Source organism: Myxocyprinus asiaticus, chromosome 41 (assembly GCF_019703515.2).
Source record: "Myxocyprinus asiaticus isolate MX2 ecotype Aquarium Trade chromosome 41, UBuf_Myxa_2, whole genome shotgun sequence".
In the NCBI taxonomy this organism is placed as follows: domain Eukaryota; kingdom Metazoa; phylum Chordata; class Actinopteri; order Cypriniformes; family Catostomidae; genus Myxocyprinus; species Myxocyprinus asiaticus.
The window spans coordinates 16828628-17116985 of NC_059384.1; the positions used below are offsets into that span (position 1 = coordinate 16828628).

At 38.0% G+C, this 288358-nt stretch overlaps 7 protein-coding genes and 2 pseudogenes across 12 annotated transcripts in view; 6 read left to right on the plus strand and 3 right to left on the minus strand.

Moving 5' to 3' along the window:
- Positions 1 to 4418: 4418 nt before the first annotated feature.
- LOC127431886 (villin-1-like) lies at positions 4419 to 26521 on the plus strand. 2 transcript variants are annotated; one of them, XM_051682512.1, is made up of 20 exons: positions 4419 to 4495; positions 8755 to 8834; positions 8970 to 9044; positions 9522 to 9715; positions 9792 to 9900; positions 12958 to 13068; positions 13196 to 13401; positions 14035 to 14113; positions 14217 to 14315; positions 14793 to 14946; positions 16911 to 17011; positions 17135 to 17272; positions 17581 to 17739; positions 19307 to 19486; positions 20419 to 20564; positions 20665 to 20809; positions 20937 to 21125; positions 22245 to 22304; positions 22921 to 23148; positions 25594 to 26521. In XM_051682512.1, the coding sequence occupies exons 2-20, from the start codon at positions 8766 to 8768 to the stop codon at positions 25705 to 25707; spliced, it is 2556 nt and encodes an 851-aa protein (XP_051538472.1). In that variant the 5' UTR covers positions 4419 to 4495; positions 8755 to 8765; the 3' UTR covers positions 25708 to 26521. The 2 variants fall into 2 exon arrangements, with proteins under 2 accessions (XP_051538472.1, XP_051538473.1); XM_051682513.1 differs by lacking the exon at positions 22245 to 22304.
- On the minus strand, positions 26511 to 69485 carry LOC127431887 (1-phosphatidylinositol 4,5-bisphosphate phosphodiesterase delta-1-like). Of its 2 annotated transcripts, none has more exons than XM_051682515.1 (15): positions 69173 to 69485; positions 63950 to 64108; positions 48254 to 48482; positions 47913 to 48042; positions 46262 to 46490; positions 45431 to 45632; positions 44442 to 44586; positions 44167 to 44319; positions 37683 to 37832; positions 36130 to 36289; positions 35796 to 35912; positions 35495 to 35673; positions 34910 to 35045; positions 34637 to 34786; positions 26511 to 29185 (listed from the first exon to the last, which is right to left on the minus strand). In XM_051682515.1, the coding sequence occupies exons 1-15, from the start codon at positions 69201 to 69203 to the stop codon at positions 29097 to 29099; spliced, it is 2259 nt and encodes a 752-aa protein (XP_051538475.1). In that variant the 5' UTR covers positions 69204 to 69485; the 3' UTR covers positions 26511 to 29096. The 2 variants fall into 2 exon arrangements, with proteins under 2 accessions (XP_051538475.1, XP_051538474.1); XM_051682514.1 differs by lacking the exon at positions 69173 to 69485 and adding an exon at positions 67802 to 67960.
- Positions 69486 to 72511: 3026 nt separating this feature from the next.
- Positions 72512 to 100474, plus strand: LOC127432050 (deleted in lung and esophageal cancer protein 1-like). Its single transcript, XM_051682822.1, has 38 exons — positions 72512 to 72647; positions 72906 to 73046; positions 73174 to 73330; positions 75700 to 75810; positions 76219 to 76412; positions 77886 to 78100; positions 80174 to 80255; positions 80537 to 80624; positions 81449 to 81622; positions 81860 to 81996; positions 82275 to 82367; positions 82897 to 82987; positions 83782 to 83944; positions 84060 to 84252; positions 84336 to 84409; positions 84569 to 84731; positions 84865 to 84958; positions 87145 to 87275; positions 87408 to 87572; positions 87780 to 87910; positions 91539 to 91692; positions 91878 to 91988; positions 92111 to 92232; positions 92350 to 92541; positions 92710 to 92768; positions 92855 to 93006; positions 93112 to 93227; positions 94951 to 95021; positions 95120 to 95334; positions 95448 to 95603; positions 95739 to 95858; positions 96026 to 96120; positions 96321 to 96408; positions 97646 to 97861; positions 98043 to 98210; positions 98598 to 98751; positions 99339 to 99450; positions 100329 to 100474. The coding sequence occupies exons 1-38, from the start codon at positions 72564 to 72566 to the stop codon at positions 100453 to 100455; spliced, it is 5109 nt and encodes a 1702-aa protein (XP_051538782.1). The 5' UTR covers positions 72512 to 72563; the 3' UTR covers positions 100456 to 100474.
- LOC127431706 (3-ketoacyl-CoA thiolase, peroxisomal-like) lies at positions 100457 to 109145 on the minus strand (annotated as a pseudogene).
- LOC127432062 (mitogen-activated protein kinase kinase kinase 3-like) lies at positions 107620 to 175852 on the plus strand. Of its 2 annotated transcripts, XM_051682852.1 has the most exons (18): positions 107620 to 108009; positions 126314 to 126397; positions 128575 to 128619; positions 135073 to 135188; positions 139450 to 139487; positions 143764 to 143863; positions 148290 to 148406; positions 148743 to 148857; positions 156201 to 156334; positions 157225 to 157298; positions 159556 to 159617; positions 162037 to 162108; positions 163539 to 163703; positions 164921 to 165069; positions 165896 to 166027; positions 171695 to 171824; positions 172631 to 172808; positions 174021 to 175852. In XM_051682852.1, the coding sequence occupies exons 2-18, from the start codon at positions 126379 to 126381 to the stop codon at positions 174247 to 174249; spliced, it is 1875 nt and encodes a 624-aa protein (XP_051538812.1). In that variant the 5' UTR covers positions 107620 to 108009; positions 126314 to 126378; the 3' UTR covers positions 174250 to 175852. The 2 variants fall into 2 exon arrangements, with proteins under 2 accessions (XP_051538812.1, XP_051538813.1); XM_051682853.1 differs by lacking the exons at positions 107620 to 108009; positions 126314 to 126397; positions 128575 to 128619 and adding an exon at positions 134926 to 134944.
- A 10413-nt stretch (positions 175853 to 186265) lies between these two features.
- LOC127432067 (myeloid differentiation primary response protein MyD88-like) lies at positions 186266 to 190709 on the plus strand. Of its 3 annotated transcripts, none has more exons than XM_051682859.1 (5): positions 186266 to 186820; positions 187803 to 187916; positions 188024 to 188204; positions 188457 to 188609; positions 189989 to 190709. In XM_051682859.1, exons 1-5 carry the CDS (start codon positions 186517 to 186519, stop codon positions 190074 to 190076), a joined length of 840 nt encoding a protein of 279 aa, XP_051538819.1. In that variant the 5' UTR covers positions 186266 to 186516; the 3' UTR covers positions 190077 to 190709. The 3 variants fall into 3 exon arrangements, with proteins under 3 accessions (XP_051538819.1, XP_051538818.1, XP_051538820.1); XM_051682858.1 differs by having other exon boundaries at positions 186270 to 186820; positions 188457 to 188548; XM_051682860.1 differs by having other exon boundaries at positions 186682 to 187690; positions 188457 to 188548.
- A 3524-nt stretch (positions 190710 to 194233) lies between these two features.
- LOC127432064 (serine/threonine-protein kinase OSR1-like) lies at positions 194234 to 262094 on the plus strand. Its single transcript, XM_051682855.1, has 18 exons — positions 194234 to 194485; positions 216416 to 216528; positions 228186 to 228294; positions 239060 to 239201; positions 247023 to 247078; positions 247265 to 247374; positions 249033 to 249134; positions 249253 to 249386; positions 250061 to 250109; positions 250610 to 250675; positions 250769 to 250891; positions 253141 to 253176; positions 253325 to 253474; positions 253860 to 253918; positions 254331 to 254383; positions 256220 to 256288; positions 258935 to 258999; positions 259088 to 262094. Exons 1-18 carry the CDS (start codon positions 194416 to 194418, stop codon positions 259160 to 259162), a joined length of 1581 nt encoding a protein of 526 aa, XP_051538815.1. The 5' UTR covers positions 194234 to 194415; the 3' UTR covers positions 259163 to 262094.
- Positions 262095 to 265019: 2925 nt separating this feature from the next.
- On the plus strand, positions 265020 to 272171 carry LOC127432069 (solute carrier family 22 member 13-like; annotated as a pseudogene).
- A 462-nt stretch (positions 272172 to 272633) lies between these two features.
- Positions 272634 to 288358, minus strand: part of LOC127432066 (LIM domain and actin-binding protein 1-like) — a 24433-nt gene continuing 8708 nt past the window's right edge. Inside the window, exons 7-9 of the mRNA XM_051682857.1 lie at positions 280689 to 280736; positions 274049 to 274179; positions 272634 to 273684 (exon numbers count right to left, since the gene is read on the minus strand). Of these exons, the coding sequence (XP_051538817.1) occupies positions 273534 to 273684; positions 274049 to 274179; positions 280689 to 280736 (330 nt within the window). The 3' untranslated portion in view covers positions 272634 to 273533. The remainder of the gene's footprint in view (positions 273685 to 274048; positions 274180 to 280688; positions 280737 to 288358) is intronic.

The following is a 288358-nucleotide window of genomic DNA, read 5'->3' on the forward strand; positions in this document are numbered from 1 at the left end:
CTGCAGGAAGCTGAAAAAATTGAGAAGATATGGAGTGGACATGTTTTTTTTAGTACTGGCTCAAGTAAGAGCAAGGGAGTCATTATATTGGTAAATAAACATTTACAATTCAAATGTCTCAAACAGATATTATAATGACAGAGTGTCATTATTGTTTTAGCTGAAATTCAAGGGCAAAGGTTGATTTTGGCTAATATTTACGCACCTAACGGTGATGATCAGGGCTTTTTTATATATCTTGAAGGGATGCTGCAAGCCGCTGGCACCCTTTCATGATATAATATTGGGAGGAGACTTTAATCTTTTGATGGACTCAGTCCTTGATCACAGTGAAGCAAAAGTGTGTAAACCCCCTAGAGCAACATTGACACTTCACAGAATGTGTAAAAATCTTGGCCTTACAGATATTTGGAGACTTTTGAACCCATCTGGTAGGGACTATACATTTTTTTCATCAGTCCATAAGATTTATTCTAGAATAGATTTTTTTTTATATACAAATCCCTCGTTTCATCTGTTGTGGATTGCTCAATTGGAAATATCTTGTCTCAGATCATGCCCTGGTGAGTTTAGAGGTGTTGCCATATACAGAGAAAAAGAAATCATATAGTTGGCGCCTTAATGTGTCCCTTTTGCAAAATCCTGATTTCCAACAAATGTTAAGGACTGAAATCAATGTTTATATGGAGACAAACTGGTCCTCAGTATTCTCTGTGGGCATGTCTTGGGAGGCACTTAAGGCGGTTCTTAGGGGTCAGATCATACAGTATGCCTCATTCATCAAAAAATCCAAAGCACAAGAACTTGTGGAGTTGGAAGGAAATATTAAAAGTGCCGAGGCAGAGCTGAAGTGCCGAATGTCATCTGATGGCCTCAGAGAATTGACCCGATTGAAATATAGATATAATACTATTTTGTCACGGAAAGTGGAGTTTTGGTTATTCAGGGCAAGACAGTCATACTTTGAGTCGGGGGACAAAGCAGGAAAACTTTTGGCTAGATATATAAAACAGTGAGTGTCTTTTTCTACCATTCCCTCAGTGAGATCTGCTGGTGGTGAAATATTTACCTCGGCCATTGATATTAATAATGCTTTTAAAGAATTCTACCTTGATCTCTATAGTTCTATTGATGAAGATATTAGAAACTTTGTGGAACCATTAGAACTCCCTAAATTGACGATTGAGCAAAAAAACTCTCTTGATTCTGAGATAACCTTGGAGGAGCTTGATGAGGTAATTAAGTCCCTACCTACAGGCAAGGCTCCGAGGCCTGATGGCTTTGCTGCCAAGTTTTTCAAATCATATGCTACAGAACTGGCTCCACTTTTGTTAGAAGTTTATACTGAATCATTAAAGAATGGAAAGCTTCCGCCAACCATGACACAAGCCCGGATCAGTCTGATTCTTAAAAAGGACAAAGATCCAAACGAGTGTAAAAGTTACCGTCCAATTTCCCTGATCCAGCTAGATGTAAAAATTTTGCCAAAAATTGTGGCTAACTGATTAAGTAAGGTTATGACATCTCTTATACATATAGATCAGGTGGGTTTTATTCGGGGCCGTAACTCTTCTGATAACATTAGGCGTTTCATCAATATCATGTGGTCAGTAGCAAATGATCAATCTCCGGTCGCTGCCATCTCACTTGACGCCGAAAAGGCATTTAATATGGTAGAATGGGATTATCTTTTTAAGATTTTGGAAATGTATGAGTTCGAGAGTACATTTATTGGTTGGATTAAGTTACTTTATAGACACCCTGTATCAGCGGTGCAAACAAACGGGTTAATTTCATATTATTTTACTCTGGATAGGGGCACTCGGCAGGGCTGCCCCCTTTCTCCATTATTGTTCTGTCTTGCCCTGGAACCATTAGCAGCCGCGATAAGAAATGAGGATGATTTTCCAGGGGTGACTGCGGGAGGTGTGGCGCATAAGCTTCTGCTTTACACAGATGATATTTTATTATTCGTCTCCAACCCCACTAGATCTACGCCTTGCCTCCAAAGAATTATTAATTCCTTTTCCAAGTTCTCAGTATATATAGTCAACTGGTCTAAATCCGAAGCTTTGGCGTAGCGTACTGTCCAGTAACGGCCTTCCAGCCGGGCACCTTCCAGTGGCCCAAACAGGGCACTAAGTATTTGGGAATTTTATTCCCAGCAAATTTGTCTGATTTAGTCAGAGTTAATTTTGATCCCTTAATAAAAAGGTTTTCGAATGATGTGGACAGGTGGGCTTCATTACACTTATCAATGATTGGGAAGGTTAATGTAATTAAAATGAATTGCATTCCAAAATTCAACTACCTGTTACAATCTCTCCCTATAGATATCCCCCTCTCTTATTTCTGGCAATTTGATAGCATAGCGAAATCCTTCATTTGGAATGGTAAGCGTGCAATGGACAAAGGTGGGTTAGGCTTACCCAAGATTCTGTTTTATTATTATGCATTTGGTCTCAGATATTTGGCTCACTGGTCGCTTCCACCTGAAAAAGCCCCTCCCTGGTTTTGCATTGAACAAGAATTTCTTGCCCCTATTTTGCCATTGCAAAACCTTTCCATCAAACTAACCAGAGAAGTTAAATCACACCCCGTTATTTCACATTTGCACTCAGTATGGATAAAAGTGTCCAGAATGTTTAATTCAGATATTTATCTAAATGTTGCCTCGAGCCTATGGCTAAATCCCAAACTATGCATTAATAAGTCCCCTTTTTGTTGGTCTGAGTAGATTGTGAGGGGGGTTAATACACTCGGTGATCTTTATGAGAGTGGTGTGATGAGATCCTTTGAAAATTTGGTTCAATATTTTGGGATCCCCAGATCTCAGTTTTTTAGGTATCTTCAGCTACAACACTTGCTCTGTACTATTTTTAGAAATAGTATAAACCCCCCTAGAGCGGCAGATACTCTGGGAGAGGTGATTTCTGCTTTTGGAAAAGGTCATGAGCCATCAGTGTATTACTCCTTATTAATTCAGTGTCTGGGGGACGGAGTCTCAACCACTCTCAAGAGATTATGGGAGAAAGATTTAGACCTGGAATTGGAGGAGGGAGAATGGGCTAGGTTTTTAAAAAACATAAAGACTGCATCTAGAGATGGAAGGGAGCACCTTATACAATTCAAGATTTTGCATCGGTTCTTTTGGACCCCCTCTAAATTGTATAGGCTTGGTCTTAAAGACACACCCACCTGCTGGAGATGCCAATCAGAGTATGGAGATTTAACCCATGTCTTTTGGGGGTGTGTGGAAATTCAAAAGTTTTGGTTAAAGGTGCAGAGTCTGGTATGAGAGGTGTTAGGTATTCAGGTATTATTCTGCCCCAGACTCTGAATCTTGGGTGATGGGGCGGTCACTGAAATTGTAAGAGGACACATAAAGAATTGGGTCTTAACCAGTGTCATTATTGCCAGGCAGATCATTTTGAGGGGCCGGAGGTTGGCTGGAGCACCAACTTTCCACTTTCAGGAATGGTGCTTGGAGATAGGAAGGGTGGCAGCCTTTGAGGAAGTTACTTTCAGAGGAACGGGGAGGTATAAAGTGTTTGTGAGAAATGGGGCAGGTATTTGTCATTTGTGGATGTGTGATAATTGTTGTTGTGTTTTTTAATTGTTTTTATTTGTTTATTTATTTTTATGTATTTTTTTATTCATTTTTTTATTTTATTTTTATGTGTGTGCATATGTGTCTATGTCATTTAAGACCACTTTTAAGTTGCTGGGGTTAGGGTGGGATTGGGAGGGGGAGGAGTAATAGTTGGGGTTAAGTTTGATTCTATGTATATATGTTTTGTTCTATGAGGTACATTTATGTGAATCAATAAAAATTGTTAATCAGAAACAAACTGTTTACCAACTGGTCTCAAAGTGATTTTTAGTGAATGTATGAAGTCAGTTCCCATCACGTTAAAACAGGTGACCTAGCAGAGTAACAACAGGTGTAGCTCATCACATTAACTATATGGACATTCTTCACTAATGTTTAACACCAACAGTCACAATACTTTCTGCCTTAATTTGAAACAAAATAACTGTTATAATTTGCTAAAAATGTTTTTGTTTTTTTTTGTAAAATATTTTCTTCAATAAGCATGTTTGTGCTATATTTCTATATTGGTTTGATATTTTGTTAAATAATGCAAAGACATTCAAACATTTGTAAGTGAGCCTAAAATGTCCAAATACCTTTTGGGGCCAAGTATATTTTTAGCCTTCATTTGGATGATGTGACTTTTATCTGTAAGTTATTTCTAAAGGTTTGTTTATATAAGATTTGGTGTGTCAAGAGATCAGGGGGAGCTGCTGTTTTTGTCCATATAAAGTCTTGTGTGAGTATTAAGGTGTGTTCTCACCTGTAGGGCTGGACATATACAGTACAAGCACTTCCCTGATCAACACACATTTTATTAACACACAGAGGGAGAGGAAGCCACTCTTTAGTTCTTTAATACATTAGTACGGTGAACATACAGCTGCCTGAGGCGTAAAGGTAAGAGAAAACCGGTTATTTAAAGCAGGGTGAGTTCTAACGAAATTATGATAAATAATATTATTTTTCATTTCACATTTGATTGTACATAGACAGTCCTTGATGAAGGCATTAGATAAGCATAATTTTTATAAAAGCTTCTTTTTTTTTTCTGTTTTGTATTATTAGAGCTAAGCTTTTAAACAAAGCTATGTTGTTTTACAGGACCTGAAATTTGATCATGAATGTATCTTTTATTTGCAATGCAAATATATTTGCTTAAGGCTTGTATATGGGAATATTGCCAAACTGTGCTTACAATGATAGCTTATTGTCTTATGTGGAGCAGAGACTTAATAAATTGATCGAATGGATCGAAAAGCACTCTATGGTCAAACTCACACTAGGAAATATGAAACTCAGCAGTGTCATTAAGTTCTATGAAAAAGTCAGTGCTGACTATTGTTTGAAAAACTTTGTCAAAAGAGAGGTAATTGACAGAGAAACCAAATTATTAGATATGTGATGCGTGTACATTGTTCTTCTGCTTTAATGATTAGCATTATCAATACATAAGATGTTATATACAGTTGGATCAGTTAATCTGATGTAATGAGATCATGAGAGAGAATGAGTGTTGGTCAGACAGATTTCACTATGAAATATTGCTGTTTAGGACACTGCTGTTGTATGATCAGAATACTCGGGAATATGAGAATACTTCTCATAGCTTATGATCAGTTTATCACATACAGTATGTTCCTTTAAAATAGTTAGCAAAAGTTGCCTATTTTTCGCATCTCATTACACCTTTGCAACATCATAAACTGAAATTCACAGTGCTGTTTTATAAATTTAGATGAACTTTATAATGAACTTTTCCTGCTGTTAACACACTAAGATGTGGTAATGTAGTTTGTAGGGGTATTTTACAATGGCTCATCAAATCTATGTTTATCCGGTGCCAATTGTTCATAGAACATCAGCATTTCTGGGGTTTTTTGGGTGAACTTTTGGTGCACGATTGTATCTGATCCGTCATGGTGCTGGATTCTTGCACTGGAGATATTTAAATTTGGGGTGGTGTCCTCTACATCTTTTTGAAATTGTTCTTATTCTCATGCTCCTTTGCATACTCCACCCTCAACACAATATTTCAGTCAATATTCTTGTGCCCCAGTTTCTAGGCAGCAGCTACACTGTGATTATGAAAGGTCAGCATTTCTTTTCACTTTTCACGGCAGGGATCGCCAGCAATCTTACGTATTGTTTGCATTAACTGTATGTTATTAACATTCAGTTCTAATGTAATCGTGACAAACTATACATTATAAGAAAGGTCTAATACTTCAGCTTTGATATTTAGCCAGTGTTACACAATAGAAATGTTACCGTCTGAGTAATTTCTTTATTTATGTCAACATATCAAAATATCAAAGCGAGAGTTACGAAAATGAAACCGTTATAAAGACGCACGTACCTATTCAGTGATGTAAACTCCATATGAGTTGTCCCAGGCTTCAGTGAACAACATCCAATAGAACATTTAGTCCAACAGTGTGCACATTTATGGAAATTTTGATATATTCTCATATTTACTTCATAAAGAATTATTATTTATGTCCATTTTCCACTGAATTATGCCATATGATCCACTGACATGTGGTAATTCTTTCATATGGTGATTTCCAAACCTCCATGAAGCTAGAAGAAGCACAAGCTAATTTCTTTGTCCAAATATGGTGAAGATAAAGAGGAAGTTATGACACCTCAGTGCCCACATGACAGGGGCTTCCCCATACCATAGTAGGATAAATTACTATCAAGCATAAAACTAATCAGTTGACTTATTGTAAATAAATAGACGATTACAAAAATATATGGTTTGTCTATTATTTCAATGCAGTCTCTGATATTTGTACATGATTATTGACAGTTCTTCAGCTGTAATTGCAGAAGAGCTGTACACCTGCTATCATCTTCACCGGCCAATAATCATTAAAACACACTGCTACAACAACTCGATTATGATTGGAAGTAAAAAGTATGCACAAGATAATGTTTATTTTATAATGTTTACTATTCTGTATTTAGGCGCTAACGGCTAATGCTATTTGCGGCCAGAATCACAAGACATGGTCTTGGAAAATGATTCATTTAACTAAAAGTTTTAAAGTTATCATCCTCATATTTGATATAGAACTTTATCAGACTTGTGGCTTTGCTCCATTATGTTTCTACGCATCAACCGGGTCAGTGTCATATATTATTTCTTATAAATATCTATGAAAAAAAAAAAAAAAGCTGATCACTTTACAATGAATTTCAGCTTTTCTAACAATTTATTTTCATGACTTTTATTAATTTTTTACTTTTAGCAACTTCCAAGTGTCTCCTTTCAAAAGAGACCACAATTATGGCTATAATACAATGTGGGGATGAACTACATCTTGTATTTTAAGTATGTCCTTTTAGGCTTGTGCTCAAAACAAGGGGGCGCTTGGAAACAGGGATAAAGAGGATTGGTTTGTGATATGTAGTATTGTATTGTATTTATTGTTCGTTTGCAGTGCACCATTTCTGTGCAGGTTATTTGTCTCACAGCTTGTCTTGAAATGTTTTTTGATTAGATGCTGAAATAATGCACCTAGCAGGATAAAGATGATGAAACAATAAAAGATTTTTGCCATTATATGACTAGAGTCTTTTGAAATATTTCAACTTCATCTTTGTTTGGTAACCTGTTGTAATTTTATAATTATTATTATTATGGTTTTTTTATTTTATTTTTTGGACAAATTTCTGTGCTGCCAAGTAGCTTTTGTATTTATTGAGCAGATTATGAGGCTCTTTTTCAATGTGAAATCCATTTGTTGCCATGGTGCTGGGTGGCACTGTTTATTAGTGGTACAGATTTCTCTGGAGGAAGCAAAATCCTCCACATCCTCTCCGTCATCCTTTCAAAAACCATCTGTTCTCAGCCACTCACTGTTATGAGTGATGAAGCGATGATTCATTTAAAAAACAAAAATCTCATTTTTGTTGAATGGAACGCCCCCAGATATTTAACCTTGGCAAAGATCTGTCATGATGTTTAATTAAAAAAATGTTAACACGGAAATTGAAATGGGTACAGTGTAACACTATATGTTTGCTAGCTCTTTTGTATCTTTTTTTTTCTTCATGTTATGTAGAAAATGTTTTTAAACTTAAAAAATTAAATGGAAAACGTTTTACACATAAGGAAATGAAGATTACTTTTGAGAGATGTGTTTAAATCATGCTCACTCGCGTGATGTGAAGAATCCAGTCATATGTCAGTAGCCTAATAAAAGCTGCTTTATAGAGCGCAACACTGCACACCCACTTTTTCAGCCATCTGGGTTTCCCATTCATTTTTCCCATAAACTTTTCATAAAATCCTTCATAAATTAGTTTTAAGCCATGAACCAAACCAACCAGCTCTGAAGTAAATCACAACATCACGTACTTTCTTTTGAGGTAAAAAAGTATTTGAAAATCGGACATAAAGACAAAAGTACAAGACTGTATACTTACCGTCTTTCATAAGGGCACGTACTACAATCCCATGAAGAGTTACGAATTATGCCATTGAATAAAAAATGATGGGAATATATAAAACTATTGATTTTAGGTTGTTGATTATTAAATATAGAAACAATATATTTTACACATCATGGGAGTGGGCGCTCGCTCCGAGACATGTTTCGCAGGCTTGGTTGGCCACGGTTCTCAGATTGGTGAAGCTTTCTCTGCTGAACCATGGGTAATGTAGTTGTTTACTATGAATTCCGCTATCAAACATGATTTTTAAATGAAGTTTTAAATGAAGTTGAAATAATGCAGACGGATGGCTTCAACGGAAGCATTTACCATTGTAGATCATGGTAGGTCTTTTTTCAAAAGGTTTATAAGTTATTGTTGAAAACAAATTCATCTATGGAAAAAATTAATGAGATTTTTGTGCTTTATTGGAAAGAGTCACCTCATGGGGGCAAGTTGGCTAGTTGAATACTACTCACTTCAGTTTTTAATATAGTCTATTATACCAAAACTTCTTAAAATTACACTGAAATGTATTGCGTGGTAGACTAGGTTAAATACAAGTAAATTGTTACATTTTGAGACTGTCATAAGAATCTAAATGTCAAAAAGTGCTCCAATTGACCTTATTCATTATTTTATAGTGAGTTGTGTTGCATTACATTGAGGATTTCTGTTTTCATTCAGATAGTTTGAGCATTATGATTTCTTCTCAGAGTCCAGCAGAATGACTGCAAACCCAGATGTCTTTAAAAACATTCAGCGAAAGCCTGGTATGCAGATATGGACCATCAATGTAAGAGACCACAGTTAATTTCCTCCATTAGCCCATTGTTGTGAGGTTTATGATATGTTAGCTTTAAAATTACTTTACAAACCTATTCTTGATCATTCCTGGTTTTATGTGCTATTCTGTTTTCTGTTTCTTTAGAAAATGCAAATGGCCCCTGTCCCAGAGCAAGCATTTGGAAATTTCTTTGAGGGTGACTGCTACATCATTCTTTATGTTAGTAGCCTGTTACACAATCCAAATTTCATAAGAAACTCTTCAGGTAAAGGTGGAGTGTGTAATTTGCACTACTAGCATCACCAATGGAATTTTTTCACTGTTAATCATTGTTTTACCAAACACTAACCCCGTCTTATACTGGTTGAACAAACAGGTAGTTCTGCCCCAGAATCATGCCAGTACACATTATAATGTTTTTAAAGTACTACAGATTCACAATCTTTTTGATGAAATCAGCATACAAATGGCTTACTTATATTTGTCTCAGAATATTAAGATGGGATAGGAGAAAGTATTTTAACATAAAAAAATATACACTTCACCTTTAAATAGTGCTAATAAAAAGGCATGCAATCACTGCAAGCGTTCAGACTCGAGGTGTCTCTATTCACGTGTGTTCTTTGATCTCAGCATCTTCTCAAGCACATATTATGTATGTATCTGTACTCATGCATGTTTGAATGTGTCTTTTAGGTGAGCAGCAGTACCACACAATCCGTAGACATCCACTACTGGATAGGCAACAGTTCCACTCAGGATGAGCAGGGAGCAGCAGCCATCTATGTGACCCAGCTGGATGAATTTCTGGGTGGCAGTCCAGTTCAGTACCGTGAGGTCCAGGGAAGCGAATCACCTAAATTCAAAAGCTACTTCAAGAGTGGTCTCATGTGAGTGAAATAAAGGAAATATTTGGCATTGCCAAATCTTCATGGTCTGACTAATGTCCACACTGTTCTTCTGTAGTTATAAAAAAGGTGGCGTGGGATCAGGGTTCACGCATGTGGAAAGCAACGTGTATAACATTCTGCGCCTGCTCCATGTTAAAGGGACAAAACATGTGACTGCCAAAGAGGTAAACTGCTACATCAGACACTGTGAATGACAAAGTGAAAATATGATTTCTAAGATAGCTCAGCTCAGCTCATAAATATTAAATAACCGTAACATTCATGTATCAATCATCAATCATGTAACCTAATTAAAATTAAAGAAACCCCTTTATAATTTTGCTGGAAATAAAATTAGGTGTATTTAACTACTGTGTACTAACATTAAAATACATGCAATACAATGTACTTATTGTGTAACTACATGTTGTTCTGCAAAATTCTCACAAGATTCACATTTGATGCTACTGAGGTTGAGGGATGGGTAGGTTTAGGGTTAGGTTACGGGTTAGGTTAACAGTGTAAACACAGATGTAATTAAATTCAGGTACTTTAAATATAAGTACAATGCACATACATGTACAATACTGTTCAAAAGTTTGGGGTCACATGCCTGAAATATTTCTCATGATCTTAAAAATCTTTTGATTTGAAGGTGTATGCTTAAATGTTTGAAATTAGTTTTGTAGACAAAAATATAATTGTTAACATATTAATTTATTTCATTATAAAACTAAAATTTTATTAAAAAAGAAAAATAAAAAAACCTTTTTGAAATGGATGACTTGGAACGAATAATTAATAAAAGCAGCCACTAAGTTCCCAGTATTGATGGGAACTCCTTCAATACTGTTTAAAAATCATCCCAGGGTGATACCTCAAGAAGTTGGTTGAGAAAATGTCAAAATCTAGGCAAAGTGTGGCCACTTTGATGATGCTAAAATATAACATAGTTTTGATTGATTTAGGATTTTTTTTGTCACAACATAATTCCCATAGTTCCATTTCTATTATTCCATATTGTGATGACTTTACTATTATTATAAAATGTGAAGAAAAAAAATAAAATAAGAATGAGTAAGTGACCCTAAACTTTTGAATGGTAGTGTATGTATATTAAAAGTATGTTGTATCAAATGCTTTAGTACACAATAGTTAAAGACACCTAATATAAAGTGGGTCCCTTAGTGCTTTTACACAACATGGCATGCATTTAATCTCTCTCCCTAGCTCCCTATGTCATGAATCAGTATATCGTGAACACGAATACGGGCACTGGCAAGGCTGTTCGTCCACTGAACATTGGGACACTTATGATTCAGTTACCTGCGACATAAAAACGGGCTTGCACATAAAAACACAGTTGTTATTAATCAACAACATTGCTGTAGAAATGACACTGTCATGCATTTTCATTGTAGATACTTAAACATACAGCGTTATTATGAAAGATAAATTACATAAATAAAGAATTACAAATATAAAGGAGTGTATTTTTTTTATGGCCTTTTTGACTTTTTAATGGGATAGGGAAAGTAGAGAGGTGACAGGAAATAAAAGTGAGAAGAGTGGGATCAGACCTCACAAACCAGGACTCAAACTCAGGTCACCCACGATGAATAAGCCCTACATGTCATGAGTGCAGCCCACTAGGCTACAGCTCTGACAGAAAGGACTGTATTTTTATCTTCTTCTAACAACTCTAATATTTAACCTTGTGAGACACTGTGTCCACATGTGTGGACAATGTATTTTGGCTTTGCTATACGCAACACATAATTTAATTTCATTTAAACCGACTGATCTCAGTTCAGGAGACTCTGGGCTGTTAGTAAAGGGTTAAAATTTCGTCGTATGGAGTCATGTGACCAAACAACATGGCGCCGATCACAGCAGAGTTTGTCTTTGGGGGAAAGTGCAACAAGACTACATTTGGTAAAGAAAACTAGTTAAGTTTGTACACTGAAACCTGTTTGAGTCAAAAGTGACTGGATGATGCTGGCCATTACTTATATCAGAATTAATTATGCTAATTTCTGATTGGTAAAATGCTTCAACACTGGCTATCACTTGTTTGTTTGACTCTGTAAAGAGGGAACATTTTGTTGCCAAAGTAGAAAAACACATTATAACATTGTAACATAAAAGTCAAATAATTTTTATTTGTATAGTTTTTTATTTGTGCTTTTCCCAATACACATTGTTCCAAAGCAGCTTTAAAGAAAATCAGCTGTAATGTCTGTAACATCTCTAATACTCCTTTAAAATACTTTAAAAATGCATATATATTTTAAAAAATCTGACTTTCTATAGCTTTCACAACTAAATTTCACAACTTAGTCCCCCTGTCCATATATGTGTACATCAATTTTTAGGAAAACTATTTGCTCTAGATTTATTTATTTATTTATTTTTATGTTTATTAGGTGCTACTAGTTACAAACAAAAAGGGAGATGGTAAATGCACACAGCAGTCAGGCTCAGGTCTCAGGATGTTAAAAGATGGTTTTAATTTCATGGTCATTATGGATGAAAGACATTACAAACAATATCTCTTTTATAGAGAAAATAAAGCTTTGACTTCATAGTTTTACATTTGTGCTCGTCTTCTAACGACTTGTAAGATTTCAGAAGACATAGAGATGTTTCTGTTAAGGGAGCATAGTGAGCAATGATGCTCCCTGGTTTTTACAGTGCATTCTGGGAATTTTTAGGGAGCGGATGTTTCAATAAACTGTAGCTCTTTTGCATTTGGGACAGCTCTAGAAATGTCCGAAACCCTGATCAGTGCCCTGACTACTGAACTAGGGAGCTAACTGAGATGCACACTTGGACAGCTGATCTTTTGGTCAAAGCACATTTGCACAAAGTATTTGTAATGCAATTCACTTTGAGGGGACAGATATTTTTGCAAATTAAGAGGATTGGTAAATGAAGAGACTATACATTTTTGAATTAAATGTGAAAGGATGTCAAGAATCTTGTCTCTGCATAATGGCTCTCGCTAACTTGGCCCTAATCAATGTCTGACGCTGTTTGTCTTTTGTTTAGCTGTCGACATCAGGTTGTGTTTGCCTTAAACTTTATACACACAGTACTTAATTGTGCTGTAACTATGAATGAAAAAGGAAGCAAATTATGTTATACCCCACAAAGTCATTGTTGAACAGGACTATTTCACTGATTAGATACCTGACTTAATTCTGGGTTAACTGAAGTGAACCATATTTCTCTTTCTGTAGGTGGAGGTGTCCTGGAGCAGTTTTAATCTGGGGGACATATTCTTGCTGGACATGGGAAAAGCAATAATACAATGGAATGGTCCTCAAAGCAACAGACAAGAAAAAATGAAGGTAAATGAATAAATAAGTGACACTGTGCTTGAGTGGTAGAAGGATGTAGACTGAATCTACTTTATTTTGACTAGCATGAAAAAATGACAAATTCATCTGTTGGGGTTCTATTCTCTCTCTTGTGTAGGCTGTGCTGTTGGCTCAGGACATCAGGGACAGAGAGCGTGGAGGCCGGGCTCAGATTGGTGTGATTGAGGGTGGGCAGGAGGAAGCCTCTCCTGAGCTCATGATGGTTATGGTATCCGTTTTGGGTCAGAGGAGTGGGAACCTGAAAGAGGCAATCCCTGACAACAAACCAGACCAGGAACAGACCTCTAACGTCAAGCTGTACCAGTACAAGAATTTATTTCTATTATCTATCTATCTATCTACTGTATCTATTGATCTATCGATCTATCAATCTATCTATCTATCGATCTATCAATCGATCCTTTGTCTGTAATGGTACCCAGCTGGTACGTGCTGTGCAGTGTGTGTAAACCTCCCTCCCCCTGCCTCAAGAGGCGCACTAGCAACTGGTGTTAGAGGCTGTAGCCTTTAGCCTCCTCGTTAGAGCGCCCACCTCCCATGCTGGTTGACACCGGTTCAAATCCTGTTCGGAGCGGGTCGAGCAGCACCGGTTACAGTGGTGCCGTGATCCGGATGGGAGTGAGGTTTAGGGGGGTAAGTGTAATGGTAGCCAGCTGGTATGTGCTGTGCAGTGTGTGTAAACTGCACTCCCCTGGCCTCAAGAGGCGCACTAGCGATTGATTCTAGAGGCTGTAGCCTTTAGCCTCCTTGTTAGCATGCACGCCTCCCATCTATCTATCAATTTATCTGTGTTCTTTTTGATCTTTGCATTTGATTTTATCTCATCATTATTATTGTATGTCTGTAATTCTCTTTAATGATGTCAGTAATTAATCAAAATCTCAGAGCCAGTATGATTACTGTATATGTACTTAATTAACATTAACATTCCCATAGTGTGTCTGATGCCACTGGTCAGCTGGTAGTGCAGGAAGTGGCTGCCAGTCCACTTACGCAGGATTTGCTGTGTTCCTCGGTACAAAATGTTATAGTTATGATATCACCCACAATATTATCATATACAGTATAATCATAACTCATTGTTGTTCATGTTTTGGTGTGTGTATGTCTTTTATTAGGACTGCTATATTTTAGATCAGGGTGGAAGTGCAATAATGGTATGGAAGGGAAAAGAAGCGTCAAATGAAGAAAGACGCTCGGCTCTGAGTCGGGCAGTTGTAAGTGTGTGTTTGTGTTTACTTTGGAGACTAAATTGTCCACAGAAGTTAGCATTTGGGGATGTCTTCAATTGGAAAAATGACTCATACATACATCACAATAAATAATATAAATATGTACATTTTAAAAATGCAAAAAGTTTTCTTTTAAGGGTAGTGTTAGGGTTAGCCCTGTTGAAAATATCAGCTTAACCAGCATGAAGTTCCCATGCTGGTCTAGGCTTGCTTATGCTTGTCAGTGCTTGTCCAGCTGGTGGACCAGCATAGCCATGCTTTTCACCACCAAAACCTAGCTTTTTAGCATGGAGAAGCTTTAAAAAAAACAAGAGGTCTATGGTATGTCCTCATTTAAATATCTACGTAAACATTTTTGTCTGTGTGTGTTTGCAAAGTAGAATTCCTGAAAGCATAATCTTTTAAAATGACCAAAATCCCTTTGCTAATCATAATTGTTTCCCACAAATATTCTTCTCTCAGGGTTTTATAAAAGCAAAGAACTACCCGCCCAACACTAAGGTGGAGGTTATGAGTGAAGGAGGAGAGTCGGCCATGTTTAAACATCTCTTCAAGTCCTGGAAAGAAGCTGGTCAAACTCAAGGCCTGGGAAAGACCCACACTGTGGGCAAGATAGGTGATTCATTCATTCAGCATTACACCTCCTGCAGTGAGAGGGTCAGGGTTTCCATGGTCATAGATATGTGCAGTTTTGCAGGGATGTGCAAAATATGTGCAGAATATGAACCATAGAATGTGTAAATGTTCACTGTTCACAGTTGTTCACAGTTCACAGAAAAGTTCACAGTTTGAGTATAATAAAAAGTGCAATAGACCAGATAAATGTTCTTTAAGTTGACGCAAGACATATGTGGAAACTATTTTAATGTAATGTGTAGTGTCTATGGAGGTGGGATAAGAGACAGTGCCAGGCGGGTCCTAGGCCTTGTTTATGATGCCAGCTGCAGACGGGAAGAAACTGTTCTTGTGGCGTGGCGTGAGGTCCTGATGGACCGTAGCCTCCTGCCGGAGGGGAGTGTCTCAAAGAGATTGTGTCCTGGGTGGGAGGGGTCGGCCACAATCTTTTCTGCCCGCCACAGGGTCCTGGAGGCATACAGGTCCTGGAGAGATGGCAGATTACAGCCAATCACCTTCTCAGCAGAACAAATGACATGCTGCAGTCTGCTTTTGTCCTTGGCAGAGGCAGCAGCATACCAGATGGTGATGGAGGAGGTAAGGATGGACTCAATGATGGAGGTGTAGAAGTGCACCATCATTGTCTTCGGCAGGTTGAACTTCTTCAGCTACCACAGGAAGTACATCCTCTGCTGTGCTTTTTTAATTAGAGAGCTGATGTTTAGCTCCCACTTGAGGTTCTGGGAGATGATGGTTCCCAGGAAGCAGAAGGACTCCACAGTGTCAACTGGAGAGTCACACAGGATGATGGGGGTGGGTGGGCCTGGGTTCTTCCTGAAATCTACGACCATTTCCACTCTCTTCACAGCATTGAGCTCCAAGTTGTTCTGACTGCACCAGGTCACCAGATGATCAATCTCCCACATGTAGGCAGACTCATCACCACCAGAGATGAGCCCAATTAGGGTGGTGTCATCCGCAAACTTCAGGAGCTTGACAGACTAGTGACTGGAGGTGTAGCTGTTAATGTACAGGGAGAAAAGTAGAGGGGAAAGAACACAGCCTTGAGTGGAACCAGTGTTGATGGTCCGGGAGTCAGATACATGTTTTCCTATCCTCATGTGCTGCCTCCTATCAGTCAGGAAGTCTGAGATCCACCTGCATGTGGAGTCAGGCACACTCAGCTGGGAGAGCTTGTCCTGATTCTAAAATCCACAAACAAGATCCTGGCGTAAGTTCCTGAGGAGTCCAGGTGCTGGAGGATGAAGTGGAGGGCCATGTTAACTGCATCGTCTACTGACCTGTTGGCTCTGTAGGTGAACTGCAGGGGGTCCAGGAGAGGATCAGTGATGGCTTTGAGGTGGGACAGCACAAGGCGCTCAAATGACTTCATTACCACAGAGGTCAGGGCGACAGGTCTGAAGTCATTAAGTCCTGTGGTCCTTGTTTTTTTGGGGACGGGGATGATGGTGGAGGTCTTGAAGCAGGCTAGCACATGGCATGTCTCCAGTGAGGTGTTAAAGATGTCTGTGAACACCGGAGACAGCTGATCAGCACAATGCTTCAAGGTGGATGGTGAGACAGAGTCTGGCCCGGCTGCTTTGTGGGGGTTCTGTCTCTTGTTTCTTGTTATGATCTCCTCTGAAAATTTTAGGTGGAGCTTACTTGCAAGCCATAGTGATGACTCAAAATAGTTTTTTGGGGGTCCGTTCTTTTCAATAAATCAGTCAATGTGGCTCACAAATTGATCTGAATGATTCATTAGTGAATTACTCTGAAACAAAATGTTTTTTAAAATTCTTATCCAGTAATCACAAACAACTGGAAAGTTCATGGAAATTAATTTGTCCAAAAGTGAGGGAACCCTGGAGTGTAGATTCTGTATATGAGTATCATTTTGTTAGATGCATGTAATATGTACAATTACGTCTGTGTGGTGATTGTATACGCACCTGTATACTGCAGCTAAAGTGGATCAAGTGAAATTTGATGTCATGGAGCTTCACGCTCAGCCTAAACTGGCTGCTCAGGAGCGAATGGTGGATGACGGCTCTGGGGAGGTTCAGGTATGATACAATAATAATAATAATAATAATAATAATAATAATAATAATACCAAGAAATCTGTAAACTTAGTAGTTTGGACTGTTACCACACCACAACAAAAATCTCCACTGCTTTCTGTTCAGATTTGGCGGATTGAGAATCTTGAACTGAAGGAGGTAAACCCAAAAACTTATGGACAATTCTATGGAGGAGACTGTTACCTAGTGCTGTACACCTACAATAGAGCCAACAAACCTCAGTACATCCTGTACATATGGCAGGTGAGGAGCATAAAATACACTACCTAAAATACAATATACAGTATGCTTCATTTTAATGTTATAAAATGTGGAGAAAAAAATATAACAGATATATAATACAGTATATCATGTATATGTGCACTGGTTTTCATTATAAATAAACAGTGCAGTATTTCACCATAAATATCTGACATACCCATTGAAACCTACACCAGTGTATGTAAGCTGAGAGGCCACAATTACACAGTTTTATAATCTGGAATGATTTCACTGAATGTGAGATGATTTACACATTGGAGATCCTTTGACATGAAGCTTGTGTTCTCCAGGGTCGTCATGCGACACAGGATGAGGTGACGGCGAGTGCTTATCAGGCGGTGAATTTGGATAACAAATACAATGGAGCCCCCACACAGGTCAGAGTGGTCATGGGAAAAGAGCCCAGACACTTCCTGGCCATGTTTAAAGGCAGACTCATCATCTATGAGGTGATGCTCTCTTCATTCTCATTCTTTCAACGTACTACCAGAATACATCCCTTAAGACTATGACCAAAATGATTTACTTAAGTACCCCCTTCAGCATTTCAAGTCATGTAATACATTTTAATGGCTAATGTTTGTATATAAGACCTGGGTAAAAGTGTTATATGGATATTATATTAATTTTAATTTAATTTCATGAATTCCCTGCAGTTTCCTCTAACCCCTAGTAGAGAAACCCTGCCTTATAAATATGATTAACCTTATGACTTAATATGACTTCATTTTGCCCTCTTTGGAGCATTATATACATTATTTGAGACTTTTTCATATTTTTTTAAATAAAATATAAAATAATCTATATTTTAGAATATTTATATAATAAAACAATTATATTATATAGAACTATAGTATATAAATATGATACACATACATACAATATAATATAATATAATATAATATATTATAATTACTTAGTCTATTTATATTTATCCAACATACCCTACCTCTTCTGCCATACATTCCTTTGCATCTGTATATAACAGATTTGTATTTGTATTTGTATATATATATATATATATATATATATATATATATATATATATATATATATATATATATATATATATATATATATGTATATATATATATATATTGTCTTATTGTGTATTTCTATATATACTTATATATATTTTCTATTCTCTTTTTATATTTATTCAATTTTTATTATTATTATTATTATCTTGTCTTGTTGTTGTATTGTTTGTGCACTGGATGTTTCTGTACCCAAAACAAATTCCTTGTATGTTTAAGCATACTTGGCAATAAAGCTCATTCTGATTCTGATATTTAACAAACTGTAATAATATTTTAAAAAATAAAGTATAATTTTATAAAATTATATAAAGATAATTTTAATGATTTTTTTAAAGAGGTAATGCTAATAATAACTTAGCAGTATATGAGATATTTGAGCCTTTTTAAATATTTCTTAAAATATAAAAAAAAATATATTTTTTTTATATTTATTTTATATATTCTATATATCACATAAGATATTTAATAATATTTATTTCATATAATTAAAGTACAGTATCTATATAATAGGTATATGACATATTTATTATTAATTATATTAATAATAAATATATCATATTAATTATAATATAATAATGTATAATATTTAATACACTATAATAATATTTTAAAATTAAATATGATTTTATATAATCATACAAACAATTTTAATGATTGACCTTGTTAAAAAGAGGTAATGCTGGTAATAACTTATGAATAAAACTAATAACGAATAAAATTATCAAACATAGTATATTGTAGAGTATAAAGATTAAGAATTATAGTAGTATAGTTAATGTGCATTCAAATAATTGTCATGATTCAACTATAATTAAAATTACATATTTTAATAAATATTAATATTTGATCAACATTTTATAATGTTAATCATCAATGAATTTCTACCACATATATGGTTATTTCAGAAACAGATAAGCTTTCCTTCTCATCTTTTTTGCACTCTTGTCAGACTGACATTATGTTGATGCTTTCTCAGGGTGGCACAGGGAGAGCAGGCGTGGTGAACTCTAACCCTGGTGCCAGACTCTTCCAGGTCAGAGGGGCAAATGAGATGAACACAAAGGCAACAGAGGTGCCTGCTCGAGCCTCCTCTCTAAACACCAACGATGTCTTTCTGCTCAAAACTGATCAGAATTTCTACCTGTGGTATGGCAAGGCAAGTCTTTTTCAAAGACTGAGTGAATTTCAGGGTAAACTGTAAACTGTGCTGTAATTGAAAAAACAGCACATAACTAAATTCTCCATTTTGTCAAATATGTACAATGGGCTTCAGAGTCCTTGTTTATAAGGGAGACCAGGGTTAGTTGTCACACTTTTTACTCTGGGGAATGTTTCTCAGCGTAGGTGAACTTTTGAAAGCCGATTTCTGTATAGGCATATCCCTCAAAGTCTTGGCTACAAAAACGCTTTTTCACAATTTTTGCCCAAGAAAAAAACTGTTTGTTTAACATATATTAACCTTTTGTGACCATTAATGGTAAGTTGGGAACCTGCCATTAAATAGCCTATTATACCCGTAGGTACTTTAATTTTTAGCTAAATTTAAACAGTAAAACAATAACAGAAACGTACAAGGTAACATAAATAAATATAGCAAACCATTGTTTCGGGCAGCAGAAATCATAATTAATACATTTTATAAAAATACATTACTTAAAACAAATGCAAAAACTTGTCATTGTAAAAAGTGACAAAATGCCCCAACCCGACATTTATGGACAATACCTTTGGCCAAAACCTTTAGGTTAAAATCTTCAGTACATTTATGATATAGTTGACCTGGCTTATGTTGCCTTAATGCATGCCAGTGTGGTTTTATTTTGCCCACTTGTTTACCTAAGTAACTTGCATATTACATTTTGTTTTATTATATTGATTATACTGGAATTTTAGTTTTAGAAAACATTTTTGAAAAATATTCTTATATATTGTACTTCCCTTTGACACAGCTAGCCCCTGTCTCTCCAATACTTCATTCCTTTCTGCATATTGCACTCAGCATTGTAAGTTTATACTGTACTGTGTCATGTGAATCATACCCCCACTCTCTCTTTGGAACTAATGCATGCATTTGTGTGTTTCTCACAGGGTTGCAGTGGAGATGAGAGGGAGATGGGGAAAGCCGTAGCTGATTTGCTTTCTGAGCAGGACAAGCAGATTGTAATGGAAGGGCAGGAACCTGCTCACTTCTGGGTGGCTTTAGGAGGAAAAGCTCCATACGCCAGTGACAAGAGGTACAGCCACAGAGATAGCCCAGCATCAGCTCATACTTTAACTCTAGAGTTCAGATGATCTTTTGGTCTTTTCCACTGACTTCCTCTTCATCTTCACCAGACTAGAGATAGAGAACCATGCTCATGCTCCACTTCTGTTTGAATGCTCCAATCAGACGGGCCGATTCCTCATGACAGAAGTGGCTGAATTCACACAGGATGATCTGGATGAGGATGATGTCATGTTGCTAGACACCTGGGAGGAGGTGGGTTGTGTGAGGCCATGCTGTCTGCATTTTTGCATGTGGATGTGGAGAATTGAGTGTGTTTTTCTGGGTTGTGCAAAATTTGGAGAGAAAAATAATATCAAACTACAATTCTGCATGCCCTCAGATTTTCCTTTGGATAGGCAACTCAGCCAACCAGTACGAGACTCAGGAGGCAAGCAGCAGTGCAGTGGAGTATCTTAAAACCCACCCAGCAGGACGGGATCCTGGGACACCGATCATCTCTGTTAAACAGGGCTATGAGCCACCCACATTCACTGGCTGGTTCAATGCTTGGGATCCTCATAAGTGGAGTGTGAGTTGAACAAGTTGAAATTGTCCACCAGGGGGCAGTAATGAAATGCGTAAATTCACTAACCCACTAACAAAATCTTTTGTTGATTCTTCTTTAATAATACTACCTTAACATGAGATGAAAATTGACCCCATTCACTTTCTTAATGTATGTTCCTGGTCCTATTGTGCACGATTCATCACTACACGTTTTTTCAATGACAAAAATTAGTGTCTTTGAAATCTTACATCAAAATTGAAATACTTGCTACACCACTGAATTTACTCCTCCATGCAGGCGGGGAAAATAATGTTTACCAATTGCCAAATAGCTATTTAGAGGCTACTGTTGTAGGTAATGCAGCCTTTCTAAAATATTGTCAATAGTTAAAGGGATAGTTCAACCAAAAATGAAAGTTCTGTCATCCTTTATTCACCCTCATGATTTTCCAAACCCAAATGACTTTCTTTTTACTGCCGAACGCAAAAGGAGATGTTAGGCAGAATGACAGCCTCAGTCACCATTTACCTACATTGCATGAAGAAAAAAAAGAAGATGCAATAAAAGTGAATGGTGACTTTTTGTGTCACCATTCTGTGTTCAGTGGTAAAAAAGTCATTTGGGTTTGGAACAACATGAGGGTAGGTAAAGGATGACAGAACTCTCATTTTTGGGTGTACTATCCCTTTAAGGCAAAAGTTTAATGGCAGTTAACTTTAATGTAATAAAGGTAAATGCGGTTTTAGCAAATAACAATAGATTTTAAAAAATGTGGTACCATTGGAATACTTCAAGATGCTCATGTCTCGGTCACCAGTTCCCAGCAGGTCAAATAAATATGTCCTTATTCCATGAACAAAATTTTCATCAGCCTGGCTCAATTGGATGCCAACTTTTCACATTTCAATAAATTCCTGGTGGATTAAATGAAGTTCCGTTCCATCCTACATTTTTTCTCATTATTCTGTTTTGAATACCTCGCATTATGGAAGTAGAATGGGTTGGGAATGCCATTTGATGTTGACTTATACTTTTTACCCCATCACACCAGGGATACAATGAATTAATGTACAAAGAGCGACACACACACAAGAGACATTTTTCAGTTTAGTTAAACATTTTTTAAAATCTACGTTACAGGGAGGCCTTTCATATGAGGAGATGAAAAGCAACCTGGGTGATGTTTCACAAATCACCATGGTAAACGCTTTCCCCATACTGATTACATGCTTGTCTTTCTGATATTAAAGGTGCTGTAAGCGATTTTAGCATTCTGAAGCTTTCACGTGACTGAGCCGTTGAATTAGCCACGCCCCCTCATTCCAAAAGCCCGCCCTCCAAAGATAATTTTGAGACCGAAACCGAACAAAAGAGCAGCATTGTTTGTTCCTGTGGCTGTCAAATTCAACAGTGGCACAGTAGCGCCTGCCACCTTCAACTGACAAACATTATGAATCATAGTCTCAGTGATCCGCTTTAAATGAGAACGAGCAAAATGACTGATAGGTGAAAAGCGTCATTGTCCGCCGACACATTTTTGTTTGCTGTTTAAAAGTGTACAACTGTCACAGAGACTAGTGAGATATCCCAGGACGCTTATTTAGTTAATATCTTTAAGGGAGTAGGACCATTTTTGCATACTTTCCCATGAAAAAATCTCTCATAGCACCTTTAACAGATGCATTTTATCTATCTTATTTAATCAAATTCATTAATCATTGCTAATCACTTGATCAGATATTGATATAATCAACACGTCTATGTAGTATGCACATTTCAGCAGAAATTCACATGATGGCAATCTCATTCCATGTAGAATATTAACAACAAAGACCTGAATAAGAAGACAGGCAGAGGTATGGGGAGCTACAGTGCTCCTGGAGGCCCAGGAAATATAAAGTCCCAAAATCAGCAGATGCTCTCTTCCAGCACACATATAAACCAGTCTCCCAGCAAAGGAAAGCCTTCTGGGATGCAGAGTACTGAGCAGCCAGTTAAAACACCTAGTATGTTGCCTTCTGGAGTGGATCCTGACAAACGAGAGGTGGGTACTGGGATCTGCACAGACTTCACTGCAAAAACACTTTTCTTTATCAGTATTTTTGTCTTGTTTTCCAGTAACAATAATCTAAACTTCCCTAAAACAGATATAATTACTTGAGAATCAAAATTGTGTAAGATAATATACAGCTCTGGAAAAAAATTAAGAGACCATTTCAAATGTTTCTTAAATCAGCTTCTCTACATGTATGGCAGTCATTCCACTCCAGTGTCTGTTGAATTCCTGCTTGAATTGTTGCACTAGGAGTGGCATAAAGTCACCCAACAGCAATGTGAAAGATTGGTGGAAAGCGTGCAAAGACACATGAAAGCTGTGATTGAAAATCAGGGTTATTCCACCAAATATTGAATTCTGAACTCTTCCTAAGTTAAAACATTAGTATTGTGTTGTTTAAAAATCAATATGAACTTGTTTTCTTTGCATTATTTGAGGTCTGAAAAAACGGCATCCTTTTTATTTTGACCAGTCGTAATTTTCTGAAAATAAATGCTCTAAATGACAATATTTTTATTTGGAATTTGAGAGAAATGTTGTCAGGACTTTATAGAATAAAACAAAAATGTTCATTTTACTCAAACACATACAGTACCTATAAATAGTAAATCCAGAGAAACTGGTCATTTTGCAGTGGTCTCTTAATTTTTTCCAGAGCTGTATATTGGTTTTGGATCATTTTTCTAATTGTCAAATAGTTTTTCATTTTAAGCATAACTAAACTGGTAACACTTTACAATAAGGTTCCATTTGTTAACATTAGTTAATACTAGTTAGCATGAACTAACAATGAACAATACTTTTACAGCATTTATTAATCTTAGTTAATGTTAATTTCAACATAGTAATACATTTTTAAAATCCAAAGTTGAATATGATAACATTAGTTAATGCACTATGAAAAAACATGAACTAACAATGAACAATTTTATTTTTATTAACTAACAGTAACAAAGATTAATAAAAGCTGTAAAAAATATATTGTTTATTGTTAGTTCATGATACAGAATACATTAACTAATGTTAACGAATGGAACTTTATTGTGAAGTGTTACCACTAAACTTTGTTAGATTTATGCTTCACAAAATTTTGTTAGATTTGCACATACACTCTTTAATTTACAAGGAACATACTGCAAACTTTTTGAGTGTATTTGAATGTAATTCAATATATATTTGTAAACAAGTCTTGTCATCTTACACAGTTTATGGAAAACAAGGCAAAATACTGATTAAGAAACATATTTTTTGCAGTGTTTTAGTGTTAACAGTTTACTATAGAGTGAATGAGAGGACATGACATCTTGTTATTTAAAGAATGGAAGAAACCTGAGCTGCGTCCGAAACAGCGTACTGTCACATTTGATGTAGGACACACTTATCTGCCGGCAAAACAGTACGTTCTTTTAGGTATGCATGTGAGTAGTACGAATAGATTTCGGACATATTTCATCTGGGGACGTTGGCATCATCTCGTGATCCGAATATATGACATAATAACAACAACCGCAAAAACTAGGCTACTTGCTTTTGTTTTGTTAAACAAGCAACATTCAAGCACAAGGAACATTTATCTTGGTATATATAGCACTTACAGTTGAGAAGAGGCGTCCACCACTGCTGTTCCTTTAAATCCAGTGACATCCCTCAGCTCCCAAGGGATTATGGGATCATAAAATGTCTAGTCGATACGCACTTAAATATCTCGCTGGAAATAGTAGGTCATCCGGCATCCTTGCTTACTGCTTCATGAATACTGAGAATCCGGACATACTACTCCATTGGCATACTGTTTTTGGCATACTATTTATTAGAGAAGTATGGATATTCGGATGCAGCGCTAGTATGTGAAAAACTATTGACCTGATGAAAGTTCAGTCCCTATTGTACAGAGCTCATCGTGTTTACAAAATATATTTTATAAGATTATCATATGGGGGGCCTAGGTAGCTCAGTGAGTATTGACGCTGACTACCACCCCTGGAGTCACGAGTTGGAATCAAGAGTGTGCTGAGTGACTCAAGCCAGGTCTCCTTAGCAACCAAATTGGCCCAGTTGCTAGGAAGGGTAGAGTCACGTGGGGTAACCTCCTCGTGGTCGATTAGTGGTTCTCACTCTCAATGGAGCGCGTGGTAAGGTGTGCGTGGATCGCGTAGAGTAGCTTGAGCCTCCACATGCAGAGTCTTGCACAACGAGCCACGTGAGAAGATGCGCGGATTGACGGTCTCAGAAGCCGAGGCAACTGAGACTTTTCCTCCACCACCCGGATTGAGGTGAGTAACCACGCCACCACGAGGACCTACTAAGTAGTGGGAATTGGGCATTCCAAATTGGGAGAAAAGGGGATAAAAAAAGAAAAAAGAAATAAGATTATCATATAAGTTGTCTCTACTTGATTAAAATATTTTCTTCCCACACTGTCTTTTATTTTAGGACATTTTGAGTGACACTGAATTTGAGAATCTCCTTGGCTGCACCCGGGCCGATTTTCAGAGACTGCCTAAATGGCGTCAGAATGACCTTAAAAAGAAGGCAGGACTATTTTGAGAATGGGTTTACTACAATGAGCTGACAAAATCTGATCTTCAAACCTGATTTTTGTATTCTACAAGTTGTGTGGGAGACTGTCACTAACAGTATCAGTGAAGCCTTGATTGGCATAGGCTTTGCACTGTAATAGATTTATTTATTCATCAAAAGAAGTTTCTACAAACTTTTAAAAGCTAACATTTAAACTAAATTATGCCCAAATAGAAATGCTTTGTAAATATCTTCATGTTTAAATATATACCGTTGGGGACAAAAACTTTGAGAAAACTCAGGAAAATGCCTCTATTTCGCATTTTTTTAAATTACAAATGATATTATCAGCAAAACAATCTACTGTTGGTGAAACGTTAAATTGAAAAATTAACATTAATTAAAGATTTCTTAGTATTTGGTATTAGCATGCCCTCGAGCTGCCATGGATTCCACAAGTTTGTGCAAAACCTGATAATCCATGTTATCTCAGCATGATTTGAGAGTGTTGCGAAGAGAATCTTGTGTGCTTCAATGGAAATTAGAAGATCTTATGTAGAGCTAACATGGTCAATGTCACAAATTTGCTTATAGAAATAGTGCAGAATCTTAAATATTTCTAATTTATTTTGTCATAACTTTGATCCAAATCTTTAAACTTTCTTATTATTTCCAGATTTAAATTAAATTTTGAATCCCAGATTTACAGAATCCCAGTGGTCTCAGACATTTGGACCATACTATGTTTTTAAAACACAGAAATGATAAATTCTGTCAAACTGATTAAAACATATCTAACTCCTGTTTAGTATGCTAATAAAACACAATGCTTATAAAATTGTTCTGAGATGTTTTATTTCGTTTTCATGAACAAAAGTTTTTGAGTTGTCAGAAAAACATTTTCTTTCTTCTTATGACACTGTAAGAACAGGACTTAATGCAAGAGACATGAGAATCGGATGTTATTATGGCTTAATATCACATGGTTAGTAATGACCTGGTGTAACAACTTTCCTCTAAGGCACATTAGATAAATTAAGGAATATAGAAATATTTCTAGAAAAGAGCTGATAAAATGCAAATATTCCTTACACCAACAATGAATTCAAAAGACCTACAAAATAAAACACCTTAACAAAAATATTAAGCACAGATATGTAAGTTCATATATCTTTTCAATCTATGTTATACACATTTGTAGTGCAACTCTCCTACTGCTCTGAAAAATATAACGCACCTGCTATTCACATTCTTATAGAAGTGGCACTTTTGGATGGTGACTGAAAATATTTATCCATATTGAGCCTAACATTCAGAAAATAAAAAGGTTACCAGATAGCATAATAGTGTATTATTGTATCCTGGGTTTATGAAAAGAGCAGGTTGTAGTATTAAAAACAAAGCATTTCCCAACATGAGTCAGGTTTGTAAACAGTTTGCAGCTTCCCACAATGCATATAAAGTCATTTTAAAGTCACTGATGGGGACTAACACATACAGTCACATTAACATTTACCACACAGTAGTGAACAAATCATTACAATTCAACACATCTTACACATTCACACAACACTAAACACAGGAATGCTTGTGATAAGATTAAATCTCCTCTTTAAAAATGTACATTTAAATAAAATATAATTGTGACTAAAATTAAGGCTTGAAGGCAACGTTTGGGAAAGCTCACAATTTCGCAGAAACATTCAGTAAGAAATATTCTCTGTTAACAAATAAACTGTTAAATGATATTAATGTAAAAAAGGCATAAGTGTAATATATATATATATATATTTAAGAAAATAGTGTTAGGTGAAATATTTTGTTCACCTCCAACCCACCTTTAACACTAAATAAATATGTTTAATAATTGTTTACAACTTTAACGCTTCCAAATTGTTAATTGCCAAAAACTGCACAATTAATGTGCTACTGATTTAGACAGGAATGTCGCTAAAGCTTCACCAAACACATTACAACTTTTTGTGCAATAACTAGACCCGCACTGAATCTGCACACTTTTCTGATGATTTATTTAAATCTAATTTATTCAAATGTTTTCAAAGTAGTATTTAAAGGGATAAAGTGAATACACAAACGTGCAAGGGGAGTTTTGAGAAAGAAGGCATTTGAATTGTGTGAAAATATATGGGGCTGTTGCCTAAAGGTCTCCAGGCACAGATTACATGTGGGTAAACAATAACTTTAAAATCCTTCATTTACCCTGAATCTGTTGTTCTCAGTTGTACTAAACCTATCAATTCCAATGAAGGGATAGTTCACCCCAAAATGAAAATTCTGTCATCATTTACTCACCCACATGTTGTTCCAAACTCATATGCCTTTCTTTCGAACATGTCATGTCTGCCTAACATTTTCTTTTGTATTCCACGGAAGAAAGAAAGAAAGTCATATGTGTTTGTAACTACACGAGGATGACTTTATAGCCACTTTTCCACCATCGGGCTCAACGGTTCTGAGCACGGAACGATTACAGTAGCATTTCCACTTGAGCAAGGTTCAGCATGGCAAGATTATAAACCATTCTCGGCCCGGAATTCTTGGCACGGTTAGCTAACCGTACTCAACCGTTCTCAACCGTGCTGGTGGAATGGCTTTAGTACGTGGCGACTCGTTTAGTTTATCATCATGGTTTTATTATTATAGTTTTAACTAGTATTGTAGCCTACATTTATTTTTCTAAACCAATTTTACATCAAGGAATGAGATTACTAGCTCATTTAAACTCAAAATACATCAATATATTCTCATATACTATTTTCATATAATACATTTGTCAATAAATATCCTTTTTAGCTAGTCTGGGAACTTTTGCATTTCTGCATGTTTGTGTCCGCTGTCAAACGTAAGCCCTCAGCAAATGATGGTAAACCTCTTGCCTTTTTCTCTTTACTTTCCTTTTTGCGGCATGGTCTGTGTCTTTGCTGTTTGTTAGCAGAGTAAAACCAGGGAAAAAAGCAGTCCTGAAAACCGGAATATGCACTTATCTTCCATAGCGCACTTGCTCCGATGTTTACCTCTAACGCTGTTGCCAACAGCTGGATCTGATGTGTACATTCTCCTGATTTCACCGCACCACAGTGGAAAAAGAAACCGTAACTGCGCCAGCTGGCACGGAACGGTACGATTTTGTGATGAGAAATGTTCGGCCCGATGGTGGAAAAGAGCCTTATGATGACAGAATTTTCCTTTTTGAGTGAACTATCCCTTTAATTGTTTTAATGTAAATCTTGGTACTCATATGGAAAGAAGGGCTAATTGGTAAACCGCAAGGCACATCTGAAAAGCAAGTCCAAATCTTTGAGAAATGTTTGCTAGAATGTGTTAGCAGAGGAGAGTTTTGTTCAGTGACCTTCACACTTTGGCATTGAGATGAATGAGGGGAATGTCGTAGTCTACTAAGCATCAAGAACCATGATGTGTACAAACAGTCCAGCTGAAGGAATGACATCACCACTCTTTGTGAGCAGAGGCACATGACGGTATCCTGTAGGAAGGGGAATGTTACACAAATAAATAAATTAACTGTCGCAAATCAGATATTTCATTTATTAGCACTGAGAATGGCTGTTTTATCACTGATTTATTTTTTATTTTTAAGTTTTAGGCTGAATATGAGTAAATATTATGTAAAATAAATATTTATTCAGCAATTTTTGTGCATATGACATTTACTGTCATTAAATTATGTTATCATTTATATCTGCATTATATTGGCCTTCGGCCAACATGCTCTCCTACAGATCTCCTTAGAGGATAGGGTGGGAAAGGTTTTTCTGAAATAGTTTCGTGCTCCCTCGCAATCCGTTTTTCATTCTCTTGTAATAGTTTGTGTTCCCTTGCAATAGTTTGCATTCCCTCGCAATAAGTTTTGCGTTCCCTCACAATAGTTTGCATTCCCTTGCAATAAGTTTTGCCTGTCCTCGCAATAGTTTGCATTTTCTAGCAATAAGTTTTGCCTTCCCTCGCAATAGTTTGTATTTTCTCGCAATAAGTTTTGTGTTCCCTTGCAATAGTTTGCGTTTCCTGGCACTAAGTTTTGCATTCCCTCGCAATAAGTTGTGTGTTCCTTCACACTAAGTTTTGCGTTCCCTTGCAATAAGTTTTGCGTTCCCTTGCAATAGTTTACATTCCCTCGCAATAGTTTGTATTCCCTTTCAATAGTTTGCATTCCCTTGCAACAAGTTTTGCGTTCCCTCACAATAGTTTGTGTTCCCTTGCAATAAGTTTTGCCTGCTCTCGCAATAGTTTACGTTTTCTCGCAATAAGTTTTGTTCCCTCGCAATAGTTTACGTTTCCTGGCACTAAGTTTTGCATTCCCTCGCAATAAGATGTGTGTTCCCTCACACTAAGTTTTGCGTACCCTTGCAATAAATTGTGTGTTCCCTCACACTAAGTTTTGCATTCCCTTGCAATAAGTTTTGCGTTCCTTGCAAAAGTTTGCATTCCCTCACAATAAGTTTTGCATTCCCTCGCAATATTTTGAGTTCTCTTGCAATAAGTTTTGCGTTCCCTTGTAATAGTTTCAATTCCCTATCTGTCACTCACTCGACGTTGTGTCGATGTAGTAAAACTAGGGGTCACTCTTGGGAGCCCCAAACACCTCTGCTTTTTTGAGTGGAATTTGCATGCCACTCCCCCGGACATACGGGTATAAAAGGAGCTGGTATGCAACCACTCATTCAGATTTTCTCTTCGGAGCCGAGCGGTTCTATTCATTGAAGCTGAATTCATCCGTGAAGTTCATTCATCTCATCTGCCGGATTCTACGGTGCATTTTAGCGGCTTCTCCCCCTCTGCACCCGTGGAGTGCAGAGAATGCCCCTGGGTGCTTCGGCAGAAACAACTAAAAGAGTATATTCTAAAAAAAAGAGTATATTTTCTTTCTAAAAGAGCGGCACAAACGGAACGTCTTTTTAAAGATGCCTTTCCGTCTGTGTGTTATTCCTGGTTGTGGTCAATATCTCTCTGCTTCTGATGGCCACGATCGCTGTTTTAAGTGTCTGGGCACTGCCCACGTGGAGACATCGTTCGTGGATGGGTCCTCACTGCGAGAACATGACCATGGCAACGTTGCGGTTGCGGCTTGCATTCGTAAGACAGCAAGCCACCCCAGCGGCTCCCCGCCTCGGTCCTTCTACCTACGGGTATGAGGCCGTGCCGGTTAGCACTGGGGGCGATTTGGGGACCTCAATGGGACCACCTCCGCCAGGTATCCCCCCACGGACCTCCCATTCCCCAGCATGCTCACTTGCTCCGGTTGGGCGCTTGGATGAGATCGCCGGCTCGTCTCAGGGTCAGTTCGACATCTCGTTCAGAGCCCAGGAAGAAGACGAGTTATCGAGCGCAGCATCGGAGAGCAGGCTCGTCCAGTCGGACGCAGAGGCTTCGACTGGGCTTCCTCCTTCGGGAGTGGTCGCCTAGTCCCAGGCCGACGCGGAAATGATGGCTATGCTTTCGGCGATTGGTTCTTGGGCTCAGGGCGCCGCCCACGGCCCCGCCCCCATTCCTTTCTTCCCAGAAGTGCATGAGGAGCTGACAAGATCGTAGGTGGCACCTTTTACTGCCCGGTCCCGGTCTTTCAGCTCCCCTGCTCTTGCTACCCTCGATGGCGGAGCGACTAGAGGGTATTCAGTGATCCCCCAGGTGGATAAGGCGCTCGTGCACTTGTGTCCGCAGAGCGCTGCCACCTGGCGTGGGCGCCCGAAACTCCCATCCAGGGCCTGTAGGTTTACGTCATCCCTGAGGGATAGAGCCTACAGTGCCCCTGGACAAGCATGCCATGGCTCTCCTGCAAGTACACCAAGCCAAGGTGCTAAAAGAACTGCACGAGGGTAGTTCTGACCCGGGATTGATGCAGGAACTGTGCTCGCCACACGACCTCGCTTTCCGGGCGACAAAGGTCACGGTGCGGTCTCTCGGGCAGGCTATGTCCACCCTGGTGGTCCAGAAGCGCGACCTTTGACTCAACTTGGTTGAGATGCACGAGGCTGACAAGGCAGAGTTCCTTGACGCCCCCATCTCCCAGGTTGGCCTATTAGGCGACACCGTCAAGGACCTTGCCCAGCAGTTCTCGGCGGTGAAGCAGCAGACGGAGGCCATACAGCACATCCTGCCCCAGCGCGGCTCAAGACCCCGCACCCCGTCTGCTCGTTGCCAAGGGCGTCCTCCTGCAACTACAACACTGGCTCCGCCACAGCCCGCCCCGTGGCGCGGCCCCGGCGTGGAGCCCAGCGCAGGAAGCAGATGCCACCCGTCTCACGGCCGGCCGCCAAGAACCCGAGGAAGTCTTCGAAGCGCCCCTGAGACGGGCGACCCAGGGCAAGGAGACCCGCTTCTCCGCTTCTAGTGAGCAGACCACTCAATCCCCCGGTGGAGGGCCAGGAGGAGAATCTTTTGTTTCGTTTTCATTTAATTTCGCCACATGTCCAAGAGCCTGCGGTACCCAAAAATTCAATAAAAGAGTGGTTTTCTTGTTCCCTGGGTTACATGTTCAGTGTGCATGGCTGTCGTCACGACCACCGTCCACCGTCCCATCTTTGCAGGTATGGTGCCCCAGCGACAGTCCCCCCGCCCCTGTGCGCCCAGCTGTGGCACAAACACGCCCACACGAGATTGGGTCTGGTGAACTACAGGGGCGAGACTCCTCCTCCTCCCTCCTTGGCCAATCTTATGGTGGGTGGCAGGAGCCAGGTAAGTGCTTCGATGTCCCTGGACTCAGCACGGCCACGAGGCTCGAATCCCTTCAACGTGGCACCTCGAGCTCCACCCCGCCGCGAGGCCCCACCCGCCGGTACATCCGATGTGATCATTCCCTTGGTCCCCCTTGCCCGGAGTTTGGACGCGTGGCTCGCACTTTCCAAAAGGAAGCGCTGTCTCCAAACAGGGGATTGCCCACTGGGTCATCGACGCCATCAGGATGGCATATCAGGCTCTGGACGTGCGCTAATGCTCCACATGTGCTGGTTCCCCGAAGGCGACCCCATGTGATATCTTCCGCAAAATTCCCTGACGGCAAACTGCGTCTTCCTTGGGCAGAGGCCCCTCTGCCCCCGGTCGCCATGCTCTGTAGAAACTCCTCCCCCTTTGGGTAGGACCTACCATGGGACCTCTCCACATGACATACTTCCAACAAGACTCGGTAAGACCATGTGACGTATTCCACTCAAAATACCCCCCCCCCCACTCTTTTTGGGGAGAAAAGAGAGGGAAAAGAGACCTCGGCTGGGCTAGCCTGTCCCTATAGTTGGGCAGTCAACTTGTTCTGATGGACCGTTCGACGCTCATAAGAGCATTGGGGGAGGTTACGTGACGGCCTGGTGCACTGGCTACAAGGCACACAGCAGTCTGCCTGTCACACACCGCCAGTTCACGCAACACAGTTCAGCTAGTTGTGCCATTTTGTATAGGGACCCCTAGTGTCACTACATCGACACAACGTCGAGTGAGTGACAGATAGGGAACGTCCTGGTTACTTTCGTAACCTCCGTTCCATGATGGAGGGAACGTGACGTTATGTCCCTCTTGCCACAACGCTGAACTACCCGCTGAAATGGCCGGGACCTGGTCTCGGCTCCTCAGCACAAAACCTGAATGAGTGGTTGCATACCAGCTCCTTTTATACCCATATGTCCAGGTGAGTGGCATGCAAATTCCACTCGCCAATTCTCATTGGCCTTTTTAAAAAAAGCAGTGGTGTTTGGGGCTCCCAAGAGTGACCCCTAGTGTCACTACATCGACACAACGTCTCATTCCCTCCATCAGGGAACGGAGGTTACGAAAGTAACCAGGATGTTTCCTGGTACTAAGTTTTGCATTTCATTGCAATACTTTTTGTGTTCCCTCACAATAGTTTGTGTTCCCTCACACTAAGTTTTGCATTCCCTTGCAATAGTTCGCATTCCCTTGCAATAAGATTTGCGTTCCCCTTTGCAATATGTTTTGCGTTCCCTCGCCATAGTTTGCATTCCCTCGCAATAAGATTTTCATTGCCTCGCAATAGTTTGCATTCCCTCACAATCAGTTTTGTTTTATCTCGCAATAGTATGCATTCCCTCGCAATAAGATTTTCATTGCCTCGCAATAGTTTGCATTCCCTCGCAATCAGTTTTGTGTTACCTTGCAACAGTTTGTGTTCCCTCGCAATAAGTTTTGCGTTCCCTTGCCATAAGTTTTGCGTTCCCTCACAATAAATTTACCATGGTTTTTATACTTTTACTACAAATACCATAGTTTAACTATGGTTTTTACTATAGTAATATTGTAAACTGTAGTAATCATAGTTTTTGGCAGAAATCATGGTTTTACTATAGTAATACTGTAGTAACCATGACTGTTGTAGTGTAACCATGTTTTTTTAACTTTTTTTTTTTTTTTTTGCGGAAACCATGGTTTTACAATAGTAATATTGTAGTAACTATGAAAATCAAATTAAGTACATTTTTTTTTATTTTGCAGAAACCATGTTTCTATACGGTTTTAATACAGTATCCTGTACCCATATAGTAATCATGGTTTTACTATAGATTAAACATTGTTAATCTTGTGGTTTTTATGGTTTTACTACAAATACTGTACATTGGTATTTGTTGTAAAACTACAATAACCACACAATTATGATTTTTATTACCATAGTTTTCATTTTCCTGTATTATTTCTATGGTTTTACTGCAAATATTAAGGTTAGAATATGGTTACTGTAGTAAAACCATGGTAAATGTATTGTGAGGGAACACAAAACTTATTGCGAGGGAACGCAAACTATTGCAAGGGAACCATTGCAAGCAGAAGCGAAACTACGTATTTAAAAAAGGACACTTCCCACCCTGTCCTCTAAGGGGCTCTGTACTCTCCAGTTATTGCCATTGAGCATTTGAAAAACCCATATTGGTCGACCAATACATTTTACTTTTCTCATTTTTTGCTTTCACTGACTCACCGTTCTGCATGCTGGTGAGGGGTACAGTGTATTGGCCAATAAAGTCATTATAGGAAGCAGCATCAAAGTCCTCCACCACAAACCGTACCAAAGCCAGTTCTGGCACATGAACAATGAACTGAAAGTTTGTATTCCACATAGGATTGAAACCTATCCACAATGAGGAAAAAAACACTTGATTGACATATTTCCAGAAGATATGGTCAAAAATTATTTTCAAATACCTTGCAAATGAATTGAGAGTGAACAAATAAAAATCCTTGAGTCACTTGCCATTATTGTCAATATGATGTGTTTGCTTGGTGGCATTATCAGCTGGCACACCATAGATCTCAACCCGCACTTGAGGGTCCACAATGGACTTAGGCTTGTCCTTATTGAGTTTAGGCAGCTGTTGGGCTGAGATGATCTGCAAAGATGTGACAGGTGAGTGACCACTGTTTATGACAATTGTTTAATAGGGGACTGGGGACTCACTTTCATGTTGTTCCAAATTCTTCCGTGAAAAACCAAAGAATTTGTTGGGTAGAATCAGTCACCATTCACTTTCATTATATGGAAAAAAGATTAAATGAAAGTGAATGGTGACCAGTGTGGCACACAGGTGGACCTCATTCACCACTTATCTTCCCGGCCTCACTTTGCCCAGATGCCACTCGGCCCTGCCCTGCTCACTACAATGGCCTAACATCTCCCTTTGTGTTTGGAACAACATGAGGGTGAGTAAATGATGACAGAATCTTAATTTTGGGGCAAACTATCACTTTAAGATGAAATATTGTAATTTTAGAAGCTTGTAATATAGACATACAGAACCTAGGTTTGCATTTAATGTATTGTGTCATATGTAATGCTCACCATGATGTGCACAGTCTTCTTTTGCAGCCAAGGGCCTACACTGAGGTTTTTAGGGTCAAATTGGGAGGCAGGGTCTCTCTGGTACTCTGGCTTCAGTATATAGCCACACCTGCCGTTAGGTAAGAAGCGGCCCTGGTTTAGATCCATCTCCTTACAGCGAGTCTGGAAGTTTAGAGCCACTGTGGATCAATATAAGGGATAAAAACAGATTAAGTAGTGTATGGTAGCATGGGTAGATCATAAACAGATTGGTTCTGAACTGTCTCAGTTTTATATTGTGTTAGTTTGAATCACTTTGTACCTATTTGGCAGCCAGCATTCCACAATGGCACTGGGTTGTAGTTGGACGAATCAGTTCTAGATCCGGCTGGGTAGATTCTACTCAGCTTATCCATGTTGTGATGAATATATGCCATGGCTTCACCATGGAAGAGAAAGAAAGAATTTGATGTTAGAGGATATTTTGCAACATTAATCACATTTTTGACAAAATGCCTTCAAGCTAAATATAAAATCAGTGACTGCCCCTTTATTCTGAACTCTGTACCAGGATAGGTAGAGCCTGAACAGCACAACTTGCTTTTCACTATAGACAAAGCAGCAACAAAACAAATCTAACCAATAAAATGAATTACCTGAGTTTTCTGCCAGGTTCATAGCTTTGCTCTCCTTAAAGGAAGCCATCTCATAGAAGGCCTGGTTATCCTTTGAGTGCTCAAAGCCACTGAAATGGACACTTTTGCAGTAGATGACCAGATCTGACAGCTCCTTGGCTAGCTTTATCTTTTTTGACTTCTACAAAGTAATCAAAAAAGACTTTAATTACAATGATGAGCAACATAAATGGACTTCATACATACAATTGCAAAGGGATGCCAAATATGCAAAACAATATTCAAAACTTCTGATTTGAATCAGAATTTTGTGGGAATGTTTGGGACAGCTGAGCGTGCTGATTTGAACTCAACCTTATCTGACTTAGCTTTTTGTATGCAAATATACTCCACGGCCTTACTTACACTGCAAGTGTTTTGAGAAATGTGTCTTCCTGTGTATGACATTATTACCCTCTGTTACTAAATCAAAATGTTCTCAATGTTTACAAGCTTTGAAGCCATCTATACTCACTGAGCACATTATTAGCAACATTATGGCCCTAATAAAGTGCCAGACGTGGTCTGCTGCTGTTGTAGCCCATCCGCCTCAAGGTTTGACGTGTTGAGCATTCTGAGATGCTATTTTGCTCAATACAACTGTACAGAGTGGTTATCTGAATTACCGTAGCCTTTCTGTTAGCTCCAACCAGTCTGGCCATTCTCCGTTGACCTCTCTCATCAACAAGGTGTTTCCATCCACAGAACTGCCGCTTACTGGATGTTTTGTGTTTTTGGCACCATTCTGAGTAAATTCTAGAGATTGTTGTGCGTGAAAATCCCAGGAGATCAGCAGTTACAGAAATACTTAAACCAGCCATTCTGTCACCAGCAAGCATGCCACGGTCGAAATCACTGAGATCACATTTTTTACCCATCTGATGGTTGATGTGTACATTAACTGAAGCTCCTGACCCGTATCTGCATGATTTTATGCATTGCACTGCTGCCATGATTGAATGATTAGATAATCACATGAATAAGTAGGTTTACAGGTGTTCCTAATAAAGTGCTCAGTAAGTGTATATGCTAGCTTACTCCTAAAAGTTGACAAAATGACCTTTTAGCAGATATAAGCATTTACAATTGACAGTCTTTCTCTCCTGGAAGAGTAGATCAAAAATACTGATGAATCATCTTGTACTACACAGATTTAGAAATTGTAGAAATTTCCATGACATTTGCATAAGTTATGTTTTATTAATTTCCAGGAATTTCCCAGGCCAGTACCCATTTTAAAATTCCCTGATATTTCCAGGTTTTCCATGACCTTGGGAATCCTAATAATACTGTATCACCTGCAACCTTTGATATGTCCTGCCCTAACTTCCAATATTACGTTTCAATAGGTAATATGTCAACCGAGGAGGGAAAGCTGTGCTGTCAAGCAATGACATGGGGTCTTTGAAGACTTCCACTGTATTGATTGTGAGAATTAGAGGGTAAACTCATGCCAACTCCACACATGCTGATGTTTAGTCAGCAGTTTTTGGTTTGTTGGCCGTTGAATGACTGTTTTGTTATTTTAAACACACCTTGCCCATGACCTTCTGTTCATTCTCTTTCAATTCAGCAGCCTCGTCTTCCTCAGAAACACTGTCCACATCCTCTGTAGTGTTGTTGTTGAATGCTGCATCGAGCTTATTCAAACACTTGCCCTTGATCAAGAAACGGCCTTTCAATTCCTGCAAACAGAATTACAAAACATAAATGTCATAGAATAAGGAAATAGAACTGTCTGTTGCAAACCAAATTAGACATTGTCACATGTTGTAAAATGTACAGTGTTAAATCTACAGTGCCACGGCAAAAGTTGTAAATTCTGAATTGAATACAGTACCTGTAATATGAAAACAATAAATATACCACATCTTTTGGTTGCATTGTCATTGCTGGCTGCATGCAAACCAAACATGCAGCATGACCATCATAGTCCGATTGATGAACAATGACTCTTGTGTGCCAGATATTTTAATTAATGGGTGAAAAAGACTCACAACTGATTGTTTTGAATCAGTGTAACAAACTTAATGAGCTTCCCTGCTGCAACAACAGAATTCAGCAAGAAAAACATTTTTGCTTCTGCTTGACATTACTCCCAGTAAAATCAAGCTTTATGAAACTAATTTCCAGTTTTGCAAGCCCTAAATTCCATACAACATACAGCAAGAAACACCAATGGAATGATGATGGCAATGAAATATGGCTAGAGTCACACTGAGTCTACTCATTCTGCACATGTTTTTGTGTTGATTGTAGGGGGGAATCTACAGAATGGATTTAATTATGGTAAATTTTGTTAAATGGAGCTGAGAGTATAGCATGGTAGCAGCCAACATGATCAAATTAGCCAAGTATTCAGATTTGATATTTTATTTAAATTACATGTATTAAAAACTATCTCAAAACACAATTATGAGGCAAAAGAAACAAATAAAATGAATAAACAAACACAAAAGGGACAGGGGTTATGAATGATTTAACATATTAATTTCTGCAATTAATAGTTGACTGTTTAACACGCTAAAAAAATTATGCAATTAATGCAGTATCCATTTTTTTCACTTCCTAAACTTCACTAATATTTTTCCACACTTTTTGTGGCTAAAATTGGCATATATAAATGTGCAGAGGGTACACGCTCAACTGCACATCCTAACACAGAAACTGATTGTGTGGAGCAATGCACGCTTATTTATTATGCTCGACTCATGTACCAGGCATAATAAACACGGGAGCGGATTTACTGTATGGAGAATGGAGACTTCACCCGCAAGGGGTGAGCCAGGTGTGGGAGCCATGTGGGCAAGCTGCGGTATCTCCGTGCGTTGCCCGAAAACACTCACTCACTGTCATCTGAACCAGTGTCAACAGCTCAACAGCAGCCAGAGAAAATAATAGTTTTGAGATTTTAAACTTCAGCAAATTAAACTTCAGCATCCAATTTGTTTTAAATCTGTATGTATAGTGTCTAATAATGCATTGGCAATGTAGACTTAAGTTTGTCTTGCCATTAAATCTTGATATGAATGGAATCTGCCCATTTGATCCTATATTTTAAAAAGTCCACTGGAAAACGACAGAAGATTTTGCCCAATTTTTAATTACAGCATGCCCACTGATTTAATGGCATGTATACATACAGTACACAGCATAAATGAGTACACCCCCTCTGAACATAAAGATATAATTCTATTTCTAAATGATTACTATTGAAATTTATGTGAAGATGACAAAATTGAAATGTATTTAACATATACTTAACAGCATAATCAAAATATATGTTTTCAATATCTGTAAACTAATTAAATTAGGCAGTTTTGCTTAAGTAAAGGGTTGCAAAAATGAGTACACCCTTGAGTAAATTCAAATAGTGTACAATATTTTAGTACTTAGAATGTCCTCCATAACTTTTAAATACTGCTCTGACCTTTCTTGACATCAAGTGTACAAGTGCATGACATATTGCCATGCACATCCTCTTCCACTCCTAGAGGATGACCTCCTTGAGTACTCTTGTTTAATGGTGAGTGATTCTCAACTTGCACCCCACAGGTGCTTATATAGGGTTGAGGTTGGGTGACATACTATCTTGTTTATCCATAGGAATGCAGCAGTAGCTTTGGAAAAATATTAGGGTTGTTGTCATGGTAAAAAAAAAAAAAAAAGTGCCGAATTTGTGGTGGGAAGAGAGGGTGGCATCTCTTTTAAAATTTTGAAAAAAAAACAACAAAAAAAACATCTGTGAGTTCAATATGCCATTGATGAAGTACAATTCCCCCACACCTTCAGCACACCTAAATCCCCATACAAGAACTTTACCACCACTGTACAATGTGGGTACCATGCCCTTCCCACTGTACTCCCGTGTGACGCCATGCATTTTGGATTCCATCAGATCTAAAACAAAAATGAGACAAGCTGATAGATTCTCAAAGGTCTGCACCTTTATCATTATGGGCCTTGGCAAAAGCTAAACAAGCTTTTTAGGGCTTAAACGATTAGTCGACGTTATCGACAACGTTGACAATAAAAAATTGTCGACAAAATGTTCGTTGTCGAATAGTCGTTTGATCTTAACGTAACATAAGATCATATGAAACTCAGCACTGCAGCTCGTGCTTGGCTGAGGAGAGGAAGAAAACACATCTCACAGTCCAGATGCACTCTAAACTTTCTAAACAGCTTCAGGTGATGTAGATCGCAAAATATGAGGGAATTTTAATGCAAAAATACAAAATAAGTAAATACAGAAGCACTCTTGTTGTGGAATAAGCAGAGCCTTTGCTGACGCTCAGCTTAAGCAAAACTTGTGTATCGAGCGTCTTTAAAGGAAACACCCTGTCGTTACATCTTTAATGCAGTTATATTGAATGCGTTATAGCTTTATTAAAGTTCAAATAATAAGGAAACTGGCATTTCTCTGCGCGGTCAGCGCCTCTTCTATGAGTTGCGCGAAGTGTCCCGATCTAAGGGGGAGAGATTGAAACTGCACCCGGCTGATGCACACTCTGTTGCGGGGACGCTCGTCCCTTGAGCGCGTGCACTTAATGCAGCTAGATTATAACGTGATGGCAACTTACTGAATCATAATATATGTCACTGTGCATTTCTTATCGGGAAGAAAATTGGCAAAACGCAGCTTTATTAATAAGAGTGAGTTTGTTTTTTTGTGAGTTAAAGATGGATTGAAGTGAACAAAAAGGTGAGAGAGGGTAGTCTTCGCCCCATTATACACTGCAAAAAAAAAAAAATTTATTTGTTTTTGTTTTGACTTGGTTTCCAATATAAATATCTAAAACTCCTTTAAAACAATGTACATTTACTTTAGCAGCTATATTGCAGAATATATATATATATATATATATATTTTTTTTATCTGAGAATGTTGAATATAATATTAAAATACAAATATTTTAAAATATCTAAAAATCCTTTAAAAAAAGATGCATTCACCTGAGAAGCAGCATATAAGATGTTTAGACTTGCTTTTAGAGAATAGATCTTGAATATAAGTATATTTTGTCTTTACTGCACTCGCAGAAGTATAACCAAGTGAAGAAATACACTTATATACAAAATACACTTACAGTATATTTAAAAGCAAGTCTAAATATGTTATATGTTGCTTCTCAAGTAAAAGTATCTTGTTTTAAGGATTTTTAGACAATTTTAAATGGGAAAAAAAGACAAATACACTTGATAACAACAGGATTTATTTGTAGTGGAATTTTTACTGAATTAAACATAATAAAAAGTATATTTTCCCTTTAATTCAGTGAATGTCATTTAGTGGTATTTATAAAATATGATTTTGTCCTCTTTGTTGTTAGCAAGCACGTTTAATACAAACTTTTAAGTCGGGCACAAGCTGAATAATCGGTTAAGAGCTAATGATTAATCGTTGCAATAATCACCCGAATAGTCGTAAATCGTTCTAATAATTGTTAGATTAGTCGATTATCAAAATAATCGTTAGTTGCAGCCCTAAAGCTTTTTATGCTTTGAGTTCAGCAGTGCCTCCCTGCATGGATGACAACCACGTATTCCACTTCTTTGCAGAGTGTGTCTTACTGTGTGAGATGAAACAATCTCTCCAGTTTGGCTTCCCACAGCTTTTGCCAGCTCTGAGGCACATGCTTGGCAATTTTTAGCAAAAATCACTCATCATGAGGTGAAAGCTTACAGCGACTGTCTGAACATTTCAGCAATCTTGTCAAAAGTCCATTCTTTTTGAATTTCTGTGTTACTTTTGCTACTATGTTTTGAGCCAATAACAGTGATTTGCTAATACTCTTGCAATTTAACTGCAATTAAATCATTTTCTTTTTTCATTTACTTGACAATTCTCTCCCATGTGGTCCATTTGTTGTCAGCATTGAGTCTGAGAGTGATTCAATGAGTTAAGTAAAACATTTACACTTTAACCAACTATGTCTATTTGAGTGTGATGGTTCAATAGAATAATCTGTTGATCAAAGTCCCTCATCTAGCACCAGAAAATATTTTATTAAGTTTTATATTATAACTTTCTGGAAGGTGTACTCATTTTTGCAACATGGCCTTTTATCATTTTGATAAGAAAGTAATTTTTTTCTTGTTAAGTATTGACATGTTTCATTAGTATCTGATTAACCAGAGTTGCTTAAACATTATATTATAAATGAACACCAGATAGGTCTTATTTGTAAAGATAGAGAGCTGAATTTGTTAAGTTTCAGAGGGGTGTTCTCATTTATGCAGTGTACTGTATACAGTACTTGAATCAATTATTTACACCTTTAACAAATTGTCTAATTATCTCTATCTGCAAAAAAAAAAAAAAAAAAAAAAAAAAAAAAAAACTAAACATATTAACGTACATATTTAAATAATTAAAATAAATGATGACAAACCAATTTCTTGCAAGTTTATTGAGACAAAGTATAAAGAAAATATATTTATGATTATATTTTAATGTTTAAATGTACCATGATTAAAGAAAGTGGTGCGATGAATTAGTTATACATTTTTAATCGATTCACAGCCCTAGAATTTAGTGAATGGCTGGCATTCAAATTTCAGTGAAAATTTGTTGTTTTTGTTGAAAGCCATAATATGACTATGGCGGCAGCCAAATAGAAACTCTAGATGACTTTCATCACATAATATCAAAAGGCACAGAAATACGTTTCTTTACTATTGTCTCTCTGCTTATGTACTGCATAGCGTAAGTTTGTCAGTCCCTAAGGCCATTCAGGGACACTGCCAGAACTTCTCAGCCAGGAACAAAGCACAAGCTTGGACAGATTGTCTATATGAAACTTAATTTGCAAGTCATTTGAAAGGAAAAGATTAAATTATCATGACTTTTAATTCAGCAAAACTGATCCAGATGCTTGAATTCCAAACATGCCTGTTGCACAAGCTCATAAACTCAGAGCCTGTTTGAAACTATTTTATGATTCAGAAGCACCTCCCACCCAACAACCACCAACAAGCATTTCTAAACATTTCCTCTCAAGTTGTGCCTCTCTGATTGAGCTTGCGTTGTCTTGTCAGTCGCCTTTGAGTCTGCAGCTTTAGTATATTTTGACAGCTTTGTATGGGTTTTGGTGTATCAGGAAGTGATAAGTGGTTTAAAATCAAGTTCATGTTAAGCAAAAACATTTGTCTCTGCACATTAGTAGTCGCTCTACTGATAATCACTTCCTCCCTCTTGAACCATGACTTGAATTCATGGATATAGAAGTAAACAGGAAGTGCACAAGGACAATGTGAAAGTCATTTGAGGAAAGTTTAAGGGTGGGGTTATGAGAGCTTTGAGAGGAAATCTGAACCAACCTGTTTGTAGAGTACTGTCAGGGTTGTCCAGCAGGTGGCGATATGTAACATCATCTTTAGTATGTGGAGTTGCCAATGATTGGAAAAGCTGTATCAACTTTATCAACTGTATGTATCAACTTTGTTGGTCCTAACTACATACTAATCAAAACAATAGTATTTCTTGATTCAGATTTAATTAGTTTTTTTTTATTTATTGAAACACCATTACAACAAAACTTAATGTATGTCTTTAAGTACACATTTTCATATCAACATCCAGCCAGTGACATCACTTAACCACCCAGTAAAGTGAATCATATGTTAATTCGAATACAGCTCTGAGAGATTCAGTGAAAAATTCGCTATACTTATTCAAACCGAAAATTTGTGAGTCTTTTTGACGCATTCATTAAAAGAACCACTGGTTTAAATGAGTCATTCATCCATGAATCACTATTATTCACTTGTCATGCTGTAGCCTATTTTTGTTTTTGTTTTATATGTATGATTTCATGATACCCAAGCCTTTTTATTTCATAACATTCAATTTAGACTACAAACTCACAACTCAAGTCAAATTAAACCTCTTTTGCTGTAGCGCTGGAGATTCACCAGTGGTCTAGTTCAGGTAACACTGAAATGTACTTAAAGCTTTTTTCAATGAGAGCATTTTTGTGATCAGCAATAAAAGGGCCACACAAGGATAAAACTAACCTCAGGTCCTGGAAAAGTGCTTGGCATGTGGTTACCCAAGGGTTGAGTGAGCAGAGCATTGCCCAGGATGGAGGTTAGGTGATAGGCCATGATTTTCTGCTGCTCTAGGGTGCAGTGGTTCTCCAGAGACAAGATCACTGGGTACTGTGAGGTCTAGAGTAACAAAGAAGCACAGAAACTGAGATCTAGGTGGCCCATTTTACATGAGAACAGATTTTCTTTCATTTGAGAGTTCAACATAGAACTCTTTATACATATGGAGTTAGTTCACTCACTTTAAAAGCATATTCTTTGATGACCTTGATGACGTCTTTGAAAAGCACTTTGGATGTGAGGGTGTGACCATGGTAAATAACCGGTTCCCCATTTGCACCATCCCAGCAATCCAGCTCCACACAGCGGCAGCCCTTCATCAGTGCTCTAATATACAATCATCATTGTCATCATATTGGTTATGAAAACCATTTATAACTTTAACAGAATATATTGCTGTTTTAAATATTCATGCACAGGAAACATAGAACTACAACTTTAGGGGCAGGCTAAATTGGGTCCCATTAAGAAACAGTGTGAGTGGAGAGTGGATTGAAGTGAACCAAAAACAGATCCAAGTCAGCTTTTAAGCCCAGGGGCAGTGTGAATGAAAAGATAAGTTGCTTCTGTTTTTAGTCCACTTAAAGAGTTCTTTACAAGTTTTTTCAATTTAAAGGGTTAGTTCACCCAAAAATGAATATTCTCTCATCATTTACTCTCATGCCATCCCAAATGTATATCACTTTCTTTCTTCTAATGAACACAAAGATTTTTAGAAGAATATTTCAGCTCTGCATGTCCTTTCAATGCAAGTGAATGGTGACTAGACCTTTTAAGCTCCAAAAATGTAAATATATGGAATACATCAGAAGACATGGTTTAAACCACTGGAGTCATATGGATTACTTTTGAGCTGCCTTTATGTGATTTTTTGGAGCCTGAAAGGTCTGGTCACCATTCACTTGCATTGAAAGGACCTACAAAGCTGAAATATTCTTCTAATAATCTTTGTTTGTGTTCAGCAGAAGAAAAAGTCATACACATCTGGGATGGCATGAGGGTGAGTAAATGATTAACATTTTTGGATTAACTATCCCTTTAATGTACTGTATACTGTATAGTGACTTGTTTTAATTCCACCAAGTTAATTTCCCACCCTGATTGAAATGAATGCTTAGTTTGCTACAGCATTGCTCTTTAAACGTCCTGCTAAAAGCAGACATGTTTATACTTGATATAGGCCTCTGTGCTGCTTGGTCCTTTCAGCTGGTCCCCCATCAGATAAGTGTTATGGGAAGAGGAAATAAAGTAATGATTGAGCGGTTGGCGCATGTCTTGGTACAAAGCTTTGTGGGCAGGATTAAAGATGCCACCTTCCTCCTGGTTCAGGAACATCAGGAAGCCGTCTTTGGTCATGTGCTTCCTCTGTTTGGCTGGGTAAATTTGAAAACGCTTTATTTATTAAAATGTTTTTAAAAACACACGCAATCATAATTTTGATGCTATACACTACCAGTCAAAGGTCTGGACACATTTGACTGTATTTATGTTTCTTGTGATCTTAATAAACTTTTCATCTTGTGCTTAAATGTTTGAAATTTTTTTAAATGGATGAGTTGGACCGGATAGTGCCCAGCATTTATGGGAACTCATTTAATACTTTTTAAAAAGAGAAAACGCCAAGAGTGTGCAGAGCAGCGATACAGACAAAGGGTGGCAACTTGGAAGAGGCTAAAATATAAATTTTTGGGTCACTACATAATTGCTATACTTCAATCTGTGCCATTTCATAGTTTTGAGGACATGTATTCTAAAATGTGAAAAACAGTAATAATGAAGAATGAGTGGATGTCTCCAAACTTCTGACTGGTAGTACATGCAAGATTGTGAAATTCAGTTTGTGCTATAATGTGAAAGAAAAATCTACTTTTCTAATTGTATTACTGGCCAAAATAAATAGATTTTGTTCTTTGGTTTAGTAAAAATATATGGAAGCATATAAACTCAAAGTTCATTTAAAGAGTTATCTGATGTAATCTTGTGGTTATTTAAGCCTCATTACCTGTCTCATCCACCTCATATTTGTTGATAAGCTTTAGGGCATAATCCAATGACACTGGCTCCCTCTGCTCGTTTTGGAGGAAGCTAAGCAGGTCAGTTGAGCTCATCTGTCCATTAGTGTGAGTGTACTTTCCATAGATTATGTCAATTTCCTTACGGTAAGTCAGCAAATCGTAAAATTGTTTAATCTCTGCACCCTCAAGAGTGCCTGAGTTTGACGTGTCACATTTCTGCAAAATTAAACAAGAATGTTTTTTAAAGTGTACAGGCATGAATATAAGGTGCCAGTCTATTTTTAGAACCAATAATATTTTAAAGACAATAGTGACAATTTCAATTAAGCACATTTTCCACCAAAATGATATTAACCCTTAAACATGTACCTCTGGTCTTTAGTGACCTGGGACCTCATTCCACCCCGTACCTTATCCATTTTTTGAGTTATGTCCACACCTCTTTTGCATTTCTTAATTTTTCTCTTATAAATAGTGTAACATACACACACAAAATAAAGCCAAAATTACAAATATATATATATATATATATATATATATATATATAATAATGTCTTAAGAAACAAAAGTGTATAGGGTCATTAGAGACCCTAGGTATGTAATTTTTTTTTTTTTTTTTTTGCACTTCCATAAATTATATTTTTATGATTACATCATATCTATATAAGTTCAGTATCACATGATATCTATTTCTTTGTTGTTTACAAGAGAAATAAGTACTATGTTCATACAAATCAATACTAAATCACATTGTATATTCATAATGGTGAATTATCAGTATTCCATATGCATGTACACATACATATTATATATGCTATTTGTTACTCAAGGTGGCGCTGTTGTTTCAGGGTTTATCTTGATTTATATTTGACATTGCAATTTGATGAAGAAACAACATGGAAATAAACTATAGCAAGTATAACACATCAACAGTACGATATGACTATTGTCTTTGGGTGTATTGTTGAAATTATGTAAGTTTATGTATGCAAGTTTAGACCCAATAGGTGAAAATAGAAAATATGTACAGTAGGTGTAGTATATGTGTAGCTTATGTGTAGCTTTTGTGTATCTTATATGTTATGTGTAGCTCAATATATTTTTAACAGCATCTTACGAAATTTCAGTGTGAAAGAAATTAATCCTGTTCTAGATTTGTCCTGATTTGTTGCATTATCTTATTGATATATGAAAAATAAAACATCAAAATATCTAAAAATATATTTTATTCTATTATTTTCTAATTGTCTTGAAAATATTTTGAAAATGTTACACTATCTGGGCATTTTGTAGATCAATTTGTGATATATATAAGTGCCGGGTCTCTAAAGACCTGAATATGTAAGTGTTTGGTGAAATTCCCATGCATTTAAGGGTTACATTTTATATTTATATATTATGTCTTTCTTTTGATTTTTAAGGTGCATCCAACAAAAAGCGGTCAAGAACATTTCTGGGTTATATTTTCGAATAAACTGAATTAAAAATATGACCCGGAGATTTTTTGAGATTTACACTAGAAGCCTTTTAAACATCTTGCTATTAGGTGCATCCATTTTGTGATTATAACAAACAAGCGGTACAAGTTAAAAATGAAAACAATAGTTTTACTAAAAAGCTTTATTTTTTGCCTCTCACCTTAAATAGCATCTCAGCATAACTGTCGTCCACTTCGATATTGATATTCAGTAGGAAATGCTTCAATTCCTTCAAGGACATTTTGTTGTCAGAGTTCTTGTCTGCTTTGCGCATACAGCTGTAGAACCAGCTTTTTATCTAATGTAAGGTATGAATATTAAACACCGGAAAGATTTATTTATTCCATTTTGAACTAGAGGCTTCTTTAGCTGCTGTAAGCTACAAATATTATATCATAGTGACATCCACTACATTTTTTTCAATAAATGTTTTCCTTAATTATAACAGTACGGACAAATCTGTTCAGGAAACAACTTTTAGGGAATGAAAGATAAGGATACTGTTCACTGTTCTGTTGGCGGTTAAGGTTTCTCATGCTGTTCATGACCTTCTCCAGACCTTTGACCCACTGTTTGGCCTCCTCTTTGGAACTAGCAATCAAGTCGAGGTTCTTGCGTCGATTTTTGAAGATGATGGTGAAGCAGCGGTCCTCCACAGAGGAGTCAGTGTACTTCTGCAACCCCTCAGACTGACGGCCATACCGCACTGATTCAATGTCCTCCAGGTTGACTGTGGATGGGGCAAGACATTTAAAGTATTATTTTAACTATTTTGCTATTTCCGGAGAATAACATAGGATTTATAGACAATTTGAAGAGTTTTTGGGGTATATCTGATCTACTAAAGAGAGACGGACTCCATCCCTCCAGGGAAGGTGCCTCTCTCCTCTCTAGTAATTTGGCTCATAGTCTTAATAGTGATAGTACTTGACTAACAGGGGCCCAAGTCAGGAAGCAGACAAACTGGCTAATCCGAACGTCTGCTAGCTGCCTTGAGACGTCACACAAGTCACATAAACTACAACACATAGAGAATGTATCACCTTGATATCACATAGAGACTGTGTCTGTTCCTCGAACTATCAAACACAAACCATTCACTAAATAATTTAGAAAAAATAAAAAGGTAAAATAAAAAAAATAAAATAAAAAAAAAACAATTAAGACAAACATCTATAAAGGTAGGGCTACTAAACATTAGATCTCTTTCAACCAAAGCACTAATTGTAAATTAAATTTTTACATATCATAGTTTTGATGCACTCTATTTGACTGAAACCTGGCTTAAACTGGATGAATATATTAGTTTAAATAAATCTACTCCCCCAGGTTATTGTTATAAATATGAGCCTCGTCTGAAGGGACGAGGAGGAGGTGTTGCTGCAATTTACAGTGACGTTTTTGGCGTTACCCAGAGGAAAGGATATAAGTTTAAGTCTTTTGAACTAATAATGCTTAATGTGACACCGTCAGATACAATTAAAAAATCTCTGTTGTCTTTTGCCCTTGTCTCAGTATATACACTACCGGTCAAAATTTTGAAACACGACTCAAATGTTTCACATGATCTTAAAAAGATTTTGATCTGAAGGCGTATGCTTAAATGTTTGAAATGAGTTTTGTAGACAAAAATATAATTGTGCCACCATATTAATTTATTTCATTATAAAACTAAAATGTAATTTAAAAAAAAATTTTTTTTGAAATTGATGACTTGGACCAAATAATAAAGAAAAGCAGCCAATAAGTGCTCAACATAGATGGGAACTCCTTCAATACTGTTTATAAAGCATCCCAGGGTGATACCTCAAGAAGATGGTTGAGAAAATGTCAAGAGTACATGTCTGCAAATACTAGGCAAAGGGTGACTACTATGAAGATACTAAAATATAACACAGTTTTGATTTATTTTGGATTTTGTTTAGTCACAACATAATTCCCATAGTTCCATTTATGTTATTCCATAGTTTTGATGACTTTAATATTATTCTAAAATGTAAAGAAAAAAAAAATACAATAAAGAATGAGTAAGTGTTTCAAAACTTTTGACCGGTAGTGTAGATCACCCGGGCCGTATTCTGATTTCCTTGGTGAATTTGCACATTTTCTATCAGATCTAGTAGTTACTGCGGCTAGAGCTTTAATTGTTGGTGACTTCAACATTCACATAGATAATGAAAATGACACATTGGGATTAACATTTATCGATATTCTCAACTCTTTTGGAGTCAGACAAAATGTGACAGGACCAACTCATCGCCATAATCATACACTAGATTTAATTGTCATATGGAGTTGATGTTGATACTATAGAAATTCTGCTGCAGAGCGATGACATCTCAGATCATTACTTCATCTCTTATATGCTGTGATCAGGTAATGTTACTCAATCTACACCACGCTATCATTCAGGTAGAACTATTCTTTCGACCACTAAAGATATCTTCACTAATAATCTTCCAGATTTATCTCATATACTCAGTAAGCCAAAAAGACTAGAAGAACTTGGAATAATAACAGAAAATATAAATACAGTCTTCTCTAGCACTCTTGATATTGTCGCCCCCCTTCGATGAAAGAACGTTTTTTATAAAAGCCCTGCACCATGGTACAATGATCACACTCATGCTCTCAAGAGAGCAGCTCGGAAAATGGAGCGCAAATGGAAGAATACAAAATTAGAAGTATTTTGCCATGCATGGAAGATACGTAGTCTCTGTTGCTGCCAGGTCAGCATACTTTAGCAAACTCATAGAAAATAACCACAATAATCCTAGGTGTTTATTCAGTACTGTGGTTAAAATTGAAATCATCAGAAATAAAATTGGAATTATGCAATCGTCTGTCACAGTACCTCAGAAAACAGTGTCTCATAATTTTCCTCACAAGCAACTTCAATCCTTCACTGTCTTAGGTCATGAAGAACTAACAAAACTTATTGAAACATCAAAAGCCACAACTTGTATGTTAGATCCAATACCAAATAAGCTCTTAAAAGGGATATTCCCTATAATCTCAGAACCTCTTCTTAATATTACTAACTCCTCGCACTGTTCGGGATGCAGACACACTCACTCATCTATTTAGCCAGGCATACACCTAATTTATCCATCATCTCACAATTAGGCTGCTTTAGTAAGGTCTGCCGGAACCAGAAACATTTATCATGATCTATAACTCTGCAAAAAATGTAATGGCATCTACGCTAATATTATTCTACTTGTTTCCCTGTTCCATCCCGAGGTTACCAAAGCCAGCCAGATCCAGCTCTGTTCCTGCTTGGTGTCAGACTCCACTGCTCCGTGTCTCTGAGTGATGATGACTACATGCCAACCAGACATCACTTCAGTCTATTACGATGGACTTCAGGGGATGAACTGATGCCAACTCCAAACATAAGACATGGGATACTTCATTTGCCACTGCCTGAACCTTGGATTTAGGATAGACCTCACCGAAATGACTTGCCGGTTGAACTGCGATGCACCTCACTGATCTCTGCCTGCATCACCTTGGTCTACTGATGGACTACACTCTTAAAATGGAATACTTAGACTATCAATTAAGTGCCAACAAAAGCCTTCATCAGCCAACTAACAAAGGACAATGCATTTATGTGAACTTCTGCAGTTAATCCAGGATGGACTTCAAAGACATTAGTCATTATTCTTACAGTTCATACAAAATCTTTGTTTAAACACTGGCCCTTAACACTTACTTAGTTTACTAATTTTAGACCATGACTTGCACTGCACACAAATAACTAATATTGGCATTATATTCATGTTCTTTAGCCAGAGGGGAACTGGTCCCCACAGTGAGTCTGGTGTCTCCCAAGGTTATTTTTCTCCAATAACCAATAACACAACAGTTTTGTGTTCCTTGCCACAGTCACCTTCGGCTTGCTCACTGGGGTTCTAAATACAATTATTATTTTATTATTTATTTTTATACACAATTTACAATCATATTTAATCAAACTACACAATGATGACTGACTCTAAGACTTTATAGATATTACAGTTTCATTTTCTGTTAATGCATGATTTTCTGTAAAGCTGCTTTGAAACGATTTGTGTTGTGAAAAGCGCTATACAAATAAAAATGACTTGACTATTTGACATCCTATTCACAATTAAAAATCATGCTTGATGTGCCATGTCAATACAAGATTTGAACCTTTTTGCAAATCTAGCTCTTTTTTTATTGCCTCTTTGCCCATGTTATATAGGCAAAGAGGAGGGAGAGAGAGGGGAAATGGAATAGGGACATTACCGGATTCTAACCCAGGTCTCCATGAGTACAACAGCTCCCAATACATGGTGAGCAACGTACTACCAGTAACTATTTAGCCTGAGACAAAGTAATTGTATAAAAATGAATGGAAAAAAATGGACAGCCCAATATGGCAGATGTAGAAAAGGTAGTCCCGCCTTACAGGTAAAAGAGCCAATCACCTTTTAGATACAGACATCGCCTGTCAGTCAACTCGGAAATGCGCATGCGGATTAGCCAGCCAACCTTAAAAATAGCATTTTTTGGTGTAATCTGAGCTAAATTTATGATCCCATTGATGTCAGATTTTGCTGCTGATTTGAAATATGTTATTTGATCATAATCTTGACAAACCGTTTTTGGAGATTTCGGTCTTTCTCTGTTCAAGTAGATAGCAGTTGTACTTGTATCCATAGGAAACAATCTGACTTCCCAAAATGGCCCCGAGTGGACTGACTTGCCTTGAAAGGGACTTTTACACTACCTTCTTTGAACTGAAATTCATTCAACTACTTTAAAAATTTCATTTTCAAAATGGAAATTACAAATACACAAATTATCATGCACATAACCTAAGGGTGTTTCCAGAAACATCAGATAATATTTATAATTAATGTTTAAAATGCTACCTATAGAAATTTCTATTTAAATGTAATATACCGTTCTATCATTTTAATACGTTATCTTTCATTGTATGGACCATGATAGAAGAACACTTAATTTGCCATGAAATCCTGCAGAATGTTCTAATTAACACCACATTTTGATTCATTTTTTATCTATATAAAGTTATCTGAAAATAATGGTAGACATAAACACTCACTGAGCACTTTATTAGGATCAACCATCAGAATGGGGAAAAAATGTGATCTCAGTGATTTCGACCATGGCATGATTGTTGGTGCCAGACAGGCTGGTTTAAGTATTTCTGTAACTGTTGATCTCCTGGAATTTTCATGCACAACAGTCTCTAGAGTTTACTCAGAATGGTGCCAAAAACAAAAAAACATCCAGTGAGTGGCAGTTCTGCGGACGGATATGCATTGTTGATGAGAGAGGTCAACGGAGAATGGCAAGAATGGTTTGAGCTGACAGAAAGGATACAGTAACTCAGATAACCACTCTGTACAATTGTAGTGAGCAGAATAGACACAGAATGCATAACAAGTCGAACCCCGGATGGGCTACTAGAGCAGAAGACCACGTCGGGCATTTTATTAGGACCATAGTGTTCCTAATAAAGTGCTCAGTGAGTGTATTGTGTCTGCATTACAATTTTTGATGGCTTTGTTAATTGTTTTCAGTTGTTGAGAGTACTGAACGTATTTCAGAGAAATATGTCTGTCAGTTTAGAAAAAAATAAACAGGCAAAATTCATTTTTGGACTAATGAAATTCCTTTGTTGGTGGAGGGGAACAGCCGCCCCTCTAACCTCTCCTGCAGGAAGGAAAGCACCGACTTGACTGTGCATCTCTGAGGGTCTTCACCTCGGGAAGAACACCAATTCATGAACAGACGGCACTTCAAGGCATACAGCTGCCTCATGGAGGGAGCTCTGTCCTGAGTGATAGTGTCTACCACCGCCGGTGATAGCCCACTTAGGTCTACCGCATCCCATCCAGTGGCCAGACATGGAGGTTCCAGAGGTCTGGGTGTGGGTGCCAAATTGTGCCCTGTCTCTGAGAAAGGAGGTCCTTCCTCAGGGGAATTTGCCAGGGAGGGGCTGTTGCGAGGAGCGTGAGCTCCGAGAACCAAGTCTGGGTGGGCCAGTACAGTGCCACCAGCACAACTTGTTCTTCGTCAAGATTGTTTCACAGTTGACAGAATGCGTTTCTGCATCAGCATTTTGAACGGGAGCTTGTACAGGGCCCGATTCAAAGCTCGCAGGTCTAAGATTGGCCGCAACCCACCGCCTTTTTTCGGTACGATGAAGTAGGGGCTGTAAAACCCCTTCTTCATCTCGGCTGGAGGGACAGGCTCTATCGCGTCCTTCTCTAGAAGGACTGCGATTTCCGCACACAGAACAATGGCATCCTTGCCTGCTACTGAGGTAAAACGGACGCCATTGAACCTGGGCTGGCGCCTGGTGAACTGAATCACATAGCCGAGTTGGATCGTCCTGACGAGCCAGCACGACATGTTGGAGAGCGCTAATCACCTCCAGACTCCATGCAAGGGAGACACTGTAAGACTTGGCCATCAGGGACGACGTGAACTTACAGGCCTTGGACGGGAGCCTAGGACGATTCCGCCAGGTGGCGGCATTTTGCGGGCACAGGTGCACCGCAATCGCCTGCTCCACCTGAGGAACCTCCGTGTACCCCCTGGTCGCCTCGCCATGGAGGGTAATGAGAGCGGAGGAACTCACAAAACGGGACCGGGCAGTAAAAGGTGCCCACCACGATTTCGTGAGCTCCTCATGCACCTCCGGGAAGAAAGGAACTGGGGCAGAGCGCGGCTGTGTGTGGCGCTCTGAGCCCAGGAACCAATCATCCAGCCACGAATGCTCAGGGCAGGGTGGAGGGTTCCACTCAAGCCCGATGCTCGTGGCAGCCCGGGCAAGTATGACTGTCAGCTCCACGTCGGCCTCTGACACGGTGGGAGCCGGCAGAGTCCTTGGCGTCAGACTGTAAAAGCCCGCTCTCCAATGCCGTGATCGATACCTTGTGTTCTTCTAGAGCCCCGAATGAGACATTAAACCAATCATGGGGCGAGCCGCCTGACCCATCCATGAACTCGACCGGTGGAAACGAGCGTGCTGGGGAATGGGAGGTCCATGGGGATTCACCCGGCGGAAATGCTCCCACTGAAGCCCCCAAATTGCCCCCAGCGCTAGCCGGCGCAGCCTTGTGCGTGTAAGCAGAAGGACCAGGGCAGGGAGCGGCTGGAGTGACTTTCCCTCTATGAAAGAAAGAAAGTCGCGACCGCAACGTTGCCATGGCCATGTTCTCGCAGTGAGAACATGAACCATCCACAAATGCTGTCTAAACGTGACTATGACCCATACACGTGAGACAGCGATCATGGCCGTCAGAAGCAGAAAGATAGCAACCCAGGAACTGCACCCAGGAAATGCACATAAACAGAAAGGCATCTTTAAAAAGACGCTTTCTGCCAATGCTTACAATTTTAGAGAAATAAACTCTTTTAGTGTGGCTGCCGAAGCACCCAGGTTCGTTCTCTGCACTTATCTGTGCGAGAAGAGAGAACCTGTTGTCAAATGCGCCATATATCCAACAGCCTAGCCACTGCAGAGTTGAAAGGAACGGCAGTGGAATTTTAGCAAATTTTAGCAAATCTCCGAAGAACAAATCTGAATGAGTGAATGCAAGCCGGCTCCTTTTATACCCGTATGTCCGGGGGAGTAGCATGCAAATTCCATTTGCCAATTTTCATTGGCCTTTTCTCAAATATCAGAGGTGATTGGGGCTCCCAAGTTCGACCTCTAGTGCCACTACATCGACACAACGTCGAGTGAGTGACAGACAGAGAATCTTTATTTTGCCTAATCCTGCCTCATTATGTAAAACACACCCGAGTACTTGGGAAAGAATCTTGATTTCACAATTAATAATTCTTGGCAAAGCACTGGTGAATAAAAGACAACTCATCACAAGGCCACACCAGCCAGTGATAAGGTATTAACCTCAGTGATGTCATTCTTATTACAACACATAGCTACACATTCCAATCCTTCTCTGCATGTGCCTGTTGCCCTTTACAAACAGTTTTATGTAAATGTAATACTAAATCATTGTTAGACCTTACTGTTTTTTTTTTTTTTTTTTAGTAACATACCTCTATTGCTCTCCACCAATACGTATTGTATGTGAACTTAATGTATAGAAAAGTGTACACTAAAGTTTTTTAGATTATTTAGTTATCAGTTAAACATGTGTACACAGGCAAGGTGAACATGAGAGGCTATCTGTCTCACCGCTTTCAGAAAAGACATCTAGACATCATTTCATTTACATTTATTCATTTGGCAGATGCATTTATTCACATCAACTTACAGTGCCTTCAAGGATTTTAGCATGTGTGTTCCCTAGGAATCAAAAGTGACCTTAGCATTGTTTGCACCAGTTGAGCTACAGGAACTTTGCAAACAGTTCTGGGTAAAGGGTATGTTTTATCTACCGTTTCATTTCAAAATGATTATGGAGAATTAAAACTAAGGATAAATAGATTTAGATTGACCATTTGTTATGCAACTGGAAATGAGACACAGGTGAGATGTCAGAAATCTCTCACAACAATTAATCACAATGGATGGCTTGGTGGGAAAAATCAAACCAGGGTTGGGTGACTGGAGCAAAGCAAACACTAGAGAAAGCCATAGCTGGCGATAATTTGCTGTTCAGATGTGAGCACAGAAGCAAGTTTCGGTATGAGCTGTAGTAGGAGAACTATTTGGATAAACCCCAATCTCAAGTAAGCTATTGTAAAGAAGCAGTATCCAAGACATATCACACTAGCATCCCTTGGATTCCACTGAAACAAGCTGACAGAAAGGAAACACTGTGCTGGGGCAAATTCAGATTATTCTATTGTTACATTTAGTTGTTGCATTTAGCATACAAAAACAGTAACTGCAATGTTTAAAGGAGAAAAGAATGACATTTTGACCTATAAACTTTTATGTTTTTGTAACTCGAATCAATTTGTAATAATCTTATTGCATTTATTGTGCAGACAACTAAATCAACTGGGTAGGTTGACTTCCCCGAAGAGTAGTTCTGCAGCACTTTCAAAACATTTGGATTGTAACATTTGTACTATTTGAACTGACTGATAGCACTATTGGCTAAACTAATGCTGCTTGAGTCTGGATCAGGACTTTCTGTTTGTCCAAACAATGGAAGAAAGTCTATTTTTGCATTCATTTCTCATTTCTGTTCCATGGTTTCTAATACCCTTTGGTCCCAAATACATCCTGTTCTGAAACCACATCCTGCAGAGGCGCACTCTCTCTGTGCACTCCTACACAAGCCTCAATTCAAAAGCACTGAATACAGCTAAGATATGGAAGTCAAGATAATAACAACAAAAGGTGAAAGAGATGATATGGACATCTCACCTTAAACACTGCTCAAAGACAAGAAATACCTTTTAGTTGAGGTCCATGAAAGCAACTTGAATGACTCGGGTGACTGCATAAAGTGTGAGGTGTGTCAGGTGCGGCATCCAAGCACAGTGGTGTGACAGTGCATGCCATGAGAGCATCTAATGTTATTGTCTGGTATGGACGTATAGCTTGTGTTGTAGTATTATTATTTTTTAAGGGGCCGCCATTTACAAAGAAGGCATTTTTGCATTTTTTAAGTGTTGTTTTATGTACATATGCACTACACGGACATCTTTGACCACTGTGAGGCCTCTTGCTGCTTTTTCAGTGTGTGTGCAGCGCTTTAAGATGCTGTGTCAAGTTAAAAGATCAGCATGTAAAAACACATCTAAAAACAGCTGCATTCTGTTCCAGTGTTGCACTGCATCTACCTTTTTTTTTTTTTTTACATATGTGAGGAGAAGGAGGGCGGGGCCAGGCCGTGACTACGCATGCCCGGCCCACAATCGGGCTAATCAGTCGAGGAGAGGGATAAGTGCAGCGGAATGCAGCAGTTCGAGAAGGAGAGAGCCACATGCAGCTGCCATGTGTGTGTTTATGTTTTTGTGTCTTTTTGTTTAAACTCCTATTAAAATATGACTTTGATTGTTCAGCCGGGTCCCGCCTCCTCCTTTCCCAACCTTAACGTTGTTACAACGTAATAATACTCTTTGGATTACAGTAAATCAGGAGTCGGCAACCTATGGCACGCGTGGTTGGTAATCACTGGCATGCCAGCAATGGTGAGAGAGGAGTAGACTGATTTATTTATATCATGAGCAGAATGGGAGGCTAAATAAAAAGTTAAAATGTGGAGAGACTGCAATATACCCAACAGACTCTTGCAGTGCATGCAAGCCATTCACGCATCACGAGCCGCAGCGCTTCACGTTCGGTAAATCGCGCGAGTAAGTGCGTCCCCTTTGCTTCGGTCAGGCTGCGTGGATGACAGCCTACATTTCATTTATTTCTTTTTGTTTTAAGAACAACACGTGATGTAATAAGGAAAACACCACTATTAATCCTTGAGATTTCCAACCCAGCTTACAGGTACACCCTCCTTAAACCATAGTCACACTCAAAATTACATTAAACAATGAAAAGAGAAAACATAAACCCACATCGTGGGGTTCAAAAATATTTTCAAGTATATTCAAAATATAAAATAAACCTGGTAATAAATTTTTAGGATTTTGCAGGTGCGATTCACCGAAAAGAGCTAAAAAGTCGATCAGCTTGTGATGCGTGAATGGCCTGCACGTGCAGTGCGAGTCTTGTCACACTTGAATTCTGTTTAGCCTCCCATTCAGCAGATGACAACATGCTGCGTGATCATGAGGAAGGATTACATCAAGATGTAGATTGGAATACAGGTGCGAAAAACATAAAATAGCCTGCTCCTCTCTCGCTGTTGCTTGCGTGGTAGTGATTACATGATTACAATGAAATAATATATGAAATATTTACGATTTCACACAATTTCGTAATCAGTAATCAAATAAGCAAATTTGTGACATTAACTGTGTTAACTCATTCTCTACAAAAGGACATGTTTTCTTTCATTAAAGCACTTAAGATGCTCTGTGAAAATTCACATGCAGGATCATGATTATATCATAATTATCGGGTTTTGCACAAAATTTTTACTCAAACTGTTGTGCTAATAATATCATTTGTAATGAAAAATAAACCATTAAATTAGAAAAATGCAAAATAAAAAAATGGCATTCCATGTCAAAAAATCTAAAATTTTCACATGCAAATGAGCTTGTGATTCGCCGCAAATGTTTGCCAGAAGCTTGCAGCTCTTGACCGGTAGTAGTGAACCTCCGGCAAACTTTTAGCAACAATGGACAATTAGCTGCAAGTTTGCTGCAAAGGTCATTTGCATGTGAAAATTATCTGTGGCAAATTTGCGGCAAGTTTGTGGCAAATTTGCGGCAAGTTTGTGGCAAATTTTCAGTGAACTCTCAATTTTAGTAAGGGATCTGCAAAATTAATTAAAGGAATATTCCGGGTTCATTACAAATTAAGCTCAATCGACAGCATTTTGAGCATAATGTTAATCACCACAAAAAATTATTTCGACTCGTCCCTCGTTTTCTAAAAGAAAATTGAGGTAACAGTGAGGCACTTACAATGGAAGTGAATTGGGCCATTTTTCAGAGGGTTTAAAGGCAGAAATGTGAAGCTTATAATTTTATAAAAGCACTTACATTAATTATTCTGTTAAAACTCATGTATTATTTTAGCTGTAAAGTTGTTTAAATCACTGCTTTATGGTTGTTTTAGGGTTTACAGCATTACGTCATCATGGCAATGAAGTTGTAAAATTGGCTATAACTTTAAACAGAAAAGGTTTTAAGCGATGTTATTGCACTAAAATATGTTAAGATGCATATTGTTTATGCCTTGTGGCAATACTTTTGAAACATTTTAACATTTACGAAAATTGGCTCCATTTATTTCCATTGTAAAGACCAAAGTATACTCCGAGTGTGCGCATTGCGGATCCCTCTGCGCACAGTATGTGTGACACAAATTGCATCATCAGCCGCTTAGATTTTCTTGACTCGCGCACGCGGTCCTTGTCTGTGTGCATCGTCTGCATATGTGCTGGCCATTGACTGTCCTAAAAGAGTGTCTCAAATCAGTTGTAGTGCGCATGCATTGAACGTGTTCCTATTCGTTCAAAATTATACTCACCAAGGCAACATAGTCAACCGGGCGCAAGGCGATCCGGAATGCAGAAAAACAAAGTATACCTGGGCCTTAAGAGCCGTCCGTTTTACGTATTCTTTTTTTAAGAAAAGAAGGGACAAGTCGAAATAAATGTTTGAGGTAATCAACATTATGCCACAAATGCTGCAAATTGATCTTAACTTGTATTGAACCGGATACAGTGCATTCAGAAAGTATTCAGACCCCTTCATTTTTTTTCACATTTTGTTATGTAGCAGCATTATGCTAAAGTGCTTTCAAATTTTTTATTTTTTCACATCAATCTACACTCCATACCTTATAATGACAAAGCAATAAACACATTTTTGCTAAATTTGCAAATGTATAAAAAAAAAAAACTGAAATATCACATTGACATAAGTATTCAGACCCTTAACTCAGTACTAGTTGAAGCAACTTTGGCAGCTATTACAGCCTCAAGTCTTTTTGGGTATGATGCGACAAGCTTTGCACACCTGGATTTGGGGATTTTCTGCCATTCTTCTCTGCAGATCCTCTCAAGCTCTGTCAGGTTGGATGGGGACCGTCGGTTGACAGCCATTTTCAGGTCTCTCCTGAGATGTTCGATTGGGTTGAAGTCTGGGCTCTGGCTGGGCCACTCAAGGACATTCACAGAGCTGTCCCTAAGCTACTCTTGCGTTGTCTTGGCTGTGTGCTTAGGGTCATTATCCTGTTGGAAGGTGAACCTTCGGCCTAGTCTGAGGTCCTGAGTGCTCTGGACAAGGTTTTCATTAAGGATATCTCTGTATTTTGCTATGTTCAGCTTTCCTTCAACCCTGACCAATCTCCCAGTCCCTGCCGCTGAAAAACACCCCCACAGCATGATGCTACCACCACCATGCTTTACCGTTGGGATGGTATTCCACAGGTGATGAGCGGTGCCTGATTTCCTCCAGACATGACGCATGGAATTGAGACCAAACAGTTCAACCTTCGTTTCATCAGACCAGAGAATCTTGTTTCTCACAGTCTGAGAGTCCTTTAGGTGCGTTTTTATGTGTGGATTCCAATCAAAGTGTAGAAACATCTCAAAGATGATCCAGAGAAATGGGATGCACCTGAGCTAAATTTCAAGTGTCATAGCAAAAAGTCTGAATACTTATGCCAATGTGATCTTTCAATTTTTTCTTTTTAATACATTTGCAAAGTTATCAAAAATCTGTTTTTTGCTTTGTCATTATGGGGTATGGAGTGTAGATTGATGTAAAAAACAAAAACAAATTTAAAAGCATTTTAGCATAAGGCTGCAACATTACAAAATATGAAAAAAAATGAAGAGGTCTGAATACTTTCTGAATGCACTGCATATTTCATTAATGTAAACGTTCTGAAGAAAATGTAGCACTCACCGTGATGATGCTAGGGTGTTGTGGGTGGTTGTTAAGATGTTTTTAGTGTTTGTTTATGTGCTTTTATGCAGTTGCTAGGGTATTCTGGGTGGTTTCTAATGCATTGATAATTAAGTAAGAGCACATCCCCAAGTTTCTATAATATTATAGCCTCTAGATATGACTTGGGTTCCTCCTTCATTGTAAGTCTATGGAATAATTTATCCCATTTTATCATCTGTCTAGAAAAACTCATAAGTCTGACCACTTAAAAAAGTAATAGCACACCTCTCCTCAATAAGTCATTTGATTTGAGGTATCATTTGTGTCCAGTGCGGGAGGAGTTATGCAAAAAAATAAAAAATACTTGGGGTGAGGGGGGCCTGGGTAGCTCAGTGGTAAAGACGCTGACTACCACACCTGGAGTCGCAAGTTCGAGGCGTGCTGTGTGACTCCAGTCAGGCTTCCTAAGCAACCAATTGGCCAGGTTGCTAGGGTGGGTAGAGTCACGTTGGGTTAACCTCCTCGTGGTCGCTATAATGTGGTTCTCACTCTTGGTGGGGTGCATGGTGTGTTGTGTGTGGATGCCACGGAGAATAGCGTGAAGCCTCCACACGTGCTAGGTCTCCACGGTAACGTGCTCAACAAGCCACATGATAAGATGCGCGGATTGACAACTGAGATTCATCCTCTGCCACCCGGATTGAGGTAAGTCACTACGCCACCACGAGGAACTAGAGCACATTGGGAATTGGGCATGCCAGATTGGGGAGAAAAGAGGAGAAAAATCCAAAAAAATAAAAATAAATACTTGGGGTGAGGGCTTTTGAAAAAGCCCAAAGCCTTAATATGAGGAACAGTAATAATGATGCCTTAGCAAGCGCCACTAATTAACACATATCAGTGTTCTCGCTGTCTGGATTTAACTCATGAGACCTCTGTTGTATCTTACAGTGGTGGAATGTCGACCACATGACATCTCATTGTGTGGAATAATAACCACATGACAAACACCCTTAACAAAGACTAAATCTGTTCATTGTTGTAAAGATAATAGCAGTAAACTATGAAATGTGGCATGGCTGCAGCTCTTGGTTGTCCTGTACAAGAATTACAGGACTGAGATTCATGGTTTTCATTAGAAACTACTCATTAAAACAGACACGATGCCAAAATGTCTGTCCAAAAGTGTTTAAGAACACACTCATTGTCTCAGTGCTGGATTGTTTGACAGTGGGCAGGTCTGTGTGTGTGCTAGTATGTGATAAACACAAACTGTAACGTTCCCTCAGTTTCTTTTCCACCCCTGCAAACCATGTAACTTTTAGATAAACTTGGCACTATCACTATTAGATAATAAAAACTCACTTCCTGTCCTGAAAAACATGACCCCCATGTGTTCTTGGACTCAAACCATCAACACATCCTATTGCCAAGTGTATAATATTTTTCAGGGTAAACCATTAGTTGTGCTAGTATGCACTGAGGTCTCTGACTCAACTTGTAACTACTTTTTAGACAGCTCTCTGGAACACTTGCTTTTTGTTTTCATCCAATTTCCTACATAGCTGTTCTAGTTTCATATCTTCTCACATAATCAAATACTTGGAACTCAAATGAATTTTTCATGTCCATTTATTTATTTGGTTAGTAATCATATAATTAGTGGGAAATCATTATGTTGGGGTTTATTCTGTGATTCTTCCACTTCTGTGCAAGTTAGGATCTGTCTTAGGGTGTCAAGCTAATTTTTTTCTGAGCATTCTGTCACCATTTATTAAAGGGATAGTTCACCAAAAACTTAAATTGTGTCATAATTTATGTGTCATTCCAACCCCTTATGTTTCTTCCGTGGAAAACAAAAGGAGAATGTTTGGGTGAACTATTCTTTTATGTTATTGTTTTCAGAACATAAAAAGAGACCTAAATGTCAGCACTGTATGTGCAATTCATCTAATCATAATTTTTGGCCAATGGGAGTTTAACGCCTGTCAAAACACCCAACAAGAAATCTTGTGTAAGTGGGTCCAGAAGGCTCCCCCGGTGATATCTGGTGTCCTTAATCCTTGTGATTTTGTTTGGTATGCTGTATTTATAATTTCCAGACCTGTTGTGATTTCCCCAATCACACACACACAGCCAAAGAGGAGGTAGCAACGGTCTGGCAGACACCAGATAAAGAGATCTGATCCGAGGCCTTTGACCAGGAGGAACCAGAGAGGAAGTTATGGGAAGCAGAGGGCATTGAACAATATGTGGGAAAAAGATTTTAAATTCACCACAAAAGGCTGTTCCCCTTCTCTCTAGTCATTTTGTCAGAGAAGGTTTTTTTTTCACCCAAATCTGTACTGCCCTTGCAGACGTGGGGGAAGTTATGTGTGTGGGGGAAGGTAAAGGGCAGGACTCAGATCCAGGCACAATAAAGATGAGTTTACAGGAGAGCACTTTGATGTGTGGCTTGCTTAATACTTGCTGATGTCCACAGAGCATGAAATGACATTATTTATCATCAGGGATATAAACAACGTCACCCGATTAAAGTGTATCAAGGAACAGAAGACTTCCCATTATATATTATTTAGGTAAATTTGATACAAAATATTAGGACATGTGATTGGGATTTTAGCTTTGTTCTAAAACCATTTTAAGGAATCATAAGCGTTCTCCCCAGATCAACATCCTGTTTTCCCCTCCTCTCTCAAACACAAACTGAAATTATTAAAGAATCCACAGTCCAGTACTCACAGGTTGGGTTTCTCTTAAAAGTCTTTCTGGACTGGTGCAACACAGTCTTGCAGTCTTCCATCAGCTGATAGAAGCGAGTCTTCTTCCATGAGCTGGACTTCACCTTTAATAGGTCTCCACCATTTAATAAAAACTGCAGGTCTGCGTCTCCCTCTAGACCTAAAGGTCAAACATGGGTTAAGTTCAAACATCAGTGTAAATGGATTTTCAGACAAGTCAACCTCAATAATCAAACATGTTCAATGTCAACTGTCAAGGGATCTCATTTTATGGAAACACATTGGTCAACTACTAAGTCAGCTGAACTACAGATGTTTCAACATTATGTATTTAACAACAAAGGATGTCCAAAAATACTGATCATGTTAAAAATATCTTAGTCATGTAGCTAAAGGGCGAAACTGTATAACAAGATTACATCTCTTGGTTACAATAATGAAACTGCCTACACACACACCGCTCTTCAGACAAAAGCTACAGATGATCTTGCAGAGTTTATATGGATTTGCCATTCAATGTGAATTTTAGAGGATGTATGAAGTCAATTTCCCTTAAGTTCACCGATCACACAGGTCTGTGATCTATATACAGTACTGTGCAAAAGTCTCAGGCACATAAGATGTTTCACAAAAACATTTGTCTTAAGATGGTTATTTATATCTTCAGCTTTAGTGTGTCAATAGGAAATGTACCTTTTAGACTCCCAAACATGAATTTTTAATAGAATAGAATAGAATAGAAGAACAGGGAGCCCTGCTACAGATGGCATGACCCCCACAGAGCATCGAGTCAGTCTGGGATTATAAGAAGAGAAAGAAACAACATCCTATCTGCCAACAACCAAGAAAAACTGTGTCCAGGTGTACCTAGAAGAATTGGTGCTGTTTTAAAGGCAAAGTTTGTTTATGTTTACTTGAGTTTGTTTGATGTTAACTGATAAATGAAAACTATTTATGGCATTATTTTTGAAGAAAATATATATATATATATATATATATATATATATATATATATATATATATATATATATATATATGATATTATACCTGTATAATGCAAAGACATTCATACTGTGCATGTTTAAGTGTGGCTTAAGTGTCCATATACTTTTTGGGGCCACTGTACATACTGTATATCAACATAATGAAGATTCTGAATGTTTCAACAGAAGTATTGTACATACATAATGGCTCTAATTGTGTGGTTTAGTTAGAAACTATTCTGTGCTACCTGTAAATCTTCTTAATATAGGTATCAATCCATCTTGTATGTACAGTATTAGTTAGCTTTATCTAGTTGTTTGAGAATCAGTATTTCATACAAATAATATAACTTTAGCATGTACCACCAATCTTTTTATTTCCTAGATATGTTTTTTTAAGCACATGTTGTGATGAAACCACAAACCCACAGTGCAGATAGAGTTGTGATTTGAACAAATCTGATTTGCATCCCTCATGGAGAAGATAAAAGTATAAACACAGTACTTGAGTTTGCAGGTCTCACACCTGAACATACAGTCAAAACCAATATAAGTTACAAGATAAAAGAGAGTTTACAGCTTAACCATAGAAGGTAAATTAAATATTACGTTTATCCAACTCACATATGTCATCAGAATACTTCATAAGAAACAGGCCAATTTCTTGAGTATGGTCAAAAATTTGTTTCTTGGTTCAAATGTAAAATAATTTATCTAAAGTTGGTCTATTTTAAAGGTGAAGTGTGTAATTTCTGCACCACTAGCGTCATCAAATGGAATTGCAAAAATAATTACTATTTTCAACAGATAGTACCCCAACTCACACCATTGGTTGCGGGCTGGTTGTGATTCTCCAACAAACAGAGCACGTTTTAATAGTTTTAAACACTTTTTGGAGGAATTGCATGATGTTGTCTCTGTATGGCAAGGGACAATTATTTTCACATAAAAAGATTACATCTTTTACAGATTACAGATTTACATGCTAGGATTATTGTGTCTAGTTTTTATTATAAAGTGACAAATATATTCCACAATATCATTGCAATGTGGAAATAAAATAATATGTTTATGTGTGTGGCTAGTGCATGTGTCAATGCGTGTCAATGTTGCAATAAAAGATTCACTTCCTTTTCAGGAGCGGTTGATGCATTTGGAACGATAAATCACTGTGTTTATCGCCTGCAACATCCTGATGAGAATTAAAGCCCTGAATCAAACTGCTGTCCTCCAGCTATAGGCTAATCATGCTGAGTGATTAACAACCAACTTTGTTGAAAACTGTTGTGGTGGGCCTAACAGCCCAAAAGTCACACTAGGAATATTTCCATCTTCTGAGACCCAAGCATGTGGGCACAACCACAACATTACAGACATTTTTTTTCATGAGCTCCTGCCACAGAGGCTGTTTATGAGGATCTGGCTGCACCCAAGCAGAGGGCGGAGAAATGGTGAAAAAGTTGAGGATCTCAGAAATGCCTCTGCATACTTGCCCATATTTACTCAGAAAACTCTGTCTATAGTTTTGTTTTGATGACTTTTTGAGGTCTTAAAACTAACGCATTCTTATCAGTTTCACAACAGTCAGTACTATAGCCAACCTGGATGTTGCAGAAGCGAAAGACGGCCAAGAGTTGAACAGCTAAAATGCAAAATGTCAACCCCCAATACTGTTCACCTCATTGGGAATAGTTTCACAATCCAACTTTCTAAAGAATCACATGAAGAAAACAGTTTTGTTCCACTCTATTTGGCTGGAATTTATTTTAACACCAAACAGCACACATCAAAAGAAAACTTAGGTAATACTTTTGGCTCTTTCATCATCCCAAACAGAAAATGGCTGTGTTATTCCAAAGAAATAAGGCTGGGATCATACTCCTCTTCTATAAAATGTACAGTCAAAGATGTTTGTGACTTTCCTCGAAAACTAGCTTCTCTGGATCCATGGTAAACATCCAATGCATTTGATCATGGTGCACTTCGTAAAGGCACTTTGCATTTTCTTAATGTTTCAATCCTTTGTATTTAGAGTTATTTTACAGCATCCAGGTCATGCAAGCGTTAACTTGTGCAAGACAGCAGAAATTTACTGGCACGTGTAATAAAATTGTAATACACAAAGAGTGTATTATATTATATATTGTTATACCTGTATAATGCAAAGACATTCATACTGTGCATGTTTAAGTGTGGCTTAAGTGTCCAAATAATTTTTGGGGTCACTGTACATACTGTATATCAACATAATGAAAACTGTGTGGTTTAGTTATATTCTGTGCCTGTAATAATCTCCTTAATATAGGTATAAATCCATCTTAAAGGTATTAGTAAGTTGTATTTATTTGTTTGAGAATCAGTATTTCATGCAAATAATATAACATTAGCATGCACCGCCAATTCTTTTTATCAAGCACATTATGTGATGAATAATAAACTTGTGATACACACAATGTGAGTGATTCTATCACCCAGTGTATGTGATTTTGGAAAGATGATTATCAGGAACCTCTTAATAAATAAACTTTTTATAATTGCTCGTAACTTAAATGTAAAAAAAAAGAAAAAAAGAAAAACAACAACTTTAAAATGTACCATGGTAACAATAGTTTTCATTACCATAGTAACCACAGTGTTACTACAATAATACTGTGGTAGATTCTGAAAAACATTTGACAATGTTTGAAGGAGATCCCATATTATGTTTTTACAGTGACTATTGTATTTTGGCAGAATTCAATAGTTGACATGGTAAATATTAGTTAGCGAATACAGCCAATAAGGGCCCTAGAAAGTTGACAGCCCTCCTGTAGCCTGGTAAACAAAGGCATATTGAAAACACGACCACCCAATATAAACGCTACACCCACCTATGCGTTTCCCGTTCTCGCGTGCCACGTTCTTGCACTGCTCTTGGTACATTAACTCCTCGGATTTCGTTCTTTTACAAGGGTTGTGTGCACAATACATTGTCGAATTCCTGGAAGAGATGCTCTAATCGATTTACTTTGACTAGAAAACTTTCTATGACGGGAGAAAACCATGACGTTTGCAAGTCTCCGTCTATGGGCGGGTTCTGAACCTGCCCAAATAATCCCGTTGTGTCGGTCCCGATTCACTTTCTGTGAATAGCGCTCGCACCTAAACATACGACATGTAATGGCATGCACGGTGGTATTTAAAACATGTCATGTCAGAATAGCAAAAGGAAACGTATATGTATAGCGATGACCATAGACAGGTGTGATTGCGCATCGTTTTCTCATGGCTGCTTAAACACAAAACTTCACCAAACTATTATTGTTACATAAATTGTTCGTGTAGTCGACTTCAGATTTTGCTTGTTGAAACTAAAAACTTTCCTTCTCGTGTAGACTGTGCAAACGTGAAGGGAAAGGACGCCCTCTTCTGCCTAAATACTCGCTTGACATTAAATCAATTAGACTATTTTGGCACGCTGAATGTGGTTTGTTGTCAGGCACGTCACCCCTGAAAGAAAATAAGCTACACCATATTACAACCCTCATTTGTAGCCTATATGTTTGTAATGTTCATGGCTTATAACGAGACTTTAGTCTGAACGTATGTCAGCGTTTAGCCTACTAGTTTGAAACCGCGGATGCAGTGATTTATTTGACGTTACATGCAGGTAAATTTGTCACTTGCAGAAAGTAATTTTAACTTACACTAACTAAGAATCATTTAAGGTGTGTGTGTGTGTGTGTGTGTGTGTGTGTGTGTGTGTGTGTGTGTGAGTAGAGAGAGAGAGAGAGAGAGAGAGAGAGAGACTTACTTTCCATTAAGGTCTGAAAGTAGGAGCTACATAATACACAGTTCTCAGATGAAGAACAGGGCACCAAAACACCCCTGAGGTGATGGAAAATGTTCCACGATGGCACTAAATACGAGTATGTGGTAACTACGTAAAACAATGGCAAAACTGAGTGCAACAGTAAACACGGTGGACAGAATAAAATATGACGGTCCCATGTTTGTGAAAAGAAACTTTTTTCGACAGCAATCATCAAATAAAAAAAGTTTTTTTTTATTTTCATTATTTTTTTATATATATAATTTTGCATAAAGGCTGTGGAAATGTACCCAATTAAAATGTATGTCTAAACAGAAAAAGCACAATTAAGACAAATAGTATTCATGTTACTATACTGTCAGCTCAAATCAAATGCGTTCACTTCTCTCGCGCAACACACATCTCTCACTGCAAAAATGATTTAACTTACCGATTCTGCCCGCAGTACCATTTATTTCCATGATTTTTGTATTGTTATATTTAACTTTTTCTCTCAGACGGAGACCCAGATCCGAAAAAAAAAAAAAAAAAAGACATTTAACGTCCAAACGCCACCCAGATAACTGACTGGATTGAGTAAAACTAGTGTCTTAAACCATCCGCTGACAGGAACGTTTATGTGGGGAATCCGCCTATAATTCTCCGCGCAGTATCAAGAATTTGCCAACACCCATAACAAAAACACCGGTCTTTCAAGTCTCTCTTCTCAGCTCACGATGCCCTGAAATGTTTCATTTGTTTCGCTAAACTATGCCGTAACTGAATTGTTTGTGGGTCTACTTTTCGGTCATTTTGTAGAAGGCAGCTATCGTCATTGGCAATAGATGCTTTGAATGCATTTGTAGTAGGTCTCAACTCCACTCTTCCACTCTTGTCTTACAATTCCACTTTTTACAAATTGCGAAGATCTAGGTTGGAGGTTACATTCATAATCCAACCCTCCACCTAGATTAGAAACACACCTGAACTTCACTTGAAACCAGTTATATTTATATTCACTTCAGCAAGGTGATGTACTGGTACAAATAAAGTATCAACAGCTAGAATAATCTCTGCAGCACACAGGCTTCCCATACTTTTGTATACATCCAGAGTCCAAGTCCTCCACAAAAGTGGGACTTCTGAAAAATTGTAAATGGTGTTAATTTGTAGTGTAGTAGCCTACCATTTCACCCAGATTTAAAAAAAATGTTGTCATCACTTAGTCACCCTCATGTTGTTCCAAACCCATATGACTTTCTTTCTCCCAAGGAACACATAAGAAGATGTTAATAAGAATGTTTGCCTCAGTCACAATTCACTTTAATTGTATGGAAACATATGCACCTCCTTTTGTTTTTCATGGATGCTAACACAATGCTACACTGAAAGTAAATGGGAGCATACTAAATTTGTCTTGAAATGCGGACATGGTTTGAAGCCACAAACAGCAGCGAACAGAGGCTCTTTGAGGCAAATATATCTCTTGATGAACTCAAGCAGACATAGGATATATGCAGCTTCTTTACTGCATGAGTAACTTTGAAAATCCTTCTGCCAGGCAGCTCTTGGCACACCCTTTGCAAAACTGTCAAGCCATACCTTAGCTTCAGGTATGCAAAGGTGTGCACTGTCTGTGGCATGTGATTTTACAGAGCAAGTCAGAAAAAAAAAAAAAAAAATGGAATAGAGTGCAAAAGTCTGGTTTCGGATGTAAAAATCCCATTTATTTATCCCATAGATGAATTGATTTTCAACGATAACTCAGAAACCTTTAAAGACAGACCTACTGTGAGCTACGAGGTTGTTCATTGATAGTATATACTTAAGGTGAAGCCATCCATCTGCATTATTTCAACTTCGTTGTTTCAATATTGTGTTTGATAGCGTAATTTATGGTAAATCACTACATTACCCATAATACAGCAGAGAAGGATCCTCCAATCAGAGAATCGCAGGCCAATGAAACCGTAAAACGTGCCTCGGAGTCACTGCCTACTCCCATGACTCACTGTAAATTATGTAATCGAGTCAGTTTCCCATCAACCTTACACAACTAATATATTTGTACATATTGGAATATATTGCAATAAAAGTAAAATATATTGTTTCTATACTTATAATCAACAACCAAAAATCAATAGTTTTTTATATTTCCATTGTTTTTTTATTCAATGACATAATTCGCAATGCTTCATGGGATTGTAGTCTATGCCCTCATGAAAGACGGTAAGTCCACAGTCTTGTACCTTTGTCTTTTTGTCAGATTTTCAAATAATTTTTTGCCTCAAAACAAAGTTTGTGATGTTCTGATTCACCTCAGAGCTGGTTGGTTTGGTTCATGGCTTACAACTTTTTTATGAAGTATTTTATAAAAATTCTATGGAAGAAATTAATGGGGAAAATACTTCTGGAATCCAGGCGGCTAAAAAAGTGTGTGTGGGGGGGTGGGGGTACTGTTGCGCTTTATTGGTGGTTCATATGATTGGGATCACATTTAAACTGGTAAACATGTTATGTCATGAATGTGACAGACTTTGATAGCCCACTGGCAGATTTATCTGAAAAGGCCTAACCACAATACACCCAATTTAGTATAAATTGTATAAACTTGTAAATGTGTTCATTGATTTCCTCCCAAACCATGCATTAAAAATGCATTTTGTATCTGGCTGCAAGTCAGAATGTATTAATGTCATTGCATTAGATAACAAAATATCAACTAAAGTACCATTTAAAAGAAAATAGGTTTACACACAATTTACACACACACACACACACACACACACACACACACACACACACACCCATGTGAAAGTGTATGTTTTATTTTATATTCCGTTTACAACTGTTTTAATCACATTTAAGCCTTTAAAAAAATGTAGGGTGACAAATTTATTTTAAAAAGTACAATTTTAATTTTCTTTAGTGTTGAACTTGCATGTGTAATAATAATACGAGCTGTCACTGTTGGTCAACTACACATTTTAACACAAATTATTAACAAGTTGAAACCTAAAGCAGAAATACACGTATAACAGTTAAACGCTTGTATTATGAAAAAGTGCATTGTGTCATAGCTGTCTGAATGTGATCTGCCAGGTCCAATTGACCTCCGCGGGTGTTGGTAAAAACGAATATTTAGAGTGACCGAAAAAACACCTCACTAGCATTTTCACGTAATAAAGGGGTGCTGTAGACTCACACCATCGACTCTTGCTGAAAAATATACTTTCTGTGCTCCCACACGTAATCCAATTTGATCGACTCTTCTCAGTAGCAAACAGGAAGTTAGATGACAAAATTCAAAAGGGCGGAGCGCGGAAAAGGGGCGGGGCTGAATAAGGTGAATGTGTGAACTTGAGACGCCACTGGCGTCATATTTCCACTAAAAATGGCAACAACAACAACAAAAACAACAACAAATGCTAAGTCTATGCAATTAGTTCTGAAAAAAGGTTTAGCATCATTTGATTGCATAAGTCAAAGTCTGATATTTAGCTTTCTAATGCTATGAAAGTGTGTTTCAAGTGTCCAACTTCATTAACACAGTAACTGGATGAAATCGCGGTGGATAGGGACCTTTAAGGAAGTCGCGCCATGCTACCATGGTAACGGTGTGTAAACAAACATGGCGGTCACAAAAAACCGTGTAAAGGGAGCTTCTAAGGGAACTTAATTTAATTAATAAAGTCCGTATATTCTTAAAAGACTTCTCGTTTTTACAGGTTTATTTGTAAATAATAGCCTCTATTGGATTACTGCATACATCATAAGCACCTCGCGTGCCAGGACATGCTGAAATATTGAACTGAGTTTTGTTTCTTGTCCAAGACAAAATAATGACTGAGGAAACTGAACCAGGAGCACTAAAGAGCTCTGAGCCTTCAATGAATCGACATAAACCGGCATCAGAGACAACTCAGGTAAGGGAATTAGGCCACTACTTGTGATACTGGTAGTGAAAGTTCTTGGTACTTATTTTAAATGCACGTACATAATCAGTTGCTAGATGAAAACAGTACAAGCTAATAATCAAATATGAATGATGGTTAATTTCAATTAGCTTTTATGCTTTCTTCTTTAACTCTGTCCCATTATTTTTTTTTTGACAATGAAACCAACCAAACAAACAAACAAACAAGTATGGTCCTTATATTGAGTTATTTGTTTTCTGTGTACAGGACATATCTCATCTACTGGCAAGCATATTCAAAGACCTTTACACCATAGATGTAATTGGGAAAGATATTGTTTCTAATCTCAGTAAATCACGAAGGGGAGGCAACAACTACCATGAAAAATATGTAGAGAAGCTGCAACAGGTACAGTATCTCTTCTTTTACATTCCAGCTGAATGTCCTCTAATAAAATGTGGAATAGGCTACTTAATTCTTGCTTCATCATAGAATTCATATTTTATCATTTCAATCACTGTGATTTCATGTCCAGGTAAATTCTGAATACAACAGACAGATTCAAAATGCTGATATGCTGGAGACGCATATAATTCAGGCCCGTCTACAAGCTGCTGCAAAAGAGGAGCATGACCACATTAAAATGATGGAGGAAGTGGGTGAGGCCTACTATCAGCTGGGCCTGCCACCAGGTACAGTTAATGTTACCAGCACTGTAGTTCTGTTTATTAAAACAATCTATTTATTTTTACTAATAACAGTCCATCAGTCTAGTAATTAGAAGTACACTACAATAATGTTTTTCTTTATCAGTATTGTTTTATTTTTTTTTAGGAGGAAAAATACTTAAACATCTTTCAAATAAGATAAATTTACTTGAGAACTAAAATTTTGTTAGATAATCAGACTTGTTTTCAGAGAATCTATCTAATATTCATGATATCAGAGGATTTTGTTCTTGTTTAAGCATAAAGTTAACTAAATTCTATCAGATTTATGCCTAAACCCCTGAGACACGAGAGTGACTTCTGTGTGTATTTTCCATTCCTCTTTTTGATTTGTAACTTGTTGCCCCTAAGAAACATGCAATATATATAAACTCAGCAAAAAAAGAAACATCCTCTCACTTTCAACTACTTTTATTTTCAGCAAACTTAACATGTGTAAATATTTGTATGAACATAAAAAGATTCAACTACTAAGACATAAACTGAACAAGTTTCACAGACATGTGACTAACAGAAATGGAATAATGTGTCCCTGAACAAAGGGGGGGTCAAAATCAAAAGTAACAGTCAGTATATGGTGTGGCCACCAGCTGCATTAAGTACTGCAGTGCATCTCCTCCTCATGGACTGCACCAGATTTGCCAGCTGTTGCTGTGAGATGTTACCCCACTCTTCCACCAAGGCACTTGCAAGTTCCGGACATTCTAGAGGGAATGACCCTAGCCCTCACTCTCTGATCCAACAGGCCCCAGACGTGCAAAATAGGATTGAGATCCGGGCTCTTCGCTGGCCTTGGCAGAACACTGACATTCCTGTTTTGCAGGAAATCACGCACAGAACGAGCGGTATGACTGGTGGCATTGTCATGCTGGAGGGTCATGTCAGGATGAGCCTGCAGGAAGGGTACCACATGAGGGAGGAGGATGTCTTCCCTGTAACGCACAGCATTGAGATTGCCTGCAATGACAACAAGCTCAGTCCGATGATGCTGTAACACACTGCCCCAGACCATGACGGACCCTCCACCTCCAAATCAATCCCGCTCCAGAGTACAGGCCTCTGTGTAACGCTCATTCCTTCAACAATAAACGCAAGTCCGACCATCACCCCTGGTGAGATAAAACCGCAACTCGTTAGTAAAGAGCACTTTTTGCCAGTCCTGTCTGGTCCAGGAAAGGTGGGTTTGTGCCCATAGGCGACATTGTTGCTGGTGATGTCTGGTAAGGACCTGCCTTACACCAGGCCTACAAGCCCTCAGTCCAGCCTCTCTCAGCCTATTGCGGACAGTCTGAGCACTGATGGAGGGATTGTGCATTCCTGGTGTAACTCGGGCAGTTGTTGTTGCCATCCTGTACCTGTCTCGCAGGTGTGATATTCGGATGTATCGATCTTGTGCAGGTGTTGTTACATGTGGTCTGCCACTGCAAGGATGATCAGTGTCCTGTCTCCCTGTAGTGCTGTCTTAGGCGTCTCACAGTACGGATATTGCAATTTATTGCCCTGGCCACATCTGCAGTCCTCATGCCTCCATGCAGCATGCCTAAGGCACCTTCACCCAGATGAGCAGGGACCCTGGGCATCTTTCTTTTGGTGTTTTTTAGTGTCATTAGAAAGATCTCTTTAGTGTCCTAAGTTTTTATTACTGTGACCTTAATTGCCTACCGTCTGTAAGCTGTTAGTGTCTTAACAACCGTTCCACAGGTGCATGTTCATTAATTGTTTATGGTTCATTGAACAAGCATGGAAAACTTTGTTTAAACCCTTTACAATAAAGATCTGTAATGTTATTTGGATTTGCACAAAATTATCTTTAAAATACAGTGTCCTGAAAAAGGGATGTTTTTTTTTTGCTGAGTATATATATATATATATATATATATATATATATATATATATATATATATATATAAATGATGTATGTGGTCATTGTGTTTAACAGCGTGCCGTTTTGCTATAAATCAATTAAATTTTTAAAATGTCATATCGAATTAAACAAACTTAATGAGATTTCATACCAGATGTAGTTTTGTTGCCATTTCTCCTGAAGGCAAACTCAGCTGAGGTTGGCGCCATGTAGTTTTTTCAACCTAAAGTCTCCTGAACTGAGATCAGTTGGTTTAAATTAAATTAAATTATGCAAAACAGAAAAAACAGTTTGCCAGTTGGGTAAGAAAAATAAACTTAATTGAAGATATGTTCTCTGAAAACAAGTCTTAATATATTATGCTTATTTTGCTTAAGATATTCAAAGTAGTCATACTTATGCTAAGGATAACCGATGGTGTGTGTGAGAACCCGGGAAAAAGAGTAAACATTTATTTATGTCTACAAAGTTAAATCAGCCTTCAAGTGGTGTGTGGACAGCGAGCTCCTAAAGAGTAACAACTTGATCTGCCCCCTGGACTACACAACAGAGCGCACCCCAGTTATTAAAAGACCAAAAGGTACAGTACTGCATTGACCTACAAAACAAAACATATGGTCCCAAATCAGAGGATGTTTCATAATACTTTCATTTTAAAAGAGACAATTCACCCACAATGAAAACTGTGTCATCATTTACTCACTCTCATGACATTCCAATCCCGTATAACTTTCTTTCTTCCATGGAACACTAGATGTTAGGCAGAATGTTAGGAAATGACAATATCAGCCACCATTCACTTTCAGTGTATGAAAAAAGATATAATGAAAGTAAATGACTGATGTTGTCAGTCACTAACATTCTGCTAAACATTTCCATTTGTCTTTCCCAGAAAAAGAGAAAGGGTTTGGAACAACACAATGGTGAGTAATGACAGAATTTTCATTTTTTTGGTGAACTATCCCTTTGACCCTCTTGTTCTTTACAGGCAAGTTCACCCCTGGTTTTGCCCAGTCAACTGTCTCCTATAGCATGCACATCCACACTGAACCACAGGATGACGATTACACACTGATGCCCCCACCTGCGCATACGGCCCAGAGCCTGATGGACCAATCGGAGGAGACACTCACTCTTCCTTCCTCTCCGGAGTCTAGGTCCATCAAAGATGCTTCAGCTGAGGTTTGCCCCTAAACTTAATTCTGTTTTCCTCATAACAGGTGGTTGAATTAAGCGATATCACACAAGCAAGAGTTTCTTATCACAGCTGTGATGATATTAAGTACAACAGCATGATTGGAAATACAATTTTGTTTTTATACCACTGTTCTATAAATGAGTTTATAATAGTGAATTACATACGTTTCAGACAAAAGTTGGTCATTTAATTAGTTTTTTGCTAACGAAAAAGTACCAAAAGAAGCCAAAGCATCAAGCTTTGCATGTCACCAAGTAACACGCAGACTGACAGCCTGTTTGAAACTTGGCAAACACAGAGCGGAGTGATACAAACAGTGAAACTTTCCAGTGATGTCATATGAAACAGCAGCACTCTTTACTCACTGCTTGTTCAAAACAAATTAGAGACCCAAAATTGACTTGTAATTAATTTTTATACCTTTGATATCAAAGATTTATATCTTTGATATTGTTTTCATTGAAATTAACACTTTAGATCTAAGAATGGTCCCCAAATCACAATGGCAAACAATGTCTATGCAAAAATTATTTTAATGTATGAATGTATTTTATATTATTTCTAGAGCTGTCAGAATTAACGCGTTAATGCATGCGATTAATTAAAAAAGTTTAACACGTTAATTTTTCTTAATCGCAATTAACGCATGTACATTAATACAGCATAAACCAGCATAAACACTTGTTGGAAGGGTGGAACCATTGCGATGTGTCTGCCCAGAGTCATTACACTGATGCTAACACCACAACATACACACAACAGCGCTTCTGTGTCAGTGAAAGTGATGGAGAAAGGATCTCTTAACACTATTTGATGTACAAAACAAGCCCAGATGGAACTTGTGAAAATCAAGTATTTTTCAGTGTATGTAAGGTGCATTTTAATTACCACAGAAGCACGTCAAGTCTTAACTATCACAAAAATGCAGAATGAGATGTTGTTTGAAAGCGCTTTTCATGTGGAGTTCAAAGTGTCACTTGACTCTGGCGCTGATGCCCTGACGTGAATTGTAAACGCGGCTTCACGATTGCTGTAGCAAAGTGGATAGCCACAGTCTGCCGGCTGTTTAATATTGTGGAGGATGAGAGTTTAAGAGGTTTAATGTCCATTGCAATGAAAATAGTCAACCTCGTAATTAGACTTAGCACCAATTCAAGTAACATTAAATGTTTTGCAATGTTAGTGCATTTCTGTCTTTAGATTGTGGAAGGCTTTGTTTGGAAAATGTTAATAAAGCATTACATTGTTATATATTATACAATATATGTTTACTTTCCTAAGATTTAAATAAATGCATTTTGACAGGAAAAGAAGGATACTGTATATAGTGTAAATATTAGCACTTTCAAAATCTGCGATTAACAAAAAAAATTATGCGATTAATCTCGATTAAAAAACATTTATCGACTGAGCACTGATGATTTCATATGATTAGTTTTTCTAAATTTTCATTGTAGAAGTTAGGCCAGGTGCATAAGGTGCTTTGGATGGAGCCCAGTTCTCAGAGTCGGACAGAAGATTTGGCTGCCCTTCAGAAGCACAAAGAGCGACACAAATTCTTGCGCAATCCTCGCTTCCTGCTCCCAAATGCTCAGCGTGGGGGAAAATCCCTCATCATGCCAGGGAAGAAGCCGGAAAATGGGGCAAAAGGCAGGAACACTGGCGGAGAAAGGTGGGACCACTGACTGTTCATTTTAAAGGGATAGTTAACAAAAAATTAAAATTCAGTCATCCTTTTCTCACCCATATGTTGTTTCAAAGCTGTATTTTTAGGGGGGCCTGGGTAGAAGTGGTAAAAGACGCTGGCTACCACCCCTGGAGTTCGCTAGTTCGAATCCCAGGGCGTGCTGAGTGACTCCAGACAGGTCTCCTAAGCAACCAAATTGGCCCAGTTGCTAGGGAGGGTAGAGTCACATGGGGTAACTCCTCATGGTCGCTATAACGTGGTTCGTTCTCGGTGGGGCGCGTGGTGAGTTGAGCGCAGATGCCGCGGTGGATGGCATGAAGCCTCCACACGCGCGTGGCAATGCGCTCAACAAGCCACGTGATAAGATGCGCGGGTTGACGGTCTCAGACATGGAGGCAACTGGGATTCGTCCTCCGCCACCTGGACTGAGGCGAATCACTACGCGAAAATAAAACAACAACAAAAAAAAAACTGTTTTTTACACAAAAATAGATGTTAGGCTGAATGACAGCCTCAGTATCTATTCACTTTCATTGTATGGAAAAAAGATGCAACGAAAGTGAATGGTGACTAAGACCTAACATCTCCTTTTTTGTTCTTTGAAAGAAAGCAAGTCATATGGGTTTGGAACAACATAAGTGTGAGTAAACAATGACAGAATTGCAATTTTTGGGTGAACTATCCCTTTAATTAGTGTTTGCTTTGTGAAAACACTTGATTTAGATAGATTAGCGGTAATTGGTTATTTGATTTTTATAAACACCTATTTAGCCTAACAAGCAGACTTATGAAGAAACTGCCACAAGTTCAGTGATTCAGTGTATCCTAATTCATTTGGTACACTACACATGAATCATTACTGACATCCTTGACTGCAGGTGAAAGGTGAGTTTCTCTTTTAATCCCTTAATTCATATAAAAGTTAAAAAAGAAATAGGGTCTTTTTCATGTTGTCCTCAGGCTTCACTTTTAATCACTAATAGCCTTGTCCTTTGTTAGTACGTTGGTTACATTTTGGACAGCTGTATTCAGCCAATAGTTCCACAATATTTGTGCAGCTTTGGTATGGGAAATATGATACACATGAACACTCAAGATACTAATCACACCCTTTTTTGTGTCATGTATTATAAATGCTATATATTGTGAAATTCCCTCCCCACAATGGCTTGTGTAAAGGTTTGAAAAGCACAACATTGTTGTCATGGCATTTCAAACTAGTAGAATGGGTTATTCTACAATGCGTGCTACCAGCCATGCAGTTTACATAATTTATTGTCTTATTGTGTCCAAGAACATAACAGCATAAGAGGTTCCAGAATTATTTATTTATTTATTTGTGTAGGGACAGTACAAAAGCATGCTTAAAAAAAAAAAAAAAATAAAAAGATGCATTATACATAGAGATTATAGCACATGCTATACTGCATCTCAGGTCCCTACTGTAGATAGACTTTTTTCCCCAAAAATAAATAGATAAAACTATACAAATGAAACCATGCATAGCAGTAATTAGAGAGAACACTGAGAACCAGATTTCATGATTGAATAATTTGAATCATTCCATCCTCTGTTTCACTTTCTGGCAAACTAGAGTTTAAGCAAGTGTTTTTCAACTCACAGAGACCAAAAGAGTGATATGACTATAAAATCAATTAGCTGACTTTTTTCACATTTTGAGAATATATGAACTCCTTGCAGTTCCCATTTTTAAAAGTGAACAACAGAACAAGAATAAGTTCCTTTATAAAGTATAGCTATCTTATGTTCTACTATAACAATAAAAAAGGGACTGATTATTGCTTATAGATCTTCAACTGATGGATATTCAGGGGGCAAAACTGATGAATACTGATTATTTTTTTATTTTTTTTCAGGATAGATTAATAATCAGGGCAGATATCACTTTTTTGATACAACAACATGCTTGCATAGAATAAGTATTCACCTTATTTAAAAGGGTATAAATAGTCCTGACTCCTAATCAGACGTGTACTTGGATGATGAATGACTGGGCATTGTGATAACAAATATTCATGTACTATCCTTTAACCCCAGTCCTGAGGCTCCCGCTCCCATCTTTCTTGTGAGTCCACCTGTGATCTTCTTCACAGACTACAGAGTAGGACAAGTCTATGAGGTATAGAATTACTGATTGCATCTAACATTTCATTCATTTTTGTCTATTTAAATGCATAATTCCTTTGATTTCACTTCTTATGAAGTTTCAAGCATGCTTATACTTTATACTGCATGCTTTTGGTTACTTAATCAATAATTAGAGGTGTTATACTAAATAAATCTTGGTGTAACCGTTCATACATTTATTTTCCTACATGGCCATATCTTTCCCTATTCTGAATGGTGTCTTTCCAGTTCTGTATGTTTTCAGTTCTGAATGGTGCCTCCTGTTTCCTGTAGACTGCAGTGGAGCTAAAAAACATGACTGTGACCAGCCGTCACATGCGCCTGATTCCTCCAATGTCTCCACACTTCTCTGTTGGTTTGGGTGAGTCTCAACAAAAAAAAGACTAATTTAAAGGATTAGTTCACCCAAAAATGAAAATTCAGTCATTGTTTACTCAACTCTGTGTTGTTATAACCCTATATGACTTTCTTTCTTTTACTATAACAAAAAGGGAGAAATTGTGAAAAATATTTGTGCTCAGTGATGTCATACAATGGCAGTTTATGGTGACCACTTCTTCAAGCTTCAAAAGAGTGCAGAAGTATAATTCAGAAGTCCAATACATTTTTCCATGAGACTCATGATTGTTATGAAAGCATACGATAAGGCTTGGTGAGAAACAAACCGAAATCTAATGTATTATTTAGTGAAAATGTTCACTGACTGATCTCCTGTGCGAGTTCACGATAGGGCATGAGAGCAACAGTTCGCGACTTTTAGGCGCTCAAGTGAAAATGTGTTTTGTTTATCTAAAAACATGTCCTCCACAGCGATAACGACAACAGAACACAACACAGCTGCACACAAAACAGAGAACGTAACTTACTAAACATGTCTGAAGAGTTTGTAGTCAAAAAACGGATGCATTTCTATGCCCAGCCTTATTTTTCTGAACGGAGTACTCGGAAAACCTGACGGCAAACGGCACATGATAAAAGGTATCTTTTCTATGTTAATCAGAGTTTTTATTCTAACCAGTGACAAATGACAGTACATTCTGTTGATCACTTGTTTTCTATTTTTGGCATCACACGGGTAACTCCGCCCACTGTGTACTTGCACAAAAATAGTCTTTTTTTATGTTGTAGGCATAGCTCTTAATGACAATATGACAGTGTAACAGAGGTACTGTATATGTTCAATAGGCAGGTTTCCTGGTGAGGGGGGAATTGTAGCACCTGGTATGAGCTGCCAGTATATGGTGCGGTTTGCCCCAGACTCTCTGGCTGATTATGAGGACGTCCTAATCGTGGAGACACAGTCGCCATATCCTCTAATTATACCAGTGGAGGCTCGCAGGCCACCTCCAATACTGACTTGTGAGTCAACATAAACATAATCTTCCAGCATAGATCTTTACATATTAACAGACGTAATATTTCCAAAAAAAAATTCCTTGACTCTTATCTTGTTGCATAATTCCAAAAAGGTTTCCTGATGTAATTGCCTGAAAACATTTGACAAGCTTAACTCATTTGGATATTGTTCAGAGAAAGCATTCATACACAACCTAACAATTGTCTTTAACTATTGTGTCTTCTCTATTTGTGTTCCAGTGCCTGCTGTCATAGACTGTGGTTACTGTCTGGCAGGAGGGGTGAAGTTTATGGAAGTTTTATGTCGAAATGAAGGGCTAAGTGCTGGAACATTCTGTGTAATGCCTAAAAAACAGTGGCCTGCCTCGAGCCTCAGGGTAGGCAAGCTCAAACGACAGACAACAGCCTGAAACCTCATTTAATTTATTTTTATGATTCCTTTCTTTGATGCTTTTGGTATATTTACAGATTTCAGGAATAATAGATATCGTGTCTGATCTTTATTAGTAGCCTGTATCCTACTGTTTTTAAATGCACAATTATATCCAGCTTTAGCATTCAAACTGAACACAAACAATAGCTTGATTACCTTTGCTTTGATCTATCTTGGCATCTTGTTAATTATTATGCGTGTGAACCCTAAATCTGCTCTTAGTCTGCAGTGAAGGCCACTTTTGCAGAACAGCCTCCATTTGCCATCAGTCCCTCTCTTTTTGGTCTTCAGCCTGGACAGGCCACTGTCATAGAGGTGAGATCTTACTGACTAAAAAACACAGACTGGTGTGACTGGCACAAATTAAGCTTAACTACTCTCACCATCTGATCAAATTTTTTGTGTACTGATCCAAGCTCATCGGATCGGTTGCGATTTCTTTTTCTACTGTGGTGCTGCAAAACCAGGATTAGAATAAATGGGCAAGTAGCCAGTCATGAGTCGCTATATCACTATAGCACGGCTCTCTGAGTATGGCTTCTCCATGCTCAAGTGGAAATGCTAATGGAACCATTCGGCCTGATGGTGGAAAAACGCTTTTTGACTGGCACAGACTGAAGCGATTTACCACAGTTAACTGTGTAATTAAGGCGAATACTAATCTGGCCTTAAACTGAGGCTGCACATCATCATTGCTTTATGCCAGTTTTTCACCTAAAGGATGACATATAAATTCAGAGATTGACTTATTAGACAAAAGAGTGATGTAGCTCAGGTTTAAGTGATATTCTAGCAGATCTGTTGTGCTTTAGTTGAGAATTTTGGGATTTGTCTCAATGTTTAGGTTGTCTTTTTCCCCACGATGGCTGAGAGCTTTGCACAGGAATTTACCATTGTCTGTGACAACTGCCAAGTCAAAAATGTCACCCTTCAAGGTCAGGAATTAATTTAGCAGAGCTTAAAGGGATAGTTAACCCAAAAAAGAAAATTCTTTCATCATTTACTCAACATTAAGCCATCCAAGATGTGTATGACTTTCTTCTATAGAACACAAAGAAAGATTTTTAAAAGAATAACAATGCAAGTGAATGGGTAACAAAATTTTAAAGCTCCAAAATGCACTTAAATGCAGCATAAAAGTAATCCATAACACTCCAGTGGTTAAATCCAAATATTCAGAAGCAATATGATAGGTGTGGGTGAGAAACAGATCAATATTTAAGTCCTTTTTACTATAAATTCTCCTCCCTGCCTAGTAGGTGGCAATATGCACAAAGAATGTGAATTGCCAAAAATAAAAGAAGAATGTACAAGTGAAAGTATAGATTGATGTAAAAAATGACTTAAATATTGATCTGTTTTCACCCACACCTATCATATTGCTTCTAAAGATATGGATTTAACCACTAAAGTCATATGGATTACTTTTATGCTGCCTTTATGTGATGTTTGGACCGTCAAAGTTTTGGTACCCATTCACTTGCATTGTATGAATCTACAGAGCTGAGATATTTAAAAAAAAATCTTTGTTTGTGTTCAGAAGAAGAAAGAAAGTCATACACATCTGGGATGGCATGAGGGTGAGTAAATGATGAGAGAATTTTCATTTTTGGGTACATACTGTAAATATCTAAGTATCTCATCTGAAATGTAATTTAACTAAGTAAAGACTCGGAATATACAACAAAACATCATGAATAAAAACATACATATGTTTCAATATTTTCAGGTACAGGTCAGCTGATCACAGTGGAGCTGGTTTCAGTATCAGTCGGAGAGGATCAGCCTGAATTTGGAGAAATGTCTGATCTTATGGCTGACCATTTTGTACGATTCGACTCAACCAATCCACACTCCACCTTGCAGAAGAGTGTGTTCATAAAAAACCATATGTGAGCTATCTTTACACTTTTAAACAAACACAAAACAAGTATATGTAGGTAATTGCTTATATAATAGTTTTGTATGTTTGGATGTAAATACTGTAAATATTAAACACCTTTGTAGACACTTGGAGCTGCCATTCCAGTGGCAGATCATGAAACCCAACATCCAATCTCATTTTCCTGGAGAGACTCCAGACCCCTCCAGCATTCAGTATTATGTTGATACAGACTGTGTGTTCAGCATCAGCCCTGCCATGGGTACCCTGGCCCCTGCAGAGGAACATGAGTTCCTGTTCACATACTGTCCCCAGGAGGTATGTGCACTTGCTGACATATACAGACTCAGGAGGAAAGTAGAAATACAGTTCTTTTTGCATTTGTTTTTTGTTTCTCTCAGCTGAAAGAGTACCAAAGTGTCTGCCACTTGGTAATCATGGATGTTCCAGATCCACCCAGAGTCAATGAAGATGGGTAAAATGAAAGATTCCTTGATTTTGTGAAATATTATACTGTACAATTAACTAGATAAATTATTGTTTGATATTTGAATTTAAGATTGGTGGTATTAGATGTTGCAGTCAGTAAATTCAAACTGGCACAGAGAACACTCGCATATGTATTTATTTGCAGGATGTGTCAGAGTCTTGACACAGCACTCCATGTAAACGATGTGACATGTTTAGTGGTTGAGCTGAAAGGTTCCACTGAGCCATATAAGATCCTTCTTGAGCCATATGCTGTTTTAATACCAGGGGAGTCCTACATACACACCATAATCCGCAAGAGCGTCAAGGTAAAGCAGTGAAAAATGTTTTAAATTGACTCCCATTCACTCACAACACCTTACTTAATTCTAAATTTACAGTTACATTTTCATCTACAAGGTTTTCAAGCTTTCTTATGTGTCAGTGTTTGTGTGTTGTTAGATGTGGAATCACAGCAGGTCTGTCATTCACTTTAAATGGGAGCAGATTATTGACAGTCACATAATTCAAGTGGAGCCATCTACAGGAGAAATAGGTCAGAGCATTGGCGTATATCTATCAATTAACAAATAAGCAAATTAATTAATAAACAAACAAACGAATAAACAAATACATTCCAACAAAACATATTATGTAGAACTTAAGTAATGGTTATAGAAATCCCAAAAAATGTTAGCTAGATGTATCTACCTGCTGTACTAATAAAGCAGCCACTTTATGTTGAAAATTAGGACCTTAAAGGATTAGTTCACTCAAAACTGAAAATTCTCTCATCATTTACTCACCCTCATGCCATCCCAGATGTGTATGACTTTCTGTCTTCTGCTGAACACAAACAGATATTTTTAGAAGAATATCTCAGCCCTGTAGGTCCATACAATGCAATTGAATGGTGATCAGAGCTCCAAAAGCTCCAAAAAGGAGATAAAGTCAGCATAAAAGTAATCCATAAGCCTCTAGTGGTTTAATCAATGTATTCTGAAGCGATCCAGTAGGGCTGTCAACTGGGCAGAGAAACTAAATTCGAATTTTAAAGTCAGCTGTTTTTTAAATTGACTTTGTTTCCTTCATCCACAAGAGTGCACAGTGCATACATAAACCATACAGCACTGTGTTATATTATTGCAAAGAACATCCTGGCTGTTAAAAAAAGAGCATTCCATTTTCAACTAATGTGCATAAATAAATAAATAAAAAGTTTTATTCGGTCCATATTTTCAAATGTTAAATCAAAAGTAAAATGAGGTAGGGGGATCGCTTCAATACAGTTCACATGGTGTTACACTTGCACTGTTGCCACAGTATACTACCCCAGACTCAAGCTTCATAATAACAGCGAAATACCATATTGTTTTTATACATTATACAGCAGTGGTATCGGCTGAACATGTGGTGAAGCGGCTCAGACTATGAGCACAGGCCAGGGGCTGTTCAAACAGATGGAACACAACAAAATGGAACCGAATGGGAGAATCTCGAGACACACATTTCCAAGTTGAACTTTTTTCCTGACAAAGCATTTAAAAAACTCATTGCTTAATCTGAGAAATGCTTATAAAAGAGCAAGACGCAACGGCCAAAGACCTCCACCTACTGTAAGGGGCTGTTCACACCAAACGCTTTTGCAAACATCCATTTGTTTTTTTTATGTGAATGCGCGTTAGACGAACGTCTTTATTTCGATTTGTTTTTGTTTTGTTCAGCGTCTCATGCAGGAGCACTGTTTTTTAGTTGCTGTGTCTAAATAAAAATAACTTTAAAAAGCATCTTGAGACACCTGCTTTCTGTTAAACTGTATTTGTTGCTCTGTGTCTAGCCTTTTTTAGCACAAGAATGCGATCGATCTGAAGTCATTGTCAGTGCTTGGCTCATATCCATAATTCGAATGCACAGTTTTAGCATTCTAATGTGCATTTTGTTCTTAAATTCGACGAATATTCTAATTTTAATTTGACAGCCCTACGATCCAGTTTATTTTGGGTGAGAACAGACCAAAATCTAACACCTTTTTGACTGTACATATAGACAGCAGTCTCCTTGCCGATCATGATTTCAAGCTTAATTACACTTCCTATAGCTCCATCTAGTACTCTGCGCATGCTTCAAGAACTAGGAAAAGTAAGTGAGCTTGAATTCAATATCGTGCCTAGAGACTTCAGTGGCAATATGAACAGTAAAAAAAGAAGATATATTTTGGTCTGTTCTCATACAAAACCAACTGGATCGCTTCAGAAGACATTGTTTAAACCACTGGAGTCTTATGGATTACTTTTATGCTGACTTTATGTTCCTTTTGGAGCTTCAAAGGTCTCATCACCATTCACTTGCACTGAAAGGACCTACAGAGCTGAGATATTCTTCTAAAAATCTTTGTGTTCTGCAGAAGAAAGAAATTCATACACATCTTATACGGCATGAGGGTGAGAAAATGATGAGAGAATTTTCAGTTTTGGGAGAACTGTCCCTTTAAAGCTGAAGTGTGAAATTTGTTCGATGTTAAAATACTTTATCCTGTGGCTCTGTGGCATATAATGGTGAGTTTGGAACAGGGATAGTGTTCGGGAAAGCTGTTGGAAAACAATAATTATTTTCGCAATTCCTTTTAGTGATGCTAGAAAAATGACACACTTCAGCTTAAGTTAGTGTATTCTTGTACTGTTTAATTTCATTTCTGTGTTTGAACTGTGGCTAATTCATCCTCTGTGGTGTACTTGCCTTCAGAAATGAATGAGTGTTTTGACCTGGAGCTGGTTCTGACTGGAGGGAAACCAGGTCATTTTACCTCCACACTGCAGTGTCACATTCAGCACCATCACAAGCCTGTAGGGCTGGCCATCGAAGTCACATTTAAGGTCAGAAGTGTTTGAATCTCTTTTTCTTATTTAAACAGCATACTATGTGGAGGTCATTGTGAATGTTCCCTTTGGGAATTCTTTATTACAGTTTTCAGTCCTATTTGTAAAGTATGATGTGGTGTGTTTCAGGGGCCGCATTGTACAGTGAATGTACCCAGTCTGAATTTTGGTTTGCTGCAAATGGGAGATGAGAGCATCTCTACCATTGATATCACCAACAGTAGTCTGCTAGATGCCCACTGGTGCCTAGATGAACTGCCCAACATCCATTCCTCAAATCCCATTGAGGGACTGGTAAAGCTGGTGTCTAGGATTTTACTTAAGCTAGCTCAAGGAATTGCATATACTTTCTCACTGATTAAGTCATAATAATAATAATAATAATAATAATAGTAATAATGCTTTTAATTTGGTTTGTGTTGTATACTGTACAGTATATAACACTTAAAAACATTTTGTTTTGTAGAAAGCTGATATGTATATCTGCATGTGTGTATTCAGTTGGATATAAAGCCGAGTAAAGGTGTTCTGCCTCCCCTGGCATCCTGTAGTGTGGATGTAGTCTTCAGAGGCCTGTACTGCCAGTGCTTTGAGTCTGTCCTGCAGCTTACGGTGCTGAACGGCACTGGCTGGTGAGGAAATGGGTCATATCATTTGTTTTTTGTTTTTTTGTGCAGAGGTCAGTAAGCCTTAGAGGAACAGTATATTATGGAAATGTTACGATACATAATAATAATAATATAATAAACTTTATTTTATAGAGTGCCTTTAAAAGCAGCTTCTCAAAGTTCTGTACACAAAATAAGCAGTACAGAGCACAATAAATAAATAAATAGAAATAAAAAACATCAGTAAGCAAATGCTAGTTTAAAAAAGTATGTCTTGAGCTTTAAAAATGTCATAGGTCTGAGTTCTAGAGGAAGAGAGTTCCAAGGGTAGGAGCATAGACAGAAAAAGCCCTGTCACCCACAGATTTTAAGCGGGTTTGTGGAACAGTCAACAAGTTAGACTGTGAGGAGCGCAGTCTGTGATTTGGGGTGTAAGGGATTAACAATGCAGATAAATAATGAGGAGCCAAGCCGTGTAATGCTTTGTATGTCAGCATCATAACTTTAAAATCGACACGGAAACTGACCGGGAGCCAGTGCATAGACTCCAATACAGGAGTAATATGATTGCATGTCCTGGTCCCAGTCAGAATCCTGGCAGCAGAGTTTTGTACATATTGGAGCCTATTGAGTGTGGATTTAGACACTCCGGCTAAAAGGGCATTACAGTAATCTATCCGAGAGACAACAAATGAGTTTATCAGCTCTTCAGCTACAGAGAAATTTAGCATAGGGTGCAATCTTGCTATATTTCTGAGGTGAAAAAAGTATGCTTTAACAGTACTCTGTACAAAAGAATCAAATGTAAGACTGGTATCAAAAAATGACTCATTTTAGTCTCCAAAACACAGCCATATACAAACAGAGACAAAGAACCAGCTTTGAGAATTTGATGAAGGGAACCTATAAGCATAACTTCGGTTTTACCGCTATTCAGGCAAAGAAAATTATTATTCATCCATGTTTTTATCTAAGAAATACAGTCAGAAAGAAAACAAACATCAAGGTTTTCACCAGATTCTGAGTGTATATAGATTTGGGTATCGTCAGCATAAAAGTGATAATGGAGGCCGAGCGATCACAGCAGATGCCCAAGTGGAGATAAATAAATACTGAAAAGTAAAGGGCCTAAAACTGAGCCTTGAGGAACACCAGTGAGTACAGAACTAATGTCAGACCTGTAACCACCCATAGAAATAAACTGGGAATTGTTAGTAAAATAGGATTTAAACCAGTTTAAAACTGTCCCTGACACACCAAAAACTCTTTCAAGGCGGGTAAGTAAAAGACCATGATCAACAGTATCAAAGGCGGCTCTTAGATCAAGAAGGATGAGAATGGAAGTTGCTCCAGAATCAGAAGCCATCAACAAGTCATTGATAACTTTGACCAAAGCCATTTCAGTACTGTGAAATTTACGAAAACCTGACTGAAGGGGTTCAAAAAGGTTATTAATTGTAAGATGATTACACAATTGAGAGGCAACAACACGCTCAAGTATTTTTGCCAAAAATGGAAGATTTGAGATGTGACGATAATTGTTAAAATCATCCAGAGCAGCATTTTCTTTTATTTTTTTGGCACAGGTGTTACAGCAGCAATTTTTAATGCTGCTGGAACAACCCCAGTCTCCATTGAATCATTTATAATACTGAGGATAGCAGGGCACCAAACATCAAAGCAAGATTTAAATAAGCTTGTAGGAATAGGATCGAGCAAGCAACTGGTAGATTTCATGCTAGATACCTCCCTTATGAGAGCCTCAGAATCAAGCTGAGTGAAATGAGTGAAAGAAACACCAGCAAACCCAGCTGGACAAAAGAGTGAAGCGGTGGAATCAGATGTGACAGAAATTTGTTTGCGAACATTATCGATTTTAGAATTTAAAAAACGGAAGAAGAGAGCTACATAGCTGTTGAGAAACAGGCAAGGTGTTAACAGCATTGACCTGAAGAAGTCTATTTATAGTTTGGAACAAATGTCTGGGATTTCCTTGATTGTTTACAATAGTCTGAGAGAAATAAGATTATAGTGAAAAACATTCATGAGTGTTCTGTAACATATGCATCTGTTCTAAATGTCCTTTTTGTAGGTGTCTTGTTCAAATGGATATTAAAGCAATATTACACTCGCAAGAGTGCTGTATGGCCCTATATCAGCACCGCTGTGATTACCTGTGATCGACCTTCAGCCTCGTAACTGCTGCCTCAATTAAAAATTTACTTGTTTGTGCCGCAGGTAATCACAGCAGTGCTGATTTAGGGCCATACAGCATGATTGCGAGTGTGATATTGCTTTTATACAACAGATCAACAAGCAAGGAAATTAATCGCAATCATGCTGTGTGGCCATAAATCAGCACTGCTGTGATTACCTGCGGTACAAAAAAGTACATTTTTAAATTAGGAAAAACTAAGGACTGTCACACAAAAAACGTACTTGTGCATGGAAATACTTTCTTACACCACAGATCAGGATCTGTCATTGCTAGTTCAAAAGATGCGCACAAGCCACCAGTAATAATTCAAAGACATAACTTTCAAACTAGTAAAGACGGCTTGGGCTGTTTATAACAAGTTATTGGAGGAACAAGGATGTGTGTGTTTGTTTAAGAGAAAGCGAGAGAGTGTGATTGAGCGTGTGCTATTACCTGCTTCTGTTGCGACTCCAAAGCAGAGATGACCAGTAAGGCTATAGCTGTTTAACTGTATTCTTTAGCTGTAGTGTTAGTCAGTTTGCTGTAGATTATGGAATTTTGGTCAAATACATCCAATTTTCTCTGTGTAAAAATAGCCATCCGAGCAGGGTCCTCCTTGAGTATTTTGCAGTAGCCGGTTTGTTCTCTGCTCCACCATTTTAAATGTTTACAATCTCATCCCTATGCGAACACTCCGGTAAACACCTTAAGTATCTGTGATACTTCGTCTGTTGCGTCTCTAAGCCTTAATGCTGAAGCTATTAGTTTAACTTAATTCCCAACTGTAGTGTAGTAGTAATTCGAGCGATCATGGAGTGAGAGACGACGCCAGTGACTTAAAAAAACCGCTCGCTGACTGGCAGCGCTTACTCAAATGAATGTCAACTTAACAGGTTCATAACACACAAAAAATAAATAAATGTATCCCCACCTGCTGCTGGCTAAAATCTTTAATTTCAGAGAGATAAATGAAAAGACACATTTTTAGCTGCTTTTAACACATCTGCACTGCTCTTACACTTTAGTTTAGAACGCCATGAACACAAGCAGAGTGATAAAAACAATAAAATGTCAGAGTGCTGATGTGAGACATCAGTACTATTGGAACAGCTCTCGTCCAATCAGTTTCGAGGCTTGGAACAAACTGTTGTATAAAACATATTTAAAATGTATGTGTATAGATGTACTTACAGTAGCCATATTTTGGGGGAAAATGTCCCTAAAAGTTAGCTAAATCTGACAAAACGTAACTTTGGGGGACATTCGGTGATGTTTTCAACTGAAAAATCAATTCATAAATAAAGCAAATACTGTTTCCCCCCTACATTCTAAAAATGCAAAAGGTTTTCTTATAGTGGTAGTAATTATAATTAGCTTTATATAAAAACAATAGCAGTTTATGGTATGTCTTTAATTAGAAGGCTGCAGCAAGTAAACGTGTGTTTTTGTCTTCAGTCACCTCTCTGTGCGGGCAGATGTTCAGTCTCCTCAGGTATGCTTTCTGAGCTGTGAGCTGGTGTTCGATGATCTGTATTTAGGAGTTCCAGAGAAGGGCAGCGTTACTCTTTTTAACCAAACACTACTGCCAGCTTTCTTCACCTGGAGCAAGGTGAGACCATGCCCATAGACCCATGAAGAGTTCACATTGTCACATTATATTCCAAATCCGTGCCATTTTTTTTTTTACTTTCCAGCATTGCACAGTATACTACAGTGATATTGTGTGGGTTGGAGTGGATGATAAAGATATAATAGCTCTCCTTAGTCATTCACAGGGTCTTCTCTCCCTCTCAGCTCCAAGGTGCACAAGCTTATCTCTGCTCTGCAACCTTCAGTCCCTCTGCAGGCACTCTGGAGCCTAATGCCAAAGCTGAAGTCTCTGTATCATTCACGGCTCACACTGTTGTACGTATCTCTAGCGTAATACTGCAAACAACCCCATCTTATTTCAGCTATGCCATTTAGTACCATTTAAGCACTTTGTTTTAATACATTATATTATTTTTGTTTTGTTTTTATGGTTCCAGGATGAGCTGACTGAAGTGGCTGCAGTTTGTGAAGTAAAGGGAATGAAGAGTCCATTAGTGCTAGGCTTTTTCTGTAAAGCCAAACCTCTTAGTGTGTCATACTCACTGCCTCATACTGATTGGTAAAGCCACATTTGCCTTTTATTCAAATATACCCAGACTTTCTTTAGTGATTATTATTAACTTTTTTAAAACAAGTCATCTTTTTATCATCATATCACCCTGTTCACTGTATTTAGTGTTAATTCAAGCAATGCTGATAACCAGCCAATCAAACTGGACTTCACTGAGCGTGAGCCAGTTCTCATTGGCAAATCAGTGAAACGGCAGCTGTTGATAACTAATCACACTGCTATTACTGCTCCTTTTACTGTGGAGGCAGAGTACTTTACTGGACACTGTCCTTCGCAATCTGCTGACAAATCACAAAGGTACGTCATGTAGCTTGATTCTGCTTAATTTTTATATTTATAGATTATTATTTAAACATATTTTGAGGATTATAGTAACATAACTTCTTAAACGTTAATCTCTCCTGTCCTGTAAATAGAGAAAAACTGTGAGACAAGGCTTGACTTTTGACCTTTCATGATTTTTAGGAGCTCTATCCCTCTCCATTCCATCCAGGCCAAAAATATTGAGCAGAAAGCACATAAGGGTATGCGCAACCTATTCTTTTGTCTTCTTCATTATCAGTTAACTAAAAAACTCAGGTCTATTATGCATTTTCTTTTTTACTTACAGATTTTGTTAATTGTCTGCTTGCCCACGGAAGAGGCGCAACATTTTTTGCAGAACCAAGCAGTGGAATGCTCGGCCCATTTGAGAGTCAAGCCATCAACATCACGGCTTTCACCAATATGTGGGGTGATTACCAGGATAATCTCATATGTAAAGTATGTCATGCATCAATCACAATCTATTTACTTTAATGAGTTTAATGAGTACCATGTTTTCTGGGACAGTTGAAAAAAGAAATTAAATTATGACTTTTCTTTTAGGTTGGAGATCTAGATCCAACTCTCATTCAGATCCAGATGTCTGTGAGGGGCTGCCCCATTTACTTTCAGATGATTGGACCACAGCCTGACAATCAGAACCATGGTCCAATTATACGGTCAGTTTTCCTGGAGGATACACTGCCTGGCCAAAAAAAAGTCTCAGTTTGGATTTAAATAAGCAGATACCTAAGAGCCTATGACTGGATCATTATTGCAGTGATTAAAATGTTTCAGCTGGCAAAAATAATTTTAACCCTAACTGATGCAGTGTGTAGCTTCTCATTTCTTAACCATGTCGGAAGACGTATCCCATGGTCATGGGAAAAGATGTTACTGTGTTACAGAAGGCAAATTATTGACCTGCATCAAGCAAAGAAAACAACTAAGGAGATTGCTGAAATCACTGGAATTGGGTTAAGAACTGTCCAACGCATTATTAAAACCTGGAAGGATAGTGGTGAACCATCAGCTTTGCAAAAGATATGTGGTCAGATTCTTTTTTTTAATGATCGTGATCGGCGATCACTAAAATGCTTGATGAAGTCACCTCATAAAAAATCGACAGTAGAACTCACGGCTATGTTTAAGTGAAAGTAAGAGCATTTCCACATGCACAATGCGATGAGCACTTAAAGGATTGGGACTAAACAGCTGTGTGGCCACAAAAAAGCCACTTGTTAATGAGGCTATTTGGAAAAAACGACTTCAATTTGCTAGGGAGCATAAAGATTGAACTGTGGAGCAATGGAAAATGGTCATGTGGTCTGATTAGTCAGATTTACCCTATTCCAAAACGATGGGCGTGTCAGTGTAAGAAGGGAAGTGCATGAAGCGATGCACCCGTCATGCATAGTGCCCACTGTACAAGCCTCTGGAGGCAGTGTTATAATTTGGGGTTGCCTCAATTGGTCAAGTCTAGGCTCAGCAATGTTATGCGGCAATAAAATTAAGTCAGCTGACTACCTGAATGTACTGAATGACCAGGTTATCCCATCAATGGATTTTTTCTTCCCTGATGGAATGGGCATATTCCAGGACAACAATGCCAAGATTCATCAGGCTCAAATTGTGAAAGAGTGATTCAGGGAGCATGAGGAAACATTTTTACACATGAATTGGCCACCACAAAGTTCTGACCTTAACCCCATTTAAAGTCTTTGGGATGTGCTGGAGAAGACTTTACGGAGTGGTTTGACTCTCCTGTCATCAATACAAGATCTTGGCCAAAAATTTATAAACTCTGGATGGATATAAATGTTGTGACGTTGCATAATGCTGTCGAAACAATGCCACGATGAATGCATGCCGTAATCAAAGCTTAAGTTGGTCCAACAAAATATTAGAGTATGCAACTCTTTTTTTGGCCAGGCAGTGTATTTACTTGCCATAAAGCTTAGACTGGTCCCACTTTATATTAGGTGTCTTTAACTACTATGTACTAACATTAATATACATACAATACAATGTGCTTATTGTATAACTACATGATGTTCTGCAAAATTCTCACAAGATGTCACATTTGCTGCTGTTGAGGTACGGGTAGTGTTAGGGTTTAGGGTAAGGGTTGAGGTAGGGTTAGGTTTAGGATTAAGGGTAAAGTTAACAGTGTAACTTCATATGTAATTAAATGCAGGTTCTTTAAATGTAAGTACAATGCAACAACACATATGTACATAATAAGTACATTGTATCAAATGCTTAAGTACAAAGTAGTTAAAGACATCTAAAATAAAGTGAGTCCCTTAGACTTGTCTAGAATGTTTCTGGCCTGGAAGACTAGTAGATCTGCACTCTACATGTAAAGAGTGCTCTATGGTATTTTATGTTTGGCCTTCACAGATTTGGAAGCCATGTTTCTGGGGGAGACACTGTGTCACGCTCTTTACGCCTCATTAACACCAGTCCTTATGGTGAGCTGTGCACCACATTTAGCCCAAAACTTTTTAAATCTGTTATGTGCAAAAGTGCATAAAGTATAAGTGGTACTTTACTTGGTAAACCCTTGCAGATATACGTATGGACTGGGTGACCTACAACCTGGAGGTTGGAGACAGTAAGTTGATAGACCTGTTGGTTGCGTGTGGTGAACCCTTTCCTCTGAAGGATGCTGATGGCAATGAGGTTGTCGGAGGGATGGACTCATGTGTCATGTTCCCATCCACATGGGACATGAGTCACACCCCCAGCAGAGAAGACACAAGCTCATCCTTCATGACCAAATCTGTGAGTCTAAACTAAAATTATACCTCACTGTTTGACTATACCCAAGTGCCCCTTTATTAAAACTGATTAATTTAGATGGGCATTTCAATATAAGCTTCTCTCTTGTTTTGTAGGATGATTTTACAGAGAATGAGGAAGAATGTAATGAAGAGGAGAATAACAGAGATCCTATATCTCTGGCTCCAGTAAAGAAGCTGCTCTCTGTGTTCCTGAAGCCTCATGAAGGGAATGTCTCTGACTACCCATACTGCATCACTCCACAGCAAACAGTAGGTTTACATTCAACACTGGTCTCCTTTTTCAGGATCTGTATTTGTGTGATCCGTGTTTTATTTGCATATCTAATTAATGATGAGAAGGTCAGGAAAAAACATTTATAATATGAATTTGGTATGTTAATGCAGGTGGTTCCAGCAGGGGGCAGTAGCACCATGCATGTGTCTTTTACTCCTCTGATCCTGTCCTGCCCAAACAATCAAAGTTGTTTGGGTTATGCTCTGGGTTTCATGTCTCTAGACTCAAAGGTACATTCGTTTCCACCACCATATACACCTTATACAGATTATATTTTAAATGAAGTCATATTGGTTTAATGGGGTCCCCACCAATATTCCAAATAGTGGTTAATCAATAAGGGTTTTTCCACTTTTCATTTGGTTACATCTTTGACTTGATTATTTACCTTGAATAGGTGGCATCATTGACTCCAGGCAAAGTGGAGAGAGTCCAGGGCTATGAACTAGAGCCTTTGAGACTAGACATGCAGGCTTTTGTTAAACATGCCGTGTGAGTTACAGATGTGTTTAAAACTTATACTCAGCGTTATGACAAGACTTTGTATTAAATGGATTGAATTATCATTATAAAGCATATTATGTGCTTCTACATTTCATGCAGTCAATGTAATAATTCATACAGTCTACAGTATTTAAACTACCTTTATTTTGATACTTATAGTCTGAGTGTAAATATGTGTGTGTGTGTAGTTTGTCAGTGCAGATGGAAGAGGATACGGAGGTACTACAATTTTCTGCTGCAGCGAGTGATACACTAGACAGGGAATCACACAAACAGGTGCCAATAAAGCAGAAAGAAATTATATCAAAATGAAAGAAATTCAAATAAATTAAGTATTAGGGGAATATCCCGGGTTCAGTACAAGTAAAGCTCAATCGACAGCATTTGTGGCATAATATTGATTACCACAAACATTTATTTTGACTTGTCCCTCCTTTTCTTTAAAAAAAAAAAAAAAGCAAAAATGGAGGTTCCAGTGAGGCATTTACAATGGAAGTGATTGGGGCCAATCCGTAAATGTTAAAATACTCACTATTTGAAAAGTATAGCCACAAGATGTAAACAGTATGCGTGCTAACATGATTTTAGTTTGATAAAATCGCTTACTAACCTTTTCTGTGTAAAGTTATATCCAATTTTACAGCTTTGTTGCCATGATGATGCAATGTCAACAAACCCTAAAATGACTGTAAAAATGACGATTTAAACAACTTTACAGCTCAAATAATACATGAGTTTTAACATAAGAATTAATGTAAGTACTTTTATAAAATTATAAGCTTCACATTTCTCCCTATAAACCCTCCAAAATCGGCCCCATTCACTTCTATTGTAAGTGCCCCACTGTAACCTCCATTTTGTTAAATTTTTATTAATATTTATCCCCTTTTCTCCCAATTTGGAATGCCCAATTCCCACTACTTATTAGGTCCTCGTGGTGGCGCGGTTACTCACCTTAAATAGGGTGGCGGAGGACAAGTCTCAGTTGCCTCCGCTTCTGAGACAGTCAATCCGCACATCCTATCACGTGGCTCATTGTGCATGACACCGCGGAGGCTTGATCATGCTACTCTCTGCGATCCATGCACAACTTACCACGCACCCCATTGAGAGCGAGAACCACTAATCGTGACCACAAAGAGGTTACCTCATGTGACTCTACTCTCCCTAGCAACTGGGCCAATGTGGTTGTTTAAGAGACCTGGCTGGAGTCACTCAGCTCATCCTGGATTTGAACTCGCGACTCCAGGGGAGGTAGTCAGCGTCAGTACTCACTGAGCTACCCAGGCCCAACCTCCATTTTTGCTTTTTTTAAAGAAAAGGAGGGACGAGCCAAATATTTTTTTTGTGGTCATCAACATCATGCTATCAATGCTGTCGATTGAGCTTAACTTGTATTGAACCTGAAAATATTCCTTTAACACACATCTCAGGCCAGACACTGTAAGAGTGTCTTTCAGTGATATAAGGGTTGAGGTGGACAGTCTTTGTCTTTGCTTTTTTGGGACTGTAGAAAGAATCCAGGATAACTCGGACGTTCCAGCTGAAGAACAATACTGATATCCCCTTGAGTTTCAGACTAAGTACACACCCTCCGTTCTCAGTGCTGCTGCCCCATCAGATGGTTAAACTTGTCACCAGCTCGCCCTCTCACAGGCACACACAAGGATTCTCCGCACCAGGAGATGAGCAAACATCTCTTCTGCTGCACCCCAAACACATCATACTGGTCTGCTCACATAATATACACATACAAACATGATGGAATGAGCTAATTAATCATATTGTTTCCATGCTTAATCTTGGACTTCATTCACTTTTTGACTTGGACCATGGATTTATAAGAGCTAAATCCATTACTACTGTAGTTGTCAATCTGGCACATAAATTATTTTGATTTCAATCAACAGGTTAAGGTGGCTTTCCACAATTCACCTTCACTCCTGACCAGCCCGAGTCAACCATGTGAGGAATCAGATGCCCAGCTCTCTGCTACCCTCTTGTGCAATGATGTTGGAGAAAGGACACTACAATTTCAGCAGAGTCTGACCATTCAATACAGCAATAACAGTGTGCAGGTCTGAATGTACTCAGTTTTAATTGTAAACTGTTTTAATTTACTTTCTATACTTATTTTTCCACTAAGCTTGTAGTTATGACAGGGCTGCCATTTGATAACTATACCGTTGGCCTATCCATGGTAAACACATGAATCCACTATGGTGTGTAATAACACCCCCATTTTGTGGAAGTCATTACACCTTTGTCACCCCTCAAGGACCACTACATGGAAAAGCAGCCTTGTTCAAACATTTATCGTAGTGTAGAAAGCCTAACACACCAAGGTAGATGGTAGCTACAAATTAGTGTCAAAGTTTTGTAATGTCTGAGCTTATGTGGCTAACTATCAACTGTAACTCCTCCACACAAATATCCAACAATTGTCTGTTTACTCTGTTTTTTAGACTGTACCCCTTTGTGCCCACCTGGCATTACCCACTTTGCACCTTTCTAGTGACGCTGTGGATTTTGGCACCTGCCATGTTGGACAGACATGTGTTAAAGAAGTCTACCTCTGCAGTAGAGGTGGCTCAGATAGCTACTGGACTGCACTCGCAGGTATGACAAAGGCTTTGAAACAAGCATTCTGCAACTGAAGGTCTCTTTTTCTAAATAATAATAATATATTAAGTCTCTTGCTGTCACAGAGACCGGTGAGATATCTCGCAACACTTATTTCATTAATAACTTTCAGGGAATAGGAACATTTTTTGCATACCTTCCCATGAAAAAAATAGATTTTTTTTAATCGCTGTAATCACTGTAAGCGACTGTGTAAACAAGGCCCAGGTATACTTCGTTTTTGCATGTTCAGAATCACCTCGTGCCCGGTCGCGTTGCCTTTGTGAGTATACATTTCATACGGTCAATGGCCAGCGCATGCGCAGACGACGCGCACAGATGAGGACCACATCTCAGTCTAAGTAAAGCTCATTTGGTATCTTTGAAGTGTGGGGTTTTGGAAAGAGGGAATCTTAGGATCTAGGTCTGTTTGAAGAATATATAGGCAGAACCACCATGCAATTGCAGTGGCATTGAAATCTTGTTGCAGCAATAGCTTACATCCTTATCCTGTCTTTCGTCATATGACTATTTGGTTGCAATTATTTTGTATCTAGTGAAATTGTTTGGTTTTTTGTGTTTAGATGCTGAGGGTGGGATTGAAGTGTTCAGACTGTATCCAGACTCTGGTGTGCTGAAACCTCTTGGGGTTCCACCATCCTGTAGACAGCTGCTGCAGATCATTTTCACTGCCAGGTACTGTCAACTTACCTGCTTTGAAATTAAATCTTCTCACGGTCACTTAATTACCTTGTAAAAAGGTTTTACTTCAAGCAATGGGTAATATAATTACATAACTTTAAACAGATGCGGTAATACCTCAGAGAGATGCTGTTTAGATTTAGGTCAGTTTCAAAGTTCAGTTCTCTATAATGTAACTGTATTTGTCCAACTAGTTCCTTATACACTCACTGAGCACTTTATTAGAAACCTGTATACCTACTTATTAATGCTATTACCTAATCAGCCAAATATGTGGCAGCAGTGCAGTGCATAAAACCATGCAGAAACCGGTCAGTAGCTTAAGTTAATGTTCACATCATCCATCCGATTTTGACCATGGCTTGAATGTTGGTGCCAGACAGGCTGGTTTGAGTATTTCTGTAACTGCTGATCTCCTGGGATTTTCATGCATAACAGTCTTTAGAGTTTACTCAGAATGGTGCCAAAAACAAAAAAACATCCAATGAGCGCCAGTTCGGAAGACAGAAATGTCTTGTTGATGAGACAGGTCAACAGAGAATGGCCAGACTGGTTCGAGCTGACAGAAAGGCTACAGAAACTCAGATAACCACTCTGTACAGTTATAGTGAGCAGAATAGCATCTCAGAATGCACAACACGTCAAACCTTGATGCGGATGGACCACAACAGCAGAAGACCACGTTGGACACTTCATTAGGACCATAGTGTTCCCAATAAAGTGCTCAGTGAGTGTGTATTGTTCAGAAGTGAGTTTACCAGCCAATTAGTCAGTCTTCTTTATAGTCTGTCTTTCCACAATACAGTAAGTCAGACCCATTGTTGTAACATATATACTGTAGATTGAATTGACTAACAGTATTTTACCCATAGTGATCAGAAAGAGTTCCAGACAACCATCACAGTGCATGGGATTCTTGGAGAGACCCCACTTCTTCTTAAGGTCCATGGAAGAGGAGCACTTGATGAGAGTTTTGTATCTCCAATATCCAACACCTGACAAAAAGACTCGAGTGTCCAGTTTTTCCACAGAAAATACTAGACACACAGCTTGTAAAAACATTAACATTCTTTGGTTTGATGACACACTGATCTTAGTTGTCTTAAAAAAGCTCTATTTGTGAAACAGTTTTCTGTTTTTAATTGTAAAGAATTCTAAAGAATCACAAGGTAAACAGACTGCATGATTTCAGATTACCCAGAGAGTTTTTGCGAAACAAAGATTAAAGGTTGAGTTGTATTTAAACGGATTTCACATATACCTAGCCTTTGAAACAAATATTTTAAGCACATTATTTTATTGTAATGAACAGTTTCCTGAAAAACATTACAAATCATAGTAAATTACACTAGTCTTCAATACTAAAAATACCACTATTGTTTTTATAATTCTGAATACTTAGGAATACTTCTGTCAGTATCCATATGGAAAGACCATCAGATTAATGTGTCACAGACCAAGAACGGAGATCAAATATACCTTAGAATACGTCTCAGGTATGATTGCTCTCACAGATACAGTAATATCTAATTGCATGGTCTTTTATTAGTTGAAGTACAAGGCACTTTAAAGAGAGATCTGAAATGTTATCATTACCATCCTCAAAAGTAAGACAAACATCCAGCAGTAAACACCAATTAAGAAGTCTGCTTTTTCTGCTTGTGTTCTACAGTTTGTGTTTTAGCAGCCTGAATAAAACAATTATAATTTGTGACTGTTAGTCTCTCTGTGTCTCTTCAGGAGATTTGCAGATTTCAGAGGGCTTTCATAGCTGTCCAGGGTACTCAAAAACTGCAGCTGCTCCCATTCCAGTCCCAGTGCACACCCCATACCCTCTTAAAAAAAAAAAAAAAAATTTGTTTTTAATTAGATCATATTTTTTTTGACTGCTATAAAATTTTTCTATTACTATAAAAAGTTACTGTATAGCTGCATGAGTGCACCCCAGTATTAAATTAACCCTTGGGAGAAAAGTGTGCTCACATTTTGCATCTGCGTTTTAGCTCATGGGGCAGGGTCATGACCTGTCGAGCCCCAGTGCAGCCCAGTGGATGACCAAGAGCAATGGCACCTCCGTTAGGATTTACTTTCTCCATGGGAATGCCCAGCTTTTCCACATAATACACAGCCTAGGAAAAAACAGACAGTGTGTCTACAGTGGTGTGAAAAAATGTTTGCCCCCTTCCTGATTTCTTATTTTTTTGCATGTTTGTCACACTTAAATATTTCAGATCATCAAACAAGTTTAAATATTAGTCAAAGATAACACAAGTAAACACAAAATGCAGTTTTTAAATGAAGGTTGTTATTATTAAGGGAAAACAAAATCCAAACCTACATGGCCCTGTGTGAAAAAGTGATTGCCCCCTAAACCTAATAACTGGTTGGGCCACCCTTAGCAGCAACAACTGCAATCAAGCGTTTGCGATAACTTGCAATGAGTCTTTTACAGCGCTGTGGAGGAATTTTGGCCCACTCATCTTTGCAGAATTGTTGTAATTCAGCCACATTGGAGGGTTTTCGAGCATGAACTGCCTTTTTAAGGTCATGCCACAGCATCTCAGTAGGATTCAGGTCAGGAATTTGACTAGGCCACTCCAAAGTCTTCATTTTGTTTTTCTTCAGCCATTCAGAGGTGGACTTGCTGGTGTGTTTTGGATCATTGTCCTGCTGCAGAACCCAAGTTCGCTTCAGCTTGAGGTCACGAACAGATGGCCGGTCATTCTCCTTCAGGATTTTTTGGTAGGCAGCAGAATTCATGGTTCCATTTATCACAGCAAGTCTTCCAGGCCCTGAAGCAGCAAAAAAGCACCAGACCATCACACTACCACCACCATATTTTACTGTTGGTATGTTCTTTTTCTGAAATGCGGTGTTACTTTTACGCCAGATGTAATGGGACACACACCTTCCAAAAAGTTCAACTTTTGTCTCGTCAGTCCACAGAGTATTTTCCCAAAAGTCTTGGGGATCATCAAGATGTTTTCTGGCAAAAATGAGACAAGCCTTAATGTTCTTTTTGCTCAGCAGTGGTTTTTGTCTTGGAACTCTGCCATGCAGGCCATTTTTGCCCAGTCTCTTTCTTATGGTGGAGTCATGAACACTGACCTTAACTGAGGCAAGTGAGGCCTGCAGTTCTTTGGATGTTGTTGTGGGGTCTTTTGTGACCTCTTGGATGAGTCGTCGCTGCGCTCTTGGGGTAATTTTGGTCGGCCGGCCACTCCTGGGAAGGTTCACCACTGTTCCATGTTTTCGCCATTTGTGGATAATGGCTCTCACTGTGGTTCTCTGGAGTCCCAAAGCTTTAGAAATGGCTTTATAACCTTTTCCAGACTGATAGATCTCAATTACTTTCTTTCTCATTTGTTCCTGAATTTCTTTGGATCTCGGCATGATGTCTAGCTTTTGAAGATCTTTTGGTCTACTTCACTTTGTCAGGCAGGTCCTATTTAAGTGATTTCTTGATTGAGAACAGGTGTGGCAGTAATCAGGCCTGGGTGTGGCTAGAGAAATTGAACTCAGGTGTGATAAACCACAGTTAAGTTATGTTTTAACAGGTGGGGCAAACACTTTTTCACACAGGGCCATGTAGGTTTGGATTTTGTTTTCCCTTAATAATAACAACCTTCATTTAAAAGCTGCATTTTGTGTTTACTTGTGTTATCTTTGACTAATATTTAAACTTGTTTGATGATCTGAAACATTTAAGTGTGACAAACATGCAAAAAAATAAGAAATCAGGAAGGGGGCAAACACTTTTTCACACCACTGTATTTCAGGAAATCTACACAGTATACTTTGAAAGTGCAGTGAGAGGTGTGTAATGTTATGAGAAACAGGCAAACAGCCTAAAGCTTGAAGAAACGTCAGGTAACCCAAGAGAACTGAATCATTCACCTGACTGGCAAATGCTTCGTTGATCTCAAACAGATCGATATCATCAATAGTCAGCCCTGTAAATGCAAATTCAATAACAAGGTTAATTTAAAAGCATTATTTTAGTATAAAAACTATTTTGATTTACTGTATCATTATTATTAGAATATAAAATAGTTGATATTGAAGTAGAGGTTAGAGCAGCTGCCTACTTTACTAACCTGCCTGGTTGACAGCTTCTGGGATGGCATAGGCTGGTCCAATGGCCATTATGTCTGGTGGCACACCCACCACAGCGCTCGCCCTCAGCACCCCAAAGACAGGCAGTCCCAGTTTCTCCACTGTAGATCTCCGCCCAGTTAGCACTGCTGCAGCACCATCACTTACCTGACTGGCATTACCTACAGAGCGAAACAAAGAACTGAGTTATTCAAAAGCATTTCAAGACTCAATAAGTGATAGTCAAATGATGATCAAAAAGTCTCATTTAGACTTTTGATTCCAACCTATTTAACCATTTCTAAATTCTTATTTCCAAGATTCAGCGTGCACACCGGCTGTGGTGCTGCCATTTTCCTTGAATGCAGGACGAAGTTTGGCAAGGCCCTCTAGTGTAGTCCCAGGCCGGATCCCATCATCCTTGGTGACAGTAATGGTGCGCTCAGTGCCGTTTCCATCCACAAATTTTGTAGTGACTGGTGTAATCTCTTGATCAAATAAACCCTGTTTCTGGGCCATGGCTGCCCTAGTGATGTAAACAACAGTCATAAATTTGTATTTGGTTCATTATATGCTTTGCTTTGAGTACATCTTTACAAACTACTAAGAACTTGCAAGTATAAACAACCCATAAATGTCAAGGGAGCGTATACTTTTGTTGGGAACTGAGAGCAAAGCGGTCCTGTTTTTCCCTGGTGACACCAAATCTCTCTGCAACATTCTCTGAGGTTATTCTGAAGTACAACAGAACACAAACACAGTTTATGTTATAACAAATGTATAACACAGTATTAGGCATTAAAGAAGCAAATCATCCATACCCCATGGGAATTATGCAGTCTCTGGCCTTCTCATTGTCCATCAGTTGGGGGCTGATGTCCCCTGGGTTTCCCAACGAGCGAAGAGGCATGCTCTCTGCACTGCCAAAAAGATGTGCGAGGAAAAGTACATGAGCTTCAGAAAATACTGTACAACACTTCGTCTTATTATTTTAGGGGAGCCAATTAAAATACTTTATTAATTTGCTATGACTGAAATATTAAAATGATCAGTATAAATGTGCCATACTAACCCACAGGCAAGGCCCATGTCATATGAACCATTTCTGATTCCACCTTAAAATACAAAACGTTCAGTTCTAATTGTAATCTTGTATACCCTAATGCTGCAGCCAAAAAGGGGGCCAGTTTTCTGTTTAGAAAGAAATTCTTACCCGCAACATTAAAAAAGTGCTTGTAGTCCAGAGGAACACTGCCTGTTCACTGTGTAGACTGGTACAGACTCAGGAAAGCCACTGAAAAATTGAAGAATGTCTTGTTGATTAAATTACAACCAGTACATGAGCTTAATAATGTCCTGATTTATAATAAATTTAACCATCTCACCTAAGAAATTGTGCAATTCGAGCCATCAATGCACCTGCCCCAGGCTGTAGCGCATTACCTGCAAAACAACTAAATAAGTTTCTAAATATTATCACTCCTCATATGTGATTGTAATTCATATACTGTAGGTGTGCTTGAGTGTACTATCTACTTACTGATGTTTTGACTGTCAGACTGTTTAGGGACTCATCAACACACACATCCCCTAGGGAAGCAGGTGGCAGTCCCACATCCTTAAGGACTGCACTCATCACAGCACTGAGCAGCTCATCTGGGGTGGTGTTCTAAAATACACAAGATATAAAGGATGGTGGGAAAGTCATTTCGCATTGCAGTTTAGAACAGTCAGATTACATCAGGCACTTGTTATATAACGCTGTGATTTTCTGCAAGAGAGAAGAAACCATGCTGAACGACATCCCACCTTAAAAGTCCCTCTTTTCGCCCGGCCGATTGCTGTTCGTAACCTATGAACCACAACGATATCATTCGGATCAGCAGTTGATGCACTGCACTGACTCATTCCAACATGGCAATGTGAGGATAGATGTCCAGATAACACTTACACTCTGTGCATCATTAGTGTCAAAATGAGAACACGAAAGGATAAAATGAAAATGGGAAATGATATAGACATAGACGGATAACAGGCACATAAGTATGAACTATGCTCTACACATTACTGATGATGCTTCCTGGTGAACCTTGCTTTCTTTGATAATACTGGATATCATTGGATGAGGTGTTCTGACGTCATCTCAGGGAATTGTGGGAAATGAAGTACTATGAATTTTACCCACCATAAAAAAGGTTTAAAATTGATATAAAGACACATATTTGGAACTGTCCTTTTACAGTTATTTGTAATGTTATTACAGAACGTTTCTCGATTTGTTTAAGGATGTACTGTTTTTATAGCATTAGCAAAACAAATGAGAATTAGGAATTTTTTATTTTATTTTCTCCCCAATTTTGGCACGCCCAATTCCCAATGCGCTCTACGTCCTTGTGCTGGCGTAGTGACTCGCCTCAATCCGGGTGGCGGAGGACGAATCTCAGTTGCCTCCGCATCTGAGACAGTCAATCCGAGCACCTTATCACTTGGCTTGTGGTTCCCGCAGAGACCTAGTGCGCGTGGAGGCTTCACACTATTCTCGGCGGTAACCACGCACACCTCACCACATGCCCCACCAAGAGCGAGAACCACATTATAGCAACCACAAGGAGGTTAACCCATCATGACTCTGCCCTACAGCAACCGGGCTAATTGGTTGCTTAAGAAGCCTGAATGGAGTCACTCAGCACATCCTGGAAGCATTTTATTATTAAACTTCATTGCTATTTGCCAAATTTCACATTCATAGAAACACACTAAATAATCAAAAGCCCTTATTGTTTTTGAAAAATAAATCAAGCAAAATTACAAGCAAACCATGTTATCTTTAAAGAATACAAAAGCTCTTACAATGTAAACCTGTGCTTACATTTTAAATAATTTTTGTATGTGCTGATACATAATAATTTATACTTTTATATAATATTATGGTAACACTTTAAAATAAGGTTCCATTTTGTTAACATTAGTTAACATGACTTAAAAATGAAGAATATTTTTACACCATTTATTAATCTTAGTTAATGTTAATTTCAACATTTACTAATATAATAAAAGTTGTGTTTGTTAACAATAGTTAATGCACTATGATCTAACATGAACTAACAATGAACAATTGTATTTTATTAACTGTAAACAGTATAGTGTTAATTGTTTGTTCACTATACCTAATGCATTAACTAATGTTAACCAATGGAACCTTACTGTAAAGTGTTACCAAAATTGTACTTTCCTAATTTTTTTTCTTTCTTTCCTAATGTATGTTAATTACTGTAAGTTTGTTTACTTGTATATTTTCCGTTATATTATTTGAATAGATTTAAATGTGACCTTTTAGTTTGAAAAGATTTGAACATGATTGGCTGATTAGATAATCGCATGGATGATTGTTGGTGCCAGACGGGCTGGTTTGAGCATTTCTGTAACTGCGGTTCCCCTGGGATTTTCACACACAACAGTCTCTAGAATTTACTCCGAATGGTGCCAAAAAACAAAAAACATCCAGTGAGGGGCAGTTCTGTGGACGGAAATGCCTTGTTGATGAGAGACATCAACAGAGAATGGCCAGACTGGCTCGGACTGACAAAGTCTACGGTAACTCAGATAACCGCTCTGTACAATTGTGCAGAGAAGAAAAGCCAAAGGGTTGGTGCTGTTTTGGCGGCACAAGGGGGACCTACACAATATTAGGCAGGTGGTTTTAATGTTGTGGCGGATCGGTGTGTGTGTGTGTATATATATCTATAATATGGTCAATGTACTTCCTGATTTCACTCATTAACACTACAAAGCTGGGGGATGTATAAGTACATTTACATTGATGTACATTAAATTTAGCAAAAAAGCATGATACATTGGCTAATTATCATGATTAATTAAATAAAATCGTTCGTCATCCTATTTAAGATAATTAGGGAAATCAAAAGGACATTCCTCAAAACATGAAATAGGTCTAGGACACTGAATATTTGTTGGGAGATGTGCATCACAGTCAGCCGAGGGCGCCAGACTTTCATGGAGCCCGACGGTCTCCAGCACGCGCGTCATCGCTTCCTGACGCTGAGGCGCCTTAGAAAAACTCAGCGAGCGTCAGTCAGTGTTTTAAGAGAGGAAACTTTCTTCTTTAGACGGCGCACAGTCGACGATATTTGCAGTTTTCTTAATCACACACAGCTCTATCTGTTTGGATTACTGACATCTGCAACTCCAGAGAATATAAACTGTAAAGCTTTTTCGGAAGGTGGATTTGTGCGATTCATCCAATTTTGCGCGTGACAACTGTATTGCAAGAGCGCGCGGCTTCCGGATATATTACGGTTATAATCTCTCGCGCAAGAGCGCAGTTTGCGGATTTTTCTCTTTCGCGGCGTTCTAACCATATAAACTCGCTTTGAATCTCACATTGGTTTTGTTTTTCTTTTTTAAGTGAAAGCTCCAGCATGAAGACACGTGCGTAAGGTGAGTTGGAATAGAATAATAATGAGAGCTGTCATATGTTTACCATAATGTGCAGAGATATGCTGTAAAATATAATAAACAATTTGCCGTTGTGTTTGTTACACATAATGCATTACAGTCTAGTCCAAAGACCACAGATACTCAGTTCATTAGAGCGACGCTTTTTGCATTGTGTTGAGGTAGAACTTGACACTGGAATATTCTATCACATTGACTGATGTAAATGTTGAATATTCAAATGCTAGTAAATAATGTCTTTGTGTAGCAGTTAAATCATATGCTGAAATTATCTTTCACCATGATATTTGCAAAGGTGACACTGCCTGGACGTACACATGGATATTTCTACTCTATTCCTCAATATTTATGTTAAAGCTCTGGCTTAATACATATATTGGTATCTACCCTGTAAACTTGCAGTTGTTATCTTAAGGAGCTTTTATATTCTAACCATATAGATATAGATAAATATAAAGCCAGAGACTGTGTGATACTGACAATGAGATACTAATATAGACGTACAGCCATTATAATATAGCCTAGATTGCAGTGCCAAGCTTCATCAGTTAAAACTTTATTAAAGTATCCTAAATTCTCAACACTTTTGCAGTTGAGGATGTTTATAACAAGGACAGTGATTTATCTTCTTCTTCTTCTTCTTCTTTGTTTTTATATGGTTTCTGTTCTCGAGTGTCAGTTTTAATAGTTTGAATATCAAAGCTGTTTTGTTTATTAAATTTGTGCTATGCATCACATTTTGAAATGTGACAGCTATTATAATGTTACTAATGTTACTATTAATTCAATGTCATTCACTTTTGTTCTGTGTTGTTATGTCCTCTCCTTCTGTTTTTCTAAATCATTTGGTCTTACTTTTCGTTATGATCAGTAATACTGTCCATATTTCACTGTCCATGTTTCAAAGTTTTTGAGTCACTCATTTAGAGATATTTATGACGGACATTTATAATACATACTTTAGTGTGTGTTGGATGCCATTTTTCATTATTTGTTATATGAATTCTTTATGGCTAGCTGCAGAGTGTACAGGTCTGCCTCAGCCAAGCCCAGTTCCAAGAGTATGTTTTGACAGGGCCAGAGAAAGGAAAGGTTCTAGTTGAACTGTGTACCTCCATTGCGATAATTGCTGGGTTGCAATGAAACCAAAGGCACCAACTGAGCTTTAATGAGTCATTAAACTCAACTTAGAGACCGGTGATGTGATGAGCACACATACCAGTATCAGTTTTGGGCCTTTTGAGGCTATTGATGTTACTCTTTTGGGCAGAAGTATGTTGGCAGCTCACTGGCCAAGCATGTCAAGAAGATCCCAAAATGCTGATAGCAGTGATGGACATGGCCATATTTTGAAATGCTAGCACAAGATGGAAATAGTGCAAGGGTCTTCAGGGGTTAGTTAGTCAACTATTGTCACAAGTTCCATCGTTACCAACATAGTTAAACGATTTGGTGTTTCCCGAAACCGTAGTTCCAACGAACATTCATGCAAATAGCATTGCAAAGTTGTGTTGTTGGTACAACAGCACTCCACTTGTGGTTAGAGGCATACTTTCTTGTTAGTTTGCTGTGTGGACATCATTTCACTTTGCTGAGGCTTCTATATCTTTTATTCAGTATATATTGTTCATTCTTTCAAACCTTGACCAAGTTTACATGCGCTTAAGGCTTATTCTGGGGGTTTGCAGAAAGCTGCATTCTGAAACATCACGTAGACGCGAATGCAGTCGTTTAAGGGTTTAAAGACTGTTAAGAGAAAGCACTTTAACACATGGCTTATGTGTCCATGTTAACGCATTAGTGAAATTTTTATATATTTTTGAAGAGTGTGCATGTGCGCATTTGCTCAAGTGCATCGGGGAACCCCAAAGTTTGATGTAGAGGAAACCCTACTATTGCAGCGCAATGCATCTGTCATATCTTCACAGTGCATGCAGCTTTCGTGTCTTCAGCATCTTTTCTGCATTAAACAGCTTTCTGGAGTAAGTGTTAATGAGCTATTATAATTTAATATTCACGGAAGTTATTCCTACACCCCCTGCATAGCTTCATTAACGACAGCTCTATGTTGTTGAACCAACGTGGTTCGAATGATGGATGTGCGATATAGATACTATGGTTTCGGGAAACAGTCGTCACTAGGTAATTTCTCCAGTGATGCATCGTACGATAGTGGTTAAGCACTGAGTTACATAGTTGTATGGGAAATGCACCCCTGGACAGGCCTCTCAAAACAAACAGAGGGATTTTTATAGTGCCATAGACACACAATGTTTGCAGTTTTCGATAAAATTAACCTATGAATGGTTTACTTGTAATTGTCTTTGCATATTAGGCTGGGATAGGAGAACGTATTTGAACACAGAAAAAGTTACACACTTCAGCTTTAAACCAAAGCTTCAACCAAATCTAAATTTAAGAAGCTAAAGTTTAGCTTAATGTTTCATAGTCCCTCCCACATTCAATTAAGTAAAATTAAAATGAAATGTACAACTGTCAATATCAACATCACATTAATATATCTTTGAAATTATGGATTTTGGATTGGATGGGATCTAGTGAGTCATCTGACCTTAAAGTTTATCATCTTCACACAGGCCAGCTGTACTCTTGTGGAGCCAAAATCACTCCTGGTCAGTGTTTATGTACGCTCTGGTTGGGAGCACGAGGACTTTGAAATCCTTTGGCCTCCCTAGTAATGGAAGGAAAAGATATTAAGGAGGAAAAATGATTAGTCTGTCAGTTGGGTCATTAGACCCCTAAAGATCTGCGTATTCACAATATTTGATCACGTGCCATTAGACACAAAGTCCACTGTCCTCTTTATGTTGAATGGAAGACCTGTCCGGAGCAGACAGGAACATTTTCCGCTTAATTCATCCTGACTGACTCATATTTTCGAGAATCCCTAAAGGAACATTTTGGGAGAGTCTGTGATAAATAACCATCTCAGATTTTGGAGAAATGTGGTATTTTATCCTGTTCCCTAAGACAATATGTGTAAGTCAAAGTGTTGTCTGGTCAGTCATAAATCTTCATGATGGATCATTCATTTTAGACCTAATCTCCACACTAGCTGTCTCAGACACAGAGGAAATCACAGCGGTCTTATCACTTGCTTGAGTGATTGGACAAGCACACACCAAAGAGCCACAGGCTGGGAGTCAGTGTGATTTGAGCAGTTCCTACAGACTTTTTCTCTACAGATGTGGAAAGAATAGGACTGGTGTTTTGCTTAGTTCAATTTCGATAAAGATAATCTTTTTTTTTTTAGTTTAAGACATCAAAGTGTCTAAATTTGGGTCAGGATTTTCCAGTTTAGAAAGGAAGAACTGGTCCATTATCTGTAGGATGTTCACTAAGAAGATACCATCCAGTCGTGTGTTAATTAGAAATGGTCTTCGATAATGATAACAAAAGTTACAATCGAGGGTTTCTTGTAATATTTCATCCTGTTCAGCACATTTGGTAGTTTCCTGTTTTAATGAGACAAGAGGATGCCCTTTAATTGGGTCCTGTGTATCCGACAAACCGAAGGTGTATTTGCACCTTCTATATAAGAATATAGTATAGTGCCAACAGCAGTTGAAAATGCCACAGATGTTCTCTCAATAAAAGAGAAACAAATGGCTAAGGATTCATAAAGGGTCATTAAAATGCTTGTGATGATTGATATTGTTGTCAATGTGGTATGTAATCATGTGGTACCATCTTAATTAACTGCTGTTATTCAAGACAAAAATATAATTTAGCATGTCTGAATCAACCTAAATACATTTTACACCAATAAAACTCATTATATGGGCTGAATGAATCAGGAAGAAATAGCTCCTTAAAGGAATAGTTCACCCAAAAATGAAAATTCTCTCATCATTTACTCACCCTCATGCCATCCCAGATTAATCATGTCTTCAGAAGTGATATAAGTGTGGGTGAGAAACAGATCAATATTTGAGTCCTTTTCACTTCCACATTCTTCTGCTTTTATTTTTGGCGATTCTCATTCTTTGTGCATATTGCCACCTACTAGGCAGGGAGGGGAATTTATAGTTAACAAGCACTTAAAGGGATAGTTTACCCAAAATGAAAATTCTCTGATCATTTACTCACCCTCATGTCATCTGAGATGTGTATGACTTTCTTCTGCAAAACACTTTTGAAGATTTGTAGAAAAAGATCCAGGCTCAGCAGATCCTTAGAATGGGAGGGGATGGTGATTAGATATTTGTAGGTCCAAAAAGCACAGATTGTCAGCATCAAAGTAATCCATCCTATCTCTAGCAGTGACATTAATGTCTTCTAAAGCGAATCGATCACTGTGTGTGAAAAAGAATGATATTTAAGCACTTTTTAACTATAAAAGATCGCTTCCAGTCAGGCGTTGACGAATGGCCAAATTTACCAGAGTGCTCCTATGACACAAGCGCATCCCTTTAAATATTCGAACCCACACCTATCATATTGGTTCTGAAGACATGGATTTAACCACTGGAATGAAGTATGGATTGCTTTTATGCTGCCTTTATGTGCTTTTTGAACCTTCAAATTTCTGGTCACCATTCACTTGCATTGTATACAAGAGCTGAGATATTCTTTTATAAATCTTTGTTTGTGTTCAGCAGTAGAAAGAAAGTCATACACATCTGGGATGGCATGAGGGTGAGTAAATGATGAGAGAATTTTCATTTTTGGGGTGAACTATCCTCTTAAGGTAACAATTGCAGGACAACACTTTTTACAGTGTAGATTGCTGTTAGGTGATTTTTTTTTAAAACTAGATTTTTAGAGTACATTTTTCTTAAGAATGTGCAATAGTAATAGTGAATAGTAAAAGTCACTTCTGTGTCTGGGAGAGGTCTATGTAAACGCTCTGAATGTTGCTGCTTGTACAAGTTTATCAGACGTTTTTATGCACTGGAGTGTCAGGTGTTACAAGGGCAGTTTTACTTAATCTAAAAACAGTTACCTGTGTGAAACCTGGACATAAACTGTGGCATGTTGAATTGATATTGACATGCAGTGGTTAAACTCTATTTGCAGTTGAAGCAGTCACCTTAAATCAGCAGTGAAATATGTGTCATCCCTTTTTTAACATGTAATGAACTGTGGTGGAAATCGAAAACCTAGTGGTTTAACTGCAGGCACAGTCAAGGGTATTAATTGAAATTCCAGTGACGTTCAAAGCTGATTTATGCTGTTGTAATGGTTTCAGCTGCCCTAGAGACATCTGCTATCATATATTAACACAAATGAGCAGAAAAAGAAATTGTGTGTATTTGTTTGTGGGCGGGTGATGGTATAAAATAAAAAAAATTGCATATTATTGTGCAGATGCTGCTTGTATTCTGCATTCAATATTGACACTCTTCCCATGAAAATAATCAAACCATTAGACGTTTGAGAAATATGTGTCATTTAAAAGCTTGCAATTTGGACTTGCTGCTATTTAAGCTTTGGCTGATGTAACATGAACCAGAAATGTGTCTATATTACAGATGAATACTGATTTGAATGAGAAATAAATGACAATACACTTGCATAAATTGTATAGTGCCCATTTATATGAGTGTTTACAGTAATCCTGATGACTCGCTAACAGAGAGAGAATAATGAACTTCTTTTTTCAAGATCTATGAACCGTGTTAGGGCATTTTGGGGCTTGTTTTAATCACAATGCCAAGCTGCAATTAACGATGTGCAATTTCACACATTTCTGTTTATGTTTCATGAAGTAATAAGCTAAAATGTTCACCCCCAAGTAACATACATAGGCCTACATGTTTTTGTCGCATTTTCATTTATTGCCACATGAAACATAAACAGAATATGGGAAATGGCATGTCGTTACTTACAGCAGATGATCTGGAATTAAAACCAGACCCAAAAGAATGTAGCAAGGTGCAGATATGTTAAAATATTCCACACAGAGCAACATGAGCTTGGCTTTCATTCACAAAGACACGTTCTTTGTGCGCACGCGCACTGTCGTTTGAGGCTGCCCGATTCTCTGCCTGAAGGAAAGATGCTGCAGGCAGTCAGAGATTCTCAGCCGAAAGTAAAGAAACCGTAACAACTTATCAGCGAAAATATCAACGGTAATTCCATTATCGGCGCAATAATTATTATTTAATTTAATTTTATAATTTTTTAAATACATTTTATCCCCTTTTCTCCCCAATTTGGAATGGCCAATTCCCACTACTTACTAGGTCCTCATGGTGGTGCGGTCCGCTCATCTTATCACGTGGCTCGCTGTGCATGATACTGCAGAGACTCACAGCATGTGGAGGCTCATGCTACTATCCATGATCCACGCACAACTTACCACGAGCCCCATTGAGAGCGAGAACCACTAATTGTGACCACAAAGAGGTTACCCCATGTGACTCTACCCTCCCTAGCAACTGGGCCAATTTGGTTGCTTAGGAGACCTGGCTGAAGTCACTCAGCACACCCTGGATTCGAACTCGCGACTCCAGGGGTAGTAGTCAGCGTCAGTACTCGCTGAGCTACCAAGGCCCCTGTTGGTGCAATAATACTATTTTGATTTTCCCTGTTATCGGCCATTAATATATTGGCCGCCGATACTATATTGTGCATCCTTACTCTTCGATGGTCCCACTGAGGAATTGGCTTTAGCATAGCAGATGTTGTGTCACTTCCCAGAAAAGATGCCACAACCTGTGAGTCATTGAGTTGCTAACAAAAGAAAAGGGTTGTCCTTATCTTTGAGAGCTGACCTAATGGGTTTACTGATTGCAGGGACAACAGTGCTGAACAAACTCACAGGGCAAAATAAATGAAGGGAGAAGATTTTAGCCAGCTTTTGTCATTTAGTTCATGTGCTTGGGTGTTTAGATGGTCAGTTTGGAAAGGGACCCATCTTACAATGTGGTTGCGATCTTAAAGCTGACTAATGAACGACATGGTGAGTCACCCAGTGTTCCAAATTTATTGTTGCTGTTTGGCCCACACAGTTTGCTTTAGACTTACTGTCAGACAGTATATGGTCATTGACATTTTATATGGTCATTGATATTTTTTTACTCCGAACCACCCAGTTAAATGACATCATTCTTTGACAATAAAGAACTAATGTCAGGAGACCTGAGAGATAACTATCCATGGTTTGCATTGTATTGCATGCAACTATGCTGACTGTAGGCTATGCCATCCCTATTCCTGTGGCATTGCAAATTGATGCGGTTTCATGATGTGTTCAAATACAATGAACAAGTTTTTGTAAAGGGAGAAGCTTTTCGTGAGTCATTAGGAAATGCAGCTGTTGAGTTATCCTCACAAGTCATAAAAGTGGGAAAAACCCTCCAATCCAGCTCACCTTGATTTCACTTTATTTGGAGGGGTGATGTAATATACTAGAGAGAATGGACCATGAAGGCTGGCTTAATTCCTGCCAAATGTCCACCCTTATAGGTGAAGCAGTGAATGTCAGACATCCTGAATAGTTCCTCGGGTCTAATACAGCAGAGGTTCTAAACTGGTTTTAATTCAGGACCCCGATTTGATCTTGGACATCAAGGGGCGACCCAACACACCACCACAATGTAACCTGTATTTAATGTTGTCTCATATTATCTTTTACATTGCATAGATTTGTTTGTGGTTTTCGTTGAGGATAAGGTCATGTCACGCAACATGTCAATGTTGGTATTAGCCTTATGTGGTTACCTTCTTGTAATTCAGTACGTTTACACGCACAGTTATAATCGAGCTACAGCAGGGCTTTGCATAGTTGAGCTACAGTCTTACTCTTTCTTTCCAAGTATACATGACACAATATGTAATGGAATATTTGAGGGAAGAACGCCAGCTGAGGAAGTGTTAAATTGGGCTGGGTATTGATACAGATTTCCCGATTTGAAACGATTCCGGTTCACAAGCTCTTGATTCAATTCGATTCGTTTCCGATATAGCGATTCGATTCAATATCGATTCATGTGGGTATATTTCTGTTACAGTGTCCATTTTGCTTACGTATAAAAGAAATTCTCTCTCAGCTAATGCTCTTAATTATAAAGGAACCTTCTAGACAACCCTTCTAGGTACAATTTGAAAATATAAATGTTTATTTTTTAATTAATTGTAATTAATCATTTTTAATTTATTTGTCATTTTATCATTCGTTTTTTATCAAATTGGTCACATTTTAGTTTGTGAAAAATTTTCCATCAATTAATGTCTTGAAATGCATATATTATGTTGCATGTACTATATATTTTTGTTACATTTTTATTGTTTACTGGCATAATTTGTACTATTTAAAAGTATTTACATTAAAATGTAGAACACATTCTTAATCTGTACTGTCTCTTTAAGACTAGGGGCTTTAGCCTGTGAGCGCGTATAACGAAGGAAGACGTGCGTAAATACTTAAGCGCATCCATGTGTGATTAGAATGAAATTTTCTTTTTTTTTTTTTTTTAATCAACAACTGACTGTAAAAAACAGAAAGGGTATTAAAAGAGACATTATTCAATGACATATAGATCCATGGATCTTGTCTTTGGACACATGGGACGAGTCAAACCAAACTTTTACTCTCAATACACCGTGAAAGGACCTCACTGCTAATAATTTCTTTTTCACTATACTACTCAATCACTGGTGAGTAAAAACTGAAAATGTACTAGCCAGTGGCTAATCATAGACATTTTTAGTCGCATAGCGTGAAATTTGGTTGCACATGCAAGTGATTTACTTGCATTATAGAGGGTTGCCACATAGAGTGAAAGATCGATCTTGGGATTTAAGAATCGATAAATTGAGACTGTACAAATGAGGATTGCGATGCATCTGAAAAAACGTTCTTTTTACCCACCCCTAGTGTTAAATTTGCATAATTTCTGTCTTTTGGAGTGTATGCACAACGTCAGGGCCACTTGCAGTCCGAATAACATGTATAGCCTATTTGCTGGACGAAGCTGAAAATGCATTATACGCAATTCATAATGTCTCATAATGCACCTTATAATAAGTTATAACTTCTTATAAATAAATATAACTACAGTTATAATACATTATAAGACTTACCCTATTCATAGTTAAACCTTAGAGTATAATGCATTATAAATCAAGCAACATCCAATTTTAACACAGCAGAAGTTATTAAAATTAATCGTATAAGTGCTGTCATGCAAAAGCAGCATAGTGTAAACAGTCAAAAGGCTTTATGACGTGATCATAAGTGGTCTTTGCCTGCTTTAAATGGTTACAAAAGCAATATCTTCTTATAAACAGCCATAGCATAAATGTGTAACATACTGTATATTCATTACAACACCCAAGAAGTTTGGCTACATGTGTGATCATCATTACATATTTAGAGTTTCTGATATATTTTAACCTTGTAGCTTTACATGTGTTTTTCGTAATATCTCAAACTTTACATTGAATTTTACATAAAGTGTAATGTAAAATAATTGTGGTTACAATTATTTATGAGAAGTTATAACATATTATAAGGTGTATTATGAGAAATTACTAAAGCATTATAATGCCTTTACAGTGCATTTTAAATTAGGGCTTCAATGAAAGTGTTATCGAACTTTTAAAGTGCACATAAAAGTGCTGAGTGACAGATGAACGGCCTTTGTTTCTGACTGGATGTAGAGCCTTTAACGGCAATAACATAAGATAAGTATTGCGACCCTTTTTGAGTCGCAACCCTCCATTTAAGAACAACTATATTACTCTGATAGTGTAGCTAAACTGAACAAATTGAACTACTTTTAATCAAATGTTTGGTTTCCTGCTGTGCTCTTTCATCCATATCCCATATGCTGATACTTTAAAAAAAATCTTAGATCATTGTCGAATCAAGCCAAGCTGCGCTGGATTTTTCAGCTTTTTTAAAGAGTAAACAGCAGTTTAACAATGTTAGACGCTGTCTCTTTCTGCTGGCATAAAGCGTGTGTGGTATTATTGGCAGGTTGTGTGGTGGGCGCCTGGGTAAGCAGGCCGCTAGCATGCTGTGTGGAGTGACCGAGCAGATGGGCTGGAGAGCTGGCGGTTGGTGCCAGACGCAGTGAAGGCAAAGGGGTTTAGCGAGATACCCGACGCCATGTTGGAGAGCCACCTGTTTTTTGGCAGCACGTCAGTCCCTCGGCTCTCAAATGTGTTTATGGCAGCCGCAAGGTCAATGTGTACGTGTACGTTACGTTTTAAATGGATTTTGAGATGGCAACTTGAAGAGATGACAGTATCCCTCCTAGTATGCCTACAATGCAGTGCTCTTACATTGAAAAGAAGAGACAGTAAATGCTTTTAGATGTTGATACATTGATTGATAACTTATCCATCTTAATGGACTACTTGCTCAACTGCTTCCACATTCTAGTGCAGCTCAGGCATTTCTGGTTACAGCATTCAGCACACCTACATGCAGAGGTTTATTGATGGGAATACAGATTGTTTCTTTTTAGGGCTGTCAGTTGATTAAAACAATAAATCATGTTTTTGGCATTAACATGAATGATCTCAAATTTATAATTGGCTGAAATGTTCCTTGAAATATTTTTTTTTTCCCTTTTCAAATGTAGCTACACTCAGCTACTGAATAATACAATCAAACATATATAACCTGCAGCAGTCTGGCCATCTCATTAACGCATGTTTCATTCATTGATGATATTTCATAGCTGTTGAACTTCAACGATTAATTCCACCATACAGCAATTGCAAATGATTTTACTTCGGTTTAAGGTCCCAGATGGATTGATTTATAAACACATTAGCCATTTTCTTACTCTGACCAGGTTTTAAAAATCATTTAGAACAGAATAAAGCAGTTTTAATGTCAAATTGAGCTAAAATATATTAAACGACACTACACATATTTTATTAATTTTAATGCATGCGTTTGTCAGGTTTCTCTTTTTCCTCTTTCACACATGGAGCATTGTCATGTTTGAAGTGTGTAGTTTCATTCAAAGAGTGCTGGTACCTACTAGTCTCCTTCAACCTTCTGTTATTCGCAGTTCAAGCTGATCTGTGGTTAAATGTCTGCTACAGACCTCGGTGTGAGGAGAAACAGTGAAATGCGCTAGTGTTTACCAGTCACTGCTTTCTCAGATCGGTTTGGGCTGAATCAAAGCTTTGAAAACTGTTTTTCCACTGAATTTTTGAAGACGCTGTACACAGTAATGTTCTGAATATTTCTTCTTCTGTCTCTAACAATATCAGTTTAAAATCTTCTTCCGAACACTCATTTTAAGTTGAGTTTCAGGAACTAGGCAACTACGGCACATTTTAAATTCATATAACTGAAAACTAGTGAGCCGCTTTGTGCACGTAATCTCAGTTCAAGTAATCTAGTCAATAAGCAAAGATGTATTTGTGTCTTGCACCTGTGAAGCCCCAGTTCTTAAAACTTTTCCATACAGTGGCCCCAAAAAGTGTTTGGAAACTTTAAAAAAACACTTAAAAATGTATGAATGTCTCAATCAAAAAAATACATAAAAAAATAGCAAACCAAGTGGAATTTATTCTAAAGAAAGATAACACAAGCACGCCTTTCAAGCAAAACATTTCACAGAAAGAAGTTTGTTCATTTTTTTTTTTTTTTCTTAAACCAAACATTTTTGGAACACCTTGTGGTTGTCAAACTAGAGTAATGTCCATAGTTAATGAAATGAACTATACCTGCGGTTACTCTGCTAAGAAACCTGTGTGAACATGAGGGGTACTGACTTCATATCTCCACTATAAACTACCTTGGAACCATTTGGTAATTTTTGCCCTTCAAGTGGATTTGGAAATATCGTAATTACAAGTTCCGAACACCTGAATGACCAAGTGAAGTCGTATTTACAGTGGGAAGTTGGAAGGGGCTTGTCGACATTAAAGATGATGGAAAATTATTTAAAATTCTGTATTTTATTTCAATAATATTAATTTGTTGTATATATTACAGTCGACTCACCCTTTGCAGTTTGTTTTAAGCAAATTAAAAAATAATTTGTTTGATACCATGCATTAATAAATCATATATGTTGTGTATAAGTGATGCAGGTTTATTCACTGGTACAACAGAAACAGAGATTTTGCCATTGTTTATTGTGTATTTGTTTGTTTATTATATAGTTTGGCTTCTTCTGTATTTTGTTTCCCATTTGAATGTATGACATTTCGTAGTAATGAATGCCCAACTCGGAGGTAGGAGCTTTCCAGGTCCACTTGAAGGCAGTAATTTTATTTGCTAAAATTTCTAAAAGGGAAGTTAGTTCTGTGAAAATGTCATTCATCATATGTTTGCATATTCCTACTTGAATACTTCGAAATTTTGATTTCTGTACGATTAGAAATTTCTGAGTGGCTAAAGTGTCAAAATCTTTTCGAGGCCACTGTATATTCTTTTTTCTTTTTTCTTTTCTCTTTTTTTTCTTCTTGATTTTCTCCCTTTTTCTCCCCAATTTGGAATGCCCAGTTCCCAATGCGCTCTTAAGTCGTCGTGGTGGCGTAGTGACTTGCCTCAATCCAGGTGGCGGAGGACGAATCTCAGTTGCCTCCGTGTCTGAGACTGTCAATCCATGCATTTCATCACGTGGCTTGTTGAGCGCGTTACCGTGGAGAAGTAGCACGTGTGGAGGCTTCACCCTATTCTCCGCGGCATCCACGCACAACTCACCACGCGCCCCACCGAGACCGAGAACCACACATTATAGCGACCACGAGGAGGTTACCCCATGTGACTCTACCCTCCCTAGCAACCGGGCCAATTTGGTTGCTTAGGAGACCTGGCTGGAGTCACTCAGCACACCCTGGATTCGAACTCGCGACTCCAGGGGTGGTAGTCAGCGTCAATACTCGCTGAGCTACCCAGGCCCCTGCCCCTGTATATTCTTGGCAGGTATTTTCTACTGTCTCCCTTTACAAAATGTATGCAGTTACTTGTGGCATGCAGCATGGGTTACAAATGAAGTGGCAAGGTAAAACCAAAAGTTTATTTGACTCATAGATACATTTCTAATTGTTTTTATTAGAGATCATGGGCATTTTCTAGTAATTTTGTATTCGATTACTCTAACCCACAAAAAGGAGTCCTCTCAGAAATTAAAATGCAAGTTTAAAAAAACAAGTGACACGTATGTGAAATTTATGTTTTGTTTTATTCACAAACGTTCCCAAGAACAGTTTTAGAATAAGGTAAATTCAACTAAATCCAAAAAGAAAAAGAAATGAAATATGAATTATTAAAAATGAAAGAAAAAAAGATTTAAAAATAACAGCAAAATCATTTGCACTCACCCGTGGCTTAGAAATACTTACGGCATTAGAGTAATGCACATATATAAACTCTGAGTCTGCATAAATGTTATCACATTTTTATCATTTCACGTGATATTATTCAGAAAAACAAGTGGTAAAAGTTGGCTTTTTATAAAATGCACTCTGTTTGTGTTCAGAGATTTTACTCATATACATACATTCCGATCTGACAAGCTTCAGAGTTTCTCGTACCGCTTCGCATTTTCTTTCCACTATAAAAACAGACTTGTTTGTTGGTTTGCATGACTCCAACAAGAACCGTTTGCATGACTTCAATAAGAATCAAAATATTACAAGTATTGCCACACTTGGATTTGCTTGAAAGCACAGATGCCATGATATCTCATTCTGTAATCAAAAACCGTGACATCACACATCCACAGCGCTCCCCAGTGAAATAATTTGTAACTGGGAGATTTGGTGAGAGATTCAGAAGGAAAGTACAGCATAATTCAGTGTTGCTCACGACAGACAAATGCGTGAAGGAAAATCTTTTTGTGATATTTGAGTAGTGTTTTTCATAGTCGACAAGCTGGTGCAGAACGATTACTCGATTAGTCGATTACCCGTGCACATGCTTAGTTTTCATGCCCTTATGCCGTCACAGAGCTTTGGGATCTTGTAACCGGGTTTGTGTGCCATTAGCTCTGATGGCCTTTACACTGTTTGGTGCTCTGCCCTGCTCATGTGGATTGAGCATATGCCTTGGAAACTTACTGAAAACTTACAGCAAAACGTTTTGTGTTTCTGTCAGGACTGGAGCCCACTCTTGCTTACTTTTTCTGGAGAAACTCAGGGAGCATGCAAGCTTTAGAAACAAAGGGGGGAAGATAAAAGCCATTTGAATGAGGCTTAGAGACTAAAAAAGATGCTTTAAGAAATACCAGGAAAGGGGGTGTGTCTGAGTTTAGATTCCCACTGAGCAGGAATCCAGTAGTAGCTGTGTGTATCATCTTAAAGGAATGTCTGAGAAGCAATTGCCCCTTTCAGTTGTCTTTTTTTAATCTTTGCTCTATTAAAAGAGTCTTTTATATGAGACTTTCTATAACTAAACGTAAAGGGCACAAAGTTCACCCTGAATACACAGGGTATGTTGGCATTTGCAAGTTCAGCCATTTGTGGCTTTACACTGTTTTCTAGAAAGGTCTTTCGCTTCAATTTTCTATCCATCCATTATCTTTGAATAAACAGATGTGGCAGTCAGATAGTGGTGGTTGTCATTTGAGCAGGAAAAGTTCAGAAACAAACTCTTAGCAAACATGAGATGAAAATCGTACAGTTGTACTGCACTTACAGTTGTATTTCAAGCAGATAGTTCCAATCCTGGATGCTGATTGGTCAATACAATGTTCCAGACATGCTGAAATACACAGTATAAACTGTAGTAACAGCTATGATGCAAAACACTATCTTTGCAGAACTATTTGGATCAACTATTAACTAGAACTCGACCGATAGTGGATTTTGCCAATACCGATAACTAAAGTGGTGGAAATGGTTAATAACCGATTAATCGTCCAATAGTTTTTACATTTTGTTATTAAATGTTAAAACATTTTCTTAGTCTTTCCTTACTGTGACAGGCACAGACATAGAGGCTACAAGAGTCCAAATTGAGTGAAATCCCAGATGGGTGTTTGTTGTGCAACCAAAATTCAAATAATAACCAGAAAAAAAAATTCTGATTTGTTGCATAACACAGGACTTTTAATTAAATACAAGCCCGAAATACATAGGGGACTCTTATTTTGAAATGTCTGTGTATCCAGCTCATACATATACATAAGGGAAACAAAACATGCACTCTTACAATCATCTACAATGTATTAAAATAGAATCACTATAAAGTAAACATTGTCAATTGGGCTAATAAATACTGTATGAGCAGTAATTAATCAACAGTATATCATCATTCAGTAATAGAGGATCATCAGCTATCAAATGTCAATTTTCATTGCTTGTCAATGTGTCTTTTTTTTAATAACATTTCACATTAATAACTGTGAATTAATCCATAAACAGTGCTGATAACAGAGTCTTGGCTCAGTAACAATGCTCTCTATATGTAAATAGTCATTTAATTAAACTTTTTGAAGCCTGTATATTCACCAGATGAGGGAATTAAAAAAACTACCAGCGTAAGTTTTTGCCAAAAACAAATAGTTAAAAAAAGCAACTATTGGCACCAGTTAACTGGTAAAACTGATATATTGGTGGACATCTACTATTAACCTTAGTTTATATGGTCAGGGACTATATTTTCTAGCTGAAGTATGGGAATTAATGCATTTTGTTAGTAAATAAAATAAAAATGTAATGAAAATGTGTCCTTATATTTGTGTTGTTAATCATTTTATTATGTATTAACCATTTTATTAAAGGAATAAGGCACTCAATATCATACCATATTACTTGATTTACAATTAAAACATGTATTTAAGACAGCTTCCATGTACCATTTAACAATACTGGCTATAGTATGACACTCTGCACAAAAGCTTGTCATGTCAACCACCCATAAACCCCTTTTAACTAGGGATGCACTGATCCGATACCTGGATCGGTATCGGCTCCGATACTGAAGCTTTTAGACGGATTGGGTATCGGTGCGATGAGCCTGATCCAAATCTGATACTGTGTGTTGGTCATGTTCGTTACTGTCAAGCTCCAAAAATAACATAAAAGAACCATAAAAACACCATTAAAGCAGTTCATATGACTCGTGCATTTTATTCAAAGCCACTTGAAGACGTGCGATAGCTCTGTGAATCACAAAAGGCTGTGTTTAATAAGTAAATATGTTGTATGCGCGGCACCAGCGCGTTAGTGAATGGTTCTGCTCTGTTGACACAAACTCACGCACAGGCTGTTGATGCACTTGTGGCTATTTTTAGCCTTCACAGTGGTGCGCAATATTTGAGCGCTACTCAAGAACAGCATCTCAGATGTAGATGCTCAATAGTTTGGTTCACTTATAATATGCATTTAGAACGGCACTGGAGGTGCATTTTAGCAGAATTTGAATAATAAGCGAATTAAACTACTGTGAACTTGCCTACAAACAGACACATACAGGACTTCCTGGAGAGTTTAGAATGTCAAAATAAAAGTGTGAGGGTTTAAAAAGTGCACGATTTAAATATATTACTGTTGAATTTAAAATTAAAATGAAAAGTCAATAATAATAATATTAATAACAATTTATAATAATAATTATTATTATTGTCATCATTAGTATTTGTTTACAATTTATAACAATATTTAAGTTGAATGGATTCCAAAAAATAAGTGTGAATGAAAAGTTGGCTGATGTCTTACAACTAAATTGAACAAAAAAGAGATCTGAATCCTTTAAAGTCCAGATGCAAGTTGAAACATTTTTTGAAAAAAAAAAAAAAAAAGAAGAAAAAAGGGGCAAAAATAAAACACTGGTTTCTTTTCTACTGAAGACTTGAAGACTGGAATTACTGTTAATTTTGCTGTTACATTATCCAGTATACTAGTTAACAAAGTTTTTCTTAATAAGCTATACATTTATATTGAAATAATGTGTAGTTAGAGGTTTGTGTTTCTTTACATATAAGAGTACTCCCAATTAGTTCCACACAATAATGTAAAGATATTCTAAACTGATTATGCCAAAAAACAACACTGGTATCGGCTTGGGATCGGTATCGGCCGATACTGAGATTTCCGCTATTGGAATCAGATCGGAAGAGAAAAAGTGGTATCAGTGCATCCCTATTTTTAACTGCAGCTGCTTTTGAAATCATGTCCCACTGCTGTTTATCTCAAGAGACTGTAGACTCATCGTTTCCAGAGAGGTTTTGACATAATCACCACAAGAGCTATCAAAAGAGAAACAGCTCCTCCACTTTACCGCTGCTATATTTGGCTCAAATTTGAACAGGCAGCCAAGAAAAAGTAGGGGTGAATGCTTGCTATCATTTCTATAGCTATATTCAAAATGATGTTGTTTTCCGTGTAAATGTTCGTAACCTTTTTGCTGGCACTGTTGTCCTCCGACCCATCATTTGGTAATAAGGTGACCTCACTCTCAAGTTTGGGGCCCTTTTGCGCTTTGCTTGCACAGCTTTTACCACACCATCTCCAGGCGGCTCACCGATATTGTTGCGTGAAGCTGACAATTATAAATGGAGAAAGAATTGATTTCATTGTCTTGCCTTTCTTGTGTCAGAAAATGAAAAACTGTTCTCAGATCAGCCTGTGGAAGCTGGTGACAGATTCGCTGCCTGGCATTAAAAGCGTCTTTGAAGCACTCCGTGGTTGCTACCTTTAGCGCTCTCTTGGCTTTTATCCTGCACATTGTGGCTTAACAATGTCTCAAGGGTGAGAGGTCGCTTTCCTTCTTCAAAGACAACAGCGCTAGTGTCTCTCTCTTCTGAAGAATGACGTGACTGACAGCTAATGGGAGATGATGGCTGTATTCACTTTTGGCAGTCAGAAGCACACTGTCTGTGGACAATAGTGAGTGTCATTGTTTCCACTGAAATATTGTTACACTCTTGTCTTTTTAAAGAGAATTACATTACGTCATAGCACAAATGGTGTGGGACGAGTTCTGCGGCAAAGTTTAATAATAATATTTAGAGGTTTGTTGAAATCTCTGACCCTAAGTATGAGCAATAGAAATAGAGATGCTTGTCTTAGCAAGTGCAACTAAGTATGCTTTTGAATTTAGGCAAATTGATAGTGCCGATGTACTTATTTAACAGTCCTATTACACTGTGTTGTTATTTTAATATTGTCATGTTCTGTGTCTGTCAGTTTTGCAATAGCACCGTTTTTCTGTTATTGTAAGGGTGGAGACAACTGAACCATAAATGTTACATAAATCTCCTCTAATTTTAAGTGCTGTCAGAAACTTGCAGTTAGGGCTGGGTTTTGGACTCTTTGTTGTTGCAATTTTTGTCTGTTTGTTGGCATTTTAAGTTAATTATGACTCTAATTCAGTCCTCTGTTTATGTTGTGTTTGCAGAGTGAAGATTTTCCCTGATGAAAGGAGTCGAGCGTTAAGCTCGAGTTCAATAGGGACACTTCCTGATGATGACAGTAAACATGGGTAAGCTGTCCCATCTCTCTCTCGCTCCCTCTCTCTCTTCCTTTCTCACACGCTCTCTTTCCCCTCACAGCATACACACTTCCTGTAAACAGTTCCTCAGAGCAAAGCAAAAAAGAAACACAGCTTCAGAAGCATGTTTAAACATATTTGTAACTTGGCCCATCCTGGGATAATTTGTTGTTCAAAATGCCTCTGCAGTTATCACTGATTAAACTTCGATATATTAAAATCGGATAATTTTATCATCTGTGGAAATTTCTCGTCACATCTTATAGAAGCTTCTACTGGATACAGTTAAAATGTGCATTGTGTCAGAAATCTACTAAAAACTAGTAATCTAATCATATTATCCTTGCAGAGCTGAAATTTACATCATAAAAGGTTAATTGTGTCATTTAGTTCCGCCTAATTGACTATGCAACATTTTACAGCGGTATGAATGCACAAAGAAAAGCTGAACTAAGAACTGAGGAAATGTTGAGTTATTCTTGTTGTTTGAGAACACTGGATATGCGGTCACATGTCACAAGTGTAACCAAGTATTGAGATTTATCAGTAGCTGGGTTTCCATCCATGTTAGGGTTGCGCAGTACTGACGAAATATTGCAATACAAAAAAAATATATAAAATGGTATGATACCATCTTGTTGCTAATTTACATCTATAATACCACTATGCAATCTGTCATACATACACACACATACACAAACAGATCACAAGTGATGCACATAATGCAGTGTGTTTAGTGTATGAGCAGCTGTGAACACACATGAACTCCTCCGGTGCTGCTCTGAGATCTCAGCTCCTAAGAATTTCAGCACAGGAGGAACTCAAAGGTCCATCAAAATAAAAGTTCTCTTTAATTGGATACGTGAAATGTAAGACATTATAACAGAAAAACATTACTATTGTATTGTATTCAAAGTAATAGCAATAATACTACTTATTGCAATAATTTAATAATAAATGGTTTTATTATTAATTTTATTATTATTTATAATAATAATAATAATTATTATTATTATTACAATTATTATTACATGTAAGCAATATCACAAAAACAAGTGTACTGAATGTCAGCACACTGTGATTTAGCCGTAGCAGCCTTGTGCCACAAGTAATCAGGTTTTTTGTCATTAATGTTTTCATTTATACTGTGAAGCTCTGTTGTGCAGCATAATGTTGTGCAAAAATGTTTTTTTTTTCTTTATGTATTAATTAGGAAGAAATGCGCATGCGCTATGATGGAAACACATTTACCGAATAAACTCCTATTAAATTTATTAGGAATACAAGATGCACAGCAAAAAAAGTAATGTGACTCAATAACTCATAACTGGACTAACCAGCGGACCAATCATCGCATCTAAAATGTTGCTCTGGTCATCCTAAAATAACCGTGTCTAGAAAATCCAAAGTCTGCATAGAGTTTGGAGAGCAAATAAGTCGAAAACAAACTTGAACTATGCCAAAGAGCAGGTTGATTGACACTTTTGAAAAATATATTATAGATCCTCACGGCAAAGACATAAGGAAGGAGGAACGCATGCACATAGTGCTCCCAGAACTGTGTGATGCGCTGTCACTCTCAGACATGAGACAACGTTTCTTGCAATGTTTTGTCTACATGCTCTAAACTGAGTCACAGTGTCTACAATTTCTCCAGAAGTGACGATTTTGTTCTTTTGAACATGCTGTTTTTGCGATATCATGGTTTTTCGCATAAAATCACAACTTGGATGAAACATAGTCAGTGAATGTTAGTGTGGTTATTAATGTTTTTAATGCACACTTGGAATAATATGACCTGAATGCATGTTTGACATTGAAAGTATTTTAATCAGACTCTGTCTTAATTCAGATATGACAAATCAGCAAGTGATAAAATCTAGTTATATTTCTGTGGTGTTGCATTGGGTAACTGAGAATAACTGTATATTATACATCAAATATATTCTCATTGGCTGTGATTTTGACCTATTGTACAGCTTTTTCGCTTTCAGTGTGGACAAACTACTTTGATTATTTGTCACTTGAAACTTGTTTCGTTGCGGTTGGTTTGCATGGTTTGTGATATAAATGTAATACAAATTGTTTGTCTGATTTTCGTTGTTTAAATTAAGTGTACTGGTACCTGTCATAAGCAACTCTTTAAAATTGTATGCATGTTTTGACAGATGGAGGTCTCCAAAATGGACCCGGACAGCACAAGAACTCACAAGGTTTGCCATTTTTTTTCCTACTTTCATAGATTTATCTAAATATGATACTGTAAACCAAGGCATCCTAAAGGGTGTGAACAAAGGCCACACTAATGAGGTGGTGGCACAGTTACCAACACAACACAAAGTAGTTATCATTATAAAGCTTAGAAGCTATACTTTACAATGCATGTAGGCATTATGACTAAAACTGAGCAAGTGCTTTGAAATTTGCAGACAAATCAGAAGTGTTCTGTTTTGATCATTTATTATTAATTTTGCACTGTACGTAATATTGTAATCAGTAAAAGCATCAAACTGATCAAATAGCCATGTGTTGTTGGAAAGCTCTCAAAGATTAGAATACAACCAGGTTTTTTTTACTCACAGACAAAAATATAGTGAGTAATAGCTAAGTATATGCCTTTGACATCTTACATGTAAACAGGTGTCACTTATAAGCCTCGTTTTCATTTATAATTTCACAAAAAATAAACAGAACATAAATTATCGCATACCATTACTTAAAGGAGGGGATTCCTGTTAAAACGAGCCCACACAGCATAATCGGATGCATAGATCATTAGATAATCCACACATAGTACAATGTGCACACAGTACATAATGTGCTATCTGGCCAAAAACACTTTAGCTTACCTGGATCAGATGACTTCATCGGAAATGATCTATTACGTTGTCCAGCGTCATGGAACGCTAAACCAAACGCATTAAGATTCAGATCGCTGCAACCAGAGGTGGAAGTCATCCAAATATGGGCAGAGAGGATCGTTTACTTTAATTACATATAGCCATCAGGAGATGCCGCCAAGTACATGACACGGAATTAATGATGGATCAAATGACACAGAATGGAACTGAATGAGATCTCGTTACTCATGTCTGCATGCTTTGGAGAGAGAGCATTCATTTCCACTGCCGCAGAAGAAATTCGTTTAAAGCCGTTCACAACGCTAGGGAACAGCTTGCTCAGCGCCACTGTCAATCCCACAATCCACCTCGTGAGCGTGGTGCCTCTTTGGTTTTTTTGTAGAGTTATAAGCCTTTAATTTTGGCCATGCCACTGAAACAGGAGATCTTTAAAAACACCTTCAGAGCTAAAATGGATAAACAGGGTCAATTTTGATTTCCTTTAGTCTTTAAACTTTAGTCTTTTTTCCTTCATCTGTATCCTCTGTCCTTGTGTTTTGTGGCTAAATGGATTGAAGTGGTTGTTTACCTTTAACATTTCACACTTGAATTTCTCCTGTACGAAAGACCCTCCCAGCGTGTTCTTTAATGCGTGGTGTAGTAAAAAAAAAATCTTTACTTACACTTCACAGCAGATGCACTGAAGGACAGATTGTCACAGCAGGTGCACTGAAGGTCATATTACATATTATCAAACATATAATGTGGTTTTTAGATGTTTATAATGATTGATTATGATAGATAAGATGCGATCGCGAATGCGCTTGCCGGCTATGCATGCCGCCATATTGTTTACATGCGACGCAACATGGGATTCTGAGTCCGGAAGTGGTTAGAATGAGTGACGGACAGAATGGGAGAAGGCGGATTGACTAGTTTGTATATTCTTTGTTTGACGTCAGAAAACATGGCCGCATCGCTGCATCAAAACAGTGCGCTCCGACGGTATGGCTTTAAACTTTTATTTAGTGATTGATATAGTAAAGATATTCTGATGTTGAAAAGACTATTTGAGCAGCTGGTTCAATATGACAACCGCTTCAGTCCCTCTTCTGCTGGTAAACAGCAGTTTGAATGCAGATCACACCGGTTTGATTGTACGTACGAAAGGGTTAAGTCACAGATGAGGTTTCCTCCAATGGCTGCTCTCAAATCACATTTTCTCTGGCTTACTTCCTGTCTGAGAATGTGCTGTTTGTGAATTGCGTATGATTTTTTTTGTTTATAGGTTTGTTCTTAATATCTTTTCATTACTTGCATCATGTCAAGTTGAATGCCCTTAGAGGAAGATAATAGAAACATTGTCACTCGACCGGTCAGTCAGATTTTGGGCAGACTGCCATTGCAGTATGAAGTCAGGCAGAGCTCTTACCATTGCATCACACCCACTGTAACTTTCCTTTACACTATGTACAGAAGATACAAAAGCTCAAAACTCAAATCACAAAGTAACAAATTTAGAGCAGGCAGGTATTTGTGCTTGCTATTCCATTCTATTCTATTCTGCAGGGTGCCTGTGTTCATGGAAACCTGGACATTCAGGTAATTTTAAAATTGTGATTTCCAGGCCCGGAAAATTCATGAACATTTATAAAACCTTGTAAAATCATGAAAAAGTTATAGAATGTTAATATAATTAATATAACAAATATAGATGTTTTCTAGTTATTTTAAAATATTTTATCAGACAAAAATTGCTCTTTGTAAGCATAATCTCTAAAAATGGACTTCTATAAGTCCTTGTACAGTATTCACAAACAACAAGAAAAGAAATCAAAATTAATTGCTCTAAAAGTGTGGGAACCCTAATTCTGTTGTATTCTATTCTGTTCTATTCTGTGTGCTCTTAATCAGAACTGTATACTCTATTCTAATCTGTATGCTCTATTCTGTTCTGTATAATCTATTCTATTCTATTATGTATATTCTGCTCTAACCTATAACTCCATTATATTCTGTTCTTTGTACTCTATTCTATTCTGTTCTATGTATTCTTTTCTATTGTATTTTATTCTATTTATTTTTTCTAAACTGTTTAATGAATCTGACATAATTTCACTGGTGCTGTGTGTAGTTTGTGTAGTTTCTCACTCCTGCACTGCATGGGTAGATGGAAGACTTACAAGATCCAATGCTCACAGCAGACGGAGGTGTTCTGCATTGCTGTAATATTTGTTTCATTTAACGATAAGATGAAATCAGGTCTTTGTGATTAATAAACCATAGCTTAACTGCACACATTATCTGTCTGTGTTCAAGCATTTGGGTGTGCAGGTGTGGTTGAGCAAGGCTAGTGCAACTAGCTTATCAGTTACTCTTCTGTGTACTGAATAAAGGGAGTATGCCAGCATTCAATAAGCGCTGAACTCACATTGTGTAATACACAGTTAAGGGTTTGACATTTACTCATGACTTATTTTTTCTAACCTGAGCGTGAAGTGCGTGACGGATTTCGACAGAACTTTTGCCAGGTGCTCTGCGGGGGATAAGGTTCAAGGGAAAGCAGCACTCTGTCATGATTATCAAAAGTCATTAAAGATGCTGCACTGGCAGTTTTGGGTTAAATTGTGAAATTTTGTTTTCACTTTTTGCCACACTTGCCAATGGTGAGTGAATTTAACAGCAATAAAACAATTATTTTGCATTATTTTTATTAAATGATCACATACAAGTAAGCCGCTGTTTCTCAGAAAAATGTAAAAAGACATATTGGGATTTTTCCCCCCAAATATATTAGTTTTGGTAGCTTAATGTGAGGAGTATTCCATATATGGGTCGCCACAAGGAGTTTATATATAAACATTTATACAAACTTCACATGGTAAATTTTCTACTGTGGTAAAAGTCCTTAGAAGATGCACGAGTTGCCACTTAAAAATATTCAGTCGTAAATGGCAGTTCCTAATAATGTTACTGGCCAACTGGCTATTGTACTAACTAGTTAGCAGCCTTATCACCCTGCTGCTCTCGCCTGGTTGCCCATTGAAGCTAAGCAGGTTTGAGCCTGGCCAGTACTTGGATGGGAGACCTATTGGAGAAAACTAAGGTTGCTGTTGGAAGTGGTATTAAGGATGCCAGCAGGGGGTGCTCACCCTGTGGTCTGTGTGGGTCCTAATGCTCCAGTATAGTGATGGGAACACTATACTGTAAAAAAGCACTGACTTTTGAGATTTTCACTTGTGTAAGAATCAAACACTCCCCCAGACTCGATCTGCCTTCCCCAGCACTTCTCTGCCTGAAAATTCCCCCCTGCCTCCTCAGGGATGCAAAAAACTCAAATACATGACTGCTCCTTGACCCACATTTACTAGTTGAAAATCTGGGTTTAACACCAGCCAGTAATAGCAGTCGTTAGCTCATTTAGTGCTTTAAAGGGATAGTTCACACGAAAATTAAAATTCTGTCATTTATTTATCCTCAAGTTGTTCCAAATTAGTGTTACTTTCTTACTTTCATGGAACACAAAATAATATCCAGAGTGTTATTTTCCACATGACTAAAATAAATGGGGACTGGGGATGTCGGGCTCCAAAAATCACAAAAAGTATTCCAAATGGCATGTGCACTATATTCCAATCTAGGTTTGTGTGAAGAAATTCTTATTTGCGTCTTATTTGTGGAAAATCATCCACTCTGCCATAGGTCTCAAAACTCATTCAATTCAGATATGGCACATCAAGATGCAACGTGCCTGCTTTGACGTCATGATATCATATGGTTTTTGCGTGTCTCGTCATTGACATCAAACCTGACACGATGCATTGCGATGTGCCATATTTGAATTGAATGACATGCGAGAGCTACGGTGGAGGGGAGATTTTCAACTTAAATTTCATCCTTTTCGTAAGACTTCAGAAGGTTTTAAATATAGCCCCCAAATCTTATCTTACTTATGTCGTATTGATTCGTGTTTTTCATTTTTAGAGCTTGACAATCCAAGTCACTCTTATGAAAATTAGCATTCTGGACATTCTGCAAAACATCTTCTGCAGAATTTTCATTTTTGTGTGAACTTTTCCTTTAAGGTGAGACTAGCTTTTTCTTGATGATTTGTCAATAATTATGATTGCAAAAGCAGATCCGTAGGTTGTTTAAAAACGGCACCCAAGAGTCTCGGCACATTTCTCCAGGCTACATTTTTTAATAAAGATGAATTACTGTGATTAAGAAAGGCAGGGTGTTCATTGAGTAAACAGGTACAGGTAAAGATAAATGAAAAGAAATGGGGCTGATTTACATGATTTTAGAATTACTTATAATCATCATATTGCTGGATGAATCCAAACAGACTCACCAAATTTAAAATGACTAACAAATGGATTCATTTCTGAAATAATAAATAGAGCGATTGATTAGCATTAAAGTGCTGTATGAACCTGAGATTAACAGGAGTTCTCATCTCTTCCTCTGCGTCTCCCTCCCCACGATACAGCAGAGGTGAATGACCTTCCACTTAGACTGTAATTACCAGACGTGCTTAATTGGGTCCATTGGGGCTCCTTGATGTGTTAACGTTTGACACGCCTATTTTCATGATTGCTTCCCATTTCCCTTTTGATGGAAGGTAACAATGAGTTTGTGGGCTGCTGGTGCTGTTTATATTATAGTTTTATTATAGTTATGTATTTGCAACCCGTTCTCACTCCCGAGGCATCAAATACAGCCGCTTGTGCAAGAGCCCAGCATGTAAATCTACGTACGCCAAAATCACCCTCTAGTGTCTGTTTCCCAGTGGCAGGTACCTGCAGTCTCATAAGTGCAACATCACTGTCAATCTTTGGATATTATTGTGTGTTTAACAGCCATATGTTTTATTTTTAGTGCTGTCAGTCGATTAAAATGTTTAATCGCGTTTAATGGCATAATTTTTTGTAGTTAATCGTGATTAATCGTGACACTATATATACTTCTTTTCCTGTCAAAATGCATTTATTTCCATCTTAATTAAGAAAACAATGATGAGAGAATTTTTCTTTTTTTTTTTTTTGTGGGAACTATAGTCTGTGTGGTCTGTTGGTTTACATCAGTGGGCTGCACCAGAGAGCTCACTTCAAAGACAAGTACACCAGTGATGTTATGGAAATATGACAGGGGTTTGTCTGTGTCTGCAGCCATGGAAAATCTCTCAGAGAATCTAAAAAGGAAATAGTGGTCGGGTTTGTGTACCACACCACAGTGGAATGCTGAGACACTGTGTGCACAGTTTATCAATGTCAATTATTTTTTTAAATGACTATATTTCTGTTGTTTTGAATGACTTTGTGGTATTCAAATTTTCACACTAATGAACATCAGAGCTAGATATAAATGTACAGCTTGCACATTGTGCGATTCCATCACATTGATCGTAAGACACCTCATTTGCACTTTGCTCTAAATATGGCATTGCCTAAAAATAGATGCTGATTTTAGACTTCTCTGGGACCTGTTAACATGAAGTTGAGCAGAATTTTTTTCAGTGCAATGATCTCAAATAATAGTCTAATTATATTTATGTAGTACTTGGTAAGGCAAGCAGAAGTATTACTATTGCTCACACTTTGAGCAAATGCCTAACCCTAATTGTATCCTGCACTGTTTGTGCTATTAAATTCTAGTTTGGGGATGCAGGTGTCAAATCAACACAATAGATGAAAAAGTGAGTCTTTTGGTTAAACTTTGTTGTGTCATTACACTCCCATCAACAAGTATCATTTGGCAGCCATCTATTTGTTTGTGACTCTCTAGTCATAAACAGCAGCATAAATTGCTCTTTGTGTGTTCCAGATGACGAAGAGGCGCTCAACTCCATTATGAAGGACCTGGCAGCTTTACGCTTCTGTTACCAGCTCAAGAGCAACAACACCAACAAGCCCAAGAGCAGGACCCAAGCCTACAGACAGGTAATTAGCTACATAACCCACAATACACCACTTAAAAGCAACCAGGGATGTGCTACAAATCTACATATTTTCAAAGGAGTTGCCTGAATAACTAGTTGACTAATTTGTCTGATGTAAGCCATGAATAATCAGGCTTGTTTTGGGTTCTACTGACTACGATTTAACCTGCTTCTTAGGAGGCGTTCTTGTGTTAAAAACCAGCTCGATGGTTAGACAAAATTAAGGGTTTTACAGTTTAACCTTCTTTTTTGTCATCTTTAATACTAAACCAGCAAAAATCTCAAAGAGGTAAGAAAAGCAACAACAAAAACATTTACTGCATTGCTCAGTAGGCTTAAGGTAACCTTCCACTTGACCTGAAATAATCCCATAGCTTCTTTTTAAGATGCAGTCTCAAACAGGATACAGCTGACCACTAAAACATTTAACATCCGGCCCCTGTGTACAACATAAGCCACAGTATCCCTCTAGTTTTTTTCAGTGCCTAAATTTTCACTACAGTGCTGTCACTCCACACAGGATACAAGTCAGTTTTCAGGATAAATGGCTGGCATGAACTCTTAGTGCCAGCAGCAACTTTCCCAACTAGAAACACATCAACAACCATCCAAAATAAGAGCAACTCGCAGGTAGTCTTGGCAGGTAAAAACACATGCATAATGAAGACACACGTAAAACACATAAACTGGCAGAATTCTCATTTCTGATTCTCAGACTGTATTCATAATGGAGATGACATCACAGTGTCAACAGTATCAGTGTAAACTGTATTATTCAGACTGTTCATTATCCTCAGCAGTTGAAGCCACTGTGTTGTCTCAAGGGAGAGCCAGTGTGTAGAGTAAAACTTGCCTGCAAGCCAGCGTGATAACATTAGTTTGTCTGTTAAGGGTCTTATTAAAGGAATTTGTACACTAATAAGTATAATTGTTTAAATCTATTAATTAAAAAAATTGGTACCTGACATACAAATGGAAACTCACTAGAGATGTAGATCTTCACTGTTCTTACGATTCGATTATGATTCAAAAGGTAACGATTCGATTACAAAAAACGATTCTCATTGCATCACAATGCATCTTGTCCTCCAATTTATTTATCAGTACACACACTCAGTATTAAATAGTATTAAATTATTCATTTAAAATTAATTGATCCCTAGCCTAAAACTATAACCACAACTATCAGTTGCTGCTCCAAGATGGCTTCACAAGATATCTGCTTCTGTAAGAATACTCTAGTGATTTTTCACACGACATGTGATAATATACAAATAACGGGGTTGCTGTTTAAGAAATCAGTCAAGCATCTCTTATGCACACTGTTCCGACGAGCGAGAAACTGGCAATGAGCAACAGCCAAAGAAATAGAGAGCGCAAGAGGAGAGAAAAGCATTGGAAAGCAGGAGGCAAAAAATAATTAGAAAATAAAAACATAATTAATTATTATTTTCAGCTGTTTTCCTTTTCTGTGCAAATCAGTGCAATAACGGTTGTAAGCCCGTCTTTCATGTTGTTTGTTGACTTGTTATCATGAATAAACTGTCCCGTTTCTATGTGCTTGACTTTGTGAATGAATTTCAGGATCGTAGTTTCAGCGGGGTTCGATGGTCGTTTGGTCAATATATCCAGTCTGTATCAGTTTTATAGTGTGCGCTTAGCTTTAGTATTTTCGTGTCTGACCATTTGTTTTTAGCATCTCACTCTGTCTCTGGCATGCACATAAGTGCCACTGCACTGCTGTGGTTTGAATTGCATTTTTGAAAATTAATTCAGAATTGTTGGAGAAAGAATCATGATCAACTAGAAAGGTTATGGAAAAGTCACAGAAATTCATTGGTCAAAAAATTTGAGAACTCTTAGGCTGTTCACACAGGCAGAAAAAATCAGATTTGACTCAAATCCGTTTAGGTTTTTTAAATCTGAACTAGGCATAGGAATTTTCTAGTAATTGTAGTTGGGTACTCTAACCCACAAAAAAACTAATACCCAATTACTCGTAAATTAAAATGCATGTTAAAAATAACACTGATGATACATAGGTAAAATGTATTTTTTTTTTATACACAAACATTACCAACAAACTATGCTTTTCTTTTGGGAAAAATGAAATGAACGATATGCATTAATAAAAAATGAAAAAGATTTAAAAATCTTTTTAAATTTAAAAAAAGAACTGCAAAAATATTTGCTCTCACCCGGAGCTTACATAGAAACCAGTTCTGAAGGCATGAGGGTAATGCACAGATATAAACTCTTGAATCTTCATAAAGGCTTTCACATTTTTATCATTTCACATGATATTATTCAGATAAACAAGTGAAAGTTGGCTTTTTTATGAAATGTGCTGTGCTCTGTGATTTAACACACATACTGGTCTGATAAGCTCAGATTTCCTCATATCTTTCCCCCATAAAAGCAGATTGATTTGTAAGACTCCAACAAGAACCGAACACACATAGAGTAGAATTCAATCAAAGAATCATAGACTCAAAATATTACAAGTATTGCCTTTTTACAAGTATTGCCTTGGCTTTGCTTTAGTAGCACAGATAGATGCCATGATATCTCCCCCCTCCAGTAGACTCATTTGTAACTGCAAGATGTGGTGAGAGTTTCAGAGGGAAAATACCGTGTAATTCAGTGCTGCTTATGATTGCCTATAATGATGAATGTAACGCACCCATATGTCATTTACCGTTGTAAACCCTATTAGCAATAAACATCGCATGCCACCTATCCCATTTATTAAGCTGATGTCTGTGATGAATGGTGATGGTGTAGTGGGCTAAAGCACAAAACTATTAAGCAGAACATTGCTGGTTCAATCCCCACAGCCAACACACCATTGTGTCCTTGAGCAAGGCACTTACTGTAACTCAAGGTTACTCTGGGGGGATTGTCCCTGTAATAAGTGCACTGTAAGTGTCTTTGGATAAAAGTGTCTGCTGAATGCATAAATGTAATGTAATGTGTTAATATTTGGATATGCCCTCGTGAAAAACATCCATTACTAAACACTCACACATGGTGAACAAACACAAGTTTGCATCGTTACTATGAAAACTAACGTGGATGTGCTAGCAAAAGCGACTGCAGTCTGAACAGAAAAAAATTTGATCTGTCCACATATAACCTGCAGTCAGTCAAAAAAAATGGATTTGAGAAAAAATCAGATTTTTCCTGCAGTGTGAACAAAGCCTAACAGGTACTATATTGCTCTTGTCATAAGCTTTTCTTTTTGTTTGGATAGTGTCTTCCTCATTCTTTCTACCTCCTTAGATGTAAGGAATGCTCATAAAACCATTGTGGACTGAAACTACACAAACTTACAGGGTTTCACCCAAGCCACCCACTCGAAAGAAGAACTCTCACACTTTTTATCATATTCATACCAGACACTCTTTTCTATCATCACCTGAACTGTCATGATATGCATGCGGATGTAGGACTGGATAAACTGAGCTACATGCATGGTTTTGCAGGTGGAAAAGCATTAAAGACAGACAGGAAGTAAAAGCAACCAGTGTGGGTGTAATTCCAAGACAGCAAGGAGTGCCTCAGCATGCAGGAACTTCCTATTTTTAATATATTTGCAATGTCACATCTCGCTCTGCATAGCAAGTACAGACTCTGGCATGACTTTTTAGTTCACTCGACCAACACTGAACCTCTGAATAAATTTAAGCCTTTTTAATATATGGCTAGTTTGTGGAATTTGCTAAAGGGTAGAACGTTCAAGAACATACAATATATGTAGACTGTTTCAAAATCCAGTAAGCCTACCTAGGCATTATTTTTTGGGCATGACAGACACATTTTAATGTTTGTGAGCTAACTACCTAGACAGCATTTTGGCCATCAAAAGCACATTTGAATGTTTGTGAGCTGCCAAACTAGACAACATTTTTAGGGATCATAGGCATGTTTATATGCACTTTTGATGCTCAAAATGCCATATACAGTAGGTGGGTGGCTCACTAGTTTTTGAAAAGCCATAGTGTCAATACAAATACATTATACATGATGTTGTTGAATGCTCAATTCTTGCTTAATATATATTTGATTATAGTTGTAGTCGCTGCAGAAGAGCAAGTTTATACAAAACAGAATTGCGTGTGTATTGCATTCTGAATGCCCTAATCCAAATAGCCTCTTGGGGATTAATAAAGTTGTGTCGTATTGACGAATTTGGCATTTGTTCATTTGATTCACTTTCTACTGGACTCATTTCATTTTGTTGTTTTCTTTTCCTCTCTCAGGATTTACGGGTGAAGTTGGAGCATGAGCGAGAGAAACGGTGAGTCGGAACATTCTCAGTATTTCTGCAGCACTCCGTCCTGTCCCTGATCTCATTCCTCTTGTCTTATCCCAGCTCTCGTTTCGCCATTTCTGAGATCTCACGACATGGCAAAAAACTGAAAATATGCCAAGTTGCCCAAGGAAACCAGAATGTTCCTAAAGGCATTTAAGTGTTATAAGTAGTCACACATTCGCTGGTATAGCTTGGCAGACAGACAGAGAGAGAGAGCCATGTGTTTGAGCTCAATGGCACACCCAGTAATAATTTCCAATGTCCTGTAGGTCATCCATACACCCACACAAAGAACATGTCATTTTTCCCATATTAAGACTACCAAGTGCCAAAAGGCTTTGCAAAATATATCCATATGTGATTTCAGCAACTCTAAATGTCTTCTTGCTGGTAAGAAACTCATAAAAGGTCTGTATTTTCCCTTATATCAAGCCAGTGTTTCATGATAGGAAGAATTTAAGATGTTGTTGAAGCTGTGAAAGGAAATTGTTTACAGAAAGAAAGTGTATTAGTGCTATTTTGCAGTGTATGGCATGTACAGTATACTGTGCACAGTATGTGAATTTTCTATTTACAAAGAATAACTGTATGACCTACTACATTTGCCAAAATGTTCTGTATACAAAAAAGCACACTGTGTGAAATACTGTATAAAGATATGGTAAAAATTGTAAGAAGATTATGGTACTATGCCATTCCGAACTTATTTAAGACTAGTAGGCAGTATTCATAGTATACTGTGCAGTATACAATAAGCATTATGCTAGTATAATGAACATAGCCATTCTGTACTACAAAGCCCTGGTACAACCTGGGAGAAGTCACACTTTGGTCCCCAGAGGCCCGTCCACTGCCTTTGTGAAACGGCTCAGTGGGTTATGTCACAGGAAGCCACTGCAGTGTCACTCACTGCATTAGAGGTGACAGGAAGCTGGGCGTACTACTTTCACAGCTCTAATTGTCTTGTTGTTGTTTTAATCCAACGTATTTGCTGCCTTGACTTTAATGAAGCTTAACATCACTCCACCTCTCTAAAGTTGGCACTTTCTTTAATGGCCAGGATACTGTTCTCTACACACTAAAAAATAAAAATTCTGTCAACATTTACTCACCTTAATTATATTCCAAACCTGTATGACTTTCTTTCTTATGCGGAACACAAAAGTTTCAACTCTGCAGACCCGCCGGCGGGTCCAAAAGGGGGCGGTCTGTCACGGAAAAAGTTTATGTTTAAAATGTTCAAGTCTCCGAATACATATGTCAGGCATTTGTGGTATCGTTTGAAAGCTTAGTATCTGAACTTTTCGTAAATAACCATTACTTCTGCATTTATGTTACATAAAATAACAAAATAAAACATTTGCATCACAAATCAGCACCACCTAGAGATAATGTGGTAGAAATATTAATATGAATATAAAGTTCTTTTAAATAGACAAATCATTACTCAAAAGCTCTCATTCTCATGAATGCGACAGTACAGGTTATTTTGTTGCCCTAGTACTATATCTTAGATGTTATGTCTTAGATGTCCAGAACAAAATATGCGTTCCTGCAGGAAAAGCATGCTAAACAAATCAACGGAAATATATGTGATCGACTATTGATGATAAATGTTATACATCATTGCAAAGGGAAGGATGTCAGCTTTCTAATGACACTAGATTGAGCTTCTAGTCCTCTCAGAGGCCGAGATAATCAATGAAACAATGGGGGTGGTGCATGAACTGAAAATTAGACTGAATGTCTATGGAGTAGCACATCTGTGAGGGCTAAAATGCATAAAGCACCACCTACATTTCAGATCTGCATTTTGTGATGGAAGTTGGAGGAAAAATTATTTTTTCTAGAACTTACTGCAATCTAGTGGAATAAAATAGTCCACAGTATGTGTAAATGATGAGCTTTTAAATTTGAGTGTGAAAAATTACAGGCGGCAGCCCAAAAATGCCCCAGAGTTGAAGAGGTTAAATGATCCAAAAGGACCTCAGATTATCATAAAAATGGCCAATGGAGTCCAACTAATGAAAATCTTGATGTCTGTTGCATGTTCATGCATGCTGCGAGAGAAGTTTGTTCACAGTAGCACACGTGTTCACGCGAGAACTTGCATTGTTAGCGCTAAAAGCAGTGAAAGCTTTTGCATGAACACTCATGCCACTGTGAACCAACTTCTCTCATAGCGCTTAGAACAAGCAAGATTTTCGTAAAAAAAATATATAATAATTATAATAATAATTTTTGATTTGTTTCTCACCAAACATACTGTAGCTTTATTGACTACTTTTATGATACCTCTGGGTATTTTTTTATGCTTAAAAGTGAGGCACACATTAAACAGCAATTGTATTGAAAAGAAGAGCTGTGATTTTCACTAAAACACCTCAGTTTGTGTTACACATAAGAAGAAAAAAGTCATACTGGTTTAATAAACTTTAATAAACATACTGGAGTAAATTATCACATTATTTACATTTTTGAATGAACTGTTCCTTTAAAATACCACTTTGTTAATAGTAAAAAAAATAATAATGAGGGGCAAATAAGTTTAAACAAAATCTGTCTTATCTATTATTGAATGCAAGAAGTTTGAGTAAACAGTGCTATCAATGAATCTTAATAAACCACCCTGGCCAGATGGTGGGACTTTTTTATTTTTATTCAAATCTAATTGCACTGTGAAGTAGATTATATTCAGTCTACAACACAATGAGGCATTAGGTAAGAATAAATAATCTGTTTGAGTTGGTACAGTGATATAGTATTTGATGGTACTACCATGGTACTTTGATATACATAATAGTCCTTTCAACATATCAATGTACCATGGCGTTTACATACTCCAAGGTACTTCTAAGAATACTGTACCATGGTATATGTTCAAAAACATGGTTATATCATCTTTTGTTACTTTTTTGAAAAATACTATTAAAGTAATTTTGATGTAACCATGTCTCGCACTACACATCAAATATCATCACACTACTACAGAGAGATCTCTCCCTAAAAACAAATTAGAACAGGCATTAGTTAGAGTAACAGACCGGCCATGTTGTACACATTTTAAACTCTTCCACTGGCAGTGACTGAATCACTGAGACAGGAAGGAGAAGAGTGTGGTGTGCTATGCCAGGTGCGGAGAGATGCAGCCAAACTGAGGAGCTTAGTTGTGCACGCTGAGGAAGGAAAATCCTCTCATTCCATACATCCGCCTTTCTCTCCAGTCTTCCGCTATCAATTTCTTCCATCCCTATCTCTCTCATCAGCCAATGTAAACAGAGCCATTGCTCAGAACTCAAACTAAAGATCACTCTCTAACACTGATCTAGGATCAGCTTCAGCAACAGAAATTTGGACTATACATAATAATTGTAAAGTTGTTGTCTTCTTTAGACAAATAGACATATACAGTAGATAGATAGGTAGACAAATAGACAGACAGATAGGTAGACAAATAGACAGAGTTTGTGGAGTAAAAAGTAGTAGATAAGAAGACAGTGGAGTGTATGTGTGTGTGTGCCAGTATTTGTCTGGGCCTCTTGGTGTGCTGAAGCAGAGCTGAACTTTAGAGAAGGGGGGAGAACATGCCTCCTGCTATTTCCAGCGCTGTTCCTCTTTTTTCTCTTTCCTCTAAGGAAGCGCTCCATCTGCCTTTGTGTGCGTTGTGATGTGGGCCACAGTATTGAAACAGTGGACTGCTCTGGTTGATTGGGCCAAACATACACTCATACACATATATTTACACTGAAATTCGATATGCTTGCCATGCATTTAAAATAGGCACATAAACCAATTTATAATCTCTGTTCATTTTTCTGTTTCCCCCTAAACTCGTTGACGCACACTATAAACATAGACACACTCATTATATATACAGAGACACCTTTTATGGCATACTATACGTGCATGCACCATAAATAGTTGTAGAAATTCACACACTCAGGGGTGTTTCCTTTCTGTACACTGATTAATGGTCCTGCAAAATTAGATCACTTTCCACCCATGTTCAACTAACCTGTTCACCTCTGTTGCTATAGCAGTGACGCCTATGACATGGTCAGGACATGCCCCGTGATTGGAAGGGTGCACGTTCGCAGTGCCATGTGTATATACCGCTAATAAATGGACATCTAATTGTGCTTTAATAGTCTAATCAAGCAAAATGAAAGTAGTTTACTGCCTTATGTTGTTGTACTTTAAATCTGTTGGTGACCCACATTTTTTGGTTTAATGCACCTTTTTTGTTGTTGTCATCTTTTAGAATTATCCCGTTCCAGAGACCACTGAAGTTCAAAGATCTGCTTCAGAAGGTGACAGAAGCCTTTGGGCAGCACATGGACCTGTACTACACAGATAAAGAGGTAGTCCACTGATATTATTAACTCTTTTGATATAAACTAGGGGCGTGCCGAAACAATCATATATTAAGATATAACAATAATCTTCTCACAATATTGCATAGATTATTTTTATATGCTTGTATCAATATTTTGTGCATATTTAGTAGTGCTGTCAGTCGATAAGAATTTTTCATCACAATTAATTGCATAATTTTTCGTAGTTAAAGGAATAGTTCACTCAAAAATGAAAATTATCTCATTATTCACTTACCCTGATGCCATCCCAGATATGTATGACTGTCTTTCTTCAGCAGAACACAAATTAAGATTTTTAGAAGAATATAGAGCTTTCAGGTCCTTATAATGCAAGTACATGTGTGCTAGCACTTTGACTGTCCAAAAGTCAAATCTAGGCTGCATAAAAGTAATCCACGGGACTCCAGTCAATCAATGAATGTCTTCTGAAGCGAATCGATAGGTTTATGTAAGAAACAAGTCGATAATTCAAACATTTTTAACTTTAAATCGGCGCTTCCATCCAGGGCTCTGACGCTGTTTGAAATGGCCAAACTCTCACATGATGTTCATTCTTCTATTGTAAATAAACGGCACTTCCGAATTCTCGCGTGAACTCGCCGATGCGCTTATGTCACGCTTCGCATTCGCATTTTTGGGAACATTTTTTACTTTTAGAGTAGGTTTAAAATTGGGTACATTTTAATCTCACTCAAGTAAATTTCTAAAGAAAATGTTTTACTTTTACTTCGATACAATGGGCGATAAAATGGGTGTTAAATTTTAATTAATGTGTAATTTATTGAGAGATTATTGAATGGGACTTTTACGAAGGCAGAAGTTCACACAGCTGTGCGCACTGTCACAGACTGTCACTCATGCGTCCATCACATAACCTACATGTTATAACCAAATATTTAAATCATCCACATTATTATCATTTCCACTGTGTGCAGTCTCCTGAGTTAAAAAAAATATCACCTTAGTGAATTATTTAGTAAATAATTAAATCGAGTGTACATTTGGTGTAGTGAAATTAGAGTGCATTGTGGGTAAGAATGAGTGAACAAAAGTAGGGAATGAGTGGCTCACTCAGAATTCAGACAATCCTACAAAATGGCGGACACCCGAAATAGTGCACTATATAGTCTATAGGGGGCGGTTTCAGACACAGCGAGTGTTTCGTGACCGGGGTTGGTGCCTTATGCAGGCTGTGTACTCTGCATTTAGAGAGCGGCAGTTCTGCTGTACAGAACTAATGATCTAAATTCTTTTGAAACTGAAAACTGTAACTACACTGAAATAAGAACTAAAAGCTATGAAATAGAGAAAGTAGGTATTAATAAAGCATGATCTTGCTTTGGTTTATATTTCATAATTATATATAATGTCCCTGTGGCACATTTTCATGTTTTCACCATAATAATTACTAGAAAGTTTTCCAAACCTCTCTTATTGACAAATTCATCCAGATCTGACAAGAGCCCTTAAAGGGATAGTTCACCCAAAAATGAAAATTCTCTCATCATTTACTCACCCTCATGCCATCACAGATGTGTATGACTTTCTTTCATCTGCTGAACACAAATGAAGATGTTTAGAAGAATTTCTCAGCTCCTTTGGTCCATAAAATGCAAGTGAATGGGTGCCAACATTTTAAAGCTAAAAAAAATCTAATCAAATCAAATAAGTCAACATAAAAGTAATCCATAAGACTACAGTGGTTAAATCAATATCTTCAGAAGTGACGTGATAGGTGTGGATGAGAAACAGATTACTTTCACATTCTTCTTCTTGTGTTTTTGGTGATTCACTTTCTTCTCTGCATATCCCCCCCTGCTGAGCAGGGAGTTGAATGTCTAGCAAAAAATGACACATTTTGACCTGTTTCTCACCCACACCTATCATATCACTTCTGAAGATGTGGATTTAACTACTGAGACTTATGGATTACTTTAATGCTGCCTTTATGTGCTTTTTGGAGCATCAACATTTTGGCACCCATTCACTTGCATTGTGCTGACCTACAGAGCTGAAATATTCTTCTAAAAATCTTAATTTGTGCTCTGCAGAAGAAAGGAAGTCATACATATCTGGGATGGCATGAGGGTGAGTAAATGATGAGAGAATTTTCATTTTGGGGTAAACTATCCCTTTAAAGTGATAGCTCAGCCATAATTTAATATTCTGTCATCATTTCCAAACCCTCATGTTTTTCCAAACCTGTGTGACCTTCTGTATTCTGTGGAACACAAAAGATGTTAGAATGTTAGATACTGACAGTCTCGGTCACCATTAACTTTCAAAATATGAAGAACAAAAAAACACATTCACTGAAAGTAAATAGTGACTCAGGCAAACATTCTGTGTAATATCTCCTTATTGTGTTGCATTGAAGAAAGAAAGTCATATGGGTTTGGAACAACATTATGGTTAATGATGACAGAATTTCCATTAATAATAATAATAATAATAATTCTGTATACATGTTAAATGTGTATTATGTAATGGAATATAGGGTAGTAAACGTCTATTATGTCATTTGTGAAAGTAACGAGTTACTCACTACTTGAGTACTCTTTTAATTGGATACTTTCTTACTCTTACTCAAGTAATTATTTATGTTAGTACTTTTCCTTTTCCTTGAGTAATTATTTTTTAAAGTAATTGTATTTTTACTTGAGGTCAGTTTTTGACTACTCTACCCACCTCTGATTATAAGGACCTGACAAAGCTCTATCGTCTTCTAAAAATCTTCATTTGTGTTCTAATGAAGAAAGACAGTTATACACATCTGGGATGGCATCAGGGTAAGCGAATAATGAGAGAATTGTCTTTTTTTTTTGGTGAACTATTCCTTTAATCGCAAATAATGAGAGATTTTGAAAGTGCTGAAATTTGATTGCAGTCTGACTTTTCCTGTCAATATCCATTTATTTCCTTCTTAGGAAAGAAAACAAAACAATATGTAACAATATAATGCTTTATTAACATTTTTCCAACAAAGCCTTCCACAGTATAAAGATAGAAATGCATTGAAATAGCACCAGTTCAAGTAAAATTAAACATTTCCCAAAGACTAAGTGGATGTTTGACTAATTGAAAGAACTAGTCCCCACATAGGTTGCATATTCATTGCAGTGGGCATTAAATCTCTTAAATCTCTCATCCTCCACAATATTAATCAGCTGGCAGACTGTGGCTATCCGCTTTGTTACAGCAATCATGAAGCTGCGTTCATGATTTGCTCCAGGGTGTCAACGCCAGCGTCAAGCGGCACTTTGAACTCCACATGAAAAGCACTTGCAGAAAAAAACGTTATTCTGCGTTTTGGTGGTAGATAAGACTTGCCATGCTGCTGTAGTAATTAAAATGCACCTTACTTGGACTGAAAAATACTTGATTTCTGTCACAAGTTCCATTTGGGCTTGTTTTGTACACCAAATAGCGTTAAGAGCTATTTATTGACACTGAATCACTGTTGTGTGTGCGTCAGCGTAATGACTCCGGGCGGACACATTACAAAGTTTCCGCCCTTCCAACCAGTGTTTATGTTGGTTTATACTGTATTAACTGTAAAACTCTTAACTACTATTTTCTTATTTTATAACCTAACAAAAAAGTTTTCAATATTTTGTAGTCTCAAAAAGACTTCTTTAGAATGTTATAATCTTTTATTCTTAAACGGAAGCTGTTAAAGCTAGAAACCTTCTTTCAAACTTCTTATAATTTATCCTAAGAACTTTTTTTTTTTTTTTATGGAATAGTTCACCCAAAAATGAACATTCTCTTATCATTTACTCCCCCTCATGCCACATCTAATATTACTTTCTTTCTTTCTGGCTAGACTTAAATTTTGGTCTGTTTCTCACCCAAAGCAATCATATTACTTCAGAAGACATGGATTAAATCACTCGAGTCTTATAAGGGCAGCATAAAATTAATCCATATCCTTTTTGGAGCTTGAAAGTTTTAGACCTCATTGACTTACATTGTATGGACAAAAATGAAAGGAAAAAAAGAAAAAAGTAAAACAAGTGTGAGTAAGTGATAAGAGAAAAATCATTTTTGGGTGATCTATCCCTAAGAGTTTCATGGATCCAGCCCCAGGTCGTCAAAATAAGTGCAAACTCTGAAACCGGAATTTCTCAGTGCTGTCAGAAGTTGTCGTACTGGACCAAAGTTAAGCAAACTTAAAACGGAACATGCAGGATCACAATGTCCTGTGTGTTTGGTCGAGTTTCAATGCGATCCAATTATGATATTGTGATGCATCGCTATGTATTAAATCGTGAAATGTACTGTTAAGTGGATAAACCCAGCCAATTGTTTAAAGGTAACATTAAGGCTCTCTAAATGTAGTTTTTTCTTCTTGTTTTTAAACTGTATGCATCTACGACATGTTTTGTTGACAATGTGTGTCTGGTCTTAGATGTTGGTGGCTCTGAAGTGTCAGGAGGATTTGGACAGAGCTGTTCAGTCTTTGAGCTCCAGTTCTGGAATGAACAACCTGCTTAGAGTGATTTTGAAAACGCCTCCCAATAACCAAGTGAGTTCAAGCCAAAACAAAGCAAAGCGACCCAAACCAAATTCAAACCAAAACTAAAACAATACCAAAACCTACACAGAAACCTTAAACTGTACATGCACTAGTTTTCAACCCTCAAATCACTTACCCACAAGTCTGTTTGCTATTTTACCCAAGTAAAATTATTAAAAAACTTTTAATGGTTCTTTCAGAAAACTGTTAGCAGCTGCCAACTCATTGCTAACTTTAAGATTTTTGCAAATATATATATATATATATATATATATATGTGTAAGCCTTTAATCAAATATATATTTAGTTTAGCAGAACTCCTTCTAAATGTTCCCCTCCCCTCAGTTCCTGCAGGTTAGCGGCCAAGACAAACACAGTGAGATGCGGTCATCCAGGTCTCTGGGAGATCTCAAAGCCTCAGTTCTCAAAGGCTCCGAACGAGTGCGCAAACACTCTACAGGTGCGTCACGCCTGCTCATACACACATACCTCTGACACACATCCTTCCAACACACCACAATCTTAATGACATTACACAAATGGCATTATTTGCACTTTCTCCATCAAGACTGGGGAATAGGATTAAAGAGTGCAGTGATGTCAGGGCTGTTATGGAATAGGGATGGGCACGAGTACTCGAGTACCTGGAAGTGACAGCAATGATCGATCCTGAAAACAATGATCGAAAATGAAAATGCTTGACGTGACTTTTCACTGAATTTGAAATTCAGTGACAACTACCTGACAACTATACACTATGTATCAAAGAGGGGCCATATTTGTTATTTTGAGATTGATTATGTTGTCATTTTCAGCGGTACCTTGATTGTCAACAGAGACGTCTCATAGCAACCAAATTGATAAACGATGCTGCAATGCTAACATTTGTTCTACAGGATTTCGATAAACAAAAGAAAGTTTAATCCACTGTGTTTTGAACATCTGTCTCTGCACACAGTTGCTAAACAGGTTTTATTGTCATATAATGTAGAAACTTTGACTCATTAATGTATATTATTTAATAAAAGTGAAGGTTTATCATTGACTGCAAATCTTCCTCTGTGCCGACATGTTTAGGTGACACACCTACATCTCAGCGAAATCAGAGCTGAAGATTTCTGCATAAAGTGGCATTCCATTGCAGTTTTCCCAGTATGAAGTTTAAAAAGTTTAAGAAGTTTAAAATTCTAAGTTAAATGAGAGGAAGCATGAATTATCAGATCAACAAACTCCAACAGAGCACAGCGTGACTTTCTGTCCTGGGCAGAGTTGGCGTTCTACACTCTGGAGAAGCGCGCACACACACAAGGCGAAATCTTTCTTTCAAACATCTAGGTGGAGCACAGCTGAATGTAACAGAAAGCATGCGTCTTCAAAGCTGTTTTCAACTTAACACTGAGTTTAAAAACGCGATGATTATGGCGTCACGGAAACCATGGTTTGCAGATACACGGTTCAGAAACAGAGGTGCGCACTTACTAAGCTTGTTACGGTAACCTGAAGGAAGAATAGAGACGCATATTCTGAGCATTGTTTCATTGAATTGACCAGTGAGTCTTTACATAATGACAAAATATTATGCATTATATTTTGATTTTGCCCTCTTTTGTACTTATTGCAACAGACTACATTATAACAGCCTATGTTAATGAAAAGACGTTGGAACAATGAGACACAATGCAGCAGCCAAAGACTTATGACATACAGGTGCATCTCAATAAATTAGAATGTCGTGGAAAAGTTCATTTATTTCAGTAATTCAACTCAAATTGTGAAACTCATGTATTAAATAAATTCAGTGCACACAGACTGAAGTAGTTTAAGTCTTCGGTTCTTTTAATTGTGATGATTTTGGCTCACATTTAACAAAAACCCACCAATTCACTATCTCAAAAAATTAGAATACATCATAAGACCAATAAAAAAAACATTTTTAGTGAATTGTTGGCCTTCTGGAAAGTATGTTCATTTACTGTATATGTACTCAATACTTGGTAGGGGCTCCTTTTGCTTTAATTACTGCCTCAATTCGGCGTGGCATGGAGGTGATCAGTTTGTGGCACTGCTGAGGTGGTATGGAAGCCCAGGTTTCTTTGACAGTGACCTTCAGCTCATCTGCATTTTTCGGTCTCTTGTTTCTCATTTTCCTCTTGACAATACCCCATAGATTCTCTATGGGGTTCAGGTCTGGTGAGTTTGCTGGCCAGTCAAGCACACCAACACCATGGTCATTTAACCAACTTTTGGTGCTTTTGGCAGTGTGGGCAGGTGCCAAATCCTGCTGGAAAATGAAATCAGCATCTTTAAAAAGCTGGTCAGCAGAAGGAAGCATGAAGTGCTCCAAAATTTCTTGGTAAACGGGTGCAGTGACTTTGGTTTTCAAAAAACACAATGGACCAACACCAGCAGATGACATTGCACCCCAAATCATCACAGACTGTGGAAACTTAACACTGGACTTCAAGCAACTTGGGCTATGAGCTTCTCCACCCTTCCTCCAGACTCTAGGACCTTGGTTTCCAAATGAAATACAGAACTTGCTCTCATCTGAAAAGAGGACTTTGGAACACTGGGCAACAGTCCAGTTCTTCTTCTCCTTAGCCCAGGTAAGACGCCTCTGACGTTGTCTGTGGTTCAGGAGTGGCTTAACAAGAGGAATACGACAACTGTAGCCAAATTCCTTGACATGTCTGTGTGTGGTGGCTCTTGATGCCTTGACCCCAGCCCATTCCTTGTGAAGTTCACCCAAATTCTTGAATTGATTTTGCTGGACAATCATAAGGCTGCGGTTCTCTCGGTTGGTTGTGCATCTTTTTCTTCAACACTTTTTCCTTCCACTCAACTTTCTGTTAACATGCTTGGATACAGCACTCTGTGAACAGCCAGCTTCTTTGGCAATGAATGTTTGTGGCTTACCCTCCTTGTGAAGGGTGTCAATGATTGTCTTCTGGACAACTGTTAGATCAGCAGTCTTCCCCATGATTGTGTAGCCTAGTGAACCAAACTGAGAGACCATTTTGAAGGCTCAGGAAACCTTTGCAGGTGTTTTGAGTTCATTAGCTGAATGGCATGTCACCATATTCTAATTTTTTGAGATAGTGAATTGGTGGGTTTTTGTTAAATGTGAGCCAAAATCATCACAATTAAAAGAACCAAAGACTTAAACTACTTCAGTCTGTGTGCACTGAATTTATTTAATACACAAGTTTCACAATTTGAGTTGAATTACTGAAATAAATGAACTTTTCCATGACATTCTAATTTATTGAGATGCACCTGTATATGTACATACTGTATTTGTACATGCCTATGTGCCCCTCCCCCACTGAGTACTCGACAAGTACTTGAGTAATTACTTAGAGGACTCGAGTAGACAAAATGACCAAAATGCCCATCCCTATTATAGAAAGGCTGGAAAAATCATTTAAGATGTTTTGAATGGCAGAGAAATGGATTAAAAGCATCAGTTTGATTATATAGTGCGATTATATAGTATTTAATGTACATGCATAGCATTTAGCCAATTTTTTTTTGTTTTTTTGTTTTTTTTTTCCTTTTTCTCCCAATTTGGAATGCCCAATTCCCAATGCGCTCTTAGGTCCTCGTGGTCGCGCAGTGACCCACCCCAGTCCGGGTGGCGGAGGACGAATCCCAGTTGCCTCCGCGTCTGAGATCGTCAACCGGCGCATCTTATCAAGCGGCTTGTTGAGCGTGTTGCCACAGAGACATAGCGCGTGTGGAGGCTTCACGCCATCCACTGCGGCAACCACGCTCAACTCACCACGCGCCCCACCGAGAACTAACCACATTATAGCGATCACGAGGAGGTTATCCCATGTGACTCTACCCTCCCTAGCAACCGGGCCAATTTGGTTGCTTAGGAGACCTGGCTGGAGTCACTCAGCACGCCCTGGGATTCGAACTAGCGAACTAGCGTACTCCAGGGACTAGCGAACTCCAGGGGCATTTAGCCATTTCAGTACAGTTGGAATAGACATTTCAAACAACTGTTTACATGATCGCACATACTGGAATTTCATTATGGATGCTTGTTTACATGTCAGTCATGTAGCCTGAATACACTAATTTGTGAATTGAGCAATCGAGTCATTTTCTCTGAGACTTTGTATTTTGTGTCTCTTCTTTGGAAAAGTAATATTTTTGTGATTACAATGAAAATACAATTTCATTCAGTATCCCTCAATTTAGGAATGGATTATAAGTCTGCATGTAAACGCATTTACTAAACGTTAATATTTTTCTTGTAGAATGCAAATGCATGCAAAGTGACGAAGGCAGAAGTTCTCATATTTGATTGAGATGTAGCGTTTAGGACACAGTAAGGACAAGCAATGGTGCCTTTGTTAAATCATGCATTCTTAAACTTGATTTAGGCTTGATTTAGGCTCTATCTGGAGTCTTGTTGCCTGTCTTTGTCTTTGAAGTGACACAGACTTAGTCATTGCATTTTCAGTCTCAGATCATAAAGCGTGTCAAAGACTAGTGGAACTAGCTGAATAACACCAGGGTTTGAAAAGGCATGTCCCAAAGCTTTTTGCTCTGTCAGCAGTAGAAGAGTGTGAATTCACATGCATTCACACATAATTGTCCTTCTCCTTGTCTCTTTTTTTAGCATACACTAACTAATGACAAAACTTTGCATGTTTGTTTCAATTTTCTTATATTTTATACATCAGCATTTTAAATCTGGCCTTCTGCTCTTGATAGTCAGCATGGGAATATTTGCCCATTCAGCAGGAAATTCAGTAATTAAATTATGATTCCCATGGTCATTTATGAAAAACCTGCCAATATCAGGGAATTTTAAAATAGTGATTTACAGGTCTGGAGAAGTCATGGAAATTGATCAATTGATTATCAGTTGAACAGCTTCAGATGTAATTGATAAGCACTTCTATATTGAATTTAACATTTTCAATTATTTGTGAGTGCAATCTCTATAAAATTATTTTTTTAAATGTGTATTCAGTTGTCACGAATGACTGGGAAAGTTATAGACATTTGATTTGTCGGTCAAAAGGTGCTGGAATCCTGTTTGATATGAACCTTATTCACAGTAGTGCCATCTTTGATTTTTGACAGGAATGACAACAAGGCTGTGAGGTATAGACTTACCCTCTCTTCAGTGGTTTGTACTGTTGTTCAAATTGATTTTGATCATTCCACTGATGAAACATTTAACAAAAAACAACTATACAAAAACTTCAGTGGACAAAAAACATGAGTTGTGAAAAATGTGTGCAATTTATACAACTTTATACAGTGCATCAGAGACTAAGTCTACCCCTCACATCCTTGTTTTCATTCACCTCAAAAATCAAATATGGTGCTATATGGAGTTATATTTGTGCCACAATTCTGCTTGCACAAAATTATAATTTTACAGTGCAGAATTATATTTTGAGTGCTTAAAAATGTTCTGTGCATGCAAGATGATATTTTGAGCACACAAAAAGTTATTTTGCACGCACGTGAAATCTTCTTGCAAAGATTAATTCATTTTGAGCAAACAAAAAATAGCAAAATATCATCTTACACGCAAATGTTTTTTGCACTCAAAATTGTATATTGCACGTGCAAAATAACATTTTGTGTGCTCAAAATATCATCTTTCACATTTAAAATAGCATCTTTTGCAGAATTGTGGCACTTATTTTCCTCCATAGTGCTACTGTGAATAAGGTTTATGGATCTGGTTTTTTGCACACTATCCAGCAGCCAGTACACTACCAATGATCAGTGAGAGAAGTGTAGTACATAAATATGTGAATAAATGTGAATAGAAAAACAGATTAAGAGTCATCAACAAATAGAGCACAGATAGAGCAAACAGTTTCTCAGTGATTGAGAGATCAGTGACGCACTCTTGTTCTCGCCATTTTATTTATTTATTTTTTCACGTTTGGCACTATCTTGTGTTTTCACACCTGAGAACGAGAGAAGACAGCTTGCTGCAAGTTGCGTACTGAATGATGGATATAGCAGGTTTTTAATGGCTCAATGTCAAGGATGTGTTTATACAGATATCTGTATGTCAGAGCAGTCAGCATTTATCATTATAATGGGCTGGAAGAGAAACACTACTTTACTGTCCTGCATAGCATGTTCTACATCACTGGTTAGTGATGTAGCTTTTATTTTTAAGGGGCCATATGGAAAGAAAGACTTTCCTGTCTCTTTTAAAATAAATTAGTTTGATATACTTTGTAGACATTTACAATGCAAACTTCCCACAACAGTCCACCCATACCATTTATAGAAACTAAACTGAAAAAATAGTTATTTAGAATGCATTGTATTTATTATGTCACAAACATTAGTAGACTAACATATGACTGTCCACATTAACAAATGATTTTCTATTAAATATTCAGCACCTTGGCCTTAGTCTTAAAGGTACAGTAGCAAAAACTTCCTGTTTCATTCAGAGTGTCAGAGAAAGCATAACAGGATAATAATAGAGAGGAAAACAGACATGTAAAGCTAAATTACATGTGTTTGGTGCAAGAAACCTTAACTACAATTTTAAGCAGTTTCAGAAATTGACCAGGGCTCAGGGCAAAAATGCCTCAGATGTTGTAGCAAATTCCTCTTTTTTTATTTTTTATTTATTATCTAATATTGATTTTGTAAAGGAGGAGGCGAGAAGCAGCTTTCCTTGTTTAGGTAAGGATATATTTTCTGCATCTGTAGCACAATTACAGTCTCACAGTCTTTGCGTTATCCTCTAAGTTAATCTCCAATTGCACACCGCTACACAAAATAAACTCTCATCATTTGTAATAACACTCTTTGTTTCATTCCCGTCTGTGGTGCCCAGGCTCTCTCTCTCTCTTCTATTTGCGGTGTGTCTCTATTTATGCCGCTCTCCCCGTGCTCACTGAAATTAGAGACAGGTGTTAGACATAATTTAGCTCAGGTGTAAGCGCCCTTACCGCTTTCTCTCTCTCCGGAGAGATGCTTGACCACGCCCCCGCTGCCACAGATTTGTTTTATTATATTGATTTGTAAGCCAGTGTAGTTTAGACACCGTAGTGACCATTTAAGTTAAGAGATTCAATTAATGTTTTTTACATTTGACATAAATGGACAGCAGTGTTGTTATACGTTTACCTTTATGAAACAATATGCCATCATAAAGGTAAAAATTCACCTGAAATTAAATTTCTTGGGGGCAATTATCGCCCCTTAATAAAATGTTTCATTTCTGACACTGATTATAAATTACTGGGGAATTTATTGGGAAAATACTGTAAATTAAATGTTACCAAAGTGTAGAATATGGCCCCTTTAATAGAAATACATTTTTTCATTCTCATCACACTTCTGCCTCATCCTACCTCATCTTTCTGTCTCATTTTTCTTCAGTTGGGTTCTTCCTTAACTCTCACCATCTTCCTTACATTTCTTGTCACATTCCCCATTAATTGTTGTTGCCTTTCATTTTCTTTAAACTTCCCCAGTTTCTTTATTCCTCCTCCATTATCTAATCACTGTCTAGTTTCTCTCTTTGTTAATCTTTCTCCATCAACCCTGTTCTTTCTCTCACTTGTATCTCCTTTCACATTCTGTTCACAAGCACCTGTCACTCATACCACACTTCAGTCTCACTCCTCTTTAACTTCAGCCTGCTCTGTTCTTCAATTCCTGACTGCATGTTTTTCCTGGGATCTTTCTCTGAACCCTGTTATCAGTTGCTCATGGAAGCATTACTATTCCAGGCTGGTTTTTGGCATCAGATTGACTGATGTTTCTTGCTAACATCTCTCCGTCTGTCCACAGGTTCTCTGAACACGGGCCGCACCTCTCCTCCTCCGGGCAGTGTACCAGAAGAACAGCAGCAGATCGCTCGGCAGGGGTCCTACACCAGCATCCACAGTGAGGGAGAGTTCATCCCTGAAACCCTTGACTCGAATGTAAGATCCACTGTATGGAGATACATATTACTGGTACAGGCGTGCTCTTTAGAAACATACAGGGTCCGAAGTTAACTTTTTACACATGCGTTGGGAAAAAATTCCACACACTGCCTTGGATTGTAAGGAATCCAGTATTTATTGAAACAGGAACATTTTGGTCATGCAACCTTCAGGCATTATGAAGCAGTTTCAATGCACTTTTTTCTCTACTCTTCACATTATTATTATTTAAGAAAAAAACATTTTCGTTCCTATGACAATGGTCATATTGTGTCACTCACAACATCATAAATCAGATTTGTGACTTTGATGAAACTGCACCTATCACAAAAACATTCAGATACATTGTGATTCTGTTCTGAGTTCTGGAGGAAAAAATCTAAATCTTTATGCATCCTAGGTTCATTTCCAATGTTAAAATGTCACTGAAGTAAAAAAAAAAATTAGAAGATGCATTAATCACGACAGATGCTTTCTTTAGTAGAGGGTTTGTACATATGCCTTTGATTTGAATTGCGCACTTCTCTTACACAGCAAAGGTCAGAGTATCATTCTTATAATGCAATTTAAACTATGTATTAAATTGCAGTTACTAATAAAGTAAAGCCAGCAAACTAGTGAATAACTTCTTTTACAATTTTTACTTGCATTTGGCATTTGCAAGTGTTAAATTTGGACCCTGGTTACAGATACTGGCCCAAGCTTTTTGTAGTCTTTTCTGCTCTCTGTCACTATCCTGTTTAATTGTGTAGTTTATAAAATTCCTGGGAGAAGAACACTCGAACATACTATGGGCATTGGCTCATGGAAAATCTTACGGCAGTCTTGGAGAGGTTTAGATGCACAAACTGTAATGCAAGTGATGTCATTAATTTTTTTGCCTGTAGATTTTGGAGCCATTTGGGAGTGCTAATGGGTCACTTTCCAGCAGCTGTCAATCACTGGACCAAGCGCTGGACAGGTGGGCAGAACACCCTCTTTATGAATGTGTGTATGTAATATAGGTTACAAGCTACTCATAATTTGAAGTAGTTAAACTAATGTCAAGCTTTTGAAAAAGTTAGCTACTGAAAACAAAATAGTTAAGTTATTAAGTAGAATCACTACTTTTAGTTAGTTACACCCAAATACTAGTTGCTTGTATATTATTAAGTGCTTAATGAGTGTATTGTAATAATTGTGGCTCGAGGAGATATCTGATAAAAGTGCCGGAGAAGGAGTGGAATTAGATTACAGCAAAGGCCAACCAGGAAGCCCCTGATGTCACCATGGCGACAGCTCGCTTATCTGGACGCCCTGGATTCCAGTGCTATCACTCGTCGCCTCTGCTCTGTTCAGAGAGAGAGAGAACAAGTGAGAATGAAAGGGAGAAATATATAGAAAGAGAGTGGGATGATCCAATATATTCTGTTTTATGTGCCTGTGCAGTGTTTCTTTAAAAAAAAAAAAAAAAAAAAAAAAAAAAGGTCAGTCAGTAATGCAGTGTGAAGAGAATAAGGGGGAAAAAAAGAACACAGGGTATAGAAAGAGAGAGAATGAGTGAGAATAAAGGACAGGAAAGTGAGAAAGAGAGATGGAGAGAGAGGGGGAAACAGAAAGGAAAAGCATGCTACCTGCACGAGCCTTATCTGGCTCTTAGCCCTCTGAACAATGGCAGGAAACAAGTGCATGGAAATTTTTACCCTCTCTGCGGGTGTGTGAGCTCATTATCCGGGGTCTCGCCAATCCCCCCGCTCAGTGCTGACGTCACTGCAGGAGTGGGATAACAGGGTCAGGACAATAACAATCACTCCTGTACAGTCAAATCTCTTTTTGTCTCTCTGTTGCACATTAACTTATGACATTGCCTTCTAGTGCACAATTCATAAATATAGTTAGCTCTTTTAAGGTGAGCAGGAACAGGGTTGTACTCATCTTAAACCCCCTTATTGTTTGGGAGTCTTGATTGGCAGAGGTCAAGGTCAGTTGCAAAGGGAATCCACTGTTTGTAGGGATGCACCGAAAGAGAAATTCTGACTGATAATGATAGCTGATAATTACTGTATTTTTATTATGATTAATAACAGAATGATGACCAGTATAATAAACGTATATAATTTTGTCTGTTTTTAAAAAACATGCAAGTTAAATCAGACATTGAAACCTTTTAATATATACTAGAAAATATTTTAATAATTTTATGTCCCGGATAATAAAAAGAGAATACTGTTTAAATTGGGGGGAAAAATATATATTATCTGCTTCCTGTATCTGCCAAATCAAACTGATATGTTAATTAAAATAAAGGCTAATATTAGCAGATTCCGATATAGTCGCAATATACTGTACATCCCTATTTGCAATCAGTTTGAAGACACAATGCACTGACACTTGTTTGGTTGCCTCTTTGTTTTTCTGTATTTCGGCTCCATTTCTGTATATCATTTAAAAAAAAAACAACTATCTAATATAAACTTTCCACAGCTGAGCAACTGATGGCAGATTGCATTTAGTCATTTATTTGCCTGGAAAATATGATTAATGCCTAACATTATCCATCTGTTTCCATAACCAACTGAGGCTTCGCTAAAACTTATACAAAAATCTTCAAACTTCTTATCAAAAGAACTATGATCACTCCGAAATACTGTACAGGAGTATTTCCAAAAAGATCTAGACTCTTAAAACACCCATAAAATGTTTGAATAGCTTCTTTCCCACCTACAGTCCTGGTACTTTACCCTTAGTAACTTTCTAGATGGACACTTTCTGGTTATTAATAATTAGTGGACCATGTCCATTGTTAATGTGATGAACTACACATTTGATAGTTTATAAGTTGATCACATGTGATTGATATCCAATGCAATTCTTAAGTATTGCTTAAATGTCCAAATATTTTTGGGGCCACTGTACAGTATAATGCAGATTTGACTGACACTTAACATATTAATTATTCTATTCTAAAGGTAACAGAAACCTTCTGTATGGTCAGACGTTATTATCTTGGGTCAGGTATCAGGTTATAGTCTCCATCCTGTCTCCATCCTCAACATAACGACAGGTGTTAGGTGCCCCTTGCTGTCCATTGGTTATGTCCGCTGGCACATTGGGGACTGTGTGGTGCTGAAATGTAGGCCAAACAGACAGTGCAGCCCAACCTCAGCACTGCACACAAGAGAGTAACATGGAAAAATAACCACAATATCCCCTTCCTCTCTCTCCTTTGCTCTCCGCAGCCCACCGTTCTCACCGAACAACCGGGACAACAATTACCTGAACATCAACTATGAATACAAAGGTGAGGGTGACATGAGCAAGTGAATATGGTTCTCTGTCATAGCTGTGGGGATGTCTTAATGGTCTCTGGTCCATTAATAGAGCCGGTTCTCTATGACAGGAGCAAATGGGCTTCTTTTGTGGTGTGGACTGTAGTCGCACAAAATCAATCAAATCAAATCAGCTCTGTGTTGTTACTGGGGCATCACATTAAAACAAGGCTATAAAATTGCAGCTTTGTTGAAAGGTTTAGAAGCTGTGATTGTAGCTCTGTACCAAGCTGGTCTCCCAACCTGGCCAAGCTGGTCTTCAGCTGATCTAATTGGTCTCACAACCTGTCCAAGCTGATCTTCAGCTGGTCTAGCTGGTGTACCAAGATGGCCTCCCAACCTGACCAAGTTGGTCTTCAGCTGGTCTAATTGGTATCACAACCTGTCCAAGCTGATCTTCCACTGGTTTAGCTGGTGTACCAACCTGGCCAAACCGGTCTTCAGCTGGTCTAACTGGTCTCACAACATGTCCAAACTGAATTTCAGCTGGCTTAGCTGGTGTAACTAGCTGGTCTCCAAACCTGGAAAAGTCAGTCTTCAGCTGGTCTAGCTGATCTTTTGACCTGTCAGAGCTGGTGTTCTCCGGGTCCATCTGGTCTTTCGATCTACCAAAGCTGATTTTCAGCTGGTCTAGCTGATCTTTTGACCTGTCAGAGCTGGTGTTCTCCGGGTCCATCTGGTCTTTCGACCTACCAAAGCTGATTTTCAGGTGGTCTAGCTGGTCTTTCAACCTGTCAGAGCTGTTCTTCAGCTGTCCTAGGTGGTCGCCCAACCTGGCCATGCTGGACTTCAGTTGGTCTAACAGGTCTCCTGACCTGCCCAAGCCGGTCTTCAGCTGGTCTCCCAACTTGGCTAAGCTGGACTTCAGCTGGTCTAGCTGGTGTTCCCAGCTGATCTTCAGCTGATCTCCCATCTTGGCTAAGCTGATCTTTAGCTGGTCTAGCTGGTCTCCAAAGCTGGCCAAGCTGGTCTTCAACTGGTTTAGCTGGTGTACCAAGATGGTCTCCCAACATGGCCAAGCCAGTCCTCAGTTGGTCTAGCTGGACTCCCAACCTGGCCAAGCGAGTCTTCAGCTGTCAGCTGGTCTAGCTTGTGTCCAAACCTGGCCAAGCTGATCTTCAGCTGGTCTAGCTGGACTCCCAACCTGGCCAAGCCAGTTTTCAGCTGTCAGCTGGTCTAGCTTGTGTCCTAAACTGGCCAAGCTGATCTTCAGCTGGTCTAGCTGGTCTTTTGACCTGTCAAAGCTGGTCTTCAGCAGGTCTAGCTGGTCTCCCAACCTGTCCAAGCTGGTCTTCAGCTGGTTTAGCTGGTGTACCAAGCTGGTCTCCCAACATGGCCAAGCCAGTCCTCAGCTGGTCTAGCTAGACTCCCAGCCTGGCCAAGCCAGTCTTCAGCTGTCAGTTGATTTAGCTAGTGTCCAAACCTGGCAAAGCTGATCTTCAGCTGGTCTTGATGGTCTTTTGACCTGTCAGAGCTGGTCTTCAGCTGGTCTAGCTGGTCTCCCGACCTGTCCAAGCTGATCTTCAGCTGGTCTAGCTGGTGTACCAAGCTGGTCTCCCAACCTGGCCAAGCTTGACCATCTGACAAGTGCCCAAATTCCCTCTTAGACCAGCTAAGACCAGCAAACCAGTTTAGGCTGGTTTAAGCTGTTTTTTTCAGCAGGGTGTCTTTCCATGGGAGAACAAATATGTGTATACATACATACATACACAAAAAGATCCCGACACTGTGTGTAGCTCCATAGAGAGGTCATTTTTTTCCCCCGGGTTTTTTGTGAGTAGATTTTTCCTCTGCGCATTCCTTCTAAACGGAGCAAATCACTAGGTTGCCCTGGGAGACGTGCTGCAAACAGCGCGTGGGGAGGCAGTCAGCTCATACAACAGCTGCTTTCAATTGCATGCGTCCTCAAAACACAGTGCTTGTGCTCAGGCAAGAAGCCCTCAGAACTAGACGGGACCCCTGCTTGTGTTTACACACAGCCACTAAATCTGTCCTGATCATTCTTTCCCCATCTTAATCTGACTCTTTTTCTCTTTTTGCAAATGTTTCTTAGTCTTTCACTCTCTTTCTTTTTTTCTTTCTGTCTTTGTTTCTCTTTCTCATGTTCTCATTCTCTTTATTTACAGGACAAATGTAAGGATGAATTTCAAAGAAATGTCTGGGATGAATTTATGTTTTTAATGGGAGCATTCTAGTTTTCAATGAAGAGCTCCTCCTCACTACTAAAGAAAGCCCATTGCATCACATCATCTAATATCAAATGCTCTGATCACTTTGATTATTAATATATGCTGTTTTCTGTGAATAAAAAATATTAAAGCTTGTGTGTGAAACCATAGCTCTTGTATTGAATGTTAGTAACTGGCATGTATCTCACTGCTCCACCTGCAGGACGACATGGGAAACATGGCACCTTCCCACGCCAGTTCCATGTGTCCAGTCGTTGTAAAGACTATGGTGATGGTAAGATGTCCTTTACCAGAACAATGCTTGTGTTATCATGCTATTCATAACAAAGGAAAACAGTGACTATGTATGTTTCATTAATTAATCTGAAAGGATTTATGAACTTTATTCAGTTGTATTAGAGCTGCCTACACTGTACAAATTTAAAGATTAAATGTATCTGTAATCAATCTGAATGAATAGCTGGTGAGAATTGTAATCTAATCTGCACTGCTGCCAGTCATTTCACCATTAGTTATTGCCAGACACATACAGAATTGGTGCCTGCAGAATTCTGCAAAATTATCCCATGCATGTGCATTTTGTCTAATTTAATTATGCTCTCTGTTTAACACAGTCATGTTTAAATCCATTCTGCAGGATTCTGCATATTTTCCCCAAAATCAGCACAGAAGATGTGGAATAAGTCTGCAGATTCGGTCTGGGCTTGGTTGTTGCATAAGTGTTTTAAACAATTGGAATTATAGTGAAAATATGTTTTGTTTCTCTTTCATAATGGCACCATTATGTTTTCATAATGCAACCATGCAAAAGTCTGCAAGAAAATTGTTCCTGAGAGCGAAAAACTTCCAGTCTGGTATTTGGAAGCTCTCTTCAACTCCCAAAGCACCTAATTAGCTAATTAATTCTTTGGTTAACATTTAGCTCATGCTTTTTTATCCAAAGCAACATACAATTCACTAATTGCTGGGACAGTCCCTCTGGAGTGTCATAGCATAGAGGGCATTGCTCAGTGGCACAAAGCAGAGATTTGTTCGCTGTAGTTCTTCTGCTTGGAATCAAACCTGCCTTTACAGCCCAGATTCTTAAGTTGTTAAGCTGTCACCACCACAATACCAAACTTTTGTCATATTACATACTGGTAGTGCTAAAGAGACTCAGCCCTGCAGGGCTGTAGGCAGATCTACAAGAATCCAATGGCCATGAGCTTGGCCAGCATGATTTGAGTTTCCTGTGTGCTGAGATCAGAACTGAGTGTATTAAAAATCTGGTGTGTGAGTTATTTGTATTTCCCCTAATGGGGCACATTAACCATTGCAAAACACTGCACTGAGAGCAGTTTCCTGCCTTGTGGAAAGGTTGATACGGGAAGTGAGAGAGAAGGGAATAGAAAAGAGCGATAGGGAGGACTGGAGAAAGGGAGAGAGGGAATGTAAAGATGCTTGTTTTTAACATGTGGTGTGACATGTTAATTGCATGTGCCTTAAAGTGTGGAACGTTAGACATTTCGGATCAGTAATCAGATCATGAGGTCACACTGTCTGCAAATAATTATTTTAATTTATCTTATTTGAGGGGGATTTGAAAAACAAACACTCAAGTTGGTGTCCAAACTATTAAATGTGCATACATATGCATAGCTGTAAATATTCTATGATTGTTATGTCAAATAAATCTAAAATGCGTGTTTCTGTGTATATGTTCAGGTCGAAGGACTTTCCCTCGAAGTTTTATGCCCCAGGAAAACCTGTTTCAGCTGGTCCCGTCCAGCTGTACACGCAGCTATAATGGAGAAAGCACTTTGCTGTACAGTGGAGATCAGCAATCTATCAGCTGGACTGAGAAAAGCAGCCAGCGCAACTCTCCCAAATGTGAGAGTCTATATACACATTCATACTGTATACAGAAACTCACACACTCACTTAAAAAAGTTACACTTGTCTCCAAAACAGTTTAACTATGTAACATTTGAATCATGAATGTAGAATATGTATATACTGTATGTGTATATATACTGTATACTTTACTAGGTACACCTGTACATCTTCTTATTAATGCGATTATCTAATCAGCCAATCGTGAGGCAGCAGTGTAATGTATATAATCAGGCAGATATGGGTCAGGAGCTTCAGTTAATGTTCAAATGTTCACATAAACCATCAGAATGGGGATAAAATGTGATCTCAGTGATTTAGACCGTGGCTTGATTGTTGGTGCAAGACGGGATGGTTTGAGTATTTCTGGAACTGCTGATCTCCTGGGATTTTCACGCACAACAATCTCTAGAGTGAAAAGAGAGTTCAGCTAAACACACTAGTTCAACTGGCTTGATGTCAAATATCATTGAAATACATGCTAATTACATGATGGTGGCAGAGAGGTCTTTGTGCACTGATTAAGATGATCATAAATGCTGACAGTCGCCAATGTGTCTGTCATAGAATAAGTAGCAAATGAGTTTGAGAAATGTGTAAATCTTCAAGTGGTGAATCACAGTGTGTTTTCTAGACTAGGGTTTAGATGAACTGAATTCAGACCTAAAGTTAATCTCATAATTAGATCCATGCAACTAAGGATATAGAACAATAGCAGAAATATTGAAATCATAGACAGATTTGGACACAGAGTGACCCCTTAATGCTTGTGTTATTGTGTGTGTAGCATGTTCTAAAAAAGGGGTGATATTCAGAGCTTGGCCAAACTCTGAGAAATTGTATTGAAACATAAAAAAAAAAAAACATCCACAAGAATTTTCTTAAGTGTGACTTGGCCGTGATTTAAAGAAGCAATATTCAGGTGTGTAATATTGAGTATTGAGTGAAGAGAGACATTAGGATTTAAGTTTAGGAGACTCTCAGCGACTGCCAGTAGCTCACTGCCTGCCTGTCTGTTCCCTTAAATCTTAGTTTATTGTTTGAGTGCAGAACATTTGCTATTAAATCAAAAGTGTAAATCAGTATAACATTCAGGATAAATACAGTTGTGGTTTGACTCAGTGTCGTCAGCAAGTCTGAGTGTGTGATTTGGTCTGGTTTGAGTTACAATGTGTGGCGTGCTAGTGAGGTTAACTGATTCTTCTAACCCACAGCCCCAAGGGCTCCGGTAAACTGGCGTCAAGGGAAACTCCTTGGTCGAGGAGCCTTCGGCGAGGTCTACCTTTGCTACGATGTCGACACAGGACGCGAGCTTGCAGCCAAGCAGGTGCCCTTTGACCCTGACTGTCAGGAGACAAGCAGAGTAAGCAAGCACAATACTAAACTGCTTAAAATCGGTGCACAACAGGAGATAGGGACTGTACAAAAAAGTACTGTAGGAGTACCTTAGTTCACTGATGGTATCAGATGATGATACCATAGTACTTTGATATACAGTATACCATGACACTGAAATTAATCTGGCAGTATTTATTTATATGGTACTCAAAAGGTACTTCCAACAATACCATGGTAGTACCATGTTTTTTGGGCATGCACCATGGTAGTACCATGGTATTGGTACACACCCCAAAAACAAAAAAGCATGGCACTACCAGGGTGCATGCCCAAAAAACATAGTACTTGCCAGGGTGCATGCCCAAAAAAGCATGGTACTACCAGGGTGCATGCCCAAAAAAAAAACATGGTACTACCATGGTGTTTGCCCAAAAAACATTGTAGTACTGTGGTGCATGTCCAAAAAACATGGTACTACCATGGTGCATGCCCAAAAAAGCATGGTACTACCAGGGTGCATGGCCAAAACACATGGTACTACCATGGTGCTTGCCCAAAAAAGCATGGTACTACCAGTGTGCATGTGCAAAAAACATGGTACTACCAGTGTGCGTGCCCAAAAAAACATGGTACTACCATGGTGCATGCCCAAAAAACATGGTAAAACCAGTGTGCATGCCCAAAAAAGCATGGTACTACCATGGTGCTTTCCTAAAAAAAAAAAGAAATCACTGTACATGTACCATGACACTTTCTGGCACTTTTTTGTAAATGTATTTATGCTCTGAAGAGACTTTTAGGAATTTAGAAAAGGTGTTTTTCTTACTTTCTGCTCATTTTTCTATCCACAGGAAGTGAATGCACTGGAGTGTGAGATTCAGCTCTTGAAGAATCTTCGTCATGAGCGTATTGTACAGTACTATGGCTGTTTGCGTGATCTGGTGCAGAAAAAGCTGTCCATCTTCGTGGAATTCATGCCAGGGGTGTGTACAGTCACACACACAGAGTTTGTTGTGCTTGTATTTTGGTGGGTTCGTTTGTTGGCGGGATTGTGAGATACAGTTGAAGTCAGAAGTTTACATACACAGTAACCAAATACATTTAAACTCAGTTTTTTACAATTTCTGACATTTAATCATAGAAAACATTCCCTGTCTTAGGTCAGTTAGGATCACTACTTTTTTAAGAATGTGAAATGTCAGAATAAAAGTAGATAGAATTATTTCTTTCGGCTTTTATTTCTTTCATCACATTCCCAGTGGGTCAGAAGTTTACATACATTTTGTTAGTATTTGGTAGCATTGCCTTTAAATTGTGTAACTTAGGTCAAACATTTTGGGTAGCCTTCCACAAGCTTCTCACAATAAGTTGCTGGAATTTTGGCCCATTCCTCCAGACAGAACTGGTGTAAGTCAGGTTTGTAGGCCTCCTTGCTCGCACATGCTTTTTCAGTTCTGCCCACAAATTTTCTGTCGGATTGAGGTCAGGGCTTTGTGATGACCACTCCAGTACCTTGACTTTGAGCCATTTTGTCATAATTTTGGAGGTATGCTTGGGGTCATTGTCCATTTGGAAGACCCATTTGCGTCTGAGGTTTAACTTCCTGGCTGATGTCTTGAGATGTTGCTTCAATATATCCACATAATTTTCCTTCCTCATGATGCCATCTTTTTATGAAGTGCACCAGTCACTCCTGCAGCAAAGCATCCCCACAACATGATGCTGCCACCTCCATGCTTCACGGTTGGAATGGTGTTCTTTGGCTTGCAAGCATCACCCTTTTTCCTCCAAACAAATGATGGTCATTATGGCCAAATAGTTAAATTTTTGTTTCATCAGACCAGAGGACATTTTAATAAGTAAGATTTTTGTCCCCATGAGCACTTGCAAACTGAAGTCTGGCTTTTTTATGGCCGTGTATGTAAACTTCTGACTTCAGCTGTATTTACCCTTAGAATCACGCACATTATTTTCAGACCCCAAAATCTTGCTATTATTGTATCCTCATGATGAGTATTTTATTTGTGCAGGTTACAGCAGGCCTAAAGGTGAAGTGTGTAATTTTATGGATGTTAAAATACTTTCTCCTATCCTAATTAAAACAAGTAAGCCATTTGTATGTTGATTTCCCCAAAAAGTATAAACTATGGCTCTGTGGTGCTATCAAAATATTGCTTTGATTGTTTGAGCATCCAAACAGCACGACACAGCAACATTGGTTCAAGCTTTTGCTATCTCTTTTCTAAGTGATCAAACAAACAGTTTTTTTCTGTAGCGGATTATCAGAAATCCCATATACTTGCATTGACAGAATCTTTAAACAAGCCAATGGAATGTTCGTGAATGGTCAAAAACTTCCAAATGAAACAAACCCACACAAAACCTAGATCTATCTATCATCTGTCTGTCTCTCTATCTGTCTATCTAGATTTTTATCCATTTTTCTATCTGTCTGTCTGTCTTTCTAACTTTTTCTATCTATCTGTCTCTCTATCTATCTATCTTGAAGAACTTTACCTATTTAGTTATTTTCACAATTATGTTTGGTGACACTAGTGGCACAGAAATGACACACTTCACCTTTTACTCTGGTACAAAACAATAACAGCAATAACACCATCTTAGATTTAAAAAAAAACTACATTGTTAAACATAAAATGAATCTGCATTTTCCAAGTAATTACAAACCCACGCCAAAATGTCATTGGCCCACAAACATATCCACAGTGTTCTTTGTCAGCACAACCACAGTTTTATGAGTTCATTTTCTTGCCAAATGAGTGTCTTTATAGAGCGTCAGACGTGGTCTGTCCCATAAGTCAGCCGCATTTTAATATGCACAGAGACTCTTAGTGTCTCAGTCACATATTGTCTGGAAAAGGGGAATTTGTATTTTTCACAGAGGTCTCTGGCATCACTGCTCAGAGCCAAAGCTACCAGCCCCTGCACACCACTGCAGAGCCCTGATAAGAGTGAGGTGAAGGAAATAGAAGAATAGAATAGGAGAGAAAGAGTTTGAGATTGAGTAGGAGGTGGAACAGGGTTACATTGGGGAAATGTATTGGGTAATGATGTACAGACAGAGATCAGAATATTGCCATGATGCACAATAATGCATTGGTTAGTTTTAATGAAGGACATTGTGATACTAAAACAGAAAAATCTGTCATAATTTTTAACATGTTGTTTCAACCCATAATACTTTCTTGGAACACAAAAGGAGACATTAGGTTGAATGTTAACCTCTATATGAGGGCGAGTAAATAAAAACAGAATTTTTATTTTTGGGTGAACTATCCCTTTAAAAATACAAATGTATTACTACTTGGAAGTGTCACGGTCCTGTCACTCTGTCAGTCTGGGTTTTTGTCTGACAGGACCGTGGCATTATCGTCCCATGTCTGTCTTGTGTTTCGTTGTCTGTCTTTGTGTGAGCGCACGGTTTTAGTTGTATTCCCTGCCGTGTGCTCTTTGGTCTGTCTTGTTTCATGTCGGGAGCACGGTGTCTGGATCCTGACTTCCTGTCTGGTTTGGTTTCAGTCTGTGTCGGGATCCGGACACTCGTGCTCCATGTCTGTTTTATTGACATGGGTGCATAGCGCTTATGTCATCTTGGCAGCATGCACTCGTGTCAGTAGTTTGTCGGTCTCTTGCGAACACGGGTGCACGTTGCATTTGCGTTGCGTGCCTGGGTCGCGGAGGCTGTTCCCCATTCGCTGGCAGCGCTCCCGGCCACAGAGGCCATTGCCCTGTCACTGCCTGTGCTCACAGCCACAACGGCTGTTCCCCCATCACTGCCAGTGCCAATGACCATGTAGGTCATTCCACTTTTATTGTCTGTGCTCACAGCCACTGAGACTGTTCCCCTGTCCCTGCCTGTGCTCACAACCAAGGAGACTGTTCCCCAGTCTCTGCCGGTGTTCACGGCCATGGAGGCCGTTCCCCTGCCGCGTCCAGCGCAGTACACTGTCCCCTCTGCCCTGAGGCCTCCTCCCAGGCCGCCAGACCCTGCCTTTGCCCTGAGGCCTCCTCCCAGGCTGCCAGACCCTGCCTTTGCCCTGAGGCCTCCTCCCAGGCCGCCAGACCCTGCCTTTGCCCTGAGGCCTCCTCCCAGGCCGCCAGACCCTGCCTTTGCCCTGAGGCCTCCTCCCAGGCCGCCAGACCCTGCCTTTGCCCTGAGGCCTCCTCCCAGGCCGCCAGACCCTGCCTTTGCCCTGAGGCCTCCTCCCAGGCCGCCAGACCCTGCCTTTGCCCTGAGGCCTCCTCCCAGGCCGCCAGACCCTGCCTTTGCCCTGAGGCCTCCTCCCAGGCCGCCAGACACTGCCTCTGCCCTGAGGCCTCTTCCCAGGCCGCCTAACCCCGCCCCTGCCCTGAGGCCTCTTCCCAGGCCGCCTAACCCCGCCCCTTTCCTTAAGTTCCCTCCCTTTCTGTTGTGTTTTATGTTTTAAGTTAGTGCTCATTATGTTTGTTTTGTGTATTGTTTGATGTTCCCGTTTTGGGATACCAGGAGGTGGGGGGGGTGGGGGGATATGTCACGGTCCTGCCACTCTTTCAGCCTGTTTTTTGTCTGACAGGACAGTGGCTTTATTGTCCCATGTCTGTCTTGTGTTTCGTTGTCTGTCTTTGTGTGAGCGCACTGTTTCAGTTGTATTCCCTGCTGGGTGCTCTTCGGTCTGCCTTGTTTCATGTCGGGAGCACGGTGTCTGGATCGGTTTTGGTCTGTGTCAGATCCGGACACTTGTGCTCCATGTCTGTCTTTTATTAACATGGGTGCATCGCGCTCATGTCTTCTTTGCAGCATGCACTTGCGTCAATAGTTTGTCTGTCTCTTGCTAACACGGGTGTCGCCCGGGTCACAAACTGTCTTCATGTTGTGCTGAGGTTCGGTCACTTCGGTCTTAGGTGTCGGGTGTGTGTGTGGCCGAACTCTTGCACCTGTCTTGTTTTTGTCACCTGTTGCGTGCATCACGTGGCGTTTGCCTCGCAATGTACGCTCAGGTTTCGTTTAGTGTGAGAATGCGTGGCATCGCTTTGTTTGGCATTGCTATGCATTCTCTCGTCTTGTTTGTTGGTTGGCATGGGCGTATATTGCCTCCTGTCTTGGTGATGTGCGCTCATGCCATTCAGGTGTTTTGTTGTGAGAGCACGTGGCTTTGTTTGGTTTCTGAATCGCTGCATGTCTCTCTGTCTTACGTCATGCCCTACCTCCTTGTTTGCCCATTATCAGTTTAATAGTCACACCTGCCCTGTCTTGTTAACCTGTTGATTTATTTTATTTTAATTGAATTTTGTATTAATTTGACAAGATTTCTCTCCCTATTTTAGTCTCCTCGTGTTTGCTGTCCATTGCCTTTTTGTCTTGTTTCCTGTCTTGTTGGTTCTCTCATGTCGGTCCTGTCAGTCGGTCTATTTCCTCCTTCCCTGGTTCCCATAGCCCAGTCTGGTTGGTCCTGTTCCCTGTTTCCCCCGCCTAGATTATTCACTTTGTGTTTTTCCCCTTTGGGGTAGTTTGTTTATTTTTCCCTCTTGTGGGAGTTTATGATGGTTTTTGTTTTTTATAAATAAATCCCCTTTTTACTCTGCAGTCGGGTCCTGCCTCTGCATTTTGTGACAGGAGGGAGCTGTACAAATGTATAACTACTAGGAAGACATTGTGGTTTCTCTTATTGTAGTTTGCGTCACAGGTGTTTCTCGATGTAGTCCTTGAGGACACATTGTTTCCAAACCAAGTGGTGTAAACAGGAAAGTTGAGGAAATATGAACTTTGTGAGCCGGTTTGAGCCAGTGTTTCAAGGAAACTCAGACATACTGTCAGGAAGTTTGGAACTATGATTAGTTTTTTTCAAAAAATTTTGACAAACCAAACACTTCCAGCTCTGGTTTTGTAAACAATTCTAAACATACTTCACTGTGAACAACAAACGGCCGTCTTGATAATTGATAATCAAAATTAAAATTAAGATTATTAAGACTATTAAATAGATTATCAAATAAATATATTAAAGATTAATATATATATATATATATATTAAAATATATTTGTTTTATTAAAGTGTTATTTTAATTAAAATATTTTATTAAAATATGATATAATAATAATATTTCTACACATTTTTATACCTTTATAAAGATTATATTTAATAAATAAGTTTAATATGTTTTACAAATACATTATGAAATAATTTATATATTCTGTAAAAATTAAATACATTGTAATTCATGAATGCATTTACTCCACACTTATATATCCTGTTTTAAAAAGTAATAAAAAATGTTATTTGTATACAAAAGGTCTCTTTATATAATATTACATTTTGGATGGAGATTTAAAAAAAATACACTAAACGTTAGCAATGAGGGAACCAGAAAGAGCTTTCCATTAGGGATTGCATGACTACTGATTTTCAATAGTCAACTAGTTGAGTCGAATTCGACTAGTCTGTTTAATCTATTTTCCATAGTAGTGTATCCTTTAGTAAACAGTTTTGAATCTGTTTTTAATTTACCTATTAAATCTTTATAATTCTCTCTGCTTATAGGGAATAAAATACATGCATATAGTTTTTATTGTATAGCTGAATATATATTACAAAATATTCGGTTAATTGCACTCTTTACACTATGATTAGTCTGTGTCCATGTGTATCCAGGGCTCTATAAAAGACCAGCTGAAGGCATATGGAGCACTAACCGAGAAAGTCACCCGCAGATACACCAGACAGATCCTCCAGGGAGTCCACTATTTGCACAGCAACATGATCGTACACAGAGACATCAAAGGTATATTTGACTAAACATACACCACAAGAGGTTTTCATCAAGCTCACTTGCACCAGACTGCTTAAAACACATTTCTTTTTAGACATTAGGTGAAATAACTTTGGTTTGGCTCGGACTTATGTTAGACAACATTCCTTCCTTTAGGTAGTGCCAAAAATAGCAAGGGGGAAAGCAATTCCTCCAGACATTAAGCTAAATGGTCCCCAGGCTTGTGACTTCTACCAATGAGAATTACCAGGCAATCTCTTTGGTATTTTTTTAAGTGAAGGTATTAAACACACCTTTTAAATCAAATCTCCTTACCAGACAATGTCTGCATTACTACACGCAGAGACTCCCTCTCACTTAATGAAAAATTAGACAGCAAACAAGCCAAAATAAACCTGTTTGATTTATGTGTGACCAGTATGGTCTGTCATTCCCATAACAAAGTGAAGATCCTATTGGAAATATCCACAAGAAGTGTGAGCCACAAAGGAAGAAGTCTCTCTCCTTCCTCTTGTTTCCTACACTCTCTCGTGTTCTGTCTTACTGTTCCATTCACTATATAGTAAGACTTCCAGGGTGTGGAAATCTTGTGGCTGGCTCAAATTAGTCACTACTCAAACAACCACAAATCTCACAGGCAACACGGCTGTGTAGGGCCACCTCCAATGGAAAATTACTCCGACTAGAGGCGTGGGAAGAAAGATCAATGTGTCTCAAACTTAACAACCATAGGCATCTTATAATTTTATGTACTTGGGTAGACAAACATAAATGTGCGTCTGGTTGATGTAACTTGATCTACATGTGTTTCCTCACAGGCGCTAACATTCTGAGGGATTCCTCCGGAAATGTGAAGCTGGGAGATTTTGGAGCTAGCAAGCGCATTCAAACCATATGCATGTCAGGGACGGGAATCAAATCAGTCACTGGCACCCCCTACTGGATGAGCCCGGAAGTTATTAATGGAGAAGGATATGGACGTAAAGCAGACATCTGGTAAGATCAGATGTATTTTATCACCAGGAAGACAGAACATGATTGTTTAGTGTTTACTTCTTGTTTAGATGCTCATTTTAGATACAGATAAAAAAAAATGTCCATTGTGATTTAATAATTAATGCATCAGAGTGTTAAAATTGAGATTTCCAGGTATGGAAAAGTCATGTAAATTAATAAAATATTGAAAAGTCATGGAAATATTATAAGCTTTAAAATATTTAATCGGCTAGAAATTGTAGAAAAGCTTCAGGTAAGTGTGCACATCCAAACCCAAAGTGGCTACAAGCAGGGCCACTTTAAGGTACTCTGGGGTCCCGGGGCTTACAGTTTTGCTGGGCCCAGCCAGTCGCCGGAAGTTGTTACTCTGACCATGCGCTACACGGACACATTTCGCTGTTGCGCACCATCTCCGTGTTTACATCAGCGTCTCCCGCTGAATGCGTTCACATACGCATCCTCCCATGAACGTTGGGTGGCATATGCCGTGACGTGGCCCCGGGGGTTAAGCCCAGGTAAACCTGTGTATTAATGCAGCCCTGGGTACAGGTCCAGTACAAAAAGTAACAAATGCAGAAAATGGAAATAGATGTCCGCACACTGTTAAAAGTGATGTTTTGACAAAATAGATTTAATTTGACAAGTGACATTTTTTAGACATTAATTGTTGTTGTTTTTTAGAAAAGCAACATTTCGACTGATTAGGTTTAATTTGGAAAAAGCAAAGTTGCGACCAGTTAGGTTTAATTTAGTTTTAAAAAGTGCAGTTTTTACTGATTAATGTTTATTTGAAAAAAATGTTTTGAAATAAAATGTTTTGACTGATAAGGTTTTATTTTTAAAAAAAAAGAAAAAAAAAAAGCTACATTTCCAACAAATATATTTTAATTGAAAAAGTTCTCAATTCAACCGATAAGGTTTTATTTGGAAAAAGCGACACTTCAACCGATAATCTGTCGAAACATCTTTTTTTTTTTAATCGAGTTTTAATAAGTGTGTGGGCATTTGTTTTCTTTCTCTACATCGGCTAGAAATTGCTCTTCGCGAGCACCATATCTGTGAGATGTTTGTTAAAAATCCATATCAAGTAATTGCAAACGACTGGAAAAATCATGAACTAGTCATGGAAAATCACTTGTCAAATGTTGTGGGAACCCTGTATATAGTTTTATTGTAAGCTAACCCTCCCTTACATCTCTATTGCTCTCTTAGGAGTGTGGCTTGCACAGTTGTAGAGATGCTAACGCAAAAACCCCCATGGGCTGAATATGAAGCAATGGCAGCCATTTTCAAGATCGCAACTCAGCCCACTAAACCAAACCTGCCTGAGGGCGTGTCTGACGCATGCAGGGACTTACTACGGCAAGTCTTTGTGGAGGAGAAATGGCGACCCACTGCCGAGGGGCTTCTCAGTCACCCTTTTGTCCAGGGTGCCTTCTGAGACTGTCGCCCTCTTACAAATGAGGGGCTTTCTGGAATGCCTAGGGATTAACATTCACCTTCACATGGACAATCACCAGTCTGCCTTCCAGGGACCGGAGAAACCCTCCAACCAGCCAACTGAGAACAAACTAGCCCATAAAGAGACAATGTGTGTCGCAGATCTCCCTGATCGAACACAGGTTGAAAAAAGGTTCTAATATCATGATAAGATGCAGCACTGAGGAAAACTGGGGACAGCAAATACATAAAAACTGATAGCGCTTTGTTATCTTGTTAACCATCTTGTATGGCTAGGGATTGCAGCAGCTGTGCTAGTACACCATAGTATGGCTTAAGTTCCAGCACTTTGTCTGATACATTTATACATAGACCAACATTAAAAAAAAAGCACAAACTAAACTCACGCAAATCCAAGTGCACAAGCAGTAAAGATGACCAAAATGCTCATCCCTACTTGTACAGAATGGAAAAATTGTTACCTATTTAGTTAAGATAACAATGCTTCAAAATGTCATTGTGTAAAGCATACTGCTTCGAATCAGACAGTTTACATACATTACTGCTAGTTGACATTCTCTGATCCCCTGAGGTCAAGCCACAAATGCTCTGAGATACTGCAGGGGTGGCTGGACAAATCACACGTTCTGAATTTGGCACACATATACTGTATTAGAGTGTCATTTTAAACCCTGTGGAGGAGATTTAAATATATATGATCTTTTTAAATTTAACAGAATTTTTTCAGTTGGTCAGAAAAAGAGAGTTTTATTATGGCTCATGTACTTCTGAATCCCTGGGTCCAATCCTTTGAACATAGTGCAATTGAAAGACCTTGTGGAGCAAATAGATAGCGATATATGTACTGTACAATACTCATTTGAGTAATTTTTGATAAGATTACTGTGTTTGATGGTTAGAATCTAACCAAATAAGAATGACACAGATAAGGCATTTGCAACCACCAAAGTGGTGAGTCTATAAGACAGAGAAATGTGTTTTATTTTCTTCATGTCTACATGTCTTTTCAGCTAATGAAGACTGTATAAACATCTTTTTATAAAATGTAAAGTTTTAGTTAATTGCTACTCTTTACCCAGAGTTAATCAATTTAAAAACATTCCCATTGCACTCTTTGATTCATGCATAGAGTAACAGCACATAGAATAATCAGCTGAGATTCAGTAAATATTTTTATACATTTCTTTTTTATTCAAATGTTTGGAATGACAATACCAAACTTTTTGTATTATTGTAAAAAGTACCCTAAAATATCAAAGCAATATTTCAGCAAGGAATACAGTGGCTGGTGTGTTAGCATTCTTGTACTGTTCGGTCAGTCGAATACAACCAAAGAGCAATGGGATGCTTGAATTATGAATTTGGTAAATTCAGAACTCTTCAGTTATCGACCAGTGTTGTTGAAACAGTCACTTTCTTAATTTTTTTAGACTCCAACATGTTTTTGTGACCTCTGGTGGCTTTTTTTATTTTATTTTTTTTATTGTCTCAAATAAATCATTGTTTGCTGATTTGCAAACATTTTTGTTCTCATTATACCATGAATTCACAATGTAACAAATGTTAAACATGGTTTTAGTTGTCATTTTCACTTTCTCTAAGTAAATATATTTTAAATTTGATACAATTTTATACATTGATATTATTCGTTCTGAGCAAAAGAACTTCAACTACACCAGCAGCAAAGAACAAACTTCATCGTGTTGCAGTTAGTGCCTTCTCTGATTCTTTTTATGAGAGGTCAGTCATTTTTTTAAACATTTTACAACTGAATGTGTATTCTGATGTCCTTTAGATTGTTTCGGTATCATGCAATGATGCTCAAAATGGACATACTTGCTGAAGAACATTTACTGAAAATGATTGTATTGTAAATACATATTGTACTGAGCTGGCATAATGTTTCATTATATACAAAGTACCTTAGTCACAGTATATTATAATGATTGTGGAGAGGTCTGGGTTTTAGATTATCTTAGATGAGAGTGAACATGAATGACCTCACTGGTTTTTGAGGGGCTAAGAATAAAGAATTATGAGTTGCCTTGATGAAAAAGCCTGAAAACATTTGTAAGTGATTTTGTACATTTGAATAAATAAATCTATTGTCTAAAATCAGCCCCTGTGGTTATTTTGTTTGTAGTCATTTGATTATATTTTACTAAATTAAATTCTTATTTTTGTAAAGTTGTAGTATTTTTCTCTTTCTAGACAAACAGGTTATCTATTGCGAAACCTACAAAACGTTATGCCCGTTACATTGTGAAGCATATGGAGGGTCAAATTACTCAACATTAAATAAATAAATATTAAAATATTTACAGAAATATTTAAATTCATAATGAAATTGTTAAAAGTATAAAAATCATTAAATTAATAATTAAAATCACTATATAAATCAAAAACTGACCAAAAAATGTATTTCATTTTAGCACTAGTTTGCGTCCATTTTCATTTTAGCATTGTGTTTTTTTTATTATAACCTTAACCCAAATAACCGAAACCCTAAAATTATTTTGTGCTTAAAAAAAAAAACAACTATTTCGTTGTGAATTAAATGATTTATTAAAATTATTATTTTAATGATTTAATTTTGAGTGATTTGGCCATCTATAGAAGCATACAATGGCTACTTGCGTATCTAGACATTGTAAATAAACATATTTAATTTATTAACATCACGTACACTGGTGGCCAAAAGTTTGGAATAATGTACAGATTTAGCTGTTTCGGAAGGAAATTGGTACTTTCACTTATCACAAAGTATAGTAAGGACATTACTGATGTAAAAAATAGCACCATCACTATTTGAAAAACTTCATTTTTGATCAAATCTAGACAGGCCCCATTTCCAGCAGCCATCACTCCAACACCTTATCCTGGAGTAATCATGCTAAATTGCTAATTTGGTACTAGAAAATCACTTGCCATTATATCAAACACAGCTGAAAGCTATTTGGTTCATTAAATGAAGCTTAACATTGTCTTTGTGTTTGTTTTTGAGTTGCCACAGTATGCAATAGACTGGTATGTTTTAAGGACAATATTAGGTCAAAAATGGCAAAAAAGAAACAACTTTCTCTAGAAACTCAGTCAATCCTTGTTTTGAGGAATGAAGGCTATACAATGCTTGAAATTGCACAAAAAAAAAAAAAATACAAAAAAAATAAAACTGAAGATTTCATACAAAGATGTACACTACAGTCTTCAAAGACAAACGACAACTGGCTCTAACAAGGACAGAAAGAGACGTGGAAGGCCAGATGTACAACTAAACAAGAGGATAAGTTCATCAGAGTCTCTAGTTTGAGAAATAGATGTCTCACATGTCCTCAGCTGACAGCTTCATTGAATTCTACCCGCTCAACACCAGTTTCATGTACAACAGTAAAGAGAAGACTCAGGAGTGCAGGACTTATGGGAAGAATTGCAAAGAAAAAGCCACTTTTGAAACAGAAAAACAAAAAGAAAAGGTTAGAGTGGGCAAATAAACAGACATTGGACAACAAATTGGAAAAGAGTGTGAGTCTTTACCCCATTGAGCTTTTGTGGGATCAGATAGATTGTAAGGTGTGTGAGAACTGCCCGACAAGACACATCTATGGCTACAGGAAGTGTGGGGTGAAATGTCACCTGAGTATCTGGACAAACTGACAGCTAGAATGTCAAGGATCTGCAAAACTGTCATTGCTGCACGTGGAGGATTTTTGATGAGAACTCTTTGAAGTAGTTTAATCATGTCCTGTTTTTAATGTCCTGACTATACATTGTGATCAGTTGAATGCCACTTTGGTGAATAAAAGTACCAATTTCTTTCCATATGAGCAAAATATATGTACATTATTCCAACCTTCTGGCTGCCAGTGTATATGCTACTATATAACGAATTTAACGTATTATACAACGTTTCAGTGACAAGAAATTGTGGCGAGAAGGGCATGCGCTTTCTGATTGATGTTTGGTAACCTCATGCTGTCTCTTAGCAAACTACGCTACAGGACAAAGCCATATATGTAAATTTTATTATATGATGTTCTGGTGGAGCTTGAACTCTTCAATGAGATTTTTATTAATATTTACGTTTAAAAAAAAAAGCACAGTTGAGAATAACAAATTCGGTTTATATCATCTGTTCGAGTTGCGAAACATATGCATATGAGGCAAAATATGGACGCTCATTGGGTAGCTTGAAGGTAGTTGTAAAAGTGGGTGTGGCCACATGCTTCAATGAAGGACCAAATCTGTCAAAATTAATAAAAATATTTAGAACATAAACATAAATGTAATTCTTTGTACATCCTTTGTGTCTGAGGACTACACTGTGCAAATGAACAATAATTATTTAAAAGAGTAGCTTTGTTGGGCTTAAATATTGGAAAACATGCCAAACCATTTTCACTCCATAATACAGCACAGAGGAATACAGAGAACATTGCTTTGACCCACGTCATTACCAGGGCACCCATCACTTTAACTTCCCTAAGACAGGTTCTACACTTTCTTCTGGACAGCATAAAATATGAGGACAGCACTAAAGAAGAGGAGCAGGGGGTAATTCTACTATTATGCTTTTCTTTTTATAGGCTTATTGATATTTGGTGCTAATATATTGACTAACAGATCCTGGTATTTGTATGCCTGTGTGCAGCATGCTATTGGTGAGACGTGGAAAGCCAGAGGATGTTGTTAGTGATTTGATTAAGCAACTCGGTTCAGTTGCTACAGTGGCATTAAGTTTCCCAAGCTGCACCCCAGAGTTATCAGCATATTAACAGCCATCATTTGGATTATGTGAACACATCTAGTGCTGAACTTGAGATGCTGTGAATGTAAAAGTTCAGTATCTGAAAGTCTGATGCTTTCTGTCCGTTCACTAAAGATTGTGGAGAAGATAAGACATCTGCTCCCAGAACAAGGTCAAAGTTCAGACTTTCTGGGGGTTTACACTGTACCACAGAGATGATCACCCATTCAGTCACATCAGCGGCTAAGGCAAGTTTTGAGTTTAATTTTGGGGGGAGTCGTGTGGCGCCATGCTGGGGTCGGACGTGTGAACAGTGAGCTCTGCGCACTTTGCTAGTTTTTAATTATTTTTATGTCATAACCGGTGAGATTCGATACACCCTGCTACATAACTGTTCTTTGAAGTCAACATGGCAAAGAATTCAAAATCCTCAGGCTCTGGAGACATTAAAAGACACTTACGTGCTCAAACTGATACCTCAGACAGGCCCGCAGACCAGGGACTCAGTTTGGACAGTGCGATAGGGAGAGATTCAACGGCAACTGTCCAGCATGACTGTAATGCTGACGAAAGTTGTAGCAGACCTGGAAGATCTGGCTGTAATACGTCGATCGATTACGGTGATGGAGGCAAAATTCTCTGAGTTGGTTACAAGAATCGGGGACATCGAGAGACGGATCGATTATCTGGAGTCATCGGAGAGGGAATTAGCTGCTAATCCGCTAGTGACCAAAGCAGATTTGCAGTGCATTTTGGAAAAACTGGAAGACCTTGAAAATCGTAATCGGTGAAACAACGTTCGAATTGTTGGAATTCCTGAGCATGAGGAGGGCCGAGATATGGTAAAATTCCTAGACGAGCTCTTCCCGAGTCTGCTCAACATAACAGGCCATAAGCTGGAAATCAAGCAAGCTCACAGAGTCCCGGCTCGCAGATCAGCTGAGGGAGACAAGCCCCGATCAATTCTGGTCAGATTTCTGAGATCATCCGATAAAGATCTCATGTTGCGTGAGGCAAGGAGTAAAGGAAAGCTTTCTTGGAAGAACCACAACATTTTCTTGTTTCCAGACTTTGCGAATTCAACAAGAGAGAAATGTGATCGATTCAAGGAATGCAAGAAACTCTTACATCAACGGAAGATCACTTTTGCACTTTTTTTTCTTCCTTTTTTGTGCTGGTTCTGTTAGAGGCTGGAGTTTGTTTTGTGGAGGAACACACCTTCGATACAGTTTTGTGAATTAATCTACACATTCTTTGTGTTTATTCTGCCTATTGGCTGGAGTTTGTTTTATAGATTATTTTCTGTTATGTAATTCTATACAAATTTTGTGAAATAGAAGCACCGGACTTGAGCAGTCTGATGGCAAAGTTGCTGCGGGGGCTGTCGTAGGCATACATGGACTTTTTGAGTTTAGACTGATGGACTTCGGGCGTGTGGTTAATGCCACGTTTTTCTTTTTTCTGTTTGTTTTGTTCTGGGAGAAGTTCTGCGTTTGACTGTTGCATTAATGTTGGAATGTGGTCTTTATAATTTTATTTTTGACACACAATCTATTTTTTCTAATATGTCAAATGTTAATATGAGTGGATTCTCTCTCTCTCCATGTGGAATGTGAATGGGTTGGGGCATCCCATAAAAAGACATCTTCCCCTGCAGGAAGCTGAAAAATTTGGAAAGATATGGGGTGGACATGTTTTCTTTAGTGCTGGCTCAAGTAAGAGCAGGGAAGTCATTACATTGATAAGTAAACTTCTACAATTCAAATGTCTGAAACAGATTAAAGATAAATTAGGAAGAGTAATTATTGTTTTAGCAGAAATTCAAGGGCAAAGGTTGATTTTGGGTAATATTTACACACCCAACTCTGATGATCAGGGCTTTTTTTTATTATTGATTCAAAGAAAGTAACAGAGAAAAACACAACATATACACACCAAATCAACATTTAACTTTTAACCCTCATTAATGTCCCTCCCCAAACACCAACCCCACCCTACCCCAAATAACACCCCTGTGGTCACAAAATAATACAAACTCACAAACAATAAAATAAAAAAATATATAATAAACATGCATAATTAAACTAAACGTCTCTCTCCTCATCCCTTCCCCTAGAGTCCCCCAAACCGCCAAATACCTACCCCATTTCTTGAAAAACAAGTCCATCTTCTCAAAAGCCGCCACCCTCCCCATCTCTGCACATCACTCCAGAAATGGCGGTGCTCCATCTGACTTCCAACCTCTTAAAATAATTTGTCTGCCAATCATCACGCCAGTCAGAACCCAATTTTTTATATATTTTTCCCCCGAATTTATAACTTCCCCATTTCCCAAAATACAAAGTCTGGGGCAAAGTCAAATTTTAGTGCCCAGAATGTCACAAATAATTCTGAACCTTTAACCAAAAATCCTGGATCTTAACATGTCCCCAAAAACATAGATTGTGTCTCCATCTTCTGATTGCCATTGCCAGCAGGTGGGTGTGTCTTTAAGACCAAGCCTATATAATCTAGAGGGGGTCCAATAAAACTTTTGTAAAATCTTAAATTGCATAAGGCGAACCTTTGCATCTCTAGATACAGACTTGTCATTTTTCAGAATCTTAGTCCACACTCCATCCTCCAATACCAAGTTCAAATCTTTCTCCCATAATCTCTTAATAGAAGTTAAAGCTCCATCTCCCAAGGTATTACCTGTTCAATACAAAACCAGGGAGGGGCTCTTTCAGGTGGAAGCAACCAGTGAGCCAGATGCCTGAGACCGAACGCATAATAATAAAACAAAATCTTAGGTAGGCCTAGCCCACCTTTGTCAATCGGCCTATGTAATTTGTTGAAATGTAGTCTGGGACATTTACCATTCCAAATGAAGGACTTCGCTATGTTATCAAATTGCTTGAAATAAGAGAGGGGGGGGCATCTACAGGGAGAGATTGTAGCAGGTAGTTGAATTTTGAAATATAGTTCAATTTAATAACATTAACCTTCCCAATCATCGATAAATGTAATGAAGTCCATCTGTCCACATTGCTCGAAAATCTTTTAAAGGATCAAAATTAACTAACTAAATCAGACAAATTTGCTGGGAATAAAATACCCAAATACTTAATGCCCTGTTTGGACCACTGGAAGGCATCCGGCTGGAAGGCTGTTACCGGGCAGTACGCTGTCAGAGCCAAAGCTTCGGCCAATTGACTTTATATCCCAAGACATTGGAAAAGGAATTAATAATTCTGTGGAGGCAAGGCATAGATCTATTAGGGTCAGAGACAAATAATAAAATATAATCTGCATAAAGCAAAAGCTTATGTGCCATACCTCCCGCCACTATCCCTGGAAAATCATCCTCCTTTCTTATTGCGGCTGCTAATGGTTCTAGGACAACTGATCTATATGTATAAGAGATGTAAATTCTTACATCTAGCTGGATCAGGGAAATTGGAGGGTAACTTTTACACTCGCTTGGATCTTTGTCCTTTTTAATCCGGGCTTGCGTCATGGTTGGCGGAAGCTTTCCGTTCTTTAATGATTCTGTATAAACTTCTAATAAAAGTGGAGCCAATCCTGTTGCATAAGATCTGAAAAATTCAGTGGCAAAACCATCTGGCCCCAGAGCCTTGCCTGTAGGTAAGGCCTTAATTACCTCATCAATCTCCTCCAAGGTTATCTCAGAATCAAGAGAGTTTTTTTCGCTCCGTCATCAATTTAGGAAGTTCTAATGGTTCCACAAAGTGGGGGGTTTAATCTGAATAATTGATTCAGTTTTTTATGTCGTGTTTGTATGTTTATATGTTTAGAATCAATAAAATTGTTAATAAACGTTTTGAGTTTAGTTTTGCCATAGTAAGTAATCATTTTATAATGACTATTGATATAACAGAGTGAAGTCAATTCTGCAAAATTTGTGGAATTTCAAAAGAATTGCTGGGGTTTGGGCAGTTACAAATTGAGAATCTATTTTCACACTTCTGTGCCCACTAAATCATATTGTCATTAAAATATCCAATTTCTGTGTTATTTTACCAATATTACAGCCTGACTAAACATTCATCACTTTATCTCAGAAAGAAATTTGTTAATCTGATGCTTTGCTTAAAAGGAATAGTTCACCCAAATATGAAAATTTACTCCCCCTCAAGCCATCCTGGATGTGTGTGACTTTCTTTGTTCTGCAGAACTCAAATGAAGATTTTTAGAAGAATATCTCTGTTCAGTATCTCCGTTGCAAGTGTTACGAATACCCAGATTCGATGATGGTGTTGAACCCAGAGCAGGTGTTTATTGTAACACAAAACAACACACAAAGACAAGCAGGTAAGTGGTAAGGTAACAGTTCAGGGCTGATGTGAAGATCAATATAGTGATGAAGACAGGTGCTGACTTTGGTGGTGAATTTCCTTAAAGTGGTGGATACACAACAATGACGCTTACATTGAGGAGAAGGGTAACAGGGATCACTGGAGTGGAGGGGAATCATTAGGCACAGATGTTTTGGAGATAAGTAAGTCCATCTTCAAAGTCAAGACCAGACACTGAATGGATGAGGAGCGAGGTTTAAATAGAGGAGCTGATTGATGCAGTGATTGGAGGCAGGTGTGGGTGATCAGTATTCAGGGGAGTGAGAGGGTTGAGTGAATGTGGCAGGCGGGTCAGATGGATCCATGACAGCAAGTGAATGGTAACCAAAACTTTGAAGCTCCAAAAAACACAAAGGCTGCATAAAAGAAATCCATAAGACTCCAGTGGTTTAATCAATGTCTTTTGAAGCGATTCAATCAGTTTTGGGTGAGAACAGACCAAAATATAACTCCTTTTTCACAGTACATCTTGCCATTGCAGTCTCTAGGCATGATCATGATATCAAGCTCGATTACACTTCCTAGTGCTTGACACATGCACAGACTGCTAGATGGCGCTAGGAAGTGTAATTGAGCTTGAAATCATGATCACCAAGGAGACTGCTGATGTCAAGGTTTATAGTGAAAAGGAGATATATTTTGGTCTGTCACCCAAAACCAATTGGATCGCTTTAGAAGACATGGATTAAACCACTGGAGTCATATGGATTATTTGTATGCAGTCTTTGTGTTTTTTGTTCATAGAATGCCATTGCAATTTAAAAGGAGACCTGAAATGGCTTGACTGGAGTGAACTATTCTACCAAATTTTCGCCTTGGTAAGCCTTCGTTGTATCACTTCAAACTGATGCTGCAATAATCCATGAGCAAAGCATGGACTAATGCTGAGTAGTCCATGATTTTTCATAAAAGAATCACATGACATCATATATCACTCTCCTTCAGGCTTGCTTTGGGCTGCATATCACCCAGGTACATCTTTGACCAGATCAAGAGATACAAGGCTGAAAGAACTGCCAACCAGAGCACATACTGGTGAGTAATGCTCAGACACTGAAAAATACCTTAATATGGAGGAAAATATTCATTTAAGTTGTAGAGCAATGTTGGTGACAACATTGACAACAACATGTGTTATAGTTTTTACATATCTATCATGTTATAAATCTGGCATGTAAAGCCATGCAACACATAATAAATCATAATTAATTGAGGTCTTTATTCCACAATGATAAACTATGTCACTAAAAATGCTCATGCCAAAATGTTAGTGTACATGTTTCTGAACTTCTATGATCAAAGTAAAAGTAGGAAGGGACAGTTACACATGAGTCAGATGTATTAGAGATGAATGCAGTATGATAAGACTCTTACAGCACTGTTATGTGTCTATGAAGGGGGACTATATCAGACAGTGGGTTCTAGAGCTTCAAGGTATTAAAGGTGGGGACGTGCACACGCCCTGGGCCCTCAACAACGCAGCACTTTCACATGCCCAGGTATCACTCAACATGACATACCCCTCCCCTATCGTCATAGCACCCGAGTGGAGTCATATCAACAAAAAATTGGTAAGAGTATTGTCAAATAAAGGGATAGTTCACACTTATGACTTTTTTTCTTCCAGGTAACACAAAAGTAGAAATTAAGAATGTTGATGCTGCCCTTTTTTTCATACAGTGAAAGTGAATGGTGACTGAGGCTGTCAGTCCCATACATTCTAATATCTCCATTTGTGTTCCACAGAAGATACAACTTGCATTTTCTTCAGTTCATGCTGCTTTCTTGTGACAAAGATTTAAACATATTTTCAAGCAGATAATATTGTTTTTTTTTACTCAGTCTGGTCTACCGTCAACAAAATGTAAGAAGGGCCCATCTCACACTCCAAAACAACACAGAAGCATTGACTTCTACTTTTCCAAAAATAAGAATTTCTGAGAAGACAGAAGATATATGGATTTGTGTTTTTTCCTGAGCTGCTGTTGGGCATCACAAACACCACGAATTTTCATAAATCTGTTTCCATACGTGGATATGGCAATTGCTGCTGACATTCTAAGCTGTACTTGACGACAAACTGTAATGCCAACTTTCCTGTATTTGTACATATTGTATTAAAAACATTATCGCATATTGCATTTTTGTGGTTTTCATAATTTCCTGCAAATGTTGATGGTCTTGTCAAGGATGCTGGAAGATTTTGTAGATGTTTTGCAGGAAATGCTATACCTAAAAATAAAATCGACTTTTTTTTTTATTTTTTAGGAGGGTTTCCCACGCTCTTGTATAAAACAGTGATATGGTGACAAATTCAAGAAAAACGGTCCGTTGTTTTAATAATATACTGTTGTCTTCGATTATATAGAAATAGGAAGTGAGAAGTGGCAACTGTTTCAGTTTGGTTCTGAAAAGAGAGGGGGGAAAGACAGCTGTATGCTCAACACTTTGATTATGATTACTAGTACCCATTTACTTTCTAACTCTTTTTAAATGTTACGCTCCACATATGTTATATAGGCTTATACTGCAAGTGCGAATTTTATATAATTAAAAATTAATTAAACACACAAATGTTTTGATATTAGATATTTAATACATATATATTTATTTGTTAAATAATTAGAAACGTATTGTTGAACAAAAAAAGACTCCTGCAATATTGATATATCAAGTCAACTTTATAGTGGTTGCCCATATTTGGTCGCGGAAGTTGTCCATATTTGGTGTTAAGCATTGCAACTTTTTAAGCTGGCCTAAGATCAGTTTGGCTATTCATTTCGTCACCAGTAAGTACTGAAAGCCGATCCCGAAACAGCGGATCCTCCTTTTTTACGTTAACTACGCGCGCTCAAGAATCCATTGGCTAAAGGTATTTTTCGTCACTGACGTTTTTGCTAACATTTCCTCATTCTTTACTTGAACAACATGTATAGGTGTTTAGTGCACTTTTCTGCGTAGTGTACTAAAGTTCTTAAGTATTTAATGTTTAATTTGTTTTTGTTATGATTTCCTTCAGTTAGCTTCAGGAAATGACCCCTAAACAGATTTAGAGAAACTTTCTAGCACTTTCGGTCCTTGCCAAGGAGTCAAACAGAGATTCACAACAACGTCTGTTGATAAAACGGACGTTTCGCGCACAAGTATGGCATCAAAAATAAGTGTTGACCACGAGGCGATTCCAATAACAGCGTTAAACTGCAGTTTCCGCAAGAAACTGGGATTATATTTGAATCCAACCAACACAGTGGCAGCAGACTGGAGGACAGTCGCCGAAATGATGGACTTTACCTACCTGGAGATCAAAAACTTTGAGAAAAGAGACTATCCCTTCGAAAAGGTTTTAACGGAATGGGAAACGCGTCCAGATGCCACAGTTGCAAATTTTCTGTCAATTTTAGAAAAAGCTGAAAGAAAAGATGTTATATCAGAGCTGAAAGATATGATAGGTAGGTTACACACTATTAAATACTCCATTCTTTATACCGTAGTATGAATACTATTTATTACACACTCTGGCGGCCAAAAGTTTGGGATAATGTACAGATTTTGCTCATATGGGAAGAAATGTTTACTTCCATTCACCAAAGTGGCATTCAACAGATCACAATGTATAGTCAGGACATTAATAACGTGAAAAAATACTATTTAAACTACTTAAATTAAACTCCGCAAACAAAGAAACGTCCTCTCACTTTCAACTGCTTTTGTTTTCAGCAAACTTAACGTGTAAATATTTGTATGAACATAAAAAGATGTTACCCCACTCTTCCACCAAGGCATTTGCGAGTTCCAGGACATTTCTGGGGGTAATGGCCCTAGCCCTCACCCTCCGATCCAACAGGTCCCAGACGTGCTCAATGGGATTGAGATCCGGGCTCTTCGCTGGCCATGGCAGAACACTGACATTCCTGTCTTGCAGGAAATCACGCACAGAACGAGCGGTATGGCTGGTGGCATTGTCATGCTGGAGGGTCATTTCAGGATGAGCCTGCAGGAAGGGTACCACATGAGGGAGGAGGATGTCTTCCCTGTAACGCACAGCATTGAGATTGCCTGCAGTGACAACAAGCTCAGTCCGATGATGCTGTGACACACTGCCCCAGACCATGACGGACCCTCCACCTCCAAATCGATCCTGCTCCAGAGTACAGGCCTCGGTGTAACGCTCATTCCTTCAACGATAAATGCGAGTCCGACCATCACCCCTGGTGAGACAAAACCGTGGCTCGTCAGTGAAGAGCACTTTTTGCCAGTTCGTTCTGGTCCAGCGAAGGTGGGTTTGTGCCCATAGGCGACATTGTTGCCGGTGATGTCTGGTAAGGACCTGCCTTACAACAGGCCTACAAGCCCTCAGTCCAGCCTCTCTCAGCCTATTGCGGACAGTCTGGTTTCCACTAGATTGTCACTGTTGTTCATGTTTCTACACAGATGAAGGCTGCAGGAAGTATTTAGAAAGACAGCCTGTTCAGGTCACAGTGGTGGACAGCTGCAGGCCCCGCACACAGGAGCGAGAAGGCATCACTCTGTATGATGATCCACTAGGTGTGTCAGTTACCTTGTTCAGTCTTTATACTGTAGCTGTGGAGTAACATTTCAATTAGTTGTATTGTAGTTTATCTCTAAAATCATCATCTTTGTCATTTCAACAGGTATGACGCCGGAGAAATTTGATGCTTTCATCTGCTATTGCCAGAGAGACTTCCAGTTTGTCCATGAGATGATCAAACATTTGGAACAGACTGAATGCAACCTGAAGCTTTGTGTTTTTGACCGGGATGTCCTCCCTGGCACATGTGTGTGTACCATCGCCAGTGAGCTCATAGAGAAAAGGCAAGTCTGTTTGGGGTTGTTTATTTTAATCATGCTTTTTTTTGTTGCTTTTTTTATTATTGTTCCACTATAATGTGTGTTCTGTTTCAAAACGAGGATGATTGTTTCATGTTTTTCTTCATGGTTTACAATTCCAACTTTAAATTCATGAATCTAGAATTAACATTTATTATTATTTTTTTCTGTTGAATTGTGTAATATCTAAATGACTGTAATTATTTGTTATAAAATACAAAATATGTCAACCCCTAGATGTAAAAGGATGGTGGTTGTTATATCTGATGACTATCTGGACAGCGATGCCTGTGACTTTCAGACTAAGTTTGCACTCAGCCTTTGCCCAGGTACAACATCTACATTTAGTCATTTGGCAGATGCTTTCATCAAAACCGACTTACAAATGAGGTACATAGCAAGCAATTTGTTATAAAAAAAAGTCAGCAGTATCTGCAGTATCACACTGCCAAGTTTTTAGAGTAGCTGGAGTAATATAGAAGATAGCATAAAGAGACAGACAATATATATATATATATAGTTAAATATTAAGTAAAATCATCTTAAGATTTACTACAGTAGTATTATTTTTTTTATTACTGTATTAAAGAAATGTTCTGGGTTCAATACAAGTTAAGCTCTATCAACTGCATTTTTGGCATAATGTTGATTACCACAAAAATAAATTTCGACTCGTCCCTCTTTTTCTTAAAAAAAGCAAAAAAACAGTGAGGCACTTACAATGGAAGTGAATGGGGCCAATCCGTAGATATTAAAATAGTCACAGTTTCAAAAGTATAGCCTGAAGACGTAAACAATATGCATATTAGCATGATTTAAGTGTGATAAAATTGCTTCTAAACTTTTCTCTGTTAAGTTATAGCCAATTTTACTACTTTGTTGCCATGACAATCAGTGTTGGGTAAAAAGAAAAAAGTAATCCACTGCAAATTTCTAACTACTTCTCAAATTATAATCAGATTACTTTTAAGATTACTTCATTGGAAAAGTAATCAAATTACTTTACTTTTAAATTACTGTCTAAAACTGTTTTTTTTTTTTTTTTTTTTTCGCTCTGCAAATTCAAAATAATGTATTTTTTCTCCTTGTTCACACCCTTCAGCTGTCACAGAAATGCAAACACACAAATTATTGAATTCACATTTTAATTGTATTACAGACAAGGTTTTTTTTATATTTGTAACCCAATTAATGTATTTAAAAGTAATTACTTTCATTGAAAGTCAGTAACTGTAATCTGAATACAATAATTTAAAATGTAATGCAGTACACAATTTTTTGGGCCTAAAAGTAATTTGAGTAAAGTAACTAATTACTTTGTAATCCAATTACACCCAACACTGATGATGACGTAACAGCAAACTGACGATTTAAGCAGCTTTACAGCTCAAATAACACAGAAGAATTAATGTAAGAAAAAAACGTTTATATGCTTCACATTTCTGCCTTTAAACCTTCCACTTGAACTCTGAAGTTGTTCTATATTAATTTCATTCTCATTTCCTTTTATAAATACACACACACACACACACACACACACACATATAAATATTTTTTTCTTTAGAAAATATTTGGTGTATTTTTTTTATTATGTTGTATGTAATTCTGTACTGTAAACTGAGCTGGGAAGCATGCCTTTGATGTCACAGAAAATGATTGATAATGAAGATCTAAAATCAGAATGGAAACTTTATTTCCTTTGAAGTTCTTAAATTGTGACCATCATGCAGGCCTTCAACAAACCAGTTTGGCTTTTGTCTCTGCTGCAGGGGCTCGCTCCAAACGACTCATCCCTGTTGTCTACAAGGCCATGAAAAGGCCTTTCCCCAGCATTCTCCGTTTTCTGACCATATGTGATTACACAAGACCATGCACACAGGCCTGGTTCTGGACACGGCTGGCCAAGGCGCTCTCACTTCCCTAGCCTTTTGTATAGACACCATTTTGCCTTCACTTTGCATCATCACTGGGTAAAGCACACTCTTCTCTCTGGAGGATGAAGGGAAAATACCTAATTGTGAATTTTGCCCATTGGGAAAGTTTCTCAGACTCAATAGTGGGTCCATCTTATGAACATTCCAAGAAAGGTACTTTTTACTGTGTTTACGAAAGATGTGTTTGCTGTAATCTAAAGGTCGCTTGACTTTCCAAAGCAAATCCCTTGTGTGGAGATATGCTTTCTTACTCATTTTGTTTTGCTTAATTTAGTTTGATCATGTAGGTATCTCTATATTTTTCAGCTTTAATAACTGTTGTTTGCAATGTATAAAAACGACCCTTTATTTTATATGGAGCATATGCATGGTCAGATTTTGAGTATTTTTGCATGTGAAAACTGAATGTTCATAATCATCCCCCAATTTCATGTTTTTTAATTATGATTAATTAATGCTAAATGTAAATTATGCTTCTTATTGCTCCATTGGAATGCACTTTTAATCTGTATTTTACACTGGGAATTTTTGTGCAATAAAATGTTGATGTGAAATATATTTGTGTATATTAATACTGCTCTGCTATTTACCATGAACAAATTATTGCTTACTGTTTATTGGTAAATTAGCATCTAAGTACAGATTTACAGATTATCACCATCTTATCTCGGTCACATAGTCATGGTTGGTTAACCATGTTTTTACATCCTCAGTACCTCATTTTTCCTGTCGGCACCTTTTCATCAGAATAGATAATGGCTTTTAATAATTTCTGATGTGTGATCATTTCTGACACAACAGGAAGGTCTGGTAGTTTTTTAATTATTTTTTGTGCATAGAATTTATGTTTTACAGATTTTTACATTTGCAGGCTGGTACATTTTGTTTTTATCATTGCCATGTGTACAGCTTAATATATTTCTTTTTCTATGAAGACAAGAACTGTTTTATTTTCTTTGTTCACAGATTAGATTTATATTTGACAGCTTTTGGTGCAAATAATCCCGATGCTATGCATATCACTTGCGTTAAAAGTTCCCCAAAAGTTTTTATTTTCACAGATAATTTGTTTGTATTTACATAAAAATGCAGTTGTCAAGAGTAACCACACTTCCTGTTTGTCCTCTAGAGCAAACTATCTACCAAAGCTTTGAGGCTGATTAGAGGAACAAACAAAGAGGAAGAAACTATTTGCAGCAAGCCAATTAACAGCAGTCACCTAGCTCTTGAAAATACATATTTTAACATTTTTATTCAAAGTTTAACAGGTGAAATACTGTGACGTCACACCGCATGCAACAGCACTTCCGGGTTTTATTGAGCAGCAGATTTTAATGGTAGATATGAACAGCTTTGCAGTTTTAATATAAATGGATATCTATGGTTTACAGTGAAGAAATGTGTGTAGGTTCTTTCGTAACTATTGGCAGGTTGTATGATTATGTCGGCCATTTTGGACAGGTGGATGAATACGCATCCTCACGCTTAAAGGAATATTCTGGATTCAGTACAAGTTAAGCTCATTCGAAAGAATTTGTGGCATAATGTTGACTAGTACCTCCTTTTCTTAAAATAATAATAATTACAAAATAATAATAATAATAATAATTAAAAAAACACAAAAATTGAGCTTACAGTGAGGCACTTACAATGGAAGTAAATGGGGCCAAATTTTTGGAGGGTTTAAATGCAGAAATGTGAATTTTATAATTTTATAAAAGCATTTGCATTAATTATTCTGTGAAACCTCGTGTATTATTTGAGCTGTAAAGTCGTTCATATCATCATTTGTAACAGTCATTTGAGGGTATCAGGGTTTAGTGGTCACATGTCATGGCAACAAAGTTGTAAAATTGGATATAACTTTACATAGAAAAGTTTGGTAAGTTATTTTATTACACTGAATTCATGTAAACACATATATTGTTTATGTCTTGTGGCAATGCTTTTGAAACAGTGAGTATTTGAACGTTAATTGATTGGCCCCAATCACTTCCATTGTAAGCACCTCAATGTAACCCAGATTTTTTTATTTTTTTAAGAAAAGAAGGGACAGGTCAAAAATTATTTTTTGTGGTAATCAACATTGTCACAAATGCTGTCGATTGAGCTTAACTTGTAATGAACCCAGAATATTCCTTCACTACTTCAGAGTGAGAAATGTGGTATAAATCAGACATGCAATATGCGCCTTTACTACTTATTTATTGGTCTAAAACAGTAAAAAAAAAAAAAAATAATAATAATTTACTTCAATATCACCATATTCGAATATTCTAACTTAATTTTTAATTTAGCATGTTACTTACTGCAGTCAAAATAAATGCAAAAGCTTAATGTGAGCGAAAAGCGCCCATTCAACGAACCCGGAAGTGCTTTTGTTTGTAAACAGTAACTTCACCTATAGTTCCCATATCTATTGTAAGTTTAATTAATACTTTTTATATGAGACTTATATGATGCATGTTTAGTAGGGAGGGCCATGAAGAGGATGCTTTTTAGGGACCTGTAGTGGCGTAACGAATGCCTGCATGGAAATAGACCAATGAACGTTGAAGCAAAGCGCAAGAGAATAATAGTTGTAATGTACTATTTATTCCATAAGATGCCAGCAAATTCAACCGTAAAAATATTCTTTGTCGCACAAAGAAGTGACCAACATGATCCATGTAAAATATTTGTTTGAATTTTTTTTCAATACAGGTAGCTGACACAAGTTCATATATGTGTGTATATATAATCAATACATATGTGTGATAAAATACTTTATGAACACCAGAAAAACAATTACAGAGACATATAAGAATAAATTTGAAAGAAAAAGTTGTCAATTACTGATAAAAACTATATTAAAGGGATAGTTCACCCCAAATTGAAAATTCTCTCATCATTTACTAACCCCATGCCATCCCGGATGTGCATGACTTCCTTTCTTCTGCAGAACACAGAGCTTTTTAGAAGAATATTTCAGTTCTGTAGGTCCATACAATGCAAGCGAATGGTGGCCAGAACTTTGAAGATCCATAAAGCACATAAAAGCAACATTAAAGTAATCCACATGACTCATGTTGTTAAATCCTTCTTTAGAAGCGATATGATAGGTGTGGATGAGAAATAGATCAGTATTTTTTTTTTTTGCCATAAATCTCCAATTTCACTTTCACATGCTTCTTCTTCTGTTTTTCACATTCTTTGTGCATATCGCCACCTACTGGACAGGGAGGAGAATTAATAGTAAAAAAAAAAAAAAAAAAAACGTAAATATTGATCTGTTTCTCACACACACCTATCATATCTCTTCTGAAGACATGGATTTAACCACTGGAGTGTTATGGATTACTTTTATGCTGCCTTTATGTGCTTTTCGGACCTTCAAATTTCTGGCCATCATTCACTTGCATTATATGGAACTACAGAGCTGAGATATTCTTCTAAAAATCATCATTTGTGTTCAGCAGAAGAAAGGAAGTCATACAGCTGTGATGGCATGAGAGTGAGTAGAGAACTTTCATTTTTGAGTGAAATACCTTAAAACCTTAATGAAAGAGAGCTGATTTTTGACAAACAAATAGCAAAAACTGACCCCGATTGCTTCTTGCATTGTGTTGCATTGTTTTTATTATTATTATTATTTATTTGTAGTAAAGGTAATTGTAGTTTGTACGTTGACATGGATGTTATTTCCCTTAATTTAAAAACATGTTCATGTAATTTATGTAATTTATCCAGGCTTACATGGTTTACGTAATGAACTGTTGCTGAAAAGTAATATTCTTTACTGAAAATGGCCATGGTAACCATATTTTTCATCAAAGCAATTATTCAAAGTTATAAGTATTGCTACTGTACAACCACAATAAATAAATATGGGGACTTCAAACAGTATAAGAAGTTTCCAGAACTATTTATTTATTTGTTTAACAACAGTCAGTTTTATTTTAGTAACAACTTTAATTACTATGTTGTTTTGACGGAAATTATTTTCTATGATGAGGTAAAAGTAGGGCTGATAATTACACACTCAAGATGGCCGCCTTTCACGTCCGTCAGTGTGTAGTGTTGGAATGCGGTGGGCGGGGCTTTCTGGCGCTGGTAGCAAACTTTGGGAATGATAGAAAGGGCTGTTGAAGATAATCGCTGAGAGGAGGTGGAATGCTACTGATTTGCGGATTAGAGTAACATTCACACTTTGTTTTCTGTAAGCACCCAGCTCTAGTGCTTGGATTCAGCAGGATAGAAATAAAGGTACGCAATCCTGAGACATGTCGGAGGACCTGAGCTCCCAACCCTGGTCCATCAACAGGGATGACTATGAGCTGCAGGAGGTTATAGGTAAGTGTTCGTACTATAATGTATGGCATTGTCTACATCTAGAAACAAGTTGACAGTGCCTGAAAACGAGCTGCTAGCGTGCTGTTCGTAGTGAAAGGTAGATTGAGAGCTCTTGTTGTTGCATTATGAGTATAGGAGTGTTTTAATGTTGATGTATTTGAACCTGGGCAGCAGTTGTTAAACGAGCACACGATTGTAATCTATGTAGTTATAACTGAGTTAAACTGGTGTCTGAAACTCATGCAATACGTCCACTTCTGTTGTCAAGCCTGTCACGTATGCCAAATTCAACTTTCTTTCTCTCTCTCTCTCTCTCTCTCTCTCTCTCTCTCTCTCTCTCTCTCTCTCTCTCTGTGTGTCTGTCTGTCTGTCTGTGTGTGTGTGTGTGAGAGAGAGAGAGAGAGTGTGTGAATATATCTAACCATTTCACAGCCAGTGTGGAGGATCTAGTTCAATGGCACACATGTAAATAGCTGGCTGACATATGGTTTACACGGATAACATTTTAAGACAGTTGCCAGAAACCTCATAACTCTATTATTCTGCACGCGACAACGCCTCATTCTGCTGACAAGTCCGAACACGTGCAGTAACGCTCCTTCTATAATGACAGACTTATCATGAGTTTTACTATTAATCTCAAAATCAGACATTTATTAATCGTATTGTAAAAATGTTTATTCAGAAGCGATCATAAGAAAAGCGTACTGCTATTTCAAAAATGCTCCACAAAAGTTGATTTGGATCTTTAAAATTTCAAACAAAATGTACGTTTGTTTATGTGTAAATGTAAAAATAAATACATAAAATAAATTGATAGCGACAGTGAGAAAAATACTGACTGTATGTGTCTTTAAATATTGGTTGACACAGCATTGTGCAATGTATTATGAAGGTACCACCCACTTTTACAGTTGGTGTAAAAACAGCTCTGACTAATGAATTTACACATGACTGTAGAAACATAAAAAAAATAAAAAAAATGTAGAGCATTTTTACGAGTGTGCATAGTCTACTTGATTTATATCCAGGTCCGTTTTCATTGTGGGGCGCAAAGAGTCATTCAAATCCGTGTATCATTCGTTCATTTCATATTCAATTAAGAATTAAAAATAAGAAAAACAAAAAACGACTTATTTCATTATTAGTTTACAAAACCAATATTAAAAACAAATAATGACTTGTTTTTCGTAATTTCGATTTAATGCACGAGTTAAAAATAGGAAATTATAAAAATAGCCACGGGACATTGGTGATGTCACTAATATATGGCTTGAATATTTTATTTACACTTATGGGTGGATCTGAGACGCCCCTTCCTTCTGATTGGTCAACGTGCACCGTCATCTTCCTCCATGCTGTGAGACAGAATAAAAGTTCTCTGCTGTTTAATTGTTTAAATGAATTCATCTCAGTTAATATTAAATTCTTTACCAGTTATTCTTCAAAACTCACCACGTTTATTACAGCTGAGCTATCTCTCTCATCAAATAGTCAGATTTATCAGACAGCCCTACATATAAACCTGCTGTCTTTGACGTTGCTCCGGTTTGAAAAGGCATTGTTTTAAATAAGATGACGAAAACCATACATTCATAAGACTATTGAAGCATATGCCTCGATTGTAAAGACATAGGCTTACGTTTAACTGGGGGGTAAAGTTTGTTTTAGGTTCGATATTTGTTGGTTATTCGCCTGTTGTGCGTAAGGGACCATCTGAAAACTCCACCCACAACTAAAACGTCACTGGCGTCAGAGCAGTCATTTATTTGACTATTGACTTGCATGTTCTATCATAAAACAAAAACAAAACATTGTTATTTAAAAAATAAAACAAACAAACCAAAAAAAAAAAAAAAATTCACAGGTTTTAGTAGCTCGCACAGAGTGATGACTGTGCAGATGAGTGTACAGTATTCACTTATATTATGAAAAAATTAACAAAAACATTTTCACATTCCAAAGGTTGTAGTAAGTTCCCAGGGGGCAGACTGACTAAGAGATATAAAGTAGCAATTCTGAGATATAGTATAAATTAGCATTTGTGAGATATTAAAGATGCAGTTATGGGATATGAAGTCACAGTTACGAGAGAAAAAGTCTCAATTGCGAGATATAAAATAGCATTTGTAGCAGTTGCGAGAAATAAACTAAGAATTACCTTTGTTTTTAATTTGATTGTTCCGTGGTGGGATCAAGGCACCATACACACCCATATGACTTTCTTTCGTGAAACACAAAAGGAAATGTTAGGCAGAATGACAGCTCTTTTTTTTTTTCCATACAATGAAAGTAAATGCTGACTGAGGCTAACATTCAACCTAACGTCCCCTTTTGTGTTCTGCAGAAGAAAGTCATATGGGTTTGGAACAACTTAGGGTAATGGCAGAATTTGTATTTTTGGGTGATCTATCCCTTTAAGCCTCTCTTTGCCTCGTAGTGGTTATAAACTACTCATGACACTTTTTTCATAGATGTAATCAGACTAAGTCAGACCGATATTTTCATTGACTGATTTTGATGCAGATTTTGGTCATGTACTATCACTATTGTGCCTTTTAACACTGTTGTACACTTGCCCCATAGACTTCTACTGAAGTGCATAACTGACAACATACACTATATTGCCAAAAGTATTCGCTCATCTGCCTTTAGACGCATATGAACTTAAGTGACATCCCATTCTTAATCCATAGGGTTTAATATGACGTCGGCCCACCCTTTGCAGCTATAACAGCTTCAGCTCTTCTGGGAAGGCTTTCCACAAGGTTTAGGAGTGTGTTTATGGGAATTTTTGACCATTCTTCCAGAAGCGCATTTGTGAGGTCAGACACTGATGTTGGACGAGAAGGCCTGGCTCGCAGTCTTCACTCTAATTCATCCCAAAGGTGCTCTATCGGGTTGAGGTCAGGACTCTGTGCAGGCCAGTCAAGTTCTTCCACACCAAACTCGCTCATCCATGTATTTATGGACCTTGCTTTGTGCACTGGTGCGCAGTCATGTTGGAACAGGAAGGGGCCATCCCCAAACTGTTCCCACAAAGTTGGGAGCATGGAACTGTCCAAAATCTCTTGGTATGCTGAAGCATTCAGAGTTCCTTTCACTGGAACTAAGGGGCCAAGCCCAGCTCCTGAAAAACAACCCCACACCATAATCCCCCCTCCACCAAACTTCACAGTTGGCACAATGCTGTCAGACAAGTACCGTTCTCCTGGCAACCGCCAAACCCAGACTCGTCCATCAGATTGCCAGATGGAGAAGCGTGATTCGTCACTCCAGAGAACGCGTCTCCACTGCTCTAGAGTCCAGTGGCGGCGTGCTTTACACCACTGCATCCGACGCTTTGCATTGCACTTGGTGATGTATGGCTTGGATGCAGCTGCTCGACTATGGAAACCCATTCCATGAAGCTCTCTACGCACTGTTCTTGAGCTAATCTGAAGGCCACATGAACTTTGGAGGTCTGTAGCAATTGACTTTGCAGAAAGTTGGCGACCTCTGCGCACTATGCGCCTCAGCATCCGCTGACCCCGCTCTGTCATTTTACGTGGCCTACCACTTCGTGGCTGAGTTGCTGTCATTCCCAATCGCTTCCACTTTGTTATAATACCACTGACAGTTGACTGTGGAATATTTAGTAGCGAGGAAATTTCACGACTGGACTTGTTGCACAGGTGGCATCCTATCACAGTACCACGCTGGAATTCACTGAGCTCCTGAGAGCGGCCCATTCTTTCACAAATGTTTGTAGAAGCAGTCTGCATGCCTAGGTGCTTCATTTTATACACCTGTGGCCATGGAAGTGATTGGAACACCTGAATTCAATTATTTGGATGGGTGAGCGAATACTTTTGGCAATATAGTGTATATTTCTTTTTTACAAACTGAGTTACCAGCCCAAATTATTTTCTTTTGTAATTGTAAGCATGTCACAGATGCTGTCGATAGAGCTGTATTTGTATTTAACCCGGAATACTCCTTTAACCACAGATTTCTCCAGGGGGACTCTCTATGTAATGTAAGCACTGGTGTAGAATTGGAGGAGATGGGGGGGGGCACACGTCCCCCCCCCCCCCCCCAAATCATGCATCTGTCCTTGTTTATATATTTTCATCAACGCTGAAAATAATTTTGTATGAGATACCTTGCAATTGCGTGGCTGTGAGTCTGTCATATTGAGATAAAAAGCTTAAGTCCCCCTTCCATTGTACGAGTTGGTATCGCCCAAATAGACGGCTGTGTCACGTGGTACCTGTTACTTTTCTCAGCGCTGGCCAGGATGCATGAATTCACAGTCGTTTATTATTACTGGATGAGGATTTTTAAAAATGCTTTATAGATAATGCTGTGGCGGATTTTCATTCACAGGTATGAATCCTTGCAATTATCAGTTTTTATTAAAAATAACTATCCAGTGTAAAATGTCTCCAAATGGATATAAAGCATTCTTAGATTTAAATGCGGATGAATGGAGGATTCGGTTTTGAAGGGTCAAACACCCCCTGCAGGAATAAAACACCCAAGACAGTCAGTGGCTGACAAAGTGCAATTTCGGAAGTCTGTTACCCACACAAACTTTTGTATGATTGAATTTAGAAAACATGAAATACATCACGAGTCATATGTGGAGTCAGTGAAGATGCTAAATGTCCATAGAAATGATCAGTTGTTTTTCATGGTGAGGAAAGCAGATCAGATGAGCATTTTAGATGAGCAGGAAAGAATTGTAATTTTCTGAAAGGGTAAATTTTTTTCTGAAACGTTAACCCTAATGCTTTTTATGAATATTTGATATGATACAGTATATAAATATTTAAGAGTATGCATTGAATTAGGGATGATGGAATTATAGAGTTTTACTATTAACCGCGATTAAATATGTCACTGTTAATTTAACCGAAAGAATTTAGAATCCATGGTTAAAAACTGTGAAATGTTTTATTTACACATGGCAAAAATTTTATTTAATATAAAAGAGTTTTTCGTAAGATTTTGTAAGCCAAATGTGAAAACTCTTGTGCCTGTGTGGGTACTGGAGCTGTTGCTATGGTTACGGATGGCGGCCGCATGGTGCTTTAATGGCCGGTGTCACGAACTGAACGTGATCTTTCAATTCATGTGAAACTGTAGCTTAAACACATGAATCCTAAAATATAACAGAGGAATTCGATCTATCAGACTCATATCCATCAAAAAATCTACTTAAATCGGCCGTTTGGCAGCATTTAAATGATTGACTGAAGACGACGGATGTAAAACAAGCAGACAGAATTCATAGAAAGACACACATTCTACAAATTGGACAGGATGCTCCACTAGTTGTCCAACAACAAACTAGTAAGTTTAATATTTTTAGCATTGTTGATTTTTATGTGATGAATTAAAGATGCCACTTTTTGTATTAAGCGTGCTGACAGCGTGCGGTGTATTTGCACGTAGTTAAATTATTTTGAAAAGTTACATCTTTTCGTTGCTTCTGTACAAATTCACCGCATTCAACAATAAATGTCAATTTTAGTCATGATCAGACTTTAAATCGCCTGCTGTAAGCAATGTTCCCATTATTACACATAGTCCACAGGTTTATTTGTAAGGTGTTGTGGACAGAATTTTTATAGAGTCTGTAGCCGATTCTTTATGTTGGGGTGTCTGACAGAACAACGGATTGCTTTAATAAACTGATGCAGAAGAAAAAACTGTGTAATGCCATGAACTACATGTTGCGCACTCCCAATAATCTTACATTTACACTTTTTAAGCACTCTGGTTACATTAGCACATCACTGAGCTTGGGATGCGCATAAGCGGTGTTGTGCCCTAGATTGGAGCTTCATCTCTTATCTCCTATTTTATTTATTTTTTTGTGCATGTGTGTGTATTTATCAGTTTTCTTATTGTAGGGCTTCTCTTAGCATCCACATATCCCCCAGAAATACGTCCACATAGAAGTTCAATTGTAGAAGTTCAAAACCCCCCTACCAAACTTACCCCTCAGACCCACATTTGGTCCCCTTCAATGTTCAAACCAAATCTGCACCATTGAATGTAAGCGTAACATACGTTGCTTTATTTATACTAGCACGGGTTGTGTGGCAATAAAGACTCTATTATATGCTGTAATTCTTTTCGATGATCCTTGACTCCAAGCAGCCAGTGGATTTTACAGCTAGAATATAGCTGCTCTACAGAGGCTCTCAAAAATCTGCTTTCTAGGCATGATCGGGTCCCATGTGTAACTTTCATTCTCTGAGCGAGTGTATTGTTTTACTTACTGGTTGATTTAATCTGGTTACATCAGTGGGTTTAAGTCGTCATTTTTATTTGTATAGCGCTTTTCACAACACATAGTTTCAAAGCAGCTTTAGAGAAAATTATGCTACAAGCATAATTTAGCATGAGAATTACCTCTATGTGCAGTCACAGGAGCGCTGGAAAAGTCATCTGATACCTGACATCATTCTTTCCAGGGCTTTGGACTCCAAAGCGAGGCTTTCGACACAACTTTTTACTCGTTCTGTGTTTTGACAAGGTTTTACTAGTTTGAAAAGGCTTTACATTTCTTGCCAGAGGAACTCTGTACTGCAGTTTCAACTTTTAACACATTTTTAAGAATTAAATGAGATAATTAAATCAAGTACTTGCTCTTGTCTAATATTCTCAACAAAAGATCCACTATAATATTTGCAAGTTCATAACTTGCTGCTTTGTAACAACTAGTGATGTACCGCAATGAAAATTCTTGGCCAAAACCGAAAATTCTGGACACTGGGCTAAAAACCAATAACCCAAAATAACAATTTAATTTAATTAAATAAATTCTAAATGTTATGTTACATTACATTATTTAATGTAATATAATATATGTATTATTAATAGTAATAATTTCCTTGCATCTGTCCATTATTCATGTTGTCATTATTGCTGTGCATGGGAGAAAATTAACTGCTGACTGTGTCACTCATAGATCCAGTTTCCAATGGAAAGCGCAAATTTGTGGGTATGCGAGAGACCGTAAGTGCCGGATGTTGAGCCACTTGTATTGGACAGTAAGTAGGAATATTTGAGTGCTTTGTTTAGTGTTATGTCATACAAAACAGCCTCCCAGCCTCAGCACAAGCACGGTATAATCACTCTTTATTAATGTGTTCATAACTAAGATAGTGATCGCTTCATCACTTCTGGGGATGTGGACTTTAATGTGCAACTAGGAGACGGAAATACAAACTAAATGCATACCACAGTATGCATTCATGAACTTCAGCGTGTTCTTTCAAGCTGTTGTGCTCATTCGTGTGGATTTCTACATGATATTAACACAAAACATGTATAGGTGCATGTGTCTAAAGCAATGGTTTCTGTTTACATTTTTGGTCCTGATTTTCTGGCTTTTTTCTCTTTTTTTTCCTCCGAAAGATGCATTTTATGCCATTTTCTGCCGAAAAATTTTGGTGGATCCCTAGTAACAACAAATGACTAAATCAGCCTAAAATGCTGTTGACATTTGCCTCACTCTTCTAGCTGAAAGCAGAAGGGCTAGACTTTGAAATCTTATTACTTATTATTATGGTTACTTGTTGGTTGTGGCATAATACAATACATTTGATAATGAGCCAAATGTGCAAGAGGTTTTTCTTTAAGCTTACTTTGTTTTAGTGGCCTAGCCTGTTCATCACTGTGTGTGTATGAGAGAGAGAAAGAGAGAAAGAGGAAGAGAGAGACTGGTCAAACCTGTCATTACTGTTGCCTTTTTGCTGTTGTGCCTCTTCTTTTGACTCAACAGCTCAAAACATAACCCACACTTTGAACATTTCAACAACTTGTAGAGGAGAAATGTATCATCTTCCAAAGGAATATTTGGTTTTCATAGTTAAATACACAAGAATAACTTTGATATCTCCACTGCAATTAAAATGTAGCTCTCTGTCGATAGGAATTGTAGAGCACCCATCTAGACCATAGAAGTTCTCGTTTGTTATTTCAAGGTCTCAATTCCCCCAAAAGATTTAGATATTATTCTTAAATTCTTGGAAACACTCTTTGTATATCTCCCTGTGAGGATATGTGTGTGCCCTCTAGCAGCATGCACCTCTAGAATTGCTTCTTTGTACAGAAACCTGGCATGTGACATGCCAAAACAGGAGTTTAGGCTACAGGCGAGTTTGATTATGGAGTCTGTGTTTAAAGTTGGACATCTCAAGCTTGGTGTTTTATCACTTTCAGTGACATTACTTAGCTTGTGCAAGATGTTAGACTTCTTCCTCGTGTCATTATTCCATGAGATTTGTCTTGTGCATATGAACTTTTTTTTTTTTTGTTAACTGTTTTCCCTTTCTAAAACCTTACCACACCTCATTTTGGTTTCCCAAGATGTGTCATACTGTAGTTTTTGAGACTGTTCACTCATGCCCAGACTGATCGCACTGGGAATTTGGCAACAATAGGACGAATGTTCTGCAGCTGAAATCGCCTTGTGCTTACCGAAAATTCTAACCACTGCCCCCAGTGACCGAAGCTGGAGGTTTTGTTGAATGTATGCGCACGTGTCAGCTAGGGATGTGCATAAGTAATCGAGTAATGGAGTACTCGTTCTGCACCAGCTACTCGAGTATTAAAATCACTACTCGAATATTGCAAATTAATTTTCCTTTACGCATTTGGCTGCCATGAGCAGTGCTGAATTACACTGTTTATTGCTCACCAAATCTTGCAGTTACAATTGAATCCACTGGGGGCGCTGTGGATGTGTGTTGTCGAGGTGTTTGATGAGAGAAGATAAAATGCCATCAAATATTTTGATTCTTATCGAATTCTACTCTATTTGTTTTCGGTTCTTTTTGGAGTCATACAAACCAGCAGACAAGGATCAGCTATTATTGGTGGAAAGAAAATTCGAAGTGAACTTGGAAGCTGATCAGACCAGTGTGTGTGCATGTGTGTTAAATCTCTGAGCGAATTTTATAAAAAGCAAACTTTCACCATTTGTTTTTCTGAATAATAACATGTGAAATGATAAAATGTGAAAGCCTTTATGTAGTCTCAGAGTTTATATTTGTGCATTACTGTCATGCCATCAGTATTGGTTTCTATGTATCTCCGGGTGAGTACAAATGTTTTTTATGGTTATTTAAATGTTTTTATTTATTTATTATTTTTTTATTTTTATTAATGCATATTTTTTTATTTTGAAACCATGTTTGCTATTGTTTGTGAATGGAACAACACACGTACATGTCATACATGTTATTTTTAATGTGCATTTTAATTTATGGGTAATCGAGTACTCATTTTTTTTGTGGGTTAGAGTTCTTGACTATACACAATTACTCAAAAATGCCCATCTCTATAGTCTCAGCTCCAGTTTCCGGGTAAAATGTCCACAGAGTGGTGCCAAAAGCGAGTTGTAGCCTATTTTAAGTTGTAAATGATGTAATACAGTCAACAGAAATGCATATTTCACTAACCATACGCCCAAACCCTAAACCTTACCATCATTGAAGTAAAAATTAAATTTTAGAGCGACAATGCAGCCTCCAAAATGTGCTTTTACTTCCTGGTTCCCATGGGACAACAACCCGTGTTTCTGAGACTGCTCTCGTGACACACTATCAGTAGTGGCATAGGGAATGGTAAACACTTTGGAATTGGTGCAAAAATGTCTGATGGGAGATGCCGCTTGTCAGTAATTAGTCAGAATGGGTTTGATTTCAGGGTTTTTAATGGGTCCTAGGTGGCATCATGAGGACGAATGCCCCTCAGTGTGTTGTGAAAGTCATTTTGAAGTGTCCACTTGGTACCATAGAAGTAAACAGAATGCATGTTGTCCATTTCCTACTCTGGATTGCAAACTCGAGGCAGATGTACTGTGTGTTTCGCCTGTTTCGAGAACTGTTGAAAAGAGAAGGACTTTGTGTGATGGTTTGCCACTCGTTTAATATGTGGAACTGGCTCACAAAACAAGGCATGACTGTAGATGGTGTGTCAATAAACAGAGTATTAAAAGTGCATTATTTTTACACTATCTAAAAGGACATTTGCAGTTATTCTGTGACCATTTCATCACATACTAATTGGTTACCACAAGCAAACATTTTATAGATGTCTAAATATCCTCAGTCTAAAATATTCTACATCCAAAACAGACCAAGTCAAAGCCTGGATTTACATTTACAGAATACCATTGGTTTGATGAGCATACTCCCATGCAAATGCAAAGCGCAGTAACTGCACAACTGAAATTATTAATTTTTTAGACCATGATCTGTCCCGTGACAGACAGGTGTGGCTTAACTATGTTCAGATTAAGAAAAAAAAAGTGTGTGAATTGCAGTAACTACAAAATCTACATTAAAACCAAGTAACTTTGAAGCCATTTTCTGCAGTTTCAATGTTTATATAGACTAGCCTAACTAAAAAGAGATTGATGGTGTTACTCTTCTATTGCTCCATTTGACTCATTTTATGGTGGAATGCAGTTCTCTGTGTTTGAATCCTTATGTAAACTGGCCAGCACTTATGCTGTGCAGTGGTGTTGAGTCCAGTTGGAAGCTGTAGTTGCTGACCAGAGCAGCTCCTGTAAAGGTCCTGTATTTTTGTATTCAAAGTATTGCTTCCGTTAGTTAAGAGAACTCCACTAAAATAAATAAAAGACAATAAGCACTTTTATTTCCAACAGCCACCTTTTAATTATTAATAAACAGTTAGTTCTGCGTCCTTGAATTTGATTGGACAAGAGGCGTTACAAGAGTGCTGTTGAAGGAGTCAAATCAGCTCTGGGACTATTCACTGTTTGTATCACACCGCTTGTGTTCGTGGTGTTCGAAATTGTCAAATGTAAGAGCAGTGCAGATGTGTTGCAGCTAGATGTGGGAATTTTGATTCATCGCTGTGACATAAAAAATGTCAGCTAGCAGTTGGCTAAAAAAGAAGTCTTTTATTTGTTATAAGCGAGTTGAACTGACATTTAGAGAGACTGCGTTGTCTGTCAGTGTGCGAGTTTCATTGTCGTTATCGTCTCTCCCTCCATGAATACTCGAATTACTGCTACACTACAGCTGAGAAAAGAGTTAAAATGAACAGCTTCAGCATTAATGCCGATCACAGCTTAGAGCCGCAACAGTAAGAAGGAGGCAGGAGCCGGTGTTGCAGTCCACGTAAGTGTGTTTTATTTTCAAAGTTTAACTTAACACGGTGCTTTTCAGCAAGTCTTTTCACTTTGCAGACACAGCTTCACTGTTATCACTCAGGACAAACTTAATAGTTTTAAACAAACACTTTGCAGCATATGGCTTCGGGTTGTGTCAGGTTCGGACTCTCTCTGTCATTCCGCCGGCCTTTTAAAGCCCGTCTCCGCCATCACTGAAATGAGACGCAGGTGTTTATTGTTGACAATCACCAGGTGATGGCCCTTACTGCTTCCTCTCTCCCCATTGACAGACACACGACCACGTCCCGCTCCACATACCCCCACCGCCCGACACAGGCCTGGGCCCCATCCGGCCTGCTAAACCCCCCCCGCCCCCCATTCCTGGAAAAGAAATCAGCCACAACCATCTGCGGCCCCGGCCTGTGATCCGAGTAGAGGATGAAGGCCCACCCCAGCAGGTAATAGCAGAGGGTTAGGACAGCCCATTTGATGGCCAGGCACTCTTTCTCAATCGTGCTGTACTTAGTCTCCCTCAAAGAGAGCTTGCGACTAATGTACAGCACGGACTGCTCCACCCCCTCCACCTCCTGCGAGAGCACGGCCCCTAACCCCCTCTCTGATGCATCCGTCTGCAAAATGAAGGGGAGAGAGAAGTTAGGATCATAGCTTAGAGTCACAACAGACGGAGTAATCACACATGCTCAGGGTGCCTAGCTGATTCTTCTAAGTTTCCGAGTTAGGAGAAGATGTATATTTTAACATGTCGGAGGAAAGTACACTTTCAGTGCCAGTGTCAAAATAAGAGTTCCCAAAGAAATATAGAAGAATGAAATGTCGTCCTCCATGTTTTCTCTCCAACAACGAAATACTTGAACGTGAGTGACATACTCATAGGATTATTCGGGTAGCACATAAAGGCAGCATCACTCCACGATTGCTCGGATCGGATTACTACCAAACTACAACTGAGAAATAGTTAAACTAACTGCTTCAACATTAATGTTCATCACTGCTTGGGAATCGCGACAGATGCAGGTAATCACACACTCAGTCTCTCTTTCTCTCTCTCACACACACACACACACACACACCAGGGTTTTCGTTAGCCAGTAATTACAGTTTTTTGATGGTTAAAATGTCCTTATGTCCAACAAATTCAAACATTGTTGGACACAATGTCCGGTGAAAATATTAACACGATTAATACCCTTTAGTAGATACGACAAATGAACAGTGTGACACCATACCAGTGATAACAGCACTTCGCTGCCACAGAGGTTTATACTTTCCAGAAGCTTGCTGAGTCCTAATCCGCGACTACAACGCGTTGTATCCTGCACACTGGCAAAAGCAGCCTGCTTTATTCCTGTTTCACATGCCCACAGTGAGAAACTTCTCACTTAAGAACCACATTAAAACAGCCTTGCATGGCTGTCTTCTGAAGAGAAGCACACCAGGCTTATGTGCATCTCAAGCTGTAGAGAAACACTGGACACATTTGGCTTCACTTTGGCAGCAAAACGCTTTTGTGCTATAAAAATATTGGAGGAAATTTTGCATAAAAATAAAGGAAATTAGACAAGGTGAGAAATTATATGACATAACATAACGATTTGTTATTTTAATATTTATTTATAAGCAAAAAGACGTGTGAAATTGCAGTTTACCCCCTCCACCTCCTGTGAGAGCACGGCCCCCGGCCCCCTCTCTGTTGCATCCATCTGCAAAATGAAGGGAGAGAGAAGTTAGGAGCATGTAAAAGCGGCCCGCCACAGAGTGCAGATTTCACTTTCGTGAAAGCCTGTTGGCACGCCTCCGTCCACTGAACGGGATCTGGCTCCCCCTTTTTAGTGAGATCGGTCAAGGGGCTGGTGACATCAGAGAAACTAGGCACAAACCTTCGGTAGTACCCAGCCAGCCCCATAAACTGCCTCACCTCCTTTTTGGGCTTGGGACATGGGCAGGCCGCTATCGCCGCGGTCTTATCAATTTGGAGCCGTACCTGCCCATGACCCAGGTGGAAGCCCATATAACGTACTTCCACCCGTCCAGTTGTGCACTTTTTCGGGTTTGCCGTGAGCTCTGCCCCTCAGCGACCTCAGGACGGCTCTTAGGTGCTGCATGTGCTTCTGCCAGTCGTTACTGTATATAATGATGTCGTCCAAATAGGCAGCGGCGTATGTGGCGTGCGGCCGGAGAATCTTATCCATGAGGCACTGGAACGTGGCTGGATCCCCGAACAAACCGAATGGAAGAGTGACGAATTGGTGTAATCCGAGTGGTGTGGAAAATGCAGTTTTTTTCTCAGGTTAATGGAGTTAAGGGGATCTGCCAATACCCCTTTGTTAAATCCAGTGTCGAATAAAATTGAGCCGCACCCAACCGATCGAGCAGTTCATCAATTCGGGGCATTGGGCATGCATCAAATTTACACACCGCATTGACTTTCCGGTAATCCACACAGAACCTGACTGACCCGTCGCTCTTAGGTACAAGAACAACTGGGCTGGCCCAATCGCTGTGCGATTCTTCTATTACTCCCATCTCGAACATTGCATCTAATTCGTCCCGAATCACTTTTTTCTTGTGTTCGGGCAAGCAGTACGTCCGACTACGCACTACCACTCCAGGTGGGGTCTCGATATGGTGTTGTATGAGGTTCGTACGACCATGAAGAGGAGAGAACACATCCGCAAATTCCTTTTGCAGCTTTGCCACCCACACGAGCTGGGACGGTGAGAGGTTGTCTCCACAAGGGACCGTGGTGAATGGATCGGCTTTGAACCTCTGGCCTGAACATTGCCCACTCCGGAACTACTGTCGCCATGGACACGGGTACCGCCTCTCCCCATAATTTAAGACACATGACAATGTCCCGTTCCACAACCACTCACATTTCCTATTAAAGTTTTAAAATGCAGCAATAATGGGTTGTTTGTTCCTCCTTTGTAGCCATGAGAGGCTTTTTCCTTTTCTTATCAGCATGGATTAGATGCCAGCCAGGTGCAATGTCTGAAATGGGTATCTTTCCAAATTGAAAATGACATGCTATAGAACTTTACCTAATATTCTAATACATTAATTAAAAAGCAGGGGCTTGCAGTTACTGGGCAGTAATAGTGCTCATAACTATTGCTGACAGATTTATTTTGATGGCAAACTTAAGCCAGACTCAGCTGTCCCAAGGGAGTTTCATTTTTTCAGAAACCCATTCAAGTGAACTTATGAACTCATACTGTACTGTATGAGTCTTCTATGCATATTAAACATCCAGTTTTAGGCTACCAACACCTGCAGTATGTTTTACCTCCCATTGCTCTTATGTGAAAGCGTGAACCGTGTACAGTTCTCAGAATTGAAGGTTTTGGGCATGCGCTCTTTCTATTGTAAGTGTGACTTTTTGAATAGAGTTCAAATTAGTCAAAGTTTCCTTCTGTCTCGCAGCCAAAAATGGGTTTGTCCCATTTGCTTCAACCCTGCTATTATTGATTACATGCAAAGAGCTGTCTTAGTGGGAGATGAATTGTATTAAACCATATAGTCCAGGATGATTTCTCAGGAACTTGTAATACTTCAGTCTCCCCTGGTTCAGTGTCTGAGTGTGTGGATAACCCACTTTTGGCGCACATTAAGCAGAACCATTGTTTTGGTTACTCCTTAGTGGAATTAAAGTCGTTTTATTGCTCTGATCCTTGCATTTCTTTCCACCTCAGAGAGCACGGAGTCTCATTGGATGGAGTCAGACCTATGGAAAAAGCATGGCGCTCAGGTTCCTCTGGCCTACACTGGAAATGTTTGATTACCACTGTTGCGTAACTATGGGCAACTTACCGCTCAGCCTGTCTGTCTTGATTAGCTATAATGCTGTAGGAAATGTCTGTGACTGTAAGGTGAAACAGAAGCTGTTTTTGTTGAGGTTGATTTGAGTTGGAAATTATTTTTCCATGTCAATAATCATATTCTGTTCAGTAATAAGAAAAGAGGTGCTAGTCTAAAGACAGATAATGCAGGGCTCATCAATAAAGATGGCCTGGGGCCAGTGTAAGAGTTTTGGTCCAGTCCTATAATGTCAATGTTTACATCCTTATGTGCCATTGATTTATTGATCATGCATGTGTTTTTTGTTTTTTTCTTGCAAACTTAACATGATATTTTAACATAATTGTTTTGCCAATTTAATTGAATTCTGCTGATGTAAACATATACGTATAATATGTACAAGTAGCCTAATATATCATCTTACTTGCTGACATAGATGGGGTTTTGTCAAAACTGTAACTTGGTTGTCTTCAAGCGTCAATTAGAATGGGCTGAAAATTATACACAAATCAGAAATGTTTTGCACTGTGTGCCAAATGTGAGTTTATAGGTGACAAGGAGTTTCATTATTGCTGTAAAATTTCCAGCTGTTATTGAAAATTACAAACGGATACGTTTTAAAAGGATAACTCGCCCAAAAATTTTAATTGTCATGATTTACTCACCCTGATGTTGTTCCAGAACCTATATGGTCTTCTTTCCTCTGTGTAACACAACAGGAGATGTTATGTAGGCCGAACATTAGCCTCAGTCACCATTTACTTTCATTGCATCTTTTTTTCGGTGTGTACTATCCCTTTAAGCTTACATCTAGTAAAATATAGCGAGGTTTATGCTTAAATAAATAAATAAAACAATTTGTCAGTGGGCTGAGAAAAATAAACAAATTTTTAAATTTTAAATGACATGCAGAAAATGCCTCTATTACTTCTTTTACTCCCTCCATCTGCTCCAACATAACGGTCTCTAGTGTGTTTGTGTGTGTGCGCATGTCTTTGGTTTGTGGGGTTTTGGAAAGAGGGGGCATGGCTAATTCAGTGGCTAGTCTGGTGAAAGTTCCAGAACAGCTGAAATTGTTTACAACACCTTTAGATATATCTTCTTTCAAGCTTTTTGAGATATTTCTTTACTGGAAAACAAGAGTAAAATACTGAGTAAGGAAATGCTTTGTAGGCCATTTAATCGTGCTGAATAGAATATGTCCCTTGAGCTGCAAGACATATATATTCATATATTATTTTCTTGACAAGTGACTGAATTAAAAATGACCAGAATGGCAATGGATGAAACTGGAAATAGCATATTTCTTGGCTGTTTAAACTCTCTCATTTAGCTAACATCCTATCTAATTATGAGGGACATAAAGAAGGGAGGTTGAAGAAATGAATCAATATTAAAATGTCATTAAACCTGAGATAGGTGAGATTAAGCATTTTTCATCCAATAGACATCGCTAGTCGGACCATGGGCTGTGTATTTGTCTCGGTAAACATTTGCTAATGGAACTGAATGAATCCGATTCTTGATTAAAACCAGGCGTGTTTGCATTTGTTCTGTGGGGAAGAACCCACAATCTGGAATGTGACCAAATAACATCAGCTGTTGGTTCTTCATTTTTTTTGTTTTCTAATTTAGTAACCTGGTAACCTAATATTGAATCATTATATTCAGAAACCAGCAAACAGGCCTTCATAAAATCTTGTTGCTGTGGAACAGAGGAAAAAGATGGAAAAAGGAAGGAACAATTTTCTTCTAAAATAATTTCATATAAATTAACAGATGAACCTTTGATGCACTTTCAGTGTAATCCTGATGTTTGTGTGTTTTGTTTGACCTCAAGAATAGGGCAAAAACTGCTTGAGATAAGTAACCACTTTGTTCCCATCACACCTGTAATACAACGGCTCATAAGTGACCGAAAGATGACTTTGATATTCACACGGATTTATGTTTATATAATAAAGTATTATGACTTAATTATATTTGTTATTGGGTTGCTAGGCTGCTTTTGCATTACTTCCTCCTTTATGATGTATTTGTTGTTTTATACAGAGCAGAGGGCAGTTCCCAACAGTTACGTGTTCTAACCAGGCGCAGTGCAAAAAGAAAGCAACCACGTTTTTATTGGTCACTTGGTTTCTCTTCAACACCTTGCTGGGTAGCCTCACACAAAGTAAAATCTCATTGGTCCAAAATCCCACTACACATAGCTGTACTGTAAACATCAAATATGTTCTGATTGGCTGTGATTGTGGCTCTTTGCACAGCATTTTCATTACAAAAGTTGGTTATTATGTTATTCTCATTACCGCAATGTGAAAAATGTATGTATTTAAATGGTAAAGTATTTATAAAAATGCTTAATGAAGAATTAAACCACATATCTAGTGAGTTAGACAATGAATCCGTCTGCAATGAAAGATCCCCACTTTCTTTGTCTGATTTCACTGTTTACTTTAAAACAGGAATATGTACTCTTTTTGCCCCATTTCACCTTAAAGGAATAGTTCACCCAAAAATGAAAATTTGCTGATAATTTACTCACCCTCAGGCCATCCAAGATGTATCTGAGTTTCTTTCTTCATCAAAACAGAATTTAAGATTTGTAGGATTTCATTTCAGGCCTCCTCCTTTAATCAATGCAAGTGAATGTACTCCATTTTTTGACGGTCCAAAATGCATATTTAGGGTGCATCAAAATAATCCACACGACTCCAGTTGACAAATAAAGTTCTTCTGAACCCAAACGATTGATTATTTTTTAGAAACAAAACAATACTTATATACTTTTTAACTACAAATGTTCACTTCCGTACATCTCTGTGACGTGCGCTCACGAGAGGGATGACGTAAGCTCGTTGGTAAGGTCACACGTCATGTGGAGGAGGAGTCAGGAAGCGCGTCATTGTTTACAAGAGAAACTTGCACAGAGCACCAAGCGCCGTCCACAAACCAAAACAGTCCAAAACAATATAATAAAATAAAGAATCATTTCCAAATAATAATAATAAAAAAAACTATGTAAACAATGACGCGCTTCCTGCCTCCTAATCCACGTGATGCCTGACCTTACCAATGAGCTTACGTCATCCCTCTCATGAGCGCACATCTAGAGATGTACGGAAGCGAACATTTGTAGTTAAAAAGTATATAAGTATTGTTTTGTTTCTCAAAATAATCAATCGTTTGCTTTCAGAATAACTTTATTTGTCGACTGGAGTTGTGTGTATTATTTTGATGCACCCTAAATATGCATTTTGGACCGTCAAAAAATGGAGTACATTCACTTGCATTGTTTAGAGGAGGAGGCCTGAAATGAAATCCTAAAAATCTTAAATTCTGTTTTGATGAAGAAAGAAACTTAGATACATCTTGGATGGCCTGAGGGTGAGTAAATTATCAGTGAATTTTCATTTTTGGGTGAACTATTCCTTTAAAGATTTATTGTGACCTCTTCATCCCCTGTTAGCCAACAGTGGCACACTCACATTCAACTTTAGTACAGTCTTCGCCGATTCATCCATCACAACCATTACTTTGTTTCTGTGTGGGGAATTTACAATTTAAACTGTGTATCCTCTTTCCTTCTGGCGAGCAGGGCTCTGTTAAAGTCCCTAAGTTGTTTATAGCATATGGTCACAAATAAAGAGCTTGTGTCAGATTGATGAAAGTTACAAACTTGTTGATTGGGTAACATGTTTCTCCCAGTTGGCACTGTTGGGCAGTCCTGGGGGCCAACATGCTGTGACTGCTCCAGATTTTTGTGTTCAGGGCCAGGCCCGAAGGTAACGAATGGGAAAATCTGTCAACACTGAAGAAGATGATCATATTGTATTACTAAAATGAGAGTTGAGTAGTGTTGAACTTGAAACCGGTTCAGTCATCATACAGATCAGTTTGCTACACATAAGTAGAGTGGGTTTTCTTGAGTCTTGTTTATAAGCTACTTTTGTGCTTCTGTTTAAAATGATCTTTTAAAGGAATATTCTGGGTTCAATGCAACTTGGGTTCTGTTACATGCTGTTGTTACATGTTATATTCTGTTGACCACAGAAAATAGTCGTTCCCCAATTTGTAAAAGCGAACCGAAATTAGGATAATGCAATACAATGGAAGTCTAAGGGGCAAGGCATTGCACTGGAATACACATTAAAGTAAACACTATTTTGAAAGTACTGTGTATACAGCAGGCACTATGGTGGCTCAGTGGGTAGCACTGTCACCTCACAGTAAGAAGGTCCCCAGTTCAACTCCTGGCTCGCCCAGGGCCCCTCTGTGTGGAGTTTGCATGATCTCCTTGTGTTCGCGTGGGTTTCCTCCTGGGTGCTCCGGTTTCCCCCACAGTCCAAAAACATGCAGTGAATTGGAAACTCTAAATTGCCCATAGGTAAGACTGTGTATGTCTGTCTGTGTTTGCCTGTGGACTGGCCACCTGTCCATGGTGTTTCCCTGCCTTCGGTCCGAGGCAACTCCTGTCATGAACACATAAAGTCGCTAATAATAAAGTTTCAAATAATAAAGTTACTAAGTTCAACCGAGACAAATCCACCTATCTGTAACACATTACCAAACAATCTTTGTGTTTTTATGACAGATGAAGGAACAGCGATTATACACATCAATTGGAATTCATAGAGTTTTAAACTTTTAAACCAAAAATGTTGCTTTCTAAAAAAATTCTCACAGAAGAGTTAAGTAAATTTGTAATGTGATTACTTTTACCAAAAATTAAGTGGGGAAAGTAATCTGATTACAATTTTTAGAGAAGTAAGCAGTAATTTTGTGGTGGATTACTATTTTTGAGTAACTAACCCAAAAGTGCTCAGAACATTTGTTTAATGAAAACATTTTAGCTATATTTTATTTATTCAGTTCAGTCTCATCGTGTGGTTTAATTTTCTGATAAGTTTGCGGAGACACGATCCTGTCAGCCCTGTTCAGCACTGTATTTTTTAATTAAAAAATGAGAACTGTTGTCAGATTTTTCCTTTTAATGCTCCCTAATCCATGGTGCCCTGCTGGTGCAATCAGAATGCTAAACAATGAGGACTTTGTTATTATTAGGCCATATGGAGTACAGCTAGTTGATTAAAGATGATTAAAAAAATTCTCTCTGCCTCAAACCAGCACAATAATATGTCATTTATATTCAGCTCGCAGTGGAAACATAGGTACAGTACATGCTGATTTACGAGGGTCTATGCTCCCTTAGATTCTGTCTTGTATTATTCAGGTTGTGTGGACCACAACCTTCCGTTCCCAGTTTTCTTAGTTATCCTGTCTCCAGTATCTTGTCTGTTTGCTCTCCTTTGCCAGTTTGAGGTGCTTGAGCAGAACCTCATTAAACCACTCTAGGGATTAACCTTAGCAGTAAAGTTGAAAGCCAAGTATAGCACTCAAATCCTTTGACTTATGGTCTGCTAGGGCTTAATAGTCTTCTCGCATGAATGTCCATTGTTACCGTGACAGAGGAATGTTTTGATTTAACATTAACCTGTCAACTCTTTTCCAAAACTTTCTCAGGCAGTAAATGTAATGGACGAACTTGAGCACTGCTCAGATTAGGGATGTACAAAACTATATCCACCATTTTCCTGAACGCGAAAGTGTTCCACGATTTGACTGTTTTCAGTTTCCGGTCTCCAGTTTTGACATGACATGAAGCGATGGTCCGAGGTTAGTAACATTGATATCATTAATTATTTTGAGTTGTTATGACAACCAACAACTGCACAAATTGAGCCTGAAATTAATTTTTACACCAGGTAACACTTAAATGTTTGTTGTTCTCCTCTGGATTGCTTGTTTTGGCAGTTTTCACTTTGCGTCTTGAGACCAGAAATACAAAACAGGCAATTAGAATCATCATGGCGCCACCCAGTGTTTGGTCAGGAAAACTGTGGATAGGCTATATTTTCTAAATCAACTAGTCGGTCAGTTGCATGAACTTCTAGTCAACTAATCAGTCTTAATGAAGCCCTGTATAATTAAGCTGGTTTCAGGTTCAGTTTGGGTCCCCTTCAGATACATTTTCTTATGGGATGTTTAAATTAGATGCTTTCTTGCCAATATTGCTATATGGAGACAGAATGCAGGGGTCTCACTATGCAATTTTAGAAGTTGAACTATTTATAACGTGGCTGTGGTGGTGGTGTTTAAAATGGGCTGAATTTAAAGACAGCTTTTCCAAGAGTGTTGTACTGTGAAACTGTTTAACAGCTAAAGCCCAGCACTCTGTCAGCATGCTAATTATATAAAAATGAAACCCCCCAAAAAACATCCTCACTAATCAGTCTCGCATTATTACTTGTTGGATGATCGTGACCCATTCCTAGCTCAGATTTGACTTTGCCTTTTAACTGACATGTCTACTCCAGTGGAGACACAAGCATAAGCACTGCAGTGTTGGGTTCATTACCAGCCTACTGTTCACTGTTCTCCTGGGTTATCTGGGAAGTAGTAAATGGGCAAAGTGAAACTGTGTCTTAAGAGAAACAAACCACTGTGGTGTAAGACTGCTAAGCCCTTGGGATGCAGGCATTACTTGCCAAAACAGCACAAAGTGGAAACCTTTTCCTTATTCTGTGCTGCCTTGTTGGACACCAAGCATGCACTGTGTTCGTCAAACCAGTGGATGTGGTGAAAACTTTCAGACCACTAAGGCCTCAGATTTGGGGAAGAAACCTGCTTCTAAGGAACTTTATTTGCTTTTAATTCAAAATATACAATAATTCTGTTCTTCTGTTTGGAATGTAGTCACCTAAAAGGGGCCATATCATGAAAAACATAATTGTCATCTCTCTCTTCAAATGAAAGTGTTCAATGTACTGTGTAGACAGTGGAATCATTTCAGTTATCGATCTTGAACAAAGTCGCAGTTTCTCTGTGTTCTTCACTCTGTTCTGGCTTTGTGTCATGTGCAGCTTCTGATGCATGAAGTTTAACATGAGTTATGTCCTTTGTTGCAGGGAGTGGAGCTACAGCTGTTGTCCAGGCTGCCTACTGTGTCCCCAGGAAGGAGAAGGTCGCCATCAAACGCATCAATCTGGAAAAATGCCAGACCAGCATGGATGAACTTCTGGTATTGAAACTACTATTACTGATTATTTGTTTGGTTTATTGCATTGAAGATAATAGATATTAAGACTGAACCACTCTCAGGCACTTCCTTTTGAATATGCGGAAATCAAAATGCATTCTACTTTCTTAAAACACATTCCTGGTGCTGCCGTGTATGATGGAAAAAAGTTTGTCTTTCGACTTTAAGTTAACCAATAGCCAAATAGCTTGTTTTAAGCTACTGTTGTAGGTACTGCAAGACTTCTAAAATCTTGCCAGTAGAATTTACGTAATTAAATTAAACATTAAATTTCATGTTATAATGGTTATGACAATAACAGTAAATAACAATAGATTTAAAAAGCAGCGTTCCGGTATCGCGCCATTCTGGTATGTAATGCGCACTTTCTTAAAATAGTGTGTTAGTATTGGTATGGAGGCAAACCGCACTCTCCATATGGGAATTCCTCTTCAACATGTTCTGCTTAAATAAATGGAATCTGTTTGGCATGCTCCCAGCAGTGTAATATTTAAAGGCTGCGTATGACAGATACCACTGTATGTAAGTCATGGCTTATAAATGCCAACAGCTTTTATGAGCTGGCATTGAACAAACACCATAATGGGTGGAATGGCAGATTTTAATGCATCACATCTCTGCATTTGTTATTGGGCAATAGCTCAGTATCTACTGAGAATAAACCAATTTCGCATTTGTAGAAGCTTTTTAACACTATAATAAAATCCTCCCAATTAACAGGAGTTTGGCAACGATCTAAAAGACGGTGACTTGCGATGATATCTTTAATTTCATGCAAGACGAGAAGTGGACAGAGATTCAACTGTTTCCAGATTGCCAGGAAACTATCATTGAACCAAAGGAATTCTCTCTGGTTTTTCTAGTTTCATGCCAGGGTTTTTTATTTCTTAGTCAGAATTTCCCTTTGCATTTTAATGTGCTGACTAATACAAGGTTTAATCCCTGTCATTAAAGTGCATTAACAAACCTGCAAAATTTGTCTCTATTCCAGTTCCACAACACCATTTGCTGTTTACTTTGAAAGTTTTAGAGTTGGCATCTTTGTTACATTGGCATGTCAAGGTACAGCCCAAATTATGATTTCCATACATGAGTCTTTTCTACATAAATCCATTCCACTTCCCAGCTTTAACTTCATCTGTCAACTTCTCAAAGTGCTTAAAAGGTCATGCTTTTGTTTCCTCGTGACCGCGGGGAGCTGATTTCGTTGGGAAAGCTCATATTCCCGATTTACTTGCAGGAACTCAGTTCTTCCCACAACCAGGTGTCTTAAAGAAGAGTTTGAAGGCATGGCTGATTTTATCCCTATACATTGAGGTGGTCAATATACCGGTTTAAATAAATTTGTTTGGTTTTTGAGCATTGTTCCACAGTTACGCAAACACTGCCGCATGGCAGGGAATGCACATTTACAGAAAGAGCTTTCACACTAAGTAAATTACCTCAGGAATGATTAAATAACACCTTTAATCAACCGTACATTTATCAACACATCTAATATATAGTCACTAAAAGGTTTCAAGGATCCAAAGGCTAAATTCAAAACAATTGTGTGGTAGAGGGGTTTGCTTTAGAATCAAAGCAAATGCTTATCTTGTCTAAAAACAGAGGTGCCCCATTTTTTGCTTGGATAAAAAAACAAAAAACAATGCTTGATAAAATAGTATTTTTAATTAATAGTACTTTAAATGTTGGAAAGATCTACCATTGCTTTGCACATTGTTTTAAATCAAATAGGAACATGAATTATTTTTTCTGATGTTTTTGAATCTACACTCACTGAGCACTTTATTAGGAACACGTGTACACCTACTTATTCATGCGATTATCTAATCAGCCAATCATGTGGCAGCAGTGTAATGCATAAAATCATGCAAATACGGGTCAGGAGCTTCAGTTAATGTTCACATCAACCATCAGAATGGGGAAAATGTTTTATCTCAGTGACTTTGACTGTGGCATGATTGTTGGTACCAGATGGGCTGGTTTGAGTATTTCTGTAACTGCTGATCTCCTGTGATTGTCACGCACAACAGTCTCTAGAGTTTACTCTGAATGGTGCCAAAACCATCCAGTGAGTGGCTGTCCTGTGGATGGAAGCGCCTTGTTTATGAGAGAGGTCAATGGAGAATGGCCAGACTGGTTTGAGCTGACAGAAAGGCAACGGTAACTCCGATAACCACTCTGTACAATTGTATGTGAGCAGAATACACACAGAATGCACAACACGTTGAACCTTGAGGCAGATGGGCTACAACAGCAGAAGACCACATCGTGCACTTTATTATGACCATAGTGTTCCTAAGAAAGTGCTCAGTGAGTGTATTTGCCATACAAATTATATTGACTAAAATTTATGAAAAATTATTATTGGCCAAAATTTTCAAGAATATTGCAATGTAAGTATTTTTCTTATCACCCAGCCCAACGTGTCCCAACAGTCTGTTCAACCATCAGTAAATGGAGACTTTCATACAGTTGAACTGAAGTAAACCCTTAGGAATGACTGGGGTGAAAGTTAGAGAGAGATTCTTGGAGAGTTAGGGGTCACATGGAACATTTTCAGTTCAGGTTTCCTCTCATGCTTTCCTCGACTTTAAGACCTGCTGAGCACACTCTAAACAGAGGGGCATTAAATTAAAGCCAGATTGCTCCTGTAATGAGCAGGAGGGGCTATCAGCTATTGCATGCTTTCTGCATGGAGGGCAGTGCTCTGAGGAAATTCTTCCGAGAGGTTTGGGTCAATTTCACTTATGATCAGGCCAATTTACTGAAGAATAGCATGCTCTAGTTAATCCCGACATGCCAGAGCTACCCAAAAAGCTGTCAGAAAGAACAGGACTGTGCAATCAAGTCACAACTCGGAGGCTTTGTGATTGTGTTGTGGGATGAGCAACAATTTTCCTCTCTGAGCTGAGATCCTGTCGTTGCCATTGACGTCAAGATTAATCTATAGTGGCTCCACTGTCTTTCACCACAGCGTTTACTCTGTGGGGACATGATGAGACCTTCCCTAGGCGTTCTAAAGTCACATGACTTTAGTGTCTGACAATTCTCCATCAGATGACAGTGCTTGAATGTACTGCATATCTACTATATTGATTAGCTGCCTAGAAATGGGCCATACATGCAGGCAGATCCAGAAAGACTGAGACCACTAAAGTGAAAATGCTTCAATTTTTTATTTTTGTAATTTAATTTTTTTTTCTGTTACAAATAATTTTATTTGGGATGCACCGATAAGGAATTTCTGGGCCAGTAGGATAACTCTTAACTGCTGCTGTTTAAGGTTTGGCGAATGTAACATGAACCAGAAATGTGTCTACATTACAGATGTATGCTGATTTGAATGAGCAATAAATGACAACAAACTTGCATACATTTTATGGTGACCATTTATATGAGGATTTATGGTAATCCTGATAAATCCTCACAGAGAGAGAATAATTAACTTCTAACAGCTGTAGTAATGCATTAAACCAAAATGAGGCGCTAAATTAACCACATGTAACGAACGTTAAACAACAAAAACCCTAATCTCTGTATATATGGTGTAATGTTTATGCTGCAAGCTAGACTGTGAGTGCAGCGGTGGTTTGTGTGTATGTGTGTGAACGCATTGTGATCATGCGTGTCTCATTTACAGGCATTTTTTACAGCACTTGTCTGTCACAGTTTCATTGTATAACTTATATAATAATGGGAATAGTTAAAAACATCATAAAGATCAAATAGTCATGAGTCATAACATAGTAGTATTTAATAGTATTCTGATTTTTCCTGTTACCGGCCAATAATATATCGGCGGCCAATATGTTGTGCATCCCTAAATATCAAATGCATAACAGTTTGAGTGAAATTGGCATGAATTTTAGAATTTCTTTGTATTTGTCATGTCCCCTTTTTGCTTTAATGACAGCATGTGCTCGAGCTGGAATGGACTCCACAAGTTTCTGCAACACTTGATGATTATAAATGTTACTATTCCAAGGAACATCTTGCATACTCCAATGGAAGCAAGAAAATCAAACATTTGTACAATGGAGTTAACGTCATAAATGTACTTATTTGATTAGTGACCCAGAAATAGTGCAGAATCTTATATATTTCTTATTCATTTTACATCATAAAATGTCTTTGTTTCGAATCATTCAAAATCACATGAAAATAGCTTTCTGTTTATTTCTAGGTTTAAATTACATTTTGAATCCTAGATTTTCATAGTTGACTCAGACTTTTGGATTCTATTGTAGATAACTTGCAGTGTATTCAAAATATCCTTATATTGGTTCACAAGTGTCAGTCTTTTGAATATGATGGTTTTTGAGTCATTTGCATTCTTTTCATTAAAATTGTTGAATTTGCATTCTGAGATGTAAATGGTATTGTGGTTCTGATGTGTTTCTGCAGGAGGGCAATTTTTCGATCTAAAAATTGCTAAATTGGTTTAAACTAAACTTGACTGTGGCATGATTGTTAGTACCAGATGTGCTGGTTTGAGTATTTCTGTAACTGCTGATCTCCTGTGATTGTCATGCACAACAGTCTCTAGAGTTTACTCTGAATGGTGCCAAAAACATCCAGTGATTGGCAATTCTGCGGACGAAAACGTCTTGTTTATGAGAGAGGTCAACAGAGAATGGCCAGACTGGTTTGAGCTGACAGAAAGGCTACGGTAACTCAGATAACCCCTCTGTACAATTGTAGTGAGCAGAATACACACAGAATGCATAAGAATCTATAGTGGCTCCACTGTCTTTCACCACAGCGTTTACTCTATGGGGACGTGATGAGACCTTCCCAAGGTGTTCTGAAGTCACATGACTTTAGTGTCTGACAATTCTCCATAAGATGACAGTGCTTGAATGTACTGCATATCTACTATATTGATTAGCTGCCTAGAAATGGGCCATACATGCAGGCAGATCCAGAAAGACTGAGACCACTAAAGTGAAAATGCTTCTATTTTTTATTTTTGTAATTTAAAGATTTTTTCCATTACAAATAATATTATTTGGGTTGCACCGATAAGGAATTTCTGGGCCAGTAGGATAACTAATTATTCACAGCTCATTGTGACTGATACGATAACCATTATTTAAAAAATAAATAAATTACCTTTTCATTTTTTAACATACTGCTAGCTAATTAATCAAAAGCTACTCCTTTGGGAAAAAAAAAAAAAAGGTGTCATTTAAAAGCTTGGAAACTCTTAACTGCTGCTATTTAAGGTTTGGCGAATGTAACATGAACCAGAAATGTGTCTACATTACAGATGTATGCTGAATAATGGGAATAGTTAAAAACATCATAAAGATCAAATAGTCATGAGTCATAACGGTAGAAAAGTCTCAACTCGTAAAATACAAGCACTTTAGTTTTACTCACAGACTAGTTTCTTTAGCCATCTCACGTCGCTCTGTAAGGATTATTTAAAGATCTATGCACCATGTTACGTTGTGTTTGGGCTTGTTTTAATCATTATCCTTTGCTGTAAGTAACAAAATGCTATTTTCCATATTCTGTTTATATTTCATGAAGTAATATGTGAAAATGGTTGCCCCCAAGTAACATGCATGTTTTGTCGTATTTACATTTATTGCCTCATGAAACATAAACAGAATATGGGAAATGGCATGTCGTCGCAGGCAGTCAGAGATTTTTAGCCGCAAGCAAATAAACAGTAACAAATTACTGCCGAAAATATCGGTCCAATAATAGTATTAATAATAGTAGTAATAGTAGAAATAGTGCAGAATCTTATATATTTCTTATTCATTTTACATCATAAAATGTCTTTGTTTCGAATCATTCAAAATCACATGAAAATAGCTTTCTGTTTATTTCTAGGTTTAAATTACATTTTGAATCCCAGATTTTCATAGTTGTCTCAGACTTTTGGATTCTATTGTAGATAACTTGCAGTGTATTCAAAATATCCTTATATTGGCTCACAAGTGTCAGTCTTTTGAATATGATGGTTTCTGAGTCATTTGCATTCTTTCAATTAAAATTGTTGAATTTGCATTCTGAGATGTAAATGGTATTGTGGTTCTGATGTGTTTCTGCAGGAGGGCAATTTTTCTAAAAGGTGCTAAATTGGTTTAAACTAAACTTGTGTTTTTCTTAAGTAAGTCATCTAAATTTCCTGCTGATCTGTTTTAATCTGATTTTCAAGCTTTTAAAAAAGGAGCTTGTTTAATGTGGCATTAAATGCCTCCCTTTTAGGTAATTTAATCTCCGCTCTCACTCGGGAAATAATAATTTTCTTAAATTGGACATATTGGATCAACTTTTTTGTGCACTGTAAGTTATTACAACAAAAATATTATAGAGACCGTAAGACATTCCTGGCATGCAGATTTTTTTTATTAATAGGCACAGCCATGAAGTTATGCTTAACTTTTACCTAAGCATAGGAAGCCTAGAGAGAGAGTAAAAGTACTAGAGAGTGTAAGATTAAATGCAAAACTCTGATCTCTTTCAGAATCCTTAAAGGAATTTCTAAAGTAAACCCAGCACATGATGACTGGAATTCTGTTTGTAGACTGAAAGCTAGTGAGGCAGACAAAACAGTGTAATGATAGCAGGTCATCTACCTGGACACTTGTCTGTAATTGCCATTGTTTAAATTTGAGGTACAGTTGCAGGAAAAAGTATGTGAACCCTTGTGTATAGGTCTGATCTGCAATTACAGGATACATTTGGTAGAGGTTATTGTTGCCAAAGGAGGATCAACCAGGTAATAAATCCATTGTGCACCATGTGAATGTTTACAGAATGTGTTCAATAAAGACATGAAAAGATGTAATTGTTTGTGTTTTATTTTTTCAGCAGACTTTTTTTGTATTGTTGTGACTTAGTTGAAGATCAGATAATATGTAATGACCAATTCATGCAGAAATTCATATACTTTTGTCCTGCATCTTTTCTTTTCAGTAGAGAGTTTTAAATGCATAAGAATTTGACTGATTAACCGAACTGACACAAAACTACAGTGAGTTTACCCCAGGCTTTGGCAAACGTAATCAAATGGAAATGTTAACTGGGGCAAAGAAGCTTTATTTCTACAGAAAATCATATATTGAGTTTTTGCATGAGTGAGGAAGAAGGAAAGCATTTTTCCACTAGGCCGAGCGACAGAAAGGCTTACAGTGACATAACAGTGAACAAAGAGTCTCAGTGCTTTGCCTTGCCTATTGTCCTCTGGAAGTATACAAATCGGGTGGCAAATGGTCTCTTGATGTCACCCTCCCCACATAGCCCATTGTTTTCCCTCTCTCGCGTAGACGTCGACCAGCCGAGCTGAGATGACCCTCGGCCTCTACCACTGTGAGAACGCACATGGAACATTAACCAGTGAACGTCCAAAGCCCACCCAAAGCTTGGTCGTGTGCGTTATTGTTTTTGTACCCTTTTAACGTGATGTCCATCCTTTGTGTAGCCAGCCAGGCCAGGCTGACTTGATCAAACTGAATTGTTTTATTAATTCCAGCTTTGGTACAGAGGGGTGGAATGTACCCAATAGCCCACAGTTGGGGTGTTAGTGTCCTCACAGTGTTGGCACTGACAAACCTTTGTATTATCATGATTACACTTTTAAATTTATTTTTTAGGTCAGTGGAAAACATGGTTCATGTTTACAGGGTTCATTTGAGTACTTGGCTTGGAAAGTCCGATTATGACCATGAAGTTGTTTTTTCGAAAACTCTAAATGGCTGGTTTTCTGTCATTTTGTGCATTTGATTTTCATGTAAATACAGGAGGACACTACAACCAATACATTTTCCTTTTTACCAGAATCAGATTTATTTAATTAATCACAAAATGGCTGCATTTCTAGTTGGTAAATGTTTTTAACCATAACTGAAATGGATTACAATGCAGCATATGCTTAATATTAGGGATGGGTCTAGTTGTCCAAAAACCAACTAGTCCATTAGTGAGGTAAACTACTGATAATTTATCTAGATTTTTTTCTTATATTGTTTTTAATTTATATTTAAGCAGCAGATTAATTAGCATGCTGACAGCATGCTGTGTTTAAGCTGTAGACAGTTTGCATGCTAAAACCCTCTCTGAATATTCTTTAAATGTCTTTTTTTTAAATTCATCTTATACACATTCAAAAAGATGTCTGAGGCATGTTGTCGCATCTTGCACCGTTTCTTTGAGAGTCCCATCACGAGACTTGCATTTTTAAGAGGGAGTGTTAAGGAAAAAAGTAGTCCATCTCTCGGAATTGCGTATCGAGACCCTTGTATTTGGTTCCATTCCATTGCGCTCCGTTTTTGAATGCAAGATTACATCTTATGTAAATGCCCCCTAAGAAACACGGGCGCTTGTTTCAGGTTACTCCAAAACCAATCTTCATTAATTACACAGGGCCGAGAATTGTTTTTTAATAAAAATATTAATAACTAGATTCTTGACCAACACAAAATATATATATAGTTTTAAAGCTTAGAAGCTGTACTTTACAAAGCATGTAAGCATTATGACCAAAACTGAACAAGTGCTTCAAAATTTGATAATTTATTTAAAATGTTGCACTGTTTGTATTATTGTAAACACATCACGGTAACATTAACGCTAAAACATCAAACTGATCAAATAGCCATGTTCCATATCTCATTGGAAAGCTCTCAAAGAGTAGAATACCACCAGCCTATTTGTTTTACTCACAGACAAACATATAGGGAGTAATAGGTAATACATGTCTTTGACATACATGTTACATGTAAACAGATGTTGCTTGTAAGCCCCATTTTTGCTTATATCTTAAAGAAATATAAACAGAACATAAAATATTATACTGTTACTTATAGGAGGGGATTCCTGTTCAAATGAGCCCACACACAATGTTATCGGATGCATAGATCATTAGATAATCCACACAAAGCACAATGTGCACACAGCACATAATGTGCTATCTGGCTAAAAACACGTTAGCTTTCCTGGATCAGATGACTTCATCGGAAATGTTGTAGTACATTGTCCAGTGTCATGGAAAACTAAAACAATTGTATTAGGATTCAGATTGCTGCAACCAGAGCTGGAAGTCATCCAAATATGGGCAGAGAGGATCGTTCACTCGAATTACATATGACCACCAGGAGATAGCGCCAAGTAGATGACACAGACTCAATGGCTCAAATGACACAGAATAGAACAGAATGAATTCTCGTTAATCATGTCTGCATGCTTTGGAGAGAGAGCATACCTGTTTGTTGTTGTATTTGCATGTGTATTTCGTTTTTATGTAAAAATATAATGTTTTATTTAAGAGGCTTTTGGACACTTAGATATGTTTTTGTACACTAGGATAAATTATATATACTTTTGATTGTTTTGTCGTATCAACACAAAATTTTACTCAGTTACAGGTAACACGAATGGGAACATAACAAAAGCAGATTTTTGGAGCTAACTTATTTACACCCTGAGGTAATAAGAAGAAGAAGAAAAAAAAAAAGGGAGGTGGGGTGGGGGGGTCTAATCGATCTGGGTTGTACTGAACCCAGATCGATTAGTCGACTAGTCATTCAGACCACCCACACAAACTAGTTGATTTTGAAAATATGTTGTTTAGCACATTCCCACTTAATATGACAAACAAAATTATGTTTAAAATTAAGGTTTAACAGCATCAGTGTATGGAAATCTAGTTCACTGGGGAGACATGATCATCTGTAGGATCTGTTTGTTCATCGACTGGGATGTTGAGAGCTGGCAGGTCAAGTCAAGTCAATTTATTTGTCACCTACACATCATATACACTTTAGCTCCCATCATGATTGCTCAGAGACCACTCAATGATCAATGCAGTCACACTGAGTAAACTACAGTGGAAAGAGTAGCATTTGGAAGAAGTGCAAAAACAGGCTTTAGAGCAGTTGAGTCATGCTGATCTCATACTTGGGTCAGTGCCATTTCTGACAGTTTCTGCACTGTTGAGCCGTAACTGCAAAAGAATTGTATGAGTTTATTTGGTTTGGTTTTTCAACACAAGCAGCAAATTTTTAAAGCAGCAGTTGCACTTAAAGAAGTAAGTAACAGTATTAAAAGTAGGAATCATGGTTTAACTGAGGTGCCTCAGAAATAGTGCCACTCCAGATCTGGATTAATGTTTAAACAAGTCTGGCTCAGTTGCACAGTTGGCAAACAGGTCCAATGCAGGTATTTATGTACTTGAGGTGGAATAGTAGTTTTTATTAGCCCACACGTATAGAAAGCACCTCTAGCTCTTCAAACATCTGCCATTGACCGCAAATATGCACAAACTGTTAAAGTAAACAACATCCATCCAACCATGCTGTAAACACCATGACACCTTTCTCATAATAAGCAAGGTGTTGTTATAAATAGGTGTATGTTACTGACAATATCCATCAGGAAAACAGCAGGTATCACAAGTAGTTCATCCCCTTACTTTTCTGTTTATTTGCTTGTCTTTCTAGTTGAAAAAGCAGTTGCATACGAAACCCTTGCAGCTTAAGATTGACAGCTGAGGTGATGTTGGCATTTTTTATGGTGGGGGCTTACTAATGACATTACAAAGCAATTCTGCCAGTTCTCTTTACCTGTTAGGCCCGGTCTTATTCAATTACTTGCAACAGATGTACAGCAATAAATAAGAGGAACTTACAAAAATAAATCAGGCTTAACACAGCCCTCATCTTCATTATCCATAAAAGAGCAACCAGGGTAAGCTTTCTGCAAAGCTGCTTTGAAAGGATGTGTGTTTTGAAAAGCGCTATACAAATAAAAAATAACTTGACCACAGTGGTGAGGCTTCATATAGTCATGTGCGTCCTTTGTCAGAATAACAACTTTTGCCCTTAGGAAAATCCTTCATAGTCTGCCATTCTTTATTTAAACATCAACAGCATTTGTGGCATAATGTTTTTTACCACACAAATTAATTGCTTGTGTTTGGCTCGTCCCTCTTTTTCTTAAATAAAAAAAAAAAAAGCAAACATCTGGGTTACAGTGATGCACTTACAATGGAAGTGAATGGAGCCAATCTGTAAATATAAAAATATTCTCTGTTTCAAAAGTATAGCAACAAGACGTAAACAATATGCGTCTTAACAGGATTTTAGTGTGATAAAATCGCTTACTAACTTTTTCTGTGGAAAGTTATATTCAATTTTACAACTTAGTTTCCATGATGACATAAAGCCATAAACCCTTAAACCCTAAAACAACAGTAAAAACTACCATTTAAACAACTTTACAGCTCAAATAATACACAAGTTTTAACAGAAGAATTAATATGTGCTTTTATAAAACAATAAGCTTCATATTTCTGCCTTTTAAACCCTCCAAAAATTGGCCCCATTAACTTCCATTGTAAGTGCCTCACTGTAACCTCTGTTTTTGCTTTTTTTAAAGAAAAGGAGGATTGAGTCTTTTTTGTGGTAATCATTATTATGCCACAAAGCTGTCGATTGAACCTGGAATATTCCTTTAAGCATCTTTAAAGAAAGCAAATCAGTGTTATTTCAATTTGTGGGTTGTCTGAGTGAGTTAGGAAGGATATAGATCAATTCAAGTTACCCTCAATGAAAAGTGATGCTCAGAACCATCTCTCTCTCTCTCTCTCTCTCTCTCTCTCTCTCTCTCTCTCTCTCCAGAAAGAGATCCAGGCAATGAGTCAGTGTCACCATCCCAACATTGTGTCGTACTACACCTCGTTTGTGGTGAAGGATGAGCTGTGGTTGGTGATGAAGCTGCTCAGCGGTGGTAAGTCTCGCCAACTTGCTACATTTCCTCCAATCCTATCACCTCAGTCCCATTACATTTATCTGACATGTTTCTAGATCATAGAATAGTCCTTCATCTTTCAAACACTTTATGACTCTTGTATTTCTATTCATTTAATGATGTTTTTTCTTCATAATGGAAATGTAATGGAGATACCTTCATGTATTTTTACTTCAGTCTTGAGTACTTAAAACTACACTATGTAACTTTTGTCCTTCTAGCGGTTAAAAAATAAAACTGCATGTGTTTTGCGGAAGGACATTGTTTTGGTTGTTGTTCGGCTTTGCTCCTCTGCACGGATGAAGGTGGTTTGAGGCACCGGTGTACACATGAATACAGGACATCTTATCAGAGCGAATGGACAAATAAATATCCGAAAACATGTCATCTGAGCAGATAAGTGCCATATCTTATGCTGTTGTTTTGACTTATTGGAAACATTGATGTTTTGAAATAAATGACATTACAGAAGTTAGGCAACGTTTGTTAACATTAGACATAACGAGTGCTAGTCTGATAAGGTCAAACTTTGTAAAGTTTTTATAACTGCAGGATATTCTGGCCAAACAGACCACAGTAGTAACTCATTTATAGATTGTCATTGTTACTAACCAGTGGTCAACATGGTTGTGGTCTGCAAGCCTAGGACTAAAGGATTTATTTATATAAATGATTGCGTTATAAAAATAAATACACACGTGTGCTAGCAAGTGAAATGTTCTGCACCGATTACAGTATAATTATTGTATTTCACTACACACACACAGACATGTGTGTGATTACACAATTATACATAAACCATATCAATAAAATATCTTACCTGTTGTGTAAGAAAAGAGCCAGCTCTGGGTCACTTTTAAATCCTTTCAGATTTCGGAGTTGTCACCACCTCTGAAAAGCTAAGCCGATGTTGCTTCAGGTTTTATTATGGACTCTGTCGCTTTCCCTTTTTGCTTGTAGACTCTGCTCTGTTCGGGGTTTCTTTGTTTTTACAAAGTGATTCCCTGGAGGTTTGCCATTTTGAATGATCCATGGTAAATTTTTCTCATTCGTTGTGACAACAAACTTTCAGCTTTAGCTACTCCCATACATGCGCTACAGTAGCCAGAGCTATTTTCTCTGTGTACGGATATGATGTTTGTATGCAATTTCCCCACGAAATCCGTCCCGACAGCTCTAAAACATTTATAATATAATATCATTATTATAGTGTGGCAGGGCGGAGGGTGGGGCCGGGTCATGATTCCACACACCCGGCCCCTAATTTGGCTGATAAGCCTGAGAGGGATAAGGCCGACTGGAGACGGCAGTGCGACAGACAGAGAGTTACGGACAGCTGTCCGACACCTACGTGTGTGTTTGTCTTTTTGGTTCAGTTTATCATTAAACTTTTATTTATATTGTAAAGCCGGTTCTCGCCTCCTCATTTCCATTGATGTGTTACACTGGTGCTGAAACCCAGGAAGGAGGAGGCATGCGCCATAGTAGAGTCCTCGCCACTACCACCCACCCCAACGGAGCAGCCGCGGCCATCTGCCGGGGGGGGCGGTGGAGCCCGGCCGCCTGAGAGCGGAGGAACAGCCGCCTACCGCGAGGGGAAGAGGGGCTCCTAACTGACCGCCTGGAGTGGTCAGGGGCGGAGGAGACCCCTACCAGCCGCTGAAATGTGGTGGGGTCTGAGGCCACTGAGCAGGGAGGGTCTCCTGGCCGACCGGGAGGACCGCTGCCAGGGGCGAGAGAGACCCCTACCATCCACCGAAAATGTGGCGGGGCATTCCGTCCGCCAGGGGCTGGAAGACTGCCTCTGATCCGCCCGGGGAGGCGCGGTTGTTGTCCACTAGAGGGTGGAGGAGTGGCCGAGGACCAGGCTATGGCGAATCGGAGAACCGGCGAGTACGTTTTTTTTTTTTTTTCCTCTCTCTCTCCTCTCTTTCTCCCGCTGCTGCTCCGCGTTTGCCTTTCCCTCTCTTTTTAAATATTAGTGTTAATTTGGTACCATTGCCGTTACGGCGTACAAGTACCGCATTTTTTTTTTTTTTTTTTTTTTTTTTTCCTCCCCTTGTCCCCTTCCAGATCCAGGAAGGCGGGGATGACCTGTCTGAAAGAATGAGGGAGGAATGTGGCAGGGCGGAGGGCGGAGCCGGGACATGATTCCGCACACTCGGCCCCTAATTAGGCTGATTAAGCCTGAGAGGGATAAGGCCAACCGGAGACGGCAGTGCGACAGAGAGAGAGTTATGGACAGCTGTCCTGACACCTACGTGTGTGTTTGTCTTTTTGGTTCAGTTTATCATTAAACCTTTATTTATATTGTAAAGCCGGTTCTCGCCACCTCCTTTCCATTGATGTGTTACACATAGGTTTATCAAAGTGTATTTGGGTAAAGTAAATACATGGTATGGAAGATGGATTGTTGTTGCACTCTCTCATTAAAAACATTTAGTTATTTTTTAACAAAAAAAAAAAAGTTACATAATGTAGCTTTAAAACCACTGATTTTGTTCTTTTAAAAAAACTGTTAGAATGATATTCAAGTCTGCAAGGGACTCCCCCACTGGGTTAATCACAGACCTTTGTTAATTTCAGCAGAGAGACACTTTACACTGCTTGCAGCACAGAGGTCTTCTAAAGATCTTGCCATTCTGGCCTTTAAAGAATTTCTCGTGAGACATGCACAGCATACATTTGCCCTGATGCAATGCATAGTGCAAAAAGATTGGAATTTTGCCTTCATTTTTGCAGCTGTGATTTCTACAGTGCAGTTTGACTGTTGACAGTTCACCCAAAAACGGAAGTTCTGTCATTTACTCACCCTCAAATTGTTCCAAACCCATATGACTTTACTTTCTTCCATGGAACTCAAAAGGAGAAATTCTGAAGAATTGTAATGCTGCACTTTCCCATACAATAAAAGTAAGTGGTGACTGAGATAGTCAGCCCCTAACATCTCCTGTTGTGCTACACAAAAGAAGGAAAGTCAGATGGATTTGGAGCAACATGAGGGTGAGTATATGACAATAGAATTGATTTTTTTTTTAACTCCAGTAGTCTTCCCAAACCCATTGCGTAAAGCCACTGCTGAGAGTTTGATGATATGTTTCAAGCCAGCGTGTAATGTTCTGTCCCAGACGCAGCCAAATGCTAGACAGGGAGATTATAGTCTGGCTCACGCTGACACTGACAGCACAGCCTTTCCTTCCCCCATTCTGAATAAAGGCTGTTCATTTTACACCTGTCATCGGACGTCTTTCCCTCCTCTCCCTGCTTGGTGCTCATTCACCCTTGCCAACATCTGCAAACTGAAGATGCCCAGGTGGCCTGCTTCTTGTCTCAGATATGAAGGTAGGACACAAGCATCCAGACAGGCATCTCGCAGCTGGACTCTTGGCTTCATGCCTGCCAGACAGGGCACATCACAGCAGGCAGCATCTTCAAAATAATGCCCCATCTCTTCGGTCGGCACTGCTGACTAGTTTACAAGCATTAGAAAGAAATGAGCAGCTAAAAATAAGACTGTTGCGGTGTATAAAGGGGAGGGGCCTCAATTGTTAAAGCATACATTTACCAATACAATAATGTGTAATAATACAGACTTGAGCTGGCCAATTCGGTTAAAATTTAAAAATAAATAAATAAATAAATAAAAACTATATATATATATATATATATATATATATATATATATATATATATATATATATATATATATATATATATATATAATTTATTTATTTATTTATTTCAGCCTTTTTAAAATATTCAATATATACAGTCACTGATCACTTTATTAGGAACACCTGTACATCTACTTATTCATGCAATTATCTAATCTGCCAATCATGCAATGTATTAAGTCATGCAGATAGGGGTCAGGAGCTTCAGTTAATGTTCACATCAACCTTTAGAATGGGTAAAAAATGTGATCAGTGATTTTGACTGAGTCTTAATGCTCACTTACTCACGAGACGGAGGAATCGCAAAATTAGTGATATAATTTCCTGTAATTTTAAATTAGTCATAATTTCAATGACACGCTCTCTAGCACAGTATTGTTTCACATTGTATTCCTTTGGCACCACATTTGTGAAGCCTTTTAGAGTATAATACATCTGTATCCATCCACATTGTGACATTGTATGGGAAAACCATCTCTGGCAGAAAGCCACACAAATGCTCACACAGCTTCATAACCTGGGCTGTTTGCTAGGTACAAAGGCATGTGAGATAAGAACACAGATCAATAACCTCATTCGCACAAAAGAGGTTGTCATGCCTGGCCTCTAAACAACATTTGTGAGATATTTTACAGCTAGGTGGGAGTTTTACAACTTCAGCACACACATTTGGATGTAAATGTCATCCATCCTCGACTGAGTTTATGAACGGGGCCATCAGAGACATGAATGTGAATGCATGAATCAAGCAGACACGTTTTGGACGCTTATCATATTATCATTCTGAATCATACGCACAGACACAAGTGAGCGCACACTCACACATACAGACACACAAAGAATTTCAACAGAAATGCAGTACTGCTGTCTTGAAAATGAATTAGAAGTTTTTGTCTAATCTTTTGTCTAGAATTGTGTCTTTTCATCCATCAATCAGTTACTAAGAGCAATTGAAATTTTTAGGATCGTTGTGGTTTTAAGCTAAATGTGTAGCTGTCTTGTTGGTTTTAAACATTATGTTTTGAAATATGGACTTGTGCCAGAGAAACAGCCTACTTAGAGACAACAGATGCTTCCTGTCTTCCCTCACTCTGCCCCTCCACCCTTATTTTCTTGGAGCAATTTTTCAATCGCTCCCTCGCCATTGGCCCCGTATGGCCCTGGCCCCTTTGCACTTTGGCCCAGTGGGCAGGAGATGGCTTGTTCCACCCACGCCAACTCAGGATCCTACTTAGGAAACCAGCAGTGTGAGATATTCTGACAACTTCTGAGCAAAGAACCATTTTTATTTCCTGTTGTGGAAGCATACTTGGAATTACTGAATGGGTATTTGAGTTTCTACTTTTCCTGGAAGTGTCACGAGAGATTAAAGGGATAGTTCATAAAATGACAGTTCTGTCATCATTTACCTACCCTCTTGTTGTTCCAAACCTTTATGAGAATTCTTTCTTCTTTGGAACACAAAAGAAGATGTTACGGAAAATCTTATGGACTGACAGCCTGTTACAGTTTGCTTTCATTTAATTTCAGAATTTTCATTTTTTGGTTAAACGTCCCTTTAAAGACCCAATGAAAACAAAGCTGACATTTGTGTCTTTAAGTCCCTGTCTAGTAGCTTTAAGGCTATATGCTGAAAGTTGATCAAATCAACCTTAAGCAGACACACTCATTTAAAATGTACAGTTTTTCTCTTCCAGGAAAAGGGACTAAAAATATTGATGACTCTTCTTGCATTGAAGGGTGTATTCAAAATTTTGTCCAATCAAATGCTATCTAGAAAGAGAATGTCCTTCCCCCTAAAACCACCTGCCACTGACTAGCAACAGCAATTAGCAAATCATAGCCCATGGCTGTAACTAAAGCCTATTGGCTATTTCAAAAATGGGACGAGCCCTTGGATATGTTTTGCCCTAACTTCCTTTTTTAATAGGAAATAAAAGACGAACTGAGCTTTTGAAGTCATTTCATGGGGTCTTTAAGAATGCTCCGCATCATCATGATCTTAGTTATTTTCAAGGGTGTCTGGAAAGAGAATTTGGCTCAAAGGGATAGTTCACCAAAAATAAAAATTCTCTCATCATTTACTCACCCTCATGCCATCCCAAATGTATATGACTTTCTTTCTTTCTTCTGCAGAACACAAATAAAGATTTTTAGAAGAATATCTCAGCTCTGTAGGTAGAGATAATACAAGTGAATGGTGGCTAGACCTTTCAAACTCCACAAATCACATAAATTCAGCATAAAAGTAATCCATTTGACTAAAGTGATTAAATCTTTGTCTTCAGAAGCGATATGATAGGTGTTGGTAAGAAACAGATCAATATTTAATTCCATTTTCACTTTCGCATTTTGAAAGTGAAAGTGGAGATTTATTGTAAAAAGGATTTAAATATTGATCTGTTTCTCACCCAAAGTGATTGCATCGCTTCATAAGACATATATTAAACCACTGGAGTCATATGGATTACTTTTATGCTGACTTTATGTGATTTTTGGAGTTCCAAAGGTCTGACCACCATTCACTTGCATTGAATGGAACTACAGAGCTGATATATTCTTCTAAAAATCTTTGTTTGTATTCTGCAGAAGAAAGAAAGTCATATACATCTGGGATGGCATGAGGGTGTGTAAATGATGAGGTGAATATGCATTTTTGGGTGAACTATCCTTTTAAGTGAGCAGGACATAAATTGATTTAACTTTAATTAAATTAAATGTTGTTGAGATGTGACATGTTTATGTTCACATGTCCATTACAACTCATTGTGGGGCTTCACATGATCAGGGCGTTCCAGGACAATAGCATTCCTGAAGCTCGAGGTTGGAGCTCTAATGCAGATCTGACACATGAGATTATGGGAGAAGCTTAGTTATTTAGACCCTTACATTCATAGTTAATATTCCTAGAAAAAGAAAATTCTTTGAACATTCACTCAGCCTTATATTGTTGCAAACCTGTATGACTCTCTTTCCTCAGTGGAACACAAAAGGAGATGTTAGGCAGTATGTTAGTCTCAGACACCATTCTTTTTCATTGCATCTTTTTTTCCTATTGCACTGAACTGAGGCTAACATCTCCTTTTGTGTACCACTGTGGGGGGAAAAAATCATACAGGTATGGAACAACATGAGGGTGAGTAAATTATGACAACATTTTTGTGTAAACTAACTCTAAGACCTGCGAGTCACCAGTTGAAAACCACTGCCCAAGAGTTATTGAGGAGAGTAGTAGGGCTACAGTTACTACAGTTTTATCTCTGGCCCTCATTGTGTGTGTTTGACACTCCGCAAATTTACTGGTTTTACTAAGCAGCCCCACCCATTAGCTTCATAATGGTTTGTAAACTAACATAGCAACATTTGCCAAGATCTCTCTCTCTCTCTCTCTCTCTCTCTCTCTTTTGGTTGGAGCTCAACTGCTTAAATCCAGGTCGTCACTGAAATCTGATGTGCTGTGTCAGCAGTGAGCTGGCTTCATGCCACACACATGCCCACATGCTTTCTCCGTCTCATTTTTCTTTTATTCTAACGCTCACTTATTTGAGTTTTTTAAACCTTAAACAGCTTTTAAACCAAGGCCACTTGGAGGTCGTTGATGCCCTTTTACATGCACAGAAGAAGAATGAACCGTAGCGAGAAGAAAAAACTAAACCAAAATAAGAAAACACAAGCACCCTTTTTCTGTTTCTGGGAACCACTGATACTATGAACTAGGGTGTGGGTGTGATAAACTAGGCTGATTTCCTAGGCTCTGATCGCTCACTTTTTCCTTTTGAGTCATGTTTTGACAATAATATCCACCTTTCACTGACTGTTTTGCTTGATCAAAGGGATTCAGCTCCATGTAATTCCATGATATAGATGGATGTGCAGTCAAAGCCCTCTCATCTGAAAGGAGTACGTTATCGACTAACAGAGAAGCAAGAGGGAGAACAGAAGAGTAGGAGTGAAGAATGAGCAAGAGGTTGCATTTTGAAGTGATTGTGCCAATAAATATCCATGTGCCTCTGGCCTGGCGCTCTGCCCTGCAAACACTGCGAGAATCAAACAGGCAGGCTGCCGCTCCGCTGACGGCACGCGGCAGGACCTTACGGAGGCCTCCTTTCCCTCTGGAGGGTTTAATGTTCCGCTTTTGGCTTCGGTTAAGAGATCCCTGTGACGCTATTGCAGTTAACTAGATCAGAAATCCAGAATTCTAGGAAATCAGAATTCAGTTTCTCAGAGTTATGTATAGTACTAGAGTTATGTGTTCCAAATACTTTTGGGGTCACTGTAATGGACACTTTTGAACACTTAAGTCACACTTTAAAATGTCTGGACATCATTTCATTGGATACATAATATCAGACCATCTGCAAACTGCAAACAAATGATTCTAAGCCTTGTCTTAGAATTATCTTCACTTTTCTTTGTCATTTTTGCTTTTAACCAACTGATCTCAAGGATATTTTTAGTGGTTGTATGAAGTCAGTTCCCCTCAAGTTCACACAGGTGTCCTTGCAGAGTAACCAGAGGGGTAGTTCAGCACATTAACTATTATGGACTTGATCCATTAACATTTAACAACCAGAAAGAGTCCAAATACTTTTTGAACAATATACCTATTGTTTTATCATTTGAAACCTAACAAACTTTAACCTAAAAACCTAACAAAGCTTGCTACATTTCTTTAAAAAAAAATGCCATTGGATTGATATTTCGTTATATAATGCAAAGACATTCGTTCATTTTTAAGTGCAGCTCAAGTTTCCTAATACTATTTCTGCCCAGCGTATGTGCAAAGAAAATTAGGGGATTTTGTTGACCGTGTAGTTTGTCTCTCAAGTAAGCTTCTCCAATGTTTCACATGGATTACATCTGTAATTCTCGAGTGACTGCATGAACAGACAGTCTTTGTCTCACCAAGGTCTGTCTAAAATTAGGCTGTTCAGGGTCTTCCCTGACCCTGACACATGGAGGACAGACTGGCAGTCTTTTCAGTGCGGTTTACGACGCTCCCGTCAGCTCTCTCAGGAGCTTTCATCTGTCTGTGCTGTCTTCTCTCAGGAGGTGCTGGCTGTCCTCCAAGCTCCAAAAAAAGCCTAACTGGTTAATAAAGATGCTGATGAAATGTTTTCTTCATGGACTTTTGTCATGTCTCTTAATTAGATGTCACGGTGAAGAATAAAGATTGACAGATTTTTATTTGCAACCATTTGCTTTTGTGTTCTTCATTCTATCCCTAAGGACAATATTGATTTGTTGGTTGTTGCTTAATCAAATAAGGTTTATATTTTTATAGACGACAATGATTCTTGGGGGAGCAGCCAACTATCTAGGGTTTTTCAAGTTTTATAGATTTTTCATTTGACCTTCTGGAAAAAGCCATGGAATATATTAAGGGCTCTTCACACCGAAAGCACTTGTTGAGTCCTTTGACCGTTGCGCTGCATCTAGCTGTTTTTAGTGTCTCACACAGGAGTGCCGCATTTTTTAAATGCCATGTAAGGTCAAAGAGAAGTTCAACTTTTAAAAGCATGTCCGAGACACCTGCATTCCTTTATAATTGTTGTATTATCTTGCTTTTTAGTGCAGGAATGTGTTTGTGAACAGCCCATTACAGGGTTGTTATTAAGGTCAGGCCTCCTGTTGTACACAAAGTAAGACATTGTGTGTTATACTGAATGTTTGCTTTACTTTCAGGTAATGAAGTCAACATGAAATCAAAACTGACACTTTTTAATTGCAAAGCAATACACTAAAATCACTTTGGCAACCTTTTATGGAGGGCCAAATTACTCAGAATGTAATATTTAAATTAGGGCTGTGAAAAAATAAAATGTACTCATTAATTGCACCGTTTTCTGAGATTAATTGCGATTAATCGTGGTACATGGTACATTAAAACAAACATTAAAATTGAATAAAAAATATATTTACTTTATACTTTGTCTCAAAGAACTTGCAAGAAATTGGTTAGTCATCATTTATTTTAATTATTTTAATATGTACATGTTTAAATACTCAGTTTTTTTGCAGATAGAGTTAAATTAGACACATTTTACAGGTATAAATCTTTGATACAAGAACATGTATACATGCCATAAAATCAGTGGACATGCTGTAATTAAAGGTTTGGCAAAATCTTCTGCCATTTTCTAGTGGACCTTTGTAGTAATAGTATCAAATGGGCAGATTCAATTCATATCATGTTTTAATGGCAAGATTGATAATGCATTATCATTATTTTCTCTGGCTGCCGTATAGTCGCTATCGTGCACACACTGGTTCTCTCTCGTGTGGTTTCACTTTTGACACTGGTGCATATACATGCCAATTTTAGCCACAGGAAGTGGGGGGAAACATTAGTGAAGTTTTAGGGAGTAAAAAAAAACAGTCAACTATTAATCACAGAAATTAACATGTAAAATTTCCCAGCCCTAATTTAAATAAATAGTTAAATATAAAAATAATTTGATAAAAAAAATAATCACTGGGAAATTGATATTTTTAATTTTAAATGCCCAAGATCATTGAGTGACATGCCCATGCCCATAACCGTAACCCTGGAAATAAAAAAGACGCAAAGTTTGTGCTTAAATTAATAATCAGCCCATAGATAATTCTAAAATGATAACAGATGCATTACTGATTTGTAAAGTGATTTTTCTGGTTAATTTAAATACTTTTTTAATTATTTCTTTATGTACAGTATAAATGATTTTTTCAAATATTTATTTAATTGTTTAATTTAGAGTAATTTGGCCCTCCATAATCTTTAAGGCCCATTCACATTAACATTGATTTACAATGGCAATGCAAGCAGAAGTCATTTTAAGTGAACGTTGGCGATTTGAGTCTACATGAGCGACAGGGACTGTTGGTGATGAAAAAAGTAATTTACTTTTTATCTCCAATAATTGAATCGGTATCGATTTAAACTCGCCTTTACAGCTCTTGGAGACATGTAAATCCAACAATACAGAAGCTTTGTTGGGGAGCTCTGGTACAGAAAGAGTGATCACTGTTCATTTATAATGATACAAACTTATATTTACTCATAACTCCATACACTATCTTTTTTGCAGGCTCAGTGTTGGACATAATAAAGCACATCATTTCAAAAGGGGAACACAAGACTGGTGTACTGGACGAACCCAGTATAGCAACTGTTTTGAAAGAGGTTCTTCAGGGTCTAGAGTACCTTCACAAAAATGGACAGATCCACAGGTAAGACATCTCCAACTTTTGCATGGTCTGCTGAGTCACAACCAGGGTTGGGGAGTAATGAAATACATGTAACGGGATTACGTATTTAAAATGCAAAATATAAGCAACTGTATTCCACTACAGTTACTATTTAAATCATTGGTAATTAGAATACAGTTACATTCAATAAGTATTTTGATTACTGAAGAGATTACTTTGCATTTTATTGTCATTTGTTTCATTTAATATTTAGTCCTTTCAGATGGAAAACATTTATACATATAAATGATGCGATCCAAAGTGCATTTGAACAGCGGTGAAACACTTTCTTATGATGTGTTACATTCATACGTGCAGACAGAGAAGTAAGTTTGAAGTAAGTTTGGAGCAGAAGAAATAGAAATAAACCTTGTGTAAATTGTCAGCTTTACGCTAAGCTAAATGCTGTTTCTAGCCATTTTACATGGACGTTACCAGGCACGATCATATTTTTTTTTATCAAGAAAATTCACATTAGATCATAATTTCTTTTTTCTATTAAGACCTTTGATATTAGGGCAAAAATCTTATTCTTGATGATAATTTTTATATTGTTTTCCTGTAAAAATATCTAAAAATCCTTAAAAAAAAGATCAATTTGATTTATCTTGTTTTAGAAACAACACTGCATAAGATATTTAGGTTTTTCAGAGAATGTATTTTTAACATGTATATTTTGTCTTACTGTACTGGCAGAGCTTTTATAGTCAAAACAAGTGAAAAAAATCTACCAGTGCTGAAGAAGTAATCCAAAGTATTTAGAATACGTTACTGACCATGAGTAATGTGACGGAATACGTTACAAATGACATTTTACAGCATGTATTCTGTAATCTGCAGTGGAATATATTTCAAAAGTAACCCTGGTCACAACAGGGTTGTGGTTTTGCAGAACTCTTATTCTTTTGCTGCAGAATAGATCTTTGGCTTCAATTTAACAGCATGAAAAAAGATCTACTGAAGACATGACTGGTTTCAACATACAGGAGGTTTGTAGTTGGCCTATGGACCAAGACCCCATTTAAATCAGCCTAATCTCCAAAGCAGCAGAGATGATGAATGAAATTAATGAATTCATGTTCCAAATCAACATCTGGTTGAGCTTCCACTGGAAAGCCTTGGGAACACTGGGTGAACAGTCCAGTCTAATATCTCACTCTTCAATCTTTTATCATTAAAATATATAAATCTCCATTCATGTCGACCAAGTTTATTTCACACTTTTCCTTTGCTTTCAATCCCAGAGTAAAGATGTTTAGAGCCGCACATGAGGAAATCATTCACAAATGACGTCTGTGATCTCTAAGTAAACTCATCAAAGCTTCCTTTGCTAGTTTATCCAAGACCTTCAACTCCAGACATCAATACACACTTTTAACTAGTGACTTATTGATGGCTAATTTAAATCATCAGCCTGTTTTCTCTCTGTCTCTCTCTCTCTCTCTGTCTCTCTCTCTCTCTCTTCTTTTAATATTAATTGCTTTCTTTGCACATCCCTTGTTCCCTCATTACAAGCACGAGCCTGTTCAAGTAGGCAGTGTAAATAATTCACAAGGTTTTAGGCTGGTTAAGTACTCATGACTTGATCTTGGCTCAGAATCTCAATGGAGACCTTGTCTTCTCTCCTCTATACTGTGCCACCAGTGTGACGGCAGGTAATTTTTGCCTTATGAGAAGCTTTTGAGAGTTTTTTTTTTTTATTTTTAGAAGTAGATTTATCCTAATTCATATTGAAGTTTTTGAAAGTTGGAAAGTGTTTTATCATGCAGTTATGGAAGGATATAGCTTAAGTATGTGTCAGGGCTGTAATCTGAATCATATGAGAGGAAGGTGAAGGGAGGGGTTTGAGACACGTGTGAACCAGTGTCAGAAATTAACTTCTTTTTTTTTTTTTTTTTTTACTTAGTGGCAATATTTTCCTCTGTAATTTATTTTTAGAGGCATTAAAAAACCTTTATAAGGGCTTTTTTTTCCCTATCCATATAAAAAATATTTGTTAGTCTTATAATTTACACAGAACTAGTACATTTGAAGTGCATTATTTACACAAAAATGGCTGTATAATAATATTCTGTAATATTATATAGTACACAGTATATTTTTTATGTAATATATTTTAATAATATTATGTATTAATGTAATATGTTAAAATTACACTATATATATATATATATATATATATATATATATATATATATATATATATATATATATATACACACACACACACACACAGTTGAAGTCAGAAGTTTACATACACTTAGGTTGAAGTCATTAAAAAAACATTTTTACCACTCCACAGATTTCATATTAGCAAACTATAGTTTTGGCAAGTCATTTAGGACATCTACTTTGTGCATGACATGAGTAATTTTTCCAGCAATTGTTTACAGACAGATTGTTTCACTTTTAATTGACTATATCACAATTCCAGTGGGCCAGAAGTTTACATACACTAAGTTAACTGTGCCTTTAAGCAGCTTGGAAAATTTCAGAAAATTATGTCAAGCCTTTAGCAATTAGCCAAATAGCCAATAGAGTCAATTGGAGGTGTACCTGTGGATGTATTTTAAGGCTACCTTCAAACTCAGTGCCTCTTTGCTTGACATCATGGGAAAATCAAAAGAAATAAAAAAATTGTGGACCTCCACAAGCCTGGTTCATCCTCGGGAGCAATTTCCAAACACCTGAAGGTACCATGTCCATCTGTACAAACAATAGTACGCAAGTATAAACACCATGGGACCACACAGCCATCATACCGCTCAGGAAGGAGACACATTCTGTCTCCTAGAGATGAACATAATTTGGTGCGAAATGTGCAAATCAATCCCAGAACAACAGCAAAAGACCTTGTGAAGGGGGGGGGGGGCATCACACGATACCCTCCTCATCCCTGGAGGATGCAATTAGACACTGTGGCTTACGTCTGGCATGAAGTCAGTTATCACAAGTGAGCACACCAGCTAAATTCTTCATCATCCATGACAGCCATGAGAAGTCCAGCAGGTGGGTGTAAAAATCATCACCCAACTCCTCTCATATTCTCGACAAGTCTCCCATCCTCACCACACTTTGAGAACGGACTAATTGTCAGGAAAAAGATTTGAGCTTCTTTCTGTTCTAGTGTGAATGGACTCAAGTGCATTCCCAGTCATCTTTTAAAGAAATATTTCACCCAAAAATAAAAATGCTGTCATTATTTACTCACCTTTATGTTGTTCCAAATCCATATGACTTTATTTCTTCTGTGGAACATAAAAGGAGATGTTTTTAGGAATGTCATGATCGCTAATTTAATCGTTAATAGTGACTCACTTTAAAGCTCAAAAAAGCACCCAAAAGTGTCATGAAAGGAATCCACATGACTCGTGCATCATATTCCAAGTCTTCTGAAGGCTTCAAAAACATTAAACTTCACTTGTTCTTGCGAATCTTTTGACAAAACGTCATGACACAAGAACCAATGAGGTTTGATGTTATTGACGAGTTGCCGCATATCCATATCGCAAATCAATTTTTTTCTTTTTTTTTTTTTTGGGTGAGCTATTATTTGTATAACACTCTTTGTTGTGAGGCTCTCTTTCGGCTGGGAAAGGCCAGAACACATTGTCATGGCTTCCGCAGATGGGTGACATCATTGCTTACGCTGAAAGTAATCTTCATTGCTTAGATCTCAGGAAACCATTCTGTTATTGTTCTGATGTTTTTTGGATTGCCCAGTACCATCTGGCTTTTGATACAGTTGAATTCTGGGAAGTTTTTGAATATCTGACCCTTGAATGTAGTGATCTGTCCCCTGATAACCTACTATTGCTTCCATGGCTTAGGTGAAGCGTGTAATTTCTGCTACCAGTGTTACCAGATAGAACTTGTAAAACAATGCCAATTGTTGGACAAACAGATAGCCCCACCCCAATCTCACACCATTGGTTGAGCCAATGTTGCTGTGTCGGGCTGGTCTGATGCTAATACAAACAGAGCAATGTTTTAAGAGTGCCACAGTGTTTACACTCTTCAGAGGGCTCAACCTATGAATGGCTTACTTATAGGTGTCACTGCATATGAAGCTGGGATAGGAGAAAGTATTTTAACAGAGAAAATGACATAATCTTTCACACTTATATACGTTCTGAATATTTATACCTCATTTTCCAAAAACAACATGCTCTCTCCTCATTAAGTGCCACATCTTAGGATCATGCTAATAATTATCAGCCTTGTTCACAGACAGCAGGAGTGTTACCAACCACTCTAGTCGTTTCACAACATCTGTTCCACTTCAGGAATACCACCAAATGTGCATAATTTCGGAGTGGACATCGGAGTGCTGTTAGTGTGTTTTGATTTGCCCAGTGGGAGGGAGCAACTGGGGGGCCTTTCAGAATATGTTTGTGTGGGCCTATTCAACAGAAAGTTTGCAATTATGGTTTTGCACCCCTGAAGCGCATGATTGGAGACCGTCATGGCAAGAGAATGTGAGTGTTATGATAACAGAAATTATGTCTCATTAAGTTCAAAAGTTAACTTGCTGTACTTCCTGTCAGCATGCTCAGGTTAATTTATATCTCTGCTGCCCCCAGCTGGACAGTAAAATATAATGCAAGAAATGATTGAATAGTGTAAGGCAAACATGGGCCCTAATAATTCACTCCTGAACATCCTTATCATGTAGCGTTGCGCAGTATACTGGTACTAATGAAATATCATGATACCAAAAAATTTAAAATGGTACGATATCATCTTGTTAATTTCGGTACCATATTACATTATGCTGCCATTAGCTAATTGTAATGTAATGTGAGAGTTTTGAGATGAAATCGAAGACCATTTGAAAATAATTATAAAAAAGCCTGTATATGGCCAAGTGTGATAATTAAACAGCAGAAGGATGTCATTTAATGAAATAATATACAGTCACATGCGCTGCGCGCCACAGTATGAATAAGAGGCACCTCTCTGCCCTGTCATCTCCTTCACACACACACATGCACGCACACGAACAACACATATATACATATACTGTATATGTATACACACACACACACACACACACACACACAGTTTAAGTCATAAGTTTACATACTCCTTAGCCAAATACATTTAAACTCAATTTTTCACAATTCCTGACATTTAATCGCAGAAAACATTCCCTGTCTTAGGTCAGTTAGGATCACTACTTTATTTTAAGAATGTGAAATGTCAGAATAATAGTAGAGAGAGAATTATTTATTTCAGCTTTAATTTCTTTCATCACATTCCCAGAGGGTCAGAAGTTTACATATACGTTGTTAGTATTTGGTAGCATTACCTTTAGATTGTTTAACTTGGGTCAAACGCTTTGGGTAGCCTTCCACAAGCTTCTCACAACAAGTTGCTGGAATTTTGTCCCATTCCTCCAGACAGAGCTGGTGTGACTGAGTCAGGTTTGTAGGCCTCCTTGCTCGCACATGCTTCTTCAGTTCTGCCCACAAATTTTCTATCAGATTGAGGTCAGGGCTTTGTGATGGCCACTCCGATATCTTGACTTTGTTGTCCTTAAGCCATTTTGCCACAAATTTGGAGGTATGCTTGGTCATTGTCCATTTGGAAGTAGGGCTGAAATGATTAGTCGACGTTATCGACAACGTCGACAAAAAAAAAAAAAAAAAAAAAAAAAATCTCGACAAATATTTTCGTTGTCGAATAGTCGTTTGATCTCATTTAACGTAACATGAGACCACATTAAACTGTAATGATGACCCGCGAGAGCAGCACTGCAGCTCGCGCCTGACTGAGCAGAGGAAGAATTACACAGCTCACAGTCCAGATGCACTCTAAACTTTCCAAACAGCTTCAGGTGATGTAGATCACAAAGTATGAGGGAATTTTAATGCAAAAATACAAAATAAGTAAATACAGAAGCACTCTTGTTGTGGAATAAGTGGAGCTGGAGCTGCCGCTCGCTGAAGCAAAACTTGAGTGTCGAGCGTCTTTAAAGGAAACACCCGGCGTTACATCTTTAATGCAGTTATATTTAATGCGTTATAGCTTTATTAAAGTTAAAATAATACGGAACCAGATTAAGTAAATAACTACAAACTTCGAAACTGCCATTTCTCTGTGCGGTCAGCGCCTCTTCTATGAGTTGCACGAATGTCCTGATCTAAGGGGGAGAGATTGAAACTGCAGCCGGCTGATGCACACTCTGTCGCGTGACGCTCGTCCCTTGAGCGCGTGCACTTAATGCAGCTAGATTATAACGTGATGGCTCGCGACTTATTCAGTCATAATATATATGTCACTGTGCATTTCTTATGGTGAAGAAAATTGGCAATACGCAGCTTTATTAATAAGAGTGAGTTTTTTTTTTTTTTTTTTTTTTTTGTGAGTTAAAGATGGATTGAAGTTAACAGAAAGGTGAGAGAATAGTCTTCGCCCCATTATACACTGCAACAAAATACATTTCGTTTTGTTTTGGCTTGTTTTCCAATATAAATATCTAAAACTCCTTTAAAACAACGTACTTTAGCAGCTATACTGCAGAAGAAAAAATTGTTATCTGAGAATGTTGAATATAACATTAAAAATGCAAATTGTTTGTAGGTTATTGGCTGCATATCTTAAAAAAAAAAAAAAAAAAAAAAGAAACAAGACCGGGTTGGTGTGGATGTTTGATGCATGTTTTTACTAGCTGTACCAATGTAGTCGCAAGTTCAGCACCCAGCTCGATCCGCTTTTCCATGTTACTGAATGTGCCGTTATGTACTGATCCTACGTTGGCATCGTTGGCACAGCTACATGTCGTTTCTTTTTCCACGATACTGCAGCGAAAACAGAAACAAGTGACCAAGCGTCTCCACGTCAATAAATAATGCAATAAAGTTGGACATTCTTTATTCAAAAATAGTCGCAAATGTAGGGACCGTCTCTAAAGATACAGCAACATTGGAGCATACATATCCAAAACATTTCCATAACATAAAGTATACAACTTCTGTAACATTTGAAGCAAATGACTAACAGGCATACAATGAACTCCAAAGTGTGCATGTAGGTTTCAGCAATAATGCACACCTTTTAGATTTTTTATATAATTGTGTATATATATATATATATATATATATATATATATATATATATATATATATATAAGTCAAATTATATGCAAGTATTTCTATATTCATCAGTATTGTAATAGGCCTTGGTGTTGGGATCTGGATTTTATTTCATGGAAAAGATCAAGTTGGGTCCTGAACTCTTGACTACATTGGTACAGCTAGTAAAAACATCCACACCGACCCAGCCTTGTTTTTTTTAGACATGCAGCCAAAACCTACAAACAAGGAAGTCTTAAATAATGCCTAAACTAAAGACTCTGCTAACTAAATTCAGCTGACTTGATACATGTGTTAACGGACTATGATAATGGCCTACTTGGACAACACATTGTTTCCTAGAGCTGGCAGAAAATACTCAAAACAGTCACAAGCAGTGTATCTATCAACCACAAATAATATATTATTGAGCAGCAGCCGTCTGAGTTGCATTGGAGTGACGTCACCTCCCCTCTTCGAATGATTGGCTAGAGGAGGAGCTGTCGATCAAGAACTAGTGGACGCAAAACGCCCCCTGATTTACATGAAACTCTACTCACAATTTTCATTGAAGAAAAACAATCAGCACACACCCTACACTCTTTTTAACTCTAAATTCTAGACAATTCAGTGCCATTTCTTTAAACAGTTTTAAACAGTTACATCTGTATTCATGCAAAATATGTTTGTGTGTCTAAAAGACAGGCTGTACTGTGTTTGTCTGCAGGGATCTTAAAGCTGGAAACATTTTGCTGGGAGAGGATGGATCTGTGCAGATTGCAGGTATGGTGTTCTCAGCATTTCCACAATTCAGTGCTGCTCACAAACCCCTTAACAATGAAATGCGCACATTATCTTCAGTAGTATACACGGCAACTTATTCTTTGTAAATCTCCCCCCCAGAATATGGTCTTTTTTTTTCTTTTTCTTTTTTATTCATTGTAATGACTTTTTATGTTTGGTCTCTAGATTTTGGTGTAAGTGCCTTCTTAGCCACAGGTGGTGATATGACTAGAAATAAAGTACGGAAGACGTTTGTGGGAACGCCATGTTGGATGGCACCAGAGGTGATGGAGCAGGTATGTGTCTTCTTATCCCAAAAGCTCCACAACCAAATAAATAATGCAATTGTAACGGTATACAGTACATGGAATGTCTTTCCACAGTCTCATTTTGCTTGATCTATGGGGGTCTATAGACACATTTTTTAAGGCATGATTTTCAATGATGTTTTTCAATTAAATTGCTCAGTGACGACTTTAAAACATAATTTTTTGTAAAGGTGCCTTGAAACAATGTGTATTGTGAAAAGTGCAAATTATTTTTATTTGTTTTTATTTGTATAGCAGCTATACAAATAAAAAAAAAAATAAAAAAATTTGTAATAACTTGTTACAATAACACTGATGAGCCAAAACATTATGACCACCTGCCTAATATGCTCTTGGTCCTCCACATGCCGCCAAAACAGCGCCGACCCGCTGAGGCATGGACTCTACAAGACCTCTGAAGGTGTCCTGTGGTATCTGGCACCACGACATTAGCAGTAGATCCTTCAAGTCCTGTAAGTTGCGCTGTGGATCAGACTTGTTGGTCCAGCACATCCAACAGATGCTCTTTCGGATTGAGATCTGGGGAAATTTGAGGCCAGGGCAACACCTTGAACTCTACATCATGTTCCTCAAACCATTCCCAAACAATGTGTGCAGTGTGGCAGGGTGCATTATCCTGCTGAAAGAGGCCACTGCCATCAGGGAATACCATTGCCATGAGGGGGTGTACCTGGTCTTTAACGATGTTTAGGTAGGTGGCACGTGTCAAATTGACATCCACATGAATGGCCGGACCCAGGGTTTCCCAGCAGAACATTGCCCTGAGCATCACACTCCCTCCCTCCACCGGCTTGTCGTCTTCCCACAGTGCATCCTGGCGACCTTCTTCAACTGCTCCACGGTCCAGTTCCGATGCTCACGTACCCATTGTAGGTGCTTTCTATGGTGGACAGGGGTCATCATGGGCACTCTGATCAGTCTGCAGCTATGCAGCCCCATACGCAGCAATGTGTTGTGACACATTCCTCCCGTAACCATCATTACAATTTTCTGCGACTTGTGCCACAGTAGACCTTCTGTCAGTTCGGACCAGACGGGATAACCATCGTTGCCCTCGGACATCAATGAGCGTTGGGCGCCCAAAACCCTGTTGCCGGTTTGTGGTTTGTCCCTCTTCTGACAGCTGTCGGTAGGTACTCACCACTGCTGACCGGGAGCACCCCACAAGCCTTGCCGTTGCAGAGATGCTCTGACACAGTTGTCTGGCCATAAAAGTTTGGCCCTTGTTAAAGTCGCTCAGGTCTTTACTCCTGCCCTTTTCTCCTGCATTCAATACGTTGACTACGAGAACTGATTGTTCGCTTACCATCTAATCTGCCCAGACATGTGGCCTTGTTAGGAGATGTTCAATGTTATTCCCTTCACCTGTGATTGGTCATAATGTTTTGGCTTATCTGTGTATGTATATACTGTATATATTGGCTTCCATATTATGTCATGTCTCCTGGTTGTCTCATTACATTATGTATTATTTTGTTTGTGTGATTATATGGAGTGAATTTTTATTATTAAAGCCATTATTCTCCCCTTATAAAATGTAAGTACTTCAGTGTGGTGGAAATTGCCATTAACTGCTGGTATATGGATGTATCTCCCGTGTTAAATCCGTGACTGTTTGTGAACAGGTGAAAGGTTACGACTTCAAAGCAGACATGTGGAGTTTTGGGATTACGGCCATAGAGCTGGCCACCGGCGCTGCTCCTTACCACAAATACCCTCCAATGAAGGTGATAAAATATAAAATACAAAGCTCTAATGAATTTTACAACAGCCCTAAGACACTAATATGTAACCTTATGTTTTTAGAGCATTTTAGATGTTTCAGAGACCTGTGTTTGTTTGCAGGTGTTGATGTTGACTCTGCAGAATGACCCACCTTGCCTTGAGACTGGAATCGCAGACAAAGAGATTGTGAAGAAATACGGAAAATCCTTGAGGAAAATGATCTCCTTGTGTTTGCAGAAGGACCCAGAGAAAAGGTGCTGAGCAGAGCTTAAATGTTCACTTGAGGTCATCTGATAAAAATAAGTTACTATGCTATGTGTACAGTGGCCCTAAAAAGTATTTCGACACTTAAACCACACTTAAATCTGTGTGGATGAAAAAGTTTGTGGCATCTGCAAACAAATTATTTTAGCTTTTCTCAAAATTAACTCTATTGCTATTTTTGCAACAACTTTCCACCACTGGTCTCAAGGTGATTTTAGTGGGTGATGAAGTCATTTCCCCTCAAGTACACACAGGTGTCCTGGAAGAATAACCACAGGTATAGCTCATCACATTAACTATGAGCAGCCAGAAAGTATCGACATTTGAACAGTACACCTATTGCTTTATCATTTAAAACTTGACAAATATATTAATGTCTTTGTGCTATCTTTCTTTAAAATAATTGCCTCTTGGTTTGATATTTTGTTATCTAATGCAACAACAGTCATACATTTTCAAGTGTGGCATAAATGTCCAAATATCTTTTGGGGCCACTGAATCTCATGAAGCATGTATAAAGTATGATGTTATTATTTGCCATTTGTCAGCTACAGTAATGTTTTTGCACATCCTGGAAGAAGGGGGAGAACTTTTATTGAATGTTGATACATGCCTGACATCACTAAGTTACAACAAATGTATTTCAATAGTGTTTGCTTTTTAGGCCAACATCATCAGAACTCTTAAAACATAAATTCTTCCAGAAAGCCAAGGTAAGAGCCTTTTTGCTTTCAGGAGGACATTTTGTTTGTTTTTGTTCTTTTTTATATGTTATTTATTCTAGTGTAAATGAGCTGTTTGCATGCATCTGCCTATGTGTAGTTACCCCAACCTATCTAATTCATCCATTTAAAAATGTGTATCCAAAATTTGTCCACATTTTTGACTGGTACTATGTATGAATAATAGTCGAGTTTAAGTCCAGCATTCCTTTTATTACTGGGCCTTTGCCAGGGCATGAAGGAAAAGCAGGGATAAGGATCCCAGCATCCCTCTCCAACTGATAAAATCCCTGCCAAATGGAGTTTCCTTTCTGCTGTTTGAAGCAATCCAGTGTACCCTGGAACTCGATTCCCTTGGTTCTCAGATGCTATCACATGTGCCCAGTAGGGGGCCAGGGCCTAAATTTGAGTTTCAGCCCATGTTGTAATATGTAACTTACTGTTTATTACAAACATTTTCACTTCAACTTCTGTTGGACTTTGTTTGGCAGAATAATGAATATCTGCAGGACAAATTACTACAAAGAGCACCTACAATAACAGAGAGGGCGAAAAAGGTGAGGAAAGAAAAAGAGTGTTTAGGTTGTTTATATGAATTCTTTGTATCTATTAAGCAGAAAAAAATCTCATCTTTAAGTATGTGTGTGTAGGTACGGCGAGTTCCTGGCTCCAGTGGGAGGCTCCATAAAACAGAAGATGGCGAATGGGAATGGAGTGATGATGAACTGGATGAGGAGAGTGAGGAGGGCAAAGCTGCTGTTTCTGCCTTACGGGTAACACACACACACACACACACACACACACACACACACACACACACACACACACACACACACATACACACACATAGTGATTTCCTTTTTGTGAAAGGAAGGTTCCAGGTTCAATTCAAGCTCTGTCAACAGCATTTGTGGCATTAGGTTGATTACCAAAGAGAATAATTTCAACTTGTCCCTCTTTTTTGTTTTGTTTTTTTAAAGCTAAAATCACGTTCTTTTAAACTGAAGGATGAGTCAAAATGTATTTATTGTAGTAATTGCAATTGTGCCACTTCTACTGTTTATAAAGCAAAAATTAGACCAATTTTTGGCAATTTGTCCACAGTACGTGCATATAGTGAGCTTTTAAATTTGACTGTGAAAAATTGCAGACGGCAGCCCAAAAATGCTCCAGAGTTGAAGAGGTTAACTTGTACTGAAGCTGCAGCATTCTTTTAAGCATTAACATATCACATTGCTTATTATTGTATTACTCTATACAAGTCACACTGTGAAATGTTGTGTTACAGCACTGCTTGTTTGCACTCTGTGTGTGGCCTCTTTGTAAGAGTGTTGGTTGTTGTGGCATCTCTCACCCCTGGACTCTTGTATTTTGTGTTTGCCGCCAAAGGAGCAGCAGTCGAAGTCCACAAGGCGACAAGTCCGCTTCTCTCAGCCTCTTGAGCTGCCCCCGCCCAGGGTTATTTCATTTTCCCACTGATACAGATGGCTCAGCTAACAAGGAAGCACACATAATCAGTTAGACAGTACAGCTTAAGAAATTGTATGAAACCGGAAGTGCTAGGTATTTAGGAATAAGAAGTGCTAGACAAAGAGAAAGAGATTTGTTTTTTTGTTTTTTGTCATAAAAGAGTCTTTTATGTCTGCTAATTGCTAACCCTGCTGAAAAAACCAGGCTAACCAACGTACCATTTCCATGCTGGTCTAGCTGGTGGACCAGCAAAGCCATGTTTTTCACCAGACAAATGTGTATGTTTTTTCTGGTAATGCTTGTTAACCAAGGAAGTTGACTTGTTGGAACACCAGCACACCAACAAACAACACATCACCTGTGTTGTGTATCAGCAATCAGTATATCAATATACACATCATATACTGATGACCAGTTATGCTGTTTTGTTTTCCAGTAGGGAATGGTCTTGTTATCCAACCACAGAGTCAAAAACATTGTAGAGACTGCAAGGGCGTTGAGGATGGATGTTGCACCCACAGTTGTCTGTGATAATCAGTTTCTCTGCATATCTCTGCAAGAAATAATCATGTACAATATAAAATCATTCAGATCCCTAAATGTGATAATGTTGATTCAGGCCTTATCTATACAGTTCCATATGCTCGACTTGTTATGAAATCTTAGCACATTCAAGCTTATACATGCCTTGGAGATCACTCTGCAAGATCAGCTACTTATCCGGCTACGTAAACTTGACACTAAACTTTAATACCACTGACTAAACTGTGCTAAGGCAAAGGCAATTTAACCAAACAAATCTTGAAAGAGAAGGCAAAGAAACTGACTTAAAATTACCTACTGCAAGCTTATAATTAAATATTGTGGATAATGTGTCCTTCCCCGAAGCCATCTGTATCAGGATTTTATCTGTAACTTTGATGTTCATACTGACCAAATCAATGACCTCTGATAACCAACGTGATTTTATTTAACAGCCTTATTATAAGACTGCTGCTAGGTGAGACACTAACATAGATAAGGTTGCTTTTGTCATATATGGACACACTCTTTGTAACCCTAACTAGACACCATCACAGTGTCTCTGGTCATATGGCCTAAATTCTTAGGTATAAAAATTAATTGATACGAGTACTTAAATCTCAACTCAAAACTAATTTGGGTGGATGTTTGAAAATGTGTGGGTTTGGTTATGGGTATTGGTGTATGTTGGATGTAGTTCGTTACACATTTGAATAGAATGCTCCATGCAAATATTGATCTGCATTTGTAACTTGAAATTTGGTTGCATATGTCAGAATGGTACCAATTTCAATAACAGTCCTTATTTCGATAGCCCATTCTTGAATGATATGAAGCACTAAAACTGTGGCCTTGTAATCATAACAAAAGTTTATACATTTTCAATGAAAAGGGAAAAAAAAAAATCTATGAAGAATTTATCTCCCTGCTTCACTCCTTACTACAGTGTGTATGAATCCAAAGCTAAATAACAATAACCCAAATGATCATAAGAGACTTGTTTGACCCCTGACCTTGATCCCTCCTACAGTCACCTAGAGTAAAAGAAGGACTGCAGAATACAGAGGTAAGTAGTGGATAAAGAACTTTGTTTTTGGTAGTGGTGTTAAATTAATCAAATGTATTTTTAATAAAAATAATTCAGATTTTGTCATATTTATATATATACAACATAATTTGTAAAGGTGTGTGTGGGAATATGCATGCATTGATAGATTTTCCAAGCCTATGGCAGTCATCTCCAGCCTGATCTACCTCATGGTGCTGGCCAGGGCTCAGCTCAAGCTTCACCACCCAGCGCTCAACATACTGCCCCAAATACACCCCCGTCACATGGCCAGCCCACAGTCGCAAACCCTGCACAGGTAGAGTCTGAACCTTTGGAGAAAAAATCATTGTACAAACAACATAAATGTAGCACCTTTGAAACAATCCTGTAACCAAAAGGTAGAGCATAGTGCTAACAATGCCAAGGTTATGGGTTTGATATCCATGGAAAACACTGATAAAATGTATACCTTGAATGCACTGTAAGTCAATTTGAAAACAATCATCTGCCAAGTGATTAAATGTACATTTAAATGTACAAACAAGGTCAGTTGTGGCTACATTGCTACTATGCAATCTCAGGCATGTCAACATACAGTTATTAGGCTGCTTTATTTTTATAAATAGAGACATATCAGACTGATAGAGACTGAAGGTCCTAAACTTCCTGTTTCTAGTCCCCATTTTTGTCTCTGTCTGTAGGCACCAGTTCCTGGAGGTGATGCCTCCCAATCCCCCATCAGTTTGGTATTAAGGTTAAGGTATGTTGCGTTTGCTGCTGTTTCATTAATTAAAGTCATTTACCTTTGTGGACTTTTAGGCTTTTTATGTTTTCTAAAGGAAGCAATTCAACCATCCTATGCTTAGCTACTGTACTATGTTCTTAATTTCAGAGGGATTATCACAATGATTTTTACATATAGAATTAAAACCTAAACCTTTCTTTGTGTTAGACCATATGTCATTTGAATGGAACTGTGCATTTTGCTGTTATGTAAAGGCATGCTAACAAGATGATGTAGTGGCAGTGCCATTCACTGCTGAGTGCACCCACCACTGTCTCGCAGACATGACATCAGATTTTTGTAACTGCATGATTCTTCATTGCTGTAGACAGGAGCAGTACAAGAATGCAGTCCGCTCACCATATTTCTCTCACCTCCTGTCCTACAGAAACTTGAAAAAGGAGCTGAATGACATCCGATTTGAGTTTATGCCTGGCAGAGGTAAGAGTGACATAATGCTGATTTTTTTATAGATTTCCACACTACTTGATAATGTCATTATTGTATTGACCGGCAGCTAATGGTCTTGCAACAATAAATCAAGCTAGATAATCTTAAAGGGGATGTGTATATATTATTTTTTTAATATAATGTAAAATACTTGCTCTTGTCCCAATTAAGTATGCAGAGTCATCCAAGTAAGCCATTTGTAGGTTGATTTCTCCAAAAAAGTGGTGTAAACTACGGAGCCCCTTAGAGGACAGGGCGGTAATTTTCTTTTTCTGAAACAGTTTTGCATGCCCTCGCAATAGTTTGCATTCCCTTGTGGTAGTTTGCGATCTCTTGCAATAGTTTTGCGTTCCTTCGCAATAAATTTACCATGGTTTTACTATAGTAACCATATTTTAACCTTGATATTCTTAGAGAAATCATAGTGATAATACAGGAAAACTATGGTAATAAAAATCATAATTTTGTGTTTATTACGGTTTTACTACAAATACTATGGTATTTGTAGTAAAACCATAGTAGCCACAAGAATTACCATGGTTCCTATATGGAAACAGTATGCTGTATTAAAACCATGGTTTCTGCCAAAAAAACATGGTTACTTACTTTTCTGCCAAAAAAACAAAACATGGTTAGCCTACAACAGTCATGGTTACAACAGTATTACTATAGAAAAATTATTTCCGCCAAAAATGATGTTTACTGCAGTCTACAATATTACCATAGTAAAACCATAGTTAAACTATGGTATTTGTAAGAGTAAAACCATAATAACCATAAAATTATGATTTTTATTACCATAGTTTTAGTTTTCCTGTATTATCACAATGGGTTCACTACGAATATCATGGTTAAAATATGGTCACTGTAGTAAAACCATGGTAAATTTATTGTGAGGGAATGCAAAACTTATTGCGAGGGGTCGCATAACTTATTTATTTTCAGAAAAAAACAAATTCCTGCCCTGTCCTCTGATGGACTCCGTAGTAAACACTGGCTCTATCAAAAAAAAAGTTTGTTTGACCATCCCTACCATCCTGACACAGCAGCACTGAACCAATGGAAGAAGGCGGGAGTGCTTATACTGCAAAGCCACTATTGTTGCAATTCAGTTTGATGTCACTATAGGCAACAAAATTATTACAGAATTCATCTTTAAATAATTGTCTTAAATATGTTCACACGAGACTCTCTAAATGCAATTTTTATTTTCAAAATATCCGATTTTTTTCCGGCCCATTAGACAACCTGGAGGATATCGTGGTTGAGCGTTTTCACAATTGTCAAAGGGCGTGAAACATCTCAATCGATACGATTTACCGCACACTTTTACAGTTCTTTTTGTTCGACTTAAACATGTCAAAAGCAAATATGTTTGCCCTAAACATTAAGTGTCATGTGCATTTAGACAGCCTTAAGGATAAACATCCATTTTTGACTGTCTGATGGGACAGGTGTGAATGCTGTTCTGCCTGAGCACATCTTTATTCTGCTGCCTGTAATGACTACAGTATGCTAGGATGATATGTGCTCCAGAACAGAGCTGATCAGCTATTTAACTGTCAGCCTCTCTCTGTGAGCTCTACAACATTGTCAGTTCAGATATACAACATGGTATAATTTGCCAGACCTGAAGTTCGTTAATCTGACCAAATCTTTTTAGAACAACTGAAATTTTGCTGTACTACAGTCCTGCTTGGTCTAGTAGTAATTACTTTTTGGTATTGAAGGAGATATAAGATTACACTACATATTATATAAAACTAAATATAGAAACACTATAAACAGTTCTTGCTGAAGAAAGATTGGCATCTCTTTTTTCCATAGACACGGCAGATGGGGTTTCTCAAGAGCTGGTATCAGCCGGCTTGGTAGATGGGAGAGATTTAGTTATAGGTAAGTAATTCTGATCACATATTTTCATATTAACCAAACTCCAAACATATGTTTACACACAATGCAAATAATCCCTTCTTGTGATGCTGTTTCAATAACTACACATTATGCAAGCCAGTATTTAAAGGGATGTTCAATCAGCAACATTGTTTTTGATTTTAAAGAAAGGCTCAATTGACTCAATTGTTGATAACCACAGAAAATAATTTTGACTTGTACCTGGTTTATTAAAAAAAAAAAAAGAAGCAGCAAAAATCGTGGTTACAGTAAGGCGCTTACAATGGAGGTGAATGGGGCCAGACAACAAATGTTAAAATTTATAGCCACAAGATGTGGACATTGTACATGTTAACATGACTTTAGTGTGATAAAATCTCTTACTGGGATTACAGGGTTTACGGGCGATATGCTGTCATATCAATGAATTTGTAATATTGGATATAACTTTATACAGATAAGGTTAGTAAGCAGTTTTATTACACTAAAATCATATTATTATGTATAATGTTTACATGTTGTGGCTATACTTTTGAAATGGTGAGTATTTTACTGTTAATGGACTGGCCCCATTCACTTCTATTGTAAGTGCACTATTGTAACTGTGATTATCGTTTTTTTCTTTTCTTGGTAATCAACTTTATGCCACAAATGTTGTCTTTTAAGCATTACTTAGTTTGAACCCAGAAAATTCCTTTGAGATAAGTTAACCTATTTTGAGTTGTGCTAGATTCAGTCTGTTTCAAACGGATCTAACATTGGTTACATTGCTTACATGCTTGTATTCTCCAGCCTGATCTCATGAAAATTACTTCAATCTGGCAACATTTCTGCATGGTGGTTCATTACACGTATCGCTGCAGTTTTGAAGTGAATTGTCCACTGAGGTGTGCTAAAAGCAAGTTAGATGTTCTCCCAAATAGATGATCTTTTTAAGATTAATGCTCTATGGAGTTTTTAACCCTAAAGCCTTTAAAGAAACCTAACTGATAGTGTCATAAAAGCAAATGTGAGGTGAACAAAACAGACAACCCTACCCTACACCCTACACCCTACACCTAACCTTAACCGGTAGCATCGTAAAAGCAAATGTGAGATGAACAATGTAATGGCTTAAGCAACCACGTCATTGCGTGTAGCTTCTATTATACTTTTGGCTTACGTGTCGACTCGCTTGTTTTGCTGGACTCGTACTCCATTCATCCGTGTTCACAGTTCAATGCTACCATGCAACTTAGTCACGTTAAATGTAAATGTAGCTGGTTATGTAACGCAAGTGTTAAAATGTGTCCTCTTTGAAATGCGTTATAGAAAAATTGTTTCGATGTGATAAGATAGCATTGTGTAACAGATCGAAAAATAAGTTTATGAACTGTCAATCTGCCGTTTTACTTGTGATTTGTGTGAAAGTGAATAAAACTTGTAAAACGTGTTTATTTCATCAGAAAACTGCTGCGATATGCAGAACGAGGCACGCAAAGCTTATTTTCAGGGTTCCCACGTGTCTTGGAAAACCTGGAATTTTGCAGTTCAGTTTTCCAGTATTGGAAAAGTCATGGAAAATTTGAAAAATACCTTAATGTCCTGGAAAATAATAAAACTGTTGACTGTGTGGCTAACATGGCTTTTGTTACATGTACAAAAACGTGGTAACAATCGGGACTCGGGATAGGTGTCAAATACACAAATATGAACATTTTTGGCCGATACCGATTTTAACAAAAACCATAGGCCGATACCGTTATTTTTCCCCTTTACATTATTTTGTTATCAAATCACTTTTTTACTTTGGAATTATGCTTTTAAAAAATGTACAAAGAGGTATAAAAGCTTTTTCACTGTTTTAACAATAAATACTTTCCATTGAACATTGATCGGATCTGTTGAACACATGACAAGCCAAACTCTCATGAAGTCAAAGTCTGCTGGTTTCAAAGCATTTTGGATGGTTTTCCTCATCATGTAGCCATTTCCACAACTGTCAAGTCCATTTAGGGTGTTTTTTCCTGCATTAACATAAGTAAATTTTACATTGAAGGGTAGCGTGGTTTACACCTCGGGATGTGAATATAATGTAACTTTCAATAATAAATGAATGATCTAAGTCCACTTATAACGCAGTTACCACATGTAGGGCCCTATGATTTCCGCGATGTGAAATTGGAATCACTGGACGGAATCACTGGATCCAGTCATAAAACTGCCATTAAATGTAAAATGCAGAATGTCTTATAATTTGACATATTTGGGATGAAAAAGAAATGTTTGAATGCACAAATAATCAAATTTAATTTGTGATATGTCCTAGCATGATTATTAAACTGCAAAAGGCTGTGATTGAATTAAATAAATAAATCATCTGCATGTGCTGCGCTCTTCAAAATGAATTTGTGTAATGAATTCAGAAAAAATAACCATTCAATAACCACAGCATACATCATGATCTCTCGTGTGTTTCTGCCTAAATATTACACCCGTTGGGTACATAAAATGTCCTGGACATTGTGCCTTGAAAAGAGTGGGAACCCTGATTTTGCATAACTTTAGTTATAGTAACGTGATTCTATGAGACCAGGTTGCTAACAGGAATTATCATTATGTCAAGGCAACACTTTTGTCCCCCTAAACTTCTATTGTGTGTTATTTTAGTTGCTGCTAATTTGCAGAAGATTGTCGAAGAGCCTCATTCCAATAAAAATGTCACTTTTAAGCTGGTAAGTGACAGACAGTTTGGTTAATACCATTGTTTGATAATCTTAAGCGCTGTTCTGCTGTAACATGACGTGCTGTTTTTTTTTTCAGGCCTCTGGGGTTGAGGGTTCTGATATTCCTGATGATGTCAAACTCTTGGGATTTGCTCAGCTCAGCATTAGCTAAACTTTTGCTCTGTGCGGGACCATGACTTGCCTACAAATGTGAAAACAAACCAACACCAACACCAACAACCAACAGAATGACACGTTGATATATTTTTTCCTCTCTCACTTACCCGAAAGAAACCACTGTTGCCAAAGAGCAAAGCCCATAGGATTTCTCAAAATGGCTCAACTGCAGAGGACAGTTGAACAAGATTTATCATTATTTGTAGGAATCAATAAAAAATAAAGTTTACGATTTATGCATAAGGATGCAGTTATCACAACCAGATATAACCTTAATGTTTTTATGTTTCTCTTTCATTTCTTCTTGTTTTCTCTACAATGTTTGTCCTATGTTTGCACAATCTAAACTAACACCCAAAAAATTTAAAAATGCCTCATCTCCATGTGTGCATATGAGTGCCTATAAGGGGAGCGAAATGCAAAGAAACATGAAGTTTACTGTAAAAATAAGTAAATTTGGTTACAACAGCTACAAACGCATTTGTTTTACCTGTATTTCTTCTGTGCTTTTGAAGACAAGCAACTAGTGTGTTCAGTCAGTCTGCTATTCACACACACTTGCATTATTTACTTGGAAGGTTCATTTAAACAAGCTTTGTGACAATTTTTCTAAATCTTGATTTGAATCATTTTAAATCTCAATTTAAAATATTGTTTTTTAAATTTACCCTTCTCTAATGGAAATTCTGATTTCTTCATTGTACACTGGCTAGTGTCGATACACTACAAATATTCTTAATTTAAATTGCATTGCAGATTAGTAATTTAAAGGAATATTCCAGGTTCAATACAAGTTAAGCTCAATTTTTTAAAGTAAAGGAGGGACGAGTCGAAATTTTTTGTGGTAATCAACATCATGTCACAAATGCTGTCGATTGAGCTTAACTTGTATTGAACCTGTAATATTTCTTTAAGACAATGCAGCAGGCAGTTGAATCTGTTCTATATGTCCTTAAAAGTTGGTTTTAGTAGTTTTTATTTTATTTTATTTTTTTTATTTTTTTTATTTTTTTTGGCTGTCTGAACTGGGCAATTTGCAAATGGCTCTATCCCACTCTGCTCTGAAATACAAGTTCTTGCCTTAAAACCCGATCTCATGAAAAGTCGTGCATAATTTACGAGTTGGCTATTTCGTATGGTCTCGCACGATGTTGTTTGCATAAACTCGTATGACTTCATCACGTGCAAATGCTCGGAACTGCACCCAAGACTTTCACCCACTGTTGCGCTTGTGTATATGGTTGATTGACAATAAAGTGATTTGATAATGCGGAAGCGCGAGTTCCACGCACGAGGCGTTAAGGACATACTTATTAATATTATGCCCTTACCCAAACCCCTTATCTAAACTTAACCAATCAGTAGAGTGTGTAAACATGATAGGAAGCTGTTGTGTGTAACAGAAGCAAGTAATTGGCGCGTATTAGATGGAAACGATGTCCAGCGATGTCATTGGCTGTAGTGAAAGTCGTAGGAATTCAAACGAGTGCAGTCGCACGATATCATACAAATGAGCCAAATTTGGAAAAGTCATACGAATCCTGACGATTTCGCCTTGAGAGTGTGTTGGTTTCTACATATTTTTACATACTATACAGTATATTTTGCTTTAGGTTGGTTACATATTAATTTGTGAATTTGTATTTAAAATTTCACAACTTTATCTGTGAATTCAGTTCATTTTATAAGTATCTCTCTGTAAGTAATTTAGAAGTTCATCAAAGTAGCTGAGATACTCTCTGATGAAACTTTGGTGTTTGGCTTTGTTTCTGCTCTGGAATTGAACTCTTTAAGTATTCATGTGTATTTCTGATGTGGATTAACTTGATTGAACTTGCTCTTGTTTGTAAATAGTGTAATTTGGCATTGAGTTGATTTTATATGGGATGTTTCACTCATGGCCTTTGTGTTCTTCATAAATAAGGTGATGGGAGGTGGTGTTGGCTACAAAAGACACATTTGTGAGTTTTGCTGTTTTGTCTTTGTCTACGAGGGTGCCTATAATCACAAGAGTTTCTTTATTCAGTGTGTCAGATGATTTTCAGCAGGCCAGCTCTAAACTTGTTCTATCAGAGTTTCTTTGAGAGTCTGTTTACTTAACATCATATATGCAGCATATCTCAAAACATAAATAAGATGCTTTAAACATATTGCCACCTGCTGTGAGAACAGCCTAGAATAATCTTGAGTATATATTTTAAATATCACTCCTCTCACTTAAAGCAGTATTTCTTCTGATTTTCAGAATTTCCCTTTGGCCTTTTTTATTTGTAATATATATATATATAATTAGCTAATTATTAAATAATTTCAAACATTTTCCCCCATTTTATTTTCCAGTTTTATTGAGAAGAATTTGAAAGATCTTTAGGAGGAAACTTAAAGACAAGTATTGTGGAAAAGTTAATATAACACCTGCCTTTTCAGATCCAACCCCTCCTCTTGACTGTACAGTCACAACAAAACTGGCCCACTAAAAAATTTAAAAATGTTTAATTAAATTGCTTGCATTCAAGTGCTACTGAAATAAAGTATTGCTTTTAATAAGAAACTATGAACATCTGGGATGCTATGCAATTTAAAAGATGGATAACACAATAATATGTTTAGAACTAATAGTACTATTTTAAAATAATATAATAATATCCAAATATAATAATGCATAGCATTTCACACAGTCGCACATATATCCTGGCCTATGCTTTTGCCAATCTCTCTTAAATGCGGAAGAGTGTTGTAATGTATTGACAGAATCAGTTTACTGTAAGGAATAAAAGCAACACAAATAAGAATAAAACAATAAGATCAATTTATTTTTCTTCAGTTTATGTTCACTTTAGTCATCCTTTTCTCTGGCTTGTTTTGAATTTTAAGGCATGTTTCTTAAAATGCTTTAAAATCAATAAAGAATGAACATATCAAGTCAACCTTGTGTATTCATACCTGATTAAGATAAAAGCAGGTGATAAGAAAGTGTCTGCTTATTGATTACATATTTGTTCTTCCCAAAGAGGTCTACTAATATATACAGTATATGCACACACACACACACACTCACTCATTTACTGAGCACTTTATTAGGAACACCTGTATTTATGCGATTATCTAGTCAGCCAATCATGTGTCAGCAGTGCAATGCATACAATTATTGCATATACGGGTCAGGAGATTCAGTTAATGTTCACATCAACCATCAGAATGGGGAAAAATGTGATTTCAGTGATTTCGTCCGTGGGATGATTGTTGGTGCCAGATGGGCTGGTTTGAGTATTTCTGTTACGGCTGATCTCCTGGGATTTTCATGCACAACAGTCTTTAGAGTTTACTCAGAATGGTGCCAAAAATAAAAAAACATCCAGTGAGCGCCAGTTCTGGGGACGCAAACGGCTTGTTGATGAGAAAGGTCAACGGAAAACGGCCAGGGCTGCGTTTCCCGAAAGCATCGTAAGCCTAAGTAGATTGTAGAAACCATTGGTGCCTATGGTCTCTACGATCAGCTTAAGTTTGCGATGCTTTTGGGAAACACAGCCCAGACTGGTTCAAGCTGACAGAAAGGCTACAGTAACTCCGATGACCACTCTGCACAATTGTAGTGAGCAGAAAAGCATTTCATAATGCACAACACATCAAACTTTGAGGTGAATGGGCTACAACAGCAGAAGACCACGTTTGGCACTTTATTAGGACCATAGTGTTCCCAATAAAGTGCTTAGTAAGTGTGTGTATTTATACAGCTCTGGAAAAAATTAAGAGACCACTGCAAAATGATCAGTTTCTCTGGATTTACTATTTATAGGTACTGTATGTGTTTGAGTAAAATGAACATTTTTGTTTTATTCTATAAAGTACTTACAATATTTCTCCCAAATTCCAAATAAAAATATTGTCATTTAGAGCATTTATTTTCAGAAAATTACAACTGGTCAAAATAAAAAAGATGCCGTGTTTTCAGACCTCAAATAATGCAAAGAAAACAAGTTCATATTGATTTTTAAACAACACAATACTAATGTTTTAACTTAGGAAGAGTTCAGAATTCAATATTTGGTGGAATAACCCTGATTTTCAATCACAGCTTTCATGCGTTTTGGCATACTCTCCACCAATCTTTCACATTGCTGTTGGGTGACTTTATGCCACTCCTGGCACAAAGATTCAAGCAGCTCGGCTTTGTTTGATGGCTTGTGGCACCCCCAGATCATCACCGATCCTCCACCTGGTCATCTAATGGTTTGACAGAGACCTGGAGAGGCCTTCAAGCCACAGTGTCTCGCACCTACTGTGAAATTTGGAGGAGGATCCAGGTCTCTGTCTAACCATTAGATGACCAGGTGGAGGATCGATGATGATCTGGGGGTGCTTCAGCAAGGCTGGAATCGGGCAGATTCGTCTTCGTGAAGGACGCATGAATCAAGCCACATTCAAGGTTATCCTGGAAGAAAGCATGTTTCCTTCTGCTCTGACAATGTTCCCCAACTCTGAAGATGGGGTTTTCCAGCAGGACAATGCTCCATGCCACACAGACAGGTCAATCAAGGTGTGGATGGAGGACCACCAGATCAAGACCCTGTCATGGCCAGCCCAATCTTCAGACCTGAACCCCATTGAAAACCTCTGGAATGTGATCAAGAGGAAGATGGATGGCCACAAGCCATCAAACAAAGCTGAGCTGTTTGAATTTTTGCACTAGGAGTGGCATAAAGTCACCCAACAGCAATGTGAAAGACTGGTAGAGAGCATGCCAAGATGCATGAAAGATATGATTGAAAATCAGGGTTATTCCACCAAATATTGATTTCTGAACTCTTTAAAACATTAGTATTGTGTTGCTTAAAAATGAATGAACTTGTTTTCTTTGCATTATTTGAGGTCTGAAAACACTGCATCTTTTTTTTTTTTTTTTTTACCAGTTGTAATTTTCTGAAAATAAATGCTCTAAATGACAGTAATTTTTATCTGGATTTTGGGAGAAATGTTGTAAGTACTTTATAGAATAAAACAAAAATGTTCATTTTACTCAAACGCATACCTATAAATAGTAAATCCAGAGAAACTGGTAATTTTGCAGTGGTCTCTTTAATTTTTTCCAGAGCTGTATATATACTGTACATACACCTTCCAAAACGTAATATCCTGTCCATTGCAAATCTAAAGAATCGTTTGGAGGTTGCGTGTTTTCTCAACTGTGAACTGCATAAATTACCAACTCCTGATGAACACATTTAATGTTTATTTGAATTATAAATTTTTTTTGTGATGTTGATTCATAAATATGACTCTTTGGGAAGAACTAATTTGTTAGCAAACATGCAGTAGATGGTATTTGTACTGCCAAAATTGCCGGAGTTAGACCATGTTTGTTAAACACACCCTATTGTACCTGTCCATGATTCTAGAATCTCTCCCTTAAGAAATATCCATTAAACTCAAACACATTTGAGTCTGTCAATGATGGAGGGCCTAGAGCCCTATCAGCATCACGGGGGAAAACATGCAACTCCCTTCTTATTTTTACACCATTTGCGCTCCATGCTTATGAATCCATGTCAAAAGCACCACTCAAATGATTAGACCATGCCTTTTCAATTATTATGCAAGTTACTAAACACTACTGGTATAAAGCTGTGAAACATGTCTACATCATATTCAGTGACCTTTACTAATTATTAATTACAGAAATCTGGACAAAAACATTTCAAACCTGGTAGACAATCGTTCCTATTCCTGTTCCTATTTCTCTTCTAAATAAGAATAATTCACACCGTAACTTTGCCATCTTTGACAAAACATACGTAGTCCAAAAGTGTTTTTTGTTTCATGGCCATTTAAGAGCCTTTTTAAGTGCATCTTCAAATAGAGAGTTAAATGCACACAAAACAAATTAATTTATATTTTGATTCATTAAGTTAGTTTTCTTAAAAGCATGTAAGCAACATTATGTCAAAATGGTGTAGATTATCCCCAAATGCATGTGACATCACATAAAGAAGAGTTAGGCCATAGGTAATCCAAAAGTAATCAGATTAGATTACCCCAAAGGGATTACGTTACTGATTGCAATTTTAGTCATATAATTTGTCATATAATCTACCCAACAGTGTATTTACAAGTTACATTTCCATCAACTGGCTGTAATCTGGCCCCAGGCCATCGTGCCATCCTTATTGTTGAGCCCTGCTCCTATAAAAAAAAAAATCTAAATATTGTACCTGATCCCTCAAGCATATTCAAAAAAGGGCATTCTGTTCTGCTGATCCAAAGTCCCTCACACTGCATACTGCACACATATTCACTGCAGGATCTGTTCTCAGCATATTTCAACTGAATAAGTTTATTACTATTAAATACTCCATGTTGCATGGTATCAGAATGGGCACGTCATAATTTATGGTGATGATGTTTATTAGTCTGATACGTTCTGCACTGTGATATGATGGTTTATCTGTGATCTCAGGCGCATCGTCGTAGATAAGCGCGCACTTGCAGATATACAGTATGTTGAACCTGAATGTGGACCCGTGACAAGTTAAAAAATTAATTTCTCTCTGCAAGGGTGAATTACAGGGCAGGGTGTTTTAAGTCCAAGCCGCCGCTGATGATCGGCCAGTAAAGATGATAGACTTCGCACAGGTGCTGTCATCCATCGGGAAGATCGGGGCTTTTCAGAAGCACTTGCTGGTGGCAGTATGCCTCCCCAACCTCTTCACAGCTTTCCACATGTTCGGTCAGGTCTTCACTGCCATCACTTTTCCACACAACTGCAACACTAGCTGGATCTTACAGCGGGGTCCCAACCTGACAGAGGAGAAACAGCTGAATCTCACCATCCCTCTGGACAGTACAGGAGAATATGAGAGCTGTAAGATGTTCGAACCTGTTGATCTTGATCTGGAAGTTATTGAAGCTTATGGACTAAACGTCACGATGTCATGTAGCCTACTGATGGTGGTATAATGTACCAGACGGGAGCATAACCCTTAAAACTTATATACTGTACTATTTACTGTAAAATGTGCATATTAAATGCGTAAAAGTCCCAGTTAGATACTTTGTTTGGTCAGTGATGATACAGTAACATTTCAATCAAGACTGGATATACATTATGAAGTTTTCTTTATAAAGGTATTCATAACACCTTATAATATAGTCCTTGCAATCCATTACATATTGTTTTCAGATTCTTTTTTTTGTTTGTTTGTTTTTGTAATAATACTTTGGTTACACCAAAAATGTCTTATTTTAACATGTAATTTGGTATTGATTATGTGTTTTAATGGGTTGCACTCTTTGAAGATAGTCCTAAAATTATGAGCAAATATTACAATGTAATATGACAGTAGTTACAGTTACTTATGAGACCACACAACTGATTATAAGGTGTGTTATAAGGCATAATACAAGCATTAATGCTTTAATAATTCATTTATAATGCAATTTAAATGTATATACAAACTTTTATAATTATATTCAGGCTTTACAGAAAGTGTAAAAACAGTTGAGAAGGGTATTGCATGATGGCTGTGATAATCTGTCAGTGTTTCCCAAAGTGTCATGTTTATATCGTTATTTTAAGACACTATTCTGTCTTTATCATTATACACCATCTATTGCCATTGTTTAGTCATCACAGTATACAGTTAATACCATAAAACCTACAGCTATGTCATGTGCACATTTTTCATCACAATATTACACTTCATAACAACTTTCACTGTCATTAATAAACATCATATAATGCTTCAATTATACTAAGCAGATCAGTAGTCAATGTGGTCTCACTTTATATTAAGTGTCTTTAACTACTATGCACTAACATTAAAATAAATACAATACAATATACTTATTGTGTAACTACATGTTGTTCTGCAAAATTCTCAAAAGATTCACATTTGCTGCTACTTAGGAGGTTTAGGATTAGGGTTTAGATTAGGGTAAGGGTTGGGGTAGCGTCAGGTTTAGGATTAGGGGTAAAGTTAACAGTGTAACTACATATGTAATTAAATGCAGGTTCTTTAAATGTAAGTACAATGCAACAACACGTATGTACATAATAAGTACATTGTATCAAATGCTTAAGAACATAGTAGTTAAAGACGCCTAATATAAAGTGGGTCTATTGATGTACTTTCAAGTAAGACTTTATGAAAATATATGAATGAAGGGTTCATGACATTTTATAACTATTTCCATGTATATGAACTAATGTTCTGTTAAGCATTATACAATGCTTCAAGTTTTATGATTTATTAATGAAAGTTGTTATCAAGTGTCCTTTTCCATTTGACTGTTTCTGTTTGCTGTTTTTATTTGATCATAGTTTGACCTGGTGTGTGAAAATAAGATTTATAATGAGGCATCTCAGTCCATCTACATGTCTGGTCTTCTTATTGGAGCCCTAGTGTTTGGGCCAATGGCAGACAAGTACGTGTAGCGTACAATCCCTGAAATACAAAAGAATTATATCATGCACATTATGATCATTTTGAGAGTTTTGTGATGGAAAAAAAAGTACAGATTATGAAGACCACTTCCATGTCATATGAATTTAAATTTGTTTGTAAACCGTATAATTAATAATGGGCTGGTCTTTTTAGACTGTTGTTTTTTATTTGTCTATTTATTTTTTAATCTAATTGTAAAATGTTCTAAAATTAAATCAGTGAAAGAGTTATGTCTGCTTACATAACTGTGCTGGTTAATCTGTTGTCTTTCTACAGGTATGGCCATCGATTTGTCACTCTGCTTTCCTTGTTAATACAGTTTCTGTTTGGGGTGGGAGTAGCATTTGCCCCCAATATTTATGTCTACATAGCCCTCCGATTTGTGGTTGGCACTACAATAACAGGGATCACTATCAACACTTTTGTTCTGGATAACACCTATGACTCCTCTTAATGCCAGTACATTTTGTGAATAGGAAAAGCACAAGCTTTACATAAATGCTCTTGAAGGACAGAACACTATCAAAATCATACAGGAACTATTAAAGGGATAGTTCATTCAAAAATGAAAATTCTCTCATCATTTACTCAACTTCATGTCATCCCAGATGTGTATGCAGAACACGTATATGAAGATATCTCAGTATCATTTCAATGCAAGTGAATGGTACCAAAATTTTGAAAGTCCAAAAAGCTCATAAAGGCAGCATAAAAGTAATTTATAAGACTCCAGTTGTTAAATCTATATTTTCAGAAGCGATACAAGTGTGTGTGACACAGGTGTGGTTGAAAACAGATCTATATTTAATTCCTTCTTTACTATAAATTCTCCTCCCTGCCCAGTAGGTGCTGATATGCACGAAGAATGCGAATTGACAAAAACAATAGAAGAATGTAAAAGTGAAAGTGGGGACTGATCGTAAAAAGGACTTAAATATTGATCTGTTTTTCACACACACCTATCATAATGCTTTAGAAGACATGGATAAAACCACAGTAGTCATATAGATTACTTTTATGATGCCTTTATGTGCTTTTTGGAACTTCAAAGTTCTGGCCACCATTCACTTGCATTGAATGGAACTACAGAGCTGAAATATTCTTCTAAAAATCTGAAATTAAGAAAGTCATACACTTCTGAGAATGAGGGTGAGTAAATTATGAGAGAATTTCTATTTTTAGGTGAACTATCCCTTTAAGATTTCAGCAGTTTACTTACAGTACATGGTTATATTGTTTTTTTAATTGCTCCACCACAAAGCAACTCATCTTTAAACTGTATCTCACACATATTTTAGGTTCTGAGTGGTGTTGTTAATCTATACGGGCCCTTTTCACCATATTGTCACACTGCTTTTATGCCATTGGTCTGACGCTGCTGTCTGGTGTGGCCTATGAGATTTGCTACTGGAGGATTTTACAGCTGGTCCTGTCTGCTCCAGTTGGGGTTTTCTTTTTCTGTTTCTGATGAGAGTTATTCTATATCCTAGTTTGACATCTCAATAGCAGCACAGCATAGTTTACAGTGCTTAATACCAGGAAAAATATTCAAAAATTCTCTATTAATTGCCAGACAGACATGGGTCACTTCAGAATTTCTTGTGTATGTATTTGACAGGATTCTCCCTGAATCAGCTCGATGGCTTCTGACTTAGGGCAAACAAGAAGAAGATTCTGAAAGCAGCCAGAATCAATGGCAGGAAAGTGTCTGAAATTCTGCTTGACAAGGTGACTTTTTCACTTCATAGAATGATTACTAATAGCCCAACTTAATCTGGTCACAGAGAAGTGCTGATAAAAGCAGCAAAAGATCAAATTCACATGCATAGACTAACTAAAATTGGGGAGACTGGGGCTAGTTGTCACACTTTTTACTCCAGTGAATATTTTTCAGTGTAGGTTTATTTTTGAAAGTCAATTTCTGTATAGAAAATTCCTTAAAATGATAGTTCATCCAAAAATGAAAATTCTCTCCTCATTTACTCACCCTCATGCCATCCCAGATGTGTAGTAAAACATTATAGTAAAAAAAGGACATAAATATTGATGTATTTCTCACCCACACCTATCATATCTCTTCTGAAGAAATGGCTTTAACCACTGGAGTAGTATGGATTACTTTTACATTTATGCATTTGGCAGACGCTTTTTATCCAAAGCAACTTACAGTGCCCTTATTACAGGGACAATCCCCCTGGAGCAACCTGGAATTAAGTGCCTTACTCAAGGACACAATGGTGGTGGCTGTGGGGATCGAACCAACAACTTTCTGCTTACCAGTTCAGTGCTTTAGTCCACTACACCACCACCACTCCTTTATAATGCCTTTATGTGCTTTTTGGACCTTTAAAGTTCTGGCCACTATTCACATGCATTGAAAGGACCAATAGAGCTGAGATATTCTTCTTAAATCTTTGTTTGTATTCAGCAGAAGAAAGAAAGTCATACACATCTGATGTGGCATAAGGATGAGAAAATGATGAGAGAATTTTCATTTTTGGGTGTACTATCCCTTTAAATTATTGGTTATAAAACAGCTATCGAACATTTCCACCAATATTGCCCAGGAAAAGTTCATCAGATAAAATTCTGGGCAACCGTTATTGTGTCTTAGGTACATGTGTAATCCCCAGTAAGTAAAAAACAGGAAGTATTTTTATTTTATTTTTATAATGAATTAACATGAAAGGATGTCTTGTCAGATGGAGGCAGAGAACACAGCCAAAACAGGCTCCATGTTAGACCTGTTCCAAGTGGATTACCTGAGAAAGAGAGCGCTCATCATGTGCTATATGTGGTGAGTTCTGACAGCATGATATCTGTTAAACACAATAAAAATATTATCAGCAATCGTACATAGACAATAATGCTTACAATGAAAGCATTGCCATTGTGAATAAAGACTGATTTGGAGCTAAACTGAACTGTGCAAACATCCCCGATCTGTGTCAAAAATGCAGCAAAACATGAAAAGATCCTGTTGTTTACATATAAACGGGCATCATATATTTATTCTTCTGCACGTACAGATTTGTGACAAGCTTGGCTCACTATGGAGTCAGTTGGAATGTGGGGAACTTCGGTGTGGACATTTACCTGACTCAACTCATCTTTGGCATTGCAGAGCTTCCTGCTCACCTGAGCTGTTTTCCTCTTATTCAGCGTTTTGGAAGGAGGATCTGAAAGAGTGCTGTGCTGCTGCTTGGAGGCACTGTCTGCCTTGTGATTCCAGCCATACCAGCAGGTATCCAAGTTCAGAGTCCTGTTTCATAGTAGATATTGTGCTTGGGAACATTTGTCCAATTTAGCAAAGAAAATGCTTGTGTGAACATTTTTGGATCTGTCCTCATATACTATATGTACACTAAAAATTATCTTTTGAAATAGTTAAAAGTAGAAAATAGGTAAGAAGTACCAGTAAACATTCCAAAATTGGTAAGAAAAGAAAATTTGGCCAAATACTTTGTGGGGCCACTGTAATATAAAATAATTAATTATTACTTCTGAATATTATTTGTTATAAAAAAAAAATGCTTTAAGATCCATTAAGGTGACAAAACAAAATCAGAGATTTCAAATCCAGTTTTAAAGTCATGCTCTTTCTTCAGATTACCCTGTGGTTGTCACCGTGATCGCAGTGGTTGGAAAGTTCTCCTTCACTGCAGCATTCACCATAGTTTATGTGTACACTGTTGAGCTGTACCCAACCATTGTGAGGTATGTACTTGAACAACCTCCACATTTATCAATGGCTACACTTACCATTTTGAATTAGACATTCTAAATGAGCTCTTTTTTTATTTTTCTTTCTACCTCCTTGTTCTTAAACTCTCTGATGTAGGCAGAATGGGGTGGGACTCAGCTCGAGCAGGAGTAGCTGGTATTCTGGTGCCTCTGATTGGCTTGTTGGACGTGTATCACCCAGCCATTCCAATGGTCATATAATGCTCTCTTCCTTTTCTGGGTGGAGCCCTGACCTTCATGCTCCCAGAGACTCGAAACACTGAACTTCAGGACCACACTGATGTCCACATGGATGAGAGCATGTACATATACCTTCACTATTTTCTATATAGTGCATGGTTGACATATTAACTAAACATGACACAATTCTTTCATTAAAATGCTCAAGAGTTTGTTTTATTATTATTTTTTTTTTATCATTTAATCAGTATGTATTCCATGAGAATCCAGTCCAAGGCCTTAGCATTGCTAGTGCCATGCTTTACGAATTGAGCAGGAAAGCTAAAAATAATGTTTTTTTTAATTATAATAAAAAAATTTTTTAATCTAATTAAAAATTCAAATACAATTTTCAATAAAAAATATAAACATTGAAGCTAAATGTAAGATTGAAAGAAAAAGGAAAGGGTATTTGCAATACAAAATTAAAAGCCGTTGTTTTCTTCATTTTTCATCCGCAGGGGCTCAGAGAAGGCGATGATTGAAAATGGACTGAATGAGGAACAGGAAATGGCTCTTAAGAGCACAAAATTATACTTGTATTTAAAATGTTTACAATGCTGGTGGTCAGGGCCGTTTTAGACCATTCTGGTGCCCTAGGCGAGATCCTTATTGGGGGGATGGCAGAGGCCTCCTCTTTGGCGCCCTCCCAGCAGGCTAGTTCGCCTATGCCTAGAAACGGCCCTGCTAGTGGTGTTAGGATTTTGGTTTAATATATTTATTAATGTGTGTGAATGACTTGAGGAAGACAAACAGCAGTGTGACTGTTTACTTTTGGTGTTTCAGCAAATATGTTTATGTATTATTAATTAAAATTAATTTGCATTATTTTCGTATTTTATCCTTTATTTGAAATTTAGCGAAAAGGGATGTATTCATGACTAAACACTATAGGCCTATAGGATTTAGTATCTCCAACACTCCAATATTAGTTTTTTCAGCTGTTACAGAAAAAGTCGAAGTATCTGGAAAACCTTCAATGTTTTCTTACTGTATTACGTCATTTGTTTTTTTTTACTTCTCTAGTAATTAAAATAGTGAAATGGTATCCTGGACCATACTTCATAGTAAATGCACATTTTAATTTATTTTAGACACCCATGCTGTTTTTGTACATTTTTTCAAAATTACTGTATTTAGACACATGCAACCAGAAATTTAAAATATTTTGGATCAAAGCTAGTACTTTGGGTAGAACTTTGCCTAGAATTGATGCTATAAAACACTCTCTTATGCAGAGTTGGGTAAGTTACTCAAAAAAAAAACAATCCACTACAAATTACTAATTACTTATTTTTTTCTAATTACTACTTACCTTATGGATTACTTAATTGAAAAGTAACCAAATTACTTTACTTTTAAGTTACGGTCTAAAACACTTCACTGAAAAGTTTGTTTTTTTGCTCAACAAATTCAAAATAATGTTTCACGCAAGTCATACACTCAGCAACACAAGTCCTTACAATGATTATTAGGGGGCGTACATCCTTCAGCTGTCATAGAAATGCAAAGAAATGTAAACATGAACATAATTTATGTTTCAAATTCTACATAATACAATTTTAGAAATGTGTAACCCCAAGGAATATACTGTAAAGTAATTAACTTAATTGAAAATCAGTAACTGTAATCTAATTACTAAAAAATTAAAATGTGATTCATTACACTACTTTTGACTAAAAGTCATTAGTTTACAGTGACTAATTACTTCGAAGTCAGATTATACCCAACACTGTTATTATCAGGGTCTCAGACATAACAACATAAACATTTAAGACTATATGGAGTGATACAAATGAATAGATAAACTTTTTTATGAAATCACCTGTTATGTTGATGTTAAATCTTTGAATTTAATTCAAATGTCCCACAATCATAAAAACACCAGAAAATCATTCACATTTGCCAACGTCTGACCATCTGTTATGTCAAGACAATGGACCATATACTTGTTCAGTGGCTCTAAATGATGTCAGTGCCATTCCTCTGTAGCCAACGGTCTTTATGTTGTTGATGGCCGAAGCCCTCATCATAGTTGCCTTTCTGTCTGAACAGCTGCTGATAGTGGAAAACACAGTAGAATTCCCCGTAGAGAGGTGCGTAGCTTTGAAGACTAAAACCAAGCAAAAAATCTTTCAGTAATGTTATGTTTTTATGCTTAAGATCTGTGGGCTATATAAAGCAAATTAATAGGTATCATATTTGTAAATTAACAAGTAACAATGGCAGTGTCAGCAATTTAAAATAAGTTAAGTTTAAAGAGGCAAAGTCTGAAATTTAGGCCAGAACTGTAACTTCAGCATTTTCTAATGTTTTAACATGGTCTAGTTGCACTGTAACATCGATACCTCTTAACAAATAACTGTTAGATAATTATTCAGTACAGGTTTTTTCACAAATATAGTATAGTATAATAGCAGTAATTCACATCCATTTTACTTAAGGGATTTTAATTTTCAGCTTGAAAACATTCTTACCTCAGTTTCTTTTTGCAGTGTTTGCAGCAGAAACAGGTTTTGTGAAAAATGAGTTTGTCAGCTGCCATTCTTTCCATTGGGTAAACTGGTCTCAAACAGGCTGAGCATGTTTCCTGAGCTGCTGGCTGAAACTACAGTTACATTAAAGGGTTAACACACTACAGTACAAAGATTCCAGGTAAAGATCGACTTAAACCATTAGGATGTTCTTCTTTTTTTATGCAGCATGGCTTTGGGAAGACACTGCCATAAATTATGAAGTTAATCGTCATGAATTATGGTAATACAAAAGAAATCAATTTCTCTTGAAGATGTAAAATGGAGAGATTTTTTTCAACATCTGTAATCACTAGGTGCACTACTCAAATGTCAATCCTGTGGAATATGTGACGTTTTAAGAAATCTGACAAATCTATATGTATGTAAAGCAACACTTTTTAAAAAATGAATAACTACAACTAACATTTAAAAATATTAATTATATAATGCACAGCATCCCCAATAACATTGTCAATAATGTACTGTACATTAAAAAGTAACTGATTAATATATTTTCATTTATATTCATACTTAAATGTACATGAAACACTGCTTTTCTTATATATGTTAATGAACAAAAGTAATGAATGAACTTTTGCCAAGTTCTCTAATGGGCAGTTTTTAGTAATTTACTAAAAAAGTAATCCACTACAAATTACTATCTTAAAAAATTACTTCTCAAAAATTATAATCAGATTACTTTACTGATTACTTCATTGGAAAGTAATCACATTACTAATTACTTTACTTTTAAGTTACTTTCTAAAACACTTGTCACACATTTTTTTTTGTTTTTTCGCTTGACAAATTCAAAATAATGTCTATTTTCTACTTATTCATTGTCACACACCCTACAGCTGTCTTTTTGAAATGCAAATAGATTTACCGAACTACTGAATTCACATTTTAATTGTATTACACATACATTTAGAAATATTTGTTACCCAAGTAATGTACTTAAAATTACTTTCATTGACCGTCAGTAACTGTAATCTGATTACAAGGATTTAAAATGTAATGCATTATACTACTTTTTGTGCCTAAGAGTAATTAGATTACATTAGATAATTACTTTGCAATCCAATTACACCCAACACTGTTTATGGGATATGTTTTTAGATGACTGTCTGTTTAATTTTTATTTTTGCTTCAGTGAAATATCAGAAACAACAACTTGTTAACTGTGATATATAATGTGCCAGGCTTAGTTCCCATTATTATTTTTCTTGACAAATCTGACAAATGTAAATTGTATTTCATATTTGACATTCATAGCAAAGTTTTCTGCATGACTTCAACCCACTAAGGAAATAATCATTTTTATTATATATGATTACACTAAAATACTAACAAGGATCTTACAGGTAAATATAAATAATGAAGTTACTTAAAAAAGAACACCAAGCAAAAATGTACAAAAATTAATTACTTTAAGTTGCAGAGGCTAATACATTAAATCTTTTTTATTCATTTTTACTTTCACCTAAAACAGAAATACATTTCCTACATCATATTCCCACATTTACATTAGAGGCCGGTCCTCTCTGATTAAAGGTGTGTTGATTTTTGGGTATGTGACAATTTCTGACATGGCTGGACTACTCATAATAAACATTTTAGAAGTTGTACTGGTTTCAGGTTCAGTTGTCACGACTGTGGAGGTTTTGGAGAAGTAGAACTTGTTGCTGAAGCAGTCTCTCCTCTCGTAGTTCTCACTGACTGTTTCAGTGCCGATGACTCTCTTTCCCTCTGGGACTGTTTGCACTTCCAGCACACTGACCTGCCGTCTTTGACAGAACATTGCCTGCGGTCTGGAGCCACATTACAGCATCATTGGAGTTTGGCCTCTTCCTTTGGGTCTGCTTTTTGAGATGTTAAAGGCAATGGTGACTCCGAAGGCTGCTTTGCTGCAGACTGAATGGAAATGAATGAAGGAGACACTGGAGATGTTGATTTCTGTTTGGTAATTGGAATAAAAAATTTTGGCTTTGAGTTCTGTGCTGGTTTTGTTGATTGTCCAGGAACGCTCCTCCTAAAAGTCCCAGGGCCATTCTGGTTTTGGGCTTTTGGTGATTTGCATGACCCAATGCTGATTTTCCTAATATTACCTGAGGGGGGTGAGCCTTGCACTGCCACCATGGACTCCTTTAAGAGACCAGAGAGTCCTACAATGTCAGAGTCAGATTTTAGAGTTGATACTGAGTAAAGGGCTTTTTTGATGGCCTCCTCTATGTCCACAAGTCTCGCAAGTGTTTGCTCTTTTAAATGGATAATCTCAACACCAGCTTTCTCCAGATCCCCAAATGCCACTTCCATGGATGACATCACCTCAGGTTCACTTGGCCTTTCTCCTCTCTGTTCCATTTGGACATTTTTCGGCTTTCCTTTTATTTCTCGTGGTACAACCCAATCCGGTACGCTCTCAAAAATGTTTCTAAGAGAGCTCACGTCTACTTCATTGGTATCTTCCTCGATTTCCTCCACTTTAGAAAGTATGCTCTTAAGTTCATCTTGCTTTTTCAATTTGTCGAAGATCTCCATGACAGCCACAACGTTTCCATTCATGATTTCATCCATGTGGACTGAGAGTCTCTGCCTTCGTTCATCCTCAGTCTCTCCCCTCATTTTATTTTCTCTCAAGACTACTCCACTCTCTTGTTGGTCATCACTTTTAACGTTTTTTCCTTGACAGTTGTTACCGTCTATTTTGTAGGTATCACATAAGGAGCCATTGTTGATTTCAGCTTGCAAAATTACAGTATTGTTATTTGTGTTCTCTGCGACATTCATTGCTTGATCTATAGCCATTTTTAATCTTTTAGGTTTCACTGGTGGCACTGATCCACCTACCTTCACCCCAAAGTTTTGAATAGTAGCATGAAATTCTATTGAAGATTCATTTATGCCCTGTAAAATTTCTACAGAGCTCTTTGAAGTTTCTTTGACTACATTTACGGGATTGAGCTTTGATTGTGGGGAAGCATTACCTTCAGGAATTCCATCATTTATGTTCATTGAAGGATCCCTAGGATCAGATTCAATGGCCTCACCAGTATGCTGTAAGTTTTTACAGAGAACATCATTATAAGACATTGGTTCTGGGCATGGTTTCGGAGATGAAGATTCTTTAATCTCTCCATTAGGCGGTTTTGAACAGGTAGCAATGATTTGGCTATTGTTGAGATGGTCTGTAATGGTTTCATAACAAAGAGCAACAACTGCACTTGGGTTGGGCTTGATTTTTAAATGATCTGGTTTAGGTGGGATAGCTGGTTTGGGTCCAATGGGATTTTTAGGATTCTTAAGAGGAGTATCTGTGGAGCCATGCAATTTGGTTTTCATGGAGGTACGTGTCACTTGTTTGTTTTCAAACGGCTTTTGACAAGAGGTTGTCTCAGCTCCCTGTTCAGTTTGAGGCACAGGAGAGGTGGCTGATAACTTACTGTTTGAGTCAATTGTCGTACCACTTGGCTGTTTAAAAAATTCCAGATCTGTCTCCTTCTTGTGTCCTGCATATCCTTTCCCAGAATTCCTATAAATCATTGCAGCTTTAAAATCCCCCTTTGTTATATTAAAGTTGGACTTTCCTAAGGAATAAAGAGCTGCTTGTATGCTACCTCTCATTACATCCTCCTTATTTTCTTCTTCTGTTTTGGAAAACTGTGAGGACTCTTCATTCTCACTTACACCACCATCTTTCTTGATATTCATAGATTCATAGCTCACTGAACCATGATCAATGATTTGTTGGGTTTGGTTGGTTTGACAAGCAGGCTGATGTTTTGCTTGCACACTCTGCTCAAGAACTTTTGCCTCCATTATAGCCTGATGAAGATTAATAATGGTTGTTTGAAGATTCAGTAACTCATCATCTTCTACAACGTCTACCAGCTCTGCTTGAAGAATAGCTCCTTCATTCATGTTTCCTTTACAAGGAATGTCTTTGATGTCTTGATCTTTTAGGATTAGCTCTGGTTGCACATTATCACCACATATTTCAGCCTTTGTATGGTTTGGTTCTTCAGTCTTATTTTTCTCAATTGTCACCTCAGTTTGTTTAGATGACACTTTCAACTTGTTTTCAGGTGGCTGCAGATTTAAATTTGTATAATCCAAATTGGTGGTGGTGAAAAGGGCTTTCATAATTTTAACATTACCTTGCATAATCTCACTGGCTTTCTCTCCTTCCACATAAGAAACACTTAGATCTTCTTCTGATGATGTTTTCTTTAGGTGTTTCAGATGTTCAAGGTCTCCTTTCTCAATGCAGCTTCGGAATAGCTGCACATTACTAGTTCTGTTTGCATCCAGATCCATTGTTGAATACTTTTTCTGCATTGCACCTGATGTACAACTGAAGTCTGTCTTGTGATCACCCTTTTCAGGCTCTGGAATTTTCTTTTGACCGGAAGAGAAAGATTTACACTCCATTTGGCCAAACTCTACCACTTTACTTTGGCTGAAGAGAGCATAAACTGTTATCTCTCGTGTTCCTGTTGTATTTTCTTGTATTAAAACTCCTTTTCTCAGGGACTTGATCAAATAGTTATTCTCTTGATTGAGTAGATCTTCAGTGATCTGCACCGCATTTGCAGTTCTGTGCTCTTTATCTTGATGTACCGTGATTGGACGTTGCTGAGTGGGAACATCTACTTTATTAATCTCCACATTGCCCTGATTGTCCTCATTTAGGAAGGTCACAATTGGGTCCAGGTTTGTTCCTGACAGCATCTGAAGCATGATGCTTTTTATACTTCCAGTCGCTATCTCTTCATCTTGAATTTCAGGTTTTTTATCTTGGATGAAATTATATGTTGCTTTCTTGACCTGCCCAGTTTCATTAGCTTCAAGAAGAGTTCCATCAGAATGAATGACATTGAAGTTCCATAAAGAAATGAGAGTCAGTTCGATGTTCTCCAACATAGTATCTGATTCTTCCTTGGTTTGCTGATTGATCTTATCAAGTGGAGTCGATTCAAACATCTGGGCTCGGTTTCTTACATTGGCCTTCAGCGTTTCTTCCTCTTTGCTAAAGCTATCATTTATTGATGAGAGGTTCCCCTTGTAATTTGATCTGTTTTCAAAGACTTCTTTGGCTCTAGATATACCTACAAATACTTCATTTGTTTCTGAGAGATTTGTATAATTGGGGACATTGTTTTGTTGGATGTCTGATGTTTTTGTTCCATCACTGCAATTGTAGTTGCAAGTGTCATTCGGTTTTTGATCCAACCCACGTTTCTTCTCAATCACAACATTTCTCATTGGACAGGTACTCTCCAGTCTTTCACTCCGAGTGTCCACTGATTGAATTTCAAACATCCTTCGTGTGGCTTTGACATCCACTTTGATGATCTGCTCTGATGTCACTTCCTCCGATTCATTTTGTTGATTTCTGGACTGAAAGAAAGATTGTGGTTTGTTCTTTTCATTGTGGGAACCAGACAACAAGCCAGAGGTTCTCTTGATGTCATCATCTTGAAAATCACTCTTCATCTGTTGTTCTTTTTGGTCATGGAAATTTACTGTGTTGATTGTGTGGTTCTCAAATAGCCAGCATCTGGACTGGACCTCACCCTCGTATCCAGTGTCTTCGGCTGGGTCAGAGTTCAGAACATTAGCCAGCTCCTCCTCTACCATGCTGTCTACATTTTTCAACTCAGGACACGTGTGTTTTAGCAGTCGTCTAAGCTCACATTTCTGTCGCCGTTGGTGCAGATTGGACAATGCTTCTTCTCTTGAAGAGGGTGGTGAGGAAAAGGGTCTCTCGTGTTCATCAGTGCTGGTTTCCAGATGATTTGTAGATGGATTTGATTCAGGTGCATCGTCCTTTACATATGCAACGGCAAGTTTAGAGATGTTTTGTGCTTCTTCAGCCATCTTAGAGTAAAAATGATGAAGAATAACCATATTAGCTTATCATAGCTAACATATTAACCAATTATCTCAAATGAATAATTGTTATATTTGTTTATATATTTAAGCAATTATAAAAGGTTAAGCTGTTAAACATACCTGTTGAACTGCAAGGAAGCCAAAACGCATGCCAAAGAAAACCAGTGTTTTTTGCCAAATAATGGTTATCATTTTCAGCAGTCTGAATAGAGCCACTTGAAAGCAGTTGAGGACATTAGAATTCATGTCATTGTTTTGATTATAGTGTTCTGAGCACATAGACCAATTAAGATACTCATAATAAATGTATGTTATATGCTGCAAATGTGTGGTTATTCTAACTCACAAATGTTCAACAATAACGTCCACCAAAAGAATTCACGATTACCATTACTATGATAACTTATGGTGCATGCTAGTACAACAAAAGACACAAAACAAAGTGATAAGATTTTGTAAGAGCACAAAGCAAAAAAGTAACCAAAAAAGGTTATTTTCAAGTAATGGGTGCAAAACATAATATAATTAACTTCCTTTTGAACAAAACACAGCACCTGCACACATGATTAAGTAAATCATTCCAAAGTTCACAGCAGTGGTGATGGTAGTGGTTAGTCTGTGTGCTATGACAAATACAGACACTCAGCTAACATGAGTTTTATCAATGGATTACAATATCAGAAACCAAGCACAACAGTTTCCTTACCTTGCTTGGATTTGGCCTTTTTCCAGTTGGAGAATTGAGATCCTGTTCCTAGAGTAAGCAAAAATGTAAACAAAATAATAACTAATATGTCTGATTAAAGAGTAAGAAAACACAATTTTAATATAACAAGTAACTGATTTCATTAACTTTTTTAAAAGTGGTCTGATTATGTTATAACATATTTAAAAAATTATGACTTAGGGGAGTCGCGTGGCACCATGCGAAGGTCGTACGTGTCAATGATGAGCTCTGTGCACTTTGCTAGTTTTTGATTATTTTTATGTCATAAACCGGTGAGATTCAGTACACCCTGCTACATAACTGTTCTATGAAGTCAACATGGCAAAGAATTCAAAATCCTCGGGCTCTGGAGATATTAAAAGACACTTACGTGCTCAAGCTGATACCTCAGACAGGGCCGCAGACCAGGGACTCGTTTGGACGGTGCGGCTGGAGAAATCTAGCGTCAACTGGCGAGCATGTCTGTGATGCTGATGAAGGTTGTAGCGGACCTGGAGGATCTTGCTGTAATACGTCGATCGATTATGTCGATGGAGGTGAAATTCTCTGAGTTGGTTTCGGGGACGTCGAGAGACGGGTCGATTATCTGGAGTCATCAGAGAGGGAATTAGCTGCTAATCTGCTAGCGACCAAAGTAGATTTGGAATGCGTTTGGGAAAAACTGGAGGATTTGGAAAATCATAAAACAACATCCGAATTGTTGGAATTCTTAAGCATGAGGAAGGCAGAGATATGGTGAAATTCCTAGATGAGCTCTTCCCGAGTCTGCTCGACATAACCGGCCATAAGCTGGAAATCGAGCAAGCTCACAGAGTTCCGGCTCGCAGATCTGCTGAGGGAGACAGGCCAAATTCTGGCCAAACTTCTGAGATCATCCGATAAAGATCTCGTGTTATGCGAGGCAAGGAGTAAAGGAAAGCTATCTTGGAAAAACCACAACATTTTCTTGTTCCCAGACTTTGCGAATTCGACAAGAGAGAAACATGATCGATTCAAGGAATGCAAGAAACTCTTACATCAACGGAAGGTCGCTTTTGCACTGATGTTTCCAGCCAAACTGAGAATAGATACCAAGGATGCAGCAAAATATTTACATGCCCACAGCAAGCGATGTCTCTCATAGAGACAATGGGGTGAGTAAGCCTTTTGGTGTTTATCACATTGCCCCCCAAGTGAGCTTGACTCGCTGAATATACACTTGACTGTCTGAGGAAGCTGGGCGCCTTTTTGTTTCTTTTTGTGTTGGTTCTGCCTAGCGGCTGGAGTTTGTTTTGTGTAGCAGTACTCCTTCAAGAACTCTTGCATTGACTGAGGATTGCTTTTGCACTGACGTTTCCGGCCAAATTGAGAATAGATACTAAGGATGGCCGCAAAATATTTTCATGCCCACAACAAGCGATGTCTTTCATAAAATCAATGGACTGAGGAAGTTATGGTGTGTTTTTCACGTTGCCCCCAAGTGAGCTTGTCTCACTGAACATACACTTGACCCTCCGAGGAAGCTGAGCACCTTTCTTGTTTCTTTTTGTGCTGGTTCCGCCGAGCAGCTGGAGTCTGTTTTGTGGAATTAAACTCCTTCGGGACAGTTGTGGATGAATCTGCTCGTTCTTTGTGCTTATGCCTCCTATTGGCTGGAGTTTGTTTTGTGGAGTATTTTTTTGCAGGACTTTGGAAGGATTAGGTCATCTGCTGCACTTATGAACAGCCAGCTCACTGAACATTCGTTTGACTGTCCGAGGAAACTGAACGGCTTTTTTTTGTGTGTGCTGGTTCCGCTAGCGGCTGGAGTTTGTTTTGTGGAGGAACATACTTTGAGACAGTTTTGTGAATGAATCTACACGTTCTTTGTGTTTATTCTGCCTATTGGATGGAGTTTGTTTTATAGATTACTTTCTGTTATGTAATTCTGTCTCACAAAATTTGTACAGAAGCACCGGACTTGAGCAATCCGATGGCAAAGTTGTCGCAGGGACTCTCGTAGGCATACATGGACTGTTTGAGTTTAGAGGGATGGACACTGGTTGGCGCTGTCGTGCACGGGGTTAATGCGCACATTTTTCTTTTTTCTGTTTGTTTGGTTCTGGGGGAAGTTCAAGGTTTGACTGTTGCACTAATGTTGTAATGTGGTCTTTCTAATTTTGTTTTTGACACACAATCTATTTTTTCTAATATGTCAAAATGTCAAATGTTAACACGAGTGGATTGTCTCTCTCCACATGGAATGCGAATGGGTTGGGTCACCCCACAAAAAGAAGGAAGGTTATTTCTTTTCTTAAATGTAAGAAATATGATATAGTGTTTCTTCAAGAAACGCATCTTTCCCCGCAGGAAGCTGAAAAATTTGGGAAGATATGGGGTGGACATGTTTTCTTTAGTGCTGGCTCGAGTAAGAGCAGGGGAGTCATTACATTGATAAATAAACATCTACAATTCAAATGTCTCAAACAGAGTAAAGATAAATTAGGAAGAGTCATTGTTTTAGCAGAAATTCAGGGGCAAAGGTTGATTTTGGCTAATATTTATGTACATAACATTGATGATCAGGGCTTTTTTATAGATCTTGAAGGGATGTTGCAAGCCACTGGCACCCCTCATGATATAATATTGGGAGGAGACTTTAATCTTTTGATGGACTCAGTCCTTGATCATAGTGAAGCAAAAGTGTGTAAGCCCCTTAGAGCAACAGTGATGCTTCACAGGATGTGTAAAAATCTTGGTCTTACAGATATTTGGAGACTTTTGAACCCATCTGGTAGGGACTATACATTCTTTTCATTAGTTCATAAGATTTATTCTAGAATATATATATATATATATATATATTTTTTTTTTTTTTAATATACACTATATTGCCAAAAGTATTCGCTCACCCATCCAAATAATTGAATTCAGGTGTTCCAATTATTTCCATGGCCACAGGTGTATAAAATGAAGCACCTAGGCATGCAGACTGCTTCTACAAACATTTGTGAAAGAATGGGCCACTCTCAGGAGCTCAGTGAATTCCAGCGTGGTACTGTGATAGGATGCCACCTGTGCAACAAGTCCAGTCGTGAAATTTCCTCGCTACTAAATATTCCACAGTCAACTGTCAGTGGTATTATAACAAAGTGGAAGTGATTGGGAATGACAGCAACTCAGCCACGAAGTGGTAGGCCACGTAAAATGACAGAGCGGGGTCAGCGGATGCTGAGGCGCATAGTGCGCAGGGGTCGCCAACTTTCTGCAGAGTCAATCGCTACAGACCTCCAAAGTTCATGTGGCCTTCAGATTAGCTCAAGAACAGTGCGTAGAGAGCTTCATGGAATGGGTTTCCATGGCCGAGCAGCTGCATCCAAGCCATACATCACCAAGTGCAATGCAAAGCGTCGGATGCAGTGGTGTAAAGCACGCCGCCACTGGACTCTAGAGCAGTGGAGACGCGTTCTCTGGAGTGACGAATCACGCTTCTCCATCTGGCAATCTGATGGACGAGTCTGGGTTTGGCGGTTGCCAGGAGAACGGTACTTGTCTGACTGCATTATGCCAACTGTGAAGTTTGGTGGAGGGGGATTATGGTGTGGGGTTGTTTTTCAGGAGCTGGGCTTGGCCCCTTAGTTCCAGTGAAAGGAACTCTGAATGCTTCAGCATACCAAGAGATTTTGGACAATTCCATGCTCCCAACTTTGTGGGAACAGTTTGGGGATGGCCCCTTCCTGTTCCAACGTGACTGCGCACCAGTGCACAAAGCAAGGTCCATAAAGACATGGATGAGCGAGTTTGGTGTGGAAGAACTTGACTGGCCTGCACAGAGTCCTGACCTCAACCCGACAGAGCACCTTTGGGATGAATTAGAGCAAAGACTGCGAGCCAGGCCTTCTCGTCCAACATCAGTGTCTGACCTCACAAATGCACTTCTGGAAGAATGGTCAAAAATTCCCATAAACACACTCCTAAACCTTGTGGAAAGCCTTCCCAGAAGAGTTGGAGCTGTTATAGCTGCAAAGGGTGGGCCGACGTCATATTAAACCCTATGGATTAAGAATGGGATGTCACTTAAGTTCATATGCGTCTAAAGGCAGATGAGCGAATACGTTTGGCAATATAGTGTATATATATATAAGTCCCTCATTTCATCTGTTGTTGATTGCTCAATTGGAAACATCTTAGTCTCAGATCATGCCCTGGTGAGTTTAGAGGTGTTGCCACATACGGAGAAAACTAAATCATATAGTTGGCGCTTTAATGTATCCCTTTTGCAAAATCCTGAATTCCAAAAAATTTTAAAGGCTGAAATCAATGTTTATATGGAGACCAACTGGCCCTCAGTATCCTCTGTGGGAGTGGCTTGGGAGGTACTTAAGGTGGTTCTTAGGGGTTGGATCATACAATATGCCTCATTCTTTAAAAAATCCAAAGCACGGGAACTTGTGGAGTTAGAAGGGAATATTAAAAGTGCCGAGGCAGAGCTGAAGCGCCAAATGTCATCTGATGGCCTAAGAGAATTGACCCAATTGAAATACAGATATAATACTATTTTGTTGCGGAAGGTGGAGTTTTGGCTATTCAGGGCAAGACAGTCTTACTTTGAGTCGGGGTACAAAACAGGGAATCTTTTGGCTAGATATATAAAGCAGAGAGAGTCTTTTTCTACCATTCCCTCAGTGAAATCTGCTGGTGGGGAAATATTTACCTCGGCCATTGAAATTAATAATGCTTTTAAAGAATTCTATCTTGATCTTTATAGTTCCATGTCTTCGTCTACTGATGAAGATATTAGAAACTTTGTGGAACCATTAGATCTTCCTAAACTGACGAATGAGCAAAAAAATTATTTTGATTCTGAGATACTTTGGAGGAGCTTGATGAGATAATTAAAGCTTTACCTACAGGCAAAGCTCCAGGGCCAGACAGTTTTGCCACTGAATTTTTTAGATCTTATGCTACAGAGTTGGCTCCACTTTTGTTGGAAGTTTATAAGGAATAATTAAAGAATGGAAACCTTCCGCCAACCATGACACAAGCCCAGATCAGTCTGATACTTAAAAAGGACAAAGATCCATGCAAGTGTAAAAGCTACCATCCAGTTTCCCTGATTCAGCTAGATGTTAAAATTTTGTCAAAAATTCTGGCTAATTGATTCAATAAAGTTATGACATCTCTTATACATATAGATCATGTGGGGTTTATTCGGGGTCATAGCTCTTCTGATAACATTAGGCGTTTGATCAATATCATGTGGTCAGTGGAGAATGATCAGTCTCCGGTCGCTGCCATCTCACTTGATGCCAAAAAGGCATTTAATATGGTAGAATGGGATTAACTTTTTAAGATTTTGGAAATGTATGGGTTCGGAAATACTTTTATTGAATGGATTAATTACTTTATTGACACCCGGTTGTGGCAGTACAAACAAATGGATTAATTTTAGATTATTTTGCTCTGGATAGGGGCACAAGGCAAGGTTGCCCTCTTTCCCCATTATTGTTCTGTCTTGCCCTGGAACCATTAGCAGCCGCATTAAGAAAGGAGTATGATTTTCCAGGGGTGATGGCGGGAGGGGTGGCACATAAGCTTTTGCTTTACGCAGATTATATTTTATTATTTGTCTCCAACCCCATTAGATCTATGCCTTGCCTCCAGAAGATTATTAATTCTTTCTCTAAATTCTCAGGATACAGAGTCAATTGGTCTAAATCTGAAGATTTGGCTCTGACAGCGTACTGCCCAGTAATGGCTTTTCAACTGGGCACCTTCCAGTGGCCCAAACAGGGCATCAAGTATTTGGACATTTTATTCCCAACAAATTTGTGTGATTTAGTTAGAGCTTATTTTGACCCTTTAATAAAAAGGTTTCGAGTGATGTGGGCAGGTGGGCTTCATTACATTTATCTATGATTGGGAAGGTTAATGTTATTAAAATGAATTGCATTCCAAAATTCAACTACCTGATACAGTCTCTCCCTGTAGATGTCCCCCTCTCTTATTTCAAGCAATTTGATAGCATAACGAAGACCTTTTTTTGGAATGGTAAATGTCCCAGATTGCATTTCAACAAATTACATAGGCCGATTGACAAAGGTGGGCTAGGCCTACCCAAGATTTTGTTTTATTATTATGCACTCGGTCTCAGACATTTGGCTCATTGGTCGCTTCCACCTGAGAGAGCCCCTCCCTGGTTTTGTATTGAACAGGAAGTTCTTGCCCCTATTTCGACATTGCAATGCCTTTCTATCAAACTAACCGGAGAAGTTAAGTTACACCCCGTTATCTCGCATTTGCACTTGGTATTGACAAAAGTGTCCATAGTGTTTGATTCGGACATTTATTTGAATGCTGCCTCGAGCATATGGCTGAACCCAAAATTATGTATTGATAAGTTCCCCTTCTGCTGGTCAGAGTGGATTGTGAGGAGGGGTTCTACGCTCGGTGACCTATATGAGAGTGGAGTGTTGATATCCTTTGATAATTTGGTTCAACATTTTGGGATTTCCAGATCTCAGTTTTTTAGGTATTTACAGTTGCACCACCTGCTCTGTACTATTTTTGGGAGTAGCATACACCCCCCTAAAGTGGCAGACACTCTGGGAGTGGAGATTACTGCTTCTGAAAAATGTCATGAGGCATCAGTGTATTATGCCCTGCTAGTTCAGAGTCTGGGGGACAGAGCTTTAACCTCTATCAAGAGATTATGGGAGAACGATTTTAATTTGGTATTGGAGGAGGGAGTGTGGGCTGGGATTCTAAAAAACATCAAGTCTGTATCTAGAGATGCAAGGGTGCGACTTATGCAATTCAAGATTCTACATAGATTCTATTGGACCCCCTCTAGACTGTACAGGCTTGCTCTTAAAGACACACCCACCTGCTGGCGTTGCCAATCGGAGGATGGAGATACAGCCCATTATTTTTGCTGGTGTGCTGAGATCCAGGAATTTTGGTTGAATGTACAGAGTTTTATATGTGACGTGTTGGGCATTCGGATTTCGTTTTGCCCCAGACTCTGTGTTTTGGGTGATGGGGTGGTCATCGCGTAGGAGATAAATACATAAAAAATTGGGTCCTGACCAGTGCGATGATAGGCAGGCAAATTGTTTTAAGGGGTTGGAAGTCAGCTGGAGCGCCCTCAATTCGGGAGTGGTGCGAGGAGATGGGGAGGCTGGCAACCTCCGAAGAGGTCATGTGTAGAAGGCTGGGGATATGGAATTCATTTAATGGGAAAGGGGGTAGATATTTGATGTTTTTGGGGAACTCTCGGAGTGGGACTGTGGAGAGAGAGGTGTAGTTTTAGAGTTGTATGATTATAATTATTTTTTTTCTATTTTTTTATTATTTAAAAAAAAAAAAAAAACATTCTGTGTGTGTGTGTGTGTACTGATGTAAGACCACTGGGATGTTCGTTCGGGGTCAGGGTCGGGGTAGGGTACTTGATTGGGGAGGGGTAGTAGTGGGAGTTAAATGTTGATTCATTGTATATATGTTTTGCTTTTCTTTGTCTTTTTGGAATCAATAAAAATGTTAATCTTAAAAAAATATATAAATTTAACAACATATAAATACATACCTGATGAATAAACAATAATATTTACCTACAAATTATACTAAATTATTTAACATGCAGGGATGTCTGTGACCACTTTTAAGAGATATTATATTACTGTAATGTAATG

Coding starts and splice junctions, on each gene's coding strand:
- LOC127431886 (XM_051682512.1), top strand. CDS start 8,766: ATGACTGCAAACCCAGATGTCTTTAAAAACATTCAGCGAAAGCCTGGT. Junction 9,045..9,521: donor ACTGCTACATCATTCTTTAT/GTTAGTAGCCTG, acceptor TGTGTCTTTTAG/GTGAGCAGCAGTACCACACA. Junction 9,901..12,957: donor AACATGTGACTGCCAAAGAG/GTAAACTGCTAC, acceptor CTCTTTCTGTAG/GTGGAGGTGTCCTGGAGCAG.
- LOC127431887 (XM_051682514.1), bottom strand. CDS start 67,901: ATGTATTGTGCACACAACCCTTGTAAAAGAACGAAATCCGAGGAGTTA. Junction 45,633..46,261: donor ATATGAGGTGGATGAGACAG/GTAATGAGGCTT, acceptor AAATTTACCCAG/CCAAACAGAGGAAGCACATG. Junction 44,587..45,430: donor AGCACAGAGGCCTATATCAA/GTATAAACATGT, acceptor ATTGTATATTAG/AGCACTGATGAAGGGCTGCC.
- LOC127432050 (XM_051682822.1), top strand. CDS start 72,564: ATGACTGAGGAAACTGAACCAGGAGCACTAAAGAGCTCTGAGCCTTCA. Junction 78,101..80,173: donor AGGAACACTGGCGGAGAAAG/GTGGGACCACTG, acceptor CTTTAACCCCAG/TCCTGAGGCTCCCGCTCCCA. Junction 97,862..98,042: donor ACCCCAAACACATCATACTG/GTCTGCTCACAT, acceptor TTCAATCAACAG/GTTAAGGTGGCTTTCCACAA.
- LOC127432062 (XM_051682852.1), top strand. Junction 166,028..171,694: donor TCGTGGAATTCATGCCAGGG/GTGTGTACAGTC, acceptor ATGTGTATCCAG/GGCTCTATAAAAGACCAGCT. Junction 172,809..174,020: donor GGACGTAAAGCAGACATCTG/GTAAGATCAGAT, acceptor TTGCTCTCTTAG/GAGTGTGGCTTGCACAGTTG.
- LOC127432067 (XM_051682858.1), top strand. CDS start 186,517: ATGGCATCAAAAATAAGTGTTGACCACGAGGCGATTCCAATAACAGCG. Junction 187,917..188,023: donor TCTGTATGATGATCCACTAG/GTGTGTCAGTTA, acceptor TCATTTCAACAG/GTATGACGCCGGAGAAATTT. Junction 188,549..189,988: donor TGCACTCAGCCTTTGCCCAG/GTACAACATCTA, acceptor TCTCTGCTGCAG/GGGCTCGCTCCAAACGACTC.
- LOC127432064 (XM_051682855.1), top strand. CDS start 194,416: ATGTCGGAGGACCTGAGCTCCCAACCCTGGTCCATCAACAGGGATGAC. Junction 247,079..247,264: donor TGGATCTGTGCAGATTGCAG/GTATGGTGTTCT, acceptor TTTGGTCTCTAG/ATTTTGGTGTAAGTGCCTTC. Junction 253,919..254,330: donor AGTTTGGTATTAAGGTTAAG/GTATGTTGCGTT, acceptor CCTGTCCTACAG/AAACTTGAAAAAGGAGCTGA.